This window comes from Amblyomma mixtum, chromosome 4, assembly GCF_055824585.1.
Source record: "Amblyomma mixtum isolate Tamu chromosome 4, ASM5582458v1, whole genome shotgun sequence".
NCBI classification, from domain to species: domain Eukaryota; kingdom Metazoa; phylum Arthropoda; class Arachnida; order Ixodida; family Ixodidae; genus Amblyomma; species Amblyomma mixtum.
The window spans coordinates 144,234,253-144,455,688 of NC_143015.1; the positions used below are offsets into that span (position 1 = coordinate 144,234,253).

General features: G+C 48.5%; 10 protein-coding genes and 1 non-coding gene across 32 annotated transcripts in view; 9 read left to right on the top strand and 2 right to left on the bottom strand.

Annotated features, from left to right (window-relative positions):
- Positions 1-15,404, top strand: part of LOC149348585 (uncharacterized) — a 16,745-nt gene extending 1,341 nt beyond the window's left edge. The window contains exons 3-12 of the mRNA XM_089541801.1: positions 681-687; positions 2,353-2,447; positions 3,068-3,187; positions 5,047-5,275; positions 7,235-7,394; positions 9,641-9,768; positions 10,762-10,888; positions 12,399-12,596; positions 13,759-13,887; positions 15,210-15,404. Coding sequence (XP_089397927.1) covers positions 681-687; positions 2,353-2,447; positions 3,068-3,187; positions 5,047-5,275; positions 7,235-7,394; positions 9,641-9,768; positions 10,762-10,888; positions 12,399-12,596; positions 13,759-13,887; positions 15,210-15,404 — 1,388 coding nt within the window. The remainder of the gene's footprint in view (positions 1-680; positions 688-2,352; positions 2,448-3,067; positions 3,188-5,046; positions 5,276-7,234; positions 7,395-9,640; positions 9,769-10,761; positions 10,889-12,398; positions 12,597-13,758; positions 13,888-15,209) is intronic.
- A 12,283-nt stretch (positions 15,405-27,687) lies between these two features.
- On the top strand, positions 27,688-39,031 carry LOC149348586 (uncharacterized). Of its 7 annotated transcripts, none has more exons than XM_089588195.1 (7): positions 27,688-27,853; positions 29,543-29,695; positions 31,354-31,467; positions 32,569-32,664; positions 35,166-35,316; positions 36,881-37,027; positions 38,044-39,031. In XM_089588195.1, exons 5-7 carry the CDS (start codon positions 35,308-35,310, stop codon positions 38,074-38,076), a joined length of 189 nt encoding a protein of 62 aa, XP_089444321.1. In that variant the 5' UTR covers positions 27,688-27,853; positions 29,543-29,695; positions 31,354-31,467; positions 32,569-32,664; positions 35,166-35,307; the 3' UTR covers positions 38,077-39,031. The 7 variants fall into 7 exon arrangements, 3 of the variants coding, with proteins under 3 accessions (XP_089444321.1, XP_089444320.1, XP_089444319.1); XR_016292785.1 differs by having other exon boundaries at positions 27,689-27,853; positions 29,546-29,695; positions 38,044-39,010; XR_016292782.1 differs by having other exon boundaries at positions 27,701-27,839; positions 38,044-39,016.
- A 1,745-nt stretch (positions 39,032-40,776) lies between these two features.
- LOC149348587 (uncharacterized) lies at positions 40,777-217,685 on the top strand. Of its 15 annotated transcripts, none has more exons than XM_089588204.1 (27): positions 40,777-40,895; positions 42,571-42,687; positions 43,752-43,857; positions 46,390-46,457; positions 47,573-47,636; positions 48,771-48,936; positions 49,034-49,187; positions 50,262-50,339; positions 51,690-51,832; positions 57,102-57,287; positions 58,941-59,096; positions 60,230-60,359; positions 61,097-61,205; positions 62,969-63,079; positions 63,787-63,877; positions 65,039-66,184; positions 70,714-70,903; positions 192,140-192,269; positions 195,469-195,579; positions 196,293-196,383; positions 197,561-197,728; positions 206,147-206,214; positions 207,445-207,526; positions 210,462-210,602; positions 214,000-214,122; positions 215,244-215,378; positions 217,566-217,685. In XM_089588204.1, the coding sequence occupies exons 16-25, from the start codon at positions 66,081-66,083 to the stop codon at positions 214,031-214,033; spliced, it is 1,119 nt and encodes a 372-aa protein (XP_089444330.1). In that variant the 5' UTR covers positions 40,777-40,895; positions 42,571-42,687; positions 43,752-43,857; positions 46,390-46,457; positions 47,573-47,636; positions 48,771-48,936; positions 49,034-49,187; positions 50,262-50,339; positions 51,690-51,832; positions 57,102-57,287; positions 58,941-59,096; positions 60,230-60,359; positions 61,097-61,205; positions 62,969-63,079; positions 63,787-63,877; positions 65,039-66,080; the 3' UTR covers positions 214,034-214,122; positions 215,244-215,378; positions 217,566-217,685. The 15 variants fall into 15 exon arrangements, with proteins under 15 accessions (XP_089444330.1, XP_089444329.1, XP_089444332.1 ...); XM_089588203.1 differs by having other exon boundaries at positions 51,693-51,832; XM_089588206.1 differs by having other exon boundaries at positions 51,693-51,832; positions 210,467-210,602.
- LOC149348588 (uncharacterized) lies at positions 70,947-97,929 on the top strand. Its single transcript, XM_089586064.1, has 7 exons — positions 70,947-70,955; positions 71,837-71,930; positions 77,875-77,912; positions 79,152-79,267; positions 84,752-85,083; positions 90,149-90,216; positions 97,741-97,929. Exons 1-7 carry the CDS (start codon positions 70,947-70,949, stop codon positions 97,927-97,929), a joined length of 846 nt encoding a protein of 281 aa, XP_089442190.1.
- TRNAI-GAU (transfer RNA isoleucine (anticodon GAU)) lies at positions 84,178-84,251 on the top strand. Its single transcript has one exon. It is a non-coding gene; the product is annotated as a tRNA-Ile (tRNA).
- Positions 100,499-111,565, top strand: LOC149348590 (uncharacterized). 2 transcript variants are annotated; one of them, XM_089588214.1, is made up of 4 exons: positions 100,499-101,233; positions 104,672-104,842; positions 106,215-106,334; positions 111,333-111,565. In XM_089588214.1, the coding sequence occupies exons 1-4, from the start codon at positions 101,184-101,186 to the stop codon at positions 111,370-111,372; spliced, it is 381 nt and encodes a 126-aa protein (XP_089444340.1). In that variant the 5' UTR covers positions 100,499-101,183; the 3' UTR covers positions 111,373-111,565. The 2 variants fall into 2 exon arrangements, with proteins under 2 accessions (XP_089444340.1, XP_089444339.1); XM_089588213.1 differs by lacking the exon at positions 111,333-111,565 and adding an exon at positions 109,361-109,465.
- LOC149348591 (sodium-dependent nutrient amino acid transporter 1-like) lies at positions 119,517-125,303 on the top strand. The gene is made up of 4 exons (XM_089586065.1): positions 119,517-119,613; positions 123,109-123,243; positions 124,240-124,343; positions 125,123-125,303. The coding sequence occupies exons 2-4, from the start codon at positions 123,121-123,123 to the stop codon at positions 125,301-125,303; spliced, it is 408 nt and encodes a 135-aa protein (XP_089442191.1). The 5' UTR covers positions 119,517-119,613; positions 123,109-123,120.
- Positions 126,058-128,600, top strand: LOC149348592 (uncharacterized). The gene is made up of 4 exons (XM_089586066.1): positions 126,058-126,172; positions 127,022-127,150; positions 127,725-127,824; positions 128,392-128,600. Exons 1-4 carry the CDS (start codon positions 126,095-126,097, stop codon positions 128,598-128,600), a joined length of 516 nt encoding a protein of 171 aa, XP_089442192.1. The 5' UTR covers positions 126,058-126,094.
- LOC149348593 (uncharacterized) lies at positions 128,958-134,162 on the top strand. Its single transcript, XM_089586067.1, has 5 exons — positions 128,958-129,011; positions 129,092-129,241; positions 131,252-131,398; positions 132,023-132,856; positions 133,255-134,162. Exons 1-5 carry the CDS (start codon positions 128,958-128,960, stop codon positions 134,155-134,157), a joined length of 2,088 nt encoding a protein of 695 aa, XP_089442193.1. The 3' UTR covers positions 134,158-134,162.
- Positions 145,244-146,820, bottom strand: LOC149348594 (uncharacterized). The gene has a single exon (XM_089585857.1). It carries the CDS (start codon positions 146,474-146,476, stop codon positions 145,259-145,261), a length of 1,218 nt encoding a protein of 405 aa, XP_089441983.1. The 5' UTR covers positions 146,477-146,820; the 3' UTR covers positions 145,244-145,258.
- On the bottom strand, positions 147,738-149,663 carry LOC149348595 (uncharacterized). The gene has a single exon (XM_089585858.1). The coding sequence runs from the start codon at positions 149,659-149,661 to the stop codon at positions 148,363-148,365; it is 1,299 nt and encodes a 432-aa protein (XP_089441984.1). The 5' UTR covers positions 149,662-149,663; the 3' UTR covers positions 147,738-148,362.
- Positions 217,686-221,436: the final 3,751 nt, after the last annotated feature.

Sequence of the window (221,436 nt, forward strand, 5' to 3'; positions counted from 1 at the left end):
CGTGAATTTATGACGTAAGTAGTAATAATTGCTTATAGGCAAGGAAGGACGCTGCAGCGCCCTCTATCATGGTTGGCGTTCAAGCCATGCCGTAAGGGAAGGAGTGGAGAAGGGCGCGAATTGAAGGAATATATTCCCCGGGTTCGAAAGCTAGCGGATAACTTCGACGACCTCGCGTTCTTCGTTCACATCGCACTGTACACTGCTGTATGTCGCTTTAATGAAAAAACTGGGCCACAGCCACTACGCTACGATCCCATGTTCTTTGGCCTCCAGCCGAACGCCACAACCAACGAGACCACTCTTCAGCAATGCGATATTTTATCGTCATTTCATCTAGGATGCTAAATTCAAAAGGTATCGCGCATGAAATACGTCAAAAGCATTTGAGAAGGGCTGCCACGAAAAGGCAGTACCGATTGGAAAACATTGGCTCCACCGCTCGAATCGTACCTTCACATTACACGAGCCGTATGTATGAAACTTTAGAAAACCTTAAATCCGCTGTGCACGGGACATAGAATGTTTTGCGTATCTTTCTGCACTGTTCACATGGTTGTAGACACTGCGTTAATGTAGATGGTGGCGTTGTTGCGTCTGTTGTGACTAACAATAGCCTTGCTTGCTTAGAAAAAGCAGCGATTAATTTTCGCTAATCATTTCTTTCTTCATCATTTCAGTCAAAATGTAAGCATTTGCATCCAGCTTGAACCTTATTTTAAAATATCGCTTCTGGTGCTTTACTGATACATTGCACTCTGAACGGTCGTGAGCTCAGCCGAGGAGACCTTCCCAAACTTATAACAACTTAAACTCTCAAAAATGCCGAGACTTGTGAATCTGTTTCAAATTTGCAGCGCACTCTCAACAATGCCGAAACTGATCCATCTATTGCACATTTGCAGTGCAAGCAGAAATAAAGACAAAATAAGCGAATAGCACACGCGTGGTGTGTTCCTTACGTGGCCTTGCTTTAAAATGACAGCTTTTGTACGGACAAATCGTAGAACTTCCCCGATATATGGCCGTTGTGTGATATACGGGTGGTGTAGCCTTCATTGCAATAGTAGAGGGTAATCCTCAGCAGCGGATGAAAAAGGCGTGAGGTTGAAACAAATATAAGGATAAAGAAGCTAAGCCTTCGGAAAGGAAAATCAAAGCCAGAAAGCTGGGGTGATGGACGACATGGAGCAGAGGTCTTCCGAAAGAGGAGGGGAGTTTCAACCTACATTGAATAGGTTGGGGCAACCAAAAGGAAATAAAAATAATAGGCCCCTGCCTGCACCGCTTACACACAACAGGCTTAACCCAATTGAAAAATAAAAGAGGCCCGTAGGCAAGTTGTAATTTGACCACCCGTGGGTGGAAAAATAAAATAATAGGGAAAATGCTACATTAGCGACCCACAGCCGAGAGAGCGGGCCCGGGGAGGCTCCCCTGACCTCCCCTGGGAAGTAGCGGAAAGGGAAGTGGGACGTGGGAAGGGAATGGGGACAGCGAGTTTTTTGCTCTGATCCTTCAATTATCTCGACTCCATTACTGGCCCGCCTGGCCAGTTTCAACCTACAGCATGAATAGTGCGCATGTAGTGCGGCTGCCCGGTACCGGAATTAGAGGCGCCGCTTTGCTCCGCCTAGCTTGAATGGCGACAAGCCGAAGAAAATGCAGGGTATTTCTCGCATGTATACCTTTATGCTCGTCCCGCCCGTCCCTTATAGGTCTTGAATTCCCTACGGATACCACGCACTTGAAGCTCCCTTGAAAGATGGCTGTGCCGCTTTTGCTTAACTGGAAATTCGGTGAGATGCATGTAACTTAGCTTGCTCCTACCAAATGAGTAAGGATTCTTGCAAACGCCTACTCCTGCTTTTTTAGTAAGCTTGTGCTATTACAGACAGTACGAATTATAAGAGCCTTTATCGACTCACCTCAAAACATGTTTTCACGTACTCAGGTTTGCATGTATAAGTTGTTTTTCTCTTAACCAACCGCCACGGGTCGTTTTTGATGCAGAAGCTCAGTTCAGGTAATTGGACGTAACCTGCTGATACGGCAATTGCTTGATCAGGGTTGCTATTCGGGCGAGTTGGTCCGTCGTGACGAAACCTGCAACGCTTGAACGACGAGTACAGACACGAACGGCTTTGTAGGGTACGGCGCAGTTGTCTAGTTCGTATCTGTCGTTTACTTTGAAGCACTCCAACTTTCGTCAATCACTTCTTGCTCTGTGCTACTTCTGGCCTAACAGAACCTTCCGCTGATGTTAGCCATGCAGATTGCCCGTTGCTTAGTGTCTGCATCTACCATTCTCACTGGGGCGTCCTAAGCTGTCTTCTTTTTGGCTGCATGCAGGTATTCCCGTGAGAGCATCGCGCAGGTCGTTGTCGGGCTGTTTACCCTCACCGTTCTCGGCAGCATGTTCGTCGCCTACTACTTCATCTTGCAAGGTGCGAACGCGACGCTGTCATGAAACGGTGGCATCGAGAGCTCCCTTTTGTCGGCGGTGAAAAGTTCAATCATGGCGTTTCGGTCGTCGCTCACACGTACACTTCGTTTGTTCTGGTTGTTGCCGACGATTCACAGAAGCGCACAGAGTTTCTTCGCTTTTCTGGCCTAAGCACATAGTGGCTGCTACGCCGAACTTGCCACCAGCCTATTAAACTGATTACTAAATCTATCAAATTGAAGCGGCGCCAGGTGGTCACTTTAGTTTTTTTTTTTTTTTTGTGGCACACTACGCCGACGGCGATGCTTTTGAATCCGCAGGAAAACCTCTGCACAAATATTCCTTCCAAACTTTTGAACATAATGGCATCACGGATGCGATTTAGTATGACCGGAAGGGGGAGGTGAGCTTCATTCCTGGTGAGCTTTTGCGTTCGTATCACACATGCATGAATGATTTCTCCGGACACTTTAGTGCTGGACTCCACAGTTTGTATATTCAGTTTTTCTTTTGAAGAGTACAAATCGCCAATGTTTGTGGCGGGTGCAATTCAGTGTGGAAGGCTAACAACTTCCACTTTACTTGTGTACGACACTCCGTCCCTGCGTCTCGGTGCTGCAGGCTTTTTCTTCCAGTCCGGATCCGACCTCTCAGAAATGCAAGCCGGTCATCACTTGGCCCGCACCACGTCGAGGAGTGCTCTACGCCTGAAACAACGGGCACCGCTCCTCTGCGAAAAACGTGGGTTTCACAAGCAAGCAACCCTCATCTGTATTTCGCGCTCGAGGATCATATTGTATCTTAAAATATCTAATTATGAGGCCTCCGATGCTCTCTCAAATTACTATCGTTTCCTCTCTTGCGGCTAATTCAAGCAATTCCCTTTGTTATCGCCGAATGATGTGTGTGTTGTTTTTTCGTTTCTTTTGTGTGTTGTTAGGTTGTTTGCCCCTCCTGCTTGGGCCACATAGGCCTGCAGTATTTTGAAATAAATAAAATAAATAAACGCAAAACCGCCAAATTGATCCATCGGCTCAAAAACGGGGATGGTAGGCGAATATGATTTATCTTGTCTTGCTTATATTTCACCTTGAGTTCAAGCAACCAAATATAAATTTTCTGTCTTCAAGGTGAGCAGTTATAGTTACTGCGTGCAATATTTTTTTTTTTGTAAAGGCTCAAACTTATATTCTGCCTCATGTAGCCGATCGAGAATACATGTGATCGGGATTAGTTGCAGCAAATAGGCTGCGCTTTCTTAGTTGGTATTTCTGCTCGACGAAGTGCTGCTGCTTTTCGCTGCCCTGCCAACGGCGAAAAGCACCTATTTTTCCTTGAAAGGCTAATCTTTCATGCCAGCTCTATTTTCAGTTTCCATTTAGCGAAACATCAAACTGCCACTGCACACACAATTTTTTTATCTCCTGCCAGTCTCGATGCTCTTGACCATTTGGAAGCAGGCAGTAGTAAATACCAAAAGAGGCCAGTCCCAGAGAGGAAAACACACGAATTAGAGGTGCAGGCTGGATTCCGCCAATAACTGGACCTCTGTCTTTATTCGCCTCGTCCAACACATTTTATGCCCTTATTTCCTTCACCATTAACCGATGCCAACTCGCGCAGCTTCCATTCACACTAAGGTTGGACTAAATGGTACAAAATAGTGACAGGTGCAAAGCGCGAGTCCTAAGACACACGAGAATTATAGGCAATGGACAGGCTTCGCGAGGGTATGGGTAAACTCTAACAGTCATCGGTTATCCAACGGGATTCTCAAACGGGTACAAGGTTGGTCTGGCCCCTTGTTGAGCCGTACATGTGTCAATGGCTTCGAAAAGAGCCTTCGCCTTCGAATCCTCTCACTTTGAAAACTGCCAAGAGGCATATAAGCGAAACCAGAACCGATATGTGGTATGAAGAGGTTCAAAGTCCCGAAGTTACACATGGACTATGAGGACACCGGGGGACGGATGCGAATTATTTGAGACAATCTCGGGTTCTTTACTCTATGCAGGCTGATATCGCGCAGCAAACAAGCGTGTAGTTTTTTTTAGTTTATCTCCTCTTCAATGCGGCCACCGCGAACGGCATTCGACCCCACGACCTCGGGACCAGCGGCCGAACGCGATGACCACTGAACCCCCGCAATCGATAGAGACATAAATCAGGATTTATCGAAAGAAATAGCCTCAAGCTTTTCGACGGGGACAAAGTCGCCGACCCATCCAGTCAATGGTTTCAATAAAGGCTCTTTTTCCCAAGCATTTCAATTCATAGAGAGCTGATCCCCATGTCAGGAGAAAGCTTGTACTCATTTTAATGCCGGGGGGTATCTGAAGGCACTTGTGGTAAACTCAAGCACCTTCAGCATATGTGACGGACGTTCAAACCAATAGGACCTTGCAGCTATACAGGGCAATCGCTATGGCTTGCTATCTCAGGCTTATGCACTTCTCATAGAATGGTGGTTGTTACTCTGCATATTTCCTTGCTCGTTTCTGTTCTCGTTTTGCTTTCATTCGTAACAACGTTACCTATAGTATTGTCGCCCGCATTGGCTATGTGCGCTCATCTCCGTCTTTCTCTCTTCACCCTCGCAGCCCACGTGATCTGCGACCCGATGCCCGTGCTGTGCACCCTGGGCGCCGACAGCCTCTCCGACTGGATAGTGCTGCCCCCGATCGGCTACTGCTCCATCATCTTCTACGAGGCCCTCGGGTACCAGGAACGCGACATGCTGGGCACAGATCCCAGCGACCGGCTCTCCAACTTCATGCGGCGTGCCGGCGAGAGGGCGAGGTCGGAGTTCGGCGTCGCCTTCGACTTCGAGTGAGTTCAGTGTTCTCATTACACGCTTATTACTTGCATCCACTTGCACGATGGATCATGAGTCCGGGACTCGATGTCATGCTCATAATCGGCTTCACTGAAACGAGTTGTACTGTCGCACCCGGGCCCGATCATACACTGTGTACATGACAGTGCCGTTGGAAGTTTAGAGCTCGTTCATAGAACAAGAAAATACTGTAAAACCTACCGTAAACAGGTTGGACTGTTCAACACATGCAGAACAAAAGTGTCGACATTTTACAGCCTTACTTTATAACGGAAGTTTTCCGCGGTCTATACATTAGGAGCGGTACTACCAATAGCAGGCAGTATTAGTGCTCGTAGTCGACACACACGTTACTAACATCATTTCCTCGTCTAATAAAACTCTCGGATTCTTACGACGTCATCTTCGCCACGCCCCACAACAGGTAAAATTACTAGCATATAAATCTCTTGTCAGGTCAAAGTTAGATTACGCATCGCCAGTTTGGAACCCTCATCAAGTTTACCTAATCAATGCGCTCGAGTCACTTCAAAACAGAGCAGCCAGATTCATTCATTCCTCCTATTCGTACGATATCAGTGTAACATCTTTAAAAGCGGAATCCAGTTTAGCGCCCCTTTCACTTCGTCGTCGTATTTCTAGCCTCTGCCTATACCATAAATTTTTTCATAGTTCGCTGCGCTGCGCTCCCTACATTGCCCCACCAGCCGGCATATCCCACCACATTCGTCATCCTTTCCAAGTGTTTCGCCCCCGTGCTCGTACTGTTACCTGTGCCGCTTCTTTTTTTCACCGTGTTTCTGTAGACTGGAACGACCTCTCCAATGACATCGCTACATCTCATGCCCATCCACATTCGCCGAAGCTGTTACCAACCATTTTTCAACATAACACTTGTTCATTTGACTGTTTGTACCCACCCCTTATGTAATACCCCCAGTGGGTCTTTAAGGCATTAAAATGAAATGAAATGAAATGAAATGCTAGCAGTGGTGTCAAGTTGCAGCAGTAGAATTGATGAATGTGGTTTGCTAGTGGTAGTGTGCATAGTACTAGTAGGGCTAGTACATATGACATCGCTATAGTCGTCGTCGTGGCTGCAGTAGTCAGTAGTCCTGCAGGATTAGTGTCAATAGCAGTAATATTTGTTATTGAGATTGTTCCATGCCAGAAAAGAAAATTCAGTTGCTGCCCTTCTTACATCTCATCAATGTGATATGATTATTAAGAATTAGGAGCTGCCGTTTTCGCCTCAGGGCACCGTGACTGTGACATGCTTGTTCAAGGGATGAAGTCGTATGCTTTGTGGCCCCCAAAATGCGAACTACTAGGGCATGAAGGTTCCGGGAAAAGGTTGTAACGCCATGACTGAGAGGGCAAAACCGGCAGAACTTGTTTTTACATGCTTCTCTAGCTGTCTCTTAATGATGCCTGGTCCCGCTGTCTGCTTGCTAGCCTATATGGACAGCTAAGTTCTTAAGGCGGCCGCCCTGATGATGCTGTAGTCCTGGGTTTCGCCTCTGCGTCTAGAGATTTCTTTGGAAACAATGTGGCTGAGGTTAGGTCCACGTTAACCATTATCTACTGTCAATCCATTCAGGTGTGAAAGATAGATTCCATTGTGCGAAAATGGCAAAAAGAGTCACGATTCACCCAAATGTCTGCAAGACAGACGTAATGTTCTTCTTTTTCCAACCAACTGAGCACCTTGCTCTTGAGAATTCCTCCTAGTGCCTAATGCCACCGTGTGCTTAGCGCCACCATGTACCTTGTGCCCCTAAACACTTCCCAGAACTTGGAGGTCGGACCACCGTTGGGCGGCTAAGATAAATGAGATGATAAATCTATGCGAAAATGAACCACATAGAAGCCTCTGTACGGTACACCTTACTCATCGCCCACTGCTTCTCTGATGGCGCCGTACGTCTTGCACGTCTTATTCACGTGTACAGATACGCCAAGGTCGCCGAAGCGCTGCTGTCAGGTGCGAACGGAACGGAAGCGCTTGCCCCATTCCACGAACAGGGAATTTTCCACTTCGGCGTCCTTAACGCCGAGACATCTCAGTCTTCCGCAGAGGACAACATGAAGGCCACCCTGGATCTCTTCAACGTTTGTACACTCAACACTTGCCGGCTTCTACGCATACCTTCCTGCCTCAGTACGATAGCACATGTGCGGTAACGCGAGCAACTCGTTTGACCCATCGTGTGCAGATGTCAGTAGTTATGGTCTCCGTTTCAGTGAATACCCGGGCTGCACACTGAGCCTCGTATGTGGGGTAAGAGTAGAAAAACTGCAAAAATGTTTCCTGACGATGGCATGTTTTAGAAGGCGCCATAAACGACATGTGGAGTCGCCGCAAGGAAAAACCTAAAAAAGAACAAAGAACGGTGAAGAGAGAAGAGTGAGTAACGCGAATTTGTTTCAACGTTAGCGCACTCTTGTTTCTTTTTATTCTCTATGCTTGTTTTACAGTAAAACTGGGGTGAGAGCTACTAACCGGCATTGCCGTAAAACATGACGTCTACTGAAATGTCCCGTAAGGCCCAGATGACGGAAGAAAAGAGAACCGGAAAGCCTTATTGTTACTTTTGAGATATGTCGGTTGTCAATTAACGGTAAGCAGCGCTACCCAGCAGTCGGGACGCAGATAGAAAAAGAAAAGAATAGGGAAACTGAGATGGGGCCTTGAACAAGAACAACTTCGACAGAACTCCGTGTGGTTGCGTTTCAAATTAAAGTTGAGAAGTACTCACACCCAAACAGGCTGCCCTAATGAGTTGTCATGCTGAGACGCGAAAGTTCAGTAGGATTTCACCAGCTAGAGCGGCTGCAAGATCTAATTGGACTCCCGGAACAAGTTGGTCGAGCACCAATTTTTGTTCCAATTAAAAGTTTTCATTCTCATTATCATCCGATTGGTTTAATATAGGCCATTATAAGTGATGTGAACAACCACCTTCTGTTTCCCTGTTTCCCTGCTCAGTTCGGTATTTCTTGCCCCCCCCCCCCCCCCCCCCCGTTACCTGCCAATCGCTTTGCGCGGCTTCACCGGCAATTCATCCTACACTCGTGCTCAAATATCTAGAACACAACATCGGTATAATGGACGTTATTTAAAGCCAATATACCGTGTTTATTCGTGCATAGGTCCACCTCTGAATTTCAAAATCACATCCAGACTCTAATGTCCACCAGTACGCCAGTAACGGCAAGGACAAGATCAAACACGTACGCAATACTTAATAAATTAAATGGTGAACAGTAAACTCCGACAAAAAACCAACAGTAAGCTCTCAGATCTCTGACATTCCAGTTGTGCGTCGAAGCAACAGCCGCAGCAGTATTATCCCTTCTGCCTAGTGAATGGGGAAATTCTACACACTAAAGTGGGTGTCGTTGGGATGCTGATATAAATGAAAGCTGGATTTTTGCGTTGTGGCATAATACCCCAAAAAAGCCAGTAATTAACTGAGGTTAAAGTTCCCTAAGCAGCAACTGTTGTAATAAAAATGTAGGATTAAAATAATAAAAGACATAGGGTAAACTACGTTATAGAATAGTGAAGTGAAATTTCAGTGGTCAGGTTTAAGTTAGTGCAGTATAAAAGAATAAAATTGAAGTACTGTAACAGGAGACTTTAAAGGCAAGACTAGTGATTGTGCTGTTCGCTGGCGTCCGCTTTCTGATTAATGCCGTGTAAATGCTGTGTGCGGATTGGAGCAATAATAAAAAATGCCATGTTAGCTCTTATCTTGTCTACTCTTAAGCCTCTGCAGGTTGTTCGTATAGAACTGTTTTACTGTAAATCAAATGTGTGTAAAATCACTCTCACCCCTCCCCTCCCCCCTTTTCTCTCCCGTGCTGGCTCAGTTGCTTTGTGTTCGGTCCCGCATCTGGCGGCCGTACTGCAATGGTGGCGAACTACAACAAAACACCCATTTACGGTGCGTCTCTCGGAGCCTCAGTTGCTTCGGGATGTTGAAACCCCATAATGCACTAATTTTCCTTAGATGTTTTCCCCTGGTGTGACGGCAGTCCAGCAACAGGAAGCCAGCTCATGACTTTCAGAGGAAACTCTTCATTGGGTGATCTTGTTGCCGCAGACATAAACAACTCAGTGACGGCGATTCCAGAAAGACCTTACTCACAGCCGCTCTCGCCAGCACGCAATTTAAAGGTGACGAAGAAATTTTGATCTCTGCAGAAGGCACCTACAAATTCTCGAGCAACGCAGAAGCAGTTGCACGTGGCAATAATCTTGCAACAGAAATTTTCTTGCCAATAACTTGCCAACCCGCAAGTTATAGTTTCTATTGACAGTGATTGTACATGTGGTGCGCATTTTCCTCTAGATCCTGAGGCAATTGCAGCGGGCAAGAGACGCCGACGCCCAGTACCTCCAGGGTGGCATCGTGTTCGGTGTCAGGATGACGCCTTACCAGACGAAGGCGCAGGTTGACCTAATCAACGACATTGTCGTGTGAGCTCTTCGCCATTGGCGGCATATTAGAACGTCAAGCTTAGCTAACATACGTGACAGCGCAGAACGTAGCAAAAGTACGACCACCCGACAAGTCATTGGCCTCTTCTCTGTCGTGCACTATTTGGCTGCCAGCTATCAGGTGGTATTCTTTAGTTGCCGGTATGAATGAGGCGCTGCAGCGTTTTGCTCGTGAACGCAAGCTTCTGTGTTCTGTCCGAGCTGCAGCGGCCGCATCGCAAAGACATAGAGGCGCAAAAGTGCTCATGCTATAAAGTGCATATGTTACACAAGCTCAGGTGGTTCAAATTAACCCGACGCCATTCTAGGGCCGCCAGGTTTTTTTGGCACGCAAAATGACATCAGTCCAAGAATCAGTTACATGCCAATGTTAATGATTATTTCAGAATTCATTCATGTGATAAGGTTAAGAGGATGTGAGGAAAAAAGCTTCCAGAGTTTAGCGAGCCTTTAGCCCCACCTCTATGCCTATTACAGCGTTATTTTCTTTTTTCACTGTTTCTCAATGAAGGAAAAAAACTACGATACATACTGAACCCCTGTCCGGGGAAAATGAGACAGGGACCTCTCTGTTAAACACACATGACAGCACTCAGCCAAGTTCGTCATGTCAGGGTCCATCACGTGGCGTTCTGTTTGGTCAACTACAGGACGCAGATATTACTTTCTGTGACGTTCTACGGTGATGCTTACACCAACGACACCTCTATTTAAAGCTGGAGAGAATTGCATGTAGTTATCGCTACAAAGCAGTAACTGTCAACAGCTTACAAGATGCGCCATCTAGATGGCACACTGGAGGTCGGTGAGCATGCCGTAAAAAGTACGTGCTTTTGTGCTTGGTCTCAACAGATCTAGGTGCGCTCGTCGAAACATCTAGCCAGCGCTTCTTTCTGTCTGTAGAGAACAACCTACTCATCACGCAAGTATCGCCTAGTGACTGGCAACGGCCTTCGCCTTTACGTGCCGCAGGGGCTTCAAGGTGGACATGCTGGTGGCGAATACGCACCTGAGGGAGCCGCAGGGCCCCGAGGTCCCGTGCCAAATCACGGGGCCCACCAGCTGGGACCACAAGTACTCGCGCTACGAACATCCCATTGTAAGTGGCGAAACCGAAGGCTTTCTCTCAATCCCAGTCATGGACTCTTGATGGTCTGTCTGGTTACAGCCACGCCGAAATCCGCGACAGGCCTCACTTCTTGAAGCGACATTGAGGAGGAACAGAAGTTGGCCTCTGTGATTAAGTTACCGCGTTCAAAATTGGAAAAGCGAAAAGTACAAAAAAAATTGGAAAGCGAAGTACAGGTGTCGCCGTGAACGGCCGATTTCGCAAGTAAAATGCGCGTGTCGACACTGATTTCGGGGTGCGGATCCCATAAACTAAGCTACACCGCTATTCACATAGAAACGATGGCAACCAGTCTTTTTCGGTAGGGATGGCACGAGTTTGAATTTGCTGGCCGGAATAATTTTAAATCAAATTTTCACAGCAATAAATACAGAACAATAAATAAAACATTTAAACTGCCGTCTTAACCAATCTACGTGATGATGGATTCATATACGACAGCAGCCTCCCACTGCAATGGTAGCGGACGCCACATACCTCGAAGGTTTTTCGTCTGTTGTACTAATAATAAGCATCCTGATTTCATTTTCTTCCTTTTTTTAAGCGCATATTCAAAGGACGTTTAGTCTATATCAACTCTGAATGCCAGACTTATGCGTTAAGGTATCTGCCTCGTTTTTAAGCCACTATTTTTCAACCCTGTTTACCGACACTTACTGCGATTGCATTCACACATTACCTTCCCAATCTCCGTGAAATGGTCGTGCCTGAGCCCACAAGTATGCCACTTATCTCCTAATTACAACAAAACAAGCACAGAAAATACTCGCACACTAAAGCCTGGTTTCGTAACCACTGAAATTTACTATTCCTGAGCCCTGATCGCGCTTTACCAACAACAGACCCGGAGAAGCTTCAAATACTAAGTCTACGCGTCAAAATTTTCACCACTAGTATCATCGACTATAATAAATAATAAATAAATTGGTTTTTCAGGAAAGGAAATGGCGCAGTATCTGTTGCACATATCTCGGAGGGCACCTGAACCACGCCGTAAGGGAAAGGAGGAAGGTAGGAGTGAAAGAGGAAAGAGAGAAAGAGGTGCCGTAATGGAGGTCTCCGGAATAATTTCGACCACCTGGGGTTCTTCAACGTGCACTGACATCGCACAGCACACGGGCGCCTATTGCGTTTCGCCTCCATCGAAACGCAAGAGGCGCCCGTGTGCTGTGCGATGTCAGTGCATGATAAAGATCCCCAGGTGGTCGGAATTATTCCGGAGACCTCCACTACGCCTATACGCGGATGCTTTTCTACCAAGTATCGCCTATTAGCATTAAGCCATTAACATCCTCTGTTCTCCATATAAGCCGTCTTCGCTGTCGCGTTTATGTGTTGTGCAGTATCGTTTGCATAAATTCAAGCCAAGCTATAATTTTTGTCTTCCTTTCCTCCTCGCTTGTTCAAGCTGTCCCTTCGAGACTTCGAACTACCCATCCTCTTTTTCTACTATGTTAAACCACACTGACGCCGACTTATATATGTCGGCACTGTGCAGCGTGACATGGTCGAGCTCCTCTCCGAGCGGGGCTACCTCAACCTGAGTATCCCGGTGTCGGTGTCCTTCTCGCTCAAGGGCTTCTGGTACACACCCACGAAGGGCGACCAGGACTCGGACTTTGCGCCGGGCAGCCCTTGCCAAGTGAACAGCAATGGCTCCCTGGGTAGCTACGCCAAGGTATGGTCTCGCTCGCGCGCTCCTTTCACTCACCCGTTCGGGCAAAGCGCATTTAAAGCGACGCTACTTAGTCACACCGGCGTTCTCACTAGTTCACTGGTGCTACACTGCGCGCGTCGGTAACGTCCTCTGTCGTTAATATACGCCACCATAACGACAAACGCAGAGCTCGTAACGCAAGGATGAAACGAAGAGGACATCACTGCTGGTAACTTTCGACTGATTTTGTAGCGAAAGCTACACTATGCTCGTCATCGGCGCATTTCGGGCGGTCGTCCCAGGCCAGTACTGCGCATGTGCCGTAACCATGGCAACCGGTTGCCATAGTTGTTAGGCGCCGAACATGTTGTGCTCGGCGCCTACCGTATCCTTTGCTATGTATATCCTGTCCTAGCTGAGCTAAGCCACAGAAAAAAAATTTTATTTAATGCAAATACGGGTTTATATACAGCGATAGCATCAACATAACTTTCTACAATGCCGTCAAACAGCACCTCCCTCTCCACGACACCTTCAGACTTTTGTTCGCGCCATCAAGAAAAGCCACCTCTGTCTTCGACAACAGTACCGAGAGAGTACTCGCACAATTGTCTGTCCAGTTTCGTATTTGTTTAGCTTCCATAATCTCCGCGTTGGATGCTTTCTAATCCTGCTAGTGACTTTGCATTGACTGAAAATCGGACTTCGGGCACCTGGCTCGCGATCCTCACCTTGCTCTGCAAAGTTTTCTTTGCCATTTTTTAGGTTTTTCTTATGCTCGCGTAGCCTTTCACTTAAGCACCTCCCGGTTTATCCTATGTAGACTTTCCCGCATGACAGTGACAAGGAATATACAACACCTTTTGCACAATCAAGAAACAGGTTTTTGTGCTTCTGCCTATAGGTTAGCTTGTTAACAGGAAAAATATATGTGATTTTACAAGCTAAGCTATCTGATAAGATAACATGCACGAAGAAACACAAGAATCCTATTGTAGACTGTGTAGAAGAAGTTTTGGATTTCTTGCCATTGTTCTTTCCAGTACAGCTGCCCTTATACCACCGTACTTCAGTTGCGATTCACAGGAAGGCATGCTGTTATTTCTCAGCGCATAAGCAATCAGGAAGTGTATGCGTTCTCTACGGGGACTGCGTCAGTTTACCTACGCACATTTTTCGACAGGTCTGCACCGACCCCGATTACCGAGACAATCTCACGGCCGTTGACGAAGGCCATTTTGTTAATTACACGTTCAACAAGATGACGAGCCTCACCTTCACCTTCGACAGCCTGCAGACTATAACGAAGAAGGTACGTGCAACGCATACAGGCTGCAGGACATTGAGATGGAACAGAGACCTCTGCTTGTGGCAGTATTTTCATTGCAGCCATTATGTCGTCATAGGCACAAGGTTCTGGAATTCCGTTCAAAATATACCAGCACACATCATGACTGGCCAGAGCAACTGCTCTGGCCAATCATGTCTCTTATCGTAAGCTGTTTTGCGAGGTTCATTAAAAATTCCTTCCTTCCCAGTGACATATCTATTCATCAGCATACAGGCATAAGGAAACGCATACACTAGGTTAACCTTTATTCCCGAAGAAACAACGCGGTTTTGTGGCCTATAGATTGTATGCTTGCCTCGCAATCCGAAGGTCCTTTGTTCATTGCCCCGTGCCTTCGGAAGAAAGTTCATTTTTCTCTACTGTAAGCGTTACTACTTACGGTCTACTGCTGGCGTCATGAGAAACGATGGTGACGTCACAGGGAGTTTTCAAGCCTGTACTGCTAATCAACGCTGTCGGGTTTTGTTGCCGCTGAGCCATTTAATGCTTTCGGATTACAAAGGATAAAATTCTGCTCCTTAATTTCCAATACTGCATTCACACTTTGGGGCGCCCTTCCTTTTTTTCACTGGCTGTTTGTAGCAAGCGCCGCGGCTACCAATGAGGAGAACTGAACAAAGACCCTTAGCTCAGGATGGTGGGGAAGAACGTTGAAGAGGACTGAATTTGCCGAAACCGGCTTCTGTGGCCGTTAGTAAAAACAGGGGAAAATTGCAAGGACACTTTGGCAACTAAAGTGTTGAGAGGCGAAAGCCGAGGACACTATGCCGTGACGACTTCCGGTGGATGTGACGTCACACAGTTCCCGTGGCTATATAGATACACAAATTATACATCTTTCGGTGATCTTAAGTGTTAACTACGCTTAATTACACATTTTTCTAACTGATTTTACGCAAATCCGACGTTTTTTCGACTATTCTGCGACAATTTTCAATATGCTGTGACGACTTCAGGTGGATGTGACGTCACACCGTTCCCGTGGCTATTCGACGTCCGCGCTATTTCGACTAAATTTCGACTGTTTTGCCTATAATTAATTGGGTTATTAACCTACAGTCATGAAACTTGGCTTCTAAGTTCATTTTTTCTTCCTCTATCTGCAGCGACTATTGGTAGTCTTCTATCTTTTTTAGTTCCCGAGTTAAACTCGTGTGACCCGCTGTGTTAACAGGCGGCAGTATGAGCCATTAAAGGCTTTCGCCTTAAAAACTGTTTTCAAACTAGCTCGACTTCGTTTTTCTCTCCGCCTTGCTCTGATCTGCGTCGGCGCGTATTCGCAGGCTGTGCTGTCCCACCACGCGAGCCCCCGCGTAAGCTTCGCGCTCTTCGACGTCGACTTCGAAGACGTGCACGACGAGTGCCCCGGCAGCGTGTACGGGCCTTTCGACCGCGTGTCCGGGGTGCGCTGGCTGACGGACCGCTTCAAGGAGCTCCTGCTGTCCAACGACACGGGGATGACGGAATCACCCGACTGAACAGGATTATCGATTGTGTCCACTGCTGGACCGGAAGAAGGAAACGTATCCCCATTAGACCTCGAACCTATCCTCTTTCTTCTTGTTTTTTTTCCAATATGCTCCGGATCGTGCAAGTACATTATTTATTGCATAAATGTCCCCAACTTTCAGACAGCAGCTAGAAATCGGGCATAAAAAGCAATGAAATGCATTGAGAGAATCACATTCCCTACTGCAAAACACACCAGAAAATCTTGTATTGTCACAACACATTTTGTTGTAGTATTTTGGGACCTGACAACACAAATTCCTGTTAAAAATATGATTTTGTGCAGCGTTAAGCAGTCTGCTGTCGTAACGGCAGACCCAGCTCTGTCGCAACAACAGACAACTTCGCAGTACTGCAGAAAGATTTGTCGTAACGACAGGATGACAAAAATTTGTTATATTTTGGGATGGGCTCTTTTGTATTTTTCGACTGAGATGGATAAACAGGTTTTCACTCGACTTAACTATTCGAGCATAGCGTGCTCGAAGTCACGGCCTACCCGAGCACCGGCTAGTTAATTAGGGGAGGGTTTGTGAGATACAAACTACGAGAAGAACAGACGACAACAAGTGCAGCTGACAAACTCCATTCATACTGCGATTTCTAGCGATGCACCCAGCCGGTTCCAAAAAAAAATGGCCGTGGCTTAGCTTGGTTAAGCCCGGTAATTGCGAGAGCAATATCCATAGCTACGCCATGGTTCAGCTGGTGGTGTAGCTGGTGGTGGTGCTTGTCGTTAGACTCGTGGTGATGCATCGGTTATACAATCGAATCCAATCCAATCGAATAGCGCGCCGCGCGCGGCGGGCGCAGGAGTTAGGCAGCAGCTACCAAGCGGGCCTCGCCAAGCGACGCACAAGTTGGGCCCCTGGTTTTTGCGGCAGATGGTATGACGTCATAGCAGAGGTCAAGCTAAAGGTCAATGGTAGCTACCGCGGCCTCGCCACGCGAGGAGCTGAAAGTGAAAGTAGTATTGCTTTCACAATAAAAAGCACGGAGATTGTTGATTTAAGATCTTATAGAAAGAGTTCGTGACTTACTTTATGCTCTTGCCTGTGCCCTTACCTAATTTGGAAAGCGCAGATGAAGACAAGCAACGACAGAACTGTACAAGACAAGCACTACTCGCTGCTTGTTTTATGGAGAAGCTTCTTCGGTTAGCAGCCCGCCTACGCGGTAGACATCGAAACGAAGAACGTAGTCGCCAAAGGCAGAACAAGAGGAGCAAAAATTATGCCACGATTACGCGTCTCGATCATTCGATTTCAGAGCACAGCTGCCGTGGTTGCTCAACTCTAGGCTACCGCAGAGAGAAAACGCAGTGTCAGAGAACGTGAGTGTCACTCAAATCTTTGCCAAAATGAGCTCAAGTTTTTGCAATTAATACGTTTCTTTACTCTTATCTTCTTTACTCTTCCCTTCCCCCAACTCAGCCGCGATGGCTCACTGGCTTTGGCATTCGGCTGCTGATTGCAAGGTCGCAGGTTCGATCACGGCAGCGGCGGTAGTACTTTCATGGCAGCGAAATACAAAAACGCCCGTGTGCTATGCGACTTCAGCGCACGTTGAAGAACCCCAGGTGGTCTACCTTAATTCGAAGCCCTCCACTATAGCATGTGTGGAGGGCTTCATAACATGTGTGTCGCTTCGGAGCATTAAACCTCATAATTAACAATACTTTTCCTCTACAAACGCACAGTCTTCTTCCACCTTAGACGCCGATGGCTGAATTGTGAACCGAGGACCGAACCACGAGAGTTCCTCAAGACTTCATCATTTATAGAGTAAATAAATTTTATTCTCTCTCACTATCTCTCTCTCTCGCTCGAAGGCACTGGGAAACGAAGCTTCTATATTTACACCTGCATTGCTTCGAATATTGGAGACAAATTTGTTTCTGGTGAATTTTTTTTTATTATTTACCGTGGGGACTGTGCAGTTTTTGGAAGGTGTGGATGAATAGTGAGTATAATTAGCGCATAATTTAAAGCGAAAAGATAAAAATTAGCAGGTTAGGATAGCCGGCAATGCCCAATTTGAGCGCAGCTTTTCACGGCTGACAGGTGATGGTTCGCTCGGCTATTTGGACAACCGGTTACGCCGACAACACCGACAACTACGACGCGGAAGCCGGGAACGGGCGTCTAAAAGCTGCGCTCTAAAACATGGTCGCTGCGGACCACACAACATGTTAAAATCATTTGAAATCAGGTCGTATCACAGATGGCAACGATGTAGAGGGAAAGACGGCTTCAGTTTTGTGCTGTTCAAGGTAAATAAGGAGTGAAGAAAGGTTTTTTTATACCATTACTGAGTGCCAGCCTTACTTCGGGTGAATGACACGGTCAGAAGCATAGTGAGGTCCTTGACAGAGCCCATGACGTAGTGACTGATGTTAGCACTGTCTAAGCTTAACGAAACAAATGTTTTACCGCACATATTATAAAAATGTCAAAGACTCTAGCAGGACGCTAACGTCTTTCTCGGAATTCTGGACTGTTTTATAACCATTAAAATATCTCGCAGACATTTCACCGTAAGTCGCGGCGACGAATTCACGGCGTTAAGTGCGGCGTATTCTTGTTCTCCTCGTCACTTTCTCTCGAATGCGCTGACTGTCAGATGAGCAATTACCACGCGACCCAGAAAATCAGATTCAGTTAACTTTACATTCAACCATTAAAAAATGCGCATCTTGAACATTATATTTATTTGAAAAATACATTTTCTGGAGGAGGAGGAGGTAAACTTTATTAAAGAAGAGGTCTTAGGCGCGGATTGAGGTCATGTTCCCCTCCCCGCGGTGGGCTCCTCTCCTAGGCCGGACGCCAGGTGGCCGGCCGACGATGCCGTTCGGCGACCTCTTCGGCTCGCTCTGTGACTCGAAGTTGAACCTCCGGGTCCGAGCTGAGCAGCGCGGCCTCCCACTGAGATTGGGTAGAGAGCTCCAGACTCTGCGGTGGCTTGTCTTGAGTACATGAGTATAGGATGTGCGGTGTGTCTGCCTTTTGGTGCCCACAGAGAGAACAGACAGGGCTGTACTGCTCCGGGAACCACATAGAGTACATGTATGGATTAAAGAAAGTGTCTGTTTGGAGCTGCCGCCAACTGACTTGTTGTGTTTTACTCAGAGATTTATGTGGTTCTGGGAAGATCTGTCTTTCTTTCTTGAAGTGGTTAGTAATTTCTTTGTAGGTTGTCACTCGCTCCTTGGCCGATCTGAGCTCGGGGTAGCGCACCTCCCGGTTAACCACGAATCCTCGGGCAAATTAGTGCGCCGCCTCATTTCCAGGATGGTCCGAATGGGCGGGGACCCAGATCAATGTGATCTGGCGGGTATTGGAGACTTTTTGTAAGATTTTGATGGCTTCAGTGTGGGCCCTTCCTTTTGCAAAATTTTGAATTGCTGTTTTAGAGTCGCTGATGATGTATTTGGCAGTGGTGGAGGTAATGGCTAAAGTTATGGCAGCTTTTTCGGCCTCCTCCGGAAATTTTGTTTTATCGATTGTCGCCGAAGCAAGGGGAGAACCTTGATGATCGACAACTGCCAGGGAAAAGGCGTCTCTGTCCGCATGTTCTGCCACGTCCACGTGCGCCATGTCTTCCTGAACTGAAAATCTTTCGTGAAGTTTTTGTTCCCTAGCCTTTCTTCTGTCTGTATCGTAGTGTGGATGCATGTTTTTAGGCAGAGGAGGAACTGTTAAGTGTTCGTGCACGTGTCTTGGAATTGGCAAGGTGGGTGTACGGATTCCTTCATATTGTATTCCTGCTTTCTTTAGGATGAAAGGTCCCGTTTCAGTGCCTGATAGTCTTTCATATTGTGCGGTGAGGTGTGCTTCTATCATTTCCGCTAAGGTGTTATGAATTCCTAACTGTAGTAGTTTTTCATTTGGAGTACGACGAGGTAGGTTGAGCGCAATTTTGTACGACTGTCGAATTAGAGAATCCAGGTCGTCTCTTTCTCTTACTGTGAGGGTGACGTATGGTGTAGTGTAGTTGACTCTGCTAAGAACGAAGGCTTGTATTAGTCTCCTGGTCTCGGCTTCTTTAACTCCTCCTCGCCTATTCGCGATGCGTCTGATGAGGAAGGAGATTTGGTTGACAGTGTTTCTCAGCTTCTTAATTAGTGTGTCGTTTTTTGGTTTGACTGTATCAGCATTCCCAAGATTCTTAGCGTTTCCACTTCTGGGATGAATGCATCTTGTAGTTGAAAACTGAATTTGGGACTTCCAGTACATAGCAAAAACGTTGCAACAAAAAAAATGAAACAGGAATCATTGAAGAAAAAAAATGAACAAATGGCTATTAGAGATTCGTTCTAGAAAGCATAAAAGTTCCGACACAAAAAAACAGCGGAATTACAATACTGCAGGAGAATTAGTTGAGCTCGAGGCCAATGAATGTAATCCTGCTACTTTGCAGTGCGATGTCAGTGCACGCCAAACAACCCCAGATGGTCGAAATTAATACGCAGTCCTTCCCAACGGCGCTTATTTCTGTCACCCTTCTTTAACCCTCTCCTCCATTTTTCATTCAAAGCGTGGTTCGGTTATCAAACCTGTGTGAGACAGTTACTGCGCCTTTCCTTTCTGCATGGCCAGTTATAACTTTTATGCGTTTAGCCCAACGAGAACGTGAAAAAAACAGAAACTACATATTATCCAAACTCACAAAAAAAAAGCAATACTGAAACTCATGCAGTGCGTCTAATGAGCCGAAGTATCTGGGTTCGAACCCATCCGCGGAGGCCGCGTTTCGATGGAGGAGGAGGAGGAGGAGGAAAACTTTTATTCCTATTTACAGTGAGAGGTCGATGGGGCGAGCCGGAAGGGCCCGCCCCTTACAAAAACCAGGAGGGATCCCTAGTCCGGGATCCCTGTAGCTTCTGCAGCGGCCCGGGCTCTAGCTACCAATGCCTGTTGGGCATGGAGTTCGGAGCAGCCGCGCAGGACAGCTTCCCAGTCCTCTCGAGTGGGGTGGAGGTGGGGTGGGTAGGCAGGATTGGAAGGGCATGCCCACACCATGTGGTAGGTGTCCGAAAACTCCTCCTCACAGTGTGGGCACGCGCCCGAGAAAGAAGAATTGAAGTGCTTAAGTACTGCCGGGCACAGTACAGTATTGGTATAGAGGCGGAGAAGCCAGCGCTCCTCCACCCTGGCGAGGCCTTTACACGGAGGGGGATAGAGACCATGAAAGTTTTGATAAAGAGAGGTGATCTCTTTAAAGGTAATGGCCGGATTGAAATTGAATTCCGGATCAGGCTGCGGATGAGGCGACGCCCGGTGAGTAAGCGCGCGGGCGGCAGCGTCGGCTGCCTCGTTCCCCTCAAGACCCGCATGAGCCGGAGCCCACACGATGGTACGATGGGTCGGAAACCCTGTGTATTCGCATGCGTGGAGAATTTTGAAAGCACGGTCTGGAATATACCCTTGCTCAATATTGCGGCAGGCGTCCCTGGAGTCCGTAATAATGACTCGGGACTCTGGATCTGCGGCGGCCAGTGCAATGGCGATCTCTTCCGCAAATGTAATGTTTGGGGCACGGAAAGTAAGGCCCTGAACTGTAGTGTTTTGGTGGATGACGGCCGCCGTGTACCAACCCCCATGGTGTGGGCCGGCCGCATCCACATAGAAGACACCTGACTTACGGCCATATTGTTGAGAAATAGCCTCCGCCCGCGCGAGACGGCGACCATCATGGGTGTCTGCAGTCATGTTCTTCGGAAGGGGTCGCTCCTGGAGTGCAAAGCGCCAGGCTTCAAGGATGCGGACCCGTTCTTCTGTATATGTTGCGTAGGATATGTGTAAGCGGGTCAGAAGGCGGCTGCCCGCAGGTGTTTTGCTTAGGCGCAAGTATTGATGGTTAAGATGAGCTTCTCGTAACTCCCCAAAGGTGTTGGTCATCCCCAGACCGAGGAGACGCTTGTTGGACGTCGTTATGGGGAGGTCGAGCGTTCTCTTATAAATCTTGAGGAGAACTACTTCTAAGGCATTCTCATCGCATTTGCGTAGTTTCGATGGAGGCGAAACGCAAAAGGCGCCCGTGTGCTGTGTAATGTTAGTGCACGTTAAATATTCCCAGGTGGTCGAAATTATTCCGAGACCTCCGCTACGTCACCACTTTCCTCCTTCCTTCTTTCACTTCCTTCTATATCCCTTCCCGTAGGCCGGTTCGGGTGTTCACCGAGATATGCAAGACAGTTACTGCGTCATTTCCTCTCCTCAAAAACAATTTTTCACGCGGCAAACGCGTTCCCCATCACGGTGCATCACGCGCGGTCGTCCCGGAAACGCACGCTATACGTTGGTTCGGAAAAATGCGGGAGCTCATGTTTGCAGATGTGGTTTGGTTCAGTTTGATTTATTGATTTATAGGGGTCTAACGTCCTAAAGCGATTCGGCTACGATGGACGCCATAGTGAAGGGCTCCGGAAATTTCGACCACCTGGGGTTCTTTAAGGCGCACTGACCTCGCACAATACAGCCGGGCAAATCTTTAGCTGGCGTGCGCGACGGCCGCATTTTCCGTGCTCCTGCAGCTTATGACGGCGCAAACTTGCTAAGATATCAACATTAAGCAGGGGCTCTCTAAACCCCTGCTTAATGTTGAGCTTTCCCCAAGCTAGCTTCGTCGCAATGCGCAGGAACGCAGAAAAAGCGGCCGTCGTGCACGCCAGCTAAAGATTTAGCCGGCTGTGCACGGGCCTCCGGAATTAAACCTCCCTCGAAATTCGACCGTCGCGGCCGGGATTGGGCAGGTGTGCACTAACACGTGGGCGATATGTGGAGTTCCGTAGTTTACTGTACGGCGGTTACAACAGATGCCGCAGTAGTGGGCCCGGCATAATTTAGACTAGCTGGGGTTCTTGGACATGCAGTGGCTTTGCACAATCAAGGGGCATTCTCTCGGTCGAATTTCGACGGAGGCGTTATTATTACTATTATTAAGCATGAAATGCTTTTAGCTCCCGTTGTCGGCAATGTGTTGACGTCACGCCGAGACCCCCCTCTGTAATGCGAAAGCCCTGAGGGTAAAATAAATGAAATAAATGAAATGAGAGCCAACATCCGGGCACTGAATTCTTGCTCGACTCCATATCCAACACACCCCTCCAATGGAAGACAGGTTTCACATCCCGGAACTGTGGAGACGTGCCCTCCACGTGCGGCCTCTTCCAGCAAACATGTCACATGAAGACCATAATGGTCGGCGCCTGGCACGAGCGGAAGCGGTAGCCCGATATTATGGCAACAAAACAGGTGTATACTACGTGGACGCCTCCAGCCCTCACCACGGGGAATGGTACACGGCCGCGGTAGTTCACAACAGCAACACAGTTAACGGCCTCACTTTCAGAGCCCGCAGTGCAACACAAGCAGAAGAGGTCGCGATTGCTCTCGCGGCCTCACATTCCAATTCAAAATACATAATCACCGACTCGCGAGGGGCCTGTCGGAACGTCGAACAAGGCTGCACTCCGTTCCTAGCCTATCGAATATACCAAAATTGCACACGGCATACGGACCCCGCACACTGTTACCTTATATGGGCCCCTGCTCATCAGGGGTTGGCAGGAAACGAGGCAGCAGACGCAGCCGCCCGCGCGCTCTCTCACCGGGCTGTTTCCTCCTCCCCACCTGATCAGGAACCCGATTTTCATCCGGTCTATACGTTCATAGATATCACAACCTACTATCAAGATAGCCATCGCCTTTACCCTAGCCCATGTAAATGCCTCAAGAAGGCGGATGAGCGGCTCCTTCTCCGCCTCTTCACCAATACATTGCTGTGCCCGGCAGCCATAAAACATTTCGACCCCTCCTATAGCGGCAACTGCCCGCACTGTAGTGCGGTGTCTTCGGACACCTATCACATGGTGTGGGCCTGCCCCTCCTACCCGGCCATTCTCCCCCTCCCCAACCAAACCCGGGAGGACTGCGAGGCGACCCTGCTCGGCTGCCACGACTTACAGGCCCAACAAGCCTTAGTCGGGCGCGCCCGGGCGGCAGCTACCGCCACTGGGGTCCCAAACTAGGGACCTACAACTAGTGTTTGTAAGGATCGGTCCCTTACGGGCTGATCCAAACACCTCCTGTTCGTTCTGAATAAATGTTTTCACCACCACCACCACCACTGAATTCCACTCATCCGGGCACTGAAACGAGAGCATCCGGGCACCGTACAAGATTTAACGAGACTCTCCAAGCCCTCCTACAGGACCGGCATACAAGCGCCGGTAGCTTCGCGCCGAACAGGTGGTGGCTTTCCTCCCTTCCTGTACGGTGCGGTTCGGGTGTCTACCGAGATGACAGAATTACTGCGTAATTTCCTTTCCTCAAAAAGCGTCGCGTTCAAAGAGAAAGGCATCGCGCCGGACGGGTGGTGGCGCTCCGTGGACTGCCTGGCAGCGCTACAACACACTGTCGCGTACCACTCCTAAAGGCGAAGCTTAAGCGTCATTAATTAGCAGTTCATTAGTATTTAATTATTAATCAGTAATTAGTCACTAATTAGTAATTTGTCATTGCTTCGTCATCAATTATGTGTGACGTAATCCAGTGGTGACGCCACCAGTTTCACATAGGCAAAGTGCTGCGGAAAACGCTTTCGCCTCGAAGGAGGCGAAACGCAAGAGGAGCCCGTGTGCTGTGCGATGTCAGTGCACGTTAAAGATCCCCAAGTGGTCGAAATTATTCCGGAGATCCCCACTACGGCACCTCTTTCTCTTTTTCTTCTGTCACTCCTACCTTCCTCCCTTCCCTTACAGCGCGGTTCAGGTGTCCGCCGATATATGTGAGATAAATACAGCGCCATTTGCTTTCCTCAAAACCAATATACCTCTGCGCACTTTAGACACTTTCGAACGCGCTGCATATACATTCTTGTCAGGCCTGCGTCTCATCATGTCCGCGTACACGCTTCGTGGTATGCCCGTAAACATTTCATGCTTAATCTACGCTCGGTTACAAGAGAGGCAGAGCTTTTGTATTATTCTAGAGGCCCGTGTACCGTGCGATGTCAGCGCGCGTTAAAGAACCCCAGGTGGTCGAAATTTCCAGAGTCTTCCACTAAGGCGTCTCTCATAGCCTTAGTCGCTTTGGGACGTTAAACCCCCAATAAACCAAACCTTCCTTCAGTCGCAACAACAACGAACGCTTACACCCGCACTGCACAGAACGCTTGATGCGACGCTCACGAATGCGTTTCAAACAGCCACCACCGAATACATCCAGAGAGAGCCACACGCCAGGGGGTACTCTGCATTTACAAAAAAACGCTAAAAATGAATTCCGGAGTTTTCAAACGTCCACAGTGCCAAGTTCATAGATTCCGTCCTGAGGCTTGGAGTTAGGGACGCCTCGACTGCGCGTCGTATCTGCAGCCGTCGCATTGGGAGTTGCTGGAGCAGCGTTGTCGGCGCTGTAGCCAGCTCTCTTAGCGTTCCATGGGCGTGTCGGGCTTTTATCTGCTTAGAGAATGGGCATGTTTGGGGTACTTCACCTCGAACTAAATATATCCTCTGAACACGTGTGCTTCCTTTTTCTAGCTAAAACTATTATCGACTTTCTGAGGTTTTAAAGACGTTGCTGACGGCGTTTTTGTGGCGTCCTGTGGGCGGCTACTGCAGCGTTCCTCTGCAATCAATTCTTATCAAGGTGAAATGTGGCATACACGAAACATGAAACTTCTATTCGGCCCTATTGACTACCAACTTTGGTCTTATGGTCCATATGGGCCTCAATGGGTCCCCTCGTAGGGGCAGAGGATCGAATGGAGTGGAGCGTTCATATATTTTTCTCTTTTATGCGTCCAACCTTTCTGATTTGTAATAGGCACCCAAGCATAGCTACTCAAAATCTGGTTTAGACCACCTGACGTTCTCCAACGCTCACGAAAAAGTCAGCACAAAGGTGCTTATTACCCATTTCGGCTCAACCAAAATGCGTTTGCCGTGACCGATATTGAGCCCTCTACCCCTGGCTCTGCAGAAGGACGCAATGTAACTAAGCAGCCGCTGCGGTGGCTCATTGATTACGACGCTCGGCTGCGGAACCGAAAGACCCGGGTTCAATCCCGGCCGCGCCAGTCGAATTTCGATGGAGGAGAAACTTCAGAGGACCGTTTACTGTGCGGTGTCAGCGCACGTTAGGAACTGGAGGTAGTGGGAATTTCCGGAGCCCTTCACTACGGCGTCCCTATCATTCTGAGCCGCCTTGGGACGTTAAACACCCATAAACCATGTAACTAAACCGCAGGCGAAGCACAAGCCATTCGGCACTTCATGCGTAGGCTGCAGAGAACATGTGACACTAATTTCTAATCGACATCACGCAAACTGCTTCTGAGTCGAGAGCCGCACATTTTGATTGCAGCTCCGGCCAGGCATTGCCCCTGCTCGGCTTGGCCAAGACCTTGCGTCTGCGGCAATTCGAAAATGTAATGCCAGAATGTGTATGCGTCCTGCTTCACTCGAGTTATGCGACTCGCAAGATTTAGGAGCCCCTGTTATCGCACAGATGTTGAACGAACCGCAGAAAGAGAAAGCGCGATCTTGTTCCCGCGGGTCCCACAGACGCAATGGACGCGCTCCCACTTGAGAGCATCTTCGCATTTATTGTTTTTTTATGCGAAGCATATTGCTAGATCTACCACTCACGCCGTCGCCGTAGGACCCCCCCGTGACACCGTGACGTCACACCACGGGACACCATTACGTCACAACACGTGACACCGTGACGTCGCACCACGTGGCACCGTGACGTCACACCACGTGACATCGGATGAGAGAGCCGGCCTCCACCTCGCGCCGTCGCCGCGGGACCCCTAGCCGTCACACCACGTGACACCGTGACGTCACACCACGTGACATCGGATGAGAGAGCCGGCCTCCACCTCGCCCGTCGAACTGTGCTGCAACCAGTGCGGACAGTGGTGTATCGACTCTGGTGCAAGAGTTAAACTGTGCTTCAATCAGTGTCGACGGTAGTGAGTGTAGTAGTATGTCGACTCGTTTGGAGTGTCGGAATGCCTATAGACGACAAAGGCGCGCCATGCAATCCTCCGAAGAACGAGAGCACCGGCTGGTAGAGCGTTGTTTCTAATACAACCACTTGAATGTCCTTGTGTCTCATACTATAAAGAGAAGTTTATTGACTTCCAAACGATCAGGACAAATATCTCTGCCTCTCCCGTAACCGAGAGTACAGTAAGCATGAAATGTTTATGGGCCTAATGTCATCTCGGAGGACACCCGAACCGCACCGTACAGGAAGGGAGGAACGCCACCACCCGTTCAGCGCGATGCCTTGCCATTTGAACCCAAGGTTTCTTGAGGAAAGGAAATGACGCAGTAATTCTGTGCCATCTCGGTGGACACCCGAACCGCACCGTAAAGGAAGGGAGGAACGCCACCACCCGTTCGGAGCGATGCCTTGCCCTTTGAACGCAGGCTTCCGTGGCAATCCAGGCGCTCACCCAACGCGCGTCTCGGGGTTAGTCGGCGTTCCGCTGTAGCCATGTCGTTGTCTTCCCCCGCGAAGAAGGCTTCTAGTGGTTGTATTAAAATGACCAAGTATTCAACCAAGGAAAGGCATGTATTACCAAGCCTAGCCACTAATATGCTTCGCATTCCCCAGGCTTAGCCAAGCTGAGCCTCAGCAATTTTTTTTCAACAAATAATGCACGACATTCCTTTTCGTATTGATTCGGAGGTAGTACTATATGATGCCCAGAAGAACGTTTCGTTTGGTTTATGGGGTTTAACGTCTCAAAACGACTCAGGTTATGAGGGACGCCGTAGTGAAGGGCTCCGGAAGTTTCGACCACCTGCGGTACTTTGACGCGCACTGACATCGCACTGTACACAGGATAAAATAAATGCTTATCAAACACTTATTAAAGCAAACTAAGACAAAAGGTAAGCAACACAATGCACTAAACCAACATCGCTTGCCCTTTGCGCTTTACAGAGCGGAGGCGAGCGTCTGTTATGTGTGCTGGCGAGCCCGTGACAGTGCATAAGTGGGAGCGAAAAAAAAATAGACAGCAATGGTGGCGGACCAGAGACATGGCACTGCTTAGTAAATCTTAAGCCGCATTGACGAAAACTGATGATGTATGCAATCAGTATGAATGGCATCACTGTGTGAAACACTAAATAAGGCAAGATATGTGTTCAGTTTTCCACTTCGCCGACAGGTGGTCTCCAATGACGACGACGACGAAGCCTAGCGACATCGTCATCATCGAACTCAGAAGCAATAAAAGAAAGAAGAACAACAGAGGAAGGAGTCGTCAGCATAGAACGTTGGAGTGGAGGACTGTTCCGGGCATTCGTCAACGCCGGCCGCCACCCAGCGTCGCCTGAAATCCTGTGCCAGGCTCCGAGAAATGCGGTCTTCCCGGTCAGCGTTCAGTGGTGAGTGCATTGCACTTTTATGATGGGGAGTGCTTTAAAAAGCGTGTTCGTGTGCAGCCTATGACAACTCTACAAATCATTTTTCGCTCGCCTTTCGTAGGTCAGACGCAGATTTTCCGATGAGGCTTTTTGTCGGCCTGAGGACTATTCCATATGTTGATGCTAGGTGTGCATTTGCATTCGATATCTGAAGGAGCTGCACCAGTTCCCTCGTGAACAAAGCGCTTCCCGCGCGTTTATTGGCAGTGTTCATCACGAGGAAGAGACATGGCACGAGACAAGACGGCGCGTCTCCATGGTTGTGCCAGGCAGGGCAGACCCTTACGTGGCTACGTGCCCATGTGCCGTGGCGTCGCATAAACTTTTATCGTGTTCGACGCACCGAAACAAGATTTGTAATGCGCGTCCGTGGTTCTGCCACACCCGGACGCCTCGGGTTACCTAGTCGTACGAAGCAGACGCGTATGTGGCGTCTCAAAATGTGTTCGTGACGACGATACGAGGCTTAGGCCGTGGTTCCGCCCCATCCAGACGCACTTTCTTGAGCCTTAATCAGGCCGCGTCTGGCGTCGCTTACACTGATATTATGTTCGAGGAGGCGAAGTCGGACATAGAGCGCATCTCCTTGACTGGGCCGCGTCGGTCGCATCTCCCGGGCCTTGCGTACTGCGCGTTTCATGCGCTGCGTAGAATTTCTCATTACCGTGAATTTTCCGCGCCGGGCGCAATTGTTACCGAGCCTTAACAGCTCTGGCGTCTCTCGAGCCGTATAGATCGTTCTCGTGAATAACGCAACGAAGTTCGACTTAGAGCACGTCTCTGTGACTGCGCCGCGCTGGATTCCTCGCCGAACGACACAACTGTTGCCTGTCAGGCGCCGCATTGTTTTCAGTCGTGTTCGGTATGACAAACGGTCACTTAGAACACTTCTCGGTTATAGTTCTACCACAGGTGTTCTGTGTTACAGAGCCCTGCACTAACTCGGTGCCTTTCTGGTACAGAATTAAGTCTAGTACAGAATGAATTTTTTGTATTGGTTTTGACGAAGTGACATTTCGGCCGCGTCACCCTGATTGTGCCACCACGGGTGCCCCGTGCTACTGGTCCCTGTTGGAACCGATGCCTGTCTGGCGCCTAATAGAATTTTTAAGGCGAAAGCCTTTCGTGGCTCATGCTAGCGGTGTCCGCCCGTGCGCTGGAATCTCCGCGCAGCGGCTCAACCTCCTCCCCGCCTTAGCAACCGGCACGCCGGTGGGGGGCGCAGCTGTGCATAGCAACCGTGACGTCACACTAGTGGTGGATCGAGCGCGCGCGCGTCGGCGGTGGCAGCTACACCGCCGCTCCTTCGCCAGAGGTGGCGTTGCAGTCGAGTGCGTGAGACGCATGGCTCCGAAGTGGCCCAGTGATTCCGCGCCAAGCGGTTCGGGGAAGCGGCAGTGGGTTGACCACAAGGCTTTCACCAAACACACTTTAGAATTTCCAAAGTGTCTTCGGTAAATTTTTTTATCGCGTTCGATACGACGAAGGGACACAGAACGCTTCACAATACCACATAAGCTCTTGCGGAACGCTTTCAGAAATGGGTGATCGACCGATGAATTTTTTCTTTCTTTCCTCAAAAAGTTCCGTTTGGCACTCATAAAGAAGGAATGCTAGCTAGACGACGACTACTGGCTTCTCTTGCATCAGCAGGCGGCCTTGGCGGTGGGGCCCTCGGTGCAGATGCAGAGGGCGCACTGGTCGACAGTTGACACGTGACTTCGTCACGTGGGTGTTGCAAAGGAAGCTGTGCCCCGCTTTCTTAGCTCCCAGGCAGCGGTGGCAGCCCGACCACGGCAACAGGTGAGGAGGACTGCGAACAGCTCGAACTTTCCAAGGATCACTTGAGTCACGTGGCTAGGGGGAGCGGGTATGGCATTTTCGTTACCAAGTGCTCCGGATTCACAGAAAAAGCTTGGCCTTGATTTACCAATTGTTTTTCTTTAGGCAGTCAGATATGCGTCGGAGAAGTCCATGAGTAATGGTTTATGGTTTAGGGGTTTTAACGCTCTAGAGCGATTCAGGCTATGAGATACGCCGTAGTGGAGGGCTCCGGAAAGTTTTGACCTCCTGGGGTGCTTTAACGTGCACTGACATCGCACTGTACACAGGCCTCTAGAATTTCGCCTCCATCGAAATTCGACCGCCGCGGCCGGGATCGAACCCGATTCCGGCCGCGGTGGCCGAATTTTGAAGCTACGGTACATGGAAGCAAGGAAATTCACTTGCATAGTTGTAAGATTTTTTATTAAGCGTGGAATGCCTCCGTGGGCATATAAATAGCCCAGGAGGTTTTTACACCGTTTTCACACCACCATCAGCGCTGCTTCCGTTCCCGAGGCACTTGCTAGACCGGACTGTCGTTCGTTTTCGAGCCATTTCTTCATGCGCGGCCTTGTCACATAAGAGACCTTGCTCCAGTGACAGCTTGAGCTCTTATTTCGTATTTTAAATTACGCTGCATCATATTAGCGAATACTAAAGAGTCAAATGCACTACGTTCCTGAACCATGCGGAGGTTTCAGATTTTTTTGTCCGCATGACTAAGCGTGCGACGCGGGTCTTTCATGCGGATATCCTCACTTGCTGCCTATTTATTAATGAGAGAGTAGTATATGGCTCTGTCGCGTCAGCAAAAAGTGTCCGGAAATATTGTCCTCACGATTACTTCATCTCAAGAAAAAATGTTCGAAATTGGGATTGTGACCGATAGTGTATGACAAAATGTTGCCGTGGAAAAGTTTGGTTCATGAGGTGTACTAATTAAACGCGAAAAAGCACACTTAGGCGTCAAATAGCCTTGGACGTCGATATAAGCACATGGACATCAGAATAGTCGCGTACGTCGATATAGTATGGGGAAGCTTTGCTTTCGCATTGCCGCAGTGATCTCAAAGTTTTTGCTGTTAAGCCTATATGCTGTAGATGGTGACACCCGAATATCGTCAACTGAACCGTTGGACTCGTATTCAATGCAACCGTGCCAGTAGTTTTTCGATGGAGGCATGTTCTGTGCGATGTCAGGACACGTGATAAAACCCCGGACCGTCCAGATTTATCCGGAACCCTGCACTACGACGTCCCGCGTAGTCTGAGTCGCTTCGGGACATTGAACATCGCACACCACTCCCACCATCACGCCACACCACACCCACGCCACACCTTACCGCACCACACCACACCGTATAGTGCCATAACCGTACCGTACCACACCACACCACACCACACCACACCACACCACACCACACCACACCACACCACACACACCATACACCACACCACACCACACCTTGTGACTGGCGCATGATGGCCTTAGCTGCATGTGTGCCATTAAACCCAACCCAACACAACACAACGCCATTCCTTACGATAGATATCATACGTTGTTTTTTTTCCAATACCGGACGACTGCATTGCAACTGGGTCAATAACGTTCTCTTTTATTTCGTCTTGATTGGCAGCTCGAGCCCTAGCCTGTGTCTGGAGCGTCATCGCCACGTGGGTGCCGCCGACGCCCGGTTTTCGTCCAGCAGCCCCCTACTGCCCCAGCTCTGCCGAAGCAGACTGAGCTCAACGTGAGGACGACTGCCCATGGCTTTGCCCACGTAGCGGATGCAAACAGGACTCCGCCGTGCATTGTCTGAATGCCACAACTAAAAAACTAAACAGAAGGCTTAGCTTAGCATATCAAGAATTTGGTTCTAGCTTGAAATCCGATGCAAACACTCAGAATCAGGGCCCACTTGCCCGAAAAATAAGACAGTCTAGTTTCTTGTCTAATCTTGTTCGCGGTCTAAACCCTATGTCGGTTTTGTGAAAACGCGCATAACTGGTTCACTTCGTCGGTGGACGCCTCAAGCGCGCCACGAACGCAGACAAAGCTTGGGAACTTTTTTAGTCTGCGTAAGGTTGGGAGCTCTACTCTGGGTTCCTGGCACGCATTAGGCTTCTATTTACGCTCCTTTCCTTTTCTGACAACCAAGAGAAATATTAGACCGCGAATAAGGTTTAACTATATTGTCTTAAATGCTTGGAGCAAGTGGAACAGGTTTCCGCGAATCGTCAATATCAGGGGCATGTACTGCCCTACACTGACCTGTACTGCACTACTCTGATATTTTACTCACTGTAATAAGCGTGCATAATTGTGGCTGACATAGGGAGGCGGTCAGACATAGGTTTTTATTTCGGCATGTGTCTCTGAGCACGCCCGTATTCTAAATACCCGCATCCGTTGTTCAGCTTAATCATTGTAATTACGAAACTGCTCAATCGGCGCGAAGCACCTTTCTGGTGAGATGTGCTTTTTTTTCAATTTTGCTTTGAGAAAGTATAAAAGCTACTCTCATCAGCTTGGCCTAGTTCTGTGCACGAGAAACCAGTCGAGGTGGCATGATTTACATAATGATGCAATACGACTAGCCTTCAAAAACTAGTGCGGCGTGACTAGTCGGAGTACGACTTTTCGAATACGTTCATCACTTGCTACTAATAAGCTGTGTCTGCCGAACGAAAAGGTCGCATATGAAGGAACAAAGAACTTCTGGGGAGTGTACATACGAAACGCATTATCTAAAGACTAGCAAAATTAATTTTCGCCATTAATTAATGTCACCTGTTTCTAGTTTCTTGTCGATAGCGAAGTGATTTCTAACAGTGGTTTCCCCTTGGTACAGATTGGGGGGCCTATGGCTCAAGCGGCCGTCGGTGAGCTCACCGAACAAATGAAGACGCTACCATCGTCTGGAAGGCAGACGTCCGCCAATTGACGGGTGAGTGTCTGTGTACGGGGTGAGGCTTTCGGCTTCCTCTTTCTGCAGAAAAGCGCGTTCTCGTAGTATTTTGCAGAAATTTTCTTGCTCATACTTCTATTACCATTTTGAAATCTATTACTAAATAGTAAAAAATGTTTGCTGCTAGTACTATTAATTATAGAGTGAATAATTAGTCATTTAGATAAAGCCAGGAATGTAACTCATATCACTAGCTTTATTTGGGCATATCATGCAATTTTTATATGCTGAAGTTTTATTAATTTTAAGATATATTCGGTAGGGTGTTTAGAATGCTTCTTTTCCAGCCCCAATCGAATAAAATATCAGTTTCGAATCGAAGTTACGAGTGACGATGGCCCTTATTCGTTTAATATGATTACTGTGGTTTGTCCTGTGACGTATGTCTGGATGCCCTCCTGCAGAAGAAGCTGTCAGTGATTTGAGTGTCTCCCTTCGACGCAGTCCTCCTGGCGTCTTCGGTCGGCTTATTCGTCCTGAACTGAGAGCGCTGCCATGACCGCTCAGCTGGCTGTAACGGGGTGAGTACAGTCAATTCCGGTCGTTAAATCTGACCATCCTCATCGGAAAGACTGGACTGTAGCGGAAGACAAAATGCTTGAGAGTAAAGGCTCGGAAAGCATGCATGCTTAATGCTCGAAAAAATTGCCGAGTTTGAGCCCCCTGTCTACAGTCTGCTCACGTCAGGTCGAGTCGAACATTTCATGAGCACATCAGGCCTATGGTTGTGGTCTTCTGGAGGGAGTGATCGGCGCCCGTGTCCACTAAGTGTATGCTGGATACACGAAGTGCGCGAGGAAAGTGGCCGTGCCTTTCCCTGCGGGTGTCGCCTCAGCTGACCAGGCTTTGCTGTTCAATGAGCGCTAGTAGTGGCTCTGATATAAAGGAGTAACGCTAACAAAAATATCGGTGCGTTAGCCTTTCGTTTGTTTTTTTTTTTTTGGGGGGGGGGGGGGGGGGGGGGGGGCGGGGGGGAGGAGGTGGGAACCGAACGCACGCGGTTTGCGGCACCTCCATTAGATAAAATTTCTTTCCAGAACTCCTCAGGAATACCGTCCCAGTTGAGGTTTAAAGGTAGTCAGAGTAAAATGTATTGGCAGCTCTCTCTAATGAGAAGGAACGACCCGGCAGTTAGGCATATCACAGCGCGACACGTGGCTTTATGAAGCCGTAAGGAATTTTTTATGCAATAGGCTCCTAAAAACATCAAACGTGTTCGATCGCTGCCGCTGTGGTCGAATTTCGATGGAGGCTAAATTCTAGAGGCCCGCGTTCTGTGCGATGTCAGTGCACGTTGAAGAACCCCAGGTGGGCGAAATTTCCGGAGCCCTTCACTATGCGTCCCTCACAGCCTAAGTCGCTTTTGGACCTTAAATCTCATAAGCCAAGCCAAGCATTCATGCCACCGTGCAATCCGAATTTATTGTGTACTTCATAGCAAATTTTGGCCTTGCCCACGCATGCCTCACTATTCGCACAGAGTAGTGGCAGCATTTTGCACTTTGTAAAATATGCGTGTGTCGGTGGCTTTGCACAACCGCGTGTATGTTCACCTTGACGCTGCATATTGTACCCAGTACAGGCACCAAGCCAGCAACTGTCTCCTCGTCACCTTAGATGGTGGAGTCATTAACGCCCTCTGCGACACGTGGATGGTGCCTGGTTGATGCGTGTGTTCATGTGAGCCAGGGACAGAGGGTCAAAAAAATATAAACTCAGTACAATTGCAAATTTTTCTTCAATTTATTTTTATTTTCTAGAAATATTCTGGCGGGTTTATAGCAAAAAGCTGTTGCTGAAAGCTCGAAACAGGCCTGCAAAACCACCATCAAGGCAGTAGGCAATAGCTTGATCATGCAGAGTATTAAAGGAAATATAAAATGTTTTACAAACATTAGATGAACAAAAAGCACAGACAATAACTTAAGTAACGTTATATTAACAAGATTTACATTTTGAGAGCAATCCTGTCTCCTCCTAATTGTGGTTTGGAACGTAGATCCGCCCGCAAAGCTTTCGGCTAAACGAAGCCACTCAGAAGCTTGATTTCTTGGCAGTTTTAACATGCAGCACAAACTGTATAATCCCTTATGGAATTTCGTGGCCTCCTCGCACAGCTCAGTGGTCCGTGTTAGAGCACCTCTAATGAGAAAAATCTGTGATGCAATTACCTTCTACACGTTCTGTCATAAAAAGGCTTAGTTATTACAAATATATAATTCCGAATGTATCGCAATGTATCAATGTATCAACAATGTATGACATTGTATAACGTGTAATTTGTATATTTTGTAACTACGCTTATATGATGTTATAGCACCATTAAGCTTTATTCAGTAGCGCTCACGCGCGCGCGCGGTTCCAGGCAGCGGAGAAATTAAGCTTTCGTGGCTACCTCGGATTTCGAAAGCTATTGTGGGGGTCTCCGAGACCGGGATACTAGGCTGAACGCGATCGGCAACCTGTTACCCTCGACGCAGGCAGCAGCCAGAGAACCCGTGGCATCTGAACCCCCCGATGCCGAGGCAGAAGATCCACGGGCCGAAGTGCTTTCATCGCGTGGGTGCCATCGAAGAAGCGGACGGTCGCTTTCCTCGCCATCACAAAAGAATGTGAGGGGGAATGCTCAGGGTGAGGAGAACCATGAAATGTTTGCCCAGTTCCAACCTCTCTCCAATCGCGTGGCTAGCCTATGTACGCGGGCGTCTCTTGCTGCGACTGAACCGGCTGCTTACGCCTAGGAAACTTTCTGATCTGGCTAATGCTCTGACTTGTGCGCATTGTGAGGCCTGCAATATCTGAAAACTCGGTGTATATTATGCCTTTACTTCGACAACTTCTAGCCAGCCCACTCAGCTCCAAGTCCGCTAGGCCTCGTCAGCTCCGTTTTGAAAAGTTTACTGGGGACGTTTTTTAGAGCAAAAAGCTCTACTCCTCTCATGATGAGCCTGAAGGTCATCTGCCTCTTAGATTTGACCTCTAATGGGAGGCACGCTGCATGCGCAAAATCGCGCGTAGCAGGAGCATCATCTTCACCTTTGTCGCCATAGCTGCGCGCATCGCAGTCACGTCCGCCGATGCGCTGGCTGCTGCTCTGCCGCTCCTCTTCGCCAGTTGTGGCATGTGATGTCACGTGATTTGTTCTTGAGCTTGGCAGTCACTTCTTCCACAGCGCCGACTGCCGCTCTAGATGCTTGCTCTGACGCTTGTGGTGCGTGGTGCCTCACGTGATTTGCGCTCGGTGAAACAATTTGCTCTCGATGAAATCTTGAAACGATAAAGATGAACCAAAGCTAAACCGTGTGTAACCCAGCTTAACAGAGCTTTCCGTCTGTATATCCTTGCTGAGCTGAGTTGTGCCACTGCCACTTTTTTCTGGCATGTCACCTTCACGCAAACCGAGAGTGGGAACAGGATGGAGGTACTTGCGATAGTTTTTAGATTGTAGTTTAGGTTGCGGCTGCTGGGAAGACTTTAGTCACCGTTTGATGCTCCCAGGAAGCTTCTACAGAAAATAAAGATGAACCATTTTCTCCGCGGCTTCATAAGTGGGGACAACCTGGCGCCGAAAGAAAACGATGGGCTACTTTTGGGTACACGTGGCATCTGTTCAGCTACTATCCAGAACTGGTCGAGGGCAAGGCGCTTAGGCAAATCTCGCTGTTGGCAGAGTTTAATTCAGATTCAGACGAGATAACACACCTGCTAATATCATATCTTGCCTACTGTAGGTGACTGCTCGTGTTTAACGTCAGCCTCGTGTTGTGACCACCACTAAGGGGACATGAATGACTTTGCTGAACCTTTGATGCTCCCTTGGTGAACTGTAGAATACCCTGTAATGCCCTTTTGCGATGCTGAATTATAAATTCTGTAGTAAATACCATAAAGGAGGCTATGTAAATACGGACGTGCAATTGAAATAATATTACATCCTGTTACTCCGAAGGCGCCCGTGCACTCTGCGATGTGAGGTCATGCTAACCCTATATTGTCTGTCAGAAACCCTCGATTATGGCGTTCCTCATCGCCCATGTGGCACTTCGGAACGTGAAAATCTGTAACTGAAATTTGATTGCACTTAATAGCCAGTAACGTAAATGTTGCAGCAAAAAACATTTTTGATGCAATTCTTCCTTGACGCACTCGTGCTGCGACTGGGGCGCTAACGTCCTAACTCTTTCCTGATGCTCAGCCGGAGTTTCTGGCCAGCCTACCGCCAGTACTGGAGCAAAGTGCGCCTGCTGGGCCTGGACCGTTATCGTCACGTGGGCGCCACTGGGCTCCAAATCCTGCCCAGCACCCATTCCTTGCCCACTGCATCGGAAAAGGCGTGCTGAAGGTGAGGAAGACTGACGCGGCCATTGCGCCATCATCCGGGCTCCAATGGGTGTAATGTAGGGCACAGAGTACAAGCCTGGCTTCATACAAGAGGGCATTGACTTCATTGAAGCTTGCCACATAGGTGGCTTAAAGATAGGTAGTCGCGATTATTGGAATCGTGCGACAAGTGATACACTGACCTAAGTTCATAACCTTCCTTCTGAAATCAGTAAATGAGCGCAGTTCATCAGAATCGTAAAGGCAGCCATACTTTTAGGCTCTTGGACATGGTGGACTGCTCGTAATGTGCGCGCGAAGTTCATCAGAATCGTAAAGGCAGCCGTAGTTTTAGGCTCTTGGACATGGTGGACAGCTCGTAATGTGCCCGAGTTTCAAGATCTCTGCACCCAAAGCTTACACTTAACCAGCCTAATTACACGCTTGCGAGGCTGTGCGATTGGAGGGGGTCCTTCCGTGCTATGAATTAACCATATAACGTAGGGCGTTTCTTCAATATCGGTTAGTGAAAGCGAAAAATCAAGCGGCCAGTTTTACCTCTTATTCAAAACACAAAAAAAAACTTGTTTTCTGTGGTTAACAATAAACCATGAGAGGAACCTTAGGTTTTGGTGTAAAACATGCGACGCCGCGGAAACACTACTCTGAATTGTTTTTCATATTCCTGATACTAAAGCTGTGCGCAAGTCGCGCATGTACGCTACAATGAAAAGACACTAATGGATCGCCCAAGCAGAACGGTAATCGTCCCAATATTGGAAACGTATTCGCAAAGGTCGGCCCTACACGGGACCAGGGTGAAACCATCCATGTGCAATATTGGGGCCGATAACCTGTGCGGCTTGGTGAGGAATTGAGAACTGCTGGAAGATATGCTTAGTGCGCTTCCTGAAAAGCGGTGAAAAAAAAAATGATCACGTGGGATACGATTCTGTGTGTTAGCAAGTGTTCCACGTAGCATCGATTGCCAGCGTGTGATTAAGTGCTTCGTCATAGTGCTCCTTGCTTTCCTACCAGGGAGGACCACTGCTGCAAGCGGCCGCTCCATAGCTCAGCGAGCCGGCCCTGTCTGGAAGACTGTCGTCACGTGGCTGTATGGCTGACACAGGAGCCGGGATTTTTAAGGCCAAGGTGAAGTATATATAATGCGCTCTGGTCACATTTCTGCTGAAAATCATTATATACAAGGTGTCCCAACGAAATGTAACCGAGGTTTCAAGAAGCTTGGTTACATTTATCTGTCCCAGCAAGTATATTGATAGTTTTGAAATCTGCAAATACTTGGTGAAAGAATTATCACAATCATTATTACTACTACAGTACAAAGGGAAATATTTTGGTATTGAGCTATAATGAATATGACCAGAAATAAATAGGCATGTTGAAAATGTACACGCTGGGTGGAGGTGCTAAATCTAAGCGTTTTTAAATTAGACTGTGTTCTGTGCACGAACTGAGAGCTGTTGGGGGTCGTTTGACCTAGTCTTCGTATTCTGGCCGCCGCCTGACCTTAGCCGGTCCGCGTGTTTACGACAGATGCGCCACGCGCTACTGCGCATGCGCGAGGAGGGTGCGCCGCGAGTATATAATGCGCTTGACGGAGCGGTATGTCCTTGCGGGGGGAGGTGGTGACGAGGTCGGCAGCCTTCGGGCTACGGCCATCTATCCGTTTTTTTCAGCCAGCGTTCGCTCCGGCGGACGCGGTTGTTGCGACGCGCGTCTTTACTCTCTTTTTTTCTCTTTACTCTGATTTTTCAACTCTTATCTATCTGCACGTGGCAGCGGTATCAGTCGCAACCAACCGGTATGTCCTCGCTTCGGTGAGCGCGGCTTCGGCCGCTTATCTGTTTTTTCAGCAGCCTCCGCTCCGGCGGACGCAGTTGTTGCTGCGACGCGCGTCTTTTCTTTCCTTTTTCTCTCTCCTCTGATCTTTAACTCTCCGCTATCTGCACGTCGCAGCGGTGGTGGCTTGGCTCGAGCCAGTCGGCAGGCCCGTGCAGTTTCCTTTTCATCCTTCTCTCAGTCACAACAACAGCGTACGCTACGGCGGACGCGGTTGTTGCTGCGACGCGCGTCTTTTGTTTCCTTTTCTTTCCTCTTTCCTCTCACCTTTTAACTCTTCTCTATCCGCACGTGGCAGCGGTGGTGGCTTGGCTCGAGCCAGTAGGCAAGCCCGTGCAATTTCCTTTCCATCCTTTTCTCAGTCGCAATAACGCAACAACTGGCGGGCGCGTTCGACATGGAAGCCAAGGAGAGTGCGGCTGCTGCTAAACGACGCAGAAGAGCGGATAAATAGACTTCTTCTGATCCAGAGGTAGTCGCCGGAGAGCTAGCCGCCGAGCAACGGAGGAAAGATCGAGCCAAGGCGAAACGGGCATCTTAAACGCCGGAACAACGCGAGGAACGCCTGGCGGGAGATTATGGTGCTTTTCGCTATGCATAACCAGGTTTAACCTTAGGTAAGCCACAGCCAATTTTGTTTTCTCTCCGGCCCAAAAACAAATCCCGCAAACCGGAGAGGAGTTGCTGGTGCATATCAATCAATCAATCAATCAATCAATCAATCAATCAATCAATCAATCAATCAATCAATCAATCATTTTATTTCCTTAGAAAAGGAGGAGTACGGGACTAAAAGCTCGAACAGCTTGACGAGGTCCCGACCCCTTGTTAGTTGGCATGACAGCAGGATGACGGCCAGTCTTACACAAAAGTGAAAAAATATCACAAAGCAACGGGTAATACAGAATATTATTAGAGCCAGAATATATATTAGAGCCACCGCAAATGCAAAGCAACGTTCGAGACTTTCAGTTTGTGTGTACAGGTGCCATCCCGGAAAAGGACAGCCCTGGAAGTTTCGCAGGCGTACCTCGGGAAGAGGCTGCCCGAAGCTCGTGGCCGGGGGAGGCGGCCTTAAAAGGCGCGTGTTGAGGTTCTGGCTGGGATAGCACCCGGGCGCGCTCCGTAAATGAGCGGATTTTATTCCCCGAAAGCGCATGTGAGATGCTGAAGCGACGCCAGTGACCACTTGGTAGGCTTTGTTTTGCGCGGGTTTTCGTCCGCTAAAAATATCTGCATGAATGGTGCCTTGGTCTAAATATTTCAGGGTGCTGTTTTTCGAAGCTATCCAGGGCTTGCGAATTTGCATTTTTTTATTGAGCCCTGAATTTGGCCCTGTTGGTTGTCCATGAAAACAGCTAGCGCAAGAAACGAGACGACAGAAAGAGCGCACCACGAGTTCCCTCATGGGGTGTCCTCTCTCTCTGTCGGGGCGCTAGCTGTTGCGCTGTTTAAGCTTAAAGAACTACGCAGAACAAAACATTTACTGGACGCCATGTCACATGGTGTTCAGCAGTAATCACTTTGTTTTGCTCGCATTGAACACTGTCATTTCAAAAAACTGTTACGTTTTGCGAAGACTTCTTGTATAGATTAGTGTTATGATTTGTAACACGCGGATTTTCAATATCTGATTATTTCGAGACATATAACCGCCGTGATGGCTCAGTGGCTATGCTGCTGGGCTGCTGCTGACCCGGGAGACACGGGTTCGTACCCGGCGGCCGCGATCGAATTTCAGTGGAGGCGAAATTCTAGAGGCCCGTGTACTGTGCGATGTCGGTGCACGTTAAAGAACACCGAGTGGTCGGAATTTCCGGAGCCCCTCACTACGGCGTCTCTCATAGCCTGTGTCGCTTTGGGATGTTAAACCCTACAAACCAAACAAGATATCTTCGTGCTCCACGCAGTTAGTGTCGGGTGTTCTGGATGTGCCACGTCGACGCGGCCGAGTGAGCGGTGGCTTCTGGGTCGCCGTGTCTGTCCTGAACTTGAGGTGCATTGCTGCTCCTCAGCTGGTTGCAGCGGTGAGTGGACGCCGATATTATCTAAACTTGATTTGGAACATTTGTAGTCCTCGGGTATACCATACTACGGGGGTGCGAGTGGTTTCAAACCCCCTTTTACACAAGGTTCTCTCCGCATGCGTGCCTCTTCTCAACCAGTTCCACTGGTTGATAAGAACACCGCCATCTCCTACTGCGCATGCGCATTTCATATGTTAGTGACAGGCGCGTGCGACAGATGGCGGCAGCTGTCAAGCACACTAATTCAATGACAAAGAAGCATGGTGTAGAACTATCGATACCGGAAAAGGCACATCAGGAAGGAATTTTTCTATAACTCAAGAGGCGGCGCTGTAATCTTTGAAGCTAGGCCAGGGTGTCTTAGAACGTGCAGCTACCAAAAGAAATTTAACGAGGAAAATGACACATGTGCTGTGTGGTGAAGATCTGTAGGAACAATTGAACTGCTCACACTTAAATATGACGGAATCCATCCTGATGTCGATGCAGGCATAGTCACACTTCCTGAGGCCCTAGGTTTTAGAGATAACAATGGTCTTGTAAATTAATCTGCGGTGAAAGTTAGGAAAAAGCGATTGGGAGATTGGTGGCTGAAAAGCAGAGTGGTGACATAATTGGTTAGAAGTGTAGGAAACTGTAGTGAAAGAAAATGGCGAGTTTTCAGTTTCCAGCACAGGTAAACAAAAATAACGGAAAAAAAAGCCGAGCATGGTGGCAATTGCCACCACCCCGTTTCAAAGGGGGCGCTCCTATCTTCCATCCATCCATCCACACTTGCCATTTCTCTTTGTGTTCCACATGCGTTTGTTTTCAACCAGTGGCCGACAAATTTTTGCCGCTATCCAGAGGGCGCCCCGCCGCATTTTCTGAAAAAGGCGGATTCTAGCTGGCACAATTTCCGCTATTTTATACATTCAGCACCGCTGACTTTACAAGGTTACATTGGGGTTTTCAATGCTGCTGAGAGGTGTAAGGGCCGAATACCTTGTTCGTCGTGTGTGGTGGTCGCCTTATTTTGGGAATCATCAGAGCCAGTATTCGAAGGGGGAACAAGGAAATGTTTGTATGCTGAATGCCAGCAACATAAATAATAGCTTAGTAATGTTCCTTCCTGACTGACTCAAATCATCACGGGTCCGCCGCGGTGGCTTCAGCGGTTTGACGCTCTGCTCCTGACCGAAAAGGCTCGGGATCGATCCCAGCAGCGGCGGTCGAATTTCCATGGAGGTGAAATTCTAGCGGCCTGTGTACTGTGCGATGTCAGTGCACGTTTAAGAACCCCAGGTGGTTGAAATTTGAGGAACCCTTGACTACGGCGTCCCTCATACCATGAGTCGCTTTGGGACTTTAAACCCCCTAAACCAGCCAAACCAACCGATCAGCACTCACTTTCTCTAATCTCCGCTACCTAGATAGTTACGAAATTCAGCTCTTTTTATTCTTTCCCTGTTCCTAGAACTTCTGAAGCCGCGTGTACAGCTATATTGCCTCTAGAAGCTAGGTACCGAATAACCGGAATACTGACCTTGTGACTTTAGAAAACTCATTTCATTGCTGCTATTTTCCCTTTTTTCCGCTTTGTTCCCCTCCCCAAGTGTAGGGTAGCCAACTGGGCATCGCCTGGTTAACCGCCCTGCCTTTCCGTCCTTTTCTCTCTCTCTCTCTTGTACGTTAGGAGCAGCAAGAGCCCGTATCGGTCTGACAATCGGTACAGACGAAGAGGGCGTACGCTTCGGCTGTGCGGTCGTCACGTGGGTGTTACACCAAGCGGCCTGCTGGTCTCCCCGGCACGGTGAGGATAACGAAGAAAAATTTCCCCTTCAAGACTCTTGGTAGCATGCAGCTCTTGTCTTCACAAACCATGTTGGGAATTTTGTTCACAGCAAGAACTACTAAACGGACGATTCCATGGTAGGGAAAGCCAACATAAGTTCACGTGACACCGATAACTCAGGGTCACGTGTCATCACGTGACCAGCGCGAGGCACTTGACCGTGTGCCTGCTGCCGTAGTATTGGTAGCGAGGGTTGCCACAGTGTTTTAGAGCGCAGCTCTTTGGCGCCCGTTTCTGCGTTTCGGGGTTGCCGTTGTCCCTGGTAACCAGCTGAGCCTAGCTGCACGCGCTCTTGGCGCCATTTCTCCCCCACGCCCAAGCCAAAACGCTTAGTCGCCGCCGTTCGGCACTACGAAAAATCTAGGAGCTAAAACCTTGCAAAACGCACCCATTTTCGCTTCCCTGGGCAGCTATTAATAGTACCACTTGATGAGTCGCACCAATTTGCTCTCCCGCATCTCCCTGCGTCCGCGGCGACGAATACAGTGCTTGGGTAATCCTGCACAAAATAGGGACAATCGTTGTCTCCGTACTCACATACTGCTTGCGCCAAACCCTTTAAATAAAGTAGTCTGCTCCCTGACTTGAACATTAAGATCGCAAGCGCAAGCATACAGACGGGTAGCACATGACAACGTCACTATGAATTTTTAGACTAAAAAAAAGCTGTACACTTCTAAAGTATGCAATTTGTATTTGTACGTACCGCCCTGAATGGGCTTGTCTAAAAGCAGCTGAGACGGTTCTCTCCGTAGCAAACAAACTCCGCTTTTAAATAAGGTGCCGGATTCACCAGACAGCGATTGCGTCCGGAGGAAACTACGCATCCATTCCAGCAAGAAAAGCGCTGCCCCACTCGTTTTCGCGATTTGCTATCAAGCGGACGGGTCCCTCGACGGCACTTTTGCATCCGTATATCAGCCGATTAATAGGGGGAGTTCTGTCCCTGTTTCAGGCCTGTATTAAGCATGAAATGCTTTTTTCCTGCGTTTATTGTCTTTCGCTTGTCTTCTCTCACCCAGACTGGGTGCCCTTCTCGGAAGCCACAGCGTGGCCAGATCCCCTCCGCACCGTCCAGCAGCGGCCTGGAGAAGCCACATGCGCACACAGAAGCACAGCCTAGAAAAGGTGAGGATCCGAGGGGTCACTTTCGTGTCACCAACACACTGTGAGATGGCCCGAACTCTGTGTCTCCGCATTTGTAAATACACGATACACGGGCGAAGTCAAGGATTCATCAAATGAGCGTGCGAAGTGCGACGACGCAATTTTATCATGAGGCGTGGCAGCTTCTAGCCTTCCGGTTGCTAATCCTGAATTGCAGGGATTGATGCTGCGTCCCACTTCCAACAGTTGCTGAAGCCAAGCGGAGCAGTTACTGAATTCAGAGCAGTTGCTTCGAATTTTTAGCTACGGAAATAAAAATGGTAGGTGTACCGTAACAGACTGCAGTCGGGCGGAGTTTGGGATGGGAGAAACGCGAGTTAATGACATCTTGGCCGAAATAAAGAGGAAAAATTGCTCCTCTCCCGTAACCGAGAGTAGAGTAAGCATGAAATGTTTACGGGCCTAACACAGGCTTCATTGCTCGGCTTAAGCAGCTATGACGGTGGCGGCATTGAAATCCAGGACGATGCAGAAGCGTACGCGGATACGACGAGACGCAGGCCTGACAAGAATGTATATGCAGCGCGTTCGAATACTCCGCGAGCGTGTATACATCTGCCTGCCAGAGGGGGAAAGGGCTTGAAGGCCAAGCGGCCGGTCTTTTACATACGTGAGTGTGGGACCGCAGCGCCATCCTTGGGGAGGGAGCGAAAGTTTTCCGCCGAAAGCCCTTCTCGCCCTCTTTCTCTAAGCGGCCTTCTCTCAAAGCCCCTAACAGATCACGTATGACAACGAAGAGTATTGTGGCATGTATGTGCTTTTTCCACGCGTTATTAGAAATCGGAAATTATAATTCCGTGCATTATCAAATGCACAGCTGGACTGATATCTTGATAAACATTGAGAAGACACTGGCAGCAGTTATTTTTTGTGACTCGTTTGGAGAGCAACCGGACAGCTTAGAGAGTATCGTTGAATCTCGTTAAGTCTCGTACGGTGCCCGGATGTTCTCGTTTCAGAGCCCGGATGAGTGGAATTCAGAGCCCGGATGAGTGGATTTCAGTGCCCGGATTATAGTTCACTATAGCCCGGATGATGGCTCTCGGTCTCGGCGTGACGTCACCACAATGCCGACAACGGGAGCTAAAAGCATTTCATGCTTAAAAATGGGCTTGGGCAGGGCATGCAATGCGAATGCAAGACAACTGCAAGTCTTTGAGAGTAACGGAATGGATTCCAAGAGAAGGCAAACGTTGCAGGGGGCGGTAGAAAGTTAGCTGGGCAGATGAGATTAAGAAGTTTGAGGGGATACGGCGGGCGCAGCTGGAAAAGTCCAGGATTAATTGGAAAGACATTGGAGAGGCCTTTGCCCTTCAGTGGATGTAGTCAGGCTACTGATGAGTTATTGAACATTGCCGAGAGAGATACTAAGATGGCTACATTCATTCATTCGGTTTCATGGCCCCTGGCTTTTGCACATAAAGAACATAAAGCACATTTGCACATAAAGCCGTCGTCCATTTTCGATCTCCCAGCTAACAGGACCCCTGTCGTTGCGTCGTCCAAACTGTCAGCCTATGCCCTATTACTACTTCTTTTCCTCTAAAACTGCTAATCTTTCCAACACTTACACGTAATAACTGCTTTAAATATTCCTTTTTTCCGCGAACAGTAACGGAGTGGAATCAACTTACTAACGATGAAGTCCTACAGCTATCTGTAACATCATTCATCGGCAACCTCAGTGCACAATAATGTCCTCTGTCATGCATTCCCGTTTCCCATTTTTTTATGACCTGATTTTAATATTGTGATCGTTTGGTGCTCTTTCTTCATTTAATTAATTCCCTATTGACCATGTTCACTGATGACTTGATAGTAGTGTATTTATATGCCCCAAACCTTATTGTACTTTTTTGCTGTGTTACGTCATTGAGCCTTTCATTTTTGCTGTTGTGTTTTTGTTGCTTATTATTAATTTGTGGCCTTTGTACTTTTTTCTTAATATTTGTACTTACCTATATTCTGTATGCTCACCCTGCGAAAATCCCTTCCTGGGATTGTAGTGGGTATGTGCCATTCTAATTGAGGCGAACCAACCAACCAATTTAACCAAGATAACCATTGGTTCTTAAGGGTAACGGAGTGGATTCCAAGCGAAGGCAACTGTAGCAGGGGGCGGTAGAGAGTTGACTGCGCAGATGAGATTAAGAAGTTTGCGGGGACATGGCGGGCGCGGCTGGAAAAGTCCAGGATTAATTAATTGGAGGCTTTTGCCCTTCAGTGGGTGTAGTCAGGCTACTGATGAGTTACTGAACATCGCCGAGAGAGATACTAGAATGGCTACATGCATTCATTCGGTTTTCGTGGCCGCTGACTGCTTCCGTGTCGGCTGAACTGAACGCGGCATTCTTTCACCGCAGACTGCTTGTTGGCGACTCGCACCACGACCTGCTTGTAGTCACCGCCAGCGGTGCTCTCTGGTTTCGGCGAGGGCTTACCTGCCAAAGCCCCCTGTAAGTGATACCCACGTTGTTCGTCACTACTTTCCAGGTGCATTTCAGTGGCACAGCACTCGGACAGCGATAAGGCAAGCGAGCGCAGAGGGCGTCGTTACACACGTGAGTGCCGAATTTGTTTTAACTGATTCGTTGGGCCCTTTCTTCTACCTTGGGGAAACGAAGTCCTCCAGGGAACCTTACTGGCTGACTAGTGACTCTGTTCTTGTTCGAAATATGGCGACGTGTTACGACTCAATTTGGAAGCTATCTGCCGTCTCGCCCCCTAAAACCTTTTCCGAGTAGGCCAATATGTCGGTGCAGTTTGAAATCGGACCACTATTCTTTATTACACTTTTGAGTTAATGTTCACTGCGGCACGCGCTCATAAGTTTCCCTGGCTACTCGGGTGGCCACAGTTGACCACCGTCTTTTAGCGCCTACCTCCACTGGTTCCAGTGGTCCGATTCGCCGCCCGCGCCCAGAGAAAAATTACCTGAACAGACCACTCGCTAAAATAATTCTAAGGTGAAAGCCTTTCTTGGCTCATGAGTGGCGTTCGTCAGGCAAGACAGATCCGTAGCCATTCCAAAACTAGCCGCGTAGCAATCCAACTGGCTAAACAGTCCTTTCTCGGTTCATCAGTGGCGTCCGCAAAAGTAAAAAACAAAACAAATTAAATTTGTAAGTAAAAATTTACAACAAAATAGTACAAAACACAAAATAAAATAAAAATAACAAGCGACCGAAAAAATGGAGGGAGAAAGAGATGGTTTATGGTTTGAGGGCTCTTAACGTCCCAAAGCGACTGAAGCTGTAAGTGCTGAAAGTCCCAAAGCGACTCAGGTTATGAGGGACGCCGTAGTGAAGGGCTCCGGATATTTCGTCCACCTGGGGTTCTTTCACGTGCGCTGACATCGCACAGCACACGTGAGAGAGAGAACGAGAGGACAGGGAAAGGCTTTCTAATTTCCGCTCTCAAGCAGACTTAGTGCAAAGCTGTAATTTATTCGGATGGGCCATGGTGGCAGACCAGGATAGGTTGCGCCGCTATTAAGAGATTTGCGTGTACCAGGTCCGATGAGGCATTGCATTTCGCGATTCATTAGGTTCAAATGGGTGAAAATTGGTGCTTCAGATATAGCTGTGGCTTATTCACCTCAGATGAGGGCAAAAATCTTTATTGTTACACAAATTATTCCTTCGTTGTCGCAACAATCTTTGTGCCTGCATTCCAGGTGGCTCTGGATGTCGCGGCGCTTTCCTGATGGCTTCGGAGAGCATCGCAACGAAGCTGCCTCGGTGAGTGGGCAGTCTGCATTCCTTGTAGCGCTTGTGTGAAAAACTTGAGATCACTGCGGAGACTCACATTAGAGCAACGCGAAAGCAAAACGCCCACATACTATATCGACGTCCCTGGCTGCTCTGATATCCATGTACTATATCGATGTCCATGGTTATTCAGACGTCTAAGCGTATTTTTTCGCGTTTAATGAACTAATTGAACCTCATTATCCAAATATTGCGCTCGGCAACATTTTATCACACACTGTCACAATCACACTTTCACACATGGATTACATCGCTGCAGACACTTTTTGCTGACGCGATAAACCCATATAATGCTCTCACATTATTAAAAGGTGTTGAATCGGCTTTTAGACTGAGCGAACGTGAAATTCGGCATCAGGGATATTTTCTTTTTTTTTTCACGACTGAAATGGCCAGCTTTGAATAGTGGTGGGTAGAGCTGGAGACGGAGGGAATAGCACAGTGGGTGAGGGAACAAACTGATTTTATTGACACGAGCGCCGCATGTAGTCAGCAGAACAGGCCATCGATGTCCCTCAGGGTAGAGGGAATTCCAGGAGATGGCAATGTTAACGAGGGCCAGCGTTGGGTCAGGAGGCGGAGTGTGAATGCGGTGGGGGAATCGACAAATCGCCTGTATTTAGTGAGTGCATGGGCTCTTAAACGGCCTGAGTTTAGAAAAATGTTCGAACAAAGAGACAGCTTCTCCAGACACTTTTTGCATACCTGTAGTGAGGGTTGTGTACCAGAATCTGTGCAGATGTGTTTGAAGCCAGGTGCCTGAATGCGAGTTTTCAGGCTATTAAAACCGCGTAGTTGGTCACTATAGTGCATCTTCTAAAATGTGAAGTCTTACCTAATCACGTGCCAGGGTGTTTTTGTACAGCATCCGTGGCCCCTCTATGCCCGCCCTATCAATTATTATTTTCTACTAGCCTTAGACCTTTGCACCGTGCCTGCCACTATTGCAATTGAATTCCTGGAATCGTGCCCGCTCTCTCATTGAAATCAGCAGACCATCTCACATCTCTCCTCTGCATACATTTGCCACGTTTGTGGCATCGCTCTTGCCAAGCCTCTCCACGTTGCTTTTTGCAAGATTTTCTTTATTTTTCTGTGTCCCAGTCTGGCTGTTTTCCTTGGAAGCCAATTCTAGGCCCCATCGCCCGCACCGCTCTCAGCTTCGCTTTGAAGGATGAGCTTCTGCGGCGTACGCCGAGTTCGTCACGCCAGTGGATGCGACTCCAAGCGGAGCATCTGCTGCGAGCCCAAGGCAGCTCGCGTGCACGAGGTGAAAAAGAATGATGCCAATCTTAACTTCTACACTAGCTGCAGGATGGCGCACCAGGTGTGCTTACGGGCGCTTTTTTTCCTTTTTCTTTTTTTAGGTAGCCTTGAAGATCGCAATGCTGTAGAAGTTGGTCTAAACTACAAGGACTTTACGTCGGGCTACACGGCTCTCCACTGGGCCGCCAAGTACGGAAGTGAGGAGATGTAATGCTCATTGCCAGCTCCTACAACCTCAACCCCAAAGTAAAGTCGGTGAGTGATGGTGAGCTTTGTTGTTCGGGGAAACGGGAAAAATGAGCCTTGGCAGAATGGCTCGCTTCAGGGGCCTCTGCTGCGGGGTTAAGCGGGCATTTCCTCGCACTGGCCTGCACGAGAGCCTGCAGTGAGCCAGAGAACACGAGAGCCTGCACGAGAGCCCGCGGGTGATCTCGGAGGCCACGGTTGGGTGCCGGTCTTTCGCGAGGGGTGCACTTGGCGGCACGTGTGGCGCCGGCGTGCCCGACTTCTTCGGCATAATGTCGGACGTCGCCTGCTGCACTCAGACATTTCTTCACTTTTTCTTTGAATTTTTAAAACCAGGTGTCCTCTGCCTTAGATGAGAACGATAAATTACGATGGGAGGGTTTGCGTCGACGGAGTCCGACTTTAGTCCTTGACCAGGACTTTTAAACAATCGCGAGTAATTAAGGGACCCAGAGGACGAATCCAAGGGGGCTTTGTCGATAGTTGTTAATATTTTGTGGGCAAATCCGGGAGCAGGCTTGTCTAGAACAGCTCTTGTAGCGCTATCCGGAGAAAACAGATAGAATAATTAAATAAGGTACAGGATTTCACGGACACCTCTTTGAATTCGGGTGACGCTTCACAGTCACTGAAGAGAGAGGCGCGAGCACAGTCCCCTTATTGTGACAGTTTCGCCATGCATTCACTTCATTTGTGTCAAAGCCCCTCGCTACGGCGTTCCAGACAAATCTGCTCCTCACTGTATAACCACTGTACGAAGTTACAGAAAAAATAATTGGGGGGGGGGGGTGATTTTAATCTTTATTAAACACAGAAATTCGGGGACGATGGAAAGGCTCCCTGCACGCCTGAAAAGCAGACCGCTAGTACCGAAAACTTTTGACCCATCCTTTATACGTGCACGCCTGAGGCAGTGCCTGTTCCCGATCTGGGTACTGTCGTGCTACTAATCAGTTAACAAGAGATCGATGCGATGTATCAAACTCACGAACTTCTCCTAAATCATGCATCTTGTGGTGTATTGGCGCACAGTCGTAAACAGCGACAAACATTCATGAGTGTGTACATGGATGCTTTTTGCAGTACGCACCGGCGTTTTGGATGTGCCCCCTGTATGAAGCGGGCCTTATTACCTGAGTATCCTTGGCCGTCCCGAACTGCGTATGTTGGCTTGCTTACTCCGCATTTCGATGGTGCCGTAATGCAACAATGCCAACTAGCTGTGCGATGTCGGAGCAGGGAACCTCAGGCGGGCTGAGTAGATCAGGCAGCATAGAATACGGCGTCCCTGATGCCGAATTGGGACCTCTGGCTACCCCGTATCATACCAAACTCTGCATACAACCATTACTACATTCAATGAATGCACGTAATTGTTGCGAAACCAAGTTTGCGTATCCGATGCAACAGCAACAGGATGCTGCATGTTTTGGTGCTACGTTCTTCCTCTAACAGATTCAGATGAGCAGCTTACAATGGACAAAATCACCGAAAAGATATTGACTCCTGGCGCAGTGATGCAGCGGTTAAGCGATACGCTACTGCCCTGCGATGGGAGGTTCTATGGGAGGTTCATATGTGCGATAAAGGTTGCTCTTTCCAGCAACTTCTCGGGACGATTCATAAGCCGCCTGCTGCGGTGGGCAAGCTGTGATGCCGTCACAAGGTCGCCTGACCTAACTGGCCAACGTACCTCCTAGGCTGCTTCTACCGGGGATTTTTCGCCGCATTCAACGGCGCCGGCAACGACGAGGGATATTCTGCGACGCGAACTCCCTAATGCTATCGCGTTCGGTCGCTCTGTCCCGTGCTCCTGTCTTCTTTAAGAAAAACAGCGCTTGCAGACAAAGGACCAGAACAAGAAGGAAACACAATTGCGCTGTTGTGTTCAGCGCAGTTGTGTGTCCTTCTTCTTCTGGTCCTTTGTCTGCAAGCAGTTTTTCTCAAGGATGTACCCCAACCAACTCGCCCAGCAACACACCTCTTGTCTTCTGCGTGTGTGTGTGTGTCTGGTTTTTGGCCCCTTTAAATTACAATGAATTACCAACTAGCCTAACAAGAAATTCTCTTACGCGTTAAAACTAGTGACCTCCAATCATATTACGCCCAGCTGATGTAGCGCGAGGCTGGACACTGGACTGGACCCACAGAACGCGGTAACGGACGAAAATTAGTGCCTTGGCTTGGTGTCGCTTGGATTGCACAGCTTCCTTCCCTACACTCCCCCCCCCCCCAAAAAAAAAAAAAATGTGAAGGTAATGAAATCACGGAAGCCCTTAGTTGAGCGGTGTAACCTTCCGCACAGGAACAGAGAGATGTCCATTTTCTTTGGCGACCTGCAAACCGCAAAGCTCAGCGCAGTGTCCTGCCCGGCTTCTGACGTCAGCGAGGAAATGTCTGCGCCCTTCTCGGGCTCCAAAACTTTTTGTTGCCATCTCTGAAGCCGGCTGGCTGCAACCGCAACCGCGATAGTAACCGCGATAGTAACGTTCTGTCTTTGTCTTCAACCAGCAGCGAGGTGCCTTGAGGACCACACCTTGGGTGCCGAGGCAGCAGAAGGAAGTGAAGTGCTGCCATCCCGTGGGTGTCGCCAGAAGCAGTGGCCCGCTTCCTCTTTACCACGTCGACGGAAGCGCGGAAAACAAGGGCCCTAGGTGAGTATCGTCATGAAAACCAACATGACTTGCACAATTCCCTTGCTTGCTTCAATCACGTGACCAACGAGTGAACGCGGACAGTCTTTTTACCAAAATGCTTCGCTTTCAACAAAGAAAGCTGCCCATGCAACCAACTACTGTTGCCTAATGGCATGTATTTATTCTCCCAGTCCAGAGTGAGTTTTATTGGTCTTGCATACAAAGGGAACCAGCGAAAATAGACGCAAGACAAGAACAAAGAAGGCACACACCACAATCCAGTGTTGTGGTGTGTGCCCTTTTTTTTCTTGTCTTGCGTCTATTTTCGCTGGTTCCCTTTATATGCAATATGAACCAAGTAGCCCAGCAGTTTGCACTCCTGAACTTTTATTTGTATTTTTCTTAAGCCGTGAAAAATGCACCTTAGTGGTCAGTGCATGTGAACAACGAGGCAAGAGGAATCATAAGTCTGAGAGAAAGTGCAAATAAAAGGCGATTAATTGTCAAAAACAAATTTAAAAATATATTTTTGCCTCTTGGACATAATATTTTTGCATACCTGAACAATCTCCCTCTTCTATGACAAGGCCGGTTTTTTTTTTTTTTTTGCGTGGGGGGGGGGGGTGTTCTCGGCCGACCGGTGGGCGCCACATTTTTCGGCGTAACGCAACTCTCCAACGTCCGAACTAGTTTTACGCATCATATATACTTCATCTCGCCTCTTGTTCTCGCTGGAATGGAATCAACGATGGCTACAGGACTGTTTCCGCAAGTCTTGCAGTTCTCAGGTGTTTGAGGGCCCACTTTGCAAGTCAGAACCTCGCGTTCCTATACTTCCTTTCAACTGCGAGCAACGTGTGAGAAGGGTTGTATCCCCAATGCAACCTCGGCATATATGGCAACTGCCGAATTTTAGCGCGTTGACATTACTGCTGCCGTTTTCGCAAAATTTCTCTGTCTGGTGCTTTGTGATGCCGCTTTGTGGGATGTGCACAGGAGGTGAGAGGTGGAGAGCAGCTGAAGCCGCAGCCAGTGGAAGAAATAGGTGGGGGGGGGGGGGGGGGGGGGTGTCGTGAAAGGAGGAAAGCGCTGCATGAGTGCAATGGGGAAAGAGTTGGTGGATGGTGGTCAGTACGGAGAGTGAGAAATGGAGGTGGAGTGTGACCACTACCGCCAAGTACGAGCGTTCCGCGAACGGACGCATTGCGCGAGTAGATCGCGTGTACAGGAACTGCAGAAAGAAAACGCTTACTCTGCCTCGTGAATCGCATTCATCGTCTGTGAGTTTTGTTTTATTCAGGCGAGCGTTTTCAAAACATTTTCGCAGATCTGCACAGTGAAGGACATTTCATGCCGCTAATCTTCTGGTCGGCCAAAGACGCAAACTGCCCGCATTCTGGAACTGATCACGAGGACACGTCATGTCCAATCCTGTTTACGCAATTCCGTTGGTTCCTCAAGCCCACACGGCACGGCGACCACACTGCCATGTGTCTCGCGTTTCCTGCTAACAACGTCTTTGCTGAAACTGCATTTGCCATTGCATCAGTAATTTTGTTGCCAAAGAACATGCTACAAAGCTTGTGCTGTGAATGCCTAATAAGATTTGGCGGCTAGTTTGGAAGGGAACATCTCTCAGTGCAAGCGGCTACTCAAGATCTTCACCATTATAGCAAGAAAGCTGACAAAACGACAGGGTGAAATGCTGTTGGAAGGTACTACTCTGAGGCCTGATTTGTCGACTTTTTTTAGAAAGAGGTCTCTTAAATCTGGGCCATTATTGTGAAATCAACTCTAGGAATTCGATTGCAAAAAAAAAAATTATAGCTTTTTCGGTGCAAAGAGGTGCATCAACTGCTCGATGTCTTTCAGTCCTGGGGCATGCAGTCTCTCCAAAGAGCTTTTTCAACATGTTGCACATCATTTGCTTGCCCCTATGGGGTTAGACAGGGCGTTTTTCGCGTTTCAGAAATAAAAATAAAAAATTTGGCAGAGGCTTAGCTTGGTTAAGCCCGGTAAGTTGCGAAAGCAATAGCCCTGGCTGCGCCTGGTTAGCCTGGTGGTGTGTCTTGGTAGCGCTCTTAGTAAAGCTTATTTATGAAAATTGGCTGTGGCTTAGCTTGGTTAAGCCCGGTAATTGCGAAAGCAATATCCGTACCTACGCCATAGTACAGCTGGTAGTGTAGCTGGTGGTGGTGCTTGCGGTTAGACTTGATGGATCGGTTATACAATACAATCCCATCCAATCCATTCCATTCCAATCCATTCCAATTCATTCCAATCCATTCTAATCTAATCTAATGTAATCTAATCTAGTCTAATCCAATCCAATCCAGACAGTCTATAGACTTGTTATAGACTCTATTGCCTTCCTATAGGTATTTTTGCCTATTCATAGTCTATAGATTGTCTATAGACTGTCGATAAGATTTCTATTGCTTATAGACTGTTCTTTAGGATTAGTCTTTAGACAGTCTATAGATATCATAGATATCTATCGACTGTCTATAGACTGCCTAAAAAAATTCCGGGGGTGCGCTTTGTTGGCCTAAAGCGCGGAGGGGCGAAAGCCTTAAGCGCGGTGTTGCTGCTGGTGTCCCTGATGTGTGATTACGATGTTAAGGTTCGCCTCTGAGTGTGGAACGCGATAGCGTCTTGCAACGCTGCCAGGGAGTCCGCACAACGCCGTCGCCCGTTCGGCTCTACGTCTTGCTTGTCGGTAAATTAGTTTTTGAGGAAAGGAAATGTATCAGTCTCGCATACCTCGGTGGACACCTGAACCTCGCCTTAAAGGAAGGGAGGAATTAGGGAGTGAACGAAGACACCGTATACACCAGACGCGCCTTTGTTCATTACAAACCTTCGAGCTGGCATGGCGGAGTGGTTATCGTGCTCGTCTCCCACTCCGGAGACCCTGGTTCGATTCCCGAATTCGACCAAATTCCTTCTTGGTTTTATTGATATATCTGGTCTGACTAGAAAGCTTAATTAGCTTAATTGGTTAATTAACAAATGAACTAAACTCAGTCTCGCTTAGTTGGAGCATCACTCTACTATCCCTTTATTTGGTTGCATGGTTACTAGCCAAAGTAGAATTGGCGCCGTTTAAAATTAACGCATTGTGACCTCACGACCGTTTCGACCCATTGAAAAGCGTGACATTTCTGTCAACAACTCCTGCACCGATGAGGCATTAAAGGCTTCCGCCTTAAAATTTGTATTCGTGCAGCCACGCGTGTGCTCGAACGCCGGTTACATGCATTGACGGGGCTGAAAACCAACGCCCACGAACGCAAATAACCTCTGCTTCGCGTCATGTGCCTCAGTCCTGCCTGTACGGACCGAAGATTACGCTGCAAATACAAGTTGCGCAAAAATCCGCTTTTATGCAGGAATCGGAAGAAACAATGCGTGCTTTGAGGATTCATTTCCATCAAACCAGCAGATCCCATCACAACGCCACATGACAGAAAAGGAGATCGCCATATGCGGCTGGCTCAGTGTTTGCTGTACTTTGGAAACGCTCAGTTTATTATTTTTATTTTTCACGCTATTTTTATAAGGGGCATACGCACTCTGAGTATGGTTTTCGTGTGTAGTAGCCGGCCTCCGAAGCTGAACTTCATGGCCGTGTGGTTCCCAGGGTTCCTGTTTATATGTCATTTCTGGCACTCGGCAACCCGTTTGTTTTTGGCTAGAAAAAAAAATCTATTTTTGTTGGGTTTCTGGCACACTCACCCCTATTTTAAGCGGGGAAAATAATTGTTACAGATGGCTCAAACATTAATTTTTTGGAAACATCGACGACGTTTCCAAGTGTGTGCAGGATTCGCATCGTATGCGGGATGTATGGTGTTTCGATAACCATTGCCTCCGGGTCCTCGCCTGGGGCATACCGGCTTTCCAAAGGTTAGATAAAATGGTTCACCCAAAGCAAGCGCTCAGATTTATCTGGGGACTAACAAGCCCAGGATATCAAGACAAGCGCTTTTAGTTTTCACGGCTGCCACGCGCCACAAGGCGCTGAACGGCGAACATCGTGGTGGGAATTTAAACATATCTGTGCATCCCATTGCCTTCTCGTAGCCTTAGAAATTTCGAGCTCACCGCTCGTTACGTAGGCCAGATTTCGCAGCTAGAAGGACGAAGGAATGATCACCACTATGTTCAGGAGATGTTCAGGATTTAGTGACAGGCTTAAAGTGTCTCCAAGCGGACAAGAAATGGCGCCCTTTGCTAACTGTCCACGAAAGCTGCGCATGTGCTTCGAAAGAGGAGTGTCTCACACCCACCTTCGACAGACCAAACGGCGTTAGTTAAAACATTCCACTCGGTGGGCCGACGGTGCACCTGTGGCAGTAAAATAGTGTTCATAATTACTTAAATTTATGTTTATTGGAAAGAACACCTATTCGTGTCATTTAATAAATCACTAGGCTTGCATTTTGAGGAGGCTATAGGAGTACTTATTAGTCATTGCCACTTCATGTTCGCTCTAATTTTCTGCCCTCAGATATATTTTAACCTTATAGTTAGGCGGTCTTTCATAAAGCGAAGCGGTTGGGTTTTGCTCCTTGTTTTGTCTGAATCTTCTATGCGCTGCAGCTTTCCAGGGTGTCCTCAGATATATTTTAACCTTTTAGTTAGGTGTTCTTTCATAAAGCGAAGTGGTTGGGTTTTGCTCCTTGTTTTGTCTGAATCTTCTATGCGCTACAGCTTTCCAGGGTGTCCTCAGATATATTTTAACCTTATAGTTAGGTGGTCTTTCATAAAGCGAAGTGGTTGGGTTTTGCTCCTTGTTTTGTCTGAATCTTCTATGCGCTACAGCTTTCCAGGGTGTCCTCAGATATATTTTAACCTTATAGTTAGGTGGTCTTTCATAAAGCGAAGTGGTTGGGTTTTGCTCCATGTTTTGTCTGAATCTTCTATGCGCTACAGCTTTTCAGGGTGTCCTCAGATATTTTTTAACCTTATAGTTAGGTGGTCTTTCATAAAGCGAAGTGGTTGGGTATTGCTCCTTGTTTTGTCTGTATCTTCTATGCGCTACAGCTTTCCAGGGTGTCCATTTGAGCTTCCACACATCGAGTTAAGAAAGATAATGATTATGCTGCTTGTTTCTAAAGGATTTCCTTTTCTTAATCGTTCATGCTTCGCGCACACTTCCGACCTCTGCACACCAAACTGTCAAGCCTGCAATCCCGTCGATATCTCTTATAAGTTATACACAACGAGATGACAGTCTCTAACCACTGCATTCCGAAATCTCGTCTTTCTTTGCCTCCTCCAGTCTGGGTGTCTTCCTTGGAAGCCAGTGGTGGTTCCAATCAGATGCGCTCCAAATCTCACTGGAGCATCCCACTATGCCTTCGTCACGGCAGCGTCGCAGCAGCGCAGCGCCACGCCTTCTCGCGTCTGCGGTTTCGACCTCAGCCAGCGCATCCGCGGCATCTTCCAGAGAGCTGCGGTGCACGAGGTGAGGAGACGGCGCTGCACGCGACTAATATATTCGCCGCAGGGTAACGCGCATAAGTGTTCTGCCTTGAAGGAATTGTTCTATAACTCATTAGGCAGAGCCCTACTCTTTGAAGATAGGTCAGGGTCTTAGAAAGCGCAGCTGAAAAAAAAAATTAACGAAGATGACACATGCTGTGTGTGGTATATCTGTAGAAGCAATAGAACACCTCATACTCAGATCTACACCTCATAGAACACCTCATACTATCTCTCTTACAATACTGCATTATCGTTTGGGGTACCACTGGTATCACGAACATGACCAAGTTACATCTTCTCCAAAAAAGAGCTGTGAGATGCATTGCTGGTGTTCCGTATTGTTTCCCTACGAGTGACCTCTTTTTAAAATATGAAATCCTGCCAGTCTTAGCTTTACACGAACACAGACTTTTAATGAGTTTCAAAAGTGCTTCGCGGAGCAATGAAAATTATGTTGGTAATTTGGCAGAACTTGCAAAAAACACCCATATTCCACAAACCAGAAATAAAGAAATGTGGCTAGTTCCTACACCTAGAGCATATTACTCACAACAATCTATCTCGTATACGCTGCCAGTGCTATTAAATAACTTAAACAAAGAAATGTTTGACCCTTTCCAGCATTCAAATATCGTTATTAAGAAATTTTTTCTGAACAAGTTTGTGTCATGACGCTGCATGTATTTTTATGTTGGTACTTTTTGCTTTTTTTTCAAGGTGTGTTATTTTCTTTTGTGCTATAATGTATAGCGCAGAATTTGTTGCCGCTTGTCTGTTGCAATGCCAGCGTGAAAAAAGGGGGCAGGACCTCTGTCAAGCTTTCGAGCTTTTAGTCCTGTCTCCTTCTCTAATATAGAGAAAATAAAAGGCTGATTGATTGATTGATTGATTGATGTGGTGGTATCCACCCGGATGTCTCTGCAGGCACAGTCACTCTTCCTGAGCCCCTAGGGCTTTTGAGAGAACTATGGTCATGTAAACAAATCTCTAGGGGAAGTTATCGAAAAGCGATTGGCAGATTGGTGGCTCAAAAGTAGACTCGTGACATCAGGTTTCAAGTGCAGGCAACCGTATTGAAAGAGAATTTCAAATTTCGACAGACATGAACAAAAATAAGGGACGAAAAGCCGAGCATGGTGGCAGTTGCCACCACCCCGTTTCCAAGGGGGCGCTCCTATCCATCCATCCATGCATCCTTGCGGCCGCTGTTTATCGTGGAGACGAGAATATTGCTAGGAGGAAAACTGTGTGGTGTTGATGTCACTCTTTCGGCGCATTATAGGCGCCAATATGAAGAAGGCAAAATGAAGCAGACGTAGACGCAAGGCAACTACCGTTTTTCCTGACTCGACCGGAGACTGGCGTGGAAGCTCCCGACCAGCACAAATAATCGGCCCAATATTGTAAATGGACGCTTTCACCCTGGTCATTTGCAGGACAGGCATTTATTTGCCAATACGTTCCCAATAATGGACCTACTTCCAGTGCTCCTGGCGAGACCTGCGTAAACGAGGCTTCGGTAGAGAATTCTTTTTCAGCTGCTGCAGCTTTTTTGCAGCTCCTTTGCTCAATGACTTCATGCCAGGCCTTTTACGTCGCGCACTGAGCTAAGAAGGGCGTTCACGTCTCGCAGGCTGGTGGGCCTTGGGATGGCGAAGGGAACGCCACAGCCAGCCTGCGAAAAACGCCAGCTGTGCTCTCTGGTGTGCGCGACGCTTCAAAGGGTGACAAGTGGCGAGTAGGGGTGCAGCGCCGGCTGCTCCACTGCAAGACCACCTCGCTAGAAGAGGTGCGTATGGCGTTCCGAAATTCAGCAACGCTTGGATGACGCTACACACGGGGATAGTTAGAGCACGCGTCAGGTAGTCGGTAGCACAAACTAACGGAGGGCATCTAGGACATACTTAGAAGCCGCTTGGAGGCAACATTGAGTGTCGAAGTTACGAACTGGACGCGTGTGTGCCCTGTAATTCCTCAGCGTTCTTCAGCGTAGAGAATGCCAGTTTAATCACGCGGGGTGCTGTGCTGCATTGATTACGCAGCGCTCTGATGAAGTGGCCAGCGTTGGATTGGATCCGAGGCCCACTTCCAGGGATTCCTTTTTCTTTATTTTCTGATGATGTAGGCACTGCCGATGACGCTATGAGGTCACGTGTTTTTTCGCACCATCGGATGTGGACAATGACGATGCCATATTTTCCGCTTGATGAGCAATATAAAGCCTTTGTATTAAAACTGGCAGTGCGATGAAAGGAGCGCATTTAACGGCTTTCTGCATGCGAGTAATTCGATGTATGCGCCATACGCTGTAATCAGAGTGTGAGTTCAGCTGAACTGCTGTTTACTTCGCGTACGAACAAAGCATTGATGCAGCAAGTACTCATAGCTGTGTTAATCGTACCAACTAGAGTCCAAGAGTACTCCGACCTAATGATTCCCATACCCTATAGTTCGCCATATACCATGCTGTACTCACATGTCTGGCAGTAGACTATTCTCTCTTCTAGGGATCCCCAGCCATCGCAGTGGCTCAGTTATTGCGCTCGGCCGCTGACCGGAAAGACGCGGGTATGATTCCGGCCGCGGCTGTCGAATTCCCCTAGAGGAGATATTCTATTCTAGAGCCCCGTGTACTTTGAGATGTCAGTGTACGCTAAAGAACCCCAGATGGTCGAAATTCACGGAGCCCTCCACTACTGCGTCCCTCATATCATGAGTCATTTTGGGACTTTAAACTCCTCCAAACTATAGAGCAAAAAAATATTTTGCGATGGGTCTTGGTGCCAACATTAGCAAGAATTAAAGGCAAAGCAGACAAAAAAAAAGGGTTTTCTCAGGCGAGTGCATATAGCAATGCATGAAAGATGCGTGAAAAAGCAACGCCTTCTATTTCAACTAGAGCAGGGCATCCCCTTTCCACAGGCTGTCGGTCGGCTCAAGGCGGGGAGAATCCTGCAGCTGCCTTGTGTCCAATGCAAGCGGTGCTCTCTGGTCTGCGGTACCTCTGACGGCCTGCAATGGACGTGTGTCGTCAAAGGCGATCGACAAATGCGTACGTATGGCATTCCGATAGTCAGCAACGTTTCGCTGATCCAACACTTGGCAATACTTGCAGCATGCGTCAAGGAGTTGGTAGCAGGAATCAGTAGAGAGTACCTAGGACATATTTCCTGGCTCTTGGTCGGAAATTAACCTGTCATAACTGTCAGAGCAGCTCTCTGAAACTATTATCTTTTCGGCATAGCCATCTTTCTCTCTGTCTATCATCCCTTAAACCATCTACTGCCAACTTGAGTCTAACCGTCACGATAAGGGAAAAAAAATATTAGGTCTATCTCAATGTGCGCGTGCCGAAGTCTGCAGCATGTGCGAAATTAAATGCCCCCTGGCGACAGTTTCGGTGCGGAGCCCGTGGCTTATAGCGGGCGTATCATTTCCATTGGAGTAGTGTATAAAATTCGCAGGCGAGCCTAGTATTAATACAGCGGCCAATGCTGTACGTTCCCTAAATATATTAACCTATATCAGACAATTTCTCACATTTTCCGATGCTCCTTTCCCGTACCTGCGTGCATCTATCCTGCAATGCGGTATGCAGTATGCTGCGGTAGACAATTACGGACCATTACAGCATTGCCTGCTGTGTCCTTATGAACTAAGTGGGTGTTGTTTCAGCCAGCATATGATCAGGTTTCGTTATCTAATCTATGCTAGCCTGTTCTTAATGCGGCGGGTACGCCTGCAGTGGAGAACCGTGACTGAGGTCCATCCTTCCTTCTTTATCCCCAGGGTTCCTGTAGCCGTGGTTCCAGGGATGTCTGCAAAGAGGCCGTCGTGTGATGGACCGCGTCGGTGCTGAGGCCCCCATCTGAGCTCCAGATTCTGCGATGTCTTCCTCGTGAGTACGCCAGTGGGCGCAGATTAAATGCAGAGCGGCTGGGCCGCAACAGCGATTCTACTGTGACTGTGAGGCTCCGAAGTTTTCGCAGAGAATGCCCGCAGGTGTAGTTCTTAGCGCACGCTGAATACAAATTTTGGATTTTAGCGCAGACCTCAAAGAGCTGATCTGTCTAACAAACACCGACGACATGCTTTTAAAGCCTGGAACTGGCTCAGTGCTTATGGCACTGGGCTGCTGATCCAAACTACGCGGGTTCTATCCCGCCGCGGCGGTGGAATTTCGATAAAGACGAAATTCTAGAGGCCCGTGTACTGTGCGATGTCAGTGCACGTTAAAGAACCTCAGGTGTACGTTCAGGACACCATGCGTGACCCCAGGTGATCAGAATTTCTGGAGCCTTTATTTGAGTCTCTCATAGCCTGTCGGTTTGGGACGTTAAACCCCCAAACGTTGCAATTGAGATTGCGCCATTCCGTTGGTGAGTTTCGCGGGCACGGCTACGTCAAGACCAGTGACCCGCCTTTCCTTTTGACTACATCTCTGCTGAGACTGCATTTCCCATTTCATTAATAATATTAGCGTCAAAGCTCATTTTACACAGCTTGTTCTTTAAGTGCTTAATAACATTAATCAAAGGGGTCAACACTTTACATGGGAAGGGAACAGGTGTCTATGGGCAAGAAGCTACTGCATATATTCACCATTGTTGCAAGGAAGCTGAGAAAAGATCAGGCTGAAATGCGTTTGGCTGGTACTCACGGAATTTGTTCCCAGAAAACTTCGAAATCACAGCGGCGACCCGTATTGGAGCAATTGGAAAGCGAAACGTCCACACTAGATCGACATCCGCGGGTGTTCTGACGTTCATGTACTATACCGAAGTCCATAGCTATTTTGACGTTTAAGTGCGTTTTTTTTTTCGCTTTTAGATAACTAATTGCATCTCATGAAATTTTTTCCATGGGAACATTTTATCACACATTATCTGTGACAATCACAAAGACTGCTGTCATGGCGAAAATGTTCTTGAGGAAGGCTGCCCTATCTTTTCTCTGCTCGAGTCCATGCAGTCAACATGGCGACATCATAGCGAGTTTAGTTGAAAATCTGTCAAGTACAGCCTCGCAAGACGCACCCATTTTTCACTTCACTTGGCAGTTTTTGTGCTTCCGGCTGAGGAGCACCAATTTAGCTCTACCGCATCTCCCTGCATCTGCGGCGACGAATACAGTACTCTGGTAATGCTGCGCAAACTAGGCAGAATCGTTCAATGTCCCCGGAGTCACATACTGTTTGCTCGAAACGCTATCAATGAAGCAGTCTGCTCCATAAGTTCAGCACTAACACTGCAAGCATCAACGGGTAGCGCATACCAACGTCGCTTCCAATTTTTAAGACTCAAAAAAAAGGTAAACTCTTAAAGTATACAATCTATGTTGGTATGTGCGGACCTGAATTGGGTTGTCTAAAAGCAGCTCCGGCGATTCTCTTCGTAGTAAACCAACTGAGCTTCTCAATAAGGTACCGGATTCACCAGGCAGCTGTTGCCTTCGGACGAAACAGCGCGGCCATTCAGGCAAGGAAAGCACCTGCGCGATATTCGGGCTGGGTTATCTCGATATCTGCTATGAAGCGCACGGCTCCCTCAACTCCACTTTTCCATCCTTGTATGAGCCGATTAATAAGTGGAGCTATATCTCTGTTTCATGCCCACCTTTTTTTGTGCGTTTATTACCTTTCGCTTGCCTTCTTTCACCCAGACTGGGTGCCCTTCTCGGAAGCCACAGCGTGGCCAGATCGCCTCCGCACCGTCCAGCAGCCGCCTGGAGAAGTCACCTGCGCAACGGAAGAAGGCTGCCCAGGCACAGAAGGTAAGGATCCGAGGGGTGGCGTTCATGTCACCAACACACCGCCAGATAGCTCAAATTCTGTCGGTCCGCCCTTATAAACACACCTTATGCGTGTGAGGTCATGGATTCCTCAAATGAGCGTGTGAAGTGCGATGACAACGCAAGTTTATAATGAGGCATGTCAGCTTCCAGCTTTAATTGCAGGGATCCATGCTGTGTACCACTTCCAACAGTAGCTGAAGCCAAGCGAAGGAGTTACTGGATTCTGAGCAGCTGTTTCGAATTTTGAGCTATGGAAAGAAAAATGATAGGTGCAACGTTAACGGTCGGAGTGGGTGAGGGAACAAACGCGGGTTAATGTCATCATAGTCGGAATAAAGGGAAAAAAAGGGGCTTGGGCAGGGCATGTAATGGGAAGGCAAGACAACCGCAAGTCCTGAAGGGTAACGGAGTGGATTCTAAGAGAAGGCAAGCGTAGCAGGGGACGGCAGAAAGTTAGCTGGGCCGATGAGATTAAGATGTTTGCGGGGACATGGCGTGCACAGCTGGCAAAGGACAGTGTTAATTGGAGACACATGGGAGAGGCCTTTGCCCTGCAGTGGACGTAGTCAGGCTGATATTGAACATCGCCAAAAAAGATACTAAGACTGCTACATGCATTCATTGAGTTCATGACCCCTGGCGTCTTCCGTGTCGGCTGAACTGAACAAAGCATTCTTTTGCCGCAGACTGCCTGGCAACGGCTCTCCATGATGAACTTGTGGTGGCCGCCAGCGGTGCTCTCTGGTTTCGTCGGAGGCTCAGGTGCCCACCCCGTCGGTAAGCTGATACCCACGATGCTACTGCTCTCCAGGTGCATTTCAGTGGCATAGCACTTCACAGCGATAAGGCAAGCGTCGAAGAGATCGCTGCACGAGTCAGTGCCAAATCCGTTTTAACTGATTCCTTGGGACCTTTCTGCTACTTTGGGAAAACGAAATCCTCCAATGAGCCTTACTGTTTGACTTGTGACCCTATTCGGGTTCGCACTCTTCTCGTGCCGTGTTTCGACTCAATTCGGATGCTCTCTGCCGTCTCCCCACCTATCGCCTTTTCGAGTAGGCCACACTGCCACCACCCTCCGCTTGTTCCATTGGACCGATGTGCTTCGCTCCTAGAGAAAACTGCCTAAACGGACTTGTTGGCTGCAAGACTTTAAGCCGAAAGCCTTTCTTGGCTCATGAGGGGCGTTTGACCGACAAGGCAGATCCATAGCCAATCCAGCACTAGCCACATAACAATCCAACTGGCTAAATAGTCCTTTCATGGCTCGTGAGTAGCGTCCGCAAAAAATAATAAAAAGCGCGAATATAAACCAAAATAGAAAACAAGGCTAACAGTGGTAAAAATAAAAAATAAAGAAATGAAAATAGTAGAAACAAAGAAATTACCAAAAAATACAAAATTGGAGGGAGAAGAGAAGGATAGGGAAAGGCTTTCGCCTTTCTGATCTTAAGCAGACTTTTAAGTGCAATCTATGCTCATAATTATTTCGCGTTTTTATGTATTTGGAAAGAACGCCTGTTCATGTGATTCAATAAATAAACTAGGCTTGCATTGTGAGGAGACATGTAGGCGTTCTTCTTACTTTGTCATAGTTACGTGGGCTGTCTGATTTTCTGCCCTCAAAGAGATTTTCAAACCTTGCACTTAAGTGGTCTTTCCTATAGCGAGACAATTGGGTTTCGCTCATTGTCTCGTCTGTATCTCCTATGCGCTGCAGCCTTGCAGGGTGTCACTTTGAGCTTACACTCAGCGAGTTCGCAAAGAGAATGACTATGCTGCTCGCTTTGGAATCGCTCATGCTTCGCGAACACTTCGAACCTCTGCACACCAGACTGTAGAGCCTGCAGTCCCGTCGATATCTCTCATCTTGTTATACATAGGCAAATGGCAGACTATAACCGCTGCCTTCTGAAATCTCGTCTTTGTCTCCTCCAGTCTGGGTGTCTTCCTTGGAAGCCAATGGTGGCCCCAGTGCCCCTGTGGAGCACTAGACTCCCATCAGCCCACACCGACTTCGTCACGGCAGAGCAGCGCATCACTAGGGCGGATGTGAGCTCAAGCAGCGCATCCGCCGCCAACTGCAGGCAGCTGCGGTGCAGGAGGTGAGGAGACGGTGCTGCTCGTGACTAACACATACGCCGCAGGGTGGCGCGCGTGAGTGTTCTCCTTGCGGCGCCCTGCATTTCGTGGAGACGCGAAGATTGCTAGGGGCAAAACTATATCGTGTTGACGCCACTGCTTCGACGCATTATAAGACAAACATTCCATAGAAATGAAGAAGACATATACAAGAGGCAAATACCGCTTTTAGAGCTTTTGGTCGAGCAGTCCGCATTGCTCAGGGTGGCGTTAGTATGAAACACAAGGTCATTCAATTGAAACCGGCGGATGCTACCGTTTGGTGCAGAGATTGCGGACAACCTAACTGGAGTAGAATGCTTGGGGTGATATCAAATGATTCAGCGCGTTACGAAGCATAAGATTATTAATCGAATCAAAGCGTGGGATTTCTTAGGGATTCGCAGCAAGGGTCTTTGGTTCTCCAAACCGTAACTTGAAAACTCCAAACCTAAGACATTCGAAGTGGCGTCCAACAATTTCTCTTGCGCTGTATACGTTGGCATCAAAAAAGTAGATATCCGGCTATAGCAATAATCGGTACTGGATATAGCGAAGATGGCTAATGACGCAATATTCCTTTCATGTATTGCTAACGCTCGATAGCCTTACGCTGCCTCAGCGTTTTGCTCTGCTTTCTAACCCAACTCCAGACTGAGTTGCGTGAACGCCATACGTAAGCAAGGCTTCCACAGTCAACTCTTAGGGTACTGCACCAATTTTTAGCTGGTTTCCGCAATTACTTCACGCCAAGCCTTTTATATCACGCATTAAACTAAGAAGGGTATTCACTTTTCGCAGGCTGTGGGCTGATGCACCTTGGGAAAGGGAACGGACTGCCACAGCCTCCCTGTGAAAAATGCCAGCTGTGCTCTCTGGTGTGCACGTGGTCTGCGCGATGCTTCAAAGCGTGACCACTGGAGAAGCCAGCAGCTCCTCTGCAGGGCCACGTCGCGAGGAGAGGTGAGTATGGCGTTTCGAAAGTTAGAGTACGAATCAGTTAGACGCATCAGGTAGTCGGTAGCTCAGAGCAGTGGAGGACATCTTGGACATACTTTGAAGCCTCTTAGAGGCAACTTTGAGTGCCCACATTCCGGGCTGGACGGATGTGTGCCCCTGTAATTCCTTAGCATTCCCTGCCGTAAGAGAATGACAGTTTAGCGCGCGGGGTGCTGTGCTGCAGGTACAGCGCAGTGCTCTGATGAAGTGGCCAGCGCTGGCTTGGGTTCGTGGCCCACTTCGGGAGAAATTGACCCTTTTTCTTTGTTTGCTGACGATGTAGGCATTGCGATGGCATCATGAGGTCACATGGGGTTACGCACCATCGGACTTTGGCAATGGCAATGCCACATTTTCCTCTTCATGAGCCCTATAATTCCGTTGTATTAAAACTGGCACTGTGATAAAAGGAGCACATTTAACGGCTTCCTGCACGCGACTACTTCGCCGCCGAGGTGGGTCAGTGGTCACGGTGCTCGGCTGCTGACGCGAAATACGCGGGTTCGATTCCGGCCGCTACTGACGAATTTAGATGGAGGAGAAACTCTTGAGGCCCATGTACTGTGGGATGTCAGTGCTTAAAGAACCCCAGATGGTCGAATTTCTGGAGCCCCCCACTGCGACGTCCCTCATAGCCCAAGTCGTTTTGGGACGCTCAATCTCCATAAAGCAGCCAAATAAACCATCTTTACGGATTCCATTTTCAGTACGACTACTGGCATGCGATAAGCCTTTGTTAGTTCTTAGCTTTTAGCTTGTATCTTTTTGAGCTCTAGGAGTACGTCTGCAGACGATTGATGAGCCTTGTTTCGGTGGGTGTCAAAGGGGTACAGACACAAGCATCAAATGAAGTGTCGTTCCCAGGCATTCAGTGTCACATGGTTTAATATGATTTTAAATCTTGTTCAAGAACACGCTCGGCATTTCCACCTCCACTGAGTGCCGTCGAAATGCACCAGCGCCAGTAATTGTGAGGTCCCCGAAACCACTTGTTCTTTACAGGAAAAGCTAATCACTGCCGCTGACGCTGCTACCAGGAGTGTGGGCAGTCTAGGCTGGCCAGCCGACCGTGGCGTCAAGGCGCACTCCAGAGCTGGCGCAGACTGAGACCGAAACCGCCGGTACGGAAACGTTTGTGATTGTTAACTTTTTGGGCGAAACGTCCGGCGAAACAGCTGCGTCATACACTGGGAGAGTTTCACACCGAATGCCGCCGCCTTGAATGCGTAATTATCTGAAATGAGTGGCGACTTTGGGTGTGAATATCTCGGCGCCCTATCCTACTTGAAACCCTAGTCCGAATCCTAGTCAAAATCAAGAGGAAGAAATGGGCTCTGGCAGGGCATGTAATGCGGAGGCAAGTTAACCGCTGGCCCTTGAGGGTAACCGAGTGTATTCCAAGAGAAGGCAAGCGTAGCAGCGGACGGCAGAAAGTCAAGTGGGCGGGTGAGATTAAGAAGTTTGCGAGGATAGGGGGTGGCCGCAACTGGCAGAGCAGGGATAATTCGAAAGATCTGGGAGTGACCTTTTTCCTGCAGTAGGCGAAGTCAAGCTGATGATGATGATAATCTCGGAGCACACGTGGCCTAGTATTCTTTCAGATGGAGTAGTCTAGAAATGCGGCCACCATTTTTTTCGATATAAAAATTGATGGTAGCCGCAGCGGTTAGGAAGTTCATTAACATATTCCATTTAATTAGGGGCCTGGAGGAGAGAAGTATAATCCTACGTTGTGGACTTCTGGCCGCATGACATACGGCCGGAGTGGTTTTCACGAACTACTCGGTGCCTAATTTTGAAAATCTATTAAATCTTACTGTTGAACACCATGACTAAGGGGGGTACCTCATCTTAGGGATAGCGGGAAGGGACCTATGTGACGTTAAGACTGTAAGAGAACTGCTGCAACGAAATCCGCGCCTTTTTCACGGGAATCTCGCTCGCTCAACTTCTTCGTGCTCAGGCAACGATAGCTGCGCTCATGTGCATTTCGTGTGCAACGGGGGGCGAGTGGAATGAGGATATAAGGGCCTTCTTCAGCGGATCAGTTTTTAACCTGATAGATTCGAAGGTCCCATTCGACTTTAAAATCGGCGTCGTCGTGACTGGAAATCCTGTTTGGTCGAGAGGGTATAGTGAAGTAGCGAAGCAGTTTCGCTGAAAAGGAAACGGAGGTCAAGCGGAATCGAACCGCTGTTCTTTTGAATGGGAGAGAGCACGCTACAGCTACACTGCTGAGAATCATTTTTTCAGTGAAATAAAAGAAGCATTCGAAAACATCACAACACTCAATATGCGAATTAACTTTACAGGATTATTTAATTCATTGAATCAGTGTGTTATGGCAACAACACACTCCCCGTCTTCAAAAGGTTCCTGTCAAAAGGGTTGTCCTGGTATCGCAAGCTGCATTTTTGTTCTTGAACTACTCGAAACGGGAGAATGTGCGTGAGGGTTAGAGCTGGTTTCAGGAATGGGGAAGGACAAAGCTTTCATGGGATCTCTGGTAGTCAGGAAGTTCGTGGCTTGAGCTTCAGCTCGAGTCCGTGTACTGTGGGATGTCGGTGTTCGTTAAAGAATCTCAGGTCGTCGAAGTTTGCGGAGCCTTTCACCACGGCGTCCCTCATAGACTGAGTCGCTTTAGGCCGTTACAATGGTTATAAAGGCTGACCTAGCTCTCGGCTTTCTCTCGGGTATAGCAAGCCCATGAAATCTGGACAAGCATTAAGATTGCACGGCTGGCACCACATGCCGCGTGGCACTGAACGGCGAAAAGCACGGCGGGAATTTAGAACTCTCTATACATCGCATTGCTTTCCCGTATCCTTAAAATAATTGCTTTGAGTGCACCACCCATTTTGAAAGTCAGAGTTTCCAGCTGGAAGGAAAACACCACAATCATGATCACCATGTTCAGCACACTGGTTTTGTAGCGTGAGCTGCACTGGCCGAGGTTGAGCAGTTCCGCATGGCTCTTGGGGAGCCGTGCTGCGCATGCGCGAGGAGCTGGTGACGTCACTACGCACAGCTGGCGTGCCTCGCCGCGCGCGCTCGCCTGCCTTTCCTTAAAATGATCGGAGTGTAAAACGTTGACGGCAACGCCAATGAACACAAAGAACACCGACGGCCTATGCCTTCAGCGCCCCGTTTCTAGCACAACGTTGCCAATGCCAACGCATGCAGCGCACGCATGCAGCGCACACCTGTCGCTATCGCCATTTAGCTTAAAGCGCGGTATTCGCCTTCCCTCTGGTTCAGGTGTCCACCGAGATGTGCATACCTCGCTCTCGCCTCCTGCTCTGCTATGTATATCCTGGCATAGGAGAGCTAAGACACTGCCAATTTTTATTGCGAAAGCAATACTACTCCCAAGAACGGCCTTTCGCGTAGCGGCGGCTACTTGCCACGTTTGACCTTCAGAATGACCCCTGACGTCATACCATGCCTAGTGACGTTTAGCGTGACGTGATACCAGGAGCGAGAGACGGGCTGCGAATTCGGCTCGTCGGGTAACGGCGGCCGCTTGGCACGGCGCGCCGCGCTCTTCCCATTAGAGGCGCTGCATATGCAGTATAAAACACCTGCTTTGGCAGCCTACCAGGCTTAAGCAAAGCTAAGCCCCCGCCAATTTTTTTCTAAGCGACAGGCTTAAAGTATGTCCTAGCGAACAACAGGTGGCGCTCCTTGCTGACCGTCCAGGAAAGCTGGGCATGTGCTTCGTGAAAGGGGTCTCTGACCCCATCCACTTCCGCCACCCGCTTCCGCCATACCAAACTACTAGTTAAAAATGTCATCGTTTGGGACGGCGGTGCCCTTGCGCCACTAAAATGATGCTCAGAAATATTTTATCTTTTTATGTTTTTGGAAAGAACACCTACTCATATGATTCAATAAATCAACTAGGTTTGCGTTTTGAGGTGGCTTATAGACGTACAGTCTTTGTCAAAAGTAACTAGGCTCCATGGTTTGCTTCTCATTCGTATAACAGAACCCGCACGGCTTCCCTAAGGATCAAAAAGTTCTTTGAAGGTGAGAAGAGTGGTTCTCCTTACCATACAGAGATTAAGAGCTTGAGGGTTTGCATAATAGCTTCAAAAAACGACTGAGAAGAAAAATGTGCAGCTTTATTACTTTTGACAAAGACTTTTACTTCGTGGGCACTCTGATTTTCTGCCCGCAAAAGCGATATTCCAACGTTATTCTTCAGAGTCCACTTACGTGGGCTTTTCGATAGCGAGACGGTTGGGTTTTCCTTGTTTCGTTGTGTCTTCTATGCGGTGCAGCTTTCCAGGATGTCAATTTGAGCTTCTACCCAGCGAGTTCGCAGAGAGAATGACTATGCTTCTTGCTCTGAACGGGTTTTAAATAGCTCATGCTTCGCGCAGTCTTCGAACCTCTGCACATCAGACTGCAGAGCCTGCAATATTATGTTATACATGGCGAATTGTGTGTCTAACCACAGCATTCTGGGATCTCGTCTTTGTCTCCTCCAGTGTCGGTGTCTTCCTTGGAAGCCAGTGGGTATTTGGAAGCCAATGGTGGCCACAGCGTCTGGTGCGCACTGAATCTTATCGGAGCATCCCACTCTGGCTTCGTCACGGCAGCGTCGCAGCAGCGCAGCGCCACGGATGCGACCTCAACCAGCGCATCCCCGGCAACTTGCAGAGAGCTGCGGTGCACGAGGTGAAGAGAGGATGCTGCTCGTGACTAATACCTTCGCCGCAGGATGGCGCGCGTGAGTGTTCTGCCTGGAAGGAATAGGCAGTGATAACTCAAGCGGCAGTGCCCTACTCTTTGAAGCTAGGTCAGCGTGTCTTAGAACGCGAAGCTACAAAAAAAAAATTAACGAAGATAACACATGTGCTGTGCGGGGTAAATACATGTATGTAGAACCAATTGAACACCTCACACACAAATGTGATGTATCCATCCGGATGTCGATGCAGGCACTGTCACTTTTCCTGAGGCCCTAGGGTTTAGAGAGAACAATGGCCACGTAAATAAATCTGTGGTGGAAGTTAGCGAAAACCGATTGGCAGATAGGCGGCTCAAACGCAGACAGGTGACATAAGGTTAGAAGTGCAGGGAGCCGTTTTGAGATAGAGTGGTAAATTTCAACAGACTTAAACAAATAAGGAAAAAAAGCCGGGCATGGTGACAATTACCACCACCCCGTTTCAAAGAGGACGCTCCTGTCATCCATCTATGCATCCTTGCGGCAGCTGTTTCTCGTGGAGACAAGACTCCTAGGAAGAAAACCATGTCGTGTTGACGTCACTCTTGCGGCGCATTATAGGGGCAAATTTGAAGGTAAAATGAAGCAGACGTAGACACAAGGTAACTACCGATTTTTCTTACCCGACCGGAGACTGACAGGCAATCGGCCCAATATTGTAAATGGACGGTTTCACGCTAATCCTTTGGAGGACCAGCATTTGCCTATACGTTCCCAATATTCGGCCGATTGCCTGTGCTACTTGGGAGACTCGCGTAAGCGAGGCTTCAGCAGATAATGCTTTCAGCTGCTGCAACTATCTTCCGCTGATTTCCTCAATGCCTTCATGCCAGGCTTTTTTCGTCGCGCACTAATATAAGAAGGGCACTCACTTCTCGCAGGCTCTGGCCTGGTGGGCACTGGGATGGGGAATGGACTGCCACAGCCATGGACCCCGTGTAAAACAACAGCAGTGCTCTCCGGTGCACCAGAGGTGTGAGCGACCCTTCGAAGAACGATGACCAACGGCGATTAGGGGCGCAGCACCGGCTTCTCCTCTGCACGACCACGTCGGGAGGAGGTTCGTATCTCGTTCCGAAATTCAGCAACGCTTAGATGACGCAACACACAGCGATAGTTACAGCACGCGTCATGTAGTCATTAGCACAAAGTAGTGGAAGACATCTCGGACATACTTAGAAGCCTCATCGAGGTAACTTTGAGTGTCGAAATTCCGGATTGTACGGGTGTGTGCCTTGTAATTCCTCGGCGTTACTTAGCGCGAGAGAATGACAGTTTAAGCCGCCGCCGTGGCTTAGTGGTTATGGTGCTCGGCTGCTGACCCGAAAGACGCGGGTTCGATCCCGGCCGCGGCGGTCGAATTTCTTTGGAGGAGAAATTCTAGACGCCCGTGTACTGTGCGATGTCAGTGCACGTTAAAGAACCCCAGGTGGCCGAAATTTCCGGAGCCCTCCACTACGGCGTCTCTCATAGCCTGAGTCGCTTTGGGGTGTTAAACCCCATAAACCAAACCAACCAGAATGACAGTTTAATAGCGCGGGGTGCTGTGCTGCATTGAATACGCAGTGCTCTGATGAAGTGGCCAGCGCTGGATTGGATCCGAGGCCCACTTACGAAGATTTCTTTTTCTTTATTTCCCTGATGATGTAGGCACTGCAGATGATGCTATGAGGTCACGTGTGGATTCGCACCGTCGGACGTAGACAATGACAATTCCATATTTTCTGCTTGATGAGCAATATAATGCCTTTGTATTAGAACTGGCAGCGTGATAAAAGCAGCGCATTTAACGGCTTTCTGCACGCGACTAATTCGAAGTATGCGCTATACGTTGTTATCGGAGTGTCAGTTCACATGAACTACTGTTTACTTCGCGTAAGAACAAAGCATTTATGCACTAAGTACTCATAGCTGTGTTAATCGTACCAACTACAGTCCGAGAGTACTCCGACCTAATGATTCCCTTTCCTATAGTTCGCCATATACCATGCTGTACTCACATGTTTAGCAATAGACTATTCTTTCTTCTACAGATCCCCAGCCGCCGCAGTGGCTCAGGTATTGCGCTCGGCTGCTGACCGGAAAGACGCGGGTTCGATTCCGGCCGCGGCTGTCGAATTCCCCTAGAGGCGATATTCAGGAGGCCCGTGTACTGTGAGATGTCAGTGGACGTTAAAGAACACCCGATGGTCTAAATTTCCGGAGCCCTCCACTACGGCGTCCCTCATAGCCTGAGTCGGCTTGGGACGTTAAACCCCCATAAATCATATACAAAAACGATTTTTTTGCGATGCGTTTCGGTGCAGGTATTAGCAAGAATTGAAGACAAAGAATACAAAAAAAATATGGCTTTTCTCAGGCGAATCCATATAGAAATGCTTGAAAGATGCGTGAAAAAGCTACACATTTTATGCCTCACACGTTCAACTATAGAAGGAGTAAAGTTTCACACAGGTTCTTTCGTCTTCCTTATTGCACCATCGGTGCCCCCGCCAGAGACGGTTGGTTTCAACTCGAAGACTGAAGCTCGATCTTCGCACCAGCGGTGCCCCGTCAGAGACGGTCTCTCGATGAGTTCACACGCAGGGATAAAGAAAGGCAATAACTGAGGTTTATGTACAGATATTTACAGCGTACAGAAGTTTAGACACTCGAGACAAATTAACGGCACAAGGACAAACAACAAAAAAAAAGGTGGATCTGGCTAACACTAGGGGAGGCCCCTAACTCGGCGTTGCCGAAGATGCCTTGCATCTGACCTTAGCGCAGAACCCTTTTTCTGGCACCGGAGCCCGGTTTTAAAGACATCAAGGCCCGGCCCACATTTGCAGCTTCCAATCATGTTGTGCTCTTAACATCATTGGTTCATCCAGGGCATGGCCAGCCCTCCAGCTTCCGTAAGGTAGAGCACTCTCTCCACCACAAAATAAAAATAAACACAAATAGACATCCGTGCCAGCACGTGTGCGAATCAGTACCGCGGGTGGGGGGACACCCGTATACCTGCCGGCGCGTTCGCGAGCGGCCGCGTTCCAAGAAAGGAGACGCTTCGCTTTGAGCACCCCCGGCCGCGTTCCGATGACCCCCGCGAACGCTACCGAACCCTTACACGCCCTTCCCAAGATTCTACAAAGGGCTCAAATGCCACTTTTAGAATTATAACGAGAAGGGATCGGTACGGGTCACAAAACCACCCTGTGGGTGACATACCATAAACAAAACGTACACATTCAAATGCGCGTTTCACACCTGTAAAACCAGCGCATTCACCGAAGTCCAAGCTGTCGCGCTGCGACCAGTTGCACGAACAAAACCAAAAACAACAAAATGCACACGGGCACCAACACAACATCACGCAAAATGCACACTTAAATACACACAGTGGCATGCCTGCCGTGCGCCGTAACACAGCGTCCAAGTTGGTGCGTTGCACCCAGTTCGCCTGCATGCACGCCGTCGTCCTGCTCGCGAATGAGCACACAGACACAGACACTCGCGACTGGAGCGTTCACAGCACTCGCCCAATGCCCACGTGAGCCTCCTTAGTCGCACCGAGCGTCCCTGTGTACATTCGAGCCACCACGTGTTGTCAGTAATACAATTAACGCCTAAACGGTAACTCACTCATTAGGCTGGCGCCACAACGGGGCGCGAACTGAAAAGATGGTGCCCTCCAGGATCAAAAACGTCCCGGGTTTTGATGGGTCCAAACCCCTCACTACACGACGCACCTGAGGGCCCGCTCTCTCTGGCGCGCTGGTACGAACCGCGTGCTGCGTAAGGAGCATAGCTCTTCCCCCGTCTAACCATACCAATGCAGCCGGTCTCGCTACACTTGATTTGGCGACCTGCAGCACGGAACGTAATGTTCCACGAACCGACTTTCAACATGAAAGCTGCGCACCTGCGTCCTGGCACTTCGCCTCGCTTAGAGCCATTTGCCCCGTTCCTGCTCGGGCAAACACTGACGTTGCCGTTCTCTGCTGGATAGGCATTTGCCGGCTTCGTGGCATTGTCTAACTCCGAGGCTCCATGAGGTCCCTCGCGGTCACTTGACCCGAGCTTGCCTTGCGGCAAGTCGCCACTCATTTCCGGGTGCTCAAACGACCTAGCAGGACACACACCGGGTGCGTTCGACAACTGCGCGGCGCTCTGCCCGGTCGGCCCAGCAGGCCCACCTCCGCTCTCTGCCTCGGTTTAAAGGCTATTGCTATCAATAAGGCTACGAGGCCCTTCATGCCCTATGACCGACACAGTGTGCGGTTGCGGCAACGCCAGACTTCCTTCTTTCACTCGCTCGCCGATCTGACGTCTGTCCTCACCGACCGCCCCCTGCTGAACGAAATGCTCTTTTTCGCAGCTCGCTTGAGACCGAGTTTTTGGAATTGGAGTGATTTCCAACAATCCTGAACTCGCGTCCGCGTCCCTGGTGTCATTTGGGGTAGAGCTAACCTGTGCAGCTGGATCGTCGGAGTGCGCGTTCACCGCTTCGAATACCGCGACGCTGCGTTCCGTCACGATACTTTCTTCACGAGAGATTACAGTTTCGTGGAAGGCTGGCTCCCTCTTTTCTTCTGCCTGGCTGTTTTCTTGACCTGTGCTTGACAAGCATAAGGCTTTACCTTCCAGCACAGGTGGCCTCTCCTCTCGGGACTCGGAGTAGTTGTCCCTCGCTAGTCCACTAGCTTTCCTAGACTCCTTGAGCTCAGCGAGCTCCAGCGCTAGCTGCTGGCGCTTTGCTTCTAATTCCTCCAAGACGCACTTAACATCCTGAGGTTTCTCCTCGCACAGTGGCGCCTTTCCTCCATTCATTTTCGCAAGTTCAGCCTGAAAGTACGCTAACCGCGCCTTCGCTAATTGCACTTGGTACCTCACATCGAGTGAGGGCCGGCATGGATAACCCTCCATACCGCTAGCTGTACTCCTCAACTGTCCTACCGGCTCGAACACATGCACAGAGGCGCTAACAATGCGACGAAGGAAACTCACAGTTTCGATGCGTCGATCCGCATTGCCAGCTCCTTGGCGTCGCAGTCCACCGCCACTTTCACCGGACGCTGCGATGAACTGCCGTACACCGCTGGTCCTGTGCCCGCTGGTGACCGTTGAGTTCTCGACGCGCTGCTTCCCTTCACTGGACGCAGTGTCGCGTCGCTGGACTTCTGCCGTGGTCCTTGCGTCCTTGCCGCCGTGTCTCCGCAGGTCCGTTCACGAACGCTGACCTGTCGCCTTGTCGTCACCTTTCTCCCTGCCTTGTCTTCTTCCTGCGCCGTCTTCCGATGGCCGCAGGATCCTGTGGACTGCGCCAGTAAAGTTTCACACAGGTTCTTTGGTTTTCCTTATTGCACCAGCGGTGCCCCCGCCAGAGACGGTTGGTTTCAACTCGAAGACTGAAGCTTGATCTCTGCACCAGCGGTGCCCCGTCAGAGACGGTCTCAAGATGTGTTGACACGCAGGGATAAAGAAAGGCAATACCTGAGGTTTATGTACAGATATTTACAGCGTACAGAAGTTTAGACACTCGAGACAAATTAACGGCACAAGGACAAACAACAAAAAAAAAGGTGGATCTGGCTAATACTAGGGGAAGCCCCTAACTCGGCGTTGCCGAAGATGCGTTGCATCTGACCTTAGCGCAGAACCCTTTTTCTGGCACCGGAGCCCGGTTTTAAAGACATCAAGGCCCGGCCCACATTTGCAGCTTCCAATCATGTTGTGCTCTTAACATCATTGGTTCATCCAGGGCATGGCCAGCCCTCCAGCTTCCGTAAGGTAGAGCACTCTCTCCACCACAAAATAAAAACAAACACAAATAGACATCCGTGCCAGCACGTGTGCGAATCAGTACCGCGGGTGGGGGGACACCCGTATACCTGCCGGCGCGTTCGCGAGCGGCCGCGTTCCAAGAAAGGAGACGCTTCGCTTTGAGCACCCCCGGCCGCGTTCCGATGACCCCCGCGAACGCTACCGAACCCTTACAGAAGGGCATCCCCTTTTCACAGGCTGTCGTCGGTCGGAGAGCCCTGCAGCCGCCTTGTGTCCAATGCCAGCGGTGCTCTCTGGTGTGTGGCACACTCGAAGCGGCCACCAGTGGACGCGTGTCGACAAATGCGTACGTATGGCATTGTGATAGTCACCATCGTTCTGCTGATCCAACACGTGGCAAGAGTTGCATCATGCGTCAAGAAGTCGGTAGGAGGAATCAGTGGAGAGTACCTGGAACGTATTTCCTAGCTCTTGGTCGGAAATTAACGTGCCATAATTGTCAGAGGCGCTCTCTGAAACTAATCTCTTTTCGGCATAGCTATCTTTCTCTACATCTATCTTCTCTTAACCCTTCTACTGCCAGCTTTTTCTTTAGTCTAAGCGTCACGATAGGTGGGAAAAAAATATTAGCTCTGTCGCAATGAGCGCGTGCCGAACTCTGCAGCATTTGCGAATTAAATACCATTTGCGACGGTTTCGGTGCGGAGGCCGTGGTTTATAACGGGCGCATCATTTCCGTCTATAGAATTCGCGTGCGAGCCAAGTGTTGACGCTTCCGCGAATGCTGTAAGGCCCCTAAAAGTATGAACCTATATCAGACCATTTCTCACCTTTTCCGATGCTTCCGGCCCCATCCGGTATCTGCGTGCATCTGTCTCGCAATACGGTATGCAGTATGCTGTGGTACACAATTACGGACAATTACAGCATTGCCTCATGTGTCCATATCAACTTCGTTGGCTTTGTTTCAACCAGCATATGATGAAGTTTCGTTATCTAATCTACGCTAGCCTGTTCTGATTGGTGCGGGTACGCATACAGGTGGGAACCGCCACTGAGGAACATCATTCCTTTATCACCAGGGTTCCTGTAGCCGTGCTTCCAGGGATGTCTGCAAAGAGGCCGTCACGTGATGGACCGCGTCGGCGCTGAGGCCGCTGTCTGTGCTCCGAATTCTACGATGCCTCCCTCGTGAGTATCCAAAGGTTCCAATTCAGTGCATTTCCCAATTCATCAGTAATTGTAGCGTCAAAGCGTACGCTACGGAGCCTGTGCTTTAAATGCTTAACAAGACTGAGCAAAGGGGGCAACACTTTACTACTTTCGACGAAGTGGGAAGGGAACAGGTGTCTAAGGGCTACCGCATATCTTCACCATTATAGTAAGAAAGCTGAGAAAAGATCAGGCTGAAACGCGTTTGGCAGGTACGCACAGAATTTGTTGAGAAAAAACTTTGAAATCACTGCGGTGACCCGCATTCGAGCAACGCCAATGCAAAACATCCATATACTAGATAGACGTCCGTGGCTCTTCCGGCGACCATGCACTATAGCGGTGTCCATAGCTATTTTGACGTCTCAGTGTTTTTTTTTTCTTTTAAATAACTAATGGCACCTCAGAAACTAAATTTGTTCCATGACAATGTTTTATTACACTCTACATGTCATAACCACACTTTTTCAAATTTTAGGCATGCCGAAAATGTTCTTAAAGGGTGCCGCCTGATCTTTTCTCGGCCCTAGTCTACGCACTCAACATGGCGACATCTGGGCTAGTTTGGCTGGAAAATCGGTGAGCTACAACGTCGCAGAACGCACCCATTTTCACTTCCCTGGACAGCTACTGTGCTGCCGGCTCAGGCGCACCAACTTAGCTCACCCTTCTCCCTGCGTCTGAGGCGACGAATACAGTGCACGGGTAATCCTTCACAAAACAATCATTTTGTACCCGGAGTCACATAGTGCTTTGCATGAAACGCTTTTAATAAGGCAGTCTACACCCTGAGTTCAGCAGCAACAGCACAGTAACAGAGTTTAACATAACGACGATAACTTAAATTTTTAGACTAAAAAAGGTATGGACTCCTAAAGTATACAATTCATATTTGTATGTACAGCCCTTAGTTGGCTTGTCTAAAAGCAGCTTAAGCAGTTCTCTACGTGGCAAACCAACCCAGGTTTTAAATAAAGCTCCGGATTCACCAGGCAGTTATTGCGTTCGGACGAAACTGCGCGTCCATTCAAGCAAGAAAAGCACCAGCGCGATATTCGGACTAGACATTCCACTGGTTATCTCGACCTGCTGTGAAGCGCACGGATCCCTCAACTGCACTTTTGCGTCCTTGTATGAGCCGATTAATAAGTGGAGCTATATCTCTGTTTCATGCCGATCTTTTCCTGCGCTTATTATCTTTCGCTTGCCTTCTCTCAGCCAGACTGGGTGCCTTTCCCGGAAGCCACAGCGTGGCCAGATCACCTCCGCACCGTCCAGCAGTCGCCTGGTGAAGTCACGTGCGCACCGGGAAGAAGGCTGCTGGGAGACAGAAGGTGAGGATCCGAGGGGTCGTCCTCGTGTCGCCAACACACCGCGAGATGAAGAGAATTCTGCCTTGTCTGCATTTGTTAATGCACGGTATGCGGGCGAAGCACCGTAAGTTCCTCAAGTCAGCCTCCAACGTTTCAAGACGACGCAAGTCTCATGAGGCGTGGCAGCTTCTAGTCTCCCGGTTGCTAATCTTGAATTGCAGGGATTGATGCTGTGTCCCACTTACAACAGTCGCTGAAGCCAAGCGAACCAATTACTGAATTCAGAGCAGTTGCTACGAATATTTAGCTATGGAAAGTAAAAATGATAGGAGTAAAGATCAGGTTCTTCTTCCTCTTCTTGCACCACAGGTGCACCGCCAGAGACGGTTGGTAACTCGGACTGAAGCTCTTCGCACCAGGGGTGCCCCGTCAGAGACGGTCTCTCGATGAGTACAGACGCAGGGATGAAAAAGGCAATAACTGAAGATTTATATACAAATATACACAGAATATACAAGTTCAGGCACAACGGCAAAAAGACGAACAACCAAAAGGTGGATCTGGCTAATACTAGGGGAGGCCCCTACTCGGCGTTGCCGAAGATGCGTAGCTTCTCACCTTAGCGCAGAACCCCGCTTCCAGCTCCGCGGCCCGGTTTTAAAGGCCTAAAGGCCCGGCCCACATTTGGTGGCTTCCAATCATGTTACGATGTTCACATGATTGGTTTATCGAGAGCCTGGCCAGCCCTCCAGCTTCCGTAGGGCAAAACGCCCTTTCCACAAACCCAAACGCACGGTCGTGTCAAATGAAAATAAACACAAATATACATTCGTGCTCGGTACCGCGTGTCGGGTGGACACCCGTACTTCCCGGCGCGTTCGCGAGCGGCCGCGTTCCAAGAAAGGAGACGCTCCGCTTTGAGTGCCCCCAGCCGCGTTCCGATGACCCCCGCGAACGCTACCGATACCTTACACGCCCTTCCCAATATTCTACAAAGGGCTCAAATGGCACTTTTAGAATTACAAACAAAAGGGATCGGTGTCTGACACGAAACTACCCTTCGGGTGACATACCGCAGCTACACCAGCACTGGCACGAACAAAACCAAAAACAAAAAAATGCACACGGGCACCACACAACATTACGCAAAATGCACGCTTAAATACACACAGTGGCATGGCTGCCGTGCGCCGTAACACAGCGTCCAAGTTGGTGCGTTGCACCCAGTTCGCCTGCATGCACGCCGTCGTCCTGCTCGCGAATGAGCACACAGACACAGACACTCGCGACTGGAGCGTTCACAGCACTCGCCCAATGCCCACGTGAGCCTCCTTAGTCGCACCGAGCGTCCCTGTGTACATTCGAGCCACCACGTGTTGTCAGTAACACAATTAACGCCTAAACGGTAATTCTCATTAGGCTGGCGCCACAACGGGGCGTGAACTGAAAAGACGGTGCCCTCCAGGATCAAAAACGTCCTGGTCATCGATAGGTGAAAATATCCGACTATGCGACGCACTTGAGAGCACTCTCTCTCTGGCGCGCCGGTACGAGCCGCGCGCTGCATAAGGAGCATAGCCCCTGCCCTGTCTAACCGTACCACTGACGCCGGTTTTGCTACTCTTGATCTGGCATACTGCAGCACGGAACGTACTTCTCCACGCAGCGACTTTCAATTTGAAAGCCACGCCCTTGCCTCCTGCTACTTCGCCTCGCTTGGAACCATTTGCCCCGTTCCTCCACGAGCAAACACTGATGTTGCCGTTCCCTGCTTGATAGGCACTTGCCGGCTTCGTGGCATCGTTTAGCACAGAGGCTACATGAGCTCCCTCGTAGTCACTTGACCCGAGCTTGCCTTGCGGCAAGTCGCCACTCATTACCGGGTTCTCAAATAACCTGGCCGGACACACACCGGGTGCGTTCAACAACTGCGCGGCGCTCTGCCCGGTCGGCCCAGCGGGCCCACCTCCGCTCTCTGCCTCGGATGCAGGGCTCTTGCCACCAGCAACGCTACGGGGCACTTCATGCCCTACGGCCGACACAGTCTGTGTTTGCAGCAACGCCAGATTTTCTCCGGTCACTAGCTCCGTGTCAGAGGTCACAATCTTAGTCATAGAGCCTGCAGGAGTTCCACCGCTTTCCTGTTTGTTATCGGACACCTTGGTCTCGATTGGCCCTTGATCATGAGAATTGGGCTGCTCCTGTTCTTTGCTAGCCGCCCGTGGTGGCGGAAAAGCTGTGATATTTCCGCGCCCGTCAGGAATTTCGTTTTCACTTCCTGAACCTTTAGCGGCCTTTCCTAACGAAGATGCGTTCCCGCATACCGGCTGATTGCTTTCAGCGTCCTCACTGCTGTTTTTCTGACCTGTGCATGACAAGCATAATCCTTTGTCTTCCAGCACAGACGACCTCTCTGCTCGGGACTCGGAGCAGTTCTCCCTGGCTAGTTGGCTAGCACTTCTGCTCTCCTTGATCTTAGAGATCTCGAGCTCTACCTGCTGGCGTCTTGCTTCGATTACCTTCAAGACATACTTAACCTCCTGAGGTTCTTCCTCACGAAGCACCGCCTTTCCGCCATTCACTTTCGCGAGTTGAGCCTGAAGGTCCGCTAAGCGCGCCTTCGCTAACTCAACCTGGTACCTCACATCGAGTGAGGGCCGGCATGGATAACTCTCCATACCACCGTCTGTACCCCTTAACTGCCCTACCGGCTCGAACACATGCACAGGGACGCTAACAATGCGACGAAGGAAACTCACAGTTTCGATGCGTCGATCCGCATTGCCAGCTCCTTGGCGTTGCAGTCCACCGCCACTTTCACCGGACGCTGCGATGAGCTGTCGCACGCCGCTGGTCCTGTGCACGTTGTCACTTGCTGCGACCCGCCGGTGACCGTCAAGTTCTCGACGCGCTGCTTCCCTTGACCGGACGCAGTCCCGCGTCGCTGAACTATTGCCGTGGTCCTTGCGTCCTTGCCGGCGTCTCCCCGCAGGTCCTTTCTCGAACGCTGCTGTTGCCTGACCGTCGCCTTTCTCCCTGGCTTTAGTCTTCTTCCTGCGCCGTCTTCCGATGGCCGCAGGATCCTGTCGACTGCGCCAGTAAAGATCAGGTTCTTCTTCCTCTTCTTGCACCACAGGTGCACCGCCAGAGACGGTTGGTAACTCGGACTGAAGCTCTTCGCACCAGGGGTGCCCCGTCAGAGACGGTCTCTCGATGAGTACAGACGCAGGATGAAAAAGGCAATAACTGAAGATTTATATACAAATATACACAGAATATACAAGTTCAGGCACAACGGCAAAAAGAAGAACAACCAAAAGGTGGATCTGGCTAATACTAGGGGAGGCCCCTACTCGGCGTTGCCGAAGATGCGTAGCATCTCACCTTAGCGCAGAACCCCGCTTCCAGCTCCGGGGCCCGGTTTTAAAGACCTAAAGGCCCGGCACACATTTGGTGGCTTCCAATCATGTTACGATGTTCACATGATTGGTTTATCGAGAGCCTGGCCAGCCCTCCAGCTTCCGTAGGGCAAAACGCCCTTTCCACAAACCCAAACGCACGGTCGTGTCAAATGAAAATAAACACAAATATACATTCGTGCTCGGTACCGCGTGTCGGGTGGACACCCGTACTTCCCGGCGCGTTCGCGAGCGGCCGCGTTCCAAGAAAGGAGACGCTCCGCTTTGAGTGCCCCCAGCCGCGTTCCGATGACCCCCGCGAACGCTACCGATACCTTATACCTTACAATAGGTGTAACGTGAAGAGGCAGGTGGGCAGAGATGATAGAACAAACGCGGGTTAATCACATCCTAGTCGAAACAACGAGGAAGAAAGTGGCTTGGGCAGGACATGCAGTGCGAAGGCAAAATAACCGCTGGTCCTTGTGGAGAGGGGAATGAATTCTAAGAGAAGGCAAGCGTGGCAGGAGGCGGGAGAAAGTCAGGTGGGCGTATTAGATTAAGATTTCTGCGGGGATAGGGTGGCCGCTGCTGGCGAAAGACAGGGTTAATTGGAGGGACATAAGAGAGGCCTTTGCACTGCAGTGGGCGTAGTCAGGCTGCTAATAAGTTATTGAACATCGCCGAAAGAATACTAATACCCCTGGTCAAATGTCTAGGGGAATCCCCCAAGGTGGAGTAAATTTGTAATAAAGGAGTAATTACTAATTGGCATCCACCCAAGCGCAGCCATACGGCTACACAGAAAGCTATACAGCTTTCTCAGAAACTTCGTAGTTAAAGAAAAATTCGTCCTTGTCCGGGGTTCGAACCTGGGACCACCGCTTCAACGGAGCAGTCGCGCTACCAACTGAGCTAACCGGGGCGGCAAGCTTAAGGTAGCGCGAGAGCTAATTGATCAATAACTCGAAGTGGGAACAGTGTTGGTCAAATGTTTATGGGAATCCCCCAAGGTGGAGCAAATTTGTAATAAGGGAGTAATTACTCATTGGCATCCACCCAAGCGCAGCCATACGGCTACACAGAAAGCTATACAGCTTTCTCAGAAGCTTCGCAGTTAAAGAAAAATTCGTCCTGGTCTCCCTTATTACAAATTTACTCCACCTTGGGGTATTCCCCTAAACATTTGACCAACACTGTTTACACATCGAGTTATTGATAAATTCGCTCTCGCCCTGCCATAAGCATGCCGTCCCGGTTAGCTCAGTTGGTAGAGCGACTGCTCCGGTGAAGCGGTGGTCCTGGGTTCGAACCCCGGACCAGGTCGAATTTTTCTTTAACTACGAAGTTTCTGAGAAAGCTGTATAGCTTTCCTGTGTAGCCGTATGGCTGCGCCTGGGTGGATGCCAATGAGTAATTACTCCCTTATTACAAATTTACTCCACCTTGGGGGATTCCCCTAAACATTTGACCAACACTGTTCCCACTTCGAGTTATTGATCAATTCGCTCTCGCCCTACCATAAGCTTGCCGTTCCGGTTAGCTCAGTTGGTAGAGCAACTGCTCCGATGAAGCGGTGGTCCCGGGTTCGAACCCCGGACCAGGACGAATTTTTCTTTCGGCCGCCGCTGCGCGACAACTCCACTTGGTAGCATATCTCTCCCCCTGGTATGACGTCACGCTGTGACGTCGATAGGCATGGCATGACGTCAGAGGTCATTCTTTTTGTCACGCGTGGCTACTGGGCGCCGCTGCGCGACGACTCGAGTTGGTTGCTCATCTCCTACCCTGGTATGACGTCAGAGTTAATTATAAAGGTCAAACCTGGCTACCGGCCGCTGCTACGCGCAAGACCGTTCATGTGCGTAGTATTGCTTTCGCAATAAAAGGAAAAGTGGATGACCGCGCGCGCCTTTCGTGGAATTCAATGTTGTCATGCGTGGAAGCTGTCTAACTCATAACGGAAGCATCCTCAGAATTGTACGTGGCACGCACAGCCGAGTCTGCGTGTAAGAAATTAAGTGTACAGGAATGAAGACATTGTGCATCGTCGAATCTGTTGAATAAACGATTGTAGCCCAGAAAGAAATTGTTTTTAATGAAGCAGTTCCCCGCGACCTTTTCAGTTTACGGCGTCGCTCTACCCCGACCCAGCATGGCGATCCTCTGCGCAAGGCTCAGGAGGGCGTCTGCGGGCCGCCGCAGCCCAGAAAACTGGCCGAGATGCAGTGGCGTCGTGCGGGGACCCTGGGGTGTGCCCCGAATTCTTCTGTAGGCCGGGAAGACTGGTCGGTGCCGCAGGCCTGCTGCGCGGTGGTGGCGGCGGATCGTTGTGCGCAGGGCCTGTGGAGACCACGGGTCCAGGCCTTTCTGGACGTTTGAGCGTGCGGCCATGCAACTCCGAAGACACAACGTGGGACGCTTGGATGTCATTAGCAGGTTTGTTATTTCTACACTTGGACAGATGGATGCACAACCTGCTCAGTCTGCACTGGTGTCTAGGGTTGAGCGGGCACCGCACAATGGGGTCTTGTTCTGTGGTTGGAAACGTGGCCATATCCGAGTTCGGTCAAGAGATGACACTTGTAGCACAGGCGATGATACAGCACCGATGATCACACGGTGAACGAGATGACACGGCGAACTACACTTTGAACACTCCGCAAGTGTGGCAGCAGCTCACGATGTGCAGCTGGCGGAACGACAGAAGCTGGTAGAAGAACCCGTAAAGCGGCAGAGCAGTCGCGCTGGTTCCGGGGCTTCGGCTAGCCACTGCTGCGCCGCCTAGAGAGCTTCGGTTGTACCAGTGGGTGTATGCTCAGTATTTTGTGTTTGGATTTCTGAACAGCATTTTATTTAAGGCTGATGTATAGGAATTGCGCAAAGGCCATAAGGACCTTATTTTCCCTTCTTACTGATGTCGAGCTGTTGACGACTCCTTTAGTGTTGTTTTCACGGGTGATCTTTTAGAATAAAAACATGCAGCGCATAAGCGCAATTTTTTATTTTGTTTGGAACATAGTGCATGAGCTTCACCAAAACTTATTTCTTGTTGCTTACTGCAATATTTTGCATTTTATAAACAATATGATTCAGAATTCTTTCAGTGGAATTACCATTATAAACAAGCAAAAATAAACATTTTCATGACACCACTTCATCCTATTGTGTGCAACTGAGAAAAGCGGAAAGCCGACTCGTTAACAGCAAAATATTGTAAAAAGAACAGCTCTGGACACATTATTCAAATACTGATCAACTAATTCAGCCGTGCTTAGGTCCTTCTAGATGCTTGGCGGCATTTCCAGTAAAAAGGTTGCGATCCATGACTTTATTACGTCTATATGCACGGCATGCTTAGAAATGGCATATTAAAATAATTGCGCTCCACTATAGACGATGTAGTTGATCATTTTAACAACAACAAGCAAGTGTGAATCGAAAGCATTGCTGTAGAAAAAAATAATAAGAAGCCAGGCAAGTAATCCAAGGGCCCTCATTATATGCAGAAGAGACCATATTTAAAATATCGCGCGCAGCATAGGACTGTAGGCCCCGTCACAAAAGGAAAGCTTATATAACTCGGCACTATCTTTTGTAGGAAACGATTGCATACAGCACAGGTGAAGTGGCTTGATCCCTGATTGCGTCTCTCTTGGGAGGGAACAGCGCGAACAAAACGACAGACAAAGCAAGAGGACACAAAGACGAGCGCTGACTCGAAACTGAATTTTTTATTGAAAAACGAAAACATATATACATCACAATCACGTGAGCAAACAGAGCTACGAGCATTGGTCTAGCGGAATCAAGACCATCAAACGCACAATATGCCACGTGGTGAGCTCCGAACAAAGGCAACCCCTGCAAGTCACGAATTATCTAAAAACGATACTTCTTTGTCAACTAATCCCAAAGAAGGCTGGTTGATACACTTTGATTCTTTCCTCCGTATGAAATAAGCTTCCATAATCTCCCTTGTCATTTTATCCTGGTTAAATAAAATTTTAGTTTTTGTGACCAAAGGGCGGCACTTTTCATGTTTTTTATCATTTTCCTTCCCACATTCGCGGCAATGATCTTTCAGATGAGAGTATGTGGTGTCTGATAGTGAATTAAGATGTTCCCTCAGGCGAACATTAATACATCGGCCTGTCTGACCAATGTATACTTTTTTGCACGATAGTGGAAGCTCGTAGACTACAGAGCATGCGCATTCCACCAACGGTGACCTGTGAGTAACACGGCATTTGAATGGACTAACGCCTAACACATTTTCACTACGGTTTCTGATGGCCCGGCAAAGCCCGCTCAACTTACAAGGTGTCGAAAAAACAACTTCGACTTCAAACCTACCAGCAACATTTTTCAGATTATGGGCTACTTTGTGAATGTAGGGGATGACTGCCCTTTTCTTACATGCCTTGTCCCTCTTTGACTTGACGAAATCCGTCCTCACCAGCCGCACCAACTTTTCGCACGTTGCCGAAATAACCGAATCAGGGTACCCTGCGGTTTTCAGCCTCCTGACCTGTAACAATACACTCTCTTCGATCCGGTGAAAACAAGATATCTGTAAGCTCGAGCGGAGGGCAGACACAGCTATTTCATTTTTTACATGTTTTGAATGTCCGGAAGAATAGTGCAAAACCTGTTTCTGGGATCTTGGGGAGTAAAGCAAACAAACATGACATTTTTCAGCAGTTTTGTATTAATCATGTCCATACCAGCTGATGATGAGAGATTCATGTTATTAACTATGGAAGCGATACCATCTGCGAAGAATGCGATAGCTGTCATGATGGCTTTTGTGTTGAGCGATAGTAACTTTGAAGGCGTGTCAAATTCACTCGTGAAAACAGATGCAAATGCATTGTTAAATATTTCTGCGCATTCATGCTCAGTAACCGCATTGGATATTCAAGCCTCGCAGTGGAAAGTATGTGAGCTAGGCCACGGCGGTTTGCAGTGCTCATTTGAGCCTCAGCGAGTTCTTCTGAAGCACTCCCCCCTCCCGTGAGCACTGATTTTCTCTGACGTAAATCGTGTTCAAGCCTTCACGGAAATCTTTTCCAGCGGCGCCATCTTGACCCTACAGGTGTTAATTTTTTTTTCCTCAGCGATTCATTCTGTGAAGGGCCCGCACTCAGTAGGTGCCGGCTCCGCCGTAAACACGAATTGCGAACAAAATTTTGCGGAGACATATCTGTGCAGTCGCTACGGGAAGCTGCTAGCATTTGTAGCGTGTTTGCCTGTGTAATCATTCACGATTGATGGCAGTGAGAAGCTCTGCCCGCAGGTGCAGCCCCGGAAAAAAATCATGGGGCCGAAATTCGCTTTGCAAACACCTCGGCTACTTTGTATTTGAGCTTTGTCGTTGTGCCAAGACCACTATTCTTGCCAGATCACACGGAGTGTGTGCTGGAGTAAGGGGTAAAACGTGGCCAGTGGCTGCGACGTCGACGTATACACGTACTAACTGCGCTAATGTCCGCACTGCGACACCTTAAAACTGTACTCCGAGAGCACACGAGGATTGCAGAAGTGTTAAAAATTTTTGACCATCCCTGTTTGTTCTTTGGAGACACGATGTCAAAAAAAATAACTATATGGAGCTGTTTTCGACTTAGTCGCGGAATGAAAACAGTTCTGAGAGTGCTTGCTTTTCTACAGCTTTACTGTAACCGCTTCGACCAGTTTTGGGAAGCTTTTCTTTCTTTGCTGCTGTTCGAAAGATCGCCGCAAGAAATTTGTTGACGCTAGCTCGTCAAGGCACTTCGCCCGGCTGCCGTGATTTTGGCCGTTGTATTTGCCTCGCGCAGGTGTCGTGCGTTTTCCCGCGCCATTTCTATTTCGTGATTAGAGACGCCTCGGAATATGTCACACCAACTGCCGCGAATCGTCAGAGTCGGATGTTGTGTTCCCACGATACCAGTCACACCCGCGTCGTGTGGTTTCCGCCTCACCTGTGATGTATGTGTGCACTGAGGGCTTCCGCCGTGGAAGATATCATGCATGTTCTAACGCCGCAGCGAACAGCATGGCCCGCACTGAGAGGTTCTTCACCGTTGCAAAGCAGCACAGTCTCAGTTACACCAACGTGGGACATGATGCTTCCCAGTGCTAGAAAAGAAGTTGATTGCGCGGACATTTCAAAATATGCAGACTGAGATAGCGCAGCATAGCACTAGGCTTGCGCGGCTGCCTGATCATCTCTCGAGCAGCCATATTAGTTACTTAGTGGCGCTCCCTAAAACACGTTATACTTGCGAAGAGGCAAATCTCGTCGTATGCCGCCGTGGTGGCTCAGTGGTTATGGTGCTCGACTGCTGACCCGAAAGACGCGGGTTCGATCCCGGCCGCGGCGGTTGAATTTCAATGGAGGCGAAATTCTAGAGGCCCGTGCCCCAGGTGGTCGAAATTTCCGGAGCCCTCCACTACGGCGTCTCTCATAGCCTTAGTCGCTTTGGGACGTTAAACCCCATAAACCAAACCAAACCAAATCTCGTCGTTGTTCGACGTATGCTCCCAATGACCGTGCGCCATCGCTAGCAGCGCCGCCGTGCGTACGAGTAGCCGACTGTTTTTGAAAACGAGTAAGTATACTCGGGCAAGAGAAGAGAGTCACACTTTTGCCCTTCTTCGGCAGGGTGATGGTTGGTTGGTTTATTGGGGTTTAACGTCCCGAAGCAACTGAGGCTATGGGGACGCCGTAGTGAAGAGCTCCGGAAATTTCGACCACCTGGGGTTCCTTAACGTGCACTGACATCGCACAGTACACGGGCCTCTGGAATTTCGCCTTTATAGAAATTCGGCCGCCGCGTCCGGAATGGAACCCGCGTATTTCGGGTGAGCAGCCGAGCGCCGTAAGCACTGAGCCACCGCGGCGGTTGCAGCAGGGTGAGCTAGTCGTTTCATGGGACCTAAATACTGCTGTTTAGAACAAGCTATCCAAAGATAGTGTTTCTTTGCGCCTTGGCTAGTTTCTTGCGAAAAGTCTGGGCCCGATTTTCATAATCTTATTCCGAGATTGTTAAATAGGGCACCGCCAAGTTGTGCTTTTGAAATCCTTCGGAAATGTCATGGAGTCATGAAGCCTTCACAATAGCTTTCACAAGCAAGCAGAGTGCAGTTATGTGCTTGATTATCCGCGATATTTAGTGGCTACTCTAGCAGAAAACCTGTTACGAGAGATAAAAGCTGCGTTCGTTGTGACGCTAAGAAAAGTCGTGAAGAAAAAGATAATAAAAGATAACGGTTGTACCACATCTATGGCTTTCGAATGATGAATTAAGAGCATCCTTTTTGATATATGCAGTACTTCTCACGCATGTATGATCGTCTGTTTGATGAAGTCGGCAAACCTCTGTATTGTATAATTCTTGTACCCACAGTGCTTTTCATAAAAAAAAAATGTGAACAAACTCGCTCTAGCGTCCGAATCAAATGAAAAATTCAAGTGCTCTCGGAGTAACAGTCCCCTTACTCGAGCGGTTTCTTGCAGGAACCACGCTGCGAAGGGAAACAAGGAGAAGAAGGTGGAGAGGAGGCAGCCCAGTGAGCCTGCCAGACGTGAGTGCCGTGGAGCTTCGCCAGTCGCATTTGTCGTGCCGTCGAGTTGCACGCTACCAGGTTAATAATTACGGGATACATCGCGGCATCATTACGCATGATTTTCGGAAGCAGGATGCAAAATAGTGCAGCTCCAAGATCCCGCATTTGTGACTGGAATCGCGGCCATTTGGTTTGGTTGGTTTGGTTTATGGGGTTTAACGTCCCAAATCGACCACCTGGGGTTCTTTAAAGTGCACTGACATCGCACAGTACACGGGCCTCTAGAATATCTCCTCCATAGAAATTCAACCGCCGCGGCCGGGATCGAACCCGTGTCTTTCGGATCAGCAGCCGAGCACCATAACCACTGAGCCACCGCGGCGGGCGGGGCCATTTGAAGCAGGGGGAGAAAATTACGAAGGATTAAGTGAAATGACCCCGCGGCGCATAGTCACTTCATAGTCATAGTCTCCAAATAGCTCACAGTCCCCAATTTCCAACGAAAAGCTTTATCTCTAGCCGAATCTGGTCATTGTTCGCCTTACGGCTTCAAGGAGCAGAGTCAGAGGGCGTCGCAGCTCGTTGCATTTACTCTGGCCGAAAGTTCTCAGCAGATGTACTGCGGCCGCCGCGGTGGCTCAGTGGTTATGGTGCTCGGCTGCTGACCCGAAGGACGCGGGTTCGAACCCGGCTGCGGCGGTTGTATTTCTTTGGAGGAGAAATTCTAGAGGTCCGTGTACTGTGCCATGTCAGTGCACGTTAAAGAACCCCAGGTGGTCGAAATTTCCGGAGCCCTCCACTACGGCGTCTCTCATAGCCTTAGTCGCTTGGGACGTTAAACCCCATAAACCAAACCAAACCAGATGTACTGCGGTGAGTGCTCACGATGTATGCGTCGCAATGGGTGTGATATACGCACCAAGAAAAAGTACCAGTAGGTGTTTATGCAATAGTCAGCAATGGTAAAGATTTGGTGGGAGAGTAAGGACCACTTCAAAAAAATGTCTGCCCTCAGTAAACACCACGTTTTATTTCCCTTTCTCGCGATGTCATTGTTTTTGCGGCAGCAATGGACGCATTTATTGCTGGGAAAAGTGTTTATAAACATTTTTCTGCCATTCGAATAAAACTTGTCGCTCTGCACGAAAGAGAACCCAGTCATCTGTTTTTAGACGCGAATGCCGGCGCAGCTTTGCCCCTGGCATCTGCGACTAAGAAACTGTTCAGATGCACCGCACTTTACGCGCAAAATAGGACCACGCTAACCACACCTATTTAATTTTTTTTTTTACCGATTTGAGTTAACTATGTATTTAGTGAAAGTAGCCTGACTTTCATTAGAATGGAGGTATCTATTGACACTGCCAACTTCTTTTTGTGCTGAGTGTCCCTTCAAATTAATGAACAATAAAAGATCGATTGCCATGAATACTATTGAATTTGAATATAATTCTCCAAAGCAAACCATTAACAAATCGTCTTTTCCAATTGATTTGGCAAAAACGCATTGCAGGATCACCTTCGTAAGTTGATTAAAGATTACCTCTTAAGATTGTCTGCGCGTACGCCATGATATTCATGCATCGTCTATGACTACAAGCAGCTGTGTGGAGTAGCGCACGGTAGTAATTTCTTGCACTGAAATCAGTCCCTATTGCCGGTGCCAAGGCCAGAACTAATAGCACTGCCCTTATGGTTAACTGCCTTTACAGCGCTCGACCTGGACGAATTTTTTGGAACGCTGACGATTGCGAAGAGGCTCAGGGCAACATAGCCAGCTCTCCAAGGCAATAGGTAAGCACACCACCTTCGGGCCATTATTGATTTTCACTCACACGTATAGGGGTTACTCAACTGACCTAAGACGGGGACTAAAAAAAGATTTTTGTAGCTTGCTTATGGTAGACAGGTTTGTTAGCGTTCGCGTAGAAAAAAGAAAAAAAAAAGTGGTGTACAAATTAGTACTTGCTCATCGAAGTTGTTAAGATTGCTAAAAATGTTTAACTTCTTAAAAAAAAAATTCAGGGCGCACTTTGTTCACCTAAAGTGCTGTGACTCGAAAGCCTTAAGCGTGGTGAAAGCCTTAAGCGTGGTGTTGCTGTTTGTGTCACTGATGCGTTGTTAAGACGTTAGGCTTCGCCTCTAAGAATGAAACGCGACAGCGTCTTCCAACGCTGTCAGAGAGTCCATAGAACGCCATCGCCCGTTCAGTATGCCTTGCTCGTCGGTAAATTGGTTTTTGAGGCAAAGAAATGTATCTGTCTCTCATATCTCGGTGGACACCTAAACCTCGCAGTAACTGGAAGGGACGAAGATGGGAGTGAACTGAGACACCGTATTCACTAGACGCTCCTTTGTTCATTCTAAACGATCGAGCTGGCATGGCGGAGTTTTTTTTTCCTTTATTGCCTGGCTTTTGCAAAGGAAATTGGGCAAAAAAAAATCAACAAAACACAATAAACGCTATGTACACACGACTCGTGGTCAGCCAGCATGAATTTGGCTTCGTCTAATTAAAATTCAGGCAATATACAGAGCGGCTCTAGTTTTGAGAGCCACCCCGGAGGGTCCGCAGCGGCCTTCTGAATGGCCAGAAATATGTCCATACATTCGCGAAAGTATATCTGGCAGGTCTTGCGTCTCGGTCACAATGGTAGCCTTCCATTCTGGAGCGCCATATACAGTGGAGGCCTGTCAGCATTATTAAGTCGAAAGGCACCCCATCCTCATTTTCAACAGATAAGTACCGAATGCAGTACGGGTCTAGCGGAAATTCTTTCTGTAAGGTTCGCTGCAACACATCCCAAAAATAAACCCCTTCCCAACAGTGTAAAAAAACATGGTCTATTGTTTCCAGCTTCCTGCAAATCAAACAGTGAGATCCCCAGGGTAAAAAGAATTCCTTTCCCTCTAAAGATTTTTTAACCGGTAAGGTTCCAGTGTGCAGCTTAAAAAAGAAGGTTTTTGTTCCTGGCGGCACCTGCATTTTTGTCACTCTCTTTAAAACATCTTTGCCTAAAAAAAAAAAAGCAGGCATGGCGGAGTGGTTACCGTGCTCGTCTCGCACTCCGGAGACCGGAGTTCGATTCCCGAACGCGCCCAATTTCTTACTCGGTTTTATTTATTTATCTGGCCTTACTAGAGAGGTTAATTAGGCTAATTACGTGATTAAGCAATTAACTAAACTCGATACAACTTAATTGGAGCACCACTATACGATTCCTTTAATTGGTTGCATGGTTACTAGCCAAAGTACCATTGACCCCGTTTGAAAATCGCGCACTGTGACGTCACGAGGGTTTCGACCAATTGAAAAGCGTGACATTTCTGTCGACAACTTCTGCTTACAACGATGAGGCATTAAAGGCTTCCGCCTTAAAGCTCTTTATCTTGAACGCTTTTCTTGTTACAGTTAAAGAGAGCGCCACGAGCACGCGCGAGACAGCGGCGGCGGGCATGCAATCTTAGACGGCAGCGCCCTCTCGCGCGGGAAGCCCTACACAGGCGCTGTTACTACCAGCGCTGCCGCTTTAGCACGCGTTGCTGCAAACGTGGGCGACGCTATTGCAAACAAGTTACCGCAGCGAAAATTACTTCCTCAACATTTTGCAGCCTGGCATCGAAATCATCCAATATTTACGCGTGCGCGTCTAGCGGCTTAAAGGCGGACAATCAGTCTGCAGTACATGCAGAGGCTTTTAGACGCATACTCTCAGAATTCACAAGCACATCACGCAAAAGCTGCAGTGAAAAGAACTATAAAATAATTAGCGTATCAAACGCTACTGCACAAGGTTGGAAGCCCGGCTAATTACGTACAAATTGGCTCGATGGAGATGCCTTGAGGAATAAGGTCAAAGTACGTAAAAAAAAAGGCAGTATGGTGACGTCGACCACGACGGTTCGCAGATTGCGGCTGGAAGAGAGGCACCGAGCTTTGAGCGTTCTAGGAACCACAACAGGGGAAAAAAAGCTGCGAAGAGGACGGAGGGTGAATTTCGATTCCCGAAAACTGCGCCGCCACAAAAACCATAAAAAAAATTTACTACCGCACTTTTTTTAAATGTCTTTCAATGCCTTTTTCACGACTAATGTCAAAGGAGGATTTGTTTTATGGCGGCTTTCGTAAATAAACGCGAAAAGCATTCATGCACAAGGTTTCTATGCGTCGGTGTCTGGCGTTGTTCCTAGTAGGTTTGTTTTACAATCAAGTTTGTACTTTTGTGTGGTAAAACATGGCTCAGCCGCTTAGAAATTTCTACTTGTTTCGAGTACATTTCTTTCAAAATCAATTTCAGCCTTTGTATGAGAAAACATGGCTCTTGCCTGGAATTTTTTTCTTGGTAGTTGTGATCATCTTGCTTGGACAAATAGCATTAGGTTAGCTGCATCAAGTAATCAATAAAAAAGAATCGAAGTGAATTAGGCTCCAGATTTAGATTAGCTGTACTGAGCAATCACAAAATGAACAAGGGAGGGGAAAACCTCAGTTTGCTAGAGCCAACGTTTCGACAAGGGGACTTGTCTTCGTCTGGGCAAAGCGTTCATCATCGGCAGGGATTAAATAGGGCCTTCGCTCCTAGGAGGAAGGCCCCGGGGGTGGGGAAGGAAAGTGGTGTGGGAGGGGATGCGTGTCAGGAAGGGGAGGGAGGTGAATCATGATTCGTTAGGCTGCAATAGTGGAACAACTTATATCCGGGGGGTGTATAATGAACAAAAGGCTTTGAAGGGGCTGCGACGGATGAAGGGGATGAGGCGCTGGGTGAACCTGCAAAACTCAGATAAAAGGATTAGTCAGCGTGGTACAGGGAAATGAGAACAAGGAAAAAAAAAAAGGCTGGCACTGGAAGGAGAAAGGAAGGGGGGGCATTTTCAAGGAAGGACAAGGCACGGGGGGGGGGGGGGGTGAATGGCTCGTGTTCAGAGAAAGCCAAAAAGTGGGGGCGGAGGGGGTAACAGGAGTGTCATGGTTTCCGAGAACTGGTAGCAGGGGATTAGGAGAAAAAAAAAAAGGTGAACAAAGGGAGAGGGTGACAAGGCCGGAAATGGGGTGGAAGATATGACGTGGGAAGGGTGCAAGGAGCGACAGTATACTTATGTGAGGTTCTAGGAAATAGTCTGACCACGTGCAAGACATTTGTTAATTTAAAATTATGCTGACCCTGGAATGTACCTGAGAGATTCCAGGTTTCCTCTGGACATGTTGATCCCTGTTGGTTGCAGTGTTTTTACTGAGCAATGTTTTTTATAGAAGCAGCTGTAATTGTTCAAACATGAGAAAATAATGTACTTTGCGCAACCGTTACTCCGCGAGCGACGCATGTGCAATAAAGAGGGTTTCGGAAATAAAATTGATGTACAAAGGAATTTTTACTACTTTTCAGAAATACTGTAGAGGGGAAGCCTTCCTCTCGTTCTTGCCCTGCAAATTTAACAAATATTTAAGAACTTCTTGTTGGGCGAGTTGGTGCATACTGTTGTAGGTACGAATTGCGCACAAAAGACACACACAGGAAAAAAAAAACACACAAAGGAGACTGAAAGAGCGCAATTTTCAATTGCGCTCTTTCAGTCTCCCTTGTGTGTTTTTTTTCCTGTGTGTGTCTTTTGTGCGCAGTTAGTACCTACAACAAATTCAACAAAGTAACTCTGAAACAATGCACCCGCAAAATTAGAAAATACAGGCATAAATGTCTAGGGGAACAACCTCAGTGGAAAAAACTCAGAGACGATGGAAGGCAAGAAATGAAAAGTAATATTGCTTTCCCTCTACCGCTGTGCATAACAGGCTCCTCTCCTCTACAAGAGAAGAGTGGGATTTCCCTTCTTCCATTTTGGCACCGACCGACCGTGCCAGGCGGTTCACGGAGGATAGGGAGAACACCTAACTGCGGGCAGTATTTTTCGACAGGGGGTTCTAACGCTATCGCAATCAATATTTAATATGAACAATACTCTCTCGATTGCAGTTTTGAAATTGCCTACATTTAAACCGAATTGGCTCGAACTGTTTGTGGCTTTCAAAATGCATTCCATCTTTATGAGTAATAATCCTTCTTGGTGAAAGCATTTTTCAATTTTATCGGTAAAATGATGTCTTCGCGACATTGTAAAATAAGCTACATTTTAGATAAATGGAAGCAATTGAGGCTAAGGCGTTCATTAAGGAGTCCTGGCAGGTTTGAAAGATTGCAAAATTAAGAGGACACGATTCCTCTTTTTCGCACCAGCTACGGCCGGCCCATGTGTCGAAATCGACTTCACTGCGACTCCATGGATTAGCGAGATGTCAATGTCATGTGTTTTTTGGGTGCCTAACAAATAAGCAGCGATGACTCTAACTAGTTTTTGTCCCTTCTGGTCCTGTACGGCCAGCGCACCATCACGGCCCTGCATTGTGGACAGCTGAAAAGGAGGCCTTGGGTGCGGCTTTCGAACTGCAGCTGCAAATTTAGTTGTTTTATCGGTAGGACATAAACCATGCTCTCTCGAATGCGTGGATGTGATTCGTGACGCTTTTTGCTGTGGAATGGAAAATGCCAGTAGCCGCTTTTAGGCTTTCTGGAAGTCAATTAGTGCCGCCGGCAGACACAAATTCGTCACGGAACGAATAATTATTCATATGCCTTGCCAGCTGCCTCTGATCTAGTCGCTATAGGCTCAGGATCTGGTCCATTAATTTATAATAAAAAAAAAATTAGTACAACACTTGGACCCCTAGGTTTCATTGCGTTGTTTTTTTCTTCGTTTTGATAAGCGTCCGCGCACATAAACTTCGTCCACATAAGGTCGTCCTTCAGCGGGACAAGTGAAGACAGTTCGCAGTAGTGCCAGTGAGTGTGAGACTATATTGAACAAACAGTGCGGGGACACGACGTAGAAGAAATATTGCGCTACACGCCATCCGCATACACGAAATTTGCGACACATTTGCTATAATAAAGCTCCTGGACTGTGCCTATGTTGTATATGACGTGTCGGTTTTAACGTTACAAAATTACACATAGATTATTAGAGTCGGCCGTATTGCATTGTCCAAAGTAATTTCGAGCCCGTGGGTCTCATTAAAGTGCGCTGACATTCTGCAGCACACCGGCGTTTAGCAGTTCACGTACATCGAAATGCCATCGCAACAAACGGGATTGGATCTAGCGACGTTGGACTCAGCAGCCGATATATCTCATTGTTAGTCATCCAGAGCAGCGAGTAGGCTGGGCCTATAATACTGTCATAAACTTGTAACGATACTTTTATAATGATGGTTTAAAATCGCGAAAACGTTTCGCAGTGGCGGGCAGTGTTTGTCACTCCAACCGAAAGCATGTGCAAGTCGCTGAAGAGGTCACTTAGCCATTCTTAGTATCCTCTACCGGAGCACACTCGCTAACACTGCGGCCAGTAGTTTCCTCTATCACTCTAGGTAGCTTGTTTTTTACGTTTTAAAAGTCAAGACATCAATAACACTCCGTTTTCGATGAAAGCTACACGTAATGCCTTACTGCCCTCGCTTCTGAGCTGCATGTGTTGGCCCATGCAGTGCAGTTCGCGCGGCGACCTTTGCGTGTCCAAGCGAGGGCCACCTGGTTCCACGAGGAGGCGAGCGCCGGCGTCAAGCACGTCCTCGCAAGTGCCCCCCCGTGCGGCGTCACAGAGGCAACCAGGGGACCGCGTCACCAGTGCCCCTCCTTCGACATCGCGCAGGTACGTGGCGGGGGTGGCTTTTTCCGGTAACCACCGCCTCTGATGAAAACCGAAGTGGCCAATTTCGAATTTTTCGCTTGCACTGCTAAAAACAGCGGTTTTTTAGATGCGGTAATGGTCTTTCTTTTGGTTGCCTGCAAAGTTACCTCACAGACCTGTGCACTAGAATTAAAAAATTCGCTGTGGCTTAGCTTGGTTAAGCCCGGTAATTGCGAAAGCAATATCCGTACCTACGCCATGGTACTGCTGGTAGTGTAGCTGGTGGTGGTGCTTGTGGTTAGACTTGTGGTGATGCATCGGTTATACAATCCAATCCAAACCAATCCAATCCCATCCAATCCATTCCATTCCATTCCATTCCAATCCAATCCAATCTAATGCAATCGAATCCGATCCAATGTAATCTACTCTAATCTAATCTAATCTGATCCAATCCAGCCCAGTCCAATCCAATGTAATGTAATCCAATCTAATCCAACTAATGCAATCAACGTCAAATGAAGGTCAATGGTGGTCACCGCCGCGGCACGATGGTGGTCGCCCTTCAAAGTGCAAGTAGTATTGCTTTCGCAATAAAATTAGCCGCGGTTTAACTCCGCTTTAATCGATATGTGACGAGCGAGAGCGCAGTGACGTAAATGGTGACGCCTCAAGCGACGCCATAGCAACGTATGGCCAAATCTCAGAGCCGGGAGCCACTTTTTCGGGGGTGTTCCGGGGCAAATTCTTGGAAATGACCCGAGCTAAATTTGGAGGTCGCCATCCTGTCGGCCACGGTCAATTATGGTTGCGGATCAACTTAGGTCTAAATCAGCCAAGGTCAAATTTCCCGTGTGGGCGTGGCCAAATTCTTTCCGATTTGCGTCACAGTTTCTGAGGCAACTAGCGATGCACGAGAAAGATACACCTAGTACCTATAAGTAGGCTTAAAATTGGCTTAACGGTTGCTGCGGCAGCGTGCGATGCACAAGAAAGGTCTGTGCTCAACATTGTCGTCAGAGTTGCTATGGCAAAGAGCGGTGCACAAGGACGATGCGCAAGTAAGATATTTGCCCGGCTCTGACAATGGTATGAGTGCTTTCGCACTACAATGAAGCTACAGCCAGCCAGACAGCGCGAGCGCACGCACAGAACGCGCACGCACGCACGCACGCACGCACGCACTCACACACATACACGCACGCACGAACTCACACACAAACCGTCCGCAGTCATTAACCACCACGCTGCCCACGCCACGCGCCTCGCGCGACATTGGTCATCTGTTGGTCTGGTTTTGATAGCACTTCGCCGTGCACCTCGGCAAGCACAAACAAACGATGATAGACGTCTCATCGGGATACTTCACTCTTCGAACCATTCCAACGTAGTCGAGACCACCAAACAGGTGCGTCAGTCTGGAGCCAAGTCGGCAGTGGCGTGTAGAAGAAATTACGGCCATTCACATCTATTTCCCTAATCGTGAAGAAGTCAAATTCAAGATGCAAGAAAGTGAAGGTGCAGTTAGCCAACAAACGCTGTTTCAAAATAGAATAATGCGCATTCTAATCGTTGGACACTTAACGATGACCGTGCCATCACAGAAGCCATTACCAAACTCCTCATGCATTACGTCATCCATTTTCGCAAAACGTCTCTTCCGAGTTTCTACGTTTCTGGAAGCCAGCTAAGTTTCTTCAATTACGCAAATTTCGCGACTAAAGACTTTAGTGTGGCAGCTTTATTGTGTCTTCGTGCTTGTGTGCTTGCCAGCCTCAGGAGGAAGTGCGTAACCTGAGTTTCCCGTGTTCTCTGGCTGGACTGCGATCCCGAAGCGCGCACAGAAAATCGTCAGAGAACCAACTTCTTTTCCGGGCAAAGGTGCATGATGAGACCTCATTCGCCGCGCTAAAAGCAAAGCAGTGGGCACAGTTCAGCCGTTCTCCAGGCGTATTGCAATCCTTCGCCTTCCGAGACTTCTGGGCGGCTGGAAGAGGGAGCAACCGTTGGACATCGATGAAGGAGTGTCCGGATCCGGATCATGAGAGGGAAATAACTAGAAGAATAAGAATGGGGTGGAGCGCATATGGCAGGTTCTCTCAGATCATGAATGGTAGCTTACCAATATCCCTGAAGAGAAAAGTATACAACAGCTGTATCCTACCGGTACTCACCTATGGGGCAGAAATGTGGAGGCTAACAAAGAGGGTTCAGCTTAAGTTAAGGACAACGCAGCGAGCTATGGAAAGGAAAATGATAGGTGTAACGCTAAGAGATCGGAAGAGGGCAGAGTGGGTGAGGGAACAAACGCGGGTTAATGACATCTTAGTTGAAATCAAGAGGAAGAAATGGGCCTGGACAGGGCATGTAATGTGAAGGCAAGATAACCGCTGGTATTTAAGTGTAACGGAGTGGATTCCAAGAGAAAGCAAACGTAGCAGGGGACGGCAGAAAGTTAGGTGGGCGGATGAGATTAAGAAGTTTGCGGGGATACAGTGGCGACAACTGACAAAGGACACGGTTAATTGGAGAGACATGGGAGAGGCCTTTGCCCTGCAGTTGTTGTAATCACGCTGATGATGATGATGATGGAGTGTCTGAATTTGTGGGACCGGACAGTGGACTTTGGCAACATAGGAAACTGCATGTGACTGGCGAGTCACGTTAATCGTTGCACCAGCGACAAGCCCTAATCGTGTTTCGTCCCTCATGGCATCGGTGAAGGCGATCCATGCGACGAACACAATCGCCGATTACGGGAGCGGGCGCGGCATGCGAAAAAGGGTGCCCGCCTTTTCGCTCTAGAATTCTGGCGGCAGTAGTTTGCGCTAATCGAGGGAGTAAAACTCTGCGCTATGGTGACGGCAGAACTTTTTTCTTCCTGGTGCGAGGGCGCTCACGTGTCACCTTCGCGTTGCCTCTACAGTTGCTCTGTGCTGCTGGTGCCGGGCTCAGTGCTTGTTGTGTCAGCTATATTTATCTAGTATGGAGTACGGCCGACCCCGTCCTGATTGATTGGATTGATCCAGTCCAACCCAATCCAGTATGCTAATTTGGTAGCTACCGGCCTCGCTACGCGATGGGCTGAAAGTGCAACTAGTATTGCTTTCGCAATAAAACGGACCTCCTTAGAAAATGAGCCCTGTGGCAAATCTCTGCTAAACTGCCGAGGGTCGTCGTGCACCACTTGGGATAAATCACGTGCCACGGCATTCCTTGTCTCCGTCCTCTGCAGGGAGCAAGTGCCCAGCGTACACCAAGAAGAAGGTGGCCCGGCGACCCGCCTGCGGACGAAGACCCGGGCCATGTCCGCGGCCGAAGGCGCAAGCAACAAACAAGGAGAAGCTGGAGCTAGGTGTGCCTGCCATCCACCCCTTCGCTCTTCAGCTATTCGCTTGCACTGAATTGAGGATACAGATGGCGCCTGCAAAGCAGGGTTCCATTGCTCAATGCTGGTCGCAAGGAAGGACTGTGCTAGGTTGCTCGTCACTTGTGCTGTCGTAAACCGGAATGTCAAGAGAACGAGTCTGTCCTGCTATTCTGCAGCTGGAGCTTCCTGGTTTAGTGTCGCCAACCTGTGATGTCCTGCATGGAAATTTCGAGTGTGCGCTTTCCCGAAACCGTACGGTAGGTAGTGAGCAGTGGTGAAATACACTAGACTTCATAAAATATTTTTTTCCTGTCAAACGCCTTGCTCTTGTGGCCAAATTGTTCAATCTGTACTTTTCACGACAGCGGCACCGACGACGAACTATCTCCATAAGAGCTGTGCGGTGATACGACGCCACAGAAACAAACGGCGCGATTTCCGATCATTTCAGGATTTGTTCTTGTGACACACCTATGAGTCCCGGCCTCTCAGCTATGGAAGTAATACCATGCAACGCCAGCCAAGCTCTGCCTGCATCCAAAGGCAGATGAGGAACTGGAAACGCCCACAGAAATGATTGGCGGAACTGAGCGCAGTTTCCGTCCTTGCACTTACAGCAACTCATGCAAGGATTGTGAATACGTGACCTGCAGACACCGAAGTGATTGCTTATATACGAACAGAAAAGAAAACTATTTCGCTATGTGCGCGAGCACAAGCACTCTTATCGCCCAACAGCACGGAGTACAGGACATGATCTGCATGACATGGAAAATATAACACTTCCGCACACATTCGTGTTTTGAGTCTGCGGCAGTACTATCGGGCTGCCGACGAAGATGTGGCTAGTTTATTCATGGGTGTCTAAAGCTTTATCCCTCATTTATCGCCTTCAGATCTGCATTCATCACGCTCACCTGGGAAACATGTTGCCGTATAGTTTTCGCAAAGTGGCCCTCATAGACGTGTCTCTGTTGAAGCACCTTGCCTCTTTAGTGAAAATGCAAAGCCATGGTCTGAGCGGTCATCGCCGCTAAGCTGTAAAGGGCGAGGGCAGCTCCCAGTATGCGGCACATAATTGCTTGCGCCCCTCCCATGCAGGCCTGCGCCAACCACAGGCGACCAACCAACCAGGGGCCGGGCTCCTCGCATTGCTCGCGGCGCTAACTCCGCTGAACAGGCTCCCTGCACAGATAAGAGGGGCCGGGGTAGGGCCACCGGCAGAGGAGGCGTACGGTGAGCACGTTCTGCTGTTCTGTGTCATATCCTGCACCTTTGTTTATAAGCGTTGCTCTTGGGGGTCATATGAACATGTATCTGACGCTCTTAAGAAGCCGTTGGCCGACACGAGGCAACCATTTTTCTTTTTTTTTTGCGGCAAGTAGCAATTAGCGCCTTGTCTAAAATTATAATCGCGCTCGTCAGGACATGTCGGCCACGTCAAATATCGAGCGACAAGTATCTCGATATGATTGAGCATGTGAATACGCTTGAACTATCAGAATGCGCCATTTGAGTCATAATATGAACAGCGATTGTAACAAATTATTCAATCAGCATCCATTTCTTGTAGCAAGTAGCAAAAGTGACGTCACCACTGTGATTGGTAGCGGTCACGTAACATGCCCTTGACTATGGTCTGCTCTAGCGTGCATCCATTAAAGTACCTAAGGGACGGTCATTGATTTCTGACAGCAGTCTGTCGCAGTTCGTTGGCAGCTGGCGCCATCGAAAGAAAACCCGAGAGCTCTTCTATACCGGGCGTCTCCCCTTATGACCATGAAATTTGCCGCGACCTAATAGGTTTAGCAGTGTATGCTGACAATCTCGCGCCATACAGAACAGCCAGGAAGGAGTACCCAACACCACACAAATACCTCAATAAGTTAGAAGAGAACACCCTTAGGAGACTACATACCAACGCACACCCAACGCCAGCTAAGTTACACCAGTGGTACCCCACACTGTACTGTCCGCAGTGCCCACACTGTGGAGAGGTAGCTAACATCTGCCACATGGTGTGGGCAGGCCAATTTAATCCCTTAGTTGACCCCGTTGAAAACCCGTAAGAGGAGCAGTGGGAGGCTCTTCTGCTCAGCGATGATCCTGACCGTCAACTTTGGCTGGTGGCGAGGACCAGCGCAGCAGCAACAGCCAGTGGACTACCGGACTAGGCGGCGCACCCACATGTTCTGAGAATATTGAGCAAGCAAATAAACATATTTTGCATCAGTCAATGGCATTTCTAAACCGCCGCTCCTGTTTTTGACTTTTTGGTAGCCGGAAAAAAATCTATTTTTTTTTTTAGGTTTTTGGCACACTCACTCCTATTAGAAATGTCATCTGTTATTTTTTATTTCTCCTGAAATATATCATCTAGAAGAGTCTTTTTACGCGGCGACAATATTTGTTGCAGATGGCCTAAAGATTAATTTCTTTCTTAGAAAACGTCTCCGCCGCGACCTAGTGCTTACAGAGTCGACATCGTTTGCGGGCTGTGTGGTGTTTCGTTAACCATTGCCTCCGGGTGCCCGCCTTGTGCCCACCAGCTTTCCAAAGGTTTAGAACGGTTCACCCAGACCAAACAGTCAGCTTTTTCTGGTGTCGAACAAGCCCAGGAAATCTGGACAAGCGCTTTTAGTTTGCACTGCCGCCACCACACGCCGCGTGGCGCTGAACGGTGGAAATCGCGGCGGAATTTCAAAACCTCTGTACATCTCCTTGCTTTCCCGTAGGCTTCGAAATATCGAGCGCACCGCCCATTTCGTAGGTCATATTTTGCAGCTAGAAGAAAGAAGGAATAGTGACCGCAATGTTCGGGACTTAGTATCTCCTCGCGTACAGCACACGACGCTCCTTACTCAGTGTCCGGGAAAACTGGGCTTGTGCTTTGGAAAAGGAGTGTTTGACACCCACGTCCGGCAAAGAACGTTAGTTAAAGCATGGTACTCTATGGACCGACGGTGCCTTTGCGCCAATAAAATAGTGCTCATAATTATTTTACTTATTTATGTTTTTGGAAAGAATGCCTACTCCTATGATTCAATAAATTATCTAGGCTTGTATTTTGTGATCGTTACTTCGTGGGCACTCTGATTTTCTGCCCTCAGGTATTTCAACCTTATAGTTAGGTGGCCTTTCCTAAAACGAAGCGGTTGTGTTTTGCTCCTTGTATTGCCTGAATCTTCTATGCGCTGCAGCTTTGCAGGGCGTCCATTTCAGCTTCCACACAGCTAGTTGACTAAGCTGCTTGTCTTGAAAGGGTTTCCCTTTTCAATCGCTCATGCTTCGCGCAGACTTCGAACCCCTGCACACCAGGCTGTAGAGCCTGCAGCACCGTCGATATCGCTTGCAGCAGCGTTGCAGCCCCGTCGATATATCTCTAACCGCTGCCTTCCGAATTCTCATCTTTGTCTCCTCCAGTCTCGGTGTCTTCCTTGGAAGCCAATGGTGGCACCAATGCCCCTGCGGAGCGTTAGACTCCCATCAGCCTACACCGACTTCGTCACGGCAGTGTAACCGCTGCGTCACTTCGGCGGATGCGGCCTCAAGCAGCGCATCCGCCGCCAGCTCCAGACAGCTGCGGAGCACGAGGTGAGGAGACGGTGCTGCTCATAACTGACACATCCGCCGCAGGGTGGCGCGCGTGAGTGTTCTGCTTGCGGCCGGTGTTGCTCACTTCTCGTTCCATTGTGAACTGAATAGAAGGTTCGACTCAGTTGAGGTGTGCCAGAAATTTTTCGACCTGCGGTGTCTTCAGAATGCAGAAGCAGTCGTCAGTGTAACGAATGAAAACTTTTGGTTTTTCTTTAAACGGCATGAGTGCCTTAACTTCGATGGCCTCGATCGTCAGGTTGGCAGCAGACACCGAGATCGCGGCGCCCATGGCAGTGCCGCTGGTCTGCTTATAAAATTCTTCTTTGAAGGAAAAAGCTGTGCCGTTAGGCAAAACTCCAAAAGCCGGCAGAGTTCTTCTGACTCCAGGCTCGTCCTGGTGCCTAGGTCAGCGTTCGCTTCGAGCCCTGGCTTCGCCGCGGAAACGGAAAAGGGCACAGGTACGCTGGTAAAGAGCGAGGCCACGTCGAATGAAACCATGCAGTCGTCCGCTTCCAGTTGTACTCGTCCACCACTTCGTCCGACGTCTTTGCCACGTGCAACTCGAAACGGACGAGTGTATGGTGTCATTCGACGTGGAATGTTAGCGTGTCCGCGTTTCGGCGTCACTACTATACAAGAAACAGTGTCGAGGTCCTGTAATCCAACCAGGGCCCCTGGCATTTCAAGTGGAGTCGCTACCACTCCGCCACGAAGGCTCAGGGTTTGAGCATGAATAAAGGCACATCTAGTGAATGCATGGGTTTTATAAGTAAAATAAAAGAAATAAAAAAAATAAAAATAAGGAAAGAACCAAAAATCAAAATATAATATTAAAAAAACTTAAAAAAAGAACAGTGCGCCAGGACACGCTTTCGCCTTGGAGCACTTTAGAGAGCCAAAGTGCCCCCTGAATGTTTTTTCAGTAGTGACGCCGAAACGCGGACACATCTGCCGACACGGCTGCTAACGACAGTATGAGGCATTAAAGGCTCGCCTAATAAGATCCAGCCATGCAAAAGTCATGCTAGCATTACTGGACAACAACTCGCTGTCTTGAACCAGATTCAAGAAGTCCCTCTTTCTACGGCACCATCCGCTATATAAACCATTCTGTCATACTCCTTTGTACCATGGATTTAAACGCGAGTACCTATTTCCTGCATGTATCCTTTCAATCCCCTAAACATTCCCTTTGACTCCCCTAAATATCTGCACAAAACTCTTTTTTTTTCGATTTATTATGGCGCAGACGGAAGCCAGAATTACCCGAAACAAACTTTGCTTTTTGGAGACGACTGCATATAGAAATGCATGAAAGATGCGTGAAAAAGCAACGATGATGCGTTACATGTTTATGCCCTTTCCACAGCCTGTCGGTCGACTCAAGGCTGAGGGAGCCATGCAGGCGCCTTGTGTCCAATGCCAGCGGTGCTTTCTGGTGTGCGGCCATTCTCCAAGGAGCCACCAATGGACGCGTGCCGACAAATGCGTACGTATGGCATTACGATAGTCACCGTCGTTTTGCTGACCTAACACATGGCAAGAGTTGCAGCAGGCGTCAAGAAGTCGGTAGCAGGAATCAGTGGAGAGTACCTGGGACATACAGTCGAGCCCACTTATAACAGCCGCAGATATAACGAACGCTCGCTTAGTACGAACGAGGGCGGTGCTACCGTCAAAATATATATTGGGGCAATGGCACAGTGTCTCACATAGAACGAACTGTTGTGGCCTCAACACTCGGTTAGAGCGAACGCGAAGCTGTCGGGCCCCCGTAGTTGACCGAGCCGGCGGTGTTTGGCGCGGTTTCGCTCGACTGCGAACCCGCAGCAGGCGAATTTCGCGCACTTTGTGTTCCCCTGACACGACTCGACAACAGAGCGCACAAAGTGTCCCCCGGCGCTCCTTTGCGGGTAAAATAAAGTAAAAAAAAAAAGAAAAAGTGCGCGTTGAAAATGAAAACGAAAAAGCGCGCGCGCGGTGACGAAAGAGAAAGTGGCGCCGCCCGCGTCGCTGTGATGCATCCACGTGATTTGTTGCTCCGTTGCCACCCCGCGCTGAGGGCATTGCGCCGTCGATTCTCTCTGTGCGATGGCACTGCGTTGACATCGTTGCCGCATCCGTGTCTTCCCCAGATCGGGGAGTTGAAGGCTGCTTCAACGCGCGAGCCCAAGGGCTTGACTTGCGCCTGGTGCGATGGAGGACTGTACGCCGACCTCTTCAGGTGCTAAAAGGAAAGCTGTCGACATCGCAACGATGATGGCCATTGTTAATGAACTTGCTCAAGGTGCAAAAAACTGCGAACTGGTCAAGAAGTACGCACTGTCGAAATCGACCATTTCAACCATTGCTAAGGGCAAGGAAAAGAATCTTGGTGCTGCCGTGAATGCCGACCCGACGACTAGAAAGCGCCTTCGGAAGGCGATCTACGCGGACGTTGAGGACTCACTGCTGAAGTGGTTCGCTGACGCCCGGTCTCGCAACGTTCTGATCAGTGGACCGCTGATGCTCTCGAAAGCTAAAGACTTCGCCTCCCTTTTGGACTTTCCCGATTTCAGCCCAGGCAATGGATGGCTCCACCGGTTTAAGGCTCGCCACGGAATTGTTTTCAAGGCGGTCGTCGGCGAGGCCGCGTCTGTGAACAACGATGACGTCGATGCGTGGCTTTCCGACAACCTCCCAACAATCACGAGCTATGCTTCACGGGACGTTTACAATGCCGACGAGACTGCGTTGTTTTATCAGATGTTGCCATCTAAAACGCATGCCTTGAAAGGCGACAAGTGAGCAGGAGGGAAGAACAGCAGGTTGCGCATAACCGTTCTTCTGTGTGTCAATATGGACGGCAGTGACCGGCGGCTGCCTTTTGTCATAGGCAAGTCACGTAAGCCGGGATGCTTTGGAAGCTACGTGCCCGTATGCTACAGGAACAATACAAAAACCTGGATGAGTCGTGACTTATTTGCCGAGTGGCTTGTCGAGTTCGACCGCGACATGGCACGAAAAAACAGGAAGGCCCTGCTCGTGCTGGATAATTATGCGGCGCACCATGTGCAGCCTCCCTTGTGTGCGGTGGCAGTGCTCTTCTTGCTTCCCAATGCAACCTGCAAAATTCAGCCGCCGGATATGGGCATCATTCATGCGTTCAAGGTGTGCTACCAGCGGCGCGTCATCCAACGCTTGTTGATCGCGATTGATGCTGCCATGCCAGTTCGCATCAGCTTGCTTGCCGCCGTGGAGATGTTGAAAGCGGCGTGGATGGAACTCACCGCGGAGTGCATAGCAAATTGCTTCCGCAAGGCGGGTTTTATGGGCCCAGGCACCGAGGACGCCATAGATCACCCACCGGAAGGCCGGTCGCACGAGGACTTGTGGTAGCGCGTCGTTGACACGCAGCTGGCCGGAACTGACGTTGCCTGGGACGATTTCGTTTCTGCTGATGACGACGCCGACTTTGCGGAGCCATGCACTGACGAAGCTATTGTGCGTGAAGTGCGAGCCCTTCCTGACTGACCAGAGACCGACGAGGACGATGACGAGGATGCTGCTCTACCTCCGGTTGCTGTGAACGCTTCAACCGCGATCGGTTACATCGCGTCGCTTAAGGAACTCGTGTGCAGCAGAGGCCTTGGCGATGAGCATATTACCGCGCTGGAAAAATTAGAAACGGCAGTGATGCGATGAGCTTTGAAGAAGCAGACATGCATCATGGACTTTTTTTCAAAAATAAAGTTAGCTTTCGTCTCGCTTGCTCTTTTCGTCCGTATTATAGGTGGTCCACTTACTACGAACTTTGGATACAACGAACAAATGCCGCGTGACGATCAAGTTCGTTATAAGTGGGCTCAACTTAATTCCTGGCTCTTGGTCGGAAACTAACGCTCCAAATTTATTCAGACACCAAACTGTGTCCTCCCGAGCATCAGAGACGCTCTCTGAAACTAATCTCTTTTCGGCATGGCCAACTTTCTCATCTTTTTTCTTCCCTTAAACCATCTTCTGCCAGCTTTTTCTTGAGTCTAAGCGTCACGATAAATGAAAAAAAAAATATTAGGTCTGTCGCAATGTGCGCGTGCCGAAGTCTGCATCATGTGTGAACTAAATGCCCCAGACGATTCTTTGGTGCGAATCCCGTGGGTTATAATGGACACATCATTTTAATCGGAGTCGTCTATAGAATTCGCGTGCGAGCCAAGTGTTGATACTACCGCGAATGCTGTACGTCCCCTAAAAGTATCAACCTATATCAGACAATTTCTCACCTTTTCGGATGCTTCCGGCCCCTTCCAGTATCTTCATGCATCTGCCTTGCAATGCGGTATGCAGTGTGCTGCGGTAGACCATTACGGACCATTACAGCATCGCATGCTGTGTCCTTATCAGCTTCGTGCGTCTTGTTTCAACCAGCATATGGTCACGGTTTCGTTCTCTAATCTATGGTACTCTGTTCTGAACGCTGCGGGTACGCCTGCAGCGGAGAGCCGTGACTGAGGTCCATCATACCTTTATCCCCAGGGTTCCTGTAGCCGTGGTTCCAGGGATGTCTGCAAAGAGGCCGTCACGTGATGGACCGCGTCGGCGCTGTGCTCCGGATTCTGCGATGTCTTCCTCGTGAGTTGGCCGGAGGGCGCACATTAAATGCAGAGTGACTGGGGGACTTGAGTGATTCCACAATGGTTGTGAGCGCGCCCAAGTTCTCGCAGAGAACGCCCGCAGGTGTAGTTCCCAGCGCACGCCGAATGCAAACTCTGGATTTGTGCGCAGATCTCAAAGAGGTGATCTCTAATAAATGCCGGCGACATGTTTTTAAAGTATACGGAAATGTTTTCAGTAAAATTATATTGTTTCCCTGAAACTTTATTGTTTCTCTGAAACGTTTCAGAGCTAAAAAACTTGATGAGAGATAGCGCTCTCAATTCGGCGCGGCAAAATAACGTGAGACTTGGTTCTTTCATTTCTCATGGAGGCAGTTCGAGAAAGTGAAGCATTATGCGCGACAAAACCATTATAGTAAGAAAAACACCATGTTAGAAGCCATTGTGTTCCGTCCCGGCATTCGTTCCAGTGTGTCTGCATGCCTATGCAGAGCGATAAGCTAGGCCGCCCTGCAGATAGTGGGCATGCTCAGTGAACATTGCGGGTGGTTCGTGGGTTCGTTGTCATGCGTGCACGAATGGAGTGCTCCGGAGAACACTAACGCCGAATTTCGAGGATTTGAAACCTGCCAGCGCAGGTCCATAGGGGCGAAAGGAAACACGACAGAAATCTCATTGTTTCGTTGTTGCGAGAAATTTTTCGATCTGTCAATGCGCTTGTATCCCAATGCTGGAAACCGTGATGAGCGAGTGCGGAAGTGATGGCGGCAAATGTAAGGAGCATATAAATTGCATGCGTGAGCATGCGGTAGCAGCCCAGTGTTCATTTCCATTTTTGCGCCCGCATATTCGTCCCGGCCCACTACTGTCCCTCCAGACGAATATAGTGTAATTAAATGCGCTAACATCTATCCACACTGTTTCAGAGAACTCCGTCGCGTTGACGAGGAATATTTAAGAACAAGAGCTCAAAGCAATTCGTCAGCGATACAAAGGGAGCGCCGATTTTCAACACAGTTTTACTGCGATGCTAGTAGCAGTGCTGTTCCGGAAAATGTCGGCATAGGCGTGTGAGAGGAAAGGCTCACCCTCACACATCCACCCTTCTCCCCACCCCTACCCCATCAAAATCGCCACCCATCCGCCATTTCCCTGTCACCATCCTGCGCCATCTGCGCCAGCGCAATTTAAAATCATATACATTATCAAAAAGCAAAGCCTACAATCTAGACACGAATACGCCTATATGGGAGTAAAAAGGAAGTGAGCTGATGCTGTGCGATAGAAGACATCTTACTGCCTTTTTATTCACCTCTATTTAGATTTTACGTCATTGGCATAGGCTTCTGCATACATTTGCGACCACGAGGCAAATGATTGTATTGGAGCAAAAAAGTAAGGGCGAAAGACTAAAAGCGAAAAGCAAAATCTCCTGCTGTTGCAGGTTAGAATTTCTTTCACACAAACCAGACAGCTTAAACGATAATAGAGTATAACGAATACCCATAATCCCAAAGTGACTGAGGCTGTGAGGGACGCCGTAGTGAAGGGCTCCGGAATTTCCATCTGGGGTTCTTTAACGTGCACTTATACCGCACAGGACACGAGCCTTTAGCATTTCGGTTTTGTGGGTAGGCTCCTGGTAAATTACTTGACGCGTACTTCTCAAACACAGCGACGACTTTTCAGGGATAGTGCTGTTGACCGCTTTCAAATACAGCCGCACAGATCTACAAACCAAAACGACAGGACACCTTGTCGAGGATTTAGTCTACATTGTCAGTTCCTCTCTTTTTGCTCCGCGGAGGCCAACTCCGGAGCGTTTGTGAGTCGTGTTTTGCAATCGCATCGGTCCTGCAGTAAAAGCGAACTGGTGCTTCTCATCATGACAGGAGTGAGCACCACGGCGAAGCGGACTTTCCTGACGGATGACCTGGGACAGCAGAACAACATGGGCAGTGGATTCAAAAGGAGCGCAGAGGATACGCCACGTGCTAGGGCCTGCAAACCACTGCCAACCTGCGCGGCCAGCCTCAAGCTGCAACAGCGCTGGCGTGTTCCACCTCTCCTGTGTACCTGAGGCACCCTGACCCAAAACGAATAAATGTGCATTTCACCTCTCTTCCCCGTGCAAGTATGTTTCCGACGTGTGTTTAGTGTACGGTGTTACTCCGTACCGGCGTAAGTTCGCCTAACGTTCTGTCTTGAAAACATCTTGAGCTCGGATCATCCAGACCCAAAAATCACCTCTAGTTCAACCTGACTGAACCTACTAATATGAGCGAAAGCTCTCTTAATTCAACCGCACAAAGGTAAGCGCGCACCACGGGCTTTTATACAGCGTACAGCGCGTCGCGCGGTAAAGCTAAGCGTACACCACGCACTTTTCTAGAACGGACAGCGCGTCGTGCGATAAAGGTTGTTGTTGTTGTTGTTGTGACTGAGAGAAGGATGAAGAGGAAATTGCACGGGCCTGCTACTGGCTCTAGCCAAGCCACCACCGCTGCCACGTGCAGATAGAGGAGAGTTAAAAGATCAGAGGAAAGAGAAAAAGGAAAGAAAAGACGCGCGTCGCAGCAACAACTGCGTCCGCCGGAGCGGACGCTGCTCAAAAAGAAGCGGCCGCAGCCGCGCTCGCCGAAGCGAGAACAGATGCGATAAAGGTAAGCGCACACCACGCTCTTTTATACAGCGGACAGCAACGTTGGCAGACAGTGCGTTGCGCGATTTCCGGTGGTTTCGAGTGTGCCGTCGGCTCAATGCGCGCAGCTGTGGCTGGCATGACATCAGAGCCAAGCCTCTGCTCCTCCTGGTTTCAAGGTCATATTTCGTAGCCATATGACCTTCAGCTTTGTACGGGAGGAGAAGAGCTTTTGCTCCAGAAAGCTGCTGGAGTAATACTGCAGCCGAATGTTCTCGCGCATCTACTTAGCACGCTACTTTGCTTTAAGAAGTGGCACGTGATGGCGCTCCCTGCGCCATAATGAAGCGCACATACATGGCGCAAATTATTGTGCGCATTGTTCCTAGTAAAGTTTGCAAGTTGCGGAGGTTCTGGTTGCTGGATGCGTGCTGAGAAATTTTATCGTGACTATAGGAATTGAACCTGGGCGCTTACTCTGGAAGTGCCAACTAAGCGGAACTCCAGCTCAGTCCGCGCGGATTAGCTGAGCCGCAGATTCTGCATGCACCAGCCAACCTTTCTAATTTATGCCGGTTCCCCCACCCTCCATATGCATCTTGTGCTCCCACTCCAAGGTCACCCTTATCCACATCCTCCTATCATGCCCGGCGTCCCCTGCCCCCTGCCGGGCCGGTGCATCTCCCACTGAAAGACCTTACTGCGGTCAGCGGACCTGACCGGCAGAAGATCGCCGTCAGCCGGGCCTCATACGCCATGAACCAACACAACATGGGCGTTTAGACCGTGAGTGGGGACATGACGAGACCCAGGAGGCCTGCCGGCCTCGAACTTTCTTGCTAAATATAGTTTCCCCATCCCATCCCTCCATCCACCTGCGTGAAGCTTTTCTGCGCAGTGACTTCTGCGCAAAAGTAGTAATAGTAGTAGTAATAGTAGTAGTAGTGGTTGTAATAAGGAAAAGATTTTTGCTGCCCCGGCATCAGCCCTCGCTACGGGAAGCACCTCAGCTGGGGTAGCGAAAATAAAGCGATATCAGGCAGACTGGAGAAATGAAATTAAAGAGGTAACGAGACAGTTAGGATAGGGGGAGAGGTTCACTATAAGAAATCTATTTACATACTGATATATTAACATTTATGCACGTCGGGTGCGCGTGATGATCTGATTAAAGTAGATTACAAGCACACGCGCACGACACAATGCACAGTACAGCTGGAGTGGGGTGTCCATCTTATCGTCGTCCAAGGTAGCACACACGAAGCGTTCGGTCACTGCGCGTCACTACCTGGCAGGGAACGGACGGGCTTGACGGAATGCAAAGAGGTCAACGCAATACAGCCACAAGCTCAGTGGTTAAGGCGCCCGGCTACTGAACCGAAGTACCCGGGTCCGAACCCGACCGCGGCGGCCGCGTTTCGATGGAAACAAAACCCAAAAGGCCCCCTGTGATGTGCGATGTCAGTGCACGTTAAGAATCCCTAGGTCGTCGAAATTATTCCGGAGGCCTCCATTACGGTACCTATTTCTCTTTCTTCTTTCACTCCTCCTACCTTCCTCCTTTCCCTTAGGGCGCGGTTCAGGTATCCACCGAGGTATGTGAGACAGATACTGCGCCATTTCCTTTCCTCAAAAAGCAACATACCAATTTAAGACTTTCAATAGCGGAATTCTGCATAGAGGCACCGTAGCCTTGAAATGAAGAACCAGCGAGTGGTTTCCTTTTTTTTTATTCGAGCTGTTTGTCATTAGGCATAATGAAAAAGGAAAGAAAGTCTTAAATATGCTAGCTGAGCAACTGAGCATGTCCTGGAAGTCCGGTCACACCAACTTCCCCTAAGGATGAGAACTGCGCAAGTGGTGCGTAACTTTTATGCACTTCGCTGCATGTGCCCCTCCCTTGCGTTACACGAGGTTCATCACGGGACAGAGCTGCTCTCGCATCGCCTGAGCACGAACTCCGCCTATACGTTGATACGGATGCACAAGATCCACGGCGCCACCTCACATACGTGCGTCGCTTGAGCTCTTGTGGGTAATGCGAGCTATTTTCTTTTAGCGTCCCCGCGTTTTTGAGACGAGCGTGAAACATCGCTGGGCAACTTGAGGAGATTTAACGTTTCTTTTGAAGGACGTCATTCACATCATGTCCCCTGAAGGCTGCCGAACTGCGATCAGTGTCAAAATCACGGTTGAAGATTCCGGAGGACACTGGTCTCATGGAGCAGTGGTAGAGAGGCAATCATTCAAATCAGTGACTGAGGTACAGCAGTTGCCGACAGACCTCTGTAGGCTGTTGTTGTTGTTGTGACTGATGGAAGGAAAGGAAATTACGCGGACCTGCTATTGGCTCGAGCCAAGCCACCACCGCTGCCACGTGCAGATAGAGGAGAGTTAAAAGAGCAGAGGAAAGAGAAAAGAAAAGACGCGCGTCGCAGCAACAACTGCTTTTTTCCCGCACTCATACCTCCTTGGCATTCACCACCGCACCTTGGCCAATCCCCCCGCGTGGGTATGTGCCATTTTCTTATGGTGAAGAAGAAGAAGAAGAACAACTGCGTCCGCCGGAGCGGACGCTGCTCAAAAAACAGATAAGCGGCCGAAGCCGCGCTCGCCGAAGCGAGGACAGATACTCAACCTCTGTAGGCTGACCCGGTTTGTACATTTATATCACCACCACCGCCGCCGCGCTCGCGCTATAGAAAACGTAAACGAAGAACGGCGCGTACAGCAGAAATCGAGTCAGAAGAAGAACAGCCACGGGCCACGTTGCACGCGCTGTCCGCTGTCTCCGATCTCCCGCTGCATAGGCCTTCGCAGTATTTGCTGGGTATTTCCATCGGAGAACTCGTCTGGATTTCCCGGCCCCGGAGTGTACCGCCTATTCCTGGTCCCACCTAGGCCTTCTGCCAACATGACGGAAAGCGAGGAGGGAAGCACGTCAAGCGAGGTAGGCCTAACCTACGCGGGAGAACCGGAGCATCTCCAAAATATTCTGGCACTTTTGTGGTTCTTGCGGATTTCGACGTGGAGCGAAATGTGCCCCCGCGGCTCAGGTTCCAGTCGACAACCACGAATATAGTACGGTCGCTGAGAAACTATTCAGTACCGGCGCTTAGAAGAGTTGCTTGTAGTTAACCAATAGAAGTGCAAGGTAGTCCGGCTCACCCCTCGCCTTGGAACACTCGTACAACCTAGCGGCTATTGTGCAGCAGCGCTCGACATGTATGGCCATGCAGTGGCCGTTCTGTGCTCAACATTGCGTGCCATGTAGGCAAGAAGTGTGCAAGTATCCTATGTGTGCGCAGGAGACCACGCAGGTGGGCTTCCAGAGCCGGGCGCACAAGCTGGCCACGCTGTTCATCATGACGGCCGGCAGCGCCAACGCCACCCGCTTTCCCGAGATGTCCATCGCCCATGGAGGAGGTGGGTGCTCTCGCGTCCATCTTTTCGCCAAAGGCCGTTAGGGATGCGTTCAGTGACCGTGTAAGGGGCCTGTGAGATGTAGAACCTTTGGAGCATTGTGGTCTCACACCTCCAGGATGTGGGATGTTGTAAAGTTGCTACTGAAATATTCAAGATAATGGTACATTTTTCGATGAATAGAAGAATCTTCCTTTTAAAGTTACATCACTTGCATCGAGTAGTTAAGACTTTTTTGGCGATAGCAGAAACGTTAATCGCAAACAAAGGAACTCTTGCTGAGGGGGAGATCTGCGGATATATTAATTGTTACTGTGGAATATAACGAGATAAAAAAAATAGCGGTCACGAACCACTTCCCGCTGAACCATAGGCTTGTCCCGAATTTCTGTGTATGGTAGATCAACATGGTTCTTTTCGGTAGTAAGATTAGCGCGTTCGCTCTGATCTCTCTTAGATAGCTGCAATACAGTTTTGTCTTTTGCAGTGGAGTTAGAAAAATGTTTGCACTGACGAGGGTGTTCTCTTCCAAAAACGGGATTGGGGCATGGCCACTAAAGAGGCACCTTCATTCTCTCGCCTCGCACCTCAACCTTAATCAAAAGGAAAGATTTCACACTACGCCCCAGATGTGAATAATTTGCGACTCCATGCTACTACGAATGTTCGCATGACTCCATGCTTTGGTAATTAAACGGATCTGGTGAGAATAAAACACCAAAAAAGGGGCTCGCGTTTTGAACCGAGAATAATCATAGCCCAATGAAAGTTTTAGATGCTGCATATTCTGACATCAGGTCCGTTGCCGTCTCTTCGGTATTAGTCGTGCACTGTGAAAACCCACTTCTTCTCACCTCTACCCCTGTCCTTGCGGTGTGTTCTTCCGTTCGTAGCTTATCAACCAGTAAGAGACTTGCATATATGTGTGGTTCCCTGCAGTTCCGTTCATGCTGGCCTACGTGGCGCTGCTGGTCGCCGTGGCGATGCCCGTCATGCACCTCGAGAGCAGCCTGGCCCAGTTCTCCGAAGACGGAAACCGCGGCATCTTCGGTGCAGTTCCACTCTTCATAGGTGCGTCCTCGCCAACGGCGGGCACTATCAATACTCCGGCGTCGAATAGTTTGTTGCTAGTAATTAATTGATGTCCAGAACAGCAGCACAGAGCGCTTAACACAAATAAATGCTCATAAAGCAGAGCGGCGCTGTCTTTCTTCAGTGCTTTTTTTTTCTTTCTCTGATTGCTTGCACCATTTTTCAGAGTATTAACTAGTCTAGAACGTACATCAACGGATGACGTGTCTGAGACAAATGCGTCAATGCATGTACCTGCGCGAAGTGGCATATATGTGCCTTCAGTATTAGGCATTACAACTTCATGCCCGTATTATCAGCCTAACCAACTTCGTTATTTAAGCAAGATTTTGTTGAGAATGCGTACAGCTTCATTCAGTTTTTCCTCGGCAATAAGCGCCTAGTGCTGATAAACAACTTACAATTCTTGAGCGCATGGACTCTCTTTCATGTCCTACATTTCTGGACAAAAATTTTGAATATTGGAAAATTTTGAAGTGCTCGTACGAAAATATTGAAGGTAATGGTCCATTCTTCCGATGTGTAGCAAAGTTTTTCAATCACTCGCATGGTGCAGTTAAAACTGCCACACTCACAACATTTGATGAAGAACGCAACTCCAAAACCCCGAAACTCCAAAACTCCAAAAATCCGAAACTCCGAAAATCCGAAACTTGTACATAAATCCTCAAAATCCTTTCTCAGCCCAAACATCTCTGTTACCCAATTGTCACGAAATGCCCATCCCGAATACTCTTCAACAACAAGCCCCATGCGATTAAGCCGTTGCTCTTGCGCTTCGAAGAAAAATGTCAAACTCTGAACATACTAAACGAAATCAAAAATATTGCCCCAAGACACGAAGCGCTACCACCGTGGTACACTCTCCCCACAGTGTGTGACGTCACACTAACACCCCTCAGGAAAACCTGTACACCACACGACCATATAATACAAGAATATCTAGCACTACAACAAAAATACAGAAATTATACTGCCTTTTATACTGATGGGTCAAAAACTCATGCTCATGTAGGAAGCGCAGTAATACAAGGAAAAAATGAAAATTCAGTACGACTGCCCTCATGTGCTACAGTTTTCACCGCGGAATGTTATGCTATTAGTGTTGCGGTACAGAAAATAACAAATGAAAACATCAAAAACAGCATCATTTATACAGATTCACTGAGCGTCCTTACAGCATTAAACTCCAAAAATGCCACGGAGCCACTGATTGGAAGCATCATAAACAATATAGTAAAGGTCACAACACAAAAACATGTTATAAAATTCTCCTGGGTTCCCAGTCACATTGGCATTAGGGACAATGAGAGAGCCGACATGTGTGCTGCACAAACCAGAACCATGGAAATACAACATGTGAATTTGGCTCCTAGAGATTACATGAAGTTAGTGCATAGCAGACTAAGAGCCAAGTGGCAAGCTTCTTGGGAAAATGAAGGACACAACAAGCTGCATACCATAAAGCCCATTTTAAAAGAATGGAAATCATGCCGCCATAAAGAGCGTTTTATCGAAGTAATTTTATGTCGTTTACGCATAGGTCACACACACATCACCCATAACTTCTTACTAACAAAAAAGACAAACCTCTGTGCGAAATGTGTGGTGAGGAGCTCACAGTAAATCACACTTTAATTTCTTGTTCGCGTCTCGAAGAACTTGAAAAAAAAATTTTTTACGGTAGTTTACAATGAACACATTCCATTTCATCCCGCATTTCTTTTAGGCGAGCAAACACTTGTCGAGTTTTCACTTGTGTGTAAGTTTCTAAAGAAAGCCAATGCTTTAAATCTATTATAATGTAACCTCTGTACACTTGACATAACATCTAACCTTGTGTCTGGCGCATGATAGCCATAGTTGCTTATGCGCCATAAAACCCCATATAACTAACTAACTAACGAAGAACGCAATGTAGTCCTTTTTCTGTGGGAGGTCCTTGGAAAATAGCATAAAGAGAAAGAGAGCCTCCTAAATAGGCTAACGCTTGATTGTAATTTGGCTGTAGCTAAGATAATATGGAGTGAACATTATAAAAATTATATTAATATAATGATTTGGGTACCCGCCCACAGGCCTGGGCTACACCATGAGCCTCTGCGCGGTGGTGCACATCTTGGGCGACTCGGTGACGCTGTCCCAGCACCTGCTCCACCTGGTGTCCTCGCTGCGCAACCTCCTCTCGTGGAGCGGCGGCTGCCCCCCCCCCCCCCCCCCCCGGGGAACTGGTGGCCAGCAACGGGGCATGCTACGTCGCACCGGCGATGAGCCTCCTCTGTGCGCGCGTTACCCTGCTCTTCTATGGGTAACGACGACGTGACAGTCTTTGTCGAAAGTTCCCGATCCACTTAATGCTCGGGTGCGACAGCAGTCTTCGGTGCTGCGGCAGGGTCCTTCCCCAACCTATTACCCCATTCCCTACGAATATTGCATTTCCTTTAACAGTGATGGTGCTCATTAGGTCTTTCAGACACAATACTGCACCTCTCCTCACACACACAGTCAAGACTCCTTGCTACTGCTACTACTCCCCCCACATTACAACTACTACTCAACTACTGCTTGGTTTTCTAGTACTCCTTGCTGCCATTAATTTCCAACTGCATAATCGGTCTCATCCCGGGCTCAGGACCAGAGTGCCCTTAACTGTTCTCGTCTCCCCGGTCAGCGTGCAAGAGAGTAAATGAGGCAGATTGTAGAAAATGAAAGGATATTAAAGAAGCTGCCACGTGATAGGCTGTGTATATGCGGACCACAAATACGTCTTTATAGTCTCCCTGTTAGGCTGGGACGCTAACTCTGGTTTCCTGCGCCCCCTCCCCGTTGCAGCCGCTGTGCAGTAACGTGCGCACGCGGCTGACGGAGTCGTTCCGCCGGGAACAGCTCGACCAGGGGCTGCCCACTTCCGTTGGTGACGACGGAGGTCTGGTGGTCGCGGTACCCGCCAGAGACTACCACCACGAGGCCGCAGGATGCATACCGGGCGTCTATAACACCGTGCACCAGCCGCAGTCGTGAGTGGAATATATCCGCCATCTTTATTCAATGCTTGCACTCTAACTACGCCGCATTCCGTCACTGAATGCAGTAGACATGCTTATCACGTACGCTGTACGATGACCCACTCTAGGAGAGTTGTGCAATAAGTTATACTTCGTGGGCTGCAAGTGTTCTTAGTAAGCAATGCAATTGGAAGACGTTGTGTTCACACGATAATGATATCTTAGCTGAAATCAACAAGAGGACATGAACATAAGCTCGGTATGTAACCTAAATAAGAGGCAACCGATGGTCTCTTGGGTATCGGGGGATTTCAAGGCGAACCAAGTGCGACAACACTTCCAGAGCGGCAGGTGACCAGTTGCAGTTGGTAAGTGTGCAGGGATAAGGTGCCTGCGGCTTGCGCAGAATAGGACTTATTGAGAGTCAGTGCGCGAGGGCTTTGCTCCGCAGTAGACGTCGTGCAGGCTGGATGTGGTAGTGATCATATTTCCGAAAGTCTGGAATATCGTCATTGCGAGGGTTCAAATTTGCGCCATCGGTGCAATATATGCTGTGCATGCCATCGTGACAGAATAGATACGAACAGACGATGGGGCGAATCCCAACAGAGGAGGGCCTCTTTGTGTTTATTACGCTTTCTGCATGAACGTTCGTTAACTACGCTTCTGATAGAGACGTGACCCCCCGTGGACCCCCGCAGGCGCCGTGCTGGAGTCCCCTGGGACGGCGGCTCCTTGGACGAGATCCGGGCGCAGCCGCTGCTCTCGCTGGCCGCCGTATGGGTGCTGGTGTTCGCCCTCGCTCGACACGTACTCACCAGCGCCAGGCGGGTGGGTGAACGACGGGCTAGAAAGGGGGGGTGGGGTGGGGGGCTGAGGAAAAGAAATGCGCGGCAGCCGTGTCGGGGAAGGGTGAAGGAGAGATGTGGTTTGGTTTATGGTTCATGGGTGCTCAACCTCCCATAGGAGCTAAGGCTGTTATGGACGCCGTAGTGGAGGGCTCCGGAAATTTCGACCACCTGGGGCTCTCTAACGTGCACTGACATCGCACAGTACACGGGCGTCTAGCATTTCGCCTCCATCGAAATTGGACCTCCGAGGCCGGGATCTAACCCGCGTATCTCGGGTCAGCAGCCGCAGCCGAGCACCATAAACACTGAGTCACCACGGAGGACTGAAGGAGAAATGTGATTGGAACGAGGAACAGAGGGGCACTAAAGCGCCCGACTAATTCGCCCAATTGCTGTCTCAAAACAGCTTTGACATACCGCAGCATACCGGCTTTTAGAGTGACAGCTGTTAGGCGTTGGCATCGGCGTAACAACATGCGGTACTGACTGGTCCACATGCAGTGAAGTCATGCATGCTGTACTGGAACGAAACATTGCAACGCATCCGTCTGAGTCCTCCGGACGCAGTGACACCACGAGAGTGACAGCTTAGGGATGTGACGTGCACTGTTCCATTGAAGAGAGCATGTATAATACAAACTGAAACACTAGTCTGTACCTGTCGGTCATTCTCGCGTTACACAGTGGAAATGTCGAAGATGCCATTCAACACCCTGACCGGTGTTTTCCTAAGTTTGTTCACCGCGGTTCAGCAACAAGGGTACAGGAAGTATTGAATTCTCTTCTTCGCCACGTCAATACCTAACGCCTTCAGGTCGAAACTTGGTCGTTGAACGTACGCTGCCTTGTTATTGTTTTATTCCCTCTTTCGCATTTATTCCATCTCAGAAGTGCGTTAAATAGCAATCAGTCTGCACAGTGCAAACGGAAAGAAAACACGCATGTTTCATATGTCACGGCTGGTTCACACCACTGTGTAGAATTCGCACGCGTTGCTCATATGTGTTGCCATGCTTACGCAGCGAACGTTTTCAGAAAAGTGCACACCATAAAACAGCGCGCTTACACGCGACGAAGAAAGAAGACACGCACACACACAGCGCTGAACTTACAACTGCATGGTTTATTGCATTGCTTGCAATAAATACCGGAAAGGAAAACAAAAAACAACCAAAGGAAGGCGAGGAGATATCCTCCTGTCGCATCATGTCGTCAATGGTTATTCAAGATATTTAATCTCTTTTCTTGTCAGTGCCATCGATGGAGTGCTAACGCATGACGCGCCTTTCCTGTCTATGATGAATGCTTCATATAGTTCACGTTTGTGCTGATGATTGTACCGCCTCAAAATCTGGATTCGTCCAAGGTTAGTGTGCAATGACAGGCAGATACGTGTTTTGCCAGCGTGCTGCCGTATCCCGTGCGGATGTTAATGGCGTGCTCTCGTAGACGGTCGTTTATGCAGCGTCCACTTTGGCCCACATAAGATGCGCCGCATGACAGCGGTATCTCGTATACCTCCGTGTCACAGGTGGTGAACATTTTTTATGTTTCTTACTGCACCGCGCTGGTTTTGGGGCATCTTCATTCACCATTCTGCAAAGCATATTGAGCTTTCTGGGTGCGGTTAGGATCAAATTCACTCCAGCACGCCCTACTATCTTTCCTAAGAGGCTTTCCTTCACTTCTTTTTTGCACTGCCCTTGCGGAAGCTGCTATGAAATCCCATATACTCTTTCAAAGCTATCCCTAAATTCACCTTGAGAGAGTGAGTATCATATCCTTTTGCGTACGGGGCCATGCACGTATCTACTGTGCCATGTTTGGAAAAAAAACAGCCTGCTGGAACTGCGGTGGGGCAGGAGCCTTATTAGCCCCCAGAATATACTGCGTGGTGGTAGTAAAAGCTTTATTAGATGCACTGGATGGGTTTTAGGGAAGCGTTGAGGGTTTCACCGCTCATTTGAGAGGGAAAAAAATGCTGCACCATTCCTATCCCCCTTCACGAGATTAAAAAGTCTCCTGATAGAAGTAGAGCGGTGGAAGCAGCATGGACACATTTGGCAAAGACGGAAAAGATGGTGACCATGTGCAATCTGAGCGTGTATAAGCCCATGAGTGCTTATAAGTTACCCAGGCGAGTTATCCAGGTTTCTGGGGACTTCGTTGTTATCCAGGTTAAGTGCCCGTCCGCAGAGGAATAGACAAAATATACAGACACAGGGAAAGCAGCACGCCATGTACTAAATTCATTAAATATGGCCGAATTCTTAGCGCACCAGCTATATACAGATGATGTACAGTAGTCCAAATACTTTTAGCAGGAGTTAAAACACGATCCACGGTATTCCATGCCCGATAAGGTCTTCCTTCGAGCTCTAGGTCGCTCGTAATTGACGGCAGTGTGCTCCCCGATGTGCTGTTCGACCGTTCTAGACAGGTGTGTATGATGAAATGAACGGCGGCGCAACAAGGACACTAGCAAAAGAGGGGACACCACATGCCATGTGCGCATGTGGTGTCCCCTCTCTTGTTAGTGTCCTTGTTGCGCCGCCGTTCATTTCATCATGCACCAACTCGCCCATCAGGCCATTCTTCTGAGGTGTGTATGACTCTTTCTGAAATGCCTCACACCTGACATGCTCCTTTCCCGCAGTTCTTCTACGGTATGGTCCTCCTGCACCTGGTGACCACCGCACTGCTCCTGGTGCGCGGGGCTGCCCTGCCCGGTGGCCTGGGTGGCCTCGGCATGCTGTTCTACGCCGACTGGGGCAGCGTGGTCAACGTAGAGGTCAGTGCCAGTACTGGAGCAGCGTACGAGGTCCACTGCTAGGGACCTTCGGTGCTGCAGCCCAGCTGTTTGCGCTCTTATTTTCAGTATAGCAGCTTACAACAGTAGGATAATCATCACTTTCATCATCATCGTCAGCCTGACCACGCCCACTGCAGGGCAAAGGCCTCTACCTTCTCTCTCCAATTAACCCTGTCCTGTGCCAGCAGCGGCCACCATATGCCCGCAAATTTCTTGATCTCATCCGCCCAACTAACTTTCTGCCTCCCCCTGTTACGCTTGCCTTCTCTTTGAATCCACTCCGTTACCCTTAAGTACCAGAGGTTATCTTGCCTCCGCATTACATGCCCTGCCCAAGCCCACTTCTTCCTCTTGATTTCGGCTAGGTTGTCGCTAACCAGCGTTTGTTCCCTTACCAACTTCGATACGTTCTTACGCAGTTTTCATACTACGTGCGCCTAAACCAGGATAAGACAGTACTATCGGAGGCGACGGTCTCCGGAACACGTTAGCCTCACCAGAAGTCAATACCTATGATTAGCCAATAGGTGGAGACCACACTTCTGGAGATAAAGGTCGGATATGCGGGCTGTGAAGTTTGGAACAGAAATGAGCTTGTGCCCGAAAAAAATGGCACCTACGCGCCCAAATCGCTTTTCGGGCGTCATGGAGACTTGTGTCGTCGCTCGTACAGTCAAAGTATACACACTGGAGGCGACTGTTGTGCAATTTGCGCTCAGTAACAACCGAATGCGGTAGAATGCTCAATGAGGAAGTCTATACCTTTTTCGACAGGAAGCTGAAAGCATCAGTTTTGTCCCCCTTCCAAGCTCCCAATGCTTTATGGAAGAAGTTTATGCCGCATCTTGCTTGTTGTGACCCCGGCTTGCTTTTTCGTACATATTGATCGCAAGTGATACTCAGCGCATCTGTACCTGCCGATAATCACTGCAGTGACATTTGTATGCCACAACGATCGCTCTCTCCACCCGCCAGATGTGGTCCAACGCCCTCTACGTGTGCCTTGAGAGCGTGGGCGTCACCGGATCCGTCTACCTGGGCGTCGCGAGGCTCAACAACTTCAAGAACGACTACCACGAGTGAGGAGCTTCCATGTGGCTTTATGCAACTCAACATCTTTCATGAATCTCGCTATAAGCAGTTGGATACTTGACCAGAATAACTGTTTTTGAGGATCCGTCTACCTGGGCGTCGCGAGGCTCAACAACTTCAAGAACGACTACCACGAGTGAGGAGCTTCCATGTGGCTTTATGCAACTCAACATCTTTCATGAATCTCGCTATAAGCAGTTGGATACTTGACCAGAATAACTGTTTTTGATCGAATTATTCATAAATTGTTCTAATTTTATCTAATTTATTTCGTTTACCGGAAATACTTAGAATGTGCGCGTTATGTGAGCAGTTCGGGTGCGACTAAATGAAATCGGACATACATAGAGTGAAGCCTATTCAAGCGTTATTGATTGCTGAACATCGCAAACGGCGACATTCAACACAGTTTGATTCTTACCGCGTTGCATGTGTAACGCACTCGAAATGACAGCCTTCGCCAGACGTTGACGTGCCGCTATGTAAGTGAACAAAAAATTGGCCGTTGATTTTTCTTCTTGGTAATGCGGTCCTAGGTAGACCGACAGTGTAAGATGTAACGGTTACTTACAAAGCATACTGACCCAGTTACTGCTGCTCTTATGCAGCTTGAACATCTCCGTTTTATCCTTAACGGCGCCATCGGTCAGTCGGAGGATCGGCCTTTGACAATGGCCGAAAATAAGCGAACCAAAACCGTTGCTCGACGCTTGTTCCATGGTTAGCAGTGGTTCAACTGCCTCCTGTCGATTTGGCTTTTTTTCAGGGACGTCATCTTTGCGCTGGCGGCCGACACAGCGTCCAAGGGTCTGCGCACGGTGATCACCTTCATGTTCCTGGGGCACCTCTCCGCCAGCATCGGCGTCGACACCCGCATGCTCGTCGACTCGGGTGCGCGTTTTCGGCATATTTTGTGTAATACAGTCTACAAGTGTTTACAACAATAAACTAAGGTATGAATATGGCGGTACTTCGACTCATAGTATGTACTGCACTGAAAGGAAAGTACCCAACTTTGTCAAAATACAATGTGTGTGTTAGTCCTTATGTAGGATTGAATGTCTGCATATTTTTTTCTACACCGCATGGTTGTTGGCGCTAAAATACGTGAAATATATAACGGTGTATATAGTTTATTTTACAATCTAGCTTCGCAATTTCGAAAGGCATCGTACTTGAAAGCGCTAAAAAATTTCACTGGCGGTTCAATAAGCCACTTGTTCTAATGCTGACCCGTGATGCTGAGAGGTCGCTATAGAGACGACATTCTGGCTTCGTCCGACCATTTGGGGTTCACAGAAACCCATAAAACTCTTAGAAAATAACTCTTAGAAAAACGCAGTCATTTGCAACGACAATGATTATTTGTGGAACTTACCTTCCGTTTTGTGCCGAAATAGTACGAGAGGTCCATTTCGTCCAATAATGAGTTTAATCAAAGCAGGTGCATCGCCGCCTCGTTGCACTGAACGATGTCTGCCAAGTACAGCCTACACAGCAGTAGAAAGCCCGTCCATTTACCGGAAATCCGCTTTATCGTCGCTCGGTGGAAGCTTAGCGCCTTGTGTTCAATGGATACCATCCAAACCAAATGTTTGGAATAAGGTACACCTGCTCTGCTTGCTGATTCCCAACGCCCTTCTACTCACGCTGCTATCAAATGTGCATCTGAAACTATCATTCCGCACTATCTACCGGTGCAGAGTCCGACCCTGCGGCGAGCATCGTGCCCCAGGCCATGAGTGCGGTGCCGTGGCAGCAGTTCTGGGGACACGTCCACTCCCTGTGGATCGTCTCCACGGTGCTCCCCAAGTTTGTGAGTGCGCACTTCCTTTGACCGTGTTGCTCTGTTGCCATGGTGTAGAAGTAGATCGTATAGAGTGTAGGGTCTAAAGTCTCAAAGCTGTGCGCGGGCTATCGTGGACTCTGCTGCGGAGCGCTTTCGAATAATTTCGACCATCTAAGTCCCTTACGTGCACTGACGTGGCTCAGCGTTTTTATATTTCTCCTACATCGAAATGCAGCGACCAAACCCTTGATTAGATTCCGTGACCTTGGGTTCTGAAGCCCATTGTGAAAGCCGCTGGGCCACCGCGAAGGGCCATGGCGTAATGGTCTGCCCCTGCGCAGTTCTATTGCGCCGTTGCCGTAGTCTAACTAAGCGCATTTGTGGTGTATTTCTCTCCGTCCGTGTTCGTTTTTTTGTGGGCTTTGTCGAATTGAAGTGTGCGAATAACATTTTCGCGAATTTATCGTTGCGGAGCATTCGGCAAAGGTTCAGAAGACATGGTGAACTTCTAACGAGTGTTCATGCTGGCGCAATGTCTTTCATGTCCCCTTTTTTGCCATCTTTATAGTTACTAGCGATAATGGCCGTAACAACGCCGATTGTTGGTGGTAATGTACCGGGCGAGGATGCATGTCCGCCTCGCACGGTGCTTGCAAGAGCATAGAAGCGAAATGGTTAAGCGTTTTCGCCCTAAACAGGCTCGGTACCAGCAATTGCCGCTGTCGATATATGGTTGCACTGCCCTTGTTAAACTGTACAAAACATTTTTCTGGTCGCTCGTGATATGCCCGAAACTCTTACATGTGTTCCATCGAAATTAGCTTTCCAGACCGATTTGAATCTTTTCTTCTTCTTCACCCCGCATTGTATATATAGCTGGTGGTGCCTGACATCCTGCTGGAGCTGCTGGCCACCTCGCACCCTCTGGTGTTGGCCAACCGGACCCTGGTGCACTTCTTCCTCTGCGCCCTGCTCGTCACCGCCAGCACCGTGGTCTGCAGCCCCGTGAGTGAAGCTGCCAAGTGCGCTATATGAGAAGAACGTGGTGGTGAAATTCGCGATGCAAAATAAAGTTTTGACACTAAAGCCATTCTGAAATCATTTCAATATGACAGTATTGCTTCCCCCTACAGAGAACTAGCAGCAAATGCATAAGCATAAATTCATTAGTGAACCCTAAAAGCAGCGTGGATAAGAGCGAAACTGGCGCAACTTTCAGGCAATGCAGTGCGGAAAAAGGGAAAAGCATCAAGGGGAAAATCATCATCCTAATAGTAGTACGCAGTTCATTGCTCCGGACCAATTGGGCGCCAGCCAGTCTTCTTTCTTTATTTTCCCCGAGCAGGCGGAGAGAAGTCTAAAAAAGTGACGCAACATGTACTGTTTGTAGTAATGCATGTTTTTAACCACTGCATCGATAAGTTCTATTGTTCGTGCCTAAAGCATTGTGGATGGCTTTTTGTCGAGGCGGTCGCACATATTTCAACGCTTTAAAGGCATTGCCGCAGATTTCAGACAGGCCAGCAGAGGATGCAGCGAAACTTTGTTTCCTTCTTTTATGTTCCTCCATCGGCCCCAGGGTGGCGCCACAATGGCGTCCATTTTCGTCCACAACCAGGACCGGGACCTGCGCTTCCTGGTGCTGCTCCTGGAGTCTGTCGTGGTGCTGCAGTTCTGCGGTGCGTTGCTTCTGGCAAGGACAGCCTATATATTTACTGTTCTTAACGTGAAAAGAGCGAAGGGTGTGTAAGGGGCAGAGTCTTTACATAGAGCCTTGCCTTATGTCCCGAACGACATTTCACTCAGCCATTTTTCGTACTTTAAGCTTCCTATCTCAAAAAGTAAGCCGCGTCCACAACTACTAATATTAACCGCCGATTCAGGCGTTGCAGGACGTAATAAGTAGCCCCTAATTTCCTAGAGGCAAGCAAGGCACAAAGGTATAGGCCAAATCACTCTACATGTTCGTTCTGGCTGGTCTTAAAATAGATTTCCTTCGTAATAAAGAACAGGAGGTGGATGGAGCAGCATCTTTTATGGCTTTATTCAGTTCACCCAGCAACACTGTTATATAAAGGGTTCAATTCATAAATGTCCCGCCATGCTCAGCCTATAACAAACTGAGTCATATATCGAAGTAAAGGGTCTATTCGTTTCATTGATTTTTCTCTACTACGCATGGTACGCCACTGATGGAGGTCGCAGACCTTTCCTTCTCCAATTACTTGTGTGTTCTTGTCTCGCAGGCCTACACAGGCTCAATATTATCTCCGAAATGATGACCGGCCGCGAATGCAGCTTCTTTGTGAAGGTGTGCTGGACGTCGGTCATTCCCATCACCGTAATTGTGAGTGGCCGTGAAGCCAGTCTTTCCTCCATTAGCAGCCATTTTCACCCACTGGATGCTCAAAAGGCGTGCGTGCTGGGGAATGCATTCGCAACTCAACTGATATAACACTCTAAGCAGAAAAAAGTAACAAAAGAGTAAACTGTCTTCTTGTGCATTCCTCTTTATAAAAGTGATTGCGCTAGAGGACAGTTTACTCCCTTATTATTCTGATTTAGGCGTATTCGTGTTTAATGTGCGCTACCGGCCAGTGGCGCAGCGTGACATTTGTAGCTATGATGTTCCCTTCGGAGGTTGTCATCTTTTTTACAGGGAAATTTAGGAGCGAAATTTGGCGAAAAATCCTGGATTTCCGGAAAATTTTACGACTGAAAATGTTCTTTCTTTTAATTGCTGTATTTTCAAAATCTGCAGAAGGAAAAAAGGGCAGACATAGGGACTTTTTGGGTCAAAGAGTATTCGAATATGGCGTGGAGCATCACAGATTTGACTGCAATTTTAGCGGAAAAATCGGTCATTGTGGGCAAGGGTTAAGGCCCGAGCGCCTACTACTGGGCCAGCTGTGGAATCTCCTTAGGGTTATTGTTCTTCCTTCGCAGAGCATCTTTTTCGTGGAGGCAACCTTTGGGTACAATGGAGCCAGCTTCCAGTACCCTATGTGGACCTACGCCGTCACGGCGTGGCTTTATCTCGTGCAGCTCAGTTGCATCCCGGTGTTTGCCATTGTCTTCATGAACGAAACTGGTTTGGTGAGTGAAGTAATGAGTCTATTAGGGCACGATAAGCTAAGAGCTCCCAGTGTAGAAAACCCAGTGTCGTAGAAATGTATCCAATTAGACGCTTCGCTGGACCATAACTTCTGAGCATGTGTTAATACCAGTACAGCGTTTGTTGTCTGTTTGTTCGCTATCCCATCCGTGGCGCTTTTAGAGAGTAATTCTGAATGCACTTTAATAAACCCTGCATGCTCTGTCTGTGATTTTCATTGACGTTTACAATTAAAGAATGAGGCGGTGAATGCACTTTAAAGGAGGCTCTTCAAACAATGGTACCCTCCAACTGGTTGCGATCAACCTGTCGACGTCACGGCACTTGTTGGAGCCATTGATTACAGGGAGCCCTTTGAACACCATCTCCTTCTGAGTTGAGTGCTTGAGTAGCATGCAGCTATGAAAACCTGATCACTGCTTACCACCAGCTTCTCTCTTCAATCAAGTGGAGCATATAAGTGTTCTTTTCCGGTAATGAAAGGAGTCAAACATTACGCTGTTAGAACATGGCTGTAGACCCTCCTTAAGGCATAACATATCTAAAAAAACAAAAAATAGCGCAGGACGATGGAGTCAATCACAGCAATGCGGTCTTGTCGCCTCCTATCTCAGTGCTTTTTTTTTTTTTTGGGGGGGGGGGGGGGGGGAGGTTTCCTCGGGTACATTGCGAATTTCATTCACGACCTAAAATTCAAAGAAGCTGCCGTACCTAGTTTTCATAACCTTAACAAATAAAATGTAATGCAACATATACAAAAGTTCACTCAGAGGAAGTTTAAAAAGCACGTATCCTGCTCGAAATACATACTGCGATATAATGACTGCGCTTGCCTAGACAGCGATAACTCCTGTTGTCGAAACGTTGACAGGAGTAAGGCTCCCCCTGGCACTTGATTTTGTTCTTTAATGTCTCATGATGCAGTTCTTCTCAAATTAAGCATTATATCAGCTCGACTACGGCATACACGAATATATAGACATAATAACAAACTGCTGTGAAGAATTGTTCCAGCGCAAAATAAACAACATTGAGCCACAGTGAATTTTTTAACAGTACAGGCTAAAAACTTTGCCGACGCATTTTCTCACGTCCAGCTCTCTCTGACTGCACCCAGTTTCAACCATTTCACACCTGATAAAGTCCGACACTTGCACGGAGGAGATAAGTGCCCCTAAAAAACGCTGGAGATATTTGAAACCGGTACATTTCGAGCAGTAAGGCGATCTGACCCAAGGCCACCCTATGCACAACAGTCGTCATGTTCGTGGATAGTGCTAAATCCATGCATGGCAGTCTGGAAGGCGTGAACACAAGCAGCAGCAGACGGTTGTCAGGAAACCTGCTAGTGCTTAGCTGCAATTTTTCGGTCAACATGGCTGCTTCTGTAGATATTACCTGCATGTCTTGTTAGCAGATTTCAGCCACTGAAAACTTGTACACAAACCTGGCGCTGACTTTACGGGCCATACATAAGCAGACCGCCGAACTAATATCGATGAAAACTGCGAACTTACCGTCACTCTTTCATGTTGCTGTCGTCTTCCACACTTTTTCTCACCACTTTTCTGCAACCATGATTGACGCAGTGTGGCCGAATGCCGTAACTATCAGCTAGCGGCGATATTTATCTCATCGAAAAAAAAAGTGTCACGCTTAAGCTCGAAACACAACCGCGCCAAGGCCCATTTCGCCTGCGATTGTACAAGTGACTGCATAAATTGTGTATTAGTTTTATGTCAAGACCAGAATACAATCTAGGTGCAAAACAATACAAAAGTTTCATGTTTTCTCGCGCATTAACAAGTTTAGGATCTTATTGGGGACGCTTCATTCTAGTGAGGAGCCAGAAACAGTGGAGATGAATTCGGTGGGAAAAGGGTAGTGCCCACTATCTCCTCCGTACGGAGGGATCGCAGGTCAATTTTTTGCTAGCAAAAGCTCCACGGTAGCAATCGCGATAAACAGCGCCTTCCCTCTCCCGTCGACAGAATATGAGGGACTGCCTGGTCCCTCTGCCCGCCTGGGTTCCAGCCGCCTGGGACCAGGTCATGGTGTACAGGCAGCTCATGGTCTTGGAAGGAATGGACACCGAGGCCCGCCAGAAGCCCCCAGAAGGACAACGGCCGAAGGCGAAGGTGCTTCGCGTTTCAGTGTTTAGCTGTTCTGTGTTAAATATTTCTGGATAAAAATCATGCACTATTGACGCAGACCGATTTGAATTGGTCTTCAATGCCCTTTCAATCACAACTGAACAACACGTGCTAACACCCCAAAAGAACACTGTCCAGCTTTCCTGAACATATGGAACCAGCGCCATCGGTTATGCTCAAGCAATGAACACCGCTTAACTCAACAGGGATATTTTAAACATTTAATTTGAAGAAAACTGGAGAGTCCCGAGAGACTCAACGCGAACATGGTGAATATCATTGGCCGATTCTTCCTCACCGCTGCAAACTCTGAGCTATAAACTGCTTCCTGCATTCGCATTAACTATTTCCGACGGCCATAGGAAATCAATGGCATATACGATAAATTCAAAATTCCCGCTCAATTTGAATGCTTAGTGCTACTGGGCACGTGGGTGCAGCCGTGCAAACTAGAATTGTTTGTTCAGATTGTCAAAGCTTTTTTTCGCACCTCGCTTTTCCAGTGCTTAAAACATGGCTTTTAGGGTGTTTCTCTAAGTGATGAAAAGAAAAAAAATGTTTGGACCCATCTGAACTGAGGTTTTGGTCATCACATAAAAATGTTTGCAGGTACTCCGTCGGGTGGCAGTGAAGAAGAGCGAGAGTTCCTCGTCGAGTAGCGAGGTTCTCGGCAGCCCTGATCTGTTCGTGGCCATCCACACGATTCCGAGCCCCGATTCGGGCAGCCTCGGCTCACCACGCAATCAGGCGGGCAATGCCGGCCCCAGCGGAGTCCCCGACTCTGGCACTGTCCACGTGTCTCGACGGCTGAGCTCCATCAGGCGGTCCATGTTGCGCCCCAAGGAGCCCATCGCGGATGACGTCTCGTCGGAGGTAACGAAGAGCTCCCGACCCGTGGCAGCCTCCGTGGAAACATCAGGTAACGAACCTCCCGACAATCGGCCTCACAAGACAGGCTCAGACCGGGGAACGTCGTTAGTCGAGGTCCCGTACACACCCGAAGTGCCGTGTACAGCCGACAACCAGGTGGACATCGCAACCTTACCAGCGCCAGATCCTCAACTGGCACCGGTTGCTGCAGACATTGCTTACAAGCTTCAAGAGGACAAGCTATCAGGAAAAATGCAAGATGCTGCCGTCGCATTGCAAAATGACCAAGCTAAACGCGACTCCAAGGACAGTCGGGCCCAGAAAACGGTTTCCGAGAGCAAGCTGTCGAATAAGTATAGCCTGACCAAGAATGTTGCCGTTAAGCCTGAACGGAAGCCGGGAACTGTGTCACAGGGCAGCGGCGCTTCTGTGCCAAACCTGGCAGGCATGCAGGAGCTACTTCCAGTAGAACACGGCATTACCGCTGCAGCGGATCTTCCTTCTAAGCCCGACGCAGGGAAGACTGCGGGCTGTTTACAGGAGGAGCCCAAGGAAGCGTTAAAACGGCTGAAGGTAAAATTTCTTTTCATTCTTTTGGTCGCAGCTTGATGTTAAGGATGGTTCTTTTGTTTACTTTGGTCCATTCGGGTTGTATAATGAGCGCGCATGTTATTTGTTGTCTTAAATATAGACAAGTTCCGATCGATAAGAACAAATTTTTTTTCTTCCTTTGCCAAAACAATTTTTCTACAAGAGCAACTACGGTCGCGCGAAATTGGGTTAATTACGTGTGCTATGGTCTCAAGAAAGCAATGCTTCTCGTTGATTCTGTCGGACAACCGACTTCTGTTACGACTTATGTCACTGGACAAACTGCGCAAGAGTGTCCTCATAATAAATGAGCATGTGTCGGGGCATGCCTCGCAAGGAAATGTTTGCTACTAATGCTTTTCTCGTGGTACCCTGTGCAGGAAGGAGTCGTACTAAGGCGGAAGCGCCGAAAGCACAGGAAGGCGGCCTCAGCTCCACATGCAGTCCACGCTGAATCACAAGACGACGCCAGAGTACCGGCCGTAGGCAGCCCGGAAAGCGACTCTGCTCGTCACACGGTCATCGTACGCGCTCCTTCCGTGTCCACCATCGACAAGTCTACAGCGTTCCGCTCTGTGCTGCGGAACCTACTCCTGAGACCGGAGGAGCGCGCCAATGTGTTGCAGCGAACCGGAAAGGTTACCTCCAGCGAAGCTGCTCCGAAGGGGCGCATCTTAGCGTCCTCACCCTGGTTTTCGCTCGACAGCCGACGGACAGCGCCCTCAACCGGGGTCGGTCCTCAAGAGACAACCGCTGTCAAGACGAGGCCTGGGCAGGGACTCTACATTCCTGAACGAGAGGGCGCTACTTCCGGAGGTGGTGGCATCTCTGTTGGGATGAGGGGCAGCAATGCGTCGCTGCATAGCGGGAAACCGACAGTCGCTGAGCCTCAGGCCAAGGATAATGCACCCTCGCAACGCGGCAGACGACAAGCAAGAAGGAAGTTGAAGGCTGACGACTCTAAACGGAAGGTCTCGGTCGTCGGTTCGGTCCAGGAACACCAGAACCAGAAGAAATCTTCAGTGCCTTCTATTCCGGACAGTTCTAGAAATAAGCCTCCGGGAAGCCAAGCAGAGTTGGCATTTCACGCTTCCGGCACTCAAGCGCCAGGAGAAGCTCCCAAAGAAACGCGCCCACAGTTATCGACGCTTGTGTCGACGCGCTCTAAGCACTCTAAACGTGCAGATACAGACGGTGGGAAGACTGCTCGTGAACCGAGGAAATCCGCCGATGACGAAAAGGACAAGGACGGACGACAGAAACGTAATCGTGCGGAAACATGACCATTCTAAAAGCGCCCAATGCCGGGAACGCAGGCTACATATGACGTAGACTGCGGGAGTTGCAGTCCAACGTGGCGTTTAATGCTCGTAGCCTAAAGCTTGAGAATTGTACTCTAGTGGAGAACTCTGCATTGTTCTATTGTCCGTGTGACGAGAGTCTGAACGGCCTGAGATTAGTACAAGGTGCTGCAAAGCACCCGACAGAGAAATTAAAACCTGGAGACAAGGAAGGTCACACTTCTTGAAAGTGGCTTTAGTCGGTTCTAAGCATGCGTCTCACGCAAATTGGCTTCTGTGCACAAAACAGTGCAAATATGCTGCGCATGCAAGTGCTCGTTACGGAGCATCAATCATAGTGCTTGGTTCGAGATTCTTATATGGCTGCATAAAGCAAGATTGCACATAAATGCGCTCCTCCGTGTTTATATGCAGGTTTTGAAAGTCAGCAATACTTTAATACGTGGGCCCATGGCACGAGATATTGACTCAGCAGTGGTTTGTTGATGAGGAAATCCTAAGCCACATTTCTAGCATGTCTCGGGGCAGGGCAGGAATACGGATGGTGCTCGCATACGGGGCCTACATTTGTTGTTGTTGTTGTTGTCTTAGTGGCGTGGCACATACCCACGACGGGAGATAGGCCAGGGTACATTGGCACTGCTTTTTTTTTGTCAGAACAAGGCATGTGCAGACCCTTAGCTAAATCTAAGACCACCGAAGTTAATGAAATGCTGCGGAGCGCTTGGTCAAGCAATAAAATTTTCATAAGAAGTACAATTCTCTCGGCCTGGTGCTGGGCTCTTCTGGGGCGAAATGCTTGGAAGGGGGCCTGCGAGGTCTCTGTGAAAGTGGAGATTGCCCGTAAACGAGCGAAACAGCGAGTTATTGAAATAAAAGCGACAGGTGTAACGTTAGAAGACCAAAAGAGGGCAGAGTGGTTGAGGGAACCAACGCGGGTTAACATCGTAGTCTGAATCGAGGAATAGGCATGGGCAGGGCGTGTAATCCGAAGACAAGATAACTGCTGCTCTTGAAGGGTAATTCGGCGGATTCCAAGAGAATCAGAGTAGCAAGAGTAGATTTTAATTACTTAATTTAAATTTTTATTAAAGTTTAATTATTATTTATTTCAAAGTCTTTCCAACGATTGTATCGAACAGCTAAAACTGCCATAAAAAACCAATCGGGAACACTTTTCACAATGCAAATCCATGAATACAAAAAAAAAGACTGTCATTGGGTGTTCTGCGGATATATTGATTGTTATAGTCAAATCTTCCATATTATTAAAAAACTGGGTACATAAATGCTTTCTCGTCGAAAAATGCTTTTGTCCAGAATTGCTGTGTAGGATTCAAGCACAAATCTTGTTATTCAATAAAAGGTTGTGTCGCTGTGGTTCTTTAGCTTCTTTTTCTTTTTTCAGGAAAAATAAGTGACGATAGTACGTTATAACAAAAGAAAGCTGAGGCGCATTCCTATCAAAGGACGCCCTCGAGTCAACGGCAGCGACTGGTTCTCAAGACGCCATAATTAATCCTTTGGAGGAAATCGCAGGTGACTGGTAGGTAGCGTCGGGAAATAGGATTAACGGTGACGTCATAGGATTCGGTCGACGCCATTGGCCTAAACATATTTCTGCAATTAGGGGAATACGGTTTCAGTTTCAAGCTAAAGAGAAAGAAAAACGCATCAGTTTTGTGCTCCATATTATGCGCATACACTTGCTCGAATGTTGCGAGGCCCAATTGCTCCACCATGCACTTGAACCAGGTTATTCGACCCGTAACGGCGAATTGTTAGTAAACTACGATGCTTCACTCGAATTTACAGTAATTATTAGAAAGATTTGGAGATCGTCAGCATAATTATCTCAAAATGCAAGGTCACGAATAAAGCAGGGCTGAAAAGAGAAAAACTTCGAGTACCCCCCGTGCGAAGAATGAACCTGCCTCTCAATGCGGCAACAGAGTGCTTCAAAAAAAAAATTGGCTGTGTTTTAGCTCTGACTAAACCTAGTCGAGTAGCGATAAACTCATGGCTGCGTTTAGGCTTCGCTTGTAGTTAGACCTGTTATTAAACCTAGTGGTTTCCGTTCCGGTTCGCGTTCGGCACGCTCCTCCCGAGTCTCTTCAGCGCGCTGTCTCCCCTTCATTTCTACGGCAATCCCTGGCCTCCTTCAGGCTGGCCGACTTCTCGCCATCCCGAGTTGCCCGAGAATTGAGGCCCGCGGTGCGACGTCACACAGAGGGCGCGGCGAGCGCCCATCGGAAGGAGCGGTGGCCGCGCGGCGACCGCGACGAGCCCAGTTGCCCGAGGATCGAGGGCCGTGGTGTGACGTCACAGTGCGACCACGACTCAAAGTGCGGCGACGGCGAAGAGGCGAAAACCTGGCGTATTGTAGCTATCGCTACAAAAGTAGTAGCCCCCATTCCGGGAAAAGGGAGAAGAAGGTCGGCAGCAAAAGGAAGGGTACGGTGACTATACACTCTGGGTGTACATCTCTAATTCACCATTTATTTATTTATTTATTTATTTATTTATTTACCCTCAGGGCCGTTAGGCGTTTCAGAGCGCAGTGGGAATAACATGCAAGTACAAAGAACAAAACAGCAGCTAGAAAAATTGAATATAGTTACAGCACACATTGGTATAAAATCAATAAACAGAATTAACAACAGGCAGCATTACACAAAACAAAACACAAAAGAAAACAGCAGCTAATAAATTAACAAACTTATAGACACATACTTATATAAAATTAATAACAGCGTTACGAAATGCAGCAGTATCAGTAATTACAGCAATATTGTGGGGAAGGTGATTCCAGCTGACACAAGTTCTGGGTATGAATGAATCGTGAAAACATCTTGTACGACAAGGAGGGATCCAAACTTTGTGACGGTGATCAATGCGTGCTGAAATATAGGGTGGTCTTTTTAGTAACTTCTCTTCAAGATAAGGATTATGATAAATTTTGTGAAAAGTACATAATGAAGCTATTGACCTGCGATGGAAAAGAAGCTGTAGGGAAAGGTTAGCTTTCATGGCAGTTACACTACTAGTACGATGATAGTTGGAAAGTATGAAGCGACAACCGCGGTTTTGAATAAGTCAGAAATGAGAGATTCGACCCCAGGGTTCCACACCGATGAAGCATATTCCAATTTAGAGCGGACCAATGTTTTGTAAAGTAATAGTTTTAATGAACTCGGTGCACATGAAAAATTTCTGTGAAGGTATCCAAGCATGCGATTGGCGTTATTTGTAATGTAGTCACCATGAGTTTTCCAAGACAGGTTAGAAGAGACGTGAACACCCAGATATTTATAAGACGACACAGTTTCAAGAGTGATGCCATTAATGCAGTAGGTAGAGGGTGTATTAGATAGACGAGAAATGGGCAAATGCTTGCATTTAGTAATGTTTAGCTTCATATTCCGCAGGTTACACCAATCCAGTACCTTGTTAATATCTGACTGAAGAACAAATACATCATTATCATCATTAATTTCGCGGTAAATAACACAATCATCGGCAAAAAGACAAATGGAAGACGATATATTAGTTGGTAAGTCGTTTATATAAATGAGAAAGAGGAGGGGCCCAAGAACGGACCCCTGAGGCACGCCAGAGCAAACAGGAGAGGAATCTGAATAGACGTTATTTGCTGTTACGAACTGACTTCGGTTTGAAAGAAAACAATGATGGAAATATGATAGGAATAAAAAAATTGCCGACGATTACGTTACTTCCTAATGCGAAATTCAAGCGCAGCTAACCAGCTGTCTTCCCTTTTCCCACCCACCCTGCCATCCTTGAACAATTCCCTGATGTCCTACGCTTTCCCCTAACATTCTATCCGAGGAAACCTACTTCACAACCTCCTAATTCCGCCTTTACCCCATCGCACCCTTAACTACCTGCACCGAACTTACACAGCCACTCGCCTTCCTCAAACCATGCTCGTCAAGGAAATCACAGTTGTGTTTGAACTGGCCAAAGGAAAATCATCTGCACCAGCATGACCCTATAAGTTGAGTGTTCATGCTTAATTTCGGGCCCACAACGTTTATGTAATATTGCTACCCAGCAGCACCTTTTCAAGTAGCGCTTGAAGCTCAAACTGTAAAACATGACTTTGAGCTACTGACTCATATTGGAGTAAGCCGCTACAGCTGGGGGGCTGAAAATGCTGCGCACAAATTCTTCATCGTTTTCATCTTCCCCTGTAACAGCGGCGCTCATTAAGGAGAATGGCATTGAAGGCAAAACGTTTAACATTTGGACCTCTGTATAGTGTGCATGGTGTGAATATCTGATAAGCGTGCGGCTCTTGTTACGAACTCCGTGGTTGGAGTCCCTATTTCAAGATTCCATGGCCGAAACTCCTACGGTGGCCCTGTTTACGAGCCATTTCTGGCCCTCAGGGCCTCCGTTGAGCACAGCCCACTGGTTAGGGTTGGTGAAAGGTTATGCCATGAGATGTGGCCAAAAAATGGGAGAAAATCAACCCTGCATGGCCATGGAATGCATTTCTACATTCCATAGCCTGGACGCCAAGAAAGAAAAGCGGGCGAGGAGTATTTACTGCTGCCAATAGATGCTAAATCAGACACTTATCGAAGCCGTATCTTAGAGCTCATAGTTTCCACACCCCTGCCAACAAAATAGAACAGAGAGCTGTTTTTCCTACACATAACCTCGGCACGATAGGAATAGCGAGAATTTATTGAAGATTTCCTGATTTTACTCATTGACGCGCTTCAGCAGCACTTCCAGGTCATCGTGCAGCTCCAGAGTTTGCAGCCAGGCCTTCCACTCGAATTCAGTAGCCAGAATTATCCTTTGCCTTGCGCTCCAGGGTCAGCATACAGGTACATTCCAGGGTCAGCATAATTTTAAATTAACAAATGTCTTGCACGTGGTCAGACTATTTCCTAGAACCTCACATAAGTATATTGTCGCTCCTTGCACCCTTCCCACGTCATATCTTCCACCACATTTCCGGCCTTGTCACCCTCTCCCTTTGTTCACCTTTTTCTTTTTTTCTTTTTTTTTCTCTTCTTTTTCTCCTAATCCCCTGCTACCAGTTCTCGGAAACCATGACACTCCTGTTACCCCCTCCGCCCCCACTTTTTGACTTTCTCTGAACACGAGCCATTTCCCCCCCCCCCCCCTGCCTTGTCCTTCCTTGGAAATGCCCCCTTCCTTTCTCCTTCCGGTGCCAGCCCCCCCTTTTTTTTTCTCATTTCCCTGTACCACGCTGACTAATCCTTTTATCTGAGTTTTGCAGGTTCACCCAGCGCCCCCCCCCCCCTCCGTCGCAGCCCCTTCAAAGCCTTTTGTTCATTACACACCCCCCGGATATAAGTTGTTCCACTATTGCAGCCTAAGGAATCATGATTCACCTCCCCTCCCCTTCCTGACACGCATCCCCTCCCACACCACTTTCCTTCCCCACCCCCGGGGCCTTCCTCCTCGGAGCGAAGGCCCTATTTAATCCCTGCCGATGATGAACGCTTTGCCCAGACGAAGACAAGTCCCCTTGTCGAAACGTTGGCTCTAGCAACCTGAGGTTTTCCCCTCCCTTGTTCATTTTGTGATCGCCAAGGACCATCTACCGCACCCTCTCTCTACCATGCTCCTGAACATTGTTAGTTAGTTAGTTATATGGGGTTTTATGGCGCATAAGCAACTATGGCTATCATGCGCCAAACACAAGGTTAGATGATGTTATGTTAAGTGTATAAAGGTTACATTATAACAGGTTTAAAACATTGGCTTTCTTTAGAAACTTACAAACAAGTGAAAACTCTACAAGTGTCTGCTCGCCTAAAAGCAATGCGGGATGAAATGGAATCTGTTGATTGTAAAATACAGTAAAAAACTTTCTCCTAAGTTCTTCGAGATGGGAACAAGAAATTAAAATGTGATTAACTGTGCGCTCCTCACCACACATTTCACACACAGGTTTGTCTTTTTTTGTTAATAAGAAGTTATGGGTGATGTGTGTGTGACCTATGCGTAAACGACATAAAATTACTTCGATAAAATGCTCTTTATGGCGGCATGATTTTCATTCTTTTAAAATGGGCTTTATGGTATGCAGCTTGTTGTGTCCTTCATTTTCCCAAGAAGCTTGCCACTTGGCTCTCAGTCTGCTATGCACTAACTTCATGTAATCCCTAGGAGGCAAATTCACATTTTTTATTTCCATGGTTCTGGCATGAACAGCACACATGTCGGCTCTCTCATTGTCCCTAATACCAACGTGACTGGGAACCCAGCAGAATTTTATAACATGTTTTTTGTGCTGTGACCTTTACTATATTGTGTATGATGCTCCCTATCAGTGGCTCCATGGCATTTTTGGAGTTTAATGCTGTAAGGACGCTCAGTGAATCTGTATAAATGATGCTGTTTTTGATGTTTTCATTTGTTATTTTCTGTACCGCAACACTAATGGCATAACACTCAGCGGTGAACACTGTAGCACATGAGGGCAGTCGCACTGCATTTTCATTTTTTCCTTGTATTACTGCGCTTCCTACATGAGCATGAGTTTTTGACCCATCAGTATAAAAGGCAGTATAATTTCTGTATTTTTGTTGTAGTGCTAGATATTCTTGTATTATATGGTCGTGTGGTGTACAGGTTTTGCTGAGGCGTGTTAGTGTGACGTCACACACTGTGGGGAGAGTGTACCACGGTGGTAGCGCTTCGTGTCTTGGGGCAATATTTTTGATTTCGTTTAGTATGTTCAGAGTTTGACATTTTTCTTCGAAGCGCAAGAGCAACGGCTTAATCGCATGGGGCTTGTTGTTGAAGAGTATTCGGGATGGGCATTTCGTCACAATTGGGTAACAGAGATGTTTGGGCTGAGAAAGGATTTTGAGGATGTATGTACAAGTTAGTGCAGTTCTTCGATCTTCTAAGGAAGGTTCATTAGTTTCCACATACAGACTTGCTATTGGTGAAGTTCTGTAAGCACCGGAAGACAACCTTAAACCAAGATTGTGGACAGGATCCAGTCGTTTTATGTAGGACGGTCTTGCTGAGCCATATACTATGGACCCATAGTCTAACTTAGAGCGAACCAGAGAACGATATATATGCAACAGGGAAGCTCTATCAGACCCCCAGCGTTTTCTTGATAGTATTTTCAGCACATTAAGGGCCTGGGAAGCTTTTTTCTTTAAGCTGTTTATATGTGGCAAGAAAGTGAGCTTTTTATCGAAAGTCATCCCTAAGAATTTATGCTCTTGTTTGACAGGTAGTGGGGTTTGGTTTAAATGTAGTGTGGGGTCGGCCTGTAGGCCTCGTCTCAAAGAGAACAGAACCGCTACTGTTTTCTGAGGGGAAAATCTAAATCCGTTTCTATCTGCCCAGGTAGCAAGTTTATTTATTGTTATTTGTATTTGCCGCTCACAGGTAGGTATGCTGGAAGACGTGCATGCTATTTGGAGGTCGTCTACGTAAACTGAATACATTATGGATTTTGGGATTACTTTTCCTATGGAGTTCATTTTGATGACAAATAAGGTCGTGCTGAGGATGCACCCTTGGGGCACACCAGTTTCTTGGATAAAAGTCTTGGAGAAGGTTGCGCCTAGGCGGACTTTGAACGTTCGATTGGTCAGGAAGTCGCTCAAACAGCTCAGCATCCTGCCGCGGATACCTAGGTCCGCTAGGTCACGGAGGATACCGAACCTCCACGTGGTATCGTAAGCCTTCTCCAGGTCGAAGAAGACCCCGATACAGTGTTGGTTGTGGATGAACGCTTCCCGGACTGTGTTCTCAAAGCGTACAAGGTGATCGGTTGTGGAACATGTCTTTTTAAAACCGCACTGGTGTCTATCTAAAAGTTGCTGGGACTGAAGTATGAAGGTTAGTCTGATGTTTAGAATGCTTTCGAATGATTTTGCAACGCAGCTAGTGAGTGCTATTGGCCTGTAACTGGTGGGACTAGTTGGTGGTTTGCCAGGTTTTAGGAAGGGTACTATGATTGCTTCTTTCCATGCATAGGGAATTTCTCCACTCATCCATATTTTATTGAAAAATTTTAAGAGAGCCTCTGTGGCAGTCTCCGAGAGGTGAGCAAGCATGGCATAATGTATATTGTCTGGGCCTGGTGCTGTCTTTTTACCGGATGTTAGTACTGCGTTTAGTTCCTGCATGGTAATAAGGTGATTGTAGTCTTCATGTATGCTTGTTCTGAAGGGAAGTTCTTGCTTTTCTACTGTTGTTTTGTGCTTTTGAAAGGAGTGTGTGTAGTTGGATGAGCTTGAAACTCTAGAAAAATGTTTACCTAATAGGTTGGCCTGCTCTTCTATTGTTGTTTGAGTACCGGGTGTTGTTAGCATTGGGAACGTGAAAGGAGTAAAATTTGCAGTTAATTTCCGCACCTGCTCCCACATTTTTTTGGATGTTATTGAGCTGTTCATCAAGGATATGTACTGTTGCCATGATGCCCTTTCTGCGTTGCGTCTAATGTATCGTGCTTTGGCTCTAGCCCTTTTGAAGGTGAGCAAGTTCCCTGCAGTGGGATATCTGCGAAGGTTGCCCCAAGCCTTGTTTTGCTGCTTTTTAGCTAATGTGCATTCATTTGACCAGAAAACTTTGTGTTTTTAGTGCAATTTCAGATGTTTGTGGGATTGCTTCTATTGCTGCAGATGTTAAGCATGTCAAAAATTTTTCATTTATTTCTTCTATCGTAAGGGTTTCGGCATATTCTTTTTCTAGTGTGGCCTTCGTTCTGAAAAGTGCCCAATCGGCGAGGTGAATTTTCCATCGCCGTGGCTTAGTAGGGAGGATGGAGGTAGCTGATGTTAGCTTTAAAACCGTAGGTAAGTGATCACTTCCCCGAGGGTCGTCTAAAACATCCCAAATAAAATCATTAAAAACCGATGGTGATGCAAACGCTAAATCTAGGCAGGTCATTTTTCCAGAGCTGGCGCAGCAGTACGTTGCTTTTCCTGTGTTCATTAAACATATGCTATGTGAAAGAATAAAATCCTCGATGAGCTGACCCCTGGAATCAGTATGCTCACTTCCCCAGAATGAGGAGTGTGCATTAAAATCCCCAATTATGACATACGGCTCAGGCAACTGTCCCAGAAGTTCTTCTAGGTCATGCATGGTAATTGTGTTGTGTGGTGGTATGTACACAGAACATATTGTTATTGTTTTATGGCTAATGATGTTTACTGCGACCGCTTCTAAGTTCGTCTTTAATTATACCTCTCTTGCAGGGACATCGCTTTACGTAATGATAGCGACGCCTCCTGAGAGTCGGCTAGCTTGTACTCGGTCTTTCCGGAAAATATTATATTTTTTTAAGATGTTTGTGTGCTGTGGCCCAAGGTTCGTTTCTTGCAGGCACACAGCTGTAGGTGCCATTGTTTTGAGCATATCGTTTTTGTCTGTGTAGTTTCTCTGTAGACCTCTACAGATCCATTGTATTAGATACGCCATTGTGATAAGTTGGGGATTGGGGAAAGTTACTTATTTTCAGGAGCAGTGATCCGTGGTTTCCCTTTCTTCTCTAGGGAGTCTCGCCGCCGCTGCAGCGGTGGCGAACCAGGAGTTGTATCCATCGCCACTTTCGTGGCGCCGGATTTCCGCGGAGACGCCGCGGATGTGTGTGTTTTAGATGTCGGCGGACTTTCGCCGACATCCATATCCTCCACGGTGGACGTGGGGGATGCTTCTTGGTTGCGATGGCCCGTGGCCTTCGCATTCGTCTTTTTTGTTGGCACCGCTGAACCAGGCCCTGCTCCAGCGGCAGAGTCTTTTGGGCCAGCAGGTGCCTTCTTAGAGGGGTGGGGCGATAGGTCCAGTTCAGCTGAGCTGTTCTGGGTGTCTGTCGCCGATGATGCCGCTGCTGAAAGTGGGGCCTGAGGGCCTCCAGCGAGGATCGCGTGGTCTTCTCTCGAAAGTTTCAGCCCTGTGGACTGTACCACCGACTTCTGTGGTGGGGACTTTGGTGTCGACACCAGGTCCACCGGATAGACCTGTGTGCCGACAGAAACTGAAGGCGGCGGCCGTCCCCGCGTCACCGCTTCAGAGTATGTCCCTTTCTGTTGGAAAGAGACGCGTTTTTTTGCCTCAAGGTAGGACAGGTTTTCTGTGGTCTTCAAAGTTATAATTTGTTTTTCTGTTTTCCAGACTGGGCACGGCCTGGAGTACGCGCCATGTGCGCCATTGCAGTTCACGCATTTTGCTGTGCGTTCGCATCTTTCTTCTGTATGTGCGTCTTCTGCGCATGTGACACAAGTGGGTTTACCGCGGCAAGCCAACATGCTGTGTCCAAAGCGCTGGCACTTAAAACATCGTCTCGGATTTGGTATGTATGGGCGGACTTTGCAATGGAGGTATGCGGCGTGGATGGAGTCAGGCAGAGTTGTGCCATTGAAAGTTAGGACAATGTGTTTTGTCTTGATTTCTGCATTGTTTCTCCGGATGGTTATTCTTCGGGCTGCTATTACTCCTTGTTGAGCTAGTTCTTCTTCCATTTCCGCATGGGTACTCTGTAGGAGTTCATATTCAGATATGACTCCCTTCGAGTGGTTCAGGGTGCGGTGCGGGGTTACCTGTACGCTCATTTCTCCAAGATTCTGTATTGACATCAGTTTGATACTTTGTTCTTTTGTCTTTACTTCTACAAGGAGATCTCCGGTTTGTTGTATTTTTGCTTTGTAGTCTTTGCCTACACAGCTTTTTAGGGTGTTGGCGATGACAAATGCAGAGAAGTTGGCTACCGGTTCATCAGTGTTTGAGTGAACCATAAAAAACTTCGCGAACATTTCTGGCTTCTGTGGATTCAATTTCTTGACATCGGTGCACCCCTTTTTGGGGGCCGATCAGATTTTTTTGCAGATTTTTTCATACGGCATGTATAAACTAAGGGTTCCCATACTTTGTCGCCTCTGATTCACCCTTATACACAGAGGAAGGTCCCGGGACTCCCCGCCTGGTAGACAGACGAGGAGCCCATCGGCCGAGGATTGACCACTTCCTCGACCGCCACCGTTCAAGGGTTCTTCCCTCCACCTTTCAACCTATCGCCACGGTACGGATGACAGCTTCGGTATGGGGGCTAAGGGTCCGTGGTGGCGCCAAGCACCAACACCTCGTTACACAAGGTGCCCTTGCGGGTCCTGAACATTGGGTCGCATGCAACGCCGAAAGGCAGGTCACAGAGCAACACTGCGTCCCAGCGGGACACGACTAGCGTCGGCACGTCACACATCGTGGCTACGAAGAGGGCCGGCGCCTCGGGAGCATCGTCGTCGGGCTTCTCGATAATCGCCACTGACTCTTGAGCGTGGATCACATCCTTCAACGTGCGCTGTGAAGCCCCAGTCGACACCAAGGCCAGAGACCTGCCTTCGACATAATCCAAGAGCGCCTTGCCTTTCACCTCCATAAGCTGCCTCCCGAAATGTGACAAGAAATTTCGAACGTCCAACCCTGGGCTGCAGAGGACCGTATCTTCGGATCGGCGGCATGTGGCTGCAATGCCACGACGTAGAAGCGTCATATCTAGGTCCTGTATACTCTGCCCGTCAAAGCAAACAACCTCACCTTCATCTAGGAACCGTTGACGCAGACTAATTGGGCACATTTCTACAACCACGTCCTTAGAATGAGGCCTGCAGGGAGTTCCGAGGCAGCATGTTAGCGCCAGCGGCGTCCGCAGTTTTTTCAATTCTGTTTCAAGGGCGTCGAGATTGCAGACCTCCAACTTGTCCGCAATAGCAAGGAGCCGCATTGTGGAGGACGCTTTTCGCTGTCGACAGTCTTGAAACAAAAGAACGATCTTCCGATAAGGATGCCGCGGGTCCAGATAGTGTTGGAAGTCACGCAGAATGAGGACGGGAACATAGCTTGTCCACGTGAGCCCCTCAGCCAAGAACGCCATGAAGACGTCAGGTTCCATGAGGTACACTCCTTCGAAGCCATCCCAGCTCCAGCACCAAAGAGAACGCAGGACGCGGACACGGACAGGAAGCGACCTCTGCAGGGAGGCTAGAAGGAGTTCGTCCTCGTAGATATGCTCACCAAGGATGACGGCGCGTTGCAGCTTAGCGGCTTGTATTACTGCGATGCATAGATGACGTTGCAGCTCCTCTGTTGCCAGCGCCACCACGCAGTCTTCGACGCGGACACGGCTGGCAAGCTCGGAGTCTCGCGTGTTGAGATCGCGCTGACCATCTCCTTCTGGCGTAGGCTGACGTGGCACCGGTCTCAGAGACTCCAGACGCAAGAGGAAGTCTGAGCGCTCGGCGGTCCCCAACTTCCGTGAGTCGCCCATCTCGATGTCGACAGGTTTCTTTTTACCAATCTGCACTGACGTTGGTACCGAACATGCCGGTAGCCCGCTGCGGACGGCTCCTAATTACGAAGTACTGCAATGGTCTTGTTCTTATGGTTCGCGTGCAGTGGGGCACGAAGCTGTATTTGCGGCTGTTGGATTGGATTGGATCTATGGCCCTCATTCATTTGGCGTTCAGTCGATGACGATGTGTCGAGAGGCGGTAGTTGGCTGGAAAAATATAAATGCCACAAATGCGAATAGGCTATCCCCAAAAGCGTTTTGCAAATGGTTTGGGCGTTTGAATGGCCGGAGATTTGACTGTCCAGCGGTGTCGTCTCGCGCCTTGCTGTTTTTTCTTGTTTCCCCCCCCCCCCCCCCCAGCTTTTCTTGTTTCCCCCTCCATTCGGGCGATCCCTCTTTCCAGGCTAGTCTCCCCCTCGACCGATGGGCGCAATACAAGGGACAGAAACAGTGACTGGTGCACACGGACGCTATCAACTTAATTTTATTTTCGAAACCACTAGCGATATGTAGTCAAAGAGGAGGGCGGTACACCAAGAAGCTTTGCGACCACCAGAATGCCGCGTAGTCATGTCGGTTAATGAAAGATGGGCTACGAATTATGAACACGATAAAAGGAGTGAGGTGTACAGGGCCGCCACGCAAACAACAACAAAAAAAAACAGTGAAATCTGAATGTAGCGCCTAAAACTGCTCAGAAGGGGCCATAAAAATTTTAAAAACAAGGCGTTAGTGATAAGACACTTAAGAAACGTCAAAGATCATGTGGCAGATGACCGCACTCACAGCGCATGCTCATCCGCTTCCAGGAATAAGCTCTTTTAATTCACCTCCTTTAAATGCACATTTCACAGCTCGAAAAGATAACTGAGCATTGTCCTAGGTACTAGACACTAAGATTGAAATATTTTACTCTGCAACTTATCCGTGAACGAGTCACCGAATGTTGCTCTCAATTATTTCCCGTCCAGTCTTTTAGGATCCGATTAAGTCAAGGTTGTACAACGTCTGCTACCTTCAGGTAGCTGCGTATGTGCAACCAGCAGTCATAGTTCAACATGTCCAGTTGCATGCTACTCCTATTCTCAGAAGACGCAAAACTCGGTACCTGGCACACAACGCGGTGTCTGACGACTCCAACTAGCTTCATGTACTCGTCCAAACCGATGAGGCAAGGAAGCGTCAGGGCGCGTCTGATCATCGCCCGGGCTTCTACTTGGTCCACACCTGCTCGACTCTGAACGACCTCGACGAGCTTCGGGTGATCGGCGACAAGCTACACGGAACGCGCGCAGTACGCTCCGTGATCACCCATCACGAAGCACCCGGCCTGATTAACGAGACTGGCGTTGCGCCTGGTTATGTCCTGCACGGTTGCCATCCCGTCGTCAAGTGGTTCCCTATCGACGAGTTTCAGATGGAGGAGGGTGTAATTTTGCTCCAGCTTCGGCAAGAGATAGGACAGAAAGGGTTTGCGAAATGTGTTGAGAACCGTGCCGAGAACTAATTCGTGCAGGCACCGGCTTTTCAAGGCGGCGTCGGCCAGCATTTGACAGTCCGTGTAGTGCAAACACGGCAGTTCCAGCACAATTTTTCTGATGCCGACGTTTGCCGACAATGCTGCAACCAAACGACTCGCAGAGCGGCAGAGTTCCTGGTACATTTCCTCGCACGCTGTTCTCACGTCACAGGGGAGATAGAACTCGACGTTCTGGAGCACGGAAGAGCCCTCTACGTAAGCGGTCAATGCAGAAAAGATTAACGGCAAGAAATCATTGCAGTGGACGTAAAGGGAGGTCACGTGTCTGCAGGTAGCGAGTGTTTCAAACGCAGTGCTGAAATGCTCAGCTCGGAAGAGGTGATCAGGACAGCGTGCGGGTGGTCACTTCGGGACATTCCGAAATAGTCTGCACAGTGGTGCGGCCCAGGTGGTAGTTCTGGATGAACACCTTTTGTGCTAGGCCGTAGTTTCGTATCATAAGACATATTTCCCTCAGATGCCAGTCATCCGTAAGATGCCGCACAGTAATGGTTTGTAGGGATGGGTTACTCGCGACAGCATGGATGAAGGCACGGCATTCGTCTGGCGTAAGCCAGTTCAGGTCGAGGGTCAGCTTTACTAGGACGCGGTTCGAAGACAGTGCCTGGAGCCAGGGGCGGATTCTATCAGTGCAGCTCATCCCAGCAAAACACTCAGCGCGAGGTGACGTCGGTTTCGAACCACCGCAAGACGCCATACATGGCGCGCTTAAAGTACGCAGGCTTTTGTTGTAGGCAATCACTTTAGAGAAGAGCGCGTACTCTACTTCGACTGCTGCACTCCAATCAGCGATCAGCTCTTCCAACGTGTTATTCTTGCAGATTGATTCAATCACTGTCTTAAGCCCGGTTCGATTCCTGAAAGGAGGCGCTCGCAAAGTAAGCTTCCTTAGCGTCCCGCTTCCCTTGTCCAAGCATCTGGCAAACCATTTCGAAGATGCACACCCCAAGGCGCAGGCTCCCACGGCAAGTTCCGTGACGGTGTTATTCTTGGCCAAAGCCGCAATCAGGTGTGTGACTATATGCGCGCTCATCTCCAAATCGGCCACGTCCAGAGTCGTGAGCGCGATTCCTTCTCGTTCCAGCAGGCGAACAGGAAGAGTCGCTTTGGCTTCGAAAGGGCAGTAACCTTCCAGGAACACGAGCTCCTCAATGAAGTCCATAGAGCTGACAAAGTCACCGAGACTCTGAATGATATTTGGTTTGTCACTCGGGATTCCAGATATGCTCAGCCTTTTCAGACTGCGCATCCTCGCCAAGGCTGTGAGCAGGAACTCTGCGTTCGCAACGCTGTAGTTTATCTCTACAGCCACGATGCAACTATGCACCATGAACAGATGGTACAGGAGTTTCAGTGCATCGCAGGGCCAGTCGTCGTCTGAACTGGAGCATGCGCACACGCGACGGACTTCGGGAACCATGACAATGCTCACGTCCCCGAGATTGTCGCGCTCGTCTTCCATCAGGTGTAGGCCTGCATGCCACAAGATGTCGTTGAAGGCTGTCAGGCGTTGGAGCAGTTTGCAAACCCGGCTCCTGTTTCGAGTGCATGGGATGCCAAGTACGTGGCTGGGGGTGCCGCTTGAAGGTCCAGATCCCGAAGCTTCCAGAGAGGCCGCCATGACGCAGGTCCATACGCAGCGTAAATATGACGTAGCCTTCAGTTGATCGCCTTTTTATGCCGTTAGGTCGTTTTCAACCTGCGCATATGAAGACAATGCGTTGCAATGGGTGCAAACCTGCCGACATGTTTTCAACTTGAAAATCATGCAGCCAGTGTCCAACATAGAAACAGCCATTTATTCTGCTTTGTGTCGTCTTTTATTCATCATCATCATCATCATCCTGACCACGCCCACTGTAGGACAGAGGTCCCTCCCATATCTATTCTATTAACCCTGCCCCTTGCCAGCCGCTGCCTTTTTTCTTGAACAAATAAACTAGTAAAACGACGGACAAAAATGATGAGGCCCACACTGCGATTAGAACCAACAACTGCAATTCATTGAAATAAGTCCGTCTGTCAAGAACACCAGCCGTGCACGCAGCACAACAACCAAATTACACAATCAGCAATGGCTGACAGATAATCGAGGTGCTAGCGACAGTGCGAAAGGAAACTTGGTGCCTTCTGCATGAGGAGATAGATATCATGCTGATTAAATTACCTCCTTCCGTGCTGATATGATAAGCTTCGAGAATTTCGCGCTTCACCTTATCCTTATCTATACCGAGACGAAACAACGGGTAGCAGCCGCAATTCCGGCAGTGGCAAGGGAGGTTTGCTCCGTCAGTGGAGTTCAAAGGGTTGTGGTGCTCCCACAACCTATCATTGATATGCCGGCCTATTTGGCCGACGTAAACTTTTTCAAAAGTCAGGGAATCTTGTACACCACATGTTTCGCATATTTAATGTAACAGTTTTCATGCTGCGTAGTACACACAGGAGGTCTGGTTCTTCCACGCGCAACACGTGAATTAAGGCTTGAAAGTTTGCATAGCGCAGATAAGACGACGTTGACGTCATGCCTCAAAGCAGCTTGTTTTTTGTTGTAGTTTTTTATGTCGTGGGAAGCCCTATGCACATACGGCAACACGTCAAATTTTTTTTCGTTTATTTCTTGTTGAATCGGCCATTTTCACAACTCGGCTCTTATGCAGCAAAGTTTATCACCGCGTTCAAAAGTGTTGTAAAAGCGTAGCTTGTTGGGCCAGTTCGTGCATGGCAAGTGGAAAACCAGCAGAAAGAACGCGTTCGCAAGCAGGAGAAGTACACAGGGCAACGCTGGAAACACAACTGAAAGTCTTTAAAAGTGCTTTTGAAAAATGGCGGCTAGGAAACGCTCCTCCTGATTATCAAAACTTGACTTTATTCTGTGGTGGCAACCCTACTTCAGTGCATTGCGAAAGAAATTCATAGCAATCCCTCTTCTGACGACTTTAGAGTGAGCAGACGAAAACGGCAACAACGCCTTTTTTGTAGGTGAAAAGCAACAATTATCGCCACGAAAAGTTTATTCAAGTTCTAAAAACCTCATCGAGTCGTTACTGGGCTGTCCGTGGGTAAAGCAAGATGAACGGGAAGAGGCAGACGAGACCCGTCGATGGTTCACGGGACTGCCGACTGGCTGCGCAGCCATCTTTATGCACACGTCGAACACAGCGATGTCGGCACCTATGTCTGACAAGATGTCTTTAATAGCTATTGCGGAGAAATGTAAACTGGGCACTAAAAGCGCGACAAACCGGGGACATGTTAGGTAAATTACCAAAGGCAAATTATCAAAATGTCAGTTAGCTAAATTGCGCTAAAGCTATAAAGAGATGCTACTTATCACCGTACCACAATGTAGTATGCTGAAAAATGCGATGACAGTGAACAGCGACCCTCCTCCTCAAGTATAGGCGCCCTAAGGGCAGTGTGCAGACAAGGCATGATTACAAAGATGTAGTGCAGAGTGCCAGCTTGCCGATATTTAGCTGTCAAACATGATGCCGAATATTAGGGCTCCTGCTGTGCTAATGTGTGCATGTCTTTATCAGTGTGGGCGGTACAGCTGGAAAGGGGCGAAAGATAGAGGTTATGGTTTACGTGATTTAACGTCCCAAAGCGACTAATGGCTATGAGGGACGACGTAGTGGAGGGCTTCGGGTAATTTCGACCACCTGGGGTTCTTCAACTCGCACTGACAAGGCACAGTACACGAGTCTTTAGCATTTCGCCTCTATCAAAATGAGACCGCAGCGGCCGGAATCAAACGGACGAATTGGAAAATTAGAAGACACAGATGAGCCCTAGTGTGTGTAGTCTTCTACTTTTTCATTTCGTCTGTTTCGCACTCTACCACCCACAATGAAGTATTACCAACTTGCCCAGCTATACATCCTTCTTCAGTGTTTATATATCATAGAGGTATATAATGGGGAATAGAAATGGTGTAAGCTCTCAGCGACTGCGCTTACCACGGACATTCTAGGCCTCGACGGCGAACAAAGAAAGGAGAAAGGGCACACTAACCTTGTCTTTGATTCCGTTCTTTTCCAACAGTATATGCGGCCTTGCGGTCGAAAGCGGGTCCTTCCTGCCTCGGCCTCCTGCAGAGGAAGACCACCAACACCGGTACCGGCGTGGAAAGCACCGAATGCTCCCAAACCTCAGCCACCGCGATCCGCCACTGCAATAAGCGCCCACTTATCACGAGCGGCACTGTCCAACTCTGCAAAGACGGCTACCGCCAACGCTGTTTCCGCAGCATCACCTGTTATCGCGAAGAGTTAACGCACGTGTCACGGGCAGCAAGGAATGATTACAAAGCTGCCTGCAGGTACGATTTGTCAGCGACCGCTTAGCTTTCCAATTGGATGATGATGATGATGTCCTCGGGCTTAATGGCACATACCCACGGGGGGCACTCGGACTTCATTCCGTCACAGCGAAAACGCAGAAGCCCATGCTTTACCTGGGTCGTGAATTTAATTTTAATCGCTAGATTTATCTTGCTGCAAATCTCTTTCTTTTTCTTTTTTGATGAAAGTCGTAGCTAACGGCCTGAACAGGCGTCGTCTTCGTCATGTTCCGAATCTTGCTTTCCCCCATCTTGCGGAAACTGATAACAAACTGTCGAAACCTAGCTGTCTGAGTGGAAACAAAACAAAAAAAATGCAGCATCACACGCGAAACGCTGGCTGCAACTGCTGCACAAATGCATTCCCATCGATTCTCCTGCGAAAATTTATGTATCCTATACTATTTTCATTGCCGTCTATCACTTTTTCACCTGCTTCCTATCCGTCTTCTTCGAGGCTCACCTGCTTAACATGCATAACCTGTCCTCCAACCAACGCTCTAATGCATGCAGTGTACACTGCACAGGGCCATGATTACACAGCGTATGGTTTTCGAAAGAAAAGGGTGCCCTTTAATGACGGGTTAGCTTGCACCTGCACTGTTCTCCAGGAGACCGGCTCAGTGAAGGCACCAAAGTGGGATAAAATTTTCAGTGCATGCCATGCACAGCATTCCAGCATTAAGAAACTCGACAAGGCTCAAAAAGAGTGGCAAGCAATGTGATATTAGGACAGTGGTGTCTATAGACCAGAATCCAGAGCCGCTCCTGGGCGCGGCCATTTTCCGCCGACTGGTGCGCCGCGGCGCGGGCGTTTCTTTGGGGACTGCGGGGCTGCGGCAGCTCCGCGGCCGCGCCTGCATATAGCCGCGCTTCGGGCGCTAAAAACACATTGCCGAGCATACTTCCGCAGCGTGGCTGTGTTGCAGGAAGTATTCACGCTATCAAAGGGAGCACATTGATGCGTTTTAATGACATTTAGTTTGACATTCACGTGAATTGAGCTGACGCTTAGAACGCGCTCGTGCTTATATCGCTACCGTCTTGGTGCTCCACTGCAAAAAAAAAAAACGTTTTGTTTGATATCAAGTATTAGGTGTGCGGCTAGCATGCAGTTCCAATTTCTATGCACTCTTAACCCTTCGGCCATAAAGTGCCACGCACAAACAGGGCTTTCTTGTCGCATGCGTGGTGCGCCAGTTTATCAACAAATTACCGCTCTGAGCTTAACTTAGTCGCAGCGCCAACAAAAAACAAAATTTCTCATGGTTTCTGCAACCTGGTGCATAAAAACGTACTTTTCTAAATTATCAAAGCTTGAATAGATATTAGCAGCGAATCCAGATTTCACGAATTCTGAGGTCCGATGTCGCGTTCATCGGTAGCTCTCGCCACGTGTGACAGCATTGCGTAGGCGTTTGGCTAAGTGTGAATGAATGTAAATCGCACATATTTTCCTATGATTAAGCTAGATAGCAAAAGCAGAGAGACACTACGGTAAACCCTTTATCCCCCCTCCCCCCCCCCCCCTCTTGATCCCTATGACATGCGTGCGGAAAGAGCAACTGAAATCGGTAGCGGTCGTGCTTACAATCCTGTGCATGAAATGTGTTTAATGGGAACTAGAGCAAGCTCAGTGAAAGGAGGTAATCGAAAACACGCGCTTTGTCGGGACACCTTCAGTCTGCAGCTCGCCTATCCAGGTACTACACCACTGAATCAAATCAATAAATCCACATTCCTGTGCCTAAAATTATCATAGATGATAAAGCACGTAAAAGACGGCAACAAACGACACGCCAGTGCAGAAATCTGCTTAGAAGTGCCGGTTTCCAGTCCGTACGCTACCTGGCCGACTACTCCGCGGGAAAAATCCTTGCTGTTTGCAATACTATTCCAGAATTTCCCTGAGCAGCGCCGCCGCACCAGCGGCTCGGTGGAGTAGCGTCGCCGCTGCGGTGCCAGCGTTTAGAATCCTGAGCCAGCAGAATATCATCATTGAAAAACGTAGCGCGAAAAACGAGACACAGAAAAGGTGAAGATAGGACGCGAGCGCTAATCATCAATATCATCATGGTGGGCACAAACAACGAGACAGACGCGCACTGCCTCGCCGCACTTGCATCCAAATAAACGGAAAAAAAAAAACTCGGCGATGTCACGTTAACGACTAATTGCGAGCAAGATAACCGCAGTACTGTCTAGTAGAGGGAAAATGTGAGTAGTGACGCGCAGCACACACCCTCATACGTTATGATGAAGCACTACAACAACAGAAGCGAACACGTAAACATGCATTCTACGCGCGGCGCCGGCGCGTCCCGCAGTCCATCGGGCCGCGCGCGCCGATAGATGGCGACTGGTGTCGAGAGTAGGGGCGCGCCAGCAGCCTGCGTGTGAGGGTAAAAGAATCTGGTCTATAGGCTAGTGATACGCAGTGGCCAGGCCTAACTGTAGAAAAGCGCTTTGCTTCGTCATGCCGTCCATTGCACGGAACGAAGGAGGATGCACCGGCAAAAGAACAAGTGAGAACCAAAGCAAAGTTAAAATTTCGGCAGGCATGCTGGTACGGGCACATCATGAGGCTTTGAAGCTTCAGCTGGGAAATGGGCAAGGATTTCCCTCTTGTGTTATGTGACGTCACATATGACGTAACTGACTCACTGGAAAGCATCAGGCTTAGTGGACAGAACACAGTTCCGTCGCGAGTAACAATAAAGTGGCGTCATGTGCACTCTACCAGAGAAGTCGTCAAAAATAATATCATATTCCCGACAACTCGCGTAGGAGAGAGCACCATAGACCCCCTTACCAACTAAAGCCTCCCGAATAGCCGAGAACCTGCCTAGAAGACATCTGCATCCATTTATGCGGGTGGGTTCCCAAAGCTGGCACTTCGGCTACTTTCACCTGCAGAACGGGCGGTGGGCTCCGAGACTTTCGGCCCTCCTGTGGTGTAGGCTTGAGGGGTTCTGAGGGCTGCAGCCCCACACGGAGGTTCACTCATACCTTTTTTACCTTTAGATATCCATCGACGCCCATAATAGGTGTCTCCCATCACTACATGTAGATGGCGCCTAAGTTGTCTCGATACTGGCCCATCAAGGCGCCCTAATGCAGCGCATGGTCAGGAAGGGCCGTCCAGTGTCCTTTGGAGACCGCCAAGCACAGAGCCACTTTTGGAACCTTTTCAAGGTGCGGCCTCCTTATAAGGCTTTGCTCAAAGTCAGGGGATATGTGCACCCATTAAAAAAAAAGAACGGTCGGTTCCCGGCGGTACGGGGGTCAAACCAAGCAACACCAGCATGCGAAGCGGATGCTCTACGAAAAGGCCACCTATCGGTGCTTTGCTGCTTGGTAGACCAACAAGAAGCATCAGATCTACTATTTAGTTGCAAATGAACGTTACACAAGAATGCAATATCGAAACGACCCGCCAGCTGAAATGAAATGGTCTGAAACCTTTTTCACCCACAAAAAACTCGTACCCTAGCGGTGACTGACGGAACTGCTCGCACCATATCTCATCGCTTTGATCACAGTAAAGCAGTTAATTCACCATCAGCACATACTACTGCGCATGTAAACACTTCGTCCAGGCAGCAAAGGGCTGTAATCATCTTCTTGCCAACGCAGTTGATATTGCGCATCCACCACACTTCAATGCATTCATTAAAACAACTCAGTGAAGAACAATTGCTACAACCACTCCTCAAGTAACACCCACGGGGGCATTTGGGGTATAAGTAAATAAAACAACTACATATTGTTTCCAAATGAAAGCTGTGTCGTTGCCGGAAATACCTTGTCGATGGAGAATGGTGACGACCAATGACTAGCCGCGCATTGGCAGCGATTTCCGGATTAATCCGCGTTGCTTTTGTGCCCGACACGGTACCCGCCATAGGCGCAGTCAGTCTCTGCGCACGCAAGAGCGTGGCTTCTGTTCCCGTGCAATTACCCCCCTTGCCCCCCAATGGGTTCCCGTCGCCGATTAATAAAACGATTATCTCTCGAGGGGTAATAATAGAGGGTTTTGATCGGCGATCTTCCCACACGTTCGTCTCGTCGGCAATCGCCGGTTTGTTTTCCCTCATATATTTGGCCGCTCTCTCCTGTGGTCCCCTAGCGGCAACACCCGTAGACGAGACGCTGACGTGTCGCCGAAGAAAGGCTGCCTTGTGTTGAGGCCTTTAGGATTGAATAGAGGGAAGGGGTGGGGATTGCAAGCTAAGTCCCATACTACAGTGTACACTAGTTGGATACAACTCAATAACACAGCGGATATTCCCCGTCAAAGCACCCTCTTCCAGCCAATGGCGTCGGCCAATTCTCATGACCCTCCTAGCGTGACAATGCAGGAAGCGGCGCAACAGTGAAGAGAGTTATGATGAAATAAAACAGCGCAAGGGACGGGACGAAACACGAAGGAGCAAAACACGGACACGGGCGCTGACTATCAACTTGTTATTTACCATGCCCTCTTTGACTCTCATGTTAAATATTGTCATTTGGTTTGGGGTACAACGACGCAAACTAATATTCACAAGGTTTTGACATTACAAAAAAATGCAGTCAGAGCAATTACGGGTGCCACATACTTAGCACATACGAGTGCTCTATTTACAAAATACCGCATTATGATGCAAGGGTTATTCATCAGTACCGTGTAATTCAGCAGTACAAATCTCAGGTACATAGTGACACCACATTTTTTGCTGACCTTGCGAATCTACGGGAAAATACCGCTGTTCACAACACAAGACACTACGAATATTGGTATGTACCTTGTCCATGCACAAATTACGGTTTTCAAACTCTCAGGTATGTGTTGCCATCTTTCCTTAATAGAAACGCTTTCACTAATCAATCCATTCTTTCCGTTTGATATAACGCTGTCAGAAATATATTCTTACAAAACAATGAATCATATCCAACTGTAAAATAAACAAAGTATCCATGTGCTGTGATTAAACTATCATTTGCGTGTGTGTAACAGTACCGAGACTATTCTGGTGATCTGTTATGAAGATATTATGCATATTTGTTATTTCATGCATTCTCTTGTTATTGTTTTACTGCTGTCTGTCATCGCCGTGCCAAGCCGCTACGGGAGATGGGAGCTTTGTCAAGCCGCGTGCGCGGCTTTTTTTCCTTTCTCCTCAGCCATTGTGCATGACTGAAATAAATGCACTGAACTGAACTGAACTGAAATTTTATTTCGATGTAGGACACATATGTAAGGTACAAAGAGCGGGGTGTGTCCAAGGCGATCTTGCACAATCACCGAAACAGTGTAGTCACGTCCAAGGGTAAAAACAATAAAAAGGTGAAAGGCCGAAAAAGACAAAAAGCGATAAAAAACCACGGTGTAAGAGGCCGGGACGGAAAGTGAAACCGATGAAAACAGATATATACATAGCCAAAAGGCAAAAAACGGCGTTAAACTAGCGGTGAAGAAACGGGACTAAAATCGCGGCACAAGGTGATTTACAAGAATGACAGAGAGGGGCATTTAAGAAAAGGATTAAACACTTACCCTGCCTCTAAGAAAATCCAATTCTTTTTGCGACAAGCACAGGGAGGGTGTACTCACACATTGTTCCTTTGCGTTGTGGATTTCGAACCCTTCTGCGATTTTCCTGGATATCCTATCTGTCCTCTAGCAAGAATTGTGCAGCGATAGAAATCTTGGTAACAGGTTTTGTCCGGATCAACATCCTTACGTTTGCACTTTTTGCAGTGCTTGGCAAGGGGCCCAGAAATTGCAATACTGTCTACATTGTTCCTGTGCTCTTGAAGCCTAATGTTGAGGCACCTGCCTGTTTGGACAATTTATCTCTTCCCACAGGATACGGGCAGAGAGTAGACGACGCCGGTTTTGCAGGGGACGAGTTGTTGCGAATGAGTCTGCCCACACCCACGGGCGATCAGAGGTTTGTTTACCTTCGGGCAGAGGGCGGAAAGCTTGTTGGGCGCTGAAAAGACGACGTCAACCCCTGAACGTTTCGCGACTTTTTTGAGGCGGTGGCTGACCTCATGAATGTAGGGCATTACGACCACTCTTCTGTTCTCCCTGTTGGACGCCTCCTGCGCGTCATGTCGTCCTTGTTTCTTGGCGACGGACCCCGCCACGGACATCAGAACGTTCAAGGGATATCCGGCGGTTGACAGGCGTTCGACCTGGTTGCTAAAACTATCCTGGAAATTATGTTCACAGGGCTTCTGAAGCGCATTTTGAAAACAAAGTCTTACTATCCCTCTCTTAACGAGTTTTCTATGGGTAGACATAAAAGGCAGAAGAGGTTTCTTACCCCTGGGCTGATAGGACCAGCAGGTATGCGGGTTAGAGAAATGCAGTCGCAAGTCCAGAAATCTGTTTGAGCATTCATGCGGCGTTTCATGCGTTAAAGCCAGAGGAATACATTGGCCAAACCTTCTGCTTTTTATGTCTGCCCATACAAAACACGTTAAGAGAGGGATAGTAAGACTTTGTTTTCAAAATGCGCTTCAGAAGTCCTGTGAACATCATTTCCAGAATAGTTTTAGCAACCAGGTCGAGCGCCTGTCAACCGCCGGATATCCCCTGAACGTTCTGATGTCCGTGGCGGGGTCCGTCGCCAAGAAACAAGGACGACGTGACGCGCAGGAGGCGTCCAACAGGGAGAACAGAAGAGTGGTCGTAATGCTTCTACATTCATGAGGTCAGCCACCGCCTCAAAAAAGTCGCGAAACGTTCAGGGGTTGACGCCGTCTTTTCAGCGCCAAGCAAGCTTTCCGCCCTCTGCCCGAAGGTAAACAAACCTCTGATCGCCCGTGGGTGTGGGCAGACTGATTCGGAACAACTCGTCCCTTGCAAAACCGGCGTCGTCTACTCTCTGCCCGTATCCTGTGGGAAGAGATATATTGTCCAAACAGGCAGGTGCCTCAACCTTAGGCTTCAAGAGCACAGGAACAATGTAGACAGTATTGCAATTTCTGGGCCCCTTGCCAAGCACTGCAAAAAGTGCAAACGTAAGTACGTTGATCCGGACAAAACCTGTTACCCAGATTTCTATCGCTGCACAATTCTTGCTAGAGGACGGGATAGGATATCCAGGGAAATCGCAGAAGCGTTCGAAATCCACAACGCAAAGGAACAATGTGTGAGTGCACCCTCCCTGTGCTTCTCGCAAAAAGAATTGGGTTTTCTTAGAGGCAGGGTTAATGTTTAATCCTTTTCTTAAATTCCCCTCTCTGTCATTTTTGTTAATCACTTCGTGCCGTGATTTTAGTCCCGTTTTTTCACCGCTAGTTTAACGCCGCTTTTTGCCTTTTGGCTATGTATATATCTGTTTTCATCGGTTTCACTTTCCGTCCCGGCCTCTTCCACCGTGGTTTTTATCGCTTTTTGTCTTTTTCGGCCTTTCACCTTTCTATCGTTTTTACCCTTGGACGTGACTACACTGTTTCGGTGATTGTGCAGGATCGCCTTGGACACACCCCCCTCTTTGTACCTTACATATGTGTCCTACATCGAAATAAAATTTCAGTTGTTAGTCAACGCCCGTGTCTGTGTTTTGCTCCGTCGTGTTTCGTCCCGTCCATTGGGCTGTTTTATTTCATTATGCAATACCAACTAGCCCGGCATCTTGCACTTCTGAATGAAGAGAGGGGTCTATCCCTGACCATAGAGGGAAGGGATTACCCGCTTTCATCTACCACTCCCTGCTTTGTTACACTAGTAGGGCCATGAGAATCGGCCGATGCCAATGGCTGGAAGGGAATCCTTTGACGGGGAATATCCGCTGCGTTCTTAAGTTATACCCGGAGTGGATTCCAAGAGAAGTCAATGGTGGCAGGGGGCGGCAGAAAGTTAGGTGGGCGGATAAGATACAGTGCGGAGATACAGTTGTCGAGATACAGTGAAAAGTTTGCGGGGATACAGTGGTCGCGGCTGGCAAAAAACAAGGGTTATTGGAGAGATATGGGAGAAGCCTTTGCCCTGTAATGGGCGCTGTCAGGCTGATGATAGTGATGCAGTACTATTAGTTCACCATACCCATAGCTTACCCTGGTTACCGGAAGACATAAACAGGATGGTGCTAGCATAAGCTTTCCCTCTCCTTCTGACCGGGGAGTCGGAGTCATCGGATTTCCAGGAAAACCGGGCGGCCCCGCTAATGTGACTGCGACGCGATGCGATCACCATGTTGCTGCGCGCCGCAGTTTCCTGCATAGGCTGGCCCCGCAGCTGACGTCACATGAATAGGGCTGTTTGTGACAGAAAAACAAAATGTCGCTTCGATCTCCTCCTTTACTGCTGCTACATGTGCATGCCATTTGAAGCGTATTATTAATAGCACGTTCAATGTAGGTATTTCGGTGCACCCCACACCCGTTTGGTCTATATTTCAGCCTGCAGCATGTGATGAATAAAAGAATAATTTATTTTCACCCTTTCTGGACAATCACCTCCGAATCTGTAAGAAATGCTTTTCTGTGAAGAAGAAAAAAATTGCAAGGGCTTAAAAAATCCTGCGAGGCTGTTTAGACGGGTTTCAGAAATCGAGAAGTCAGCTACCCTGCAAAGCAACAACTCCTTCAGCGTGGCGAAGCGGCTCGTCCTGCAGGCAGAAGTTGAATGCAGCGTTGCCGACTTCTAAAGACCTTTTCACGACCCTCACATCAACCGGATTTTGGGCCGTGTGAAGAGCGCGGGGGAGTTTAATCGTCAACTATTTCCTACTGTATAAGCTATTATCGATAAGCTAAAGTAGGTCGTCGGTTATCTAAAGTCGATAAGCTAGATTAGTAGATTGTGGAGGCTGTTCTCTTCTGCGAATCCGAAAGTCTATAAGGCGTGGAAAGAGAAGTTTCTTTTTTTCGATGGTAGCTGACTTCCAGGTTTCTGCTACCGGCTCATGGCAGCTGTCGCCGTATCGCTACGAAGACCTTTCTTGGATAGCTTGAAAAGCTGTTCCCTTTCCAACGCTTTGTAGAGTACCCTGTTTATGGATGCAAGCACCCCTTACCCCGAATGCTGAATCATAGAACTTGTCAGGCCAAGTCACCTCTTTCCCTGAATCATCTTTCTCTGAAAGAACTATAGCCGCATACAACGCCAATGGCATCCACCGATTCTTTTCCTTGACCTACCTCTTTGGATCTGCCAGCGTGAAATTTCAGGGAGGGGCACATGAAAGGGTGATAACGACGGTTTAACCGAATTAACCACGACGTCTTGAAAATCAATTGATGCCACTAGTTAGAAAGCCTCCTTTAGGGGGTATGTGCCCCTTCCATCTTCAGTTTTATCTCGCTATCGAGGTTTGTCTGTGATATGCTTCGTCCGCAAAAGCTGTGAGTCACCCACCGATAACACTGTCGAAAGCCGCCGAGGCGTGGCTACAAAACCGGGCAGATCTCGGAAGCCGGTTCACTTTCACGGCAACTGGAAGTTGTGTCCACTTTCCAGAAGCCAGCGCTTTGCTATCAACGGAACACGTGCGGCGAATGCTGAAGCCAAGCCAGTTCCCGCCATGTCTTCAACGCCTCCGGCCGAAGATGCCGCTGTCTATTCCGTGCCTCCGTGTCGAGTCGTGTGGGTGCCGATCAGCCACATAGACCTCACGCAACTGGACTCCAGCACCCTGGCAAGGGACACTGCCTTGAGCGATTACGTTGCCTGGTGCCACAGCGTAGAGTGGTACACGGGCCGTCGCATGCCCCGGTGCAAGTTAGCCTGGATGCCGACATACGCTGCTCTCGTCGAAGACGTGTCGGCGCATCACCAGGGATGCTCCTGTGTCACCGCACGAGACGAGCCATTGCCCGAACAAGCTTCCGGAGCGCAAAGCTCTGCCTCGGCCGAAGACGATGTCCCGTCAGCTCCAAGTGAAACAGACTCCAAGAAGAACGACGGTCAGGGTACGTGCGAAGAAACATCAGCGGATGCTTCCACAGCTGCTCCTGCTGCCGGCGATGGTGCTGACTGATGATATCACGCTGTGTGTACCATTAAGTCGCAGTAAATGTCAACTTGACAGACGCCCTCTGATGTGCGAGTTTCAATGGCTTCAACGTTAATGGCTCGTACTCTTTCTATAGCTATTGCTGAATGCGATACTAAGTCGTTAGTTAGCAGACACTAGATGCTTTTAGCACGGTGCGTACCGCTACCATTTACCGCGGACAGTAGATCGCCCTGAAGGCGGCACGCTCCCGTCAACAGCTCACCCGCCTGCGCGACGGTACCAATCAGCGCGTGCGTAGTGGCGGTACGCGCTGTGCTAAAGGTATCTACATTTAGCATAGCGCGTACCGCTACCGTGTATCCTGTAGTGGCGGTAGCGGTAGGTACGCGCTATGCTGTATGTATCTAAAAAATGTACCATTTTATTATAGTTTATTCAAGAGCAGCGCCATCTTGAGAAGGTGACGCCCGTCATGCTGGTATGCGTCGTCGTACTGGCGGCGTACACCCCGAACACGGCGCAGGTGGCCCAAATCAGCGTCTCTGAGTTCCAGCATTCACTTTCTTGTGATCCAAAAAGCTCCTGATTGACAGAAAAAGCCTTGGAACCAGCAGTGAAACCGTTCGGGGAAAAAAATGGCCGTAACTTAGAAGGATCATGGGGCCGCAGGTACTTCCAGCGTGGTAGCGATAATTCAAATAAGTAAAATATGACTAAGTCATGTGTTACCTCTGATGCAAAAGCGGTGGTGACGTATACCGCAGACTGCGACGGCAGTCGACAGAGTGATGCAGGACAGCTGTTAATCTATTCCACGACATTTGACTGATTTGGATAGATACAGCAGGCTATCAGTTCGGACTGTTGGACACCATTTTTCAAAGCAGTGTAGCGGGGCCCTTGAAGCATCTGTGGAAGTGAGACCTTCCGGAGAGAAAAGGACGGGAGTTCCACACAAATAGAAGCAGAGACGTTACTCAGTTCCTCATAGTGACCTTTTCAAATCCGTACGTGGGTGCATAGAATCTAATGGGGCCATCGCATTTCAGAACTCAGCTGGACTACGTGTTGACAATTTTTTATCACTTCTAGAATTCTACCTAAGGTCTACGTTTGTTTCCTTTGAAACTGAAATGTACTTGCAGAGAAGAGGCATCTGCATCGGTTCCTGTGTCGCCCCTGCATTGTGTAATATATTTTATCAACTATTGACCGTGCTTTAGCTTCTTCTCTTGACAGTGGCCCAGTCCTGCGAATTTTTAGATACGTGGACGACTTCTTGGTAATACTAAAAAGTACTAACTCTGCATTGACGCTCCCCAGCACAGGGAAAGAATCTTATCCGTTTTCAGACAACAGGGAAAAGGGCTGGCTTTTACTCACGAACCTCCTGACAACAACAGCTTGCAGTTTTTAGATATTAATATCAAGTTTTTAGAAGGACGAGTTTGTTGGATGTATTCCCCACGAGCAAAAAAGGAACTTCTTCCGTACGGATCAGCGCACTCTAAGACAGTAAAAAGGGCGATCGCGTCACTTTGCCTCGAGTCCGCATTGCTTAAGTCCTGTGCTCACATGGCTGAGGCTAGCTTTAACAATCAGATCGAAAGGCTTCAAATGGCTGGCTTCCCGTGTTCTGTTGTTTGCAACGTAGCGGAGACCCTCCTTCAAAAAATGAAAGGAAAGAAGAAAAAATCCAATGCTAAGCCGGGATCAAAGCGACCAGAAGTGGTCCCTTATATGCACCGTGTGGCGCACAACTTGAAAGTTGCTGGCCGGTACGAAGTTCCTGTCGTTTTCTCTGCGCCAAGAAAGCTGAGCGGGTTATGCTCGCGGATCAGCGAAAAGAAGAAAGCCATGTGCGGAAAGAGGCACGGCAAGCATTTCGTTTCTTGTGCCGTCGGAGTGGTGTACGAAATCCCACTGACGTGCGGGGGGGTCTATATAGACCATACAGGTCGCTGCATAAACGACAGAACACGGGAACATGAAAAGTCGTTAGAAAACGGAGGCGGGTCGAATTTGCCCCTACATTGTAAAGATTGCAAGTGTGAGCCAGTGCTTAACGGAATAAGGATTCTGGGCAGGAGTCGCGATCAGGTGGCACGCGAAATTCTTGAGGCCTTTATGATCAATAAGGGAACCACTTGTGTTAGCGACTCTTCAGTATCCCTCCGTAGAAAAGAAGTGTCCTTTCTTGACAGTTTTTTGTGACGCCACGTGCTGTGCATCTTTTCAGCCCTGCATTTCTAGCGGCCGTCTGTTGTTTGTTTTAGGCGGGTTGTTAACTTTGTTACTGGGTTTGTTTTTTCCGTTTTGTGTTTTTTCGGGTTCTGACTGCTTTTGCTTAATATGTTTGACTCTGCCTTTGCTACGATTGTTTTTTTTTTTACTGCTTTTGCTTCTCTTGTTTGACTCTGCTTTTGCTACGAGATGGCCTGCTCAAAGTTCTGTTATCAAAATCTTTTAGTTTTTTCTGCAGAGGTTAAGGGTTCTTGTCTTTTATCCTGATGTTGCTGTTTTAAGCATGAAATGCTTTTAGCCCCCGTTGTCAGCAGTGTGGTGACGTCACGCCGAGACCGAGAGCCATCATCCGGGCACTGAAATCCACTCATCCGGGCACTGAAATACACTCATCCGGGCACTGAAATCGAGTCATCCGGGCACTGAAATCGAGTCATCCGGGCACTGAAATCGAGTCATCCGGGCACTGAAATCGAGTCATCCGGGCACTGAAATCGAGTCATCCGGGCACTGAATTCCAGTCATCCGGGCTCTGAAACGAGAACATCCGGGCACCGTACGAGACTTAACGAGATTTAACGAGACTCTCTAAGCCCTCCTACGCGACCGGCATGCAAGCAACGGTTGGTCTCCAAACGAGTCACAAAAAATAACTGCTGCCAGTGCCTTCTCAATGTTTATCAAGATATCAGTCGCGCTGTGCGTTTGATAATGCACGGAATTATAATTTCCGATTTCTAATAACGCCTGCAAAAAGCACATAAATGCCACGTACACTTCGTTGTCGTACGTGATCTCTTAGGGGCTTCGCGCATCGAAGCAAAGCTGCGCAGGTGCACAGGGGCCCGGGGGAGAAGCGCTGCGTTCAAAGGGCAAGGCATCGCGCCGAACGGGTGGTGGCGTTCCTCCCTTGCTTTACGGTGCGGTTCGGGTGTCCACCGAGATGGCAGAGAATTACTGCGCCATTTCCTTTCCTCAAAAAACCAAATGGCAAGGCATCGCGCTGAACGGGTGGTGCCGTTCCTCCCTTCCTGTACGGTGCGGTTCGGGTGTCCACCGAGATGACATTAGGCCCGTAAACATTTCATGCTTACTCTACTCTCGGTTACGGGAGAGGCAGAGATTTTTTTTTTTCCACGTGTTGGGTTCGGAGCGATAATGCGATGAGTGTCATGCCTGAGCTGTATGTTTAATTATGCCACCTTTCCATGCAATGAACAGTTGGTAGTGTGCGCATGTGGTGTCCCCTCTCTCGTTAGTGTCCTTGTTGCGCCGCCGTTCATTTCTTCAAGCAGAGACGTACACAACACAGGCGTTCTCTGCCTCGAGGCCACGTTTTAATGCGAAAGCATTAACCCAGTCGAAAAACACAACAGAACATTTTCTGTCCACACCACAAATTTTCTGCATGTTTTTGCTCATGAACTTGTAGCTACAACAGAATTTTCTGTGCTTATTATAGAAAGGTTGTGCACAACTACAGACTACTGAAAATTACTGCAGAAATCACTGCAATTCTATAGTCGGATATAACTGAAGAAGCAGCGGTTTTTCCCGGTGAAAGGACCCCCAGTTAGGTAAAGGCGTCGGCCGTTTCTCGTGACCCTGCGAGTGTGACAAAGCAGGGAGTGGTAGATGAAAGGGGGTAGTCCCTTCCCTCTATGGTCGGGCATAGACCCCTCTCTCCATTGTGGCGCCGCTCCCTGCATTGTCACGCTACCAGGGTCATGAGAATCGTGCGATGACATTGGTTGGAAGAGAGTCCTTTTACAGGGAAAAGCCCTTGTGTTCCAGTTGTATCCGACTATACAAAAAAGAACAGCTTATGACAAAACGAAAATATTTCGTATTTTTACACCGTTCTGTCCTTTTCTTCGACTGGGCAACAATGGGGCCAAAATGCATCGTCGGCCAAAAAATTCGCCCATTTGCTGATGAGAAGTGACAGAACTTCAGGTAAAAGCATCGTATTTCCAGCTTGTAGTGGGGATTAGGTATCCCTGTGATTTTTTTTTTCTTTGCGCTCCGTGGACATGAATCACTGTCGCCTCGCCCTGTTTTCTGTTCTCCTTAACCTTAACCTATGTGAACCTCAGTCTTTGCACACTGCAACGCACGGAGGCAAACCCCTTGGGTCTTAAATTTTGACAAGGACTGCACACTGTTTGCACTACTGTCTACACGTTGGATATCGCATTCAATTCCAATCAATTTGAATTCCTGTATTATCCCTTGGCGAAGGGTACTGTACGCAACATCAATTTTTTAAGAACTCTCAAGGGGCAGCATTCACTCCAGAGAAATACCACAATACGTAGTACCGCTATGCATACGCACACGCTCTAGCAAAAAAAATCTAATTTCATCGCAGCGTTTACACGTCACTTCCAACCGATATATACAGAGCGTAGTACATAGTGTGCGGATTACACATTGAGCCATTAAATCTCAAGTAATGCGCCATGGAGGCAATGGGGTTCAATTTATTCGAAAGTCACGTTTATGTGTCACTGGGTGAAAACACAACTTCGAAAAAAGCAACTTCGATGATGCTTGTAAGATATAGTTTTCCTGAGTGGCATTATATCTTGTGTTATCGTATGCTTCGTTGAATTTATCCTATCATAGCTTTTTCTTTTGCAGTATTTGACGGAGACACTTTCCATTGATTGTTTTTAAGAGGTCAAGAAAGTTTATCCAAAGACCAATATTCACCTCGGAGAAGCTTTTAACTGCAAACGCCCGATGAATGCTTGCCAGTCCCCGCAAGGTTTCCGCATAAGCAGAAGGGCTGTTCTTTGCGGCATCAGGAGTTCGCAGTCATTGGGATCACGTGTTCTTTTTTTATTGCTGCTTTTCTCCCCAAACTTGAGCAGGCGTTGACAATGGAGGAGGCATTTGCAGTCTCTCGTTTCTTCTGGCGGAAAACTATGCCAGGGTGATTAGAAATGGCCGGAAAGTGTCGTAGTTCACGTCCAATATTTCCAGATACTGCAAAGAGAGAAAGGGCACACGAAACGCATCAGTAAATGTCGGGCTATCCAATGCCTTCGTTAAGCAAGCCAAAGCACGATGGAATAAAAACTGTAGCAGAGGTTTACCGCTTTAGAAGCGGCGAGGCTCCGAGCGAGCGCAGTTGTGTCGCCTCCGTTCCAATGCGACGCTCCAGTGCATATCTACTGCTATAAACCGCCTTCGGCTCCAGCCTCGAGTCGCATTGGTAATCGGTGGATGAAAGCGTATCGGATTCAGCGATAGCCTCATGTGGGACTTTCCCCGGTGTGGACGGCGCTGGCGTTATCGAAACTTTTGCGCTGACCGGTAGGCAACTCGACAGTACAGTACAAGAGCAGAACATTTTGATGGTCATTTCGTTTCATTAGTTCCTCTGATCTTTGACAGGGTGCCGACGATGACATCACTATGGCCGTGGCAGAAATACGTCCATGACGTCACTTACTGGAAGAAATGCGCCATGCCGATGTCGCACCGGCGAAGACGTGTTCGACACGTCAGGCGGGCTTTAAAGCCACTAATGCAGTCTCAGCAAGGAACCTACGTTGTGGCTGAGCGTGGAATTGGCGCACGTGGTTCCGATGACACGGCCGGACTGGATGCGTCATCAGTACAGGGCGGATAGAGCCGGCTCAGCCTCCAGATCGCCCATATCCGTGATTGGTCGTTTCCTTTCAAGCCTTCTGTTTTTCTGGTCCCGATTGACTTCTCAATTGAATGAAATGTTACAAAATACGTTTAAAGTTACGAATGTCGTGTGGGCCGCGGAGTGAATATCCCGTGGTGTGGTCCACTTAACCCGTCGCTGTGACACCGCCGTTGGTGACAGCGCAAGGCCGGTTGTGATGTCGCCTAGACAAACGTAATCAAAATCCTTCTGGCGCCCTCTGGGTTCGCTGTTGAGCCGTGTTGCAAAATTCTTTCAGCACCACTGAAGCACCAAAACTCCGCAGGGATCAGAACCAAAGGTCTGTTCACCCATCAATGGTTTGGAGCTCCAGGGATGCCGTAAGTGGATTGCGATCACATGACCCGGGAGGGAAACCAGCGGACGGCCGAGCGCCTTTGCCAAGGAGTGTACAGTGTCTGTCAAAAGCTTGGGGTCCAAAGTGGCCGCAGCCTGTGGTGAGCGCTGGAGAGAGGCACCCTAGCGGAGCTGTTGTCAGAGGCACTCGCCGTTACCGAGGGTACGGCACCGCTTTTAGCCACCGAACCCGAGAGTGCGCCAAGCGAACGGGCATGTCCTTATCTGTCTCCCGGAACCAAAGCACGAAAGCGAGGGTAATATGTTTGTTCGCCCAGCCAGCACCCCCTGAACAGACTATAAGAGGTATTGGTCCAGCGCAGCCTAGGCACAGACGGGCTCCGCCAACAACAGCACCGCCCCTCTTCAACGCTTCTGCTCCAGCGGTGTTCTCGGTGGTATACAAAATTTTTACAGACACTTGTCCATGGGCAATGCCTCGTGCAGTACTACCACACCCAGAGAAGAAGCCGGGAGGGATACCTTACTCTGCGGAACACGCTAAACCGGAGTGGACGGCCGTTGATGTCGATGGATGTTGGGCGCGAGCGCAAACCGTAAATACGCACGCTGACCAGCGTTGTGTCATCCATGCACACCGAGCAGAAGCCGATCAGTGCGCTCTGGGAAGACAATAGGACAGAAACCGAAGGTTAGAAGTTGCCTGTGGGAGAAGTTAGCCGCGCCTGTCTTTTCTGAACATGTCCAACGCTCCAGGAAAAAAAAAATTGAATATTAATATATTATAAGTTATTGTTACGTAAATATTGAATATAAGGGTCCATTCCCCCGATTCGTAGCGAAATATTTCTTTTAGAGGGTTTCCATCATTCTCATCGAACCGTCAAGACAGCCAATAAAACAAATGGGGAGTGCTTTTGACAACAGCAAAAACGTTAATAGCAAAAAAAAATATCGAGCCTGCGACGAGAATTTTACGGATATACTGATTGTTATAGTGAAATCTTACGGTATGTGATAAAATTGAGTTCATAAAGTGGTTCCTGTTCAAAAATGCTTCTGTCCAGATTCGTTGGCTATGTGGCTACGGTGTCAATTTCCAAGCCCAGATGCCGATGCCTTTTATACTATACTCAATTTAAGCATGTGCACTACGTATGAGCCATGCTTACGTAGATTAAGAGTTTCAATGGCATTGTAGTACTGGTTTCAATATAGATCTCACGCGATATATTTTGCTGACTACTCCGTTTTCAGCACACAACAGTAAAATCGTCGTATATAACTCATTTATTTTTCCGGAATTGGAATACATGTAGCGGTTATTTTTCCAACCGTATAAGTTAAGTGTTTGCTAACTATGCTCAGAAACTATGCCCACTGTCACATGACCATATTACTGTCCAATCTACTCTTTTGTTATAGTATGCCACCACTGAAGTTAGCCCCGCTGACGGGCAGAAGTACTACATGCTTCACCCGATTAAACCGCTCCCAAAACGCGATAAGATCTTTTACCACGATATCCTGCATGATTAATTGCTAATTCCACCTTCATATGTGTCAGCACGTTTAGACCCCATTCACAAAGTTGGCACATTTATATGCAATACTAAAACATTTTCCGATTCATTCCTACCACGCACATCAGTAGACTGGAATCGCCTTCCCTCCTCCGTTGCAATGATCACCCAACCTTCATTATTTCAGTCAGCCATACGCAATATATAGTTACTAGCAAGTTTTGTACTGTATAACGAATCACCTTCCTAGTTTGTTTCTTTTGTATTTTAGCGACTCTGTGTACTGTGACATGCGACATTACAATTAGAAACTGTATTTCAGTTTGTAATCATTCATCCTGTTGTATACACTTATATTCCAGACATTCACATTATTTGTTACTTGTATTGTGATTTGCTGTGTTTATAGATTTTGTTCCATTAACCCACTCCCCTCTATAATGTTCCCACCCTGAGGGTATCAATCAATGAAATGGAATGAAATGCGTTTAGGGGCAACCCAAATTTGGCTTCAGGGTTTGCCTATGTCCTGCAATGAAAGTCCACTTAATTGTCCTCAGCCACGATGCTTGCGCAAAGAAGCGAAACTTCCGCTAAGGAAGGTAGGATTTAGATATACTACTGTTGCTGCAGGGGTAAAATCCGCGGTCATGTTTTCGTCACAATATCTTTTCATTTACCGGCATTTAAACAAATTCGGAAACTGTGTGCTTTCGAAGGTTCTTGCAACGATCGAAATTACTATTTTGTAAAACTTTACACGCATGACATACCATACCATGTAACCACGAGACAGCTGCGGTAGTTGTCGCGTTTCGTGAACGACACATGACGTGAGAAACGAGCTTCCGCTCACTTCCGACGCCATGCAGCATACGTGATATGGACGGCAAAATTAAAGCGTTTATTCAGACATCACTGTAAATATGCATCTAGACAGGGTGTTTCATCTAATATTTTCCACTATTTCTAAGAATAGGCTTTTTTCAGTTAGAAAAGAGCTTTTTCGGCATAGCCTTATCAGCGGTGTAGTACCTCACAATACAGCTAAGATATGCTAACTAGCAGGCTCGTTAACTAACATTGACTAGTTAAGTTTTTAACTATCACTGTTAGGCTCCTTAATTATCGAGTGAACGTCTAGCTCACCGTAATTAATATCCATATCAGTTTTTAAAATTTGAAAATGTGATTACCCTCGACGCTGTTGTCCAACAAATTTTGGCTATTTTGATTAGTTACGTACACTGTAAAGGTTGCTTTGCTTGCAAGCTTCTCGAAAACGCATGTATTTTGGCGCGATGTAGCCAAAATTTGTTGGCCTACTGCGCTGAGCATAACAACGTTTTCGTAATTGGAGAAACTGATATGGATATTACGGTGGGCTGCTTGCCTCTTGATGATAAGAAGCCTAACAGTAAGAGTAAAAAGTTAACTATTAAAAAATATTAGCTAACCAGAACGCCAGTTAGCAAGTCTTAGCTGTGTTCTGAAGTGCTACGCCGCTGACAATGCTACGCAGAAAAAAGCGCTCTCTCAACTCAAAAAGCCTAGTTTTAAAAATTTTGTAAAATGTTAGGTGAAATTTTGTCTATTGAAGCATCGAGAACCGCGAGGTAGGGTGGCAGCATGCGTGATACACTGCGCGCAACCAATTCTGGCAGCCAAGTTGGCTTTCCTTTTACAAATGTTTCCACATTTCTGCTCTCACCTGAATGAAATTGAAGTGCAGGCTAGAGTAGCGTCCGCTGAGCAAGAGAGAGAGAGAGATCTGGAAGCATAATGAAGGGGGAAAAGAGAACAGAAAGAAGTTGCAGTTGTCACAAAATCTTCTGGTCACTGCTTGTGTGGAACAGGCACGAAGGCTATGGAATGGAGGAGGGTAAGAGAGGGAAGTAGTAGAGGGTTCCACATGCCGTAACAGGAAAATTGGCCGACAATCGAGGTGTGGGCTGCACTTCCCCGCAGTTATAGCGAGCGACACTTACTCGTGTATTTGAGCGCCACCTGTTTGAACTCGCCGGAAGCTCGTCCGTCGGCATCCAGGGACACGACCAGGCTGATTTCTCGGCCTGTATAATTGGACTGGCTGGAAAGGGAAGGGCGACTGACCGTCAACAAATCCCTTTTCTATTGCAAAGATTAACAAGATTGGTAAGCTAAACGGAGTTGCCTCCCATCTTGTTTCTGCATAGCGCATTCGAAACGATAAGCCTTCTATTACGGAAGAGGGAAGAGAAAGTAAAGTGCGACTGCATATTTTATGAAGTAGCGAGTGTGAAAATCATGCATAATTTATCACGGACAACAATCTACCGTAGAAATAACCGTTCTTTCCCTGTAGCGTGAGGATGGGCTGCGTAAAAGGGACAATCACACATGAAAGAAGACAGGACAAGAAGCCCGTCTTTTATGCGATTGTCCCTTTCGCGCGACCCATCTTTACGCTGCAATGAACCAACTTGAGCAAGGTGGAAATTTGGGCGACTTGGTAAGAGTAAATTTTCACAGGTTCTCTATCTTCCTCGCACCAGAGGTGCCCCGCAAGAGACGGTTGGTTTAAATCAGAGTGAAGCTTGATCTTCGCACCGGAGGTGCCCCGTCAGAGACGGTCTTAAGATGTGTTGGCACGCAGGGATAAAAAAGGCAATAACTGAAGATTTATATACAAATATTTACAGAATATACAAGTTAGATACAATGGCAACAAGACAAACAACCAAAAGGTGGATCTGGCTAATACTAGGGGAGGCCCGTACTCGGCGTTGCCGAAGATGCGTAGCATCTCACCTTAGCGCAGAACCTCGTTTCCGGTTCCGGGGTCCGGTTTTAAAGACCTAAAGGCCCGGCCCACATTTCGTAGCAACCAATCATGTTACACTCCTCACATGATTGGTTTACCGAGAGCATGGCCAGCCCTCCAGCTTCCGTAGGGCAAAACGCCCTTTCCATTGCACAATAAAAGTGAAAAACAGACAAATACACTTTCGCGCCAGCACGTGCGCGAAACGGTACCGCGGGGCGGGGAACACCCGTAGTTCCCGGCGCGTTCGCGAGCGGCCGCGTTCCAAGGAAGGACACGCTTCGCTTTGAGCGCTCCCAGCAGCGTTCCGATGGCCCCGCGTACACTAACGATCCCTTACACGCCCTTCCCAAGATTCTACAAAGGGCTCAAATGGCACTTTTAGAATTACAAACAAAAGGGATCGGTGTCTGACACGAAACTACCCTTCGGGTGACATAACATAAACAAAACGTACACATTCAAATGCGCGTTTCACACCTGTAAAACCAGCGCATTCACCGAAGTCCAAGCTGTCGCGCTGCGACCAGTTGCACCAACAAAACCAAAAACAAAAAAATGCACACGGGCACCAACACAACATTAAGAAAATGCACACTTAAATACACACAGTGGCATGCCTGCCGTGCGCCGTAACACAGCGTCCAAGTTGGTGCGTTGCACCCAGTTCACCACCTCCAAGTGGACACCCTCGTCCTGCTCGCGAACGAGCACACACACACACACAGACACTCGCAACTTGAGCGTTCACTAGCACTCGCACGACGTCCGTAAGTGGCCACGTGAGCCTCCTTAGTCGCACCGAGCGTCCTTGTGTGCGTTCGAGCCACTACGCGTCTCAACACAATTAACGCCTAACTTCCACTCGGCTCATTAGGCTGGTGCCACAGCGGGGCAAGAACTCAACAGCTGGTTCCCTCCAGGATCAAACACATCCCGGCCCTCGATGGGTCCAAATCCCTGACCACACGACGCCCCCGAGGGCACGCTCTCTCCGACGCGCCAGCACGGGCCGCGCCCTGCGCAAGGGGCACATCCCCTTCTCAATCTAACCGTACCAGTGAGGCCGGTTTTACTACACTTGATCTGGCATACTGCAGTACGGAACGAACTGTTCCACGCGCCGACTTTCAAGGTGAAAGCCACGCACCCGCCTCCTGCCACTCCACCTCGCCCGGGGCCATCTGCACCTTTACTGCACGAGCAAACTTTGAAACCGCCGCTCCGTGCTTGATCAGCGCCCGCTGGCCCCGTGGCATAGTCTGAGACTGCATGAGCTCCCTGGCAGTTGCTTGACCCTAATTTGCCTTGTGGCAAGTCGCCACGCATCTCCTTGTCCTCGAAGGACCTGGTGGGACACACGTCGGGTGCGTTCAGCAACTGCGCGGCGCTCGGTCCCGTCGGCCCATCAGGCCAACCTTCGTTCTTTGCCTCGGATGGAAGGTCCTGGCATCAATAGCGCTACGGGACACTTCATGCCCTATGCCCGACACGGTGTGCCGCTGCGGCAACGCTAGACTTCCCCCTTTCACTCGCTCGCCAGTCTGGCGTCTGCCTTCACTGACCGTTTCCTGCTGAACAAAAAGCTCTTTTTCGTAGCTTGCTTGAGACCGAGCTTTTATTCCTGAACTCGCGCCCTCGTCCCTGGTCTCATTTGGGGTTGAGCTAACCTGTGCAGCTGGATCATCGGAGTGCGCGTTCACCGCCTCTAATACCGCGACGCTGCGTTTCGTCACTATACTTTCTTCAACTGCGATTCCAGCTTCGCAGAAATCTGGCTCACTTCTTACTTCTGTCTGGCTGTTTTCTTGATCTGTACTTGACAGGCATATATGCCTTTGCCTTCCAGCACTGGCGGCATCTCCACTCGGAACTCGGAGCAGTTCTCCCTGGCTAGTTGACTAGCTCTCCTAGACTCTTTGAGCTTAGCCAGCTCGAGCTCTAGCTGCTGGCACCTTGCTTCTAATACCTGCAAATCCGGAGGTTTTTCCTCGCATAGCGGCGCCTTTCCTCCATTCACTTTTGCAAGCTCTGCCTGATAATAAGCTAAACGCGCCTTCGCCAATTCTACTCGGTACTTCACATCAAGTGAGGGCCGGCTTGGATAACTCTCCATACCGCCTTCCGTACCCCTCAGCGGTCCTACCGGCTCGAACACATGCACAGGGACGTGAACAATGCGACGAAGGAAACTCAGTTTCGAAGCGTCGATCCGCATTGCCAGCTCCTTGGCGCCGGAGTCCACCGCCACTTTCACCAGACGCTGCGATGAGCTGTCGCACGCCGCTGGTCCTGTGCCCGGTGTCGTCACTTGCTGCGACCCGCCGGTGACCGTCGAGTTCTCGACGCGCTGCTTTCCTTCACCGGACGTAGTCTCGCGTCGCTGGTCCGCTGCCGTGGCCCTTGCCGCTGTCTCTCCGCAGGTCCTTTCTCGAACGCTGCTGTTGCCTGACCGTCGCCTTTCTCTCTGCCTTCAGTCTTCTGCTTGCGCCGTCATCCGATGGCCGCAGGATCCTGCCGACTGCGCCAGTAAATTTTCACAGGTTCTCTATCTTCCTCGCACCAGAGGTGCCCCGCCAGAGACGGTTGGTTTAAATCGAAGACTGAAGCTTGATCTTCGCACCGGAGGTGCCCCGTCAGAGACGGTCTCAAGATGTGTTGACACGCAGGGATAAAAAAGGCAATAACTGAAGATTTATATACAAATATTTACAGAATATACAAGTTAGATACAACGGCAACAAGACGAACAACCAAAAGGTGGATCTGGCTAATACTAGGGGAGGCCCCTGCTCGGCGTTGCCGAAGATGCGTAGCATCTTACCTTAGCGCAGAACCTCGTTTCCGGCTCCGGGGTCCGGTTTTAAAGACCTAAAGGCCCGGCCCACATTTCGTAGCAACCAATCATGTTACACTCCTCACATGATTGGTTTACCGAGAGCATGGCCAGCCCTCCAGCTTCCGTAGGGCAAAACGCCCTTTCCATTGCACAATAAAAGTGAAAAACAGACAAATACACTTTCGCGCCAGCACGTGCGCGAAACGGTACCGCGGGGCGGGGGACACCCGTAGTTCCCGGCGCGTTCGCGAGCGGCCGCGTTCCAAGGAAGGAGACGCTTCGCTTTGAGCGCTCCCAGCCGCGTTCCGATGGCCCCGCGTACACTAACGATCCCTTACAGTAAGTATTCATGATTTTGTTCACAGCGCAACAAGAACGGGACAGGAGACGAAAGGCGAAAGTGTCACTCTTTCGTCTTCCCCATACTGGTTGCGCTGTGAGCAAAATCATGAACCAACTTGCCCAACAACTCATCTTGCGTTCTTTACTTTTTTTCCTGCTTGTTTTTCTGCTTGAGCTGTGCTCTTACAGGGTTTAGGCTTAGGTTGTTTCGTTAAATTAGGCTTCATCCAAGAACACTGAGCGTTAGATTTATAAAGAAGCTGGTTCAAAATGGTCCGGGAGAAGTGCGACTAAAAACACACATAAAGGAGAACCAATATGGCGAATAAAATCTGAATAATTAAACCGTCTTCGTTTGAGCCATACGGAAAGTACCTTTCAATAAGGATAACGCAGTTTCACTAGGGAAGCGGCATGCTTTCGTTCCATGTGTATCATGTAGATAAGCAGAATGCGACGCTGGCGTGAGCATCGGCGCATGCTCGTCACTTGTTCTCTTTCTTGTTCTGCAGCAGCTTTTGCCTTACATTCTCATCATTCGTTCCAAAAACTATTTGGCCACGTATGAACGAATCTGCCATACTGCCAAAGTTGCAGGAGCGAGACATCTTCCTGAGATCTCTGACAAAGTGTTCTACGGACTCACCATGATCTTGGATGCGTTGCCGAAAAAGGTAGCGCTCATGAACTTCATTTGGGTGCTCTTCGCAGTAGGTGTGGAACTTCGCAATCACAGTTGCATAATTTTCCCGGCTCTCTCCGGCACTGAAGGTGAAGTTGTTGTAAATTTCCAGTGCTTCATCTCCTGCCACAGTTAGCAGTAAAGCAATCTTGGCGGCATCCTTTCGAGGCTCCTTGTTAGGCTCTGAAGCAACCAAGAAAAATTCAAACTTTTGTTTGAAAAGTTTCCACTGCTTACTGACTTCGGCGGTGAAGTGTAGCAGCCCCGGTGGCTTGACGAGTTCCATGCTGCTTTCTTTACCGCGCACGAGCACCGTGGCCGTGGCTTCCGAGCACTTCTGACACCATGTCTCGGTCTTTGTGTCGATAGATTCACAGCCGCGTCCAGTTCCGAGCAACGAAGACGCCCCGGCGTTTATTCGCGCTGGTTTTGTACATGTTGCGGGAATGGGAACAAGAAAGGGAACAAGTGACGAGCATGCGCCGATGATCAGGCCAGCGTCGCATTCTGCTTATCTAACGATACAGCCGTAACCGATATTCGAGCCCCGACCTCTGGCTCCTCAGGACGACATGTAACAGCCGCCGCGGTGGCTGAGTGGTTATGACGCTCGGCTGCTGTCCCGAAAAAACGCGGGTTCGGTCCCGACCATGGCGGCCGAATTTCTATGGACGCGAAATTCCAAAGGCCCGTGTACTGTTCGATGTGACTGCACGTTAAGGAACTCCAGGTGAACGAAATTTCCGGAGCCCTTCACTACGGCGTCCCTCATAGCCTTAGCCGCTTCGCGACGTTAAACCCCCTAAACCATGTCACTAAACCGCCGGCGAAGCACAAGTCACACGGCACCTCATGCGTCGGCTGCAGAGAACATGTGACGCTTACTTCGAACCCCATCACGCAAACTGCTTTCTGAGGTGAGAGCCACACGTTTTGATTGCAGCTCCGGCCAGGCACTGCCCCTGCTCGGCTTGGCCAAGGCCTTGCGTCTGCGGCAATTCGAAAATTCAATGCCAGAATATGTATTCGCCGAGTTTCACCGACGTTATGCGCCTCACAAGATTTAGGAGGTCCTGCCATCGCACAGAAGTTAAACGAACTGCAGTAAGATAAACCGCGATCTCGTTCCTGCGCGTCCCGCGGACGCAATGGACGCGCTCCCACTTGAGAGCGTCTTCGCATTTATTGTTTCTGTTCAAGAAAGAATGCAGAACATTCTTTTTCGTATTGGTTCGGAAGTAGTATTATATGATGTTCAGAATAAAGTTTTTTTGGTTTATGGGGTTCATCGTCCCAAAGCGACTCGGGCTATGAGGGACGCCGTAGTGAAGGGCTCCGGGAATTTCGGCCACCTGGGGTTCTTCAACGTGCACCGACATCGCACAGTACCGAGAATAATGCAAAATTGGATTGGAAAACGTTTATTGTCAGCACTGAGCGATAGTGGGCATTATACTAGGTGGCTTCGAGCCCATGGCTCTTGGCGACCTCGTGAGCCCACTCAGTGGCCCCGACTTGCACTAAGGCGAAAGCCTTTAATGCCTCATACTGTCATTAGCAGCCGTGTCGGCAGATGCGTCCGCGTTTAGGCGTCACTACTTAAAAAAAACTGTCCAGGCTGAGAATCGAACCAGAGACTTTGGCATTTGAGGTCATTAACTGCTCATTTTGCATTTGAACTAGTCATTAACCACTCATGGCTAGTTAGTCATGGTTGGTTAATGACTAACTAGTGATGACTAACCAGTCATTAATTAGTCATTAATCACTCATGACTAGTTAGTCATGATTAGTTAGTCATGAATAGTTAAGCATTAAGCAGTCCTGTCTAGCTAGTCATTAACCAGACATGACTAGTTCGTCATTAACCCGTCATGACTAGTTTGTCATCAACTAATTATTCATAACTAGCTAGTCATTAACCAGTCATCAATTAACTAGTAATGACTGGTTAGTCATTAACCAATCACCCAATTAGTCATGGCTAGCCAAACCAAGTCGACCCATAGCCGCCTCGTGTGTGGCAACGGCCGTGCAGCCAAAATTGCGTGGAAAGGCTTTCGCCTCCCGCACTTCAGATCCTCAAAGTGGCCCCTTAATTTTTTAAATGCTCATTAAAGCAAGCTAAGACTAAACCTAAGCAACACAATGCACTAAACCAACACCGCTTGCCCTTTGCGCCTTGCAGCGCTGAGGCGAGCGTCTGTAGTTACACGTGCTGGCGAGTCCGTGACAGTGCAGAAGTGGGAGCGAAAGAAAAATAGACACCGACGGTGGCGGAGCAGAGACATGGCACTGCTTCGTAAATCTTAAGGCGCACTGACGGAAATTGATGATGTACGACATCAATATGAATGGCATCGCTGTGTGAAACACTAAATAAGGTAAGATGTGTTCACTGTTCTCCCCTTGGCCGATAGGTGCTCACCAACGACGATGACGAGACTTAGCGACATCGTCATCATCGAACTCAGAAGCTATAAAAGGAAGAAGAACGCGAGAGGAAGGAGTCGTCAGCATAGAGCGTTGGAGTGGAGGACTGCTACGGGCATTCGTCAACGCCGGCCGCCACCCAGCGTCGCCTCAAAATCCTGTGCCAGGCTCCGAGAAATGCGGTCTTCCCGGTGAGCGTTCAGTGGTGAGTGCATCGCACTTTTGTGATGGGGAATGCTCTAAAAAACGTGTTCGTGTAAAGCCTATCACAACTCTACAACTCATTTTTCGCTCGCCATCCGTAGGTCAGACGCAGATTTTTAGATGAGGCTCTTTGTCGGCCTGAGGACTATTCGATGTGATGGAGCTATAGGTGTGCATTCGATGTCTCGATGAGCTGCACCACTTCCCAGTGATATGGGCCCTCGTGAACAAAGCGCGTGCCGCGCGTTTATTGGCGGTGTTGGGCACGAGGAATAGAGACGGCGCGTCTCCACGGTTGTGCCAGGCAGGGCAGGCCCTTACGTGGTTACGTGCCCACGTGCCGTGGCGTCGCATAAACTGTTATCGCGTTCGACACACCGAAACAAGATTTGTAATGCGCGTCGTGGTTCTGCCACACCCGAACGCCTCGGGTTACCTAGTCGTACGAAGCAGACGCGTATGTGGCGTCGCAAAATGTGTTCGTGACGACGAAGCGAGCCTTAGGCCGTGGTTCCGCCTCATCCAGACGCACTTTCTTGAGTCTTAATCAGGCCTCGTCTGGCGTCGCTTAGACTGTGATATGTTTGAGGAGGCGAAGTCGGTCATAGAGCGCGTCTTTTGGCTGGGCCGCGTCGGGCCTATCTCCAGGGACTTTCCATACTGGGCGTCTCTTGCGCTGCGTTGAATTTCGCATTACAGTGAATTTTCCGCGCCGGGCGCACTTGGTACCCAGCCCTATCAGCTCTGGCGTCTCTCGAGCCGTATAGATTGTTCTCGGGATTAACGCAACGAAGCTCGACTTGAGGGCGTCTCTGACGGCGCCGCGCTGGATTCCTCGCCGAACGACGCAACTGTTGTCTGTCGGGCGCCGCATTATTAAGGCGAAAGCCTTGATTGTCTCATGCTGTCGTTAGCATCCGTGTCGGCAGCCGTGTCGACAGATGTGTCCGCGTTTTGACGGGTGTCCACCTAGATATGAGACAGTTACTGCGTAATTTCCTGTCCTCAAATACAGTTTTCAAATTTTCAGTTTCTTCATTACGGCCCCCCTTTCTTCTTTCGCTGCCACTTCTTACCTTTCTGTACGGTGCGGCTCGGGTGTTCACCGAGATGACTGAGAATTGCGGCGCCAATTCCTTCCCTGAAAAACGCGTTGCATTCAAAGGGCAACGCATCGCGCCGAACGGATGGTGGCGTTCCGTGGACTCCTTGGCAGCGCTACAACACGCTGTCACGTTCCACTCCTAAAGGCGAAGCTTAAGCGCCGTTAATTAGCAGTCAATTAGTGCTGAGTGATTAATCCGTAATTAGTAACTAATTAGTAAATTGTCATTATTTCGTTAATTATGTGTGACGTCATCCAGTGGTGACGTCACAAGTGTCACGTAGGCAAAGTGGTGCGGAAAACGCTTTCGCCTCTACTCACTTTAGACAGTCGAAGTGCCCTCTGAATTTTTTTTCAGTCGTGTTCATGGGCGTCCGGAGGGGGGGGGGGAGGGGGGGGGGCAAGGGAGGGCGCTGCACACCCCTGGAAAATCACTCACTCGAACCGTGAGTGATGGACGCACGCCAGGGGCGGTGGTGCGCTCAGCCAAAAGGGTAAAAGCAGCCCCGCTTCCACGCTTTGGGTCACATCGGCGAAATGCCGCGTCCGGTCGCTCGTCGTTGCGCCGTTTTGAAACCACGCCACCGTCAGCTCTGCTGAAGGGCGACCTGTTGCAGACATACAGCGGCACCGGCGAGCACGTGTTTCGAGCCGTCTTGAGATGGGTGTCTGTTTCTTTGATCTCTAGAGAGATAGCGACACGGTGGCAGACAGTGCACAGGGCATCTTGTTTTCGCCTTCGTCGCTCGCTATAATGAGCATACGTTCGTGCGCCGGCCACCGATGAATTCTTCAGGAGGGAAGGACAAATCAGCCGTGTCCACCCCCGCTTTGTCGGGCTGCTCAGGGGCAAGCGGGCGATGGGTCGGCGCCGCCGCCGCCGCTCGCTGTCTCCTCCGATCCACGGGAGGGCGCAGTTCGGTAGAAGTGCCGCTTTCAGAATCTTCGGCAAAGGGGATTAGCTGCTTTTGTTCACGGCGACGCAGTCTCCAGAGGCGCCCCCACACCAGCGTTCCTTGCGTCTTCTCCGAAAACCTGCGCCTTTGGTCAACGCAGCCCGATGGCGCCTGCCTGGCTCGCCTGTCACCTCTGGCTGAGTTAAATCAAAACAGCGCCCATGTACTGTGCGTGTCAGTGCATGGTAGAGACCCAGGAGGCCGACAATATCCGGAACTCTGCACTACTCCGTCCCTCATAGCGTGAGTTGTTTTGGGGCTCTGAACCCCATAAAAACACACAAAACAAATTTTCCGACCGGTGTGGCGAGTGTCCCTTCCCCTTGCAAGTCGCGCGGCGTACCTTTCACCCCCAAAGTAAGCCCTTGCACGTGTGCGCGCCTCTGTGTTTGTGCTTCGGTGTTTTTAGTGGCCGGTTGTCAACGAAGGTGAGAACAACCAATACAGCGGACGAGAAAACGACGAGCGGCGAGCAGTGTGTGTGCGGTTGCTCGACTGTGCGGATGCGCGAGCAAGATGGAGTGAGGTGTATGAAGCTGCGAGAGTGCATTTATCTTGTAAATAAGTTTTCGTTGTATATATAAGTCATCTTTTGTTTTCAACGTACGCGTTCAAACGTTTTTCCAATCAATGTGCATGATGAGTGTGTACCGAGAGCATGTAATGAAGCACAGGAATGAATTTATCACCCGTGTAATTACGCAATTCGCCCAGAAAAATTCCAGGCGCCTGCAGTTGCTGTTCAAGGAAGACTGACTGAGTGACTGTAGTGTGTTTGTGAACATATTGTGCTTTGTGCTGGTCATCAATCCGGGTGAGTCGTGAACCCGTATGCAGCAAGACTGAGCACTCTTCTCCACGAAGTGATAGTATCTTTTTGCATTTTTTATTAATTTTAATTGCTTCTTCGTTGATAAACTTTAATATATCTCTCCTAGGCGCGCATTAATTTGCGGTTTGTAATTTTTCTTTCATGTGTGTATTTTACTTCTTTTTTATTTATATATAAAGAAATAAATTTACTCCACAAATAGTGTCTTTTCTCTACGAATATACCCCCCCCCCCGCCTCCTCCGGCGCCAACAACCAATGGGACCCCCCCTGCAAAAATTCTGCGGACGCCCTTGGTCGTGTTCGGTATGACAAACGGTCACTCAGAACACTTCTCGGTTCTAGTGCCATGACAGGTGTCCCGTTTTACAGAGCCCTGTATTAACTCGGTGCCTTGTACAGAATTGTAGTACAGAATTGAATTTTTGTCATGTCGGTTTTGACGAAGTAGCACTTCGGACGCGTCTCCCTGATTGTGCCACGACGGGTGCCCCGTGCTACTGGTCCCTGTTGGAACCGATGCCTGTCTGGCGCCTAATAGAATTTTTAAGGCGAAAGCATTTCATGGCTCATGCTCGCGGTGTCAGTCCGCGCGCTGGAATCGTGCCAACTGTGGCCTCTCCTCCGCGCAGTGGCGCAACCTCCACCCCGCCTTAGCAACCGGCGCGCCGGTAGGGGGCACAGCTGTGTATAGCAACCGTGACGTCACACAGTAGTGGTAGAATGAGCGCGTGCGCGTCGGCGGTGGCAGCTGCACCGCCGCTCCTTCGCCAGACGTCTCGTTGCAGTCGAGTGCGTGAGACGCATGGCTCCGAAGCGGCCCAGTGATTCCGCGCCCAGAGGTTCGGCGAAGCGGCAGTGGGTTGACGACAAGGCTTTCGCCAAGCGCACTTTGGAATTTCCAAAGTGTCTTCAGTAATTTTTTTTATCGCGCACGATACGACGAAGGGACACTTAGAACGCTTCGCGGTTATTGTACCACGACAGGTGCCCCGTGTTACAGAGCCCTGTATTAACTCCGCGTAAAAACCGAGCATGGTGGCAATTACCACCACCCCGTTTCAAAGGGGACGCTCCTATCTTCCATCCATCCATCCACACTTGCCATTTCTCTGCGTGTCCCACATGCGTTTGTTTTCAACCAGTGGCCGACTAATTTTTGCCGCTCCCCAGAGGGCGCCTCGCCACATTTTGTTAAAAAGGCGGATTCTAGCTGTCGGAACTTCCGCTATTTTATACATTTAGCACCGCTGACTTTACAAGGTTACATTGGTGTTTTCAATGCTGCTCACAGGTGCAAGGGCGGAATACTCTGTTCGTCGTGTATTGTAGTCGCTTTCTTTTGGGAATCATCAGAACCGGTGTTTTCTTTTGGGAATCATTAGAACCGGCGGTAGTCGAAGGGGGAACATGAAAATGTTTTTATGCTGAATGCCAGCAACAGAAATAATACCTTAGTAATGTTCCTTCCAGACTGACTCAAATCATTACGAGTCCGCCGCGGTGGCTCAGCGGTTTGACGCTCTGCTCCTGACCGAAAAGGCTCGGGATCGATCCCAGCAGCGGCGGTCGAATTTCTATGGAGGTGAAATTCTAGCGGTTTGTGTACTGTGCGATGTCAGTGCACGTTTAAGAACCCAAGGTGGTTGAAATTTCCGGAGCCCTTCACTACGGCGTCCCTCATAACCTGAGTCGCTTTGGGACCTTAAACCCCCTGAACCAGCCAAACCAACCAACCAACACTCCCTTCCTCTAATTTCCGCTACCTAGCGGTAGCTAGGAAATTCAGTTCTTTTTATTCTTTCCATGTTCCTAGAACTTCTGAAGCCGCCTGACAGCTATATTGCCTTTAGAAACTTGGTACCGAATAACCGGACTACTGATGTTTTGATTTTGTACGTTAGCAGCAGCAAGAGCCCGTATCGGCCTGACCCTGGGTACAGAAGAAGAGGGTGTACGCTTCGGCTGTGCGGTCGTCACGTGGGTGTTACACCAAGCGGCCTGCTGGTCTCCCCGGCACGGTGAGGATAACGAAGAAAAATTTCCCCTTTAAGACTCTTGGTAGCATGCAGCTCTTGTCTTCACATACCGTGTTGGGAATTTTGTTCACAGCAAGAACTACTAAACGGACAATTACGTGGCAGGGAAAGCCAATATAAGGTCACGTGACGCCAATAACTCGCAGTCACGTGTCATCACGTGACCAGCCAGAGGCACTTGACCATGTTCCTGCTGCCGTAGTACTGGTAGCGAAGGTTGCCGCAATGTTTTAGAGCGCAACTGTTTGACGCGAGTTCCTGGGTTTCGGGGCGTCGCCGTTGTCCCTCGTAACCAGCTCCGCCTAGCTGCACGCGCTCCTGGCGCCATTTCTCCCCCGCGACCAAGCCGAAACGTTTAGCCGCCGCCGTTCGCCACTGCGAAAAATCTAGGAGCTACAACCTTGCAAAACGCACCCATTTTCGCTTCCCTGGGCAGCTAATGTACCACTAGCTGAGGCGCACCAATTTAGCTCTCCCGCATCTCCCTGCCTGTGCGGCGACGAATACAGTGCTCGGGTATTCCTTGTACAAAATAAGGAGAATCGTTCTGTCTCCGGAGTCGCATACTACTTGCACGAAACGCTTTGAAAAAAGTAGTTTGCTCCCTGAGTTGGGCATTAAGTTCGCAAGCGCAAGCATACAGACTGGTAGCACATGCGAACGTCACTGTGAATTTTTAAACTAAAAAAAAGGTATACAATCCAAAAGTATGCAATTTGTATTTGTATGTACCGCCCTGAACTGGCTTGTCTAAAAGCAGCTCAAGCATTTCTCTTGGTAGCAAACCAACTGCGCTTTCAAAAAAGGCACCGGCTTCATCAGGCAGCGATTGCGTTCGTACGAAACTACGTTTAGATTCAAGTGAGAAAAGTGCTGCCCCACTGGTTATCGTGGTCTGCTATCAAGCGCACGGGTCCCTCGACTGCACTTTTGCATCCGTATATCAGCCGATTAATAGGTGCAGTTCTGTCCCTGTTTCGTGCCTGTATTTTCCTGCGTTTATTATCTTTCGCTTGTCTTCTCTCACCCAGACTGGGTGCCCTTCTCGGAAGCCAAAGCGTGGCCAGATCGCCTCCGCACCTCGAAGGAGCCGCCTTGAGAAGCCACGTGCGCGCAGAGAAGCAAAGCCTAGAAAAGGTGAGGATCCGAGGCGTCCCTTTCGTGTCACCAACACACTATGGGATGGCGCGAATTCTGTCTGTCCGCATTTGTAAATACACGTTATGCGGGCGAAGTCATGGATTCCTCAGATGAGCGTGCGAAGTGCGACGACGACGTAAGTTTATGAGGCGTCGTTTCTTCTAGCCTTCTGGTTGCGAATACTGAATTGCAGAGATTGATGCTGTGTCGCACTTCCAACAGTCACTGAAGCCAAGGCGAGCAGTTGCTGAATTCAGAGCAGTTGCTTCGAATTTTTAGCTATGGAAAAAACAATTATAGGTGTAACGTAACAGACCGCAAGCGGGCGGAGTTTGGGATAGGAGAAACTCGAGTTAATGACATCATGGCTCAAATAAAGAGGAAAAAATGGGCTTGGGCAGGGCATGTAGTGCGAATACAAGACAACCGCAAGTCCTTAAGAGTAACGGAATGGATTGCAAGAGAAGGCAAACGTTGCAGGGGGCGGTAGAAAGTTAGCTGCGCAGATGAGATTAAGAAGTTTGAGGGGGTATGGCGGGCGCAGCTGGAAAAGTCCAGGATTAATTGGAGAGACATAGGAGAGGCCTTTGCCCTTAAGTGGGTGTAGTGAGGGTACTGATGAGTTATTGAACATCGCCGAGAGAGATACTAAGATGGCTACATGCATTCATTCGGTTTCATGGCCCCTGGCTTCTTCCGTGTCGGCTGAACTGAACAGGGCATTCTTTCACCGCAGACTGCTTGTTGGCGACTCTGCACGACCTGCTAATGGTCACTGCCAGCGGTGCTCTCTTGTTTCGGCGAGGGCTTACCTGTCAAAGCCCCCTGCAAGTGATACCCATGTTGTTCGTTACTACTTTCCAGGTGCATTTCAGTGGCGCAGCACTCGGACAGCGTAAAGGCAAGCATCGGGGCCATCGTTCCACGAGTGAGTGCCGAATTTGTTTTAACTCATTCGTTGGGCCCTTTCTTCCACCTTGGGCAAACGATGACTAGTGGCCCTATTCGGGTTCGAACTATCGCGACGTAGTCACGACTCAATTTGGAAGATATCTGCCGTCTCGCCCCCTAAAACCTTTTCCGAGTAGGCCAATATGTCGGTGCAGTTTAAAACCGGGCCACTATTCTTTATTCCACTTTTGAGTTATGTTCATTGCGGTACGCGCTAATTAGTTTCCCCTGCTACAGGTGTGACAACAGCTGACCACCCGTCTTTTTCCGCCTCCCTCTGCTTGTTCCAGTGGTCCAATTTGGCGCCTGCGCACACACAAAAATTTTCTGAACGGAATCGTTCGCTAAAATAATTCTAAGGTGAAAGCCTTTCTTGGCTCATGAGTGGCGTTCGTCCGGCAAGACAGATCTGTAGGCAATCCAACACTACCCACATAGCAATCCAACAATCCTTTCTTGGTTCATCAGTGGCGTCCGCAAAAGTAAAAAGAAATAAAAAATAAGCCTGTAACTAAAAAGTAAAAACGAAAATAGTGCAAAACACAAAATAAAATAAAAAATAGAAAGCGACCTCAGAAATGGAAGAAGATGGCTTATGGTCTGTGGGCTCTGAACGTCCCATAGCGACTCAACCTGTGAGGTGCTGAACGTCCCAAAGCGACTCAGACAATGAGGGACGCCGTAGCGAAGGGCTCCGGAAATTTCGACCACCAGGGGTTCTTTATCGTGCACTGACACCGCACAGCATACGTGAGAGGGAGAAAGAGAGGGCAGGGAAAGGCTTCCGAATTTCCGCTTTTAAGCAGACAGCGCAAACTTGTATTTTTTCGGACGGGCCATGGTGGCAGACCATGGAAGGTTGCACCGCTATTATAAGATTTGCGTGTACCAGGTCCGATGAGGCATTGCATTTCGCGATTGATTAGGTTCAAATGGGTGAAAATAGATGCTTCAGAAGTAGCTGTGGCTTATATTCATCTCAGATGACGGCAAAAATCTTTATTCTTACACAAATTCTTCCTTCGTTGTCGCAACAATCTGTACGCCTGCATTCCAGGTGGCTCTGGATCTCGCGGCGCTTTCCTGATGGCTTCGGATAGCATCGCATCGACACCGCATCGGTAAGTGGCCAGTCTGCATTCCTTGTAGCGCTTGTGCGAAAAACTTCAGACCACTCCGGCGACCCGCATTAGAGCAGTGCGAAAGCCAAACGCCTACATGCTATAGCGACGTCCGTGGCTGTTCTGATATCCATGTACTATATCAATGTCCATGGCTATTTCGACATCTAAGCGTATTTTTTCGCGTTTTTTCGCGTTTAATGAACTTATTACACCTCATCATCCAAATCTTGCGCTCGGCAACATTTTATCACACACTGTCACAATCACTCTTTCACAGATGGATTACATCGCTGAGGACACTCTTTGCCGGCGCGATAAACCCATACAAGCTCTCCCATTAATAAAAGGAGTTCAATCGGCTTTTAGACTGAGCGAACATGAAATTCGGCATCAGGGACATTTTCTTAAAGGAAGTAACAGTCTACGTCACGACTGAAATGGCCAGCTTTGAATAGTGATGGGTAGAGCTGAAGACGGAGGGAGTAGCAGAGTGGGTGAGGGAGCAAAGTGATTTTAATGAGACGAGCGCCGCATGTAGTGAGTAGGACAGACCATCGACGTTACCCTCAGTTACCCTGAGGGAATTCCAGGAGATGGCAATGTTAACAAGGGCTAGCGTTGGGTCAGGAGGGGGAGTGTGAATGTGGTGAGGGAATCTGCAAATCGCCTGTATTTAGTGAGTGGGCTCTTAAACGGCCTGATTTTAGATTAATGTTCGAACGAAGAGACACCTGCTCCAGGCACTTTTTGCAAACCTGTAGTGAGGGGGGGGGGTGTCTCGGCCGACCAGTGGGCACCACATTTTTTGGCGTCGTCTGAGCCACGTCGCCAGCAGCACGCAAGGTGAACCGACCACTCTACAACGGCCTAACTAGTTTTGCGCATCATATGTAATCCCAAGATATGTAATGACCCCAGTGGGCCCTTAGGGTATTTGAATAAATAAATAAGTAAAATAAATATACTTCATCGCGCCACTTGTTCTCAGTGGAGTGAAAGCATCGGCTGCTAGAAGACTCCTTCCACAAATCTTGCTGTCCTCACGAGTTCGAGAGCACACTCTGCAAATCAGAACTCGCGTTCGTATACTTCCTTCAACTGCGAGCAACTTGTGGGAAGGGTCGTAGCCCCAGTGCAACGTCGGCATATATGGCAACTGCCAAATTTTAGCGCGATAACATTACTGCTGCCGTTTGCGCAAAATCATTATGTATCGTGTTTTGTGATGTTGCTTTATGGGATGTGCATAGGAGATGAGAGGTGGAGAGCAGGTGTAGCCGCAACCTGTCAGACAAACAGGGGTGGGGGGCGCAGTAATGGAAGGAGGACAGCGCAGTGCAATGGGAAAAAAAATGGTCGGGGACGGAGAGGTGTAGGTGACCACTACCGCCAAGTACGAGCGTTCTTTGCTCATCGTGTGTACAGGACCTGCCTAAAGAAAACGCTTACCATTCTGCCTCATGAATCGCATTGATTCTCTGTGAATTTTGTTTTATTGAGGAGAGCGCTTTCAAAAAAACTTTCGCAGATAAAAATAATAAATGAGCGTTTCCAAACTACAGCAGGCACCGAAACTTCTGCCGCATACAGTGATCTCTTTCACGTGGCATTCTGATGGTATCTGCCTGGTTTGATGAAAATGAATCGGAAAGCCCGCACCGTCGCTAGAGATACCAGCAGGAAAGCGTATTTGAGAATAAGTTGTATTTGCCGCGTAATCTTCCGTCGGTAGAGGCAGGACTAAGGAAGGTGAGTGAAGCAGAAAGTATTTGGTTTCGCGGGCGTTCGTTTGCAGCCCGTCAATGCACGGGGGCTGTGCCCTAAAAGGCATATTCCAACCTTACATACTTAAGTGGCCTTTCCTAAAACGAAAGGGTTGGCTTTTGCTCCTTGTTTCCTCTGTATCTTCTGGGCTCTGCAGCTTTGCAAGGTGTGTCTTTGAGCTTCCATTCAGCGAATTCACAAAGAGACTGACTATGCTGCTTGTTTTGAAAGGGTTTCCCTTTGTAATCGTTCATGCTTCACGGACACTTCGAACCTCTGCACACTAGACTGCAGAGCCTGCAGTCCCGTCGATATCTCTTATAACAACATAGCGAAATGGCAGTCTCTAACCACTGCCTTCCGGGATCTCGTCTTTCTTTGTCTCCTCCAGTCTCACTGTCTTCCTTGGAAGCCAGGGGGTCTTTGGAAGCAAGTGGTGGCCCCAGTCAGATGCACTCCGCATCTTATCGGAGCATCCTACATTGACTTCGTCACGGAAGCGTCGCAGCTGCACAGCGCCACGGATGCGAAACCACAGCAGCGCATCCATAACTTCCAGACAGCTGCGGTGCACAAGGTAAGCAGAGGGTGCTGCTTGTGAATAATACGTGCGCCGCAGGACGGCGTGCGTGAGTATTCTGCCTAGTAGGAATTGTTCTATGATAACTCATGAGGCAGTGCCCTACTCTTTGAAGATAGGGTAGGGTGTCTTAGAATTCGTAGCTACAAAAAAAAAATTAACGAAGATGACACATGTTTTGTGTGGTAGATCTGTAGAAGCAATTGAACACCTTATACTCAGATGTGGTGGTGTCCACCCGGATGTCGATGCAGGCACAGACACTCTCCCTGAGGACTTAGGGTTTAGAGAGCACAATGGTCATGTAAATAAATCTGCGGTGGAAGTTAGCGAAATGCTATTGGCGGATTGGTGGCTCAGAAGCAGACAGGTGACATAAGGTTACATGTGCAAGGAGCCGCATTGAAATAGAATGGAAAATTTAAACAGAGTTAAACAAAAATAAGAAAAAAAAAGCCGAGCATGGTGGCAACTGCCACCGCCCCGTTTCAAGGGGCACACTCCTCTTTCATCCATGCATCCTTGCGGCGGCTGTTTCTAATGGAGATGAGAATATTGGTAGGGGGAGAACTGTGTCGTGTTGATGGCACTCTTGCGGCGCCTTACAGGCGCGAATATGAAGGCAAAAGGAAGCAGACGTAGAGGCAAGGCAAATACCGCTTTTTCTGACCCGACCGGAGACTGGCGTGGAAGCTCCCGAACAGAACAGGTTAATCCGCCCAATATTGTAAACGGACGGTTTCACCCTGGTCCTTTGCAGGATCGGCATTTTCCAATACGTTCCCAACGTTGGGCCTACTTCCCGCGCTGCTGGCGAGACCTGCGTAAGCGAGGCTTCGGTAGAGAACTCTTTTCAGATGCTGCAGCTTTTTTCAGCTCCTTTGCTCAATGACTTCACGCTAGGCCTTTTACGTCGCGCACTGAGCTAAGAAGGGCATTCACGTCTCGCAGGCTGGTGGGCCCTGGGATGGCGAAGGGAACGCCACAGCCAGCCTGCGAAAAACGCCAGCTGTGCTCTCTGGTGTGCGCGAGGCTTCAAAGGGTGACAAGTGGCGAGTAGGGGCGCAGCGCCGGCTGCTCCACTGCAAGGCCACCTCGCTAGAAGAGGTGCGTATGGCGTTCCGAAATTCAGCAACGCTTGGATGACGCTACACACGGCAATAGTTAGAGCACGCGTCAGGTAGTCGGTAGCAAATGTATCGGAGGACATCTCGGCTATACTTAGAAGCCTCTTGGAGGCAACATTGAGTGTCGAAGTTACGAACTGGACGCGTGTGTGCCCTGTAATTCCTCAGCGTTCTTCAGCGTAGAGAATGACAGTTTAATCGCGCGGGGTGCTGTGCTGCATTGAATACGCAGTGCTCTGATGAAGTGGCCAGCGCTGGATTGGATCCGAAGCCCTCTTCCAGGGATTCCTTTTTCTTTATTTTCCTGATGATGTAGGCACTGCCGATGACGCTATGAGGTCACGTGTGGTTTCGCACCATCGGCTGTGGACAATGACGATGCCATATTTGCCGCTTGATGACCAATATAAAGCCTTTGTATTAAAACTGGCAGTTTGATGAAAGGAGCGCATTTAACGGCTTTCTGCATGCGAGTAATTCGATGTATGCGCCATACGCTGTAATCGGAGTGTGAGTTCAGCTGAACTGCTGTTCACTTCGCGTACGAACAAAGCATTGATGCAGCAAGTAGTCATAGCTGTGTTAATCGTACCAACTAGAGTCCAAGAGTACTCCGACCTAATGATTCCCATTCCCTATACTCCCCCATATACCATGATGTACTCACATGTCTGGCACTAGACTATTCTCTCTTCTAGGAATCCCCAGCCATCGCAGTGGCTCAGTTATTGCGCTCGGCTGCTGACCGGAAAGACGCGGGTTCGATTCCGGCCGCGGCTGTCGAATTCCCCTACAGGCGATATTCTATTCTAAAGCCCCGTGTACTGTGAGATGTCAGTGTACGCTAAAGAACCCCAGATGGTCGAAATTCCCGGAGCCCTCCACTACTGTGTCCCTCATATCATGAGTCGCTTTGGGACGTTAAACTCCTCCAAACTATATAGCAGAAAAAACATTTTTGCGATGGGTTTTGGTGCCGACATTAGCAAGAATTAAAGGCAAAGACAAAAAAAAAGGTTTTCTCAGGCGACTGCATCTAGCAATGCATGAAAGATGCGTGAGAAAGCCAGGCCTTCTATTTCAACTAGAGGAGGGCATCCACTTTCCACAGGCTGTCGGTCGGCTCAAGGCGAGGAGAATCCTGCAGCCGCCTTGTGTCCAATGCAAGCGGTGCTCTCTGGTCTGCGGTACCTCTGACGGCCTGCAATGGACGTGTGTCGTCAAAGGCCATCGACAAATGCGTACGTATGGCATTCCAATATTCAGCAACGTTTTGGTGATCCAACACTTGGCAATACTTGCAGCATGCGTCAATGAGTTGGTAGCAGGAATCAGTAGAGAGTACCTAGGACATATTTCCTGGCTCTTGGTCGGAAATTAACGTGTCATAACTGTCAGAGCAGCTCTCTGAAACTATTATCTTTTCGGCATAGCCATATTTCTCTCGATCATCCCTTAAACCATCTACTGCCAACTTTTTCTTGAGTCTAACCGTCATGATTAGTGAAAAAAAATATTAGGTCTATCTCAATGTGCGCGTGCCGAAGTCTGCAGCATGTGCGAATTCAATGCCCCCTGGCGACAGTTTCGGTGCGGAGCCCGTGGCGTATAGCGAGCGTATCATTTCCATTGGAGTAGTGTATAGAATTCGCAGGCGAGCCTAGTATTAATACAGCGGCCAATGCTGTACGTCCCCTAAACATATTAACCTATATCAGACAATTTCTCACCTTTTCCGATGCTCCTTTCTCATACCTGCGTACATCTATCCTGCAGTGCGGTATGCATTATGCTGCGGTAGACAATTACGGACCATTACAGCATTGCCTGCTGTGTCCTTATGAACTGAGTGGGTTTTGTTTCAGCCAGCATATGATCAGGTTTCGTTATCTAATCTATGCTAGCTTGTTCTTAATGCTGCGGGTACGCCTGCAGTGGAGAACCGTGACTGAGGTCCATCATTCCTTTATCCACAGGGTTCCTGCAGCCGTGCTTCCAGGGATGGCCGCAAAGAGGCCGTCACGTGATGGACCACGTCGGCGCTGAAGCCCCCATTTGCGCTCCAGATTCTGCGATGTCTTCCTCGTGAGTACGCCAGTGGGCGCAGATTAAATGCAGAGCGGCTGGGCCACAACAGCGATTCCACCGTGACTTTGAGGCTCCGAAGTTTTCGCAGAGAATGCCCGCAGGTGTAGTTCTCAGCGCACGCTAAATACAAGTTTTGATTTTGGATGCAGATCTCAAAGAGGTGATCTGTCTAACAAACACCGGCGACATGTTTTTAAGGCATGGAACTGGCTCGGTGGTTATGGCGCTCGGCTGCTGACCCAAAAGACGCGGGTTCTATCCCGCCGAAGCGGTGGAATTTCAAGAGACAAAATTCTAGAGGCCCGTGTACTGTGCGATGCATCGTTGCACGTTCAAGACACGAGGTGCATATTCACGCCCCCATGGGCGACCCCAGGTGGTCGAATTTCCGGAGCCCTTATCTACGGAGTCCCTGATAGCCTGTCTGTTTCGGACGTTAAACCCCCCCAAACCGTAAACGAAACGTTCCAATTCAGTTTGCGCCATTCCGTTGGAGGCTCAAACTCGACGGGCACGGCTACGTCAAGACTAGTGACCCGCCTTTCCCTTTGACTACATCTCTGCTGAGACTGCATTTCCCATTTCGTCAATAATTGTAGCCTCAAAGCTCATTTTACAAAGCTTGTTCTTTAAGTGCTTAATAATATTAATCAAAGGGGGCAACACTTTACGACTTTCGACAAAGTGGGAAGGGAACCGGCGTCTAAGGGCAAGAATTCTACGCATTCCAATTCTACGCATTCTGTATTTCGCCTTTGTGCACAGTCAATTATCTTATTGCCTGGAAGCATGGGGTGGTACATATAAAACATACCTAGATCCTGTTTCTCGCCTTCAAAAACGAGCTATTCGTATGATAACTTATTCAAATAATACATACCCCAGCAGGTCACTCTTTCAGCAGCTTCGTATCTTACCCCTATCAATGGCATATAAACTGAAGATAGCTGAAATAGTAAACAATGTAATAAAATCTAACAACCCCCTGCCCCTTAGTTTATTTAGATTACCAATGAAACAAACAAGAGCTGCAACCTACAATCTATTTAATTTACCACCTTGTTACAATATGTACGGCCGGAGACTCCTAGAATACAGCGGAGCCCATGTGTGGAATGAAATCCCTAATGAAGTTAAAGAAAAAAATAACTTTTCGGCATCTTTAAAACACTATTCAATTTCCATGAAAATGTAGGAATGAATTCAATTGTGTGTGTTAATCTTGAAGTTTTTTTATTTTACACGTTCTGCAGTAATATTGTACTTGTTTTGTATTTGGACCCCTCACTAGCCGTAAAGGCTATGGGTCCAAACAACAGTTTGTGTACTGTTTCTGAGAATAAATAAAGAATTAAAAAAAAAAGCTACCGAATATCTTCACCATTGTTGCAAGAAAGATGAGAAAAGATCAGGCTGAAATGCGTTTGGCAGGTACTCACGGAATTTGTTCCCAGAAAACTTCGAAATCACAGCGGCGACCCGTATTGGACCAGTGAGAAAGCAAATCATCCTTACTAGATCGACATCAGTGGGTGTACTGACGTCCATGTACTATATCGACGTTCATTGATATTTTGACGTCTAAGTGTGTTTTTTCGCTTTTAAATAACTAATTGCACCTCATGAATCAAAAATGTTTTTTACAGGGCAATATTTTATCACACACTATCTGTGACAGTCACAAAGACTGCTGTCATGGCGAAAATGTTCTTAAGGGAGGCTGCCTGATCTTTTCTCTGCTCGAGTCTGTGCACTCAACATGGCGACATCATAGGCTGAGGCGCACCAATTAGCTCTCCCGCATCTCCCTGCGTCTGCGGCGACGAATACAGTACTCGGGTAATCCTGCGCAACGAGAATCGTTCTGTCTCCGGAGTCGCATACTGCTTGCGCGAAACGCTATCAATAAAGCAGTCTGCTCCCTAAGTTGAGCATTAAGACTGCAAGCATCAACGGGTTGCGCATACAAACGTCACTTCCTATTTTTAAGACTCAAAAAAAGGTATATGCTCCTAAAGTATACAATCTATGTTTGTATGTGCAGACCTGAATTGGCTTGTCTAAAAGCAGCTCCGGCGGTTCTCTTCGTAGTAAACCTACTAAGCTTCTAAACAAGGTACCGCATTAACCAGGTAACGACTGCCTTCGGACGAAACAGCGCGGCCATTCAAGCAAGGAAAGCACCAGCGCGATATTCGGGCTGGTTATCTGGATATCTGCTATTAAGCGCACGGGTCCCTCAACTCCACTTTTGCATCCTTGTATGAGCGGATTAATAAGTGGAGCTATATCTGTTTCATGCCCATCTTGTTCCGCGCGTTTATTATCTTTCGCATGTCTTCTCTCACCCAGACTGGGTGCCTTTCTCGGAAGCCAAAGCGTGGCCAGATCGCCGCCGCACCGTCCACCAGTCGCCTGGTGAAGTCACGTGCGCAACGGAAGAAGACTGCTCGGGCACAGAAGGTGAGGATCCGAGGGGTGGCGTTCATGTCACCAACACACTGCCAGATAGCTCAAATTCTGTCGGTCCGCATTTATAAACACACGTTATGCGTTCGAGGTCATGGATTCTTCAAATGAGCGTGCGAAGTGCAATGACGACGCAAGTTTCTCATGAGGCATGTCAGCTTCTAGCCTTAATTGCAGGGATCCATGCTGTGTACCACTTCCAACAGTCGCTAAAGCCAAGCGAAGCAGTTACTGAATTCTGAGCAGCTGTTTCGAATTTTGAGCTGTGGAAAGAAAAATGATAGGTGTAACGTTAACGGTCGGAGTGGGTGAGTGAACGAACGCGGGTTAATGCCATCATAGTCGGAATAAAGAGGAGGAAATGGTCTTGAGCAGGGCATGTAATGGGAAGGCAAGACAACCGCAAGTCCTTAAGGGTAGCGGAGTGGATTCTAAGAGAAAGCAAGCGTAGCAGGGGACGGCAGAAAGTTAGCTGGGCCGATGAGATTAAGATGTTTGCGGGGACATGGCGTGCACAGCTGGCAAAGGACAGTGTTAATTGGAGACACAAGGGAGAGGCCTTTGCCCTGCAGTGGGCGTAGTCAGGCTGATGAGTTATTGAACATCGCCAAAAAAGATACTAAGACTGCTACATGCATTCATTGAGTTCCATGGCCCCTGGCGTCTTCCGTGTCGGCTGATCTGAACAAAGCATTCTTTTGCCGCAGACTGCCTGGCAACGGCTCTCCATGATGAACTTGTGGTGGCCGCCAGCGGTGCTCTCTGGTTTCGTCGGAGGCTCAGGTGCCCACCCCGTCGGTAAGCTGATACCCACGATGCTACTGCTCTCCAGGTGCATTTCAGTGGCATAGCACTTCACAGCGATAAGGCAAGCGTCGAAGAGATCGCTGCACGAGTCAGTGCCAAATTCGTTTTAACTGATTCCTTGGGACCTTTCTGCTGCCTTGGGGAAACGAAATCCTCCAATGAGCCTTACTGTTTGACTTGTGACCCTATTCGGGTTCGAACTCTTCTCGTGCCGTGTTTCGACTCAATTCGGATGCTCTCTGCCGTCTCCCCACCTATCGCCTTTTCGAGTAGGCCATACTGCCACCACCCTCCGCTTGTTCCATTGGACCGATGTGCTTCGCTCCTAGAGAAAATTGCCTAAACGGACTCATTCGCTGCAAGACTTTAAGCCGAAAGCCTTTCTTGGCTCATGAGGGGCGTTTGACCGACAAGGCAGATCCATAGCCAATCCAGCACTAGCCACATAACAATCCAACTGGCTAAATAGTCCTTTCTTGGCTCGTGAGTGGCGTCCGCAAAAATAATAAAAAGCGCTAATATAAATAAAAATAGAAAACAAGGCTAACAGTGGTAAAAATAAAAATAGAGAAATAAAAAATAGAAACATGGAAATTAGCAAAACAAGACAAAATTGGAGGGGGAAAACGAGGACAGGGAAAGGTTTTCGCCTTTCCGATCTTGAGCAGACTTTTAAGTCCAATTTGTGCTCATAAATATTTCGCTTTTTTATGTATTTGGAGAGAACGCCTGTTCATGTGATTCAATAAATCAACTAGGCTTGCATTCCGCGGAGACATGTAGGCGTTCTCCCTTCTTTGTCATTGTAACTCCGTGGGCAGACAGATTTTCTGCCCTCAAAGAGATTTTCAAACTTTACACTTTAGTGCTCTTTCCTATAACGAGACAATTCGGTTTCGCTCCTTGTCTCGTCTGTATCTCCTATGCGCTGCAGCTTTGCAGGGTGTCACCTTGAGCTTCCACTCAGCGAGTTCACAAAGAGAATGTCTATGCTGCTTGTTTTGGAAGGGTTTCTCTATTTAATCGTTCATGCTTCGCGAACACTTCGAACCTCTGCACACCAGACTGTAGAGCCTGCAGTCCCGTCAATATCTCTCATCTTGTTATACATAGGCAAATGGCAGTCTATAACCGCTGCCTTCTGAAATCTCGTCTTTGTCTCCTCCAGTCTGGGTGTCTTCCTTGGAAGCCAATGGTGGCCCCCAGTGCCCCTGTGGAGCACTAGACTCCCATCAGCCCACACCGACTTCGTCACGGCAGAGCAGCGCATCACTTCGGCGGATGTGAGCTCAAGCAGCGCATCCGCCGCCAGCTCCGGACAGCTGCAGTGCAGGAGGTGAGTAGACGGTGCTGCTCGTGACTAACACATGCACCGCAAGGTGGCGCGCGTGAGTGTTCTGTTTGCGGCGCCCTGACTGCTGCGCCGCCTAGAGAGCTTCGGTTGTACCAGTGGGTGTATGCTCAGTATTTTGTGCTTGGATTTCTGAACAGCATTTTATTTAAGGCTGATCTGTAGGAATTGGGCGCAGGCCATAAGGACCTTATTTTCCCTTCTTACTGATGTCGATCTGTTGACGACTCCTTTAGTGTTGTTTTCACGGGTGATCTTTTAGAAGAAAAATACGCAGCGCATAAGCGCAATTTTTTATTTTGTTTGGGACATAGCGCATGAGCTTCGCCAAAACTTATTTCTTGTTGCTTCCTGCAATATTTTGCATTTCATAAACAATATGATTCAGAATTCTTTCAGTGGAATTACCAATATAAACAAGCAAAAATAAACATTTTCATGAAACCACTTCATCCTATTGTGTGCAACTGAGAAAAGCGGAAAGCCGACTCGTTAACAGCAAAATGTTGTAAAAAGAACAGTTCTGGACACATTATTCAAATACTGATCAACTAATTCAGCCGTGCTTAGGTGCTTCTAGATGCTTGGCGGCATTTCCAGTAAAAAGGTTGCGATCCGTGACTTTAATACGTCTGTATGCACGGCATGATTAGAAATGGCATATTAAAATAATTGCGCTCCACTATAGACGATGTAGTTGATCATTTTAACAACAAGTAAATGAGAATCGAAAGCATTGCTATAGAAAAAAATAAGAAGCCAGGCAAGTAATCCAAGGGCCCTCATTATATGTGGTTCCAATTCACGCAAGCAGAAGAGACCATATTTAAAATATCGCGCGCAGCATAGGACTGTAGGCCCCGTCACAAAAGGAAACCTTATATAACTCGGCACTATCTGTTGTAGAAAACGATTGCCTACAGCACAGGTGATGAGGCTTGATCCCGGATTGCGTGTCTCGATGAGTGTTTGCCCCGATTGAAGTGTTGCAGCAGATAAATATGCCGTGAGAATAGCCGGAAAATTTTTCTATATGGATAGAGCACCGCTTTTGAAGTTGGTTTAATGGATGGATGGATATATTGTTCGAGCATATGCATAATCACTAATTATTGCCCTGGATTTGCTCAGTTTAGTGCTTCAATTCATATATGGAGAACTGGTTATGTAGAATTGGTTTTGTCGAATAAAGTGAAACGCCCTGTTTACAATAGTGGAAGCTGGTTGTCAGCGTTGTTCGCTAGGAGTGCAGTCAGCCTTTTTCTTGGGTCACTTTGCGCGGTGCATTAATTGCCTGTCGCACTTGGATTGCGACGTTATTGCACACTTGACCGCTTGAAGTTTAGAACAAATTGTATGTTTATCATTTATACAAACGTAATGTACCTACGCCCCGCGTCTACTGTAACGCTTCAGAACTTTATCTCGAATTTCTTATGCCGTTGTGCGTCACTCAAGTTGAAATATGTGGTACCTCAAACTTGTCACACAAATGCAAACTTCGAGCTGCACCCTCAGTTATCGCGAGATGCCGCGCTGCGGTGGCTCAGTGGCTACGGCGCTCGGCTGCTGGCCCGAAAGGCGCCGGTTCGATCCCGGCTTTCGATGGAGGCGAAATTCTAAAGGCCCGTGTACTGTGCGATGTCAGTGCACGTTAAAGATCCCCAGGTGGTCGAAATTTCCGGAGCCCTTCACTACGGCGTCCCTCATAGCCTCAGTCGCTTTGGGACGTTAACCCCAATAAACCGAACTTGTCGCGAGACGAAGTTTGAGAAAGCTGTATAGCTTTCCTGTGTAGCCGTATGGCTGCGCTTGGGTGGATGCCAATGAGTAATTACTCCCTTATTACAAATTTACTCCACCTTGGGGGATTCCCCTAAACATTTGACCAACACTGTTCCTACTTCGAGTTATTGATCAATTCGCTCACGCCCTACCATAAGCTTGCCGTCCCGGTTAGCTCAGTTGGTAGAGCGACTGCTCCGGTGAAGCGGTGGTCCCGGGTTCGAACCCGGCACCAGGACGAATTTTTCTTTAACTACGAAGTTTCTAAAAAAGCTGTATAGCTTTCCTTTGTAGCCGTATGGCTGCGCTTCGGTGGATGCCAATGAGTAATTACTCCCTTATTACTAATGCCCCTGTCATACTAGCAAATTTAATGTTCTTCTCATCAAATGACATTGGCTCGTAATGCCATTAATCGGCTGCTACACGGAAGCATTTAATATGATTAGGTTCGAAAGTCATTCACCGTCAAATTAGTTTGGAAAACTCATTCGCATTCGATCTCGAACCGAATGCCTACTCTGGACTCCAGATATGCACCAAAAAGAAGCGACGCGAAAAAATATTGAGCGCATTGCCAAAGTTAGACATGGTATTTATCTAGTTCTGCTAAAAAAACGTTAAATTTTCAGACTGGAGGCTTTTGTGGATAGCTATTACTCTCGGTCTTAGCAGGAGCCAACGCAAGCGGCGAGCGTGAAGCACTCGAACTGTCTGGTCAAAGGCAATCTAGACGTGCATACATTGTATCTAGATTCTAACCTAAGGACGTTCAGTTCAGTTTATTTTCCTTAAAGGCCCCCTTGTATCGGGAGTATTACATAATGGATGCGATTTTAATGAAATTAGCAAACAAAACAGCGAATATTATCTAGCACTGAAGGTGATCGGTTATATGTTCTTGAAAAGTAGGAGATGTAGCGTTGTTGACCATGTCACGGGGTAGGCCGTTCCAGTCCGTTGCTCCTCGAAAGAAAAGTGAAGCAGAAAAGGTGGCAGTATGCGATGGCGGCCGGGATGCTTGTAGGTGATTACTGGTGTGGTGAGATATGCGTGCTGCAGCTGTGATATACGGTGACCGATTGAGTGAAGAATGAAATAATTTGTGATAAAGGGTGAGACTTGCAATGCCACGAGGGAACGAAAGGGTCGGAGTCCGGATAATGCTTTCAATGAAGAAATGCTGACGCCATGTGAGTATGAAGAGTGGATGAATCTTGTGGCACGATTTTGGACAGCTTCTAATGCATTAATTAAACTTGGTGCGGGCTCCATATGGAAGAAGCATATTCTAATTTTAGTTTGATAAGCGATTTATACGCGAGTAATTTTACGTGTAGAGGGGCAAGGTGGTTGAAGATGGCGCTTGAGAAAACTGAGTGTTTTATTCGAAGCTGAAATGGCGTTGCCAATATGGGTGCGCCTAGATAAATCACAAGAGAAGGTGACCCCTAGATACTTAAAAGATGTTACTGATTCAATCGAGGTGTTAGAAATATAATATCGGAAGCAATGCGTGCCGTCGCGACGTGAGAAGGATAGGAGTTTGCATTTATTAGGATTGAGGGACATCAGCCAGTTGTTACACCAATTAAGTACGCTGTTGAGATCTGTCTGCAGACTACGTTGATCACGAGAGTTATTAATAGTGCGCTAAATAACACAGTCGTCAGCGATTATTCGAATACTGCAGGAAACGGGGTCAGGTAATGCATTAATATATATATTAAGAAGAGTAGCTAACCAAGTACCGATCCTTGCGGAACGCCTGATGTACCCGGGAGGCTGTTAGACAGGTGGCCGTTAACAAAGACTGATTGAGAACGATTAGTGAGAAACTGCTCAATCCATTGCAGTATGTTAGGATGTAAGTTCAGCTGTGCAAGTTGGACTAATAAACGACGATGAGGAATTTTATCAAAAGCTTTCGCAAAATCAAGAAAGATGGCATCAGTCTGTATGTTACGGTCAAGATTATGTCAAGTCGTGAAGGAACAACGCTTGGGTTTCACAAGACAGACCCTTACGAAACGCATGTTGTGAAGAATGGAAGACATGGTTTGAGTCTAAGAAGTTTATAATTTGAGAGTAGATTACATGTTCTATGATTTTGCAGGGTACGCTAGTTAAAGAAATGGGGCGATAATTCATGGCGGAGTCTCTGTTACCTGATTTGTAGACTGGAATGACCTTTCCCGTTGCCCAGTCATCTGGAATGATCCCTGAAGAGAGGGACTGCGAAAAAATCAAAGTAGACTGCACATGTTGATTTGACATCTTTCAGCAGTTTTGTATTAATCATGTCCATACCAGCTGATGATGACAGATTCATGTTATGAACTATGGAAGCGATACCATCTGCGAAGAATGTGATAGCTGTCATGATGGCTTCTGTGTTGAGCGATGGTAACTGTGAAGGCGTGTCAAATTCACTCGTGAAAACAGATGCAAACGCATTGTTAAATATTTCTGCGCATTCATGCTCAGTAACCGCATTGGATTCATGGTCAGCAACCGTATTGCATATTCAAGCCTCGCAGTGGAAAGTATGTGAGCTAGGCCACGGCGGTTTGCAGTGCTCATTTGAGCCTCTGCGATTTCTTCTGAAGCACTCCCCCCTCCCGTGAGCACTGATTTTCTCACACGTAAATCGTGTTCAAGCCTTCACGGAAATCTTTTCCAGCGGCGACAACTTGACCTTACAGGTATTAATTTTTTTCCCCTCAGCGACTCATTCTGTGAAGGGCCCGCACTCAGTAGGTGCCGGCTCCGCCGTAAACGCGAATTGCGAACAAAATTTTGCAGAGACATATCTGTGCAGTCGCTACGGGAAGCTGATAGCATTTGTAGCGTGTTTGCCTGTGTAATGATTCACGATTGATAGTAGTGAGAAGCTCTGCCCGCAGGTGCAGCCCCGGAAAAAATAATGGGGCCGAAATTCGCTTTGCAAACACCTCTGCTACTCTGTATTTGAGCTTTGTCGTTGTGCCAAGACCACTATTCTTGCCAGATCAGACGGGGGAAAACGTGTACAGTGGCTGCGACGTCGACATATACACGTACTAACTGCGCTAATTTCCGCACTGCTACACCTTAAAACTGTACTCCGAGAGCACCCGAGGATTGGAGAAGCGTTAAAAATTTTTGACCATCCCTGTTTGTTCTTCGTAGAACGATGTCCAAAAAAAAAATAACTATATGGAGCTGTTTTCAACTTAGTCGCGGAACGAAAACAGTTCTGAGAGTGCTCGCTTTTCTGCAGCTTTACTGTAACCGCTTCGACAAGTTTTGGGAAGCGTTTCTTTCTTTACTGCTGTTCGAAAAATCGCCGCAAGAAATTTGTTGACGCCAGCTCGTCAAGGCACTTCGCCCGGCTGCAGTGATTTTGGCCGTTGTATTTGCCTCGCGCAGGTGTCGCGCGTTTCCCCGCGCCATTTCTATTTCGTGATTAGAGACGCCTCAGAATATGTCCCACCAACTGCCGCGAATCTTCAGAGTCGGATGTTGTGTGCCCATGATACCAGTCACACCCGCGTCGTGTGGTTTCCGCCTCACCTATGATGTATGTTTGCCGCAGCGAACAGCATGGCCCGCACTGAGAGGTTCTTCACCGTTGCAAAGCAGCACAGTCTCAGTTACACCAACGTGGGACATGATGCTTCCCAGTGCTAGAAAAGAAGTTGATTGCGCGGACATTTCAATGCAGACTGAGATAGCGCAGCATAGCACTAGGCTTGCGCGGCTGCCTGATCATCTCTCGAGCAGCCATACTAGTTACTTAGCGGCGCCCCCTAAAACATGTTACACTTGCGAAGAGGCAAATCTCGTCGTCGTTCGACGTATGCTCACAACGACCATGCGCCATCGCTAGCCGCCGCCGCCGTGCTTACGAGTAGCCGACTGTTTTTGAAAGCGAGTAAGTTTACTCGGTCAAGACAAGAGAATCACACTTTTGCCCTTCTGCAGCAGGGTGATGGTTGGTTGGTTTATTGGGGTTTAAGGTCCCGAAGCAACTGAGGCTATGATGGACGCCGTAGTGAAGGGCTCCGGAAATTTCGACCACCTGGGGTTCCTTAACGTCCACTGACATCGCACAGTGCACGGGCCTCTGGAATTTCGCCTTTATCGAAATTCGGCCGCCGCAGCCGGGATCGGACCCGCGTCTTTGGGACCAGCAGCCGAGCGCCGTAACCACTGCGCCACCGCGGCGGTTGCAGCAGGGTGAGCTAGTCGTTCTATGGGACCTAAATACTGCTGTTTCATCATCATCATCATCATCATCAGCCTGACTACACCCACTGCAGGGCAAAGGCCTCTCCCATGTCTCTCCAATTAACCCTGTCCTTTGTCAGTTGCCGCCACTGTATCCCCGCAAACTTCTTAATCTCATCCGCCCACCTAACTTTCTGCCGTCCCCTGCTACGTTTGCTTTCTCTTGGATTCCACTCCGTTACCCTTAGGGACCAGCGGTTATCTTGCCTTCGCATTACATGCCCTGCCCAAGCCCATTTCTTCCTCTTGATTTAAACTATGATGTCATTAACCCGCGTTTGTTCCATCACCCACTCCGCCCGCTTTCGATCTCTTAACGTTACACCTATCATTTTCCTTTCCATAGCTCGCTGCGTTGTTCTTAACTTAAGCTGAACCCTCTTTGTTAGCCTCCACGTTTCTGCCCCATAGGTGAGTACCGGTAGGATACAGCTGTTGTATACTTTTCTCTTCAGGGGTATTGGTAAGCTACCATTCATGATCTGAGAGAACCTGCCATTTGCGCTCCACCCCATTCTTATTCTTCTAGTTATTTCCCTCTCATGATCCGGATCTGCGGTCACTACCTGCCCTAAGTAGACATATTCTCTTACTACTTCCAGCACCTCGCTACCAATGGCGAACTGCTGTTCCCTTGCTAGGCTGTTGAACATTACTTCGGTTTTCTGCATGTTAATTCTTAGCCCCACCGTTCCGCTCTGTCTGTCTAACTGATTGATAATGCTTTGCAGTTCTTGCCCAGAGTGACTTAGCAAGGCAATATCATCAGCAAATCGCAAATTACTCAGGTATTCTCCATTAACTCTTATCCCCAACTGTTCCCATTCCAGTCCCCGGAATACCTCCTGTAATCAGGCAGTGAAGAGCATTGGCGAGATCGTGTCTCCCTGCCTGACACCTTTCCGTATTGGAATTTTACTGCTGACTTTATGGAGAACTATAGTAGCTGTGCAATCGTTATAAATATCTTCCAATATTTTCACATAGCACTCTTCTACACCCTGATTCCGCAATGCCTGCATGACAGCTGAGGTTTGCACTGAGTGAAATGCTTTCTCGTCATCACTGAAGGGTATATATAGTGGTTGGTTATATTCTGCGCATTTCTCTATGACCTGATTGATAGTGTGAATGTGATCTACTTTCGAGTATCCTTTACGAAAGCCTGCCTGATCATTTGGTTGACTAAAGTCCAAGGTTGTCCTGACTCTATTAGCGAATACTGCTGTTTAGAACAAGCTATCCAAAGGCAGTGTTTCTGTGCGCCTTGCCTAGTTTCTTGCGAAAAGACTGGGCCCTATTTTCTTAAGCCTATTCTGAGGTTCTTAAATAGGGCACCGCCAAGTTCTGCTTTTGAAATCCTTCGGAAATGTCATAGAGACATGAAGCCTTCACTATAGCTTTCACAAGCAAGCATAGTGCCGTTATGCGCTTGATTATCCGCGATATTTAGTGGCTACTATAGCAGAAAACCTGTTACGAGAGATCAAAAGCTTCGCCCGTTGTGACGCTAAGAAAAGTTCCGAAGAAAAAGATAATAAAGATAACGGTTGTACCACATGTCTGGCTTTCGAAAGATGAATTAAGAGCATAATATTTTATATGTGCGGTACTTCTCACGCATGTATGAACGTCTGTTTTATGAAGTCGGCACAGCCTCTGTATTGTATAATTCTTGTGCCCACCGTGCTTTTCATAACAAAAAAAATTCGCTGTGGCTTAGCTTGGTTAAGCCCGGTAATTGCGAAAGCAATATCCGTACGTACGCCATGGTACAGCTGGTAGTGTAGCTGGTGGTAGTGCTTGCGGTTAGACTTGTGGTGATTCATCGGTTATATAATCCAACCCAATCCAAACCATTCCAATCTAATCCCATGCAATCCTATCCAATCTATTCCAATCCACTCCAATCCAATCCACTCCACTCTAATCTAATCTAGTGTAATCTAATATAATCTAATGTAATCTAATCTAATCTAATGTAATTCACCTAATCCAATCCAATAGAATCCAATCAAATCCAATCTAATCCAATTCAATCCACTCCTATCCAATCCAATGCAATGTAATCTAATCTAATGTAATCTAATCTAATCTAATCCAATCCAATCCATTCCAGTCCTGTCCAATCCAGTCCAATCCAATGTAATCTAATCCAATCTAATGCAATCAAGGTCAAATGAAGGTCAATGGTGGTCACCGCCGCGGCACGGCAACGGCGTGAAAGTGCAAGTAGTATTGCTTTCGCAATAAAAATGTAAACCAACTCGCTCTAGCGTCCGAATCAGGTGAAAAATTCGAGTGCTTTCGGAGTAACAGTCCCCTCACTCGAGCGCTTTCTTGCAGGAACCACGCTGCGAAGGGAAACAAGGAGAAGAAGGTGGAGAGGAGGCAGCCCAGTGAGCCTGCCCAACGTGAGTGCCGTGGAGCTTCGCCAGTCGCATTTGTCGTGCCGTCGAGTTGCACGGTACCACGTTAATAGTTACGGGATTGATCGCGGCATCATTACGCATGATTTTCGGAAGCAAGATGGAAAATAGCGCAGCTCCAAGATCGCGCATTTGTGACTGGAATCGCGGCCGTTTGAAGCAGAGGTAGAAAATTACGAAGGATGAAGGGAAATGACCCCGCGGCGCATAGTCACTTCATAGTCGTAGTCTCCAAATAGCTCACAGTCCCCAATTTCCAACGAAAAGCTTTGATTATCTCTAGCCGAATCTGGTCATTCTTAGCCTTACTGCTTCAACGAGCAGAGTCAGAGGGCGTCGCAGCTCGTTGCATTTACTGTGGCCGAAAGTCCTCAGGAGATGCACTGCTGCGAGTACTCACGATGTATGCGTCGCAAGGGTGTGATATACGCGCCAAGAAAAAGTACCAGTAGGTGATTATGCATTAGTCAGCAATGGTAAAGATTTGGTGGGAGAGTAAGGACCAATCCAAAAAATGTCGCCCCTCAGTAAACACCAATTTTATGGCCCTTTCTCGCGATGTCATTGTTTTTGCGGCAGCAATGGACGCATTTATTGCTCAAAAAAGTGTTCATAAAGATTTTTCTGCCATTCGAGTATAACTTGTCGCTCTGCACGAAAGAGAACCTAGACACCTATTTTTAGACGCGAATGCCGGCGTAGCTTTGCCCCGGGGATCTGCGACCAAAAAACTGTTTAGATGCACCGCATTTTACGCGCAAAATAGGACACCGCTAACCGCACCTATTTTATTTTTTATACCCATTTGAGTTAACTTTGTATTTGGTGTAAGTAGCCTGAGTTTCATTAGAATCCAGGTATGTATCGACACAGCCAACTTCTTTTTGTGCTGAGTGTCCCTTCAAAGTAATGAACAATTAAAGATCGATTGCCATGAATGCTATTGCATTTGAATTTAATTCCCCAAAGCAAACCACTAACCAATCGCCTTTTTCAATTGATTTGGCAAAAACGCATTGCAGGATCACTTTCGTAAGTTAATTAAAGATTACCTGTTACGGTTGTCTCCGCGTACGCGTTGGTATACGTGCATCGTCTATGACTACAAGCAGCTGAGTGGAGTACCTAGTAAGTTCTTGCACTGAAATCAATCCCTATTGCCGGTGCCAAGGTCAGAACTAATGGCACTGCCCTTATGTTTAACTGCCTTTACAGCGCTCGACCTGAGCGAATTTTTTGGAACGCTGACGATTGCGAAGAGGTTCAGGGCAACATGCTCGCCTGTCCAAGGCAATAGGTAAGCACACCACCTTCGGGCCATTATAGATTTTCACTCACACGTATAGGGGCTACTCAACTGACCCAAGACGGGGACTAAAAAAAGATTGGTGTAGCTCGCTTATGGTAGACAGGTTTGTTGGCGTTCGCGTAAAAAAAAAAAAACTAGCGTACAAATTAGCACTTGCTCATCGAAGTTGTTAAGATTGCTAAATATGTTTAACTTGTTAAAAAAAACTTTTATCTTGAACGCTTTTCTTGTTACAGTTAAGGAGAGCGCCACGAGCACGCGCGAGACAGCGGCGGCGGGCTTGCAATCTTAGACGGCAGCACCCTATCGCGCAGGAAGCCCTACACTGGCGCTGTTGCTACCAGCGCTGCCGCTTTAGCACGCGTTGTTGAAGTAGAAAGGAATTTTTGCTACTTTTCAGAAAGACTGTGGAGAGGAAGCCTTCCTTTCGTTCTTGCCCTGCAAATTCAACAAAATAACTCTGAAACAATGCACCCGCACAATTAGAAAATACAGGCATAAATGTATAGGGGAACATCAGTGGAAGAAACTCAGAGACGGTGGAAGTCAAGAAATGAAAACTAATATGCCCCTCACTCTACCGCTATGCATAACAGCCTCCTTCACCTTCTCCAAGCAATACCTCGCGAAAAATCACTCTCGCTACTTACGAAATAATGCATGCAGAAAAACAAAGCTGCGAACAAATTACGGTACCCAAATACTATCTCATTGTATACCAGAGTTCTTAAAGAAACATCCTTTTATCAGACAAATGTTAGAAGATAATACTGCAGCCATTGCTTTTAAGAACACTCTCCTTGATTATTTACTGTCACTGCAAACTTAGACTGATAGCGTTTTTGTTTTTGTTTTTTTAATGATGAATCCTCTGTTGTGCATATTTGCTTGTCTTTTAAGTTCTTAGACTTGTGCTTTATGCCGTTTTAAGAAACATGTTAAAGAAGTTTTCCTTTTTTTCAGAATGCCTTTTCACAAGTATAATGTGGTCTTTTGTCTTTGAATCTTTCTCTGTGTGCTGTGCCGGTGCTCGTACTGCATTGTCTGAACAAGTGTCAACTTCTGGGAGGGGGGGGGGGGGGATGGGAGGGGGGATGGCGCTTTTTCAGGCATCTCACTGCCTTTTCCCCATTCTCCCAGACACTTGTACCTGTCTAAATAAACTTCTTATCTATCTTATCTTCTCTATCTAAGAGGAGAGTGGGATTTCCCTTCTTCCATTCTGGCACCGACCGACCGTGGCAGGCGATTCACGGAGGATCGAGAGAACACCTGACTACGGGCAGTATTTTTCGACAGGGGGTTCTAACGCTATCTCAATCAATATTTAATATGAACAAGACTCACTCGATTGCAGTTTTGAAGTTGCCTACATTTAGACCGAATTGGCTCGAACTATTTGTGGCTTCCAAAATGCGTTTCATCTTTACGACTAATAATCCTTCTTGGTGAAAGCATATTTCAATTTTATTGGTAAAATGATCTCTTCGCGACATTGTAAAATAAGCTATATTTTAGATAAATCGAAGCAATTGAGGCTAAGGCGTTCATTAAGGAGTCCAGAGAGGTTTGAAAGATTGCAAAATTAAGAGTACACGGTTCCTGTTTTTCGCATCAGCTACGACTGGCCCATGTGTCGAAATCGACTTCACTTCGACTCCATGGATTACCGAGGTGTCACAGTATCATGTGTTTTTTTCGGTGCCTAACAAATAAGCAGCGACGACGTCTAACTAGTTTCTGTCCCGTCTGGTCCTCTACGGCCAGCGCAAGATCACGGCCCAGCATTGTGGACAGCGGAAAAGGAGGCCTTGGATGCGGCTTTCGAACTGGCTGCAAATTTAGTTGTTTTATTGGTAGGACATAAACCACGCTCTCTCGAATGCGTGGATGAGATTCATGATCCTTTTTGCTGTGCAATGGAAAATGCCAGTAGCAGCTTTTAGGCTTTCTGGAAGTCAATTAGTGCCGCCGGCAGACACAAATTCGTCACGGAACGAATAATTATTCAAATGCCGTGCCAACTGCCTCTGGTCTAGTCGCTATATAGGCTCAGGATTTGGTCCATAAATTTATAACGAAAAAAAAAATTGAGCACAACACTTGGACCCCTAGGTTTCATTGTGTCGTTTTTTTTCTTTGTTTTGTTAAGCGTCCGCATGTAAACTTCGTCCGCATAAGGTCGTCCTTCAGCAGGACAAGTGAAGATAGTTCGCAGTAGTGCCAGTGAGTGTGAGACTATATTGAACAAACAGTGCGGGGACACGACATAGAAGAAATATTGCGATACACGCAATCCGCATAGACGAAATTTGCGACACATTTGCCATAATAAAGCTCCTGGACTGTGCCTACGTAGTATATGACGTGTCGGTTTTAACGTTACAAAATTACACATGGACTATTAGAGTCGGCCGTATTGCATTGACCAAAGTAATTTCGAGCCCGTGGGTCTCATTAAAGTGCGCTGACATTGTGCAGCACACCGGCGTTTAGCAGTTCACGTACATCGAAATGCCATCTCAACAAACGGGATTGGATCTAGCGACGTTGGACTCAGCAGCCGATATATCATTGTTAGTGATCCAGAGCAGCGGGTAGGCTGGGCCTATAATACTGTCATAAACTTGTAACAATACTTTTATAATTATGGTTTAAAATCGCGAAAACGTTTCGCAGTGGCGTGTAGTGTTTGCCACTCCAACCGAAAGCATGTGCAAGTCGCTGAAGAGGTCACTTCGGCATTCTTTGCATTCTCTACCGGAGCACACTTGCTAATACTGCGGCAAGTAGTTTCCTCTATCACTCGAGGTTGCTTCTTTTTACGTTTTAAAAGTCAAGACATCAATAACACTCCGTTTTCGATGAAAGCTACACGTAATGCCTTACTGCCCTCGCGTCTGAGCTACATGTGTTGGCCCAGTGCAGTTCGCGCGGCGAACTTTGCGTGTCCAAGCGAGGGCCATCTGGCTCTACAACAGCACGTCCTGGCAGGTGCCCGTGCGGCGTCACAAAGGCAACCAGGGGACCGCGTAAGCAGTGCCCCTTCTCCGACATCGCTCAGGTACGTGGCCGGAATGGCTTTTTTCCGGTAACCACCGCCCCTGATGAAAACCCAGGTGGCCAATTTCGAATGTTTGCTTGCACTGCTAAAATGAGCGGTTTTTTAGATGCGGTCATGGTCTTTCTTTTGGTCGCCTGCAAAGTTACCTCACAGACATGGGCACTAGAATTGAAAATTAGCCGGGGTTTAACTCTGCTTTAACCGATATGTGACGTGCGAGAGCGCAGTGACGTTAATGGTGACGCCTCAAGCGACGCCATAGCAACGTATGGCCCAATCTCAGAGCCGGCAGCCACTTTTTCTGGGGTGTCCCGGGGCAAATTCTTGGAAATGACCCGACCTAAATTTGGAGGTAGCCATCCTGTCGGCCACGGTCAATTATGGTTGTGGATCAACTTAGGCCTCAATCAGCCAAGGTCAAATTTCCCGGGTGGGCATGGCCAAATTCTTGCCGATTTTCGTCACAGTTTCTGTGGCATCTAGCGATGCACGAGAAAGATACTCAGTACCTATACGTAGGCTTAAAATTGGCTTAACGGTTGCTGCGGCAGCGTGCGATGCACAAGAAAGGTCTGTGCTCAACATTGGCGTGAGAGTTGCTATGGCAAAGAGCGGTGCACAAGGACGATGTGCAAGTAAGATATTTACCCGGCTCTGACAATGGTATGAATGCTTTCGCACTAAAATGAAGCTACAGCCATCCAGACAGCGCGAACGCACGCACACGCATACGCACGCAGGCACTCACACACAAACCGCCCGCAGTCATTAACCACCACGCTGCCACGCCACGCGCCTCGCTCTACATTGGTCATCTGTTGGTACGGTTTTGATAGCACTTCGCCGTGCCCCTCGACGCCGTGACCCGACGCCGTGACGCCGTGACGCCGTGACGCCGTGACCCGACGCCGTGACGCCGTGACCCGACGCCGACCAGGACTTCCATTTCAATCCGATTTACACTTTTAAGGAAATATGCGATTATTACAAATCCACGCACCAAACTCTTCCCACCCCATGCAAAGGGCTGGGGAAGGACAACGAGCGGGTACTCCTGCGCCTGCTCACCAACACGATGTTGTGCCCGGCAATTCTAAAGCATTTCGATCCTAAATTCGACGGGCGGTGCTCACACTGTGGGGAGGTGTCTGACACCTACCACATGGTGTGGGCCTGCCAGCAGAACCCATCCCTACCCCCTATCCCGAACCCCACCCGAGAGGACTGGGAGGCGACCCTGTCCGGTTGCTGCACCCTCGAGGCCCAAAGGGCCTTAACGCAGCGCGCCCGGGCTGCGGCAAACGCCAATGGTGTGCCTGACTAGGCATCCCACCTAGTGGTTGTAAGGGCGTGACCCTTCAGGTCACGACCCCCAACACCTCTCTCTATGATTAATAAATGTTTTCACCACCACCACCACCCACGCCACGCGCCTCGCTCTACATTGGTCATCTGTTGGTACGGTTTTGATAGCACTTCGCCGTGCCCCTCGGCAAGCAGAAACAAACGATGATAGACGTCTCGTCGGGATACTTCACTCTTGGAACCATTCCAACGAGACCACCAAACAGGTGCGTCAGTCTGGAGCTCAGTCGGCAGTGGCGTGTAGGAGAAATTGTGGCCATTCACATCTATTTCCCTAATCGTAAAGAAGTCAAATTCAAGATCCAAGAAAGTGAAGCTGCAGTTAGCCAACAAACGCTGTGTCAAAATACAATAATGCGCATTCTAATCGTTGGACACTTAACGACGACCCTGCCATCACAGAAGCCATTACCAAACTCATCATGCATTACGTCATCCTTTTTCGAAAATCGTCTCTTCCGAGTTTCTACGTTTCTGGAAGCCAGCTAAGTTTCTTCCAATTACGCAAGTTTCGCGACTGCAGACTTTAGTGTGGCAGCCCGATTGTGCCTTCGTGCTTGCCTATTTGCCAGCCTCAGGAGGAAGTGCGTAACCTGAGTTTCCCGTGTTCTCTGGCTGGACTGCGATCCCGAAGCGTGCACGGAAAATCGTCAGAGAACCATCTTCTTTTCCGGGAAAGTTTGCATGATGAGACCTCATTCGCCGCGCAAAATGCAAAGCAGTCGACACAGTTCAGCCGTTCTCCAGGCGTATTGCAATAATTCGCCATCCGAGACTTCTGGGCGGCTGGAAGAGGGCGCAACAGTTGGACATCGATGAAGGAGTGTCCGGATCCGGATCATGAGAGGGAAATAACTAGAAGAATGAGAAAGGGGTGGAGCGCATATGGCAGGTTCTCTAAGGGTAGCTTACCAATATCCCTGAAGAGAAAAGTATACAACAGCTGAGTCCTACCGCTACTCGCCTATGGGGCAGAAACGTGGAGGCTAACAAAGAGGGTTCAGCTTAAGTTACGGACAACGCAGCGAGCTATGGAAATGAAAATGATAGGTGTAACGCTAAGAGATCGGAAGAGGGCGGAGTGGGTGAGGGAACAAACGCGGGTTAATGACATCTTAGTTGAAATCAAGAGGAAGAAATGGGCCTGGGCAGGGCATGTAATGTGAAGGCAAGATAACCGCTGGTATTTAAGGATAACAGAGTGGATTCCAAGAGAAAGCAAACGTAGCAGGGGACGGCAGAATGTTAGGTGGGCGGATGAGATTAAGAAGTTTGCGGGGATACAGTGGCGACAACTGACAAAGGACAGGGTTAATTGGAGAGACATGGGAGATGTCTTTGCCCTGCGGTGGGTGTAATCACGCTGATGATGATGATGATGATGATGAAGAAGGAGTGTCTGAGTGTGTGGGACCCGACGGTGGACTTTGGCAACATAGGAAACCGCATGTGACTGGCGAGTCACGTTAATCGTTGCACTAGCGACAAGCCCTAATCGCGTTTCGTCCCTCATGACATCGGTGAAGGCGATCCACGCGACGAACACAATCGCCGATTACGGGAGCGGGCGCGGCGAGCGAAAAAGGGTGCCCGCCTTTTCGCTCTCGAATTCTGGCGGCAGTAGTTTGCGCTAATCGAGGGATTAAAACTCTGCGCTATGGTGACGGCAGAACTTTTTTCTTCCTGGTGCGAGGGCGCTCACGTGTCACCTTCGCGTTGCCTCTGCTGTTGCTGTGTGCTGCTGGTGCCGGGTTCAGTGCTTATTGTGTCAGCTATATTTGTCTAGTATGGGGTACGGCCGACCCCGTCCTGATTGATTGGATTGGTCCAATCCAATCCAGTATGCTAATTTGGTAGCTACCGGCCTCGCTACGCGACGGGCTGAAAGTGCAACTAGTATTGCTTTCGCAATAAAACGGACCTCTTAAGAAAATGAGCCCTGTGGCAAATCTCTGCTAAACTGCCGAGGGTTGTCGTGCACCACTTCGGATAAATCACGTTGCACGGCATTCCGTGTCTCCGTCCTCTGCAGGGAGCAAGTCTCCAGCCAAGACCAGGATGACTAAGGTGGACCAGTGACCCGCCTTCGGTCCAAGACCCGGGCCATGTCCGCGGCCGAAGGCGCAAGCAACAAACAAGGAGAAGCTGGAGCTAGGTGTGCCTGCCATCCACCCCTTCGCCCTTTAGCTACTCGCTTGCACTGAATTGAGGATACAGATGGCGCCTGCAAAGCAGGGTTCGATTGCTCAATGCTGGTCGCAAGGAAGGACTGTGCTAGGTTGCTCGTCACTTGTGCTGTTGTAAACCGGAATGTCAAGAGAAAGAGCCAGTCCTGCTATTTTGTAGCTGGAGCTTCCTGGTGTAGTGTCGCCAACCTGTGATGTCCAGCATCGAAATTTCGGGTGTGCGCTTTCCTGAAACCGTGCGGTAGGTAGTGAGCAGTGGGAGAAATACACTAGACTTCATAAAATATTTTTTTTCCTGGCAAACTGGCCTTGCTCTGGTGGGCAAATTGTTAAATCTGTACTTTTCATGAGAGCGGCACCGACGACGAACTATCTCCATAAGAGCTGTGCGGTGATACGACGCCACATAAACAAACGGCGCGATATCCGATCATTTCAGGATTTGTTCTTGTGACACACCTATGAGTCCCGGCCTCTCAGCTATGGAAGTAATGCCATGCAATGCCAGCCACGCTCTGCCTGCATCCAAATGCAGATGAGGAACTGGAAACGCCCACAGAAATGATTGGCGGAACTGAGCGCAGTTTCCGTCCTTGCACTTCCAGCAACTCATGCAAGGATTGTGAATACGTGACCTGCAGACACCGAAGTGATTGTTTATATACGAACAGAAAAGAAAACTCTTTCGCTATGTGCGCGAGCACAAGCACTCTTATCGCCCAACAGCACGGAGTACAGGACAGGATCTGCATGACATGGAAAATATAACGCTTCCGCACACATTCGTGTTTTGAGTCTGCGGCAGTACTATCGGGCTGCCGACGAAGATGTGGCTAGTTTATTCATGGGTGTCTAAAGCTTTATCCCTCGTTTATCGCCTTCAGATCTGCATTCATCACGCTCACCTGGGAAACATGTTGCCGTATAGTTTTCGCAAAGTGGCCCTCATAGACGTGTCTCTGTTGAAGCACCTTGCCTCTTTAGTGAAAATGCACAGCCATGGTCTGAGTGGTCATCGCCGCTAAGCTGTAAAGTGGTGAGGGCAGCTCCCAGTATGCGGCACATAATTGCTTGCGCCCCTACCATGCAGGCCTGCGCCAACCACAGGCGACCAACCAACCAGGGGCCGGGCTCCTCGCATTGCTCGCGGCGCTAACTACGCTGAACAGGCTCCCTGCACAGATAAGAGGGGCCGGGGAAGGGCCACCGGCAGAGGAGGCGTACGGTGAGCACGTTCTGCTGTTCTGTGTCATATCCTGCACCTTTGTTTATAAGCGTTGCTCTTGGGGGTCATATGAATATGTATCTGACGCTCTTAAGAAGCCGTTGGCGGACACGAGGCAACCATTTTTCTTTTTTTATTGCGGCAAGTAGCAATTAGCGCCTTGTCTAAAATTATAATCGCGCTCGTCAGGACATGTCGGCCACGTCAAATATCGAGCGACAAGTATCTCGATATGATTTAGCATGTGAATACGCTTGAACTATCAGAATGCGCCATTTGAGTCATAATATGAACAGCGATTGTAACAAATTATTCAATCAGCATCCATTTCTTGTAGCAAGTAGCAAAAGTTACGTCACCACTGTGATTGGTAGCGGTCACGTAACATGCCCTTGACTATGGTCTGCTCTAGCATGCATCCATTAAAGTACCTAAGGGACGGTCATTGATTTCTGACAGCAGTCTGTCGCAGTTCGTTGGCAGCTGGCGCCATCGAAAGAAAACCCGAGAGCTCTTCTATACCGGGCGTCTCCCCTGATGACCATGAAATTTGCCGCGACCTAATAGGTTTAGCAGTGTATGCTGACAATCTCGCGCCATACAGAACAGCCAGGAAGGAGTACCCAAGACCACACAAATCCCTCAATTAGTTAGAAGAGAACACCCTTAGGAGACTACATACCAACGCACACCCAACGCCAGCTAAGTTACACCAGTGGTACCCCACACTGTACTCTCCGCAGTGCCCACACTGTGGAGAGGTAGCTAACATCTATCAAATGGTGTGGGCATGCCAATTTAATCCCTTAGGTGACCCCGTTCCAAACCCGTCAGAGGAGCAGTGGGAGGTTATTCTCCTAAGCGATGATCCTGACCGTCAGCACTGGCTGGTGGCGAGGGCCAGCGCAGCAGCAACAGCCAGTGGACTACCGGACTAGGAGGCCCACCCACATGATTTAAGAATATTGAGCAAGCAAATAAACATGTTTTCAGTCAGTAAATGGCACTTCAAAACCGCCGCCCCTTTTTTTGACTTTTTGGTGGCCGGAGAAGAATCTATTTTTTTTTAGGTTTTTGGCACACTCACTCCTATTAGAAATGTCATCTGTTCTTTTTTTATTTCTCCTTTGATATAACTAGAACAGTCTTTTTTACGCGGCGAAAATATTTGTTGCAGATGGCCTAAAGATTAATTTCTTTCTTTGAAAACGTCTCCGCCGCGACGTAGTCGTCGCAGAATCCACATCGTTTGCGGGAAGTGTGGTGTTTCGTTAACCATTGCCTCCGGGTGCCCGCCTTGTGCCCACTGGCTTTCCAAAGGTTTAGAAGGGTTCACCCAGAGTAAACACTCAGCTTTCTCTGGGGTCGAACAAGCCCAGGCAATCTGGACAAGCGCTTTTAGTTTGCACTGCTGCCACCACACGCCGCGTGGCGCTGAACGGTGAAAATCACGGCGGAATTTCAAAACCTCTGTACATCGCATTGCTTTCCCGTCGTAGCTAGGCTTCGAAATATCGAGCGCACCGCCCATTTCGTAGGTCATATTTTGCAGCTAGAAGAAAGAAGGGATGGTGACCGCAATGTTCGGGACTTAGTATCTCCTCGCGTACAGCAGACGACGCTCCTTACTCAGTGTCCGGGAAAACTGGGCATGTGCTTTGGAAAAGGAGTGTTTGACACCCACGTACGGCCAGCAACGTTAGTTAAAACATGTTACTCTATGACCGACGGTGCCTTTGCGCCAATAAAATAGTGCTCATAATTATTTTACTTATCTATGTTTTTGGAAAGAATGCCTACTCCTATGATTCAATAAAATATCTAGGCTTGTATTTTGTCATCGTTACTTCGTACGCACTCTGATTTTCTGCCCTCAGGCATTTCATCCTTATAGTTAGGTGGCCTTTCCTAAAACGAAGCGGTTGGGTTTCGCTCCTTGTCTCGTCTTTATCTCCTATGTGCTGCAGCTTTGCAGGATGTCCATTTGAGCTTCCACACAGCGAGTTGACTACGCTGCTCGTCTTGAAAGGGTTTCCCTTTTTAATCGCTCATGCTTCGTGCAGACTTCAAACCCCTGCACAGCAGGCTCTAGAGCCTGCAGCACCGTCGATATCTCTTGCAGCCGCGTCGCAGCCCCGTCGATATATCTCTAACCGCTGCCTTCCGAATTCTCTTTGTCTCCTCCAGTCTGGGTGTCTTCCTTGGAAGCCAATGGTGGCCCCAATGCCTCTGCGTAGCACTACACTCCCAGCAGCCTACACCAACATCGACACGGCAGAGCAGCGCCACCGCTGCGTCACTTCGGCGGATGTGAGCTCAAGCAGCGCATCCGCCGCCAGCTCCAGACATCTGCGGTGCACGAGGTGAGGAGACGGTGCTGCTCGTGACTAATACATTTGCCGCAGGGTGGCGCGCGTGAGTGTTCTGCTTGAGGGCATTGTTATTGCGAAAGCAATACTACTTGCACTTTCACGCCTTTGCCGTGCCGCGGCGGTGACCACCATTGACCTTCATTTGACCTTGATTGCATTAGATTGGATTAGATTGGATTACACTAGATTAGATTAGATTGGATTGGACTGGTCTGGACTTGATTGGATTAGATTAGATTGGATTGGGCTTGCCGTGCCGCGGCGGTGACCACCATTGACCTTCATTTGACCTTGATTGCATTAGATTGGATTAGATTGGATTACACTGGATTAGATTAGATTGGATTGGACTGGTCTGGACTTGATTGGATTAGATTAGATTAGATTAGATTGGAATGGAATGGATTGGATTGGATTGTATAACCGATGCATCACCACAAGTCTAACCTCAAGCACCACCACCAGCTACGTGCACTACCAGCTGTACCGTGGCGTAGGTACGGATATTGCTTTCGCAGTTACCGGGCTTAACCAAGCTAAGCCACAGCGAATTTTTTTTTCGTGGAGACGCGAAGATTGCTAGGAGGAAATTAAGCTATATCGTGTGGACGTCACTGCTTCGACGCATTATAGCAGCAAATGGGCCAGCGAAATGAAGAAGAGGCCAGAGGCAAATACCACTTTTAGAGCATTTGCTCCAACAGTCTCCTTACTCAAGGTCCGATTAGTACGAAACAAGGTCACTCAAGTGAAACCATTGTGTGCTAACATTGGTACAGATTGTGGACCACCTAATTGGACCAGAATGTTTGGAGTATTATGAAACGATTCAGCGCGTTTCGTCGACACTGGGCGTACCTCCACGCTGGATTTTACTTGCCCAAAAGGACTTGTACCTGTTGGACTAAATATTTTTAGTGGGGCTAATTGACTACCTGGTTAAAATGAAATTTACCTCGCGTAAGAAGTACTAGCTGCCTCGTGTAGCGTGCGCAGAAAATCGCGGAAATGTCGGCCTCCTTGAGTCCTGTTTACTTTTAATATCGGGCATTTTTTATGTACTTTCTTTTATTTCACCGTTGTGGTCTTTAGACTCTTAAAATCAATAATTCATTTGCCTGAACTTGTTACTGCACGCTTTCTGCATATTTAGCTCCACATATTAATGTGCGTGAGGCTGTTTCTTCATCCAGTGTGCAACGTGAATGTATACCAACGCTTTTCACGTGTTTCTGCGAGTTTTATTCTTGGGCATAATTAGTGCTCAAATGCGTGTTCGGTCTCATTGCAAAACGGTGCTCTCTTCTACTGTTTGGTAGGATGCTAGTGTGTGTTACCCGATTTCTTTGCATTTCACCCGAGCACCGGGAGAAAACTTCTGCACGAATAATTCCAGTTAGAGCAGTCACATAGAAGTAAGAATTTGTACTACCAGTAATTCCAGTAAGATCAGTCATACATAAACAAAAACTTACCAGCAACGATTCCAACCACATCAGTCGCACAAAAACTGAAACTTCTGCCATCAGTAATTCCAATGACATCAGTCGCACAAAAACATAAAAAAACTTATACTACGAATAATTACAGTAAGATAAGTCACGCAAAAAGTACTTCTACTGCCCATAAGATGTCATAAACAACAAGCTTCAACTACCAATAATTGAAATAAGATCCAGCCATACAAAAATGCATGCCAGCATTACTGGACAATAACTGGCTCTACTGAACCTGATTCAAGTAGTCCCTCTTTCGACGACACCAACCGCTACATAAACCATTCTGTCATACTCCTTTGTCCCATGGATTAAAACGCGTGTACCTATTTGCTGCACGCCTCCTTGCAGTGCCCTAAACATCCCCTTTGATCCCCCTAAATATCTCAGCAAAACTGTTTTTTTTTATGCGTTATGGCGCAGACGCGAGCAAGAATTAACGGCAAAGAAGACACAAAACGAAAAAAAAAATGGCTGTGGCTTAGCTCGGCTATGTCATCTTATACCTAGCAAAAGCGAGTGTAACGACGAGGCAAGAGGTGTGACGTCAAAGCAAACGGGGGCGGCGGCACCACGGCAAGGCGCGCGGTGTGACGTCATGCCAGATGGCGCCGCGAGCGCTGCGGCAGTTGCTAAGCAACGGCTCAAGGTCGGTCTCTGTGCCTGCTCGGAGCACCGCCACAGCGAAATCGCAAGTTCGTCTCCGATATGAAATCTATGCCTTCATGTTTATGCCCTTTCTACAGGCTGTCGGTCGGCTCAAGGATGGGAGAATCGTGCACCCGCCTTGTGTCCAATGCCAGCGGTGTTCTCTGGTGTGTGGGGCAGGCTCCAAGCAGCCACCAATGAACGCGTGTCGACAAATGCGTACGTATGGCATTCCGATAGTCACCGTCGTTTCGCTGATCCAACACGTGGCAAGAGTTGCAGCAGGCGTCAAGAAGTCCGTAGCACGAATCAGTGGAGAGTACCTGGGACATATTTCCTCGCTCTTGGTCGGAAATTAACGCGCCAAAATTATTTAGAGGCTGTAACGCGTCCTGTCACGCATCAGAGCAGATCTGTGAAACAGATTAGGAAACACGGGAGAAATTTCGTTTATCGAGGGATTTTTCGATCTGTGAATGCGCTTGTATCCCGATGCTGGAAAGCGTGATAAGCGAGTGCGGTAGTGATGGCGGCAAATGTAAAGAACCAATAAATTGCATGCGTGAGCGTGTAATAGCAGCCCAGCGTTCATTTGCATTTTTGCGCCCGCAAATTCGTCCCGGCCCACTACTGTCCTTCCAGAGGAACATAGTATAATTAAATGGGCCAACCTCTGGCCACACTGTTTCAGAGAACTCCATCGCGTTGAAGAGGAATATTTAAGAGCAAGAGCTGAAAGCAGCCCATCTGAGCGGTACAAAGGGAGCGCCGACTTTCAATACACAGTTTTACTGCGATGGTAGTAGCAGTACTGTTCCGCAAAATGTCGGCATAGGCGTGTGAGAGGAAAGGCTCACCCACCCACATCCACCCTTGTCCCCACCCCTGCCCCCAAAAGCGCCACCCATCCGCCATATCCCTCTCACCATCCTGCGCCATCTGCGCCAGCGCAATTTAAAATCATATACATTACCAAAAAGCAAAGCCTATACACTCTAAACACGAATACTTTTATATGGAAGTAAAAATGGAGTAAGCTCAGACTGTGCGCTAGACGACAACTTACTGCCTTTTTATTCCTCTCGATTTAGATTTTACGTCATTGGCATATATGCTTCTGCGCACTTTGCGATCACGAGGCAAATTATTGTATTAAAGTAAAAAAGTAAGGGCGAAAGACTAAAAGCGAGAAGCAATATCTCCCGCTGTGGCAGGTTACAATTTCTTTCACACAATCCAGACAGCGTAAACGATAACAGAGTATAAAGAACACCCACAATCCCAAAGTGACTCACGCTATGCGGGACGCCGTGGTGAAGAGCTCCGGAAATTTCGACCACCTGGGGTTCTGTAACGTGCACTTACATCGTACAGCACACGGGATTTTAGCATTTCGGTTTCGTGGGTATTTGGCACTTGGTGGATTACTTGATGCGTGCTTCTCAAACACAGCGGCGACTTTTCAGGCCTATATAGTGCTGTTGACCCCTCTCAAATACAGCCGGACAGGCCTACACACCAAAAAGAAGATAGACACCTTGT

What these genes read in the sequence shown, in the direction of transcription:
- LOC149348586 (XM_089588194.1), top strand. An exon ending in CAGCCCGACCACGGCAACAG is followed by an intron (nt 29,696 to 31,353) that starts GTGAGGAGGACT and finishes CTTGATTGGCAG; the next exon opens with CTCGAGCCCTAGCCTGTGTC. An exon ending in CGAAGCAGACTGAGCTCAAC is followed by an intron (nt 31,468 to 32,568) that starts GTGAGGACGACT and finishes CCCTTGGTACAG; the next exon opens with ATTGGGGGGCCTATGGCTCA.
- LOC149348588 (XM_089586064.1), top strand. An exon ending in CTCTCCGGTGCACCAGAGGT is followed by an intron (nt 71,931 to 77,874) that starts GTGAGCGACCCT and finishes GTCGGCGCTGAG; the next exon opens with GCCGCTGTCTGTGCTCCGAA. An exon ending in CGCTTGGATGTCATTAGCAG is followed by an intron (nt 85,084 to 90,148) that starts GTTTGTTATTTC and finishes GGTTTCTTGCAG; the next exon opens with GAACCACGCTGCGAAGGGAA.
- LOC149348590 (XM_089588213.1), top strand. Translation starts at nt 101,184, where the DNA reads ATGTCCGCGGCCGAAGGCGCAAGCAACAAACAAGGAGAAGCTGGAGCT. An exon ending in AGACAGCTGCGGAGCACGAG is followed by an intron (nt 104,843 to 106,214) that starts GTGAGGAGACGG and finishes CCCTTTCCACAG; the next exon opens with CCTGTCGGTCGACTCAAGGC. An exon ending in GGACGCGTGCCGACAAATGC is followed by an intron (nt 106,335 to 109,360) that starts GTACGTATGGCA and finishes CTTTATCCCCAG; the next exon opens with GGTTCCTGTAGCCGTGGTTC.
- LOC149348591 (XM_089586065.1), top strand. Translation starts at nt 123,121, where the DNA reads ATGGTCCTCCTGCACCTGGTGACCACCGCACTGCTCCTGGTGCGCGGG. An exon ending in GCAGCGTGGTCAACGTAGAG is followed by an intron (nt 123,244 to 124,239) that starts GTCAGTGCCAGT and finishes TCCACCCGCCAG; the next exon opens with ATGTGGTCCAACGCCCTCTA. An exon ending in TTCAAGAACGACTACCACGA is followed by an intron (nt 124,344 to 125,122) that starts GTGAGGAGCTTC and finishes GCTTTTTTTCAG; the next exon opens with GGACGTCATCTTTGCGCTGG.
- LOC149348592 (XM_089586066.1), top strand. Translation starts at nt 126,095, where the DNA reads ATGAGTGCGGTGCCGTGGCAGCAGTTCTGGGGACACGTCCACTCCCTG. An exon ending in CCACGGTGCTCCCCAAGTTT is followed by an intron (nt 126,173 to 127,021) that starts GTGAGTGCGCAC and finishes TTGTATATATAG; the next exon opens with CTGGTGGTGCCTGACATCCT. An exon ending in CGTGGTGCTGCAGTTCTGCG is followed by an intron (nt 127,825 to 128,391) that starts GTGCGTTGCTTC and finishes CTTGTCTCGCAG; the next exon opens with GCCTACACAGGCTCAATATT.
- LOC149348593 (XM_089586067.1), top strand. Translation starts at nt 128,958, where the DNA reads ATGGCGTGGAGCATCACAGATTTGACTGCAATTTTAGCGGAAAAATCG. An exon ending in TAGCGGAAAAATCGGTCATT is followed by an intron (nt 129,012 to 129,091) that starts GTGGGCAAGGGT and finishes CTTCCTTCGCAG; the next exon opens with AGCATCTTTTTCGTGGAGGC. An exon ending in GACAACGGCCGAAGGCGAAG is followed by an intron (nt 131,399 to 132,022) that starts GTGCTTCGCGTT and finishes AAATGTTTGCAG; the next exon opens with GTACTCCGTCGGGTGGCAGT.
- LOC149348594 (XM_089585857.1), bottom strand. Translation starts at nt 146,476, where the DNA reads ATGGGCGACTCACGGAAGTTGGGGACCGCCGAGCGCTCAGACTTCCTC.
- LOC149348595 (XM_089585858.1), bottom strand. Translation starts at nt 149,661, where the DNA reads ATGGCGGCCTCTCTGGAAGCTTCGGGATCTGGACCTTCAAGCGGCACC.
- LOC149348587 (XM_089588201.1), top strand. Translation starts at nt 179,211, where the DNA reads ATGACGAGACTTAGCGACATCGTCATCATCGAACTCAGAAGCTATAAA. An exon ending in AGAAGCAAAGCCTAGAAAAG is followed by an intron (nt 185,480 to 186,346) that starts GTGAGGATCCGA and finishes ACTACTTTCCAG; the next exon opens with GTGCATTTCAGTGGCGCAGC. An exon ending in TCGGGGCCATCGTTCCACGA is followed by an intron (nt 186,411 to 187,490) that starts GTGAGTGCCGAA and finishes CCTGCATTCCAG; the next exon opens with GTGGCTCTGGATCTCGCGGC.